Source organism: Erpetoichthys calabaricus, chromosome 7, assembly GCF_900747795.2.
Source record: "Erpetoichthys calabaricus chromosome 7, fErpCal1.3, whole genome shotgun sequence".
NCBI classification, from domain to species: Eukaryota; Metazoa; Chordata; class Cladistia; order Polypteriformes; family Polypteridae; genus Erpetoichthys; species Erpetoichthys calabaricus.
Genome location: NC_041400.2, coordinates 133,461,898 through 133,687,400, shown reverse-complemented (window position 1 = coordinate 133,687,400; position 225,503 = coordinate 133,461,898). Strand labels below are relative to the sequence as shown.

At 39.7% G+C, this 225,503-nt stretch overlaps 1 protein-coding gene across 1 annotated transcript; it reads right to left on the bottom strand.

Annotated features, from left to right (window-relative positions):
- Positions 1–81,302: 81,302 nt before the first annotated feature.
- On the bottom strand, positions 81,303–209,514 carry LOC114654701 (interleukin-6 receptor subunit beta-like). Its single transcript, XM_028805413.2, has 16 exons — positions 209,226–209,514; positions 149,997–150,065; positions 131,633–131,920; positions 130,835–130,955; positions 124,595–124,755; positions 119,978–120,117; positions 114,111–114,276; positions 106,747–106,829; positions 105,598–105,814; positions 99,620–99,790; positions 95,299–95,400; positions 95,055–95,201; positions 93,574–93,714; positions 88,549–88,633; positions 85,605–85,686; positions 81,303–83,561 (listed from the first exon to the last, which is right to left on the bottom strand). Exons 2-16 carry the CDS (start codon positions 150,049–150,051, stop codon positions 82,986–82,988), a joined length of 2,535 nt encoding a protein of 844 aa, XP_028661246.2. The 5' UTR covers positions 150,052–150,065; positions 209,226–209,514; the 3' UTR covers positions 81,303–82,985.
- Positions 209,515–225,503: the final 15,989 nt, after the last annotated feature.

Genomic DNA, 225,503 nt, shown 5'->3' with positions numbered 1-225,503 from the left:
TGGTGGGGCCACCTGCCAATCACCGCCAGGATCTGCCCTCATCCAATAAACCAAGGGGGTCTCACACCCTTCCTGGCAGTTCATTTGGAACGTGTTTAGGAGTGTTTGGTGACTTACTGTGATTGTTCTGCTCTTATGATGTTTTTGATATTTTGGGACCAGTCCTCTGTTTTTAGACTATGCTTTAAATTCTGTATTGGGACTTTGTTTGCTTGGATTGCCTGGTGTTGCTAGTATCATTTCCATGCCTTTTGTGCTCTTCAGAGCTTCATAGTGAAACAGAGCATTCTGAGAGAATAACCTTTTTATTTTATAAAGATCTTGTGTTTTCTCTAATATCTAACTGGGGTTTGAAAGGAACCACCTCCCCCCCATAGGCATTTTTGGAAGTGGTTTTGGGACTCCTAGTTTATGACAGTTTTCCTGTAAGTGGACTGCTGCTGCTTTGCAGTAAGGAGACTGTTGAAGATTGTGGGTTCGCTTCCCAGTTCCTCCCTATGTGGATAGCGCTTTGAGTACTGAGAAAAGCGCTATATAAATGTAATGAATTATTATTATCTCTTATATATATTTCTCTTCTGGTTCGTCCTGCTTCCACTTCAAACTTCAAAACCGGTCCCGCCCACACGCAGCCGACACGGCATTTCTCGATTCCTATTTGTCCTCCTCCAAACTCTTCCCCACATTTTTCCAGTGCAATTCCTGCAACAAAACTTTTCAAACGCGAACCTCACTTGCTAAACACAAGAAAAGACATTCTTCCCAACAACTATATGAGTGCCAGAAATGCAATAAGAAGTTCACTACACCGGATTGTCTGACTAAACACAACAAAACTCATTCACCACTCTTGCAATGCGAACCAACGCAGTCTCAGCAGATATACACACAATCCTCTTCCCGTTACCACAGGTACTTCTTCACCTCATTCCTGTCTTCCCTTCCAAGAGTACAACATTGGGATTCCAGACCAGCGGTGCAAACACTGTCATGCACTATACTGGCCTGCTGAGCGTAATACATCCAACAAGTACTCGAGGTGCTGCCATAACGGTAAAGTAGCTTTACCACCTTTGCAGGAGCCACCTGTGTCTTTACAACAGCTTCTTACACAGCAAACATCAGAAGCTAAAAATTATCGTGAACACATTCGAGAATACAACTCTTCTCTAGCGTTTGCTTCCATGGCTGCACAGAAAACTCAACCTCCTGGCCACGGACCATACGTTTTAAAATACACAGGCAAATTTATCACCAAATCTCTCCACTATACGCTAACACTTCTACCTCTCCAGGATATGGACAGTTATATGTTTTTGACACAGCACAAGCTACTTAAGTACGATTACAAAATAAAGCAAACTCCGCATGCAGCGAAAATGTACTTCTCCAGCTAGATTTCATGCTCAGAACCATCAACCCCTTCGCTAAATCATACAAACACATGCATGAAATCACTCAGTCCAATCCAACATCATCTGTACGAATGGTTTTCAAGGAAAACCCTAGGCAGGATTTACAATGATACAATGCCCTGAATATGAATTACGATCCTGTAGTTTACCCACTTTTATTCCCTTACGGAGACATTGGCTGGCACAAAGATTTACAACATGTACCCGATAAAAGAACCGCCAAGCGAATAAGGCTTACTCAATGCCAGTTTTACGCGTACAGATTAGCAATGAGGAATACATTTAGTATTTTGCACTCCAGTGGCAAACTATTCCAGCAGTACGTCGTAGATGCGTATGTTAAAACAGGTCGCGCGTCTCAACTATCTCAGATTACATCTACAAGATCTGCGCGTGGAACAATACAATGTTTGAATACAGACGAACTGCAAGCAAATGCTGAAAATAACAACATACGTGTAGGCAAAATGATCATATTACCGTCCACATTTCCAGGGAGTCCAAGATACATGCAACAAAACTATCAGGATGCCATGGCCATAGTATGTAAATTCAGAAAGCCTGATTTATTTATCACTTTCACATGTAATCCTGCTTGGCTGGAAATTCTACATGCATTGTCGGATACCCAAAGACCAGAGCACAGACCTGATATTGTAGTACGAGAAGATCTTTCCACTCATTATCTGTTGTCTCCACCAAAGCACCTATTCACAACTGCGTCTTTCAAGAAGTATTTATTTCTTCTTGATTTCTGAATTCTTTTCTCACCGTTTTCCGTTCCTATTCTTACACCGCCGTATGCTACGGCGGGCTTTGGCTTGTTATTATTACTGTCAGTCATTTCAGAAGTCTTCCAGGAGACTAGATGGCACATAATCCCAAGTGATCAGGAAATTATTAGAGTCAAAATCTATAAGGATCATTACTCTTGGGATTTATTTTTCTATTTCTGTTGCCAGGATCTCATCAGAGAATGATGTTGTTTGTCAATTGTCTGAATTGAGGAACTCATTAGAAAACATTTGCGCTGTTCTATTTAGTTTTTGGAATTAATACTGTTGTTGTTATTGTTATTGTAAATTTTTCTAATTATTTTTCATGGTGCAAATTAGACAACTTTATACACATATTCTGGGGTTTTCACACATGAGGAATCCATTGCCTTGAAATTCAAAAGTTGATTTTCATTTAGTTTGTGTGACACCATTTTGATGGTCACATGACCTTGATCATTACACAAATAATGTAATTGATGTTACACTATAAATATGGCAGCATTTGCACTACACTCTATCCCTTGGTGGATAAAACAACCTCTAGAAATCTTCAGCCCTTATGTCTTATTTCTCAAGCAGGCCCTCCTTTAACCGCCACCTTATCGTGGTGGAGGGGTTTGCGTGTCCCAATGATCCTAGGAGCTCTGTTGTCCGGGGCTTTATGCCCCTGGTAGGGCCACCCAAGGCAAACTGGTCCTAGGTGAGGGATGAGACAAAGAGCGGTCAAACAAACCTCCTATGAAGAAAAGCAATTTTGGACGGCGTTTTCCCTTGCCCGGACGCGGGTCACCGGGGCCCCACTCTGGAGCCAGGCCTGGAGGTGGGGCTCGATGGCGAGCACCTGGTGGCCGGGCCTGCACCCATAGGGCTCGGCCGGGCACAGCCCGAAGAGGCAACGTGGGTCCCCCTTCCCATGGGCTCACCACCTATGGGAGGGGCCAAGGAGGTTGGGTGCAGTGTGAGTTGGGTGGTGGCCGAAAGCGGGGACCTTGGCGGTCCGATCCTCGGCTACAGAAGCTGGCTCTTGGGACGTGGAATGTCACCTCTCTGAAGGGGAAGGAGCCTGAGCTAGTGCGCGAAGTTGAGAGGTTCCGGCTAGATATAGTCGGACTCACCTCGACGCACAGCTTGGACTCTGGAACCAATCTCCTTGAGAGGGGCTGGACTCTCTACCACTCTGGAGTTGCCCCCGGTGAGAGGCGCCGAGCAGGTGTGGGTATACTTATTGCCCCCCAACTTGGAGCCTGTACATTGGGGTTTACCCCGGTGGACAAGAGGGTAGCCTCCCTTCGCCTTCGGGTGGGGGGACGGGTTCTAACTGTTATTTGTGTGTATGCACCGAACAGCAGTTCGGAGTACCCACCCTTTTTGGAGTCCCTGGAGGGTGTGCTAGAGGGCATACCTTCTGGGGACTCCCTCGTTCTGCTGGGAGACTTCAATGCTCACGTGGGCAATGACAGTGAGACCTGGAAGGGCATGATTGGGAGGAATGGCCCCCCCGATCTGAACCCAAGCGGTGTTTTGTTATTGGACTTCTGTGCTCGTCACGGATTGTCCATAACGAACACCATGTTCAAGCATAGGGGTGTTCATATGTGCACTTGGCACCAGGACACCCTAGGCCTCAGTTCGATGATCGACTTTGTGGTCGTGTCGTCGGACTTGCGGCCACATGTCTTGGACACTTGGGTGAAGAGAGGGGCAGAGCTGTCAACTGATCACCACCTGGTGGTGAGTTGGCTTCGATGGTGGGGGAGGATGCCGGTCAGGCGTGGTAGGCCCAAACGTGTTGTGAGGGTCTGCTGGGAACGTCTGGCAGAGCCCCCTGTCAGAAGTAGCTTCAACTCCCACCTCCGGCAGAACTTCGACCACATCCCGAGGGAGGTGGGGGACATTGAGTCCGAATGGGCCATGTTCCGTGCCTCTATTGTTGAGGCAGCTGACCGGAGCTGTGGCCGTAAGGTGGTCGGTGCCTGTCGTGGCGGCAATCCCCGAACCCGTTGGTGGACACTGGCGGTGAAGGATGCCGTCAAGCTGAAGAAGGAGTCCTACAGGACCCTTTTGTCCTGTGGGACCCTGGAGGGGTACCGGCAGGCCAAGCGGAATGCGGCTTTGGTGGTTGCTGAGGCAAAAACTCGGGCGTGGGAGGAGTTTGGGGAGGCCATGGAGAACGACTTTCGGACGGCTTCGAGGAGATTCTGGTCCACCATCCAGCGTCTCAGGAAGGGGAAGCAGTGCAGTGTCAACACTGTATATGGTGGGGATGGTGCGCTGCTGACCTCAACTCGGGACGTTGTGGGTCGGTGGGGGGAGTACTTTGAAGACCTCCTCAATCCCATTAACATGCCTTTCAATGAGGAAGCAGAGCCTGGGGACTCAGAGGTGGGCTCCCCCATCTCTGGGACTGAGGTCACCAAGGTGGTCAAAAAACTCTTTGGTGGCAGGGCCCCGGGGGTGGATGAGATATGCCCGGAGTTCCTCAAGGCTCTGGATGTTGTAGGACTGTCTTGGCTGACACGCCTCTGCAACATCGCATGGACATCAGGGACAGTGCCTCTGGATTGGCAGACCGGGGTGGTGGTCCCCCTCTTTAAGAAGGGGGATCGGAGGGTGTGTTCCAACTACAGAGGGATCACACTCCTCAGCCTCCCTGGAAAAGTCTATTCAGGGGTCCTGGAGAGGAGGGTCCGTCGGATAGTCGAGCCTCGGATTCAGGAGGAACAGTGTGGTTTTCGTCCTGGTCGCGGAATAGTGGACCAGCTCTATACCCTTAGCAGGGTCCTGGAGGGTGCATGGGAGTTTGCCCAACCAGTCTACATGTGTTTTGTGGACTTGGAAAAGGCATTCGACCGTGTCCCTCGGGGAATCCTGTGGGGGGTACTCCGAGAGTATGGGGTACCGGCCCCCCTGATAAGGGCTGTTCGGTCCCTGTACGATCGTTGCCAGAGCCTGGTCCGCATTGCCGGAAGTAAGTCAAAACCATTTCCAGTGAGAGTTGGACTCTGCCAGGGCTGCCCTTTGTCACCAATTCTGTTCATAACTTTTATGGACAGAATTTCTAGGCGCAGCCAGGGTGTTGAGGGGGTCCGGTTTGGTGGGCTCAGGATTGGGTCACTGCTTTTTGCAGATGATGTTGTCCTGTTTGCTTCATCAGGCCGTGATCTTCAGCTCTCTCTGGATCGGTTCGCAGCCGAGTGTGAAGCGGATGGGATGGGAATCCGCACCTCCAAATCCGAGACCATGGTCCTCAGCCGGAAAAGGGTGGAGTGCCCTCTCAGGGTTGGTAGCGAGATCCTGCCCCAAGTGGACGAGTTCAAGTATCTCGGGGTCTTGTTCACGAGTGAGGGAAGAATGGAGCGTGAGATCGACAGGCGGATCGGTGCGACATCCGCAGTAATGCGGGCTCTGCATCGGTCTGTCGTGGTGAAAAAGGAGCTGAGCTGCAAGGCGAAGCTCTCAATTTACCAGTCGATCTATGTTCCTACCCTCACCTATGGTCATGAACTATGGGTAGTGACCGAAAGAACGAGATCGCAAATACAAGCGGCTGAAATGAGTTTCCTCCGCAGGGTGTCTGGGCTTTCCCTTAAAGATAGGGTGAGAAGCTCAGTCATCCGGGAGGGGCTCAGAGTAGAGCCGCTGCTCCTCCGCATCGAGAAGAGTCAGATGAGGTGGCTCGGGCATCTAATCAGGATGCCTCCTGGACGCCTCCCTGGTGAGGTGTTCCGGGCACGTCCAACCGAGAGGAGGCCCCGGGGAAGACCCAGGACATGCTGGAGGGACTATGTCTCTCGACTGGCCTGGGAACGCCTTGGGATTCTCCCGGAAGAGCTAGAAGTGGCCGGGGAGAGGGAAGTCTGGGCATCTCTACTCAAGCTGCTGCCCCCGCGACACCCGACCTCGGATAAGCGGGAGACAATGGATGGATGGATGGATGGATGGAGGCCCTAGTGATAGGATTTTGTTTGACTGTCTTTTGTTTGATTGTCTTTGACTGTTGAGTATCACCTTGTCCTTTTGTTCTTGGTAGCCCTGGTGTCCTTTAATCTCGCAGTTCTAACCTTTGCCTTGCCTGACCATGTCTTGTTCTTATTGTTCTAATCTCCATAATACATGGATGTTGCCACGCTGTTTCTGGCAATGACTCTTACTGCAAGCTGTATGATGTGATGCATTATAAAACACAGCAACACATTAACTGGTGTCCAAATTTCACGTACTCCAAAAACAAAGACCTGGGATAACCTAGACCTAAAGCAATTTAAAGAAAAAGAAAATAAAAAAAGAAAGTTAGGTGTAGTTTGGTTACAGCTTTTTCACTCCAACCAAGAGTTTTGCATTACTAATTGCTTATGATGAAAAGATCCCTAATATGCTTATCTTTAAGGTGTATTGCTGACTTACTAAAAGGAAAACTCACAGATCTCTGCTTCTCAAATTCAGTTTTTCAGTCTGCCTTGAATCACCAGTTCTGAACACACACAACAGTAGTAAGATTCCATGGGACCAAGCTGTCTGTTTAAGAGAGCATGTATAATGGACACTGTGTGAAAGGAATCAATCCTCTGTCGGAGGACACACTCAACCCACAAACACACATTCATTCATAAACAACCAAATCAGAATTGCCAGATAACCACATCTATAAATATTTGCGAAGTGCAAAGGAAGGCAGAATTCTTGGCATAAACCAATGTACTTATAGGGAAACCTATACAGACGCCATATAGATGGTGATCTGCCTGTAAATGGAACATCAATAATCATTTCACCACCATATTGCCCTTTGTAAGCCATAAGCTTAAAATAAAATTGTTAAACAAGACTCCAGACAATTACTTATGTTAAATCAATCAGCTTTAAAGTAAGGCTCTGATATCATGAAGGAAAACTGCCGTCAAAGGTGTGCTAGGAAAAAAAAAGACCCTTCCATCGTGTAAAACAAAATTTGAGCAAAGTTCTCCAGGTTTGAACAAAATCTCAGTTATCGTTTACATTCCTAAATTTAATAGATTTTTTTTTTTAACTCAATAATCCATTATTTGTGTTGGTTCATGTATAACATTCCCGCTTTGTTTTCAAGCTGACTGATTGAAGGTGAATAACAACTCTGATGTGATTCCAGGATCAACAGAAACAATACAATATCAGACCGATCATCATAAAAACACTATTCTAGAGGACACGTCTCTGAAATGGCAACTTTATTAGGCAAACTAAATTCCTTCAAAGGATTGGGACATCAAAATGTCCATCACAGGGCATACACAAGCACATGCGGACAGTATAACCACTCATACCAGACCAGTTAAGAGATCCAAGTATTCTAAGTTACATGTCAACGTGAGAATCCCAGTACACGTGGAGAGACATTACAGTGACCTAAGGAGAACATGCAGACTGTACATATAATGAGCCTGAATAGAAATTTGAACCTAGGTCCCTGAAGCTATGAGGGTTTCACTACACCAAAATATCACCTCAAGGCCTTTCAGTAATCTTTATCAGCTCTGAGTGGCTGGGGGATTGTTCTTGAATGCCAAGTAATAGACTGGCAGTCTACCCAACACTGCTCTGTGCCTTGTGACCAGTGCTGCTTGGATACTTTCAACCTCCTATTACCCTGAAATTGAGTGTTTAAGTGTTAGATAATGGACGTATCAAAGGTGAGGACGGATGGAACTTATGGTACTGAGAGATTCTGTCTCCTTTCTCTTTGGGACTCTAGTAAGCCAAAACTTATCCTGGTACAAGGCATGACCCAGTCCTGTACTGGGTGCATGAACAAAGCCATACTTGGACAATATAAAATAACTAATCATCTGCCTTGAATATATCTAAAAAACAAATTTCCATAAAAAAATCCACATGAATACAGCAAGTATGTACAGACGCCACACAGAAGGCAGCCTAAATATGAATTCAACTGGTGTCCAGGTGCTGAGAAGTGCCAAGGCTACCAACTGGGCCAAGGTTCTACATCTTAACAGCCTGTTAAATGTGAAAATCCATCCATCCATCCATTATCAAACCCGCTATATCCTAACTACAAGGTCACGGGGGTCTGCTAACACAGGGCGCAAGTCAGGAAACAAACCCTGGACAGGGTGCCAGCCCACCGCAGGGCTAAATGTGAAAATCTATTTTTTTATTCAAACAGTAACACCACATGCTAAAGCGCCTTTTTGTGTGTATGATTCATTCAGCAATACAATTTCCACACACTGAAAATTCAATAAATAAAAATAAATATTAAATATGTGCTACCAATATGTAGACCAGCTACTGCAAGTGGCACTAACAATGCCAGAAAGACTGATAATATTGTACAACAGTGAGGCTTGTTTAAAGAAATCCCTTACCTCCATTCATGTTTCTCTCTAGCGCTTCAATTTAAAAAATTAATGCACTTTATATGCCTCGGAGAGAAGTGCAAACGGATCTGAGTCACAGCCTGTGTCTGTGATATTGCAGCCTCTTAAGCATAAATTAAAGTTTCACAAGAATATTAAGTGAAAAAAATTCTGAACTTCCTTAAATCACCCAAACTCCTCATTGTTTGTCAATTCTAAAAGCAGATACAGCATCACAGCCTACTAATGTCACAACCTGCATTACAGTATACATAAAGTGCATTATTGGGCTATGTGGGAAAAGCTCTAACTTGCCTACTCTGGTACACTGGGAAACTCATGTCCTGTATAGAAGATCAAGCTTTTAATGACAAGGCTCCAAAGCTATGGAATGATCTGCCTTTTTATATTTAAGAGGTGACTCTTTAAATCCAGGCTGAAGACTCATTGCTTTAGTCCAGCATACACTGATTTCTCAGTTTATTAGTCATTTGATCATAAGATGAACTGTTACAACAATTATAAACCATTAGAAGCCCTGCCCTGTTCTGTTCCTCTTTTTGGTGTCCTATTGTTGAATGTGGTGCCACTGCTCTACTTCCAAGCTGTTTTCCTGCAAATTGGAATGACACACTGATATTGGGAGCTTTGGAGTTAAGAGATGACAGGACTGAATCTTCCTGTCAAATGGCCCAGCACAGACTTATTTATACTGCAGGAGTCCCAGAAGTGCATGGACGGCTAGTTGGCCTAGATCACCAGAACTGTGACTAACTTTGTCTATTATAACTGACAAGGACCCCTCCATAAGTTTGTTTTGTCCATGGATGCTGCTGACTGGAGCTTTTGTTTTCCTCTTCTCCATTGTCAAATGGCAGTGGTTCAGCAATTATATTAATGGACAGATCTAGTTAGGTTCCATTTATGTTAATTAGGTTGGAACTGCTTTGTTTTGTTGTTATGTGTACTATGTCATTATGTATTATTAATGCCTGTAGTGCTTATTTAAAATAAGACACCATAAAGGACTTTGCTTAACTACATCTACTACATCTTCATTCATTCATTCATTCATTCATTCATTCAGTGTCTCATCCATCCAGGGCTCCTTCTATGTCTCTCAGCAGACATTTATTGGCTCTGATTACTTCTGACCCAGCAGATAACCGCATACTGTATCTTTAAATTGTTTAACTGCACCATATGCCCAAGGAACAACAAATAAGTCATTTCACATCAAGTTCCAACTGAAATGACTAAACATTTCAAAGAATAATTTAAAAAGAGGAAACAGCCTCTAACCATGCACAATTAAAGCAACTGCAAGAAAAGAAAAGACAATGATTTCCCTACAACTGTTATTGCTAATAACACGCTCCTCCACTATGTCTTCTGCAATATGCAAGAAAAGCACGTGCATTCTGATTTATTTCTGCTGTTGGTACTAATTTTGATCTTGTTTCAAAATCTGTGATTTGTGTGTTATTCTAGACTGAAATTATGATTATCCGTAACTAATTCTTTCCACTGCCTCTGCTGGCAGAATCAGGCACAAGGAAGGAAACATCCCTGGATTATAGGGTGCAGATCAATCACAGGGCCCATTCACACACACACACACGCACACGCACACACACACGCACACACACACACACACACACACACACACACACACACCAACAGGGTCAGTTTAGCAGCTAGCAATCAACAAGACCAGTGTGTATTTGAGGATGAGAGAGGTTAAGCCTATACAGACACGGAGAGAACATGCAGACACCACACAGAGAAGACATGACATTTACTCTCAAGGTGCTGGATTCATTAGGCTGCTTACCACTACACCACCCTCTTCTCATTGTACGTTTCACCAGATTACTCATCCCGATTTTTTAATTAAAAGCCTCAGGTGGATAGAAGACAAAACAAACCCAGTGCCAGACCTTCAAAGATTCAACCACCATCACTGTATAGTGTAGCAATCTCAGATCAACTAAATTGTGACTTTTGCCATGGACTGGATTCAGCCCTGAGTTTTTTTTTTTGTCTAGGAAGTGTGCCCATAATGACATGGGAGAACATATAAACCTCAGGTCATTAAAATGGTGAAGAACATATGCTAATGCCATACTGTACATAATATGTAAGATATGAAATATTAGAGGGCCATATTTGGGAAAAATGGTTTAGTTATAATTATTAATAAATAAGCCCACCCATCAATTAATTTAAAAAACTAATTACTTGCTTACAGTTCATCATCACTGGGAGTCTAGCCTGTTTGTCTTGGGCATAAACTAACTGAGAAACAAGAAATAAGTTAAAAACGCATTTTTGCTTTGAGTAGCTCACCCTGCTCAGAACTGATTCCTGCCTTGCCTCTAATGCTGCTGAGACTAGCCCCAGCTCCCCACAATCATGATCCAGATAAGCAGAAAATGGGTGAACTAACGGATTTTTAAAAATGGAGTGACACGGTGATTCAGTTGAAGGCACCTGCGTTTAACTCCTAAGTGGGGCACTAAATGTGGAGTTTGCATGTTCTCCCTGTGTACATGTGGGTTTTCATATCTTCTTTCTCCCAAAGGGATGTACAGTTTTTAATTGGTGACTCTTTTCTACCCCAGAGTGAGTGATACTGGTTTCCTTTTAAATTAATCCTTCTAAAATGATTTTGAAATGACCTCCATGTAGAGTAAAGTTACAAAATTTACTTAAATTTTATTTAAAATTTGAAAACATCTTGCATCACCCCAGTCCCAAAGGTATCACGTCCTAGTGAGCTGAATGACTTCCGGCCTGTTGCTCTGACATCACATGTGATGAAGACCATGGAGAGGCTGCTGCTTCACCATTTGAGGCCACAGGTTCAACACGCCCTCGACCCTCTGCAGTTTGCATATCAGGAGAAGGTGGGAGCGGAGGATGCCATCATCTATATGCTACACCGATCCCTCTCCCACTTGGACAGAGGCAGTGGTGCTGTAAGAATTATGTTTCTAGACTTCTCTAGCACCTTCAACACAATCCAACCTTTGCTCCTTAGGGACAAGCTGACAGAGATGGGAGTAGATTCATACCTGGTGGCATGGATCGTGGACTATCTTAAAGACAGACCTCAGTATGTGCGTCTTGGGAACTGCACGTCTGACATTGTGGTCAGCAACACAGGAGTGCCACAAGGGACTGTACTTTCTCCGATCCTGTTCAGTCTATATACATCGGACTTCCAACACAATTCGGAGTCCTGCCACATGCAAAAGTTCGCTGATGACACTGCTATCATGGGCTGCATCAGGAGTGGGCAGGAGGAGGAGTATAGGGACCTAATGAATGACTTTGTTAAATGGTGCAACTCAAACCACCTACAACTGAACACCAGCAAAACCAAGGAGTTGGTGGTGGATTTGAGGAGGCCCAGACCCCTCATGGACCCCGTAATCATCAGAGGTGACTGTGTGCAGATGGTGTAGACCTATAAATACCTGGGAGTGCAGCTGGATGATAAATTAGACTGGACTGCCAATACTGATGCGCTGTGCAAGAAAGGACAGAGCCGGTTATACTTCCTTAGAAGGCTGGTGTCCTTCAACATCTGCAATAAGATGCTGCAGATGTTCTATCAGACGGTTGTGGCGAGCGCCCTCTTCTACGCGGTGGTGTGCTGGGGAGGCAGCATTAAGAAGAAAGACGCCTCATGCCTGGACAAACTGGTGAGGAAGGCAGGCTCTATTGTTGGCATGGAGCTAGACAGTTTGACATCTGTAGCAGAGTGATGGGCGCTCAGCAGGCTCCTATCAATTATGGAAATCCACTGCATCTACTAAACAGTGTCATCTCCAGACAGAGGAGCAGCTTCAGCAACAGACTGCTGTCACTGTCCTACTCCACTGACAGACTGAGGAGATCGTTCCTCCCCCAAACTATGCGACTCTTCAATTCCACCCAGGGGGGTAAACATTAACATTATATAAAGTTATTTTCTGTTTTTACCTGCATTATTATCAATCTTTAATTTAATATTGTTTTTTGTATCAGTAAGGTGCTGCTGGAGTATGTGAATTTCCCCTTGGGATTAATAAAGTATCTATCTATCTATCTCTATTTATCTATCTATCTTTTAGTTCAGTTGCTGTAAATGTTAACCCCATCATATTTCTTAACTGAATTTCTTTTAATTCTTAAATATTTACCTTGTTTCTGTGGTCGGATTGACAAAAAGTCTGAATTTGCATGAACTGCCCTAATTAAATGTAATGATTTACTTCATAAGGTAGAAGTACACTGTAGCTGCTGGTAAGTAAGGCAGGATCAAGCATGGGTCAGACGTGTGCCAAAGGAAATCTCTCAGTCCAAAAAGGTTAGTTTTAAAGAAGGTTTAGTGAAAATTCAAGCAAACAGTCCACACAAGAATAGAGAAAAGTTGTTACACACGTTGAATAAAAGGCAAAAAAAAGGAAAAATTTTTCTACTTATTAAACTTCAATTGTTTCTATACTTAAGGATGAGTTACTTCACTATGCTTTACTTCACATTCTAAACGTACGGCTCTGCACATACCACTGAACACGTTAAGGCACGGTTTGAGACCGTGTGTATCAATGCCTTACCTACAGCAAGGCAGGTCACCAACTGACACTAACATATGGTCAGAGGGACAAGAAATAGTTTGAATATTCCAATTCATTCATCCATCCATCCATTTTCCAACCTGCTGAATCCGAACACAGGGTCGCGGGGGTCTGCTGGAGCCAATCCCAGCCAACACTGGGCACAAGGCAGGAAACAATCCTGGGCAGGGTGCCAACCCACCACAGTATTCCAATTCAAGATGATTCAATATAAGAACCTCCCATAGATTGTGCACTAATATATAGGCAAACATTTAATATAACGTAAACTAGCCGACCCCTGCCGTAGCATATGGCGGTGTAAGAATAAGAACGGAAAACGGTGAGAAAGGAATTCAGAAATCAAGAAGAAATAAATACTTCTTGAAAGACGCAGTGTGCATGTAGAATTTCCGGCCAAGTAGGATTACATGTGAAAGTGATAAATAAATCAGGCTTTCCGAATTTACGTACTATGGCCATGGCTTCCTGATAGTTTTGTTGCAATGAATCTTGGACGTCCTGGAAATGTGGATGGTAATATGATCATTTTGCCTACACGTACGTTGTTATTTTCAGCGTTTGCTTGCAGAGTGTCTGATAGTTCGACGCGCAGATCTTGTTGATGTAATCTGAGATAGTTGAGATGTGCGCCCTCTGTTTTAACATACGCATCTACGATTTACTGTTGGAATAGTTTGCGGCTGGAGTGCAAAATACTAAATGTATTCCTCATTGCTAATCTGTACGCATAAAATTGTCATTGAGTAAGCCTTATTCGCTTGGCGGTTCTTTTATCGGGTACATGTTGTAAATCATTGTGCCAGCCAATGTCTCCGTAAGGGAATAAAAGTGGGTAAACCATAGGATCACAATTCATATTGAGCATGAAAATCTGTTTACAGGAGTTGCGTATGGGATAGATGCAAATGTCACTTTCGGCAGGTGTTTCACCATCTTCTCCAACGAAAATCGCTGCAATGTCGGGGCATTGTATCGTCGTAAATCCTGCCTGTACAGATGCTGTTGGATTGGACTGAGCGATTTCATGCATGTGTTTGTATGATTTAACGAAGTGGTTGATGGTTCTGAGCATGGAATCTAGCTGGAGAAGTACATTTTCGCTGCATGCAGAATTTGCTTTATTTTGTAAGCGTACTTTAGTAGCTTGCGCTGTGTCAAAAACATACAACTGTCCATATCCTGGAGAGGTAGAAGTGTTAGCGTATAGTGGAGAGATTTGGTGATAAATTTGCCCGTGTATTTTAAAACAGTATGGTCCATGGCCAGGAGGTTGAGTTATCTATGCACCCATGGAAGCAAACGCTAGAGAAGAGTTGTATTCTCAAATGTGTTCACGATCATTTTTAGCTTCTGATGTTTGCTGTGTAAGAAGCTGTTGTAAAGACACAGGTGGCTCCTACAAAGGTGGTAAAGCTACTTTACCGCAGTGGCAGCACCTCGAGTACTTGTTGGATGTATTACGCTCAGCAAGCCAGTATAGTGCATGACAAGGAATAGGAATCGAGAAATGTCATGTCGGCTGCGTGTGGGCGGGACCGGTTTTGAAGTGGAAGCAGGATGAACCAGAAGAGAAATATATATGAGATAACTAACAAATGGCTCTTACATACACAATAAGCAAAAATAGGTGTTTTGAAATAGGTATTTGAAATATTAAAATGTGTGCTTCAGTTTAAATGTTTATTGTCTAAATATTCTCAATTATAATAGAAATCTGCCAATTTTCACCCTCTGATAGAGGTCTGTAGAGCCCAAATAAAGGATGAGAAATGAAAAATAGCATCATATTCATAATCCCTAACTTTGAAATAGTATAAAATGATACCCGACTTGCTTATGTTTGAAATTTGTCATTTTAAAACTTTTGGTAGCAGCTCTTAGAGGGCTGGACCTCCAGTAAAGAATCAAATATTAAACATATCATATTTGTGATTAGCAACCATGATATAGCATAAATCGATACTCTACATGCCTACATTACTAATTTCCATTTTTTACATTTCTTGGGAAAAGTAATAACTTTGACCCCTCGTATCTCATTAGGTGGTGAACCCCTGGAGTCAGTTGAAGTGGAATGGACAACTTTGAGTCCTTCTGATTATTTTTGCTGAATATACCTATTGGTTTACTCTTTATCATTAGGGGGTAATTTCTTTCACAAATCTATACATATAAAAGGCAAAGCCCTCACTGACTCCTCACTAATTCTCCCACTTTCCATATAGGTGGGAAGCTGAAATTTCACGTGCTCATTCTTTGCAGTGCACTTATAAAAGTTAGGAATGTTTCATGTACTATTGCAGCACCCAAGGGGGGAAATGGGTGTACCCCCTAAACTGTATATATAGATAGGGGAAACCCCTCCTCACTATTTCTGCGACTTCCAATATACGTAGGAAGGCCAAATTTCCCATGCTCATCCTTTACACTGTACTTACAAACGTTAAGTATGTTTCATTTCGCGCTGTGCACCGTAACGAACTTTCGAAAATAACGTCTTCTTTTTGGCAGTTCTCACCACTATGCCATAAGAAACTTTCAGAACTGACCTCTCCTTTTGGCGGTTTCATTCCTTATTTGCGTTAACAGACGGTTTATTTCACGGCAGAGACGCACAAGGGCCACCCCCGGTCCCTCTTTCTTCTTCCGCACGGCCGGTGTCTGCGCACCTGTCACGTGGTTGGCTCCCTGCCTATATACATTAACGACATCCCATGCTCATGTGCCTCCTCACTCGCTTCCTTATTTTCCTCAGCTGTTCATCGTGCTGACTGCTCCCTTCTTCTTTACTCCACCGCTTCAAGCCTGTTATTATTGGCCTTGCTTCACGTCTTCCTGATGGTGACTCCTGCCTTTTCGTTTACTCCACCGCTTCAAGGCTGAAGTTGAGTTTCCTTACTTCCTCATGTCTCCCTCCTCGTGACTGTTGCCTTTTCTTTTACTCCACCGCTTCAAGGCAGCTTGGTCAGTTTACAGACCGAGGACAGAACTGCAAAGAGATCCTTACATCCTAAAAATGTGCATTTCTCATACACAACATTTACAATCATAAATTAAACTCTTTGCAATCATCAAATTCACCTTCAATACGAAAATAAGCCTACGACAATTAGATTAACAATCATGTTACGTTATTTTTTAAATGTTTCCTTTTCTTTTTCATAACTTCTTTAACACACTACTTCTCCGCTGTGAAGCACGGGTATTTTGCTAGTATGGTATAAAAATGGCCTGAAAATTAGTGTTTTTCAGGCAAAAACTAAGGGGAACCCTAAAAACTTAATGTTTTGCAGAATTAGACATCATGACAAGTCAACCGATATACAGGGTGAGTCAAAATTATGTTAACATTTGAATCGAGGAAACAATTTATTCACAAAACATACTTCATATGTGCAAGATGATTTACAGGAATGTCTCATCCTGTTCGCCATCATGTTCAACACACAAAAAACAACAAGCAACAGTACCATTTAAATAAATAAATGGGGAATAGATGATACCACAGTCCATATTCTGTCCTTCAGGTCATTGATATCACAAATATTCCTGCTATACACGCACTCCTTCACCATACCCCACAACCAGAAATCACAGGGATTCAAATCAGGGAAGTATGGAGGCTATGGCAATGGTCCACCACAACCTATCCATCAACCTGGAAAGGTGTGGTCGAGATAAAAATAATCCATTAGTGTTAACATAATTTTGTCTCACCCTTTACTGTATCATATGCTGCAGTTTCCTCATACCAGTGAATGAGGAGTCACTGGACAAAAAATAACAGAAGTGATTTGAAAGAGTTTGCAAGTGATTCTGATAATCTCAATATATTGCATGGTTATTTTCTACAAAAGTATACAAAGATACACATGAGGGGGCTGGCCTATCTCTTCTTTTTAGTTTGCTTCATTCCTTAAAGTTTGTTTCCTTCAATTGTAAGTTAATCAGGTCACTACTGTCGCATGTACAGAACAGAGTCAAATCCTTAGTAGCGTGTGCTTATCAACATGCAGCCTGTCGCCACTATCTGGCTCAACAACAAGAGAGTAGAACTACTGCACCCCATAACTTAGGAGAAAGAGAAGAGGTTAGTTTTTACTTGCCTGCTCATCAAGAAACATCTATTAAAAAAAAGAAATATAATAAAAGTACAATTAAAAGAAATTTACACACATAAACACAGATGACTTCTAGAAGCCTTCAAACAGAAAAGATCAGTTTCCAAACTGATATAATACACATGCTAATCCTGTAAGGATTCTGATAAAAGATGTCTTTAATTGAAATGAGAAGTGAAACCTGCAGAAGAAATGTTGAATTTGGTTACCATTAATAGAAGAGGGGGCTCTGATAAGATCAGATGCTCACTTCCCTAGTGCACTATGAAAAAAAAAAAGCATGGTCACTAGCATTGTGTTTACCAGTCTGTTGACTAAGGTTCTTCTTCTTCTTCTTTCGGCTGCTCACATTAGGGGTTTCCATAGCAGATTATCTTTTTCCTTGTCTTCCTGTCCTCTGCATCTTGCTCTGTTACGTCTTGTGGCAGGCGGCTGGCGTCCATGCCCTGCCGGGAAGCTCCTGCACACTATATTCAGGGGGAGCAGCTCTGGACACTGCAATACCTCCCCCTGGATGCTAGATGGCACCCCAGGGGTGGAGCAGTGCCTCGGTTTCCCACAGGGCTCACTGGGAATTGGAGTTGGGTGCAGCCCTGTTGGGTCCCGCAGGCACTGCCAGGGGGTGCTGTGTTTGGGATTCCTGAGCCCATGTGGGCAGCATATACATCACACTAGTGTAGCTGGAACTCGGTGTTCAAGCACCTGGAGTACTTCCGGGTGAACTATAAAAGGAGCCAGAGACCACCACTCAGCAACCAGAGTCGGGTGGAGGAGGACAAGGTTGCTTGGGAGGAGTGTTGGTGCCAGAGAGGTGTGCTTAGTGTTGTGCTTATTTGGACTGTGTTGTGCCTGTGGGGATTACGGGGAAGACGTGCACCACAGGTGAAGAAAATAAAGTATTTGTGTGGATTTTATACATGCCTCCATGTCAGTCTGTGCTGGGTCGGGCACTATATAGCGCTAATATCACAGCCTTTATTCAAGTAAAATCTAATAAATATGTACGGCAAGAAAACTGGAACTGGACACCACCACTTCTGTTAGACCCTCAAAACAAGTGAGAACAGTTGCAGGGCAGAGATTGTTCTTAGTATTTTGTACTTTATTGAAGCTGTTCTAAATACCTGAAATGTTAGCAGGCTTGTTTTTCCTAACAGGTAGCAGTTCCGTTTTACTTAAAGCTGCCAAATGATTTTATACCCAGTGTCTCAATAATAATTCATTTAAGTTTACTTTAATCGCATTATACCTTAGAGTAAAGTGAAAAGTATTTGATTCCACTGGTGCACGGTGGTGATCCAGTAGACAATTACCTATATCAGCACATATTAAGAAGTTGAATACCATTACATAATAATTGATGCATTTAAAAAATAGAAGTATAGCCCTCTCCTGCTTACAGCTTGGTTTTGACTAATTCCGAAACTGTGACCAACATCTGGCTTGAGTGACACTCCACTTATTCTTCCATTTTATTACATGATAATGATTTCAAAACTTCCAATCTCGTCACATGCCCAACTGCAACAAAACCAATTCAAACTAAAGAAGAAGTCCTCAGTACTCTACACGCTGCTCTGCCCTTATCCTCTAAAATGGTACGGATCTCAAAGTCACCCTAGGGTTCTGACCTATACAGGAGGAGTGGAGTGGAGGTTTGAAAAGCTAATAAGTAATGGGAGGATGACCTGGGGAAATTCTAGTGTTAAAGAGTGTTCCACCTGGAGATTTATCAAATCAAAAAAACATTCGGATCTCTCTGGGAGCCACCTTTAACATCTATTAACTCCAAAAAATGTATTGTAGTGCCCCTCAGTCAGGACCTCAGAGAGTCATGCTGCTCAGGTGGCTGACAGTTTTCAGGGGGGGGTTAGCAATATCTGAAGAAGCAGCAGGTGGACCCCCAACTGTTCAAGATACAGAGCTAGTTAGGCTCACACGCCCTTCCCACTTGGTAGGAAACAGCACCCGAGAACAGACTCTGGTCCCATTGAGACAACCTGGCCATCTGCGACAGAGTGCTGTAGTGACAGCAGCAGTGCCACGAGCCAACTGCCAACGCAAAGTGCTGTGGAAACTAGAAATCCTACAAAGTGTTTCCCAGAGCAGAACAATTTTGGGTAATTAAAACACTAAAACGTTTTTAATGGGGTCTGTGGGAGAAGTGACCATCTCCCCCTGGGTGACCTAAAACCTCTAAGAGAAAACAGGCAGGAGGAAGTTTAAATCATAACCATTTATTCTCTTCGAAGAGAGAGCACTCCTATTACAAGACGCTGTAACTAGATGCACACAGCATTCTGTAACGAGATCCACATCTTTTCTGCTAGATTAGGTCTTTTTTATACACAAGTAAAAGGTACAGAATTAGATTACATCATACAAAGTTTCTTATCATCATTGGCTGCGTCCAGTTGCTAGCCGGACACAGGGCAAAATGAACCATACTAAATTATAAGTAAACACGGTCAGCAAAAACATGTAGATCATTAATGTCAAGCATCGAGTGTTTGCTTTGCCACTTTCAGCTCCTTTCTTTATTAGCACAGAAACTGAAGGCAGATGCCTTCCTCATACAGCAAATAAACATATAGTTTCCTGCTGGCAGCCTGCTGTAGTCTGCTTGCATCCTTCCTAAGTTACCTGGAAACGCTTGTACATTATATAGTGAACTTTGCTAAATGTGCTTAATTACTTTAAGATATAAAATCCAAACCTCACAACTATTAATTAACTTGTCTTGTTATAATATTTTTTACCACAGGTCACTGCTGCGACTCCTGTAATCAGGGCCGGATTTTCCTATAGGCTAACTAGGCTTCAGCCAAGGGCCTCAAGATCAAGAGGGGCCTACATTCAAATTGTTAGCAAAATTTTATTATCTCTCATGTAATTTACAAACTTAAAAATGGAAGGTGAAAGGGCCTCATAAGTGGAATAGCCTAGGGCCTCTTTTCATATAAATCTGGCCCTGCCTGTAATGTAAAGAAAGGACCCCCCAGACAATCTATTACGCTGCTCCAGCAATAATGAGTAAGAGCACTGCTGGTTTGAGAAAATAACCTTTAGATTCTTTAGTGACTGCTTCCACCACACAGCCCCAGGCTGCTTTGTCACTTTGCTCGCTCATGCATGCCACCCAGATCCACTTCACTCCACTCACCCAGGGCCAAAGGCAACCTGTATGTCACCCTATGCTCTGACTTTTTCCATATGTACACTTTTAAGTGTTGCTTTAACACTGTAAGAGTTAACGCTGGTGTTTGTTAAGATTCAATATCTCCTGCGGTACAAACCTATCAAGGTATGGAAGGAGCAGCAAGCTGCAGTTGCTGTAATTCTCAGGCAGAATGTTGAAAGTCTAATTTTAAAATTCTTAAAAGGAAATGCAACAATATTACCAAAAAAGTTGTGACACTATGTAAAAAGCAAAAGTAGAAGAAAGCAGTAATTTGTAAACACGGTTTAACACATATTTAATTAAAAACAACACAAAGACAAAATATATCATGTTTTACTTCATAAAATTAAAATTCATGTGTTAAATAAGCTCACTCCAATTTTGATGAAAATGAAGTACAAACACCAATTTATTTATGGAATGTGTCAAAAAAATTATACATTTGTTAATTCACTCAGGTAAATAGTGTAATGTTTTAGCCAGATTCCTGTTTTTTTTGTTCATCTTTGATTCTTTTGTTAATTTTAATATGGCTGCTTTTATTAATTATTTTTAATCTGTGTTTTTTATTAATTTTGTATATTATTTAATTTCTGTTCTGTTATGTCCCATGTGTTTTATGGGTGGTTCCCCAGGAGGTGGGGCCAACTGTTCATCAAAGGACTGCCCTATATAAGGCTAAGAAAACAAGCAGTCCATTGTATGCGCTGGAGTTGGTGAGTTTGTCGGAATTTTTGATAGCAACAACAACATTTATTTCTATAACACCTTTTCATACAAAGGGCACAACTCAAAGTGTTTTACAAGATGATAAAAAATAGTTGGAAGAAAAGAAAATTCAAAATTAAAACTAGATAGTGTCACAAAAAACAGAGTCGTAAAAAGGTTTGGGGCAGCCACCCGTATGATATTTCCTGGTTGCAAAAGGATACATTGTTCACACTGATGTGCTCAGAACTGATGTGTTAGGTAAAATATGGCAGCTTTAAAGGCCAGCAAGGGAAGTGAGGCCATCCAGGGTGAAAGCAGAAGGGTCCTCTTCCACAGGCTCAGACCAGGACGTGATTTCATCAAAAGGGCCGGAACCGGAAGGCTCTTTGTTTATAGGTTCTATACCGGAAGTGACGTCATCAGGGCCTGGTGGAATTTCCCGTAAACAGTCTGCAGGAAAGCGAGAAAAAAGGTCAGCACACTCCGTCACCCCCTGCTCTGGCATTGAATTACTCTCATTTAGACCCTTTAGCTGCCTCCCATGCACACGTGTGTGACAATAGGAATAATAAAGCTACATGTCTAGGACTGAAGAATTCTGTTGTATTCCCCCTCTTATTTTCATTTGTTTGAATGAGTTACAATATATTTGAGGAACAGTATATAGAAAGCAGCATTCAACAACCAGAAAATGCATGTCTCTGGTAATACCCCACAATGCTAACTGTTGCTGCTGTACTTTACCAGTCCTTTGAGTATTTGTAGGTGTACAGAGTCATTACTGTTATGTGTACAGAGTACGCAGAAATTCTTATTTCCTACGCGCTAATCAACCTGCAACACATCGCCATGATGATGAGTGAGTATAACTACCTTACCTTGAATCTTCAAGCTACCCAGATGGAACATGTATTTATTGAACACATATTTCATATTTGTTCATTTTTCTGAAACTATTGTGTATGCTCTAATGTAAAAATTATATATATATATTGTGAAAAGCATACCCCCGGACACAGACAGACACACACCAGAATGTCCAAAACACACTTCTTTATTTTCTCACAACACCACAATGCCTTCCTCCAACACTCTTTCTTCTCTTTCTCTTTCGACCTCCTCTCCCCTCCTCACAAGCTTCGTCTCCTTCCTCCCAACTCTGGCTCAGCTTCTGGGGAGAGGCGGTCCCTTTTATACTGACCCAGATGAGCTCCAGGTGCTCCCCCTGACGACACTTCCTGGTGTGGTGGAAGTGTCAAGAGAGCCCCTGGAAGCACTCCGGGTGCCCCTGGGAATTCCTCCGGCCACACTTCCTGGTGTGGCGGAAGCGCTGCCATCCAGGACTTCACAACCGTCTGGGTGCCCCCTGGCGGTGGCCACGTCCTCCGGTAGGGATAAGCGTCCCAGCTCCGGTCCAGTAGCCCATAAGCAGACCCGGGCGGCTGCCCCCTTGTGACCCAGGGGAAGTATTATCCAGGCGTCCCGGCTGGGCAGGGTCCCCATCCATCCCATACGGCAAAGTGGCCCGTCCCACGAGGGCTAGGTGTTTCCCACGGCGGGGTGCCGGCATACCATCGCCCACGGTCCGATCCTGCAAAACAGGATACAAAAGAGGCGGAGACGTCGTCCCGATGCCGCCTACTGGCATACGGACAACGTCTCCACAGATGACCGGCAACATGGCACTTGTAGCATCAACGGACCCTCTGCCTTTCCAGTGCCCTCTGGACCTGAAAACAAAATGGGAACGCCCGTGCCTGTGTCTCCTCAGCTAAGTTTGGGGCTGCTCTCCATTGCTGTGGAGAGAGCTCTCTCACTACCTGCGAGCTCTCTGACCCCCGGTTCCTTCTGTCGGGAGACCCCCTTCTTTCTCCAGGGCCTCCCATTACTCTGGGGTGCTGTAACAGCCTGGGTCCCCTTATAGGACAAAGAGGGACCCAGTGCTGTTTGCACTCCTCTCGATTGGGTTACGAGCGCTGTGGCTTCTTGGAGCGGGGCGATTTGGGTGCCGACACATACAAGCTGGCACCATCCCCCCATCTCTTCTCCCGCTGCTTCCTCAGTACTCGTCCCCCGCTCTACTGTAGGACGCCCTGCTACTTGACTCCGGTCACTTACATCACGGGTCCCTTCACTAGGGCTTCCCTTTTCCTTTATGGTGCCGGTAGTACTCACCTGCACCACATCAATGCTCTGGCTGGAGAATCCCATGGTGTACTTACCCCCCCCCCCCCCCCCCCCCACTCCTTTATAGTCATCAGGGAAGCCTCCGTTTTCATCTCCAGCCCGTCAATCACCTCGCGCATCAAGCGCAAGACCTGAAACAGCAACTGTATGGGCCGAAGGGCTTCCTCCAGCTCTCGTACAGCCGCCAGCAAAACCAAAACATCAGCCGGCGAGGAACTTAAGGTTTGTTCGGTTCTCCCGTCCGGCTGGGAGCCATGGAGCTCTTGCACATGCTCTATTGGGTCTCTGACCGTCCCAGGATTGAAGTTAGTTAATCCTGCCTTCGACCACTCACCGGCAGGTACACAACACACTCCGTCCAATCCTGTGCTTATGTCTGGGAGGGACTTCTGGTCCTCCAACGCTCCCTCCACCCTATGAGCAGACTCGGTTGGGGAAGAGTCTTCCGGGTAGCTTCCACCCCACAGCCCTTCTGCAATCAGCAGCGGCTCCTCTTCATCTCCCATCGCCATCTCGCCATCACTCCAGGGGTCGACGTGCTTCGGCCACAGACACGGATTCGGGCAATCCCCTGCTAAAAAGCAAGACCAGGGAACAGCAGGGTAAGCCCCGCCAAGTGTATCGCCGTCATACGCGAGGCTTACCTCCCGGATCCTGTCTTCTTGAGCGCGCTGTGGCTGGGTGGCCTTTTCCGTTGCCCCACTGACCTGTGCCTCTGCGAAGATGACGCTGGGTACAGGCGTCGCTATCTTCAGAGCGCGTTTGCCCTTCTTCTTCCCCATTGTGCTGGACGTCCGTTAGGCGTGGTCCTCAGCGAGCGTTTTCTCGAGGTGTAGGCTCAGGAATGCGTGCTGTGGTAGACGTGCGCCTTAGTCTGCTGTGCGGGTTAACTTCACAAAATTATTTTTTTTTGAAAACGGGGTCCCCTGCTTTTAGTAGGAGGATTGCCCCATGTTGGGCGCCATTGTGAAAAGCATGCCCCCGGACACAGACACAGACACCAGAATGTCCAAAACACACTTCTTTATTTTCTCACAACACCACAATGCCTTCCTCCAACACTCTTTCTTCTCTTTCTCTTTCAACCTCCTCTCCCCTCCTCACAAGCTTCGTCTCCTTCCTCCCAACTCTGGCTCAGCTTCTGGGGGGAGGCGGTTCCTTTTATACTGACCCGGATGAGCTCCAGGTGCTCCCCCTGATGACACTTCCTGGTGTGGCGGAAGTGTCAAGAGAGCCCCTGGAAGCACTCCTGGTGCCCCTGGGAATTCCTCCTTGCCACACTTCCTGGTGTGGCGGAAGTGCTGCCATCCAGGACTTCACAACTATCTGGGCGCCCCCTGGCAGTGGCCACATCCTCCGGTAGGGATAAGCATCCCAGATCTGGTCCAGTGGCCCATAAGCAGACCCGGGCGGCTGCCCCCTCGTGGCACAGGGGAGGTATTGTACATCACGGGGACCATCCAGGCATCCTGGCTGGGCAGGGTCCCCATACATCTGGGACAATATATATATATATATATCTATTGTGGCACATGGCTGGGGGTGGCACCCAGCCGGGACGCCCAGGAAGACAGGAGGAGGGCTCATGCCTCCTCCAGACCACGAGGGGGCGACCGCCCTGGTTCCTTTGGGGGCCACGGGTACAGAGCTGGGAAGCTCAACCCTGTAGGGGCTCGTGGTTACCGCCAGGGGGCGCCCCCATGCCTGGAGAACTCTGAACCCCAGCACTTCCGCCACACCAAGAAGTGCTGGGGGGAAGACGAGTGGGGACACCCGGAGTTCTTCCAGGGGTACAGCCAGCACTTCCGCCACACTGGGGCGTGTCGATGGGAGATTGCCGGTGCACACCTAGAGCACATCTGGGTACAGATAAAAGGGGCCGCCTCCCTTCACAAGGGGGGACGGACGAGGTCTCAGGAGAAGACACGGAGGCGGCCTAAAGAGAAAAGCATAGTGTGGTTGGCCTGGACTTTGGGGAAGATTGGGGTTTGTGTTGCACTAAACTGTGGTGATGAATTTAATCATGTCTGCCTGTTTGTGTCCAGTGCTCGTTCCACAATATATATACACACATATACATATACAGTATATATATATAGCCTTGATTTTAGCCCATTTTGCATAATCAAGATTACAAAGCACAATGGCAAGAAGAATACTTGCAATACTTAGTTTGCCTACAAATACTTAACCAGGGTTTGATCTTTGAGTGAAGTATTCCTTTAACCAGAAGCCTAACTCTAAACTAACTATACTATACTATACTATACTATACTATACTATACTATACTATACTATACTATACTATACTATACTATATAAGGAGTCATGTTAAACCATATGCTTTGGCAAAGATTCAATAAATAAATGGGTGAATGTATAGATAAGATAGATAAAACAGTGAACACCTCTATGGCTTGTGTACAGCTTTCATCTTAAAATTAGTTGAAAATTGGAAGGCACTGAATCTGCTTACTGCTGTACCTTCAAATAATTGCTTCTCTTCCTTTTCACTTACCAAACAAAGAAATAAAAGCCTCCAGAAATTTAGCTACAGCTTCTGTCCTCTCCATCTGTCCTCTACTTCTTAACTGGTAGCATGAAATCCCAAAGTCACTTAGTAGTGATGCCCAGATTAGCTTTGCCATCAGAGAAAAGGGCATCCAAGAGGCTTCCAAGTGCATTTCATCTCAAATTTAGGTCTAATTAATACTGTACAACGGTCCAGCCTGCTAATTATACAGAGCCCTATGACAGCGTTGTTGGGCATTAAAATGGTGCTGAAAAGTTATGGAGTATGCCATTCTTCATCACACCAACAACATCACATATTTATATAGCACCTTTCAATACAGTATAATTCAAGTTGCTTTACAAAGAGTAGTTAGTGGAAACAAAGAAAAACAATAAAATAAACTAATTACAGTATACTAAAGTTCAGATGGTCAGTGGTGAGAGGAAAAAAAAACTCCAATGGAGAAAAACCTAACGGTCTTCACAACTAAAAGCACATCCAGGCCCTACAGAGCATTATTGTATATTTCTAAGATACCAAATAAGAATAGAAAAAGAGAGTCATCCTCAATGACCAGACCGCAGTATTGTTCTTCCTTCTACCAGCCTCCAGGAATTTCGTCCACAAAGGTGGTGGCACAGGGGTGCTACTGCCACCAGTGTGGCACACCATTAATTGTTCATTCAGATAAAACGTCAGGGCATAAAGCTCTGTAAACTATGCTTCACAATTCTTTTCTTTGCCAAAATATAGAACTTTGCCTTGTTTCATGATTTTTCGTTTCTGCATTTTTGCCCACAATGCCTAAACAAAAGATGATTTTATTACTTTAGAAGAATGTAAGCCCCTCATGAAGTGGTGTTAAGCAAGTCAGTAACGTACAGGTACTCCACTATACTAGAAGTGAAGGAAAAGTGCTGTTATCTACGAATACAGAGGCTGCAAAGTCTTTGTGAAAGAAAATGGTGGGTTGCAACAGCATAGCGAAACAGAGAAATAATAAAGCATTTGAGATGTGCAGAAGTGAGCTTATCTGATCCAGTAAATAATCGTTAAAAAGCTTTCTTTATAAAAAGCATGAAATTTTCCTTCCATGTACAATATTATTCTTTTAATTTCATTTACATTTTGTTTTGCACTTTTTCTTTCTTTCTTTTTTTCTTTCTTTCTTTCTTTCTTTCTTTCTTTCTTTCTTTGTAATTGGCAATAATGAGGGGGTTGTTATTGTTTGTTATTCATTTATTGAACATCTGTAAAAAAAACCAAATCTGATCCTTGGGTTAAATTAAAAAGTACTTTCTGTCTATTGTGAGGCATGGTTGGCATTGTTACCTGGCGGGGACACCCTCAGTGTGGGAGGACTGGGGGAGATAGGGCAGGCATTGTCTTCCCCACACTACTAGATGGCAGCCCCCCTGGGTTATGGCAGCACCACGGTTTCCCACAGGGCATCATGAGAACTGGAGTTGGGTTCCATGGGTGCTGCCACGGGGTGCTGCGGGGACTGGAGAGCCCTACTTTTTCAGGCTCTCACCTCACGCAGAACTGGTTACGAGCTACAGCTTCCGAACACTGCAAGTGCTTCCGGGTGTAACATAAAAGGAGCTTCCTGTCATTGTTCGAGGAGCCAGAGTCAGGAGGAACAAGGACAATGCTTGTGTGGGTGAGCGGAGGAGGCAGTGACCAAGAAAGAGAGAGAGAGAGAGAGAGAGAGAAAGAAACAAAACATGTGCTAGCTGTTTGTTGGCTGTATTGTGCTTGGAACTGTGGGAAACAATTATTAGAAGACTTTCCCACAACTAAACCTCTCTTTGTGCTTTTACACTTGTGTCCGAGCCTTTATGTCAGGTGTTTAGGCAGCTGGATCACTCCCTGGTGGCCACACTATCTATCTGTCTGTCTATGACAGTTTGCATAGTTTGCACCATGGAATCTGTCAACTGTGGCCTGTAGAGGGCACACCTGCCATCCAAACCCGACACAGACAGATGCAGGACACAAGTTCAGAGCACACTTTTTTATTTTTTTACTTTTTCCCACCTTCCCCCATTTCCCACGTATACAGCACAGTCACAAACAACGCCAAAATCACTCTTCTTTCTTCACCTACACTCCTCCTGGCAAGCTTCGTCTTATCCCACCCAACTCTGGCTGCTCCTGCTGCTTTTATAAGGCACCCGAAGACAGATTTAGTACCCAGCATATGATTTATTTTTACAGTTCAGTGCGCAACTCACCAAAACACAACACAGTCCAGTCCATTCTCTGCCGCCAATTCCTCCATCTCCACTCCTCCTCAGGCGTTGTCCTCTTCCTCCTGACTGTGGCCCACAGAGTAGTGGCAGCTGGCCCCTTTTATAAGGCACCCAGAAGTGCTCCAGGTGCTCGTTGATGCATTGCCAGCAGCACTTCTGGGTGTGGCAGAAGAGCTGCAATCTGGGGCTCAGCAGCAGCTGCAGCATCCCCTGGCGGTGCCCATGGAACCCAACTGGGCTGCACCAAACTCCAGCTCCTATGGAGTCCTGCGGGAGTCTAAGGCACTGCTGCAACCCAGGGGGCTGCCACCTAGTACTCTGATGGTGGTAATGCTTTGGATATGCTCCATCCCCCAGTCCTTCCAGCGTAGAGGTGTCTCAGCCGGGCAAGAGCCCTGGCCGTACGCCTCACAACATATGCAATTCTTCTAAAGAAACACAGTCAAGTCATGACTTGTTAATCTAATTTCCAGAAACCTGTTTAATCCAGATCACGAACATATCCTGGGAGCCCTGGATTTTAAATTAGGAAACAGCCCTGGATAAGTCAACAGTCTATCTCATGGCTAACTCATTAAAACACACAGGGCAAATTTGGAACTGTCATTTAGAAGTGTTGCAACATGGCATTAATGTGATTACAGAGGACCATTCATTTCCCTGTGAAGAAATTAGTTCTTATAAGTCATGCCAAGCAAAAAGGCATGACACACTATTACAAAATACCTGAATTATTTGTTGTGGAACTAAACACTCAGTCCTCAGGGCTTCTTTGAAAATATGTGAAACTTGTACTCGGAGTGGTGGTTCTGTGGCTAAAGGTTCTGTGCTGGTATCTGAAAGGGTGCTGGTTCAAACCCCGTTACTGACAGAATGGATCCTACCCTGTTAGGCCCTTTACCTGAAAATTGCTTCAGGGGCACTGGACAATGGCTGACCCTGTGCTCTGACCCCCAAAGAGTCATGCAAAAAGACGCTTTTCCCTTGGGGATTAATAAAGTATATCATCATCATTTATTTATCAAGAAGATGATCTGACTGTAATCCATTTCTGCAATGCTTATAGTCAACTATCTGTGTTTTAGCACCACTGTGCACACAAGGCTGCTTTGACAAAAGCAATAATGTATCTGTGTCCTGTGACCTGATTTTAGATGATTTCAGAATTCTAGAAGAACATTTACCTGGATGAAATTTCCTGCTCAAAAAATAAATGGAAACTTGCAGGCGGATTCAGAGATGGGTGGTGTGCTTGTTCCAAAGCAGAGAGTCTGCTTTACAGCATTTAAATGCTGAGCTTCAGTGCCTTTTGTGAGGAGCTTCCCATATTTTCTTCCCAGTATTTATGTGGGTTTCTTCTGAGGCCTTTGGTTTCATACTGTTGTCCAAACACATGGAGTCAGGATGACTAGTGTAAGATTTTTTTTCATTAATACTAAATAAGGCACCCACCCAGGAGGATGCCATAGTAATGTGGGATTTGATAAAGAAATTTTTTAACCTTGTTAATAATAATATTAATCTCTTGTGGGCCCACCACCTGCAAGAGAGGCCATAGGGGTCAGGTGCAATGCGATATCGGTGGTAACCGAAGGCGGGAACTCTGGTGCTCCGACCCTCGGTTGCTGAAACTGGATCTTGGGACATGGAATGTTACCTCTCTGGTGGGGAAAGAGCCTGAACTGGTGTGAGGGGTTAGATATAGTCTGGCTCACCTCTATGCATGGTCTGGGCTCTGGAACCATTCCTCTTGAGAGAGGCTGGACTTTGTTTCACTCTGGAGTTGCTGTGGGTGAGAGGCGTCGGGCAGGGGTGGGCTTGCTTATGGCCCCCTGGCTTGAGGCCTGTACGTTGGGGTTCTCCCTGTTGGACGAGAGGGTTGTTTCCCTACACCTTCAAGTTGGGGGAAGGACTCTGACTGTTATTTGCGCTTATGCGCCGAACAGTAGTTCGGAGTACCCAGCCTTCTTGGAGTCCCTGGAAGAAGCGCTGTGAGGCGCAGCTCTTGGGGACTCTATCGTCCTGCTGGGAGACTTAAACGCTCACGCCGGCAACGACAGTGAAACCTGGAGAGGTGTGATTGGGAGGAATGGCCTCCCTGATCTAAACTCGAGTGGTGTTCAGTTGTTGGACTTCTGTGCTGGCTATGTATTGTCCATAACGAACACCATGTTTGAGCATAAGGGTGTCCATAAGTGTACTTGGCGCCAGGATGCCCAAGGTCGTAGCTCGATGATCGACTTTGTAATCATGTCTTCGGATCTGTGACCTTATGTCTTGGACACTCGGATGAAGAGAGGGGCTGAGCTGTCAACTCACCACCACTTGGTGGTAAGTTGGATCAGATGGCGGGAGAGGCTGCCGGACAGACCAGGCAGACCCAAACGAATAATGAGGGTCTGCTGGGAACATCTGGCGGAGGAACCGGTCAGAAAGATCTTTAACTGCCACCTCCGGCAGAACTTCAATCTTATTCCGAGGGAGGCGAAGGACATTGAGTCTGAATGGGCCATGTTCCAAGCCTCCATTGTCAAAGCAGCAGAATGGAGCTGTGGCCGCAAGGTTGTCGGTGCCTCTCGTGGCAGCAATCCACGAACTCGATGGTGGATACGTAAGGTTCGAGAGGCTGTCAAGCTGAAGAAAGAGTCCTATCGGGTCTGGCTGACCAGTGGGACTCCAGAGGCAGCTGAGGGGTACCGGTGGGCCAAGCGTGTGGTGGCATCGGCTTTGCAGAGGCAAAAACTCTGGCATGGCAGGGGTTTGGGGAAGCCATGGAAAACGACTTTCGGTTGGCAACGAAAAGGTTCCGGCAAACCGTCAGGTGCCTCAGGACGGGAAAGTGTTGCTCCACCAACACTTTGTACAGTGGAGATGGGGCCCTGCTGACTTCAACTGCAGACGTTATTGACCGGTGGAAGGAATACTTCGAGGATCTTCTCAATCCCACCAGCATGTCGTCCTTAGTGGAAACAGAGCCGGAGGACTCCGGGGGGGCTGTCCATAACAGGGGCAGAGGTCGCTGAGGTAGTTAAAAAGCTCCGAGGTGGCATGGCCCCTTTGGTGGACAAGGTTCACCCTGGGTTCCTGAAGGCTCTGGATGTTGTGGGGCTGTCCTGGTTGACACGTCTCTGCAACATCACATGGACATCGGGGGCAGTACCTCTGGATTGGCAAACCTGGGTGGTGGTCCCCCTTTTTAAGAAGGGTGACCAGAGGATGTGCTCCAACTCCTCAGCCTCCCCGGTAAGGTCTATTCAGGGGTGCTGGAGAAGAGATTTCGGTCGATTGTCGAATCTCGGATTCAAGAGGAACAATGTGGATTCCGTCCCGGCCATGGAACACTGGACCAGCTCTATACCCTGGCCAGGATCCTGGAGGGGGCATGGGAGTTTGCCCAACTAGTCCACATGTGTTTTGTGGATTTGGAGAAGGCATTCAACTGTGTCCCTCAAAGCATCCTGTGGGGTGTGCTCCAAGAGTATGGGGTACAAGGCTCATTGTTACGAGCCATTCAGTCCCTGTACAGGAGGAACAGGAGCTTGGTCCGCATTGCCGGTAATAAGTCGGACTCATTTCCTGTTAAGGTTGGACTCCGCCAGGGCTGCCCTTAGTCACCGATTCTGTTCATAAGTTATATGGACAGAATTTCTAGGCGCAGCCAAGGAGCGGAGGGGGTCTTGTTTGGTGACCTCAGAATCTCGTCTGTGCTATTTACGGATGAAGTGGTTCTGTTGGCATCATTGGACAGTGACCTCCAGCTCTCATTGGAGCAGTTTGCAGCCGAGTGTGAAGCAGTGGGGATGAGAGTCAGCACCTCTAAATCCGAGGCCATGGTTCTCAGCCGGAAAAGGGTGGAATGCTCTCTCCGGGTTGGGAACACATTACTGCCTCAAGAGGAGGAGTTCAAGTATCTCGGGGTCTTGTTCACGAGTGAGGGAAGAATGGAGCGGGAGGTTTGGCATCCGCAGTAATGTGGGCTCTGCAGTGGTCCGTCGTGGTGAAGAGAGAGCTGAGCCAAAAGGCGAGGCAGTCGATTTACCAGTCGATCTACCTTCCTACCCTCACCTATGGCCACAAACTTTGGGTAGTGACCTAAAGAGCAAGATCATGAATACAAGCGGCCGAAATGAGTTTTCTCCGTAGGGTGGCAGGACTTTCCCTTAAAGATAGGGTGAGGAGTTCAGTTATCCGAGAGAGACTCGGAGTAGAGTTGCTGCTCCTCCGCATTGAGAGGAGTCAGTTGAGGTGATTCGGACATATGGTTAGGATGCCCCCTTGACGCCTGGGGGGGGGCGGGTGGTTCCGGGCATGCCCCACTGGGAGAAGGCCACGGAGCAGACCCAGGACACGCTGGAGGGATTATATTTCCCAGCTGGCTTTGGAACACCTCGGGGTCCTTCCAGAGGAGCTGGAGGAGGTGGCCGGGGAGAGGGTCTGGGCTTCCCTGCTTAGGCTGCTGCCCCCACGACCCGACCTCGGATAAGCAGTGGATAATGGATGGATGGAATAGTAATAATAATAATTAATCAAATAATTCGGCAATGCCCCTACTTCACTTACCTTACCTTTCTCTATTGTAAGAGGTGGGTCTCCAGCCTTTAGACTTATATCAAGGTAACTAAACCATACTCGTTTTATGGAAGAGAATTATACAATTTATGAATAAACACAAGGATTATAGAGTTATGATAATTGCATTTATTCATTGAAATATATGGCTGGACACAGACACACTAGACAAACAAATACAGTATGTAAAGTATAGGCTAGCTGCTTACTGGTATTTAGAGTTCTACTTTATCTTGGCACAGATAAATAGATTTACAATACCAAGTCTTTATGGATGATGTCTGATGTTGAGTTGAGTTGTTGCTTTTTTGTTGCTCCGGGTTCAAGTGGAAAATTCTTCATGTGCTAGAGTGTGCTAGAGCGCACTCATTCTCTTTGCTGCATGATCCTTGTCAGTGCTGTGCTACTGCTTCTTTGACTGTTAGGCCCTTTGCTCTGCCATCTGCAACTTAGGGAAAAGTATTACTCTTTCTTGCACAAGAGTTTAGATGCTGATGCTCACTTCTTGAAGGGATGGCTGCTTCTCAGCCTTCAGACTGGTTCACTGTTTAGCTTTCTAAGAGAAAGTGTCTCAAAGTTTCAAAGACTAGGTATTTCAGAAGGTCATTTTGAATATTTCCTCATACCAGAGAGAATCCCCAGGGAGTTCAGTGAGTGTCCAGCGAATATCCCAGAGAGAGTTTCTTCAGGATGGTGCAGAGAATTTTAAGGGAAGGTTGAACATTCTGTTGATTGGATTAAAGTCACTTCTAGTTATAAAGTCAGTGTTTTCTAATAGGTGTGTTCTTCTGTTCATCTTAGTTGTCATCCCTTGAATTATAGGTCTTTGTCCTTGATGAGTCCATATTATGCCTTCAGGCTCAAGAGGTCTGCAGAGGAGCCTTTGTAGAGATGACAGAGCAACTCTGATTTACACCTTTACTATTAGATCAAGTCCTGCAACAAGCTGGAGTTCAGTCACTTTCCTGTTAAGTCTGCTTTCAAAGCAGGCCTGATATGCCACTAAACCCTAGCAGAGAGGGCAATGCCCACTTTGTCCTACACTAGTAACTCGTGTGTCAGTGATTGTAATCATGTGCTTTAAGAGAGAAAAGATAAGGAAGCATTAAAGCAAGCAATATGTGAAAGAACCAAATACAAAAGGGTATGTCATGGTGGGCACAGAGTCAGACATGAAAAGGTCTGATGATTAACCTCCTTGGCGTTAACCCTGAGCAGGACTCGGTACTTAGATTTCTATAGAATTATGGTTAACAATGAATCAAACTTGGAGTGACATGTAATCATTAAGATGCCATATTAAGTTATCCATAAGTGAGAAAGGACCTCCAACTAAAAACACAATGAGAAATGAAAAGCTGTAAATGTAATCTTAGAACAAACTGAAACCGAACCATTGCTTGACTTGAGCGATAGTGATGACGATATAAATTGGTCATCAGATATTGATATGGAAACTGAAACTGATGCATGATACGGAACTGTACAACAAAACTGGTTGCAACAGTAGCTGTGTGACAAAAACACAAAATAATTGTAATCAAGTGCAAGGACAAGCAAGGCATTGACCCCCTAAGCACTGTCCATGTTCATGTCAGGGGAAATGTTGAAGTCACTATGCCTTGCGCTTAGCTTTTCCTTTGAATAAAAGTAACGTTTACAAGGCCACACAGATGTATATCTCAGAACACAAGCAAACTAGAGAGTTACAACAAATAAGACCCCAAAGGACTGAGTGTCAGTGATAAGAGCCTCCTATGATAATGAATACAATTAAGGTTCAAAAAATGTATTCACAAATCTACCATTAACAAGAGATGAGTAGAGAGACAAATACATGGGGACATGATTATAGAACAGTAAGTGCACAGCACAGGTCCATAAACTTTTTGAAATATTGCTTTTTCACTGAGAAATCATATTACCTGTTTTGAATCTATTACAATTTTAGAAAACATCTTGGAACTAAACATGAAATTCTAGTTATCTATTTGGAAGTCAACAACTAGGAGTTCAGTAGCTGCTTTACTGCCTGTTGTCATAATGCAGATGAAATTTATTTCTCTGCACTTCATTCTTAAAATTGTTAGGGTTCCAGTTTTGCTTTGTCTTTTTATCACCTTGTTTTTGGTTTGTTTTGCCCCTTTTTCCCCAATCTGTTTTTCTAGTTTTCTCAATTAGAACACTCCGCCATCTTGAGAGTCCTACTATCATGATTTTTGGTTTTGGTTTCTTAGGAATCATTGCTTCATGTTTATGTGCATTGTTGCGATCTGTTTCCAGCTATGTTATTTTTATGTTCTAACAATGACATTACATAATTGGATTGAGGTTTTCTGCATGTATGTCATCATTTTGTATTCATTTTCCATGTGCGTCAGTGTATTATTTATTGTTATACCCATTTCCAGCCGCGTGACTCTCGTGTCATGTGGCTGTTTGTAATCATGGCCATCCTATATAAGATGGATTTGTGTTAGGCTGTTATTCTAGCTTAGAAATGATATATTAAGGTTGTGTTTTGAATTTATTTTACATTCTCTAGTAAGCTTTACGGACTTCTTTGTAATATCTGTTGGGGTTTTAAGTCATAGAATTAATCTCTTTCATTTATTTTTCGTTTCAAGTTATAAAATTAAGTTAGCATCAATTTGCAGTGTCATGTGGAATTTTTATAGACATTGCCATCTCATGGGAATGTTGCTTCAATGTTAGTGTGAAAGGGAGTGCGTGGCGCGTAACGTCATCTCTGACATTGTATAAACGTTAGTGCCATGCACGCCCTGGTCAATCAAGATTGTGCATTCAAACAAAAAATTTGTCAATGTTCTTTGATTCATGTTTCTCTTACTCTACTGTAGATTCTTTTCTTAGGATTTTTCAACTTTGATTTTTGGCGTGTGATTTGGCTTTGACAAATGTTTTGATTCCTCCAAAACAAACAAGGCCTGGTATTTGACTTCATCTTATTTTTGGGTCCCTTTTTCTACCTCTGACTCCAAACACTGTTTTGGAGCAAAAAAGATATTAAAACAAAACAAAAAGAAAAAAAAACGGTGCATTTACTAACTATTTTTGGTCAAGGCCTAAGATTCTGATAGTTTGGATATTTTCTGTATGACTTTTTTGACTTTGATTGTTGGATTTTTTTCTTCATTTCTGCTTGGGTCAATCATGAATATTGTTTCTTCCAGTATTTTTTACCTTTGCCTGTTCCTCTGATAACAACATTGTCTTTCCTCTCTTGACCATTTGATCTCCCAGTCTGTCTTCCAGTACTTATTCACACTATGGATATGTAGCTATCAAAGGTGTTTCACTACAGCCACGTAAGACTTGTGACATTGGTTCATATTTACAGATTTGTTCTTCAGCTCACATTTGTGCTTTACCTTATTGTTTATATCTGTTGGCTTGTTTTAGACTATTTACTATTTTCTAATTTCTACCTTTCAATTTATTCTTAGAATCTGTAATCAGAAACAAGAGTCAACACAATTGAGCATCAAAACCAAAATGATAACCAAAATGCAGTGAGAAAAAAACTAAATCAAACATTTAAATACTGCAAAGAGGAAAAAAAGAAAGCTTGTTTTTCTTTTTTAATATCAGTAAAATAAAGGTTTTATCCATCAAACTCACGTACATGGGAACTGTTAAGGATGACATTTAAACCGTCGCTCTGATTACATCAACAACAAGCACACTGTGGTGTATTCTGGGAGCCATTACCAGGGAAAAGGCAACTAAAAAGACTCTAAAATGGTTGAGCCCATCACAAAAACAAAATTACACTTCAACAAGATGTAAACTAAATATGTACATCAAAATTTTCCAGATATGCCACATCTGATCAAATATTCACAATCCCTGTGTGTCAAAATGTCATAATCCGTGTATTGATAGCCAGGAATTCAATTATATACTGTAAATGTTAGGGAATGAAAGGTTAAAGTCAAGACTGATGTCGTCCTTCCTCTGATGTCGACTTTTGTAGCATGGAAGGTGGATGGGGAGGGGTTGATGACGAGCAACAGGAAGTGATACCATTTGTCCTCCAGAAAGACCTCCTCCACTCAAAAATGGAAATTACGTTACAGGAATCTCACATCAATTGTTTTCCACATAACCATTTCAGAAGAACCCAAAACCATGTAACACCCCAAAGCTCATGTGTCTGACACAACCTATGGCTTAATGGCTCTCTAGATGATGGATGGCAGACAAATGAGTGGTGATTGAGTTTTGTGATTTTTTTTTTTAATGTTTTATTTAAAATCGGTGCATGGTATTTCAAAACAAGCACCCTAGCCTCAGCTCTGAACAACATAAAATAATAATTAAATAATTACATTAATTAAGAGAAATAATGTAGCGCACCCCCTGACTTTTAGCAAGCATGGAGGTTGCCACCATATTTATGTAGCAAAGAAGCCCCTACACTTTTAAAATGAGGGATGGATGGAATCAGGCCAACACCTAAGCCCTACAGTATTTCCATCCTGCCACCCAAATATTAACAACACGCCTGGAAAATGCTCATGTAGTTAATCTACTCATCCAACACACAAATATGTGAATATTCCTGATTAACTACAATAACTACATACAAACACGGTAAAGAAAAATAATGACAAAAGTACTAAACAAAAACCACAAACAAACCCCCTTATGACAATATTTATAGTCCTGCAAAAAATCCTTACTGTAGGTAATGGAATTGGTTCTGGAAACATAAATAGTGCTTAAAGGAAGGCAAAATGTGTGGAAACACTCCCTTTAAATAAACTGCTTCCCGGAACTTTGATAGTTATTACAGTCCTACCACCAGAGTCCAGAAGAACAGCCTTCAGAGGCACGACTCTTCTCAAAGAATTAAATTAAATTAAATCCAATCCAGGAACCCACCGCCATCCTTAAGTCTGATGGCCAAGCGCCATCCTTCTCCGCTACAAATGCCCAGTTAATAAAAGTTTTAGGTGCTGCTGATGATGGAGTCGATTGGAAAATAGTACAATCAAAAAATCCTGCCACCTCCTTCTCTTCCAGTTTTATCGGTGCCATGCATACAAAACACAAATTACAAATCCCACAAACCCCTCCGCATCAGTGCAAACCTGTTTAAAGGCACAGATCCAAATTTACAAACAGGAATCAGTGCAACCAGTGTTGCTATTTACATTTAACAATCACTCAACAGGACATATGCACACACAAATAAAACCCCCAATGTGGCCCCGCTACAATAATATCAAACCGACTCTTCAATTAAGTAGTATCTAGGCTCAAAGTGACTTTTAGTGTCATCCTGGGGTTCAATTCACGCTGAGCCAGTCCGAAGTAAGGCAACCCTATATTACTGCAATCAGTTCACAAAGGCCATACCTACGTTTTCTGTCAGAGGATTAGTGAAGTTCCATATGTTTATTAAAAAAGATTGTTTGGCCATAAATATAATAACATTACAGTAGAAATCATTACAGCCATTAATTTTCAGTCAGAATCTTGGATTTACACTTAAATTGCACTGAAAAAATTATAATAGCTTAGTGCGGCCTTACACAATACATCACATCTCATTCAAACTTTAGAATTTGCAGTCATGAAAAATGAAACTAAATGTAGGCCTTCAGTCAGTTGACACTTTGCACTAACAGCTTTACTCAAGACTGCCATCTGCTGGAGGTTTTTTTTTTATTCTGTATTTTGAAACTGAAAAGTCCTGTTGTTCTTTCTTATCTATTTCTCACACTTTCTGAACAATATGTTTTCTTGTTCAGTAAATGCTACATGGGCAGTGGACAAGCTGAGGCTTGGCGTGGAATTCAACAAAACACAAAAACATGTCCTCATCATTCTGAGTGGCACTTCCAGAGATGCACCACACCTAGAAAATCAAGTCTTCCCAGGCATCAGTCAGTGATCATCATTTAGACATGACATAATGTCAAAGCATGTTTATTTTCATGCTTCAGTACTAACATTATAGACATGGACAATTGGGGATCCATGATCTTTCTGTATTTTAGTAGTAAAAGAATAGTCAAGGAGGAAGTCGAGTGCATCAGAAATAGTAAAGGGGAATTAAAAGATGCAGACAATGAAATAGTGGATGCCCTAAACTTACATTTTTTTGAGGTGTTCACAAGTGAGCAAGTGGATAAATTCCCAGAGGTAAACGTGACTACTATGGAGGTACTGAGGGATTTGGAAATTGTAGAGGGAGAAGTTAGGCTCAGATTAAATAAGATGAAATCAAACAAATCACCAGGACCAGATAATATTTATCCTCGAGTTCTTAAGGAGACTAGTGAGTACATATATAAACCCTTGACACATATTTTTAGGAAGTCACTGTGCACTGGAGAGATCCTGAAGGACTGGAAAATGGCAAATATCATCCCATTATATAAAAAGGGTGACAGGGCAGATCCAAGCAACTATAGGCTAGTAAGCTTAACGTGCATCACAGGAAAAATAATGGAAGGAATTATTAAGGAAAAGATTGAGCAACACCTGGCAAGGACAGGAATTATACTGAATCTGGAACAGCTTGCCAATAGGAATTCGGCAGGTTAATACAGTGGAGCACTTTAAAACACTTCTGAAAACACATTACTTTAACGTGGCTTTCTCGTAGCTTCATTTTAGTTTAATCCTGATGTTCTGTATATTCAATTAATTGTCATTATTATTCCTGGTGGCTCCAAAATCAGTACTAACCCCTACTCTCTCTTCTATTCTTTTAACGGTTTTCTGTGGGGCCAAACTGTGAAGGATTAAAGACCAGAAGTCCACGTGACCATCATCATCAAGTCCTTCCATGAGAACCCTGAATACAATGAGGACTGATTGAGGTCATTTTTTTTTAATTAATTTTATTGTAATCATTCATACAAATCAATTAATTTTTACAAATAGGATTGGAAAAAAAAAAAAAAACAAGTCGACCCCCACCCCTGAGAGAGAGAGCATGGCCAACAGAGTAAAACTTAAGGCTTGTAGACATACCTAAATTGATGAGTTTAAGAGATGCAGAGATAATTGCTTCCTCAGTGCTTTAAGAGCTTATTCTAAAATTTTATTGATTATATCCTGCCAGGTTTTAAAAAAAATTCTGTACAGAACCACTAACTGTATATTTGATTTTTTTCCAATTTCAAATAGTATAAAACATCGGTTACCCACTGTCTTAAAAGAGGAGCGTTAGGATTCTTCCAGTTTAGCAAAATAAGTCTGCGTGCCAAAAGTGTAGTGAATGCAATCACAGTTTATTTGTCCTTCTCCACTTTAAACCCATCTGGAAGAACACCAAACACAGCTGTTAATGGGTTAGGAGGGATTGGGACACCAAGGCTGTCTGAGAGGCATTTAAAAATTTTGGTCCAAAATGATGTTAATTTGGTGCAGGCCCAAAACATGTGACCCAGTGAGGCTGGGATTTGATTGCAGTATTCACAGGTTGGATCTTGCCCTGGAAACATTTTGGACAGTTTAGGTGAGACAGATGTGCTTAATATACAATTATTAGTTGAATAATTGTATGGTTTACGCATATGGAGCTCGAGTGAAGTCTCTGCATTGCTGTTTTCCACTCCTTTTCTGATATATTGATTAAGAGATCTTTTTCCCATTGTCCTCTTGGATCTTTTGAAAGGGAGAGACTGTAAAATAATTTTTATATATTGCAGAGATGGTGTCTAAATCCTTGAAATTGAGCAATATTTTTTCCAGCGTGGACGAGGGTGTAAGATGAGGAAAATCGGGCAGGTTCTGTTTAACAAAGTTCCTAATTTGAAGATACTGAAAGAAATGTGTAGCTGGAAAGTTAAATTTGTAATGTAATTGTTCGTAGGATGCAAAGATGTTGTCTATATCAAGATCTCTGAGCAATTTAATCCCAGATCTTTTCCAGATATTAAAAACTGCATATGTTTGCAAGGGCTGAAAGAGGTAGTTCTCTTGCAGAGGTGCCACAAATAAAAGCTTCTCCATCTTAAAATGCTTTCTACATTGGTTCCATGTCCTGAGTGAGTGAAGCACAATTGGGTTATTAGTATATTGCCAATACCTTGCACTTATTGGGGCACAAAGCAGGGAATATAAAGAAGTACTGCATGATTTTACTTCTATTGCGGACCAGGCCTCTGTATGTTTATCTGTTTGTGTCCAGGTTTTTATAGCTTGTATATTTGCTGCCCAGTAATAAAACAGAAAGTTAGGTAGAGCCACGCCACCTTCTGCCTTAGGTCTTTGTAGGGTCGCTCTTTTGATACGTGGATGTTTTGAGTTCCAAATAAATGAGGTTATTGTTGAACCTAATTGCTTAAAAAATGATTTATTGATGTATATTGAAATGTTTTGAAATAAAAGAATGAAGCTTAGGAATAATATTCATCTTAACAACGTTAATTCTTCCAGCTAGAGTGAGATGAAGGGTTAACCATCTATGCAAGTCTTGCTTAATTTTTTCCACACAGACGGCGAAATTTTGTTGATAAAGAGCTTTGTGTTTACTTGTGATGTTTACCCCTAGGTGTTTAAACTTATCTGCAATGATTAAAGGGAAGGTGTCCAATCTAATATTGTGCGCTTGATAATTCACTGGAAAGAGTACACATTTATTCAAATTCAGAGACCAGAGATCTTTTAAAATTCTGTAAGTACTGTTAAGACTGCAGGCACAGAATTTTGTGGGTCTGATATATACAGTACCATATCATCTGCATATAGAGAAATTTTCTGTTCCAGTCCTTCTCTGATAATCCCATTTATCTGATCAGCATTTCAACAGTGAACCGCCAGTGGTTCAATGGCGATTGCAAATAGCAGTGGTGACAAGGGGCATCTTTGTCTGGTACCACGTTCTAATTTAAAGTAGTCTGAACAAATGTTGTTAATACAAACTGAAGCTTCTAGATTGGTATACAGTAGTTTGATCCATGCACAAATGTTCGGGCCAAACACAAATTTCTCTAATGTAGTGAAAAGGTATTTCCATTCAATCATGTCAAATGCTTTTTCTGCATCCAATGATAATAATATTTCTGGGGTGTTTGACTTTGTTGGTGAGTATATTACATTAAACAGGCGTCGAAGATTGGAGGATAAGTGTCGACCTTTGAGAAATCCAGTTTGATCTTGTGATATTACCAAAGGCAGCACTTTCTCCATCCTTCTAGCTATGATTTTTGAGAGTATCTTAACATCATTAATCAGAAGTGAAATTGGTCTGCATGATGCACATTGTAATAAGTCCTTATTTTGTTTAGGGAAGACGGTGATTAATGCTTGGTGAAAAGTTTGAGGTAGAATTTGATTGCCTCTAGCTTCTGTAAATGTTGCTAATAGGAGGGGAGCTAGCTGAGGGGTGAATTTCTTATAAAATTCTGCAGGGTAGCCGTCAGGGCCTGCTGCTTTCCTGCCTTGAAGTGACTTTATAGCATCTAGTAATTCTGATGGTTTATCCAGTTCCTCCGCACTAAAAGTATCTATTTGTGGTAACTGTAATGTATCCAGAAATGCATTAGATTGTGTGTTGTCTTCTTTGAACTCAGTAGAATATAAAGATTTATAGTAGTCTCTAAATGTGTGCTTTATATTTTTATGGTCAATGATTTTGTCTCCATTCGTGTTGGTGATTACTGGATTGCATTGCGAACTTCTTGCTTGTGGATTTGTTGAGCTAAAAGCTTATTAGCTTTCTCTTCGTGTTCATAGTAATGATGTCTGGATTTATAAATTAGTTGTTCAGTTTCTTTAGTTGTCAAGAGGTTGAGTTCTGAATGCAGAGCCTGCCTTTTCCTATGTAGAGCCTCGCTTGGAAGCCTGGCACGCTCTTCATCTATTCTAGTAATTTCGCTTTTTAGTTATGATACTTTCTTGGTTGATTGAGGTCATTTGTGTTAGGTAGAATGCCTAGAGGGGGCTGGGCGGTCTCATGGCCTGGAACCCCTGCAGATTTTATTTTTTCTCCAGCCGTCTGGAATTTTTTGTTTTTTTCTGTCCTCCCTGGCCATCGGACCTTACTTTTATTCTATGCTAATTGGTGTTCTCTTATTTTAATTCTTATTTTGTCTTTTTTCTCTTTCTTCATCATGTAAAGCACTTTGAGCTACATTATTTGTATGAAAATGAGCTATATAAATAAATGTTGTTGTTGTTGAACAGTCAGCATGGGTTCAGAAGAGGGAGGTCATGTTTTACTAACATGCTGGAATTCTATGAGGAGGCAACAAAAGGATATGATCAAAGTGGAGCATATGATATTATTTATCTTGACTTTATGAAAGCATTTGATAAGGTGCCACATAAGAGGTTGGGCATAAAACTAAAAGAAGTGGGAGTTCAGGGAGATATTTGTAGATGGGTAGGATTGACTCAGATACAGGAAGCAGTGGGTGATGGTGTGAGAAACCTCATCAGAACTGGCTGATGTTAAGAGTGGTTCCACAGGGGTCAGTGCTAGGGTCGCTGCCAAATTTTTATATATATAAATGATTTAGATAGGAACATAAGTAACAAGCTGGTTAAGTTTGCAGATGATACCAAGATAGGTGGATTAGCAGATAATTCGGAATGTGTTCTATCATTACAGGACTTGGACAGCATACAGGCTTGGGCAGATTTGTGGCAGATGAAATTTAATGTCAGTAATTGTAAAGTACTCCACATAGGAACTAAAAATATTAGGTTTGAATGCACAATGGGAGGTCTGAAAATCAAGAGTACACCTTATGAGAAGGATTTAGAAGTCATAGTGGACTCTAAGCTGTCAACTTCCTGATAGTGTTCAGAAGCCATTAAGAAGGCTAACAGAATGTTAGGTTATACTGTACTGTGCAAAGGTTTTAGGCAGGTGTGAAAAAATGCTGTAAACAAATAATGCTTTCAGAAATATAAATAATGATTGTTTATTGTTATCAATTTACAAAATGCAAAGTGAGCAAACAAAAGAAAAATCTAAATCAAATCAATATTTGGTGTTACTACCTTTTGCCTTCAAACCAGCATCAATCCCTGCACAAAGTCAGGGATTTTGTAGGATTATAGTCAGGTGTTTGATCAACCAGTTATACCAAACAGGTGCTAATGATCATCAATGTCACACGTAGGTTGAAACACAGTCATTAACTGAAACAGAAACAGCTGTGTAGGAGGCTTAAAACTGGGTGAGGAACAGCCAAACTCTGCTACCAAGGTGAGGTTGTGGAAGACAGTTTCATGTCATGGCAAGATTGAGCACAGCAACAAGACACAAGGTAGTTATACTGCATCAGCAAGGTCTCTCCCAGACAAAGATTTCAAAGCAGACTGGGGTTTCAGGATGTGCTGTTCAAGCTCTTTTGAAGAAGCACAAAGAAACAGGCAACATTGAGGATTGTAGACGCAGTAGTTGGCCAAGGAAACTTCACATCAAGCTTATTACCCTTCGAAATCGGAAGATGTCCAGCAGTGCCATCAGCTCAGAACTGGCAGAAACCAGTGGGACCCAGGTACACCCATCTACTGTCCGGAGAAGTCTGGCCAGAAGTGGTCTTCATGGAAGAGTTGCAGCCAAAAAGCCATACCTCAGACGTGGAAACAAGGCCAAGCTACTCAAGTATGTATGAAAACTTAGGTACTGGGGTGCAGAAAAATGGCAGAAGGTGCTCTGGACTGATGAGTCAAAATTTGAAATATTTGGCTGTAGCAGAAGGCAGTTTGTTCGTCGAAGGGCTGGAGAGCAGTAATAATAATTCTTTGCATTTATATAGCGCTTTTCTCGGTACAATAATGAGTCTCTGCAGACAACAGTGAAACATGGTGGAGGTTCCTTGAACGTTTGGGGCTGCATTTCTGCAAATGCAGTTGGAGATTTGGTCAGGATTAATGGTATTGTCAATGCTGAGAAATACAGGCAGATACTTATCCACCATGTAATACCATCAGGGAGCCGTATGATTGGCTCCAAATTTATTCTGCAGCAGGACAACGACCCCAAACATGCAGCCAAAGTCATTAAGAACTATCTTCAGCGTAAAGAAGAACAAGAAGTCCTGGAAGTGATGGTGTGGCCCCCACAGAGCCCTGATCTCAACATCATCGAGTGTGTCTGGGATTACATGAAGAGACAGAAGGATGTGAGGAAGCCTACATCCACAGAAGATCTGTGGTTAATTCTCCAAGATGTTTGGAACAACCTACCAGCCGAGTTCCTTCAAAAACTGTGTGCAAGAGTACCTAGAAGAATTGATGCTGTTTTGAAGGCAAAGGTGGTCACACCAAAAATTTATTTGATTTAGATTTCTCTTTTGTTCATTCACTGCATTTTGTTGATTGATGAAAATAAATGATTAACACTTCCATTTTTGAAAGCATTCTTTGTTTACAGCATTTTTTCACACCTGCCTAAAACTTTTGCACAATACTGTATATGTCTCATTATCTCTCCCTCCTCTTATCTGTAAACAACAAATGTCTTACAGAAACCTTAAAAATATCTGTCTCTCTGTTCTTGCTGGATCCATTTCTGATCTTTTACTGTCTGCACCTATTCCATCAACACTAGATAGTTTTGTTGACCACTATAACACAGCCCTTCATTCAGCATTAGATAAAACAGCTCCTTTAAAACATAAGGAGGTTTCCTTTAAACGTTCAGCTCCTTGGTATAATTCAGAATTGTGATCTATGAAAGCAACTGGCCGACGCCTTGAGAGAATGTCACGTAAGTCTGGCCTCACCATGCACATCCAAGGCTTTCTCTAACCACCAAAGAGCTTACAGAGAAGCACTGACTTCTGCCAAGAACACCCATTAAGGCAGAATAATAGAAAGTGGCCACGATAACCCAAGGGTTTTGTTCTCTGTAGTTAATAACCTACTCCAACCCACATCTGGCCCAACTACCTCTTCTACTGAAGTCTGTGAGAAATTCCCATACTTTTTCCATAGCAAAATTAAAGATCTAAATAATTCAACTAACAGAAATACATAATCTGTTTATATCTTTTCCTTTTTTCCCACTCCATCCAGCTCCTTCTCCAAGTTCTCACCAGTCATATCTGCGTTTGTTAGTAACCTGCTTTGTAAGATGAAGCCGACTACTTGTGTACTGGACCCCATCCCCAGCACACTACTTAAATCCTGCCTTCATGCCATAATCCCGACTGTTACAACAATAATAAACTCATCCCTTGACACTGGCTCTGTGCCGATCACTTTTTTTTTTTTTTTTTTTTATTTTTAATATTTTTATTTTATTAATTTTCATTGTAATCATTCCATACAAACAGATCAATTTATAACCCAACAAATTTGAAGACAAATCAAACCCCACCCCTGAGAAGGAGAGCTTAGCTAAAGGAAAATTGCTTTAAGCTTTTTAATAAGGCAACATTAGACAAAAGAAGGGGAGAAGTAAATATCTATATAAATAAGAGATGGAGAAGGGAGTTAAATGCAATAATAGTTAATTCTCTTATTCTAAAATAATATTGATTAAATCCTGCCAAGTTTTGAAAAAATTTTGTACAGATCCTCTAACTGAAAATTTTATTTTTTCCAATTTCAAATAATATAAAACATCAGTTTCCCACTGACTTATAAGAGGAGAATTAGGATTCTTCCAATTTAACAAAATAAGTCTGCGTGCCAAGAGTGTAGTGAATGCAATCACCGTTTGTTTGTCCTTCTCCAATTCAAGTCCATCTGGAAGGACACCAAACACAGCTATTAGTGGGTTAGGAGGGATTGTGATACTAAGGCTGTCTGAGAGGCACTTAAAAATTTTTGTCCAAAATGATGTTAGTTTGGTGCAGGCCCAGAACATGTGACCCAGTGAGGCAGGAGCTTGGTTGCAGCGCTCGCAGGTTGGATCCTGGCCTGGAAACATTTTGGACAGTTTTAAGCGAGACAGATGAGCTCGATATATAATTTTTAGTTGAATAATTCTATGCTTTGCGCATATAGAACTCGAGTGAATTCTCTGCTTTGCTACCTTCCACTCCTTTTCTGATATATTGATTAAGAGATCTTCTTCCCAATGTCCTCTTGGATCTTTGAAAGGTAGGGACTCTAATAAGATTTTATATATTGCGGAAATAGTGTTTGTTTCCTCGGAATTGAGCAGTATTTTTTCCAGCATTGTGGAGGGTGCAAGGTGGGGGAAATCGGGCAATTTCTGTTTAACAAAATTTCTAATTTGAAGATAGTAAAAGAAATGTGTAGCTGGGAGGTTAAATTTTGAACGTAATTGTTCAAAAGATGTAAATATGTTGTCTATATAAAGATCTCTGAGCATTTTAATCCCAAAACTTTTCCAGGTATTAAAAACTGGATATACTTGCGAAGGTTGAAAGAGGTGGTTCTCTTGCAGAGGTGCCACTGATAAAAGATTTTCCATCTTAAAATGCTTCCTAATTTGGTTCCATATTCTGAGTGAGTAAAGCACAATTGGGTTATTAGTATATTTGCGATAACTTTCATTTATTGGAGAGCAGAGCAGGGAATATAAAGAAGTACTACAGGATTTTACTTCTATTGCAGACCAAGCCTGGGTATGTGCATTTATTTGTGTCCAGGTTTTTATGGCTTGTATGTTTGCTGCCCAGTAATAAAACTGAAAATTAGGTAAAGCCATGCCACCTTCTGCCTGAGGTCTTTGTAGGGTCGCTCTTCGGATACGTGGGTGTTTTGAGTTCCAAATGAATGAGGTTATTATTGAATCTAACTGTTTAAAAAACGATTTATTGATATATATTGAAATGTTTTGAAATAAAAAGAGAAGTTTAGGAAGGATATTCATCTTAACGATGTTAATTCTTCCGGCTAGAGTGAGATGAAGGGTTGACCATCTATGCAAGTCTTGCTTAATTTTTTCCATACAGACGCCAAAATTTTGTTGATAAAGAGCTTTATGTTTACTTGTGATATTTACCCCTAGGTATTTAAACTGATCTGCTATGGTAAAAGGTAGGGTGTCTAATTTATTATTATATGCTTGTGAGTTCACTGGAAAGAGTATACTTTTATTCAGATTAATTCTAAGACCAGATATCTTTTGAAATTCTGTTAGTGCTGTTAAAACAGCAGGGACAGTGTTTTCTGGGTCCGATATATATAAGACCATATCATCTGCATATAAAGAAATTTTCTGTTCCAGTCCTTCTCTGACAATCCCCTTTATCTGATGAGAATTTCGGCAGTGAACCGCCAGTGGTTCAATAGCGATTGCAAACAACAGTGGCGACAAGGGACATCCTTGTCTGGTACCACGTTCTAGTTTAAAGTAGTCTGAGCAAATTTTATTAATACAAACTGAAGCTTCTGGACTGGTATACAGTAGTTTAATCCAAGCACAAATATTCGGGCCAAACCCAAATTTCTCCAATGCAGTGAAAAGGTAATTCCATTCGATCATGTCAAATGCCTTTTCTGCGTTTAATGATAGTAATATCTCTGGGGTGTTTGATTTTGCTGGTGAATATATAACATTAAACAAGCGTCGGAGATTTGAAGATAGATGTCGGCCTTTAATAAATCCAGTTTGATCTTGTGATATTACCGAGGGCAGCACTTTCTCCATCCTTCTAGCTAGGATTTTTGAGAGTATCTTAACATCATTATTCAGGAGTGAAATTGGTCTATATGATGCACATTGTAACAAGTCCTTATTTTGTTTAGGAAAGACGGTGATTAATGCTTGTCGAAATGTTTGAGGTAGTATTTGGTGGTCTTTAGCTTCTGTAAATGTTACCAATAAGAGTGGAGCTAGCTGAGTGGAGAATTTCTTATAAAACTCTACGGGGTAACCATCAGGGCCTGATGATTTCCCGCTTTGTAGTGATTTTATAGCTTCTAGTAATTCTGTTAGCGTTAGAGGTTTATCTAGTTCCTCAGCACTTAAAGCATCTATTTGTGGTATTTGTGAATTATCCAGAAATGCATTAGATTGCGTGTTGTCGATCACTTTTAAAACCACTTCTGTAACCCCAATGTTAAAAAGTCTGGTCTTGATGCTGACAATCTTAACAATTTTTGGCCTATTTCCCACTTACCTTTTCTGTCAAAAGTTCTTGAACATGTTGTAGCTTCCCAACTCACCAACTACTTAACTTCTAATAATTTGATGGAGCCCTTTCAGTCTGGTTTCAGAGCATAGCACAGCTGTGAAACTGCTCTGCTACAGGTAACCAATGATTTGCTTATGGCAGCAGATTCTGGACAAACCAGCATATTAATTCTATTAGACCTCAGTTCAGCATTTGACACTGTCAGACATGACATTCTACTATCCAGAATGGAGAACATGCTGGGTATCTCTGGCACTGCCCTCCAGTGGTTCAAGTCCTATCTGACTGATAGGCAAGGGTTTGTTAGTCTTGGCAACAGCAGATCCAGCTCAGTGCCAGTCACACAAGCAGTTCCTCAGGGCTCTGTCCTCGGCCCTCTGCTCTTCTGTGTTTATATGCTTCTCCTTGGCCATATTATTCATAGCTATGGACTGGGTTATCATTTTTATGCAGACGATACTCAACTCTATTTCAATGTTAAAAGTGGAACTTCATCAGAGCTTTCTCAGCTCACAACTTGCCTCAGTGAAATTAAAACCTGGATGGAGCAGAACTCTTTAAAATTAAATTGCAACAAAACTGAACTCCTGCAAATTGTGACTAAAGTGCAACTTAATAAAATGAGCTCCTTCTCAGTCTATCTTCTTGGAGATCTCATCAGACCTGCCTCTACTGCAAAGAATCTTGGTGTCATTTTTGATTCCTCCCTTTCTTATTCCGCCCACATAAATCACATTAAGAAACTTTATTACTTTCACCTCCGTAACATATCATGTGTTCGCTCCTTCCTCTCCTTTTCTAATGCTGAGAAACTTGTCCATGCTTTTATTACATCATGCATCGATTATTGTAATTCCCTACTGGCAGGTGCCCCATCTAATCTTATATCACAGCTCCAGCTTATTCAAAACTCAGCTGCAAGAGTCCTTACACAGACAGCAACAGTGAGCACATCACACCCATCCTGCTTCGCCTTCACTGGCTCCCTGTGTCTTACAGAATTGAATATAAAATCCTATTAATAATGTACAAAGCCTTAAACGACCTTGCTCCAAACTACATCAGTGACCTTCTCCATCACTATGTGCCTGTCCACCCACTAAGGTCCTCTGACTCTGGCAATCTTGTTGTGCTGCACACTAATCTACACTCCATGGGTGACAGGACCTTCAGCTGTATAGCGCCCAGACTCTGGAATGACCTACCGAAATTAATCAGGTCAGCTGACTCCATGAATTCTTTTAAAAAACAACTCAAAACTCATCTGTTCAGGAAGGCTTTTAGCTCTACCTGACTCTATGACCCTTCTCTCAGTTTACCTTTATGTCAAGATGCTCATGTAACCCATGTGTGTGTGCTAGACCACCAATTATGTTGTCTGTTAGGCTTTTCTCTGAATTTACTGTCTTACTCTTCTTTATTTATTTATTTGGTTTAGTACAATGCTATATACGGTGTTCCCTGCCGTTCTTTCTTAAACTCTGTGAAGTGCCTTGAGCATAAGAAAGGTACTATATAAATAAAATGTATTATTTTATTATTATTATTATTATTATTATTATTATTATTATTATTATTATTATTATTATATAGCACAATGTGTGGAATACAAGACCAAGGAGGTTATACTCAGGCTTTATAATGCACTTTTGAGGCCTCATCTGGAGTACTGTGTGTAGTTTTGGTCTCCAGGCTACAAAAAAGACATCGCAGCACAAGAAAAGGTCCAGAGAAGAGCAACTAGGCTGATTCCAGGGCTACAGGAGTTGAATTATGAGGAAAGATTAAAAGAGCTGAGCCTATACAGTTTAAGCAAAAGAAGGTGACATGACTGAAGTGTTTAAAATTATAAAAGAAATTAGTACAGTGGATCGAGACTGTTATTTTAAAATGAGTTCATCAAGAACACATGGACACAGTTGGAAACTTGTTAAGGGTAAATTTCGCACAAGCATTAGGAAGTTTTTCTTTACACAAACAACGATAGACACTTGGAATAAGCTACCAAGTAGTGTGGTAGACAGTAAGACTTTAGGGACTTTCAGAACTCAATTTGATGTTTTTTTGGAAGAAATAAGTGGATAGGGCTGGCGAGCTTTGTTGGGCTGAATGGCCTGTTCTCATTCAGAGTGTTCTAATGTTCTAATGATCAAGAAGAACTGCCTCCTTGGTATTAACAAAATCCCTGTTGATCCATGGGAATACATCGGCATTTGTTTTTGAGACAATATTTCAGTGCCATTTCTACAAATTGTACAGCCAGAGAAGGGTGGAGTGCCCTCTCAGGGTTGGGAGCGAGATCCTGCCTCAAGTGGAGGAGTTCAAGTATCTCGGGGTCTTGTTCACGAGTGAGGGAAGAATGGAGCGTGAGATCGACAGGCGGATCGGTACGGCGTCCGCAGTGATGCGGGCTCTGCATCGGTCTGTCGTAGTGAAAAAGGAGCTGAGCCATAAGGCAAAGCTCTCAATTTACCGGTCGATCTATGTTCCTACCCTCACCTATGGTCATGAGCTATGGGTAGTGACCGAAAGAACGAGATCGCGAATACAAGCGGCTGAAATGAGTTTCCTCCGCAGGGTGTCTGGGCTCTCCCTTAAAGATAGGGTGAGAAGCACAGTCATCCGGGAGGGGCTCAGAGTAGAGCCGCTGCTCCTCCGCATCGAGAGGAGTCAGATGAGGTGGCTCGGGCATCTGATCAGGATGCCTCCTGGACGCCTCCCTGGGGAGGTGTTCCGGGCACGTCCAACCGGGAGGAGGCCCCGGGGAAGACCCAGGACACGCTGGAGGGACTATGTCTCCCGGCTGGCCTGGGAACGCCTCGGGATTCTCCCGGAAGAGCTAGAAGAAGTGGCCGGGGAGAGGGAAGTCTGGGCATCTCTGCTCATACTGCTGCCCCCACGACCCGACCTCGGATAAGCGGAAGAGAATGGATGGATGGATGGATTATTTCAAACTAGCGTTGTGGTCCCATCTCCTCGCCTGTCTCCCCCTTCCTTGTATGTGTCTTTACTGTCAGTCAACTCAATTTTAGTTTTTTACAAATTGCTAGAAGGGTCATGGGATCCAGGGGAAAATCTATATATATAATTCACTAAGCCGGAAGACAAGTAGCCACCCATGGAAAGTACGCCGGAAGGGGTGTGGATTCATTAAGCAAGACCATTGGATACGACGACAACTCGCAGAGCCACGCCCACCAACTCGGACGCGACGACTCAGAAAAAACACCGTCATTTATGTTCGTCTGTCCTACAGTACACATCCACCTCTGAGCCACGTTGACTTTTCGGTTACGACGCACGACCGCGTGCACCATAGCAAACTGTTTTACACGCTACATACAGCAATTCGCACCCGCGACAAACATGCGTCTTCTTAGATGGTGCTGCAGGAACACAGAAGACATTTCCCCGCCCACCAACACTCCGTTTTCCCCGGCCCGCGTCTACCCTCGCTCTCTAGGCATTCACACTGCCTGCTCATGTGCCTGGACGCAAAAACTCACAGACCACCCAGTTAGTCCCTTTCGTCTGTGCTAGGAGTCCACATGCACCTCTGAGCCACGTTGACTTTTCATTATTCGTTTCGGTTACGACACCCGACCACGTCCACCATTGAAAACCATGGGAAATGAACAACGAAGCCCCGCCCAGAAACTCTACCCCTCTGCCAACTCGAACAGCTCATCAAACACATACTCGCTTTGGTCTGTGCTGCTGTCCAAATCCAGCTCTGAGCCACGTTGACTGTTCTTTTGCCCTCCATGGCTATGGTTTCAAATGTATTTCATGGAAACAACACTTCTTTCAATGTTATAGAAATTCCTGCATCAGGTAACTGTTTCTATCAGTCGTGTTTTTTTGGAAAAATGTCATTGACGAAACTGTTGCTCTCAAACTTCGCAACATGGCTGTTGGCTTTGTTTGCCAACATTGGGATAACGTTGGCGAGGTGGTCACAAACTGCAACAACTCACCACACAAGGACGTCCTGTCTCTCGAGGCATTCACACTGCCGGAAGACAACCATGGGATACGCAGAAAATAGCCATGTCAGTCAACGCAGATCAGACACCCAGGCAAACAACACTGAATAATCAATAGCTGCAACTACTTTGCCCGCCTCCACTCCTCACCTGAGTCGGTTTCGTCTTGTTCAGCAGTGTTTCCCAAACTCGGTCCTGGTGAACCCCTGTGGCTGCAGGGTTTTGTTCCAACCAGATTCCTAATCATTAATGCCAGTGAAACTCATCCGGGATAAGTCGGTTTTTCAAACGCAGCCGTGTAGCAGATTAGTCTAGCAAGATGTAACAATCCGAGATGAATGCGCGCCCTCGCGCTGAGTGAAAAGCCAATGTATATTGAGTCTAGAAAACATGATCAGCAAGTCTTTGATAGGCTGCAACAAAACGATGAAAGAACGGGTGCATTTTTTTCACACAAGCTGGGTGGGTGGGTGTTAGTTAGTTAATTAGTTACTCGAAGGATTTCAAGATTTAATATACACAAGCGGTAACACTGTAAAAGCGGCCCAAACCAGAAAAGACGGCTGGCAAAAAGTGGCCAACAAATTAAACGCGTGTGCATTGTACTTACTGAAAGCAGCGTTACGGATTTTGCAAATGTTCATTTTTTTCCCTCTGCTTAAAAAACATTAAAAAAGCGGCGTGATTATGCGGCGTATACTACGCCGCGAGTTGGTATGCAGCGTGTAAAACAGTTTGTTTGTCGTGGATAATTTGCCTTTTACTTTAAGACGAAGACAATTTCCTGTTAGATTTGCCTTTGCGATGACAATTAATAAGGCACAGGGCCAAACTTTCAAAAACATGGCTAGTGGGTCATACGCTCGCATTGATTACGTCCCTGCCCTTTGTACACCCACCCCCCGGTACTACCATGGTCGGGTGACTTGGTGGATTATATATAGAAAAGCAGCCAAAACTGCAAACAACAATGAAAAGTCTATGTGACTCACAAGTGCATGTGGACTGTGCAAAAAGCAAAACGACTCAGGTGACGAGTTGGAGGTGGGCACATGAAATGTTACTTTTCTTGGCGATTTATTACATTACTGATTTTTCAAATGTTAATTTTCTCCCTGTGCTTAAAAATCATTAAAAAAGCGGCCTGATTATGTGGCGTATGGTACGCTGCGGGTTGGCTAGTTTATTATGTTTCAATATCATAGTAATGAAAGGTTGCTATTATAAGTCTACTGTGTTGCTTATAGGCTACATCTCGTATTGCATACTAATGAAATAAATAGCACACTGTGTATATCATCAGAGAATTCACATTTTGATGAACTACTGTAGGCCTAACATGCCATATAGTTAGAAATATTAAGTTTCATTATCAGCAAGGACTATGTTCTAATTAGTAAATGAGTTGGAATGAAAATCTGCACTATGCTAACTTTACCGCATCATCATGTGGCGACTCACTGTTTAAGAAATGCAGGACTAAATCGATACGCTTCTGAAATAAAAATGTCTTCACATATGGAGTGGAGTGGTGGCTCTGAGGCTAGCGACCTACACTGGCAATCGGAAGGTTGTCAGTTTGTAAACCTGTAAACGCCAAAGGTGATTCTATTTCATTGGGCCCTTGAGAAAGGCCCTTAACCTGCAATTGCTCCATCCTGGGTATGACGTTAATCTGCATCCATCCCTGTATGTAGGCCCTCCAACCTGCAGGGAAAAAACCTGGGGGTTGGTAGCAGAATTGGCACTCCAGCCACCATAAAAAACTTCACGCTGTTCCACTCCATCTGAACTAGTGTGGTGCTGAGGTTTCACCCATTGCATGGCTGCACTCGGGTCCTAATTTGGGATCCTAAATTGGTTTGTCATGTTGGGGGTGCGGCAATGCGCTTAATCAGCGCGTGCTCCTAACCTCTTTCTTCACATAGGTTGCTAGTCTCACTCTTCAGAAATTTAAATAAATGTAACCAATATTTTAAAGCAAAGTTCATCAGTTAACTCAAATTTCAACCATATGTCCATTTCCTGTAAGCTCAAAAGGCAACTAATCGCATCTGTGAGTTTAGCATCTTTTTTCCTCCTCACTTTGCCTTCATTTGTAAGTGTGTTGACAGAGCTATGTCTACAGTTTTCTTGCTTCAAGACCCCAAAACAAGATATAGATAGATAGATAGATAGATAGATAGATAGATAGATAGATAGATAGATAGATAGATAGATAGATAGATAGATAGATAGATAGATAGATAGATAGATAGATAGATACTTTATTAATCCCAGGGGGAAATTCACATATTCCAGCAGCAAAAATATTAAATTAAAGAGTAATAAAAAATGCAGATAAAAAAACAGACAATAACTTGAATAATGTTCAACATTTACCCCCTCTGGTGGAATTGAAGAGTCGCATAGTTTGGGGGAGGAATGATCTTCTCAGTCTGTCAGTGGAGCAGGACAGTGACAGCAGTCTGTCACTGAAACTGCTCCTCTGTCTGGAGATGACACTGTTTAATGGATGTAGTGGATTCTCCATAATTGATAGGAGCCTGCTGAGTGCCCGTTGCTCTGCTACGGATGTCAGACCGTCCAGCTCTATGCCAACAATAGAGCCTGCCTTCCTCACCAGTTTGTCCAGGCGTGAGGCATCCTTCTTCTTAATGCTGCCTCCCCAGCACACCACTGCGTAGAAGAGGGCACTCGCCACAACCATCTGATAGAACATCTGCAGCATCTTACTGCAGATGTTGAAGGATGCCAGTCTTCTAAGGAAGTACAGGCGGCTCTGTCCTTTCTTGCACAGAGAATCAGTATTGGCAGTCCAGTCTAATTTATCGTCCAGCTGCACTCCTAGGTATTTATAGGTCTGCACCCTCTGCACACAGTCACCTCTGATGATCACGGGGTCCATGAGGGGCCTGGGTCTCCTAAAATCCACCACCAGTTCCTTGGTTTTGCTGGTGTTCAGGTGTAGGTGGTTTAAGTCGCACCATTTAACAAAGTCCTTGATGAGGTTTCTATACTCCTCCTCCTGCCCACTCCTGATGCAGTCCACGATAGCAGTGTCGTCAGCAAACTTTTGCACGTGGCAGGACTCTGAGTTATATTGGAAGTCCGATGTATATAGGCTGAATAGGACCGGAGAAAGTACAGTCCCCTGCGGCGCTCCTGTGTTGCTGACCACAATGTCAGATCTGCAATTCCCGAGACGCACATACTGAGGTCTGTTTGTAAGATAGTCCACGATCCATGCCACCAGGTATGACTCTACTCCCATCTCTGTCAGCTTGTCCCTAAGGAGCCGAGGTTGGATGGTGTTGAAGGCGCTAGAGAAGTCTAGAAACATAATTCTTACAGCACCACTGTATATATACACAGTATGCAGTATATGTCTGTCTTGGGATCTATTAACAGGTGTTAGTATTGTATCTTTGGAATCTGGTAGTGTAGCATTGTGCTGTAATGTTTTATAAAAAGGTCATGGTGACAGACAACGAGACAAGTAGAAAGAAAACAGCATTATAGTCAAGTCTTGCTTCAGTCTCCTGTTTTTATTTAAATGAATGTGGGTATGTAATTGAGAAAACTAGTCAGTAAAGCTCTCTTGGAAAAAGAAATATAGCAAAGAAATAAAAGTAAAGTAAAGCAGACAATAGGGAAAAAAACTTAGCCAAAATGTAAAATACATTTACAAGAAAACTTTCTGACATCAAACAGAAATGCCAAAAACATTGATGTCAGACTTCTTAAAATATTTAGAAGAGCTGATGATCATAACCATACCCCAGGCTTCTTTTTATAGCTTGAAGCATTTAGTGAGCTCCTCTATGTCAGGTGGACATGCGCTGCTGTAGATCCTTGAAAGCATGTTAGGTTGCCAAGTAAGCAATACAAAAGAAAAAGCAAATGAATGAATGATGAGAAGACAGAAGAACAGAGCAAAACATGGTCAAATGTCTAAAGAATCAGACTGTTATGCCAGCAGGTACGAGATTTAAGAGGGCGACTGGACGACAAGGACATAGTCAAAAAACCAAAGCAAAAGTCAGAGCCAGGAGAACCAAACCCAAGAATCACGAGACAGAATGGAAGTCCAAAGGATTGCAAAGAGGTCAAAAAGCGAAGAAAAAAAACAAAGAAAAATTTCAAAAAAGTTTGAAGGGTTTTTGAATCCATGTAGTCAGATGAGGAAGTATATCCCTAGATGACCTTTTATCTTGTTGCATTGTGATCGACATGTCACCTCTCAGAACACTACCACTCAGGGACAGTTCTAGCAACAGGAATCAATAATAACGCTGTCAAAATGGCAATGAAATAATGGTCCAAATCAAAAATTAAAATCAAAACCATATGTATAATTCTAGAATCAATGACACCAATGGATTCCTCAGCATATAAACCACCCCAACAGATGCCAAAAATAGGAGACCCTGAGATAGACCCAGATAAATTAACTGTAGGTATTTGTCCAGTCTTCTCAAACCATCCATTCATTAGTTTCCCAAACCTTCTTATCCTGAGTAGGGTCACAGGGAAGCTGGAGCCTATCTCAGCAAACCTTGGATGAAAGGCAGGAACAATCCCTGAACAGATCTCCAGTCTGTCACACCTTTCTTGTTAAACACTTGGAGCATACTGTTGACTAACAATATCTTCCATGAATAAGCACTATTAGAATACTACATAAGAATTATTTCACATAATTCTTGTCTGGTTTCAGGGCTAATCTTTGCATTAGTTCTGCCCCAGTCAAGATGGTACATGATCTTGTTGCTGGTATTTACAGAAATTGTTTAATCTTATATTATTAGCTGTCATGCAGAACAGATGCATTTAGGACACATGCATGCATTACGATACAAGCTGTGGCGGACTGCTGGGTCCCATGCCTGGCTGGGACGCCCCTTCACTATATATTCAGGGGGAGCAGCCCTGGACGGTGCAATACCTCCCCGTGGATGCTGGATGGCCGCCACTCTGGGTTGGAGTGGTGCCTCAACCTCCCGCAGGGCTCCATGGGAGATGGAGTTCTCCACAGCCCTGTTGGGATCTGGGGTGACCACCAGGGGGTGCTGCATGGGCTCCTGAGCCCAACTGAACGAATCTTCAGCCCCACCCGAGAGTGCAACCAGAAACAGGTGATCAAGCACCTGGTGCACTTCCGGGTGGGCCATAAAAGGAGCCAGCAACCACCACTCAATGGCCAGAGTCGGAAGGAGGAGGACAAAGCTTGAGGAAGAGTGGTGGTGGAAGAGAGAGAGAGGAGTGTGCTTATACTTGTGTGTTGTTTGGGACTGTGTTGTGCCTGTGGGGATTACGGGGAAGACGAGCCCCACAGGTGAAGAGAAATAAAAAGTCTTTTGTTTTTATACGTGCCTCCCGTGTCCAATCTGTGTTGGGTCGGGCGCTTATATAACGTCTTGTTACAAAGCAAACAGAAATCCCCTGCTCACTCAGTGTAACACTGCTGATCAGGATTTCACAGATTCTGACATTTTTCATTTTTCTGTTGGAATTTGGTAAAAGAAAATCCAAACTTTATGAGCAAAGTATTTTGATTTCTTTTCTTAATTTTGGAGCAGAGTTAAGCCAGAGACCACCACAGTAATAAAAACTGTTTTGTTGCAAAACTTTCTGAGCAACAATTGTACTCTATAATTGGATCACAGGAAGCTGGAGACTAGGCCTGCATCTTTGGTCGCAAGGTAAGACCAACCTACTGTCGAACACTTTATCATATGCCCTCACTGGGCTAATTTAGGAGTGTCAATACACTTAACACACATTTTGAAATTAAAGCACCCAGAGAAAGCTCAGAAGAACTGAAGAAGAACATGCAAACTTTGCACAGGTGGGAAATGGAACCTGACGTGTGAGGTGGCAGTGCTAACCACTATGGCACAAATGTGAGGCCTCGCCACTTCAGTGCCAGTGGTAAATCATTTACAAATACAACATACACTCATGAATTACATAAAGTATCTAAACTTTTTAATCATGCAGAGTTAACAATGCAAAAGTAAAACAAAAGGTTCAATCCAGTGATTCAGGACCAGCACCCACAGTTTGTGTATTCTGAGTGTCAGAATGTAAAAGGCATTTTAACCAGCTGTAGAGTTAGGACAGATAAAGAAACACCAAAGTATGTTCTTTCATCTAAAGGTCTGGCATTTTCACACCACAAATAGTTTCAGCGGACAACTTTTTGGCTTTCTTATCGATCTGTAAACTGCACAAATTCCTGGAATTATTGTAGATCTTAATGAATTATTCACATTGTCAGTTTCTTCCAGGAAGCTGTACTCTGTGCATAATTATTTATCTGGTTTAACAGGAGCCAGCTTTTGAACTTAGTCTAAATAATCCAAACAGAATGAAGATGATCATATTTTACTTAAAAAAATGTAAGAATCTTACAGGGTTATAGAGTTTTGGAAGACATACTATACAAAGTAACACTGTACTAGTACAGGATATGGCCTTCTTTTGCACATAAATCAGCCTCAGTTTTTTGTGGCATGGACTCCATGAGATTCTGGTCCATGTTGACATGATTATATTATACAATATCTCCTGATTTATCAGCTGCATCCCATTGCTGTGAACCTCCCATTCCACCACATCTCAAGGGTGTTCTGTTGGATTCACTGGTGACTGGAAAGGCCACTGAAGAACTCTGAACTCATTGTCATGTTCATGAAACTAGATTGAGGTGATATTTGCTTTATGATGCTTTATGCCTCAGCTTTCTGTTCTTGGCTATTCTTGGCTTCTGCTGTTGAAGCCCATCTGCCTCAAGGTTCAGCATTTTGTGCGTTCTGAGTTGCTTTTCTGGCCTCCACAGCTATACAGAGGTTCTTGACTGTTGACTAACAATATCTTGCATGAATAAGCACTATTAGAATACTACATAAGAAGCATTTCATGTCATTCTGGTCAGGTTTCAGGGCCAATCTAAGTTACTACAGCCTTTACTACTTTTTGGATGTTTCAAATAAAAATAGAGAATTCGATTGATCAATACTTTATCAAATGAAATAATATATTTTGACGTTACATAGCTTGAAGCTCATATACTTTAGTCAATGCTGCCTTATAAGAATCTTTCAAGCATATTGTGGAAATAATATTCTTTTAAGTTTTAAGACAGTGTGCAATGATGAGCCTCGATACAAGACAATGTTTTGATGCAGCCACCCATGTACTTGACCTTGGCTGCAAAAAGGCAAAGTTTTCAGTACAATAGTGTACAGAAGTGAGTCCAAAACAGAACTGCTCAACGGAGGAAGGAAGTTGAGTTTTATAGGGAGGTTTAAGAAAGTGAGGTCATCCTCAGGGCTGGGACAGGAAGTGAGGACATCCTCAGGGTTGGGACAGGAAGTAATGTCCTCAGAGTCTTCGTACTCACACAGAATTTCCCATGTCTGGTCTGCGGGGAAAAACTAAGAGGGTTGAGTGCACCACGCCACCCACCCAGGGCTGGGCATGGAATTCCCTTCTTTTGGTCCCTGCTGCTGGCTCCCATGCACACATGTGTGACAGCAGAATTTAGCAACCAATCTTGTGTGTTCTTTTTTAATTTTTTTTTCGCAGTAAACTTTCTCATGAAACACTCAATGTGACCCATGACTCAGTAAACACTCAACATGACCCACTTCATCAATATTCAAAAACGTGTTACATATGTTTCATGATGACCAGCTTTAATGTTCATTTCTTATACAGAGATCACCCTTATGTTCATTATGTTAGATTCACCCTTATAATTTCCCATTGGGATTAATAAAGTATCTATCTATCTATCTATCTATCTATCTATCTATCTATCTATCTATCTATCTATCTATCTATCTATCTATCTATCTATCTATCTATCTATCTATCTATCTATCTATCTAATTTAGCTCAATTACATTTACACCATTAACATTAACACCTTGTGTTAACCTGTAGTTAGATGGGAACAGGCTGCTCATAATGACCCAACAAGAAAACATGAAAAGAAAATGATGTGCTTTTCTGCCAAAGAGAACTTTAGTGTTTCAACATGATGGCCAAGATTGACAGTCTCATAAAGGAAACTTTTTAATGCTGCACAGGTATCAGGGCTGGCCACCATTCTACAGCTTACCTGACTGTTGCCACCAGCTTACACATGTGATTATGTTGGAAAATGAGTGAGGCATTTCTGTTTCAGCCTCTCAGGGACACCAAATAAATGTAGGATATGGTTTATGGATGTGAGAAAAAGAATTGATTGATTAAAGTTAATTAATCACTTAATTAATTATCAGCTTTGATGTTGGCAATTTCAGTGATCAATTAAATAATTTGTAAGGTTCCCATTTTCCATACCTTTCTCTGTAGGAGGTGGTCTCTGACCATTAGACTTATATGGTAAAAAAGTACAGACATTTTAAGAAACAGAATAATGCAATTTATTGATAAACACAAGTATGACAGAAATATTATAACTGCATCTATTTTGATATAGAAGACAGGATGCAAGATACAGTAGATGAAACACACAAGTGTGCAAGTCAGAGGAGGCTGGCTGTTTACTGGTTGTTTAGAGTTCTAATTTATCTCAGTTCTAATCTACAGTATTTTAGCACAGATAAACAGTTTTAAGATACCAAAGCTTTAAGGATGATGTTTGTTGCCATTGTTGCTGCTGTTGCTGCATGTTCAAGTGGAGGACTCTGCTTGTATTGGAGTGCACTCTTAGTTTTTGCTGCATGATCCTTTGTCGGTGGTGTGCTGTGATGCTTCGTTCCTGAACTCGCTGTTGAGCTCTTTGCTGTATCCTCTGCAGCTTTGTAGAGAAAAGTGTTACTCTTTCTAGCACAAGAGTGTAGGTGCTGATGTTTCCTTCTTGAAATAATGCTGCTTTTCAGTCTTCTCAGACACAGCTCAGTCACTGGCACAGAGCTTGGCTTGGCAGAATGGATCAGAGAGCTAGTTCAGGGCATCCAGGACATGAAAAGGGAGCATGCCTGTGCGTAGGAATAGAGATTAGGCGATAAAACATAGTCAATGATGAATTAAAGTTCATAACCAGGAAATCATTTACTCAAAACGCCAAAACCAAAACACTAAATGATATGGAATTCAAAAAAGGAAAGAGTCAACCACCAGATGGACAAAAGAACAAAGGAAGCACACTAGAAAGTTAGACTGCATCCTTAATATTGGACAAGCAGAATGTGCATAACGCTGACCTACAGTATATATGCGTCACTCACTCCCAGTCATCCCTGCATAGGAACACAACAGCAACTTCAAACAACATAACTCTCAAAGTGATGACACCAATGTGGCGCAGTGGTAGCGCTGCTGCCTCACAGTTAGGAGACCCGGGTTTGCTTCCTGGGTCCACCCTGCGTGGAGTTTGCATGTTCTCCCCGTGTCTGCGTGGGTTTCCTCCGGGCGCTCTGGTTTCCTCCCACAGTCCAAAGACATGCAGGTTAGGTGGATTGGTGATTCCAAATTGGCCCTAGTGTGTGTCTGTGTGTGTCCTGCGGTGGGTTGGCACCCTGCCCGGGCTTGGTTTCTGCCTTGTGCCCTGTGTTGGCTGGGATTGGCTCCAGCAGACCCCCGTGACCCTGTGTTCAGATTCAACGGGTTGGAAAATGGATGAAAACAAAATCCACACTGAAAAAACAAATGATAGAAGTGGGTTCTCATGAATTAAAAGAGGAATAAATACAGAAGGACTCAGAAAAGTCAACAGTTAACATGAGAAATATATATTTTGTTGTATCAAGCATCTGGCGTCTGTGCCCAGGTGTAATGTTAATGTAATGTGCAATGTCCAATGAACAAAAGCAAAAAGAAGCAGAGGGAAAGATGGATGTAAGGGCTAGAATGTCAGGTGAAAAAAGGTTTCTAAATGCGCAAGATGATCAGAACAGACAGACCTACAATTGTACCATGGTGCGATTTACAAAACAGGCATTTCACTCTGCTAGCTATTAAATAAAACAACCATAACTCATGGTCTTATAAGGGCATCTTTATTTTAGATTCCTAATTTTTTGTTAATTATTTTGTGACGTTTGTCATTGTAAATGTATTTGTTACGGTCTTTAATTTGATATTTTAGTTTCCACTAAGTTTTTTGTTTATTTTTCTGAATCATTTTGTAATTTTTTATTTTACCTGTTAATAATGTTTATTTAATATTCTTTATAATTAGTCTTTATGTTGAGCCCAGGTTGATGGGCCCTACTGAAGCTGCGCTTCTGCCACATTGAAGATCAGCTTTGTTTGATTTCACGCTGTCAGTTTTGGTTAATTTTATGCTCTGGATTTTTAAAGGTAATGTTATGCCCTCGGTTGTTAATGTTTGATTACTTTTTCTTTTAATTTATCACATTAACCTTTTGTAATAAGTTCTGCTTTACTATTCTTTTGATATTATTTTTGAGTTCTTTTGAAAAATTGTTCCTTTTTTGAATTATGTACCTATTTGATTTAATAACTTAGTTTTCCCTTGTGATTTCCTTTTGAAAATGATCAAACACATTTTATGCTCATGATTGCTGAATATTATAGGTTTATTGAACTAAATAAGATGCAAAAAGTTATGAGAAATGTGAGATAGAATGATATCTGTGCAAGCAAATTATTATCAAATCAAATGTGTATGGTGACCCCCAGACAAAATACGTAGTTCAGCAGATCTTCCGTGAAGTTTAACATTTTATAAAATTTAACTTATTATAATAAATTTGTATGTATATTTGTGGTGGTAAATGACAAAAATTGTTAATATTACAGATTCAAAGAAATCCAACCAAACACACAAATAAAAAACAGTTTCGCAGATGTAGGTGATGGTGGTGTAGTTATGAAATGAAACAGCTTCCTGGAAAATATTTAAAGTTTTGTCCTACTGTCATGCCAATGTAAGAATTAATAGAAGTTGAGAGTGCTCCCCAGATCAAGATGTTTTTCAACCCAAATCACACAAACAAGCAGCCACAAGTCAGAAACATAAATCCAGAGAATGCTGTAGTTTGATGGATGTAATTGTGAAGTGAATTGTTAAAACATAAAGACACCACCATTTATGATCTTGCCTGCTTCTTATGGCTCACACTTAAAGCTATCACTCTTATCTTATTTCACCCAGCATCCTTTGCCAAAGTTGTCCAATGACGCAGTACTCCTGAGGTTACTGGAATTTAAAGTCCATTTAAGTAGCACCATTACAGCATTGTGTGTGGTTTTCCACATTAGGTTGCAAAACTCGCAAATTAATTTCCATGTAATTATTGATAACAAACCTATGTATAGGATGATCTGCAAATTGTACTACCAGCAAATAGCCCAGGGTGACCTACAGTATATGTCATTGAAGGCTTTTCTATTTTGAGGAAGGGATTTGGTGGCTATCTTTTCCCTTTTCGTGATTTTTAGGTGTTTTGGAACCTGTAGGCTTCATGGCTCTCTTGAAGAATAAAGGATTTTTGTGTTGTTGAAGACTGAATGAGAATAGTTTTGAGAAAGAAGGAAAAATAGCAACAGCAACAAAAATGAGCACTCTATTAAAAGAATATACTTCTGTGATAACATTTTTGGTTGTCAGAAGGCCCATGGTTGGCTCTAGCAATTAGACAAACTCAATATCTGGGATGGGTGGCTCTTCTATAGAACATATGTATATCAGCATACTCAGAACATCAAAGGGGGCACCTAGGGTGGTCAAAAATGCTAGCATTGGCCCTAACAAAGCCAGGATTGTTTCTTTTTTTGTATTGATTTATATAAAAATGGAAAATTGCTTATACAGGGTGGGCCACAGAAAAGTAGCCTGCCTCCAATAATACGTTGCTACTTCACGACCAGAACCTTGGCATTTGGTGTGCAGTGTCAGTGAATAGTGGGCCCAATTTTCTTTGAATCAACTGTGAATACTGTGGTTTACCTTCACATCTTTGAACAATTTTATGACCAACTAACACCAGAAGAAATAATGTACAACTTTTTTCAACAAGATGGGGCAACATGCCACACCTCACCTCATGACAGACAGATTTAAAGAGAGAGACAATGTGGGGAGAGCTCCTCAAAGTGAGAATGTCCTGACTTATATCCATAAGTCTAATCATGTACAGTAGTTGAAGTATAAACCATGACCACCGTTAAGGAATATGTCAGATTTCTGAGAAGTTATGTCTTATACATTCAAACAAATGTCAAGTGCTCCCATTGCTCTCAGTAATGCCTTGACAAGAGCCAGAATGCTAAAACTTACAGTAAATCCAACAAAGGATATGCCACAAACATTCCTGTCACAGATAATGCCCGCCCTGACAAAATGATTAATCTCTATCATGCTGAATCCTGAAATTACAGTAAACATTTTTTAATCTGCATCCAGACATACAAGCCTGTGAGCTATCTGATAATAACCAGTTAAGGCCAAAGGCTGCTGATGACTGATTTTGAATTGCCCAGGTCAGAAGTACAAAATAGGCCAAGAGTTTGCTCACATATTTTTAACAAGAAAAGTCCAAAAAATCAGTTTATCATATTTAAAAAAAAATCTTTAAGAGAGCACCTTGGGTTTGCTTTAAAATTATGTTTTAAAAATTTGCTTACAAAAAACAATTTATTTTAAATATGTAGGCTAAAAAGTAAAATAAAATTCTCAAACCTACATTGCATCTGTAGTGTTATATTTATCCTTGGAAAAATGAGCCAAAAGCATTGAATTTATTTCAACAACAAAATCTTTTATTCTGCATAAGAGAAACATATAAATAGAAAACGTCATCCTAATCAAAGTAGGAAAGGTATGTCCGCTGCTGTATTGATGCAGGTTTAGTATATATGATTCATGTGATATGTTTTGAAACAGTCACCAATGCGCCTAAGCAGTCTTTGAACAGATGCAAAAAATTTTTTTGTTATATTTTTCTGTTGCCTGCATATGACAGAGTAGAATGTCAGTGCCTCACTCACACGGTTGACACTTCCCATATTATTGTAGCCTACCAGAATAAAAGAATAGTGACTTTCACATTTCTCCTGACACAAAAATTGACAGCTGCCGCATTGCGAACAGTGCTTGGGAGGCAAACATCTGTCTTGTCCTTCCACTTTCTAGCAGAATAAAAATCCCAGCTATGATAGATTCACACCACCGATATGTACAAGGGTTTATTTATTATTTCAGTGGGGATCCCAGGAATGCACCCAGCCTTGGCCCGACTCACACACACTCCTTCACAGAGACAATAAGCAAACAGTAGTAAAACAGAAATGGAAGAATGTAATAATCAATAAATAAAAATAACTATACAAACTACAATGATCCCACCCCAGTTTCCCTTACAGTGATATACAATAAACACAAACTCAACAATAACAAACCACTAATAAAAACCACACACTATGAAGTCCATGAAAACGGCAACTGATGAAATGAAGAGGTACATAGTCCAGAGACCTAAAGATAGTCCTACTGGTATTTCCTGATGAGATGATGATGTGTGAATGGGGTCAGGATCTCCTCTTTCTTCTCAGGATGACAACGAATCCTCAGACAGTCCTCATGCAGCAGGAAGACACCAGATAGTCCATACACCCAAAACAGGAGACAATCCAGGACAAAACAAGAATCCACAAGTATCAAATGGGAAGGCAGACAGGCAACTCCATAAAAGATTTTTTTTTCTGCAGAACTGGCCTCCTTTTAAATGTCACGCCGGCCACTGTGTGCCAAGCAGACCTTGCACCCCCAGCAGACGACCAATCAGAGCCACCGCAGGGACTGCTGGGAGTTGAAGTTTCATTCCCCAGTAGCACCGCTACAACTTGAATGCAGTCATTTAGCCTTTTTGCCACACAGCTGCTGCCCACCTCTGTTTGACCCATTCACGCGACCAGAGACACCAGACATATCACACTGGATATGTTGTACAGTGCCATATCCATCAGTTTTCCTTTTGAGTAATATCTCAAGCAGGGGTATAGAAATTGTCCATCATTATGCTGTACCAGTGGTCAAGCAATGGCTCCGCCAGTGACAGCGCAGATGATGTAGCAATGCTGTATTGACTCTTCTTGCTATGCCTTTTGCTCCCTCTATCGATGTGAAATATTGAGCTCCAGATGTACCCAGAGCTTGCTTCAAACTGCATGCAGCACTTGATACCTAATCATCCATGTCTGAATGCAATGTACTGTACTCAAAACAACCTTCCCTTGTAAACCAAGAGGCTCTTGTCAATACTTGTGTCACGATTGGGGACATACACCTTCATGAAATATCTGATGATTGCCTGATACACATTTGTACAGTTTTAGTGATAGGTGACCAACCTTATCATAGTCACCATGCAGGTACATCATAATGAGTGAAAAATAACACTCAATCATAATGTCATCAAAATGGGTGTCTGCAACAACAGGGTTGTGGACCAGTACCATCTTTGGGCTGGTTTACCCAGTTTCAGTATCAGGGGACTGAAGAACATCCACGTGTTGACTATAGTAAAAAACAGCTAGTGACTTTGATAAACAAATGGTTTACTGTGACTTTTCTGATGCTGCTCAGCATACCAGTTCATTTCAACAACTATTTACTCCACCAGACTATCACTTATAAATGGTAAATAGCCCAGATAATTATGATCAGCCAGCATATTTAGATGGGGCTTACCTGTAAATGGTCAACAAAGAGATGCAGGATTTTCAATAGTAGTATGAAACTGACACCAAACACAAACATCACTGAAATCTGGTAGGTCGGTATCACCGGTGTCAACGTCTGATGACCAAATCACATCATCATCACTATCCCTCAATGTGAGCAATGTTTTTTTTTCAGTATGTTCTGAAATAGGCTTTGTGATGTTTCGTTTGCTGGTATGTCTTTGATTGAAGGCTCCACCCCATTTGTAAATATTGATGAGTTACCATAAAGAGGCCGAACACATAGAAATATTCATGATTTTTCATAACATGGTGTTAGTTCATCCCGGAAGTTATTTGACTTAACACTGTAAAGAAGATCATTTGACATCACCCTGAGTCTGACTCAGGCTTTACCATATTTACATGGAATTTTGAGTCTGAGTCATTGTAATAAGTATATAAGATTAATGTCACTGTGCTCTGTATAATAATTATTTTATAAATCCACTCCCATGTACAGGCCTGGCCAAAGACTTGGACAGCAGCCAAACACTTTGAAGCCGACGGACGGATGGGTGATATTGTCATTCATCCTGAAAAGCCTTCCAGTACAGCGATTAAAAATTGCAGACTGTATAGATCAAGATCCCACCTTGGTATTGTCTTGCTATAGGCTTCCTGTCTGTAATGCCGCATAAATCAACAGTAAAGAAAGCGAAGTTATTTTCTCTTATGTGATTTTTACCGCCGTATCACTATGGGAGGGATATCGTCTTTTAATATCATATCTATATAGTTTTCGGTTACTTAAAATGCTGCAATTACAAAAGAACTTATTCTAACTAGGGAGCTACCGCCCCCAAAAGGAAACAAAATTAAAGCCTTTCAGTGCAGCGACGGAAAATGTCAGACTGTATACATCGAGATCCCACCTTGATAAAAGTATTGTCTTGCTATGGCTTCCTCCACCTGTAATGCCGCGTAAATCGTCAGTAAAGAAAACTAAGTTATTTTCTCTTATGTGATTTTTACCGCCGTATCACTATGGGAGAGATATTGCCTTTTAATATCATATCTATATAGTTTTCGGTTACTTAAAATGCTGCAATTACAAAAGAACTTATTCTAACTAGGGAGCTACCGCCCCCAAAAGGAAACAAAATTAAAGCCTTTCAGTGCAGCGACGGAAAATGTCAGACTGTATACATCGAGATCCCACCTTGATAAAAGTATTGTCTTGCTATGGCTTCCTCCACCTGTAATGCCGCGTAAATCGTCAGTAAAGAAAACTAAGTTATTTTCTCTTATGTGATTTTTACCGCCGTATCACTATGGGAGAGATATTGCCTTTTAATATCATATCTATATAGTTTTCGGTTACTTAAAACACCGCAATTACAAAAGAACTTATTCCAACTAGGGAGGTATCGCCCCCTTACAGGAACAGTCATGCTTTGGGTTAATGCCAAGGCAGTCAATCCAATACAGGGTCACTTGGCAGAAGGCAGGAGACAACCTTGCACAGGTCCCTAGTCCAGGGCCCAGGATAAAAAAAACAGTAAAATTTGTTTAATAGTCATATCAAAAATATTTCCTGCCCATGTATTTATGGGGTTTGACTGGAGACAGTTCTGGAAGTATTTAGTGCAAAGCAAAGGAAACTCCGCACCCGAAGAACCTGGCTTTTGAAGCGTGGCTTTCTTGTTGCAAGGCAGCAGTGCTACTGCTGCACCACCATAGTACCTTATTTTCATTTTGAATAATTCATATTAAAAGGTAATATAAAAAAAGGAGAGCTTATGTAATAAAGACTTGCATGAACAGTGAAATAAGCTATATGGAGGCTGTTATAAAAGTGAGTAGCATGGTAGCACAGTCCAAGCTTCTGGGACCACTTGGCACAAGGCAAGAAACAACCTGAAATGAAGACAACATTTTCATTATCATAGCTGTGCCTAACTAGAAGATAAGGCTTAGGATCTTAAATTGTTTTTGTCCATCTACAGTTTTGCTGTAAGTAGATGCAGTGTAAATTCACAAATCAGAATTCTAAATGTGTAAAGTATATAACATTTGAAAATTAATTATTTCATTGCTAATAAAGGCCAAATTTTAGAATTGCTTCTTTTGTTTCAAATGTTTTTCTTTGTAATGTTGCTGTAAAGAACAGTAAGCACTGATCATGTTTCCTGTCTTTCAGATATGTCAGCAATGTGCTTCCAGACAATGAATGCCTTGAGGTCTGGTTTCCTGGTCTCACACTGTATAGTCCTGGAGATGACAAGTTTCTGAAATTCATCAGATAAATCAACTCAAAGTTGAAACATTTCAGACACTGCAATGCTAAATGTCAGGCAAGCGCTGAACTGAGTGGGTCACTGTGTCATGGAGGATGTCATTGACTTCTAGAATGAGGTCTTAACTTGTGTTACTGCTCCAAGCAAATCAACGTTCAGGATTATTGCCAAGGAAACATGTTTACAGAGCAAAGCTTATTTAAGTGTAAATCATCTATTGTCAAACTGGCTTAATTTACTTTAAGGTCACAGGGGCAGAAGCCTACAGCCTGACGAAATGTATGGTAAAGGAAGAGGCTCTGGCAGAATCCTAGAGGACAGTAGCGGCCATTCTTGTTGTTTAATTACTGTACATATCCATTATAAGCAGATGCAATGTTTACAGTTTTATTTTTATTGGAAGCTGGGTTGCCTTAAACCTTAAAATTAGTGATAAATGAGTTTGAGCAAAAGCTGGCAATGCAATTTAATCTACTCTATATATATAAAATCCTAGGCCTGAAAGTGCAACGATTTTGTGCAACGATTTTATGTGATGTTTTTATGTCACAGTTTTTGTCACGCCTTAAATTGGGCTTATTTTAAAACCTACATCTATACTGTATGCTTGATATCATTCTTTTAAGGATTTATTGAACTTTAATGTAATATTGTTAGATTTTCAGATTCTTATTCCATTTTTAAATTATAAACTAAAATTAGGGTTAGAGACGAGACTTTGTGCCAAGAGATTTAACCATGCCGGGGCCGGAAATAAAAGACAAAGAGTAGGACAGCTGTGTACAGGCTTTTAAATGTTCGAAGCGCAGTGCAAGACGCAAATCACGTGGCACAGCAGCAACCACAGCAGCAGCAATCCAGCAGCTGATTGAGCAAAGAGGAGGTAAAAAAAAACTGTATTTGTTTCCCATTGTATCACCATTTAAGAGGGGGTTTCAGAGGAGCGACCGCATCTCCTTGGGGTGCATTTAGCCCCTTTCTTCAAAACGTGAGTGTCAGAGACATGAAGAGGCTGGCGCATAGCGCAGGCCAGAGGGGTTGGTGAGCAAAGTGAGCAGGGGGCAAACCCCCTAGTAAGTGTATAAATTATAAATCAAAATTTATTGCTAACAAAACGTTACATACATTTTAAAATTACACTGCTAATTTACTCACCCTCAGTTTTAATTAAAAAAAATTTAAATAGTTTCCATATGGGTTGGCACCTCATCCAGGGTAGGTTCTTGCATTGCATTCAAACAGACCCATCCATCATCATCATTATAATTATCATCACCATTTTCATCATCATCATCATCATCATCACTCAGCCTTGTTTTGTGGCTGTCCGTGCAGTGGCAGATTTGTGCAGTGAAGAAAGAAAAGTGGATCAATATCTTCATGATGGACTTTTCTAAGAAGATTCTGATGCCTGCAGTTTCTTGGGCACTAGTGGAAGAGAGGATTTTCAGCCATTTGTTCATTTTTACTTGGTGTTCCCGAGTTGGTTTTCATCAATGTTATTGAATAACTACAATCTTAAAGTGAAAATGTTCACATCCAAATAGTTGTTGATCATCAGCACTAGGTTTGCCCAAAGCGCAAAGAAGTCACTGGCTGAGAGAAAGGAGCATGTGGTGCACTTAAGAGAACTCTTTGTACATCTCATCATGCCAGTTGTCTATGTTTAACTATTCATTAGATTAGCTATCTATTAGAATGAGCCAGATTATATTTCTGATTCCATTTTCATTTCCCAAGGTCACTTTCACAATCATATAGAAGTATTTAAGACACAAAAAACAGTTAAGTACCATAAAAAATTTGCCCCATTATACAAACGAAGATGGTCTTTGTTTCTGAATTGAATTATACAAGTTACAAATGGGTGGATGGTTCTTTTGTCAGCTAAATGAAATAAGTATGTGAGCGCTAAAAACAAAATGTTGGAGTGCTAAGGTGAAAATGCATTACAATTAGGCAGTAATCAGCATATTGAAAGTTTACATTTTTCGATGCATCTGTTCTTTATATATAACATTGTAAAGATGTATTTACAATACTTGCAGTAAAACAAATCTTTAAATGAAAGAGTTTAAAGTTATAAGATATCACTGGTGCAAATGTTAATAACCTGTGCACCCATTTTTCCTATTAAAAGTCCTGTTGGCAGGATTACATAAAAGCTCAGCATTGTTAACTAATCCACTCCAAATGTCACTGGCAGACATTCAGCTCTGCAGGTTTTCACAGGAGGAATGAATGTTATTTTCAAATTTGTACAGCTTGCCATGGCACTTACTCATTACTAGCTACAATACCTGCCACATTATTCATTACTAGCTGCATTACCAGGTAATAGAATAAGTTTAAAAATATTTGATATCACTTGCCTTGTGTGTACTGTCAGTGTTTGTCCTCACAGGTGACGCTGTGGTAGTGCTGCTGCTTTGCAGTAAGAAGATTGTGGGTTCGCTTCCTGGTTCCTCCCTGTGTGGATAGCACTTTGAGTACTGAGAAAAGCGCTATATAAATGTAATGAATTATTATTATTATCCTACACATTTCCTTGGTATCCTCATGTGTTCTCAACTTCTGCACAATTCTACCTGTCTAAGCAACCACAGCAAAATTGCTCAGAAGGACTGGACACACACGCAGACATTACCGTTTTATTATATAGATTATGATAATAATAATTTGAAACACCAAAAAGCAACAAAGACCAACAGAGCAGGGCTAACACATTAACAAGATGACTTCAGTGTTTTATTTATGGCACCTGCATGAGCTCACTGCCTATTACTGTTTTGCTCTAACTGGCTTCACCAATATACATCAGCAATAGCAAAACCATTTCTTATAGTAAATGTGAAGCTAACCTTAAAACTAGTATTCATATGGATAAAATATATTAATTATCTTAATATTTAATTGCAAATTGACACAATGAAAAACCTAAATTACACATTAATACATGACCCTATATGTACATAATGTGCATATACAGTATAGACCTTAGACACTATAATCATTTACATTTTATAATAAATGTATGAATATAATGGGTGTAATTGTGGAAGCAGATTAAATCACTATAATGTATATAACTTATTGTATATGCATATTAAACATGCATCTTTCTTCACCTTGGGCTGTCCATATTTTATTATTTGATTGTTTTATAATATTGTATCTTAATCTATTTAACTGAAGAATAGATAATATCAATTATGTCATGGTGAAAGCAAAATCTCCAGATCATTTTGCATAAGTTATAAATAAATAGAGAAAATTACCAGTTCCATAAGATTCAGTCCATCTATAATCAATATTTGATATTCCAGCCATGACTATCTGGCTACAGATCCCTACAAGTTTTGCACATCTGAATGTTGCCATTTTCGTTCATTTTCAGCTGCTGCCATTGGATTGAAGTTGTAAGCTTTAACTAGGCCACTTAAGATCATGGATTTTATTAGTGGTTTTGACTTTGTTGTGGTTTATTATCCTTCTGAAAAGTAGTTCTTGTCCTATGGTCTATTGGTGACTGCAAAAAGTTTCACCCAGGATTTCATGGTACTTGGCTTTACCAAATTTGCCTTCGGCTTTCCCAAGGTTTCAAGATCCTAATAAGAAAAGAATATTTTGGCACAAAATTTCATAGTGTAAGTGTTTTTCTCAAGATGTGTGCAAAGGGTTTATGATGCTTGGCATTGATGCCTAAAATATGCCAATTTTGCTCTTTTAGATCACAGAATTTTCTTCCACTTTGTGAAAGCTATAGTAGATAACTGGGTGTCAGTGTTTACAATAATGGCTTTAGTTCCTTCTCTCTCAAGAAGCCTAAACCTTTTAAACTCCAGGTCAATATCTGTCACATTCACTGTTTCTCCCATCTCAGCCCTAATTACTTTAATGTTGTCAGAGGTCTTTCAGTGTACTCTTTTGCTAGTAGTGATTTACTTGCAGAGTATTTGAACAATAGGCCAATTCCTATGTCATATCTGCTAATGAACCACGGAAAGCATCTACAGAAGAGGTAAGAAGGTTTGGGACTCTGTATTATTAGTAAGTAGCAGTAAGAAATAAAATTATAAAGAAGACTCAAAGTTGACTTAAAATTGCTACAAATCACAATGCTGTATGTCAAACTCTAAAATTATAACTATCCCATCATAAAATTGTCTTGAATGAATGTCTAACAACAGGAAATGGCAAAGGTTAATAACACGATCCTCCATCCTTCTTTCTACCATATTGTGAACCATACACTAAAAGATCTTTTTGATTTTTTCATAAATGTAAGGCTTTGCTCTGATAAAAAAAAATGTATTGAAACGGGTCTGCTGCTCTTTTCGATTTACATGCTTCCGTTAGGTCAGATTATCTCGGGGCATAACGTGAGCTACCACAGCTATGCCGCTGACACACAGCTGTATTTATCAATAGCGCCTCACAACCCCAACACTCTTGATTCACTGATACAATGTCTCACGTGTGTTTCCGAATGGATGAGTAGTCATTTTCTCAAACTAAATAAAGAGAAAACAGAAATTTTAGTGATTGGTAATAATGGATATAATGAGGTTATTAGAAATAAACTTGATGCATTAGGATTAAAAGTCAAGACAGAGGTAAAGAATTTAAGGGTAACTATTGACTCTGACCTGAATTTTAAATCACATATTAATCAGATTACTAGGACAGCATTTTTTCAATTAAGAAATATAGCAAAAGTTGGACCTCTTATAACATTGAAAGATGCTGAGAAACTAGTTCATGCTTTTGTTTTCAATTGGCAAGATTACTGTAACGCACTCCTCTCAGGACTACCCAAAAAAGACAGAAATCGATTGCAACGAGTGCAGAATGCAGCTGCTAGAATCTTAACTCGGAAACGAAAATTCGAGCACATCACCTCAGCTTTGATGTCACTACACTGGTTACCTGTGTCATTTAGAATTGACTTTAAAATACTGCTTATGGTTTACAAAGCCTTAAATAATCTCGCTCCATCTTATATTTCGGAATGTCTGACACCTTACACTCCAAATTGTAACTTTAGATCTTCAAATGAGTGTCTACTTATAATTCCAAGAGCTGAACTTAAAAGAAGTGGTGAGGCGGCCTTCTGCTGTTATGCGCCTAAAATCTGGAATAGCTTGCCAATAGGAATTTGCCAGACTAATAAAGTGGAGCACTTTAAAACTCTGCTGAAAACACATTACTTTAGCATGGCTTTCTCATAACTTCATCTTAGTTCATTCCTGATGCTCTGTATATTCAATTAATTATCATTATTATTCATGGTGGCTCCAAAATCCGTACTAACTCCTACTTTCTCTTCTGTTCTTTTTCCGGTTTTCTGTGGTGGCGATCTGCACCACCACCACATAATCAAAGCACCGTGATGTCCCTACATTGATGGATTAAAGGCCAGAAGTCCACGTGACCGTCATAATCAAATTCTTCTATGAGAACCCTGAATACAATGAGGACTGATTGAGGTCATTTATGTTAGGTAGAATGCCTAGAGGGGGCTGGGTGGTCTCGTGGCCTGGAACCCCTGCAGATTTTATTTTTTTCTCCAGCCGTCTGGAGTTTTTTTTTGTGTTTTTTCTGTCCTCCCTGGCCATCGGACCTTACTTTTATTCTATGTTAATTAGTGTTCCCTAATTTCTTTTTTCTCTTTCTTCATCATGTAAAGCACTTTGAGCTCCATTGTTTGTATGAAAATGTGCTATAGAAATAAATATTGTTGTTGTGTACACAGTACAATAAGATTCTTATTTGCAACGTTGACCAACACACACAAGGCTGATACTGTCTTCATCTGGCAGTCCGAATCTCACAATGCAGGTTATGCAAACCCAGAAAAATGTAATAAGAAGTGAAAAGCAGTACATTCGAGATTTTTTTCAATTACAGTTTTATGAAATTTACACTAAAATTCATTTCACATCCACTTTTGCAACTGTGAAACTCACTAAAAAGAGTTTTTGTAGTTTTTAAATGTTTTTTTTGAATAGAAAGATACATGCCGTCTGTACTTTGGAAAAACCATACACTTCTTTTGGACCCATAAATGTCTCTAGAACATGGTCCAAATGAAAATTGATTGAGGAAAAGTCCATCCATCCATTTTCCAACCCGCTGAATCCGAACACAAGGTCACAGGGGTCTGCCGGAGCCAATCCCAGCCAACACAGGGCACAAGGCAGGAACCAATCCCGGGCAGGGTGCCAACCCACCGCAGGACACACACAAACACCAAGCACACACTAGGGCCAATTTAGAATCGCCAATCCACCTAACCTGCATGTCTTTGGACTGTGGGAGGAAACCGGAGCGCCCGGAGGAAACCCACGCAGACACGGGGAGAACATGCAAACTCCATGCAGGGAGGACCCGGGAAGCAAACCCGGGTCTCCTAACTGCGAGGCAGCAGTGCTACCACTGCGCCACCGTGCCACTCTTGAGGAAAAGTTACTTTTGGAAATTGGATATAGCTACAAACAATCTATGGTGAGATAAAAAGAATTACTCCTAGATAAAAAATCCAAATTAGAAGAGAAGAAAACACTGTAGCAGTGATCTTTGATGTGATCTCACTTTGGTGAGTGCTTTTTAAAATTTGTACGTCAAGGTAAAGCATCCTCCCCTCAGCTCCAGCGCACTCCTGCTGCCTAATGGGAATTGTAGTCTCCGTGCCAGAACTGCCACACGGTTGCAGATATGATTAAAATATAAGTAGTAAAGGATTTTTTTTCCTTTCTTCCTCAGTGAATTTTGTAATTGGGGTAAACAGAGTTTTGAATGAATAAACTGCTCATGGAGCACTGCAGATTGGATTTTTTTATGAAAACTAAGCATTTGTTGTAAGTTTTGTCACTGGTCACGTCAAGTCAAGTCACTTTTATTGTCAAGTCACTTAACACAATTGTATAAGCGAGTGAGAAACCTCTGTACAAGGCCCACAGTAGTACAGCTATGTTAACATAATAAAGTATACACATAATGATGATACATTTGCTGTTTTTATTAATTACAAGAATGGGGTGCAAAGATATATTTGTAGCCTGGCTGAATACAATGAAACGATTGTTTCATTTTTCAAATATTCATGCTTATATCTACAGTATTTCTTTAAATTCTTCTTTTGTCAGGTAAACTTGAACTCAATAGCCATAAGAAAAATATTATTATTACTAGCTACATTACATAGGTAATAGAATAAATTAAAAAATATTTCATTATTGAGATCTCTTAAACTATGTGTTCCTTCAGTGTTCCTCATATGCCTTTTCTTAGTATCCCTGTGTGCGTGAATCTCTCTTGCCCATTGCTCCCTCTCTCGAGCGCGTTCCCATGCTTCTTAAACTCTGTCATTTCAAGGCGTCTCACCTGCCTCCAGTCTGCTTTTTGACTACCACTAATGTTAGAAGGACCCCAGTTATCCAAAGAAATTAAAACATCATTCATATTCAATTGAATATTTCCTGTCTTTGAAGGCGACTCTCAGCATGCCTCCTATGCCTTGTCTCCTTGATGTGTGCCTCAACCTCTCTTGCCCGGCATTCTTCCGTCGATTGCATCTGAAGCCAAATTGACCAATCAGACCAAAGCCAAACTGACTGTTTGGATTGCTCAGAGGTACCTCATACACTCACACATACACACACACACACAGACAGTAGCATTTTATTATGTAGTAAATGTAGTAAATAGATGCAAGTGGTTTATTATGAAAATATTCCACAAATAAATATTTATTGTGAGACCTTTATAAATAACAGTAGTATTGTCACATGTGCAGAGTACAGTGCAATTCCTGTTTGCAAGATCAACCAGCATGCAACACCAGACCACTCTCTGGCGCCATAATCAACAAGAAAGCATTTAAATATGTAACATAGGTTTACTGAAATCATAATTTCTTCAAATATGTAACATAGGTTTATTGAAATCGTAATTTAATAGCTGCGGTGGGTTGGCGATTCTAAATTGGCCCTAGTGTGTGCTTGGTGTTTGTATGTGTCCTGCGGTGGGTCGGCACCCTGCCCAGGGTTTGTTTCCTGCCTTGTGCCCTGCGATGGCTGGGATTGTCTCCAGCAGACCCCTGTGACCCTGTGGTTAGGATATAGCAGGATGGATAATAGATGGATGGATGGATGGATGGGTAATTTAATAGTAATTTTAGATTATTTTATTTGTAGCTCATTTTCAAGGTCGTATACAATAAAGGACTTTGTGTAATATGAGCTGCAGGAATGCCTGGCTGCTAAGTTGATGCACTGTCTTCCTGTATTTTGTCAAACATTATCAGACACTTACATTCCGCCTGTCATTTGTAAACTTGTACATCCTCCCTTAACTGGTAGCTCTGTGTCATCTTTTTTCAATATGATATTTAATAACACTATTTTCACATTATTTTCCGATTTAACATAAGAGTCTTTGTACTTTGGGTCAATGGCTGCCATGATCCATTTGAGAGGTTTATACTGATTATTGCTGAATTGTTTATCCATTTTTGTTCAAGACTGTACCCTTTAAGACTTGCACTTAACCTAGCCCTTCATGAGTAAATATCACCCTCTGTACTTGGCAGTCTTCCACAAGATGTTGAAAAATACACTTATGGGTCTAACACAAAAGTCTAACACATCTTATGAGTGCAACATTAGCATTCAATAGCTGGTAAAAGTTTGTTCCAGTTACAATGGACAGTTCAAATTATGCAAAATAGAAAAAATAACATCTGGGTACAACTTAAAAGAGCTCAAGAAGTCTAACAAGCCTGTTAAATCCACCATCCTCTTCAATCAAAGATGACTGATCACAGTGGTGCTGTTTCAAACAGCTTATAAGATTTTGTGTTTGTTCCCAGACATAAGACAATGACAGGTCACACATTGCAATTTGCTATTTTGTTGCTGCTGGCCTAGCACACAGCGTAGCATATTTGCACATTATAAAGACATGCAAAACATGTCTTTTACTCCTCTGGTGTGTAATTAATGCATCATCATATCAACATCAAAAGCAGCAAATTGCTGAGCCAGTGCCAATAAACTTTAATCGGCTAATACTAACATGATGGTCTATCTGACGTGCATCCCTGCTGACAAGGGCTCTTATTGCCAAGATACTGTTTTGAAGAATGTTGTGTTCTGCACAGATTCTCATTTAAATCATATATTCAAAGTTTATTTGTTATGGATTATAAGGAGCTTCAAGAGTTTTGAATGTTTTAGACATTTCCTTATCAATTCCCTGACTGTTAGTTACTAATACCCTTTCCCTAGATTTGCTTTGAATGTTGCATTTAGCTTTGCTAACCAAGGGCAAAATGTTAAACAGTAAGTCAGATGAAATATCTTTATTTATTTTAGGCTGAAATCAAATAAATCAGCATGACAAAATAATATTTATCCTCAAGTTCTCAAGGAGGTTAGCGAGTACATATACAGTATAAACACTTGGCGCATATTTTTTGGAAGTCACTGTTCTGTGGAAATTCTGAAGGACTGGAAAATGTCAAATATTATCCATCCATCCATTGTCCAACCCGCTGAATCCAAACACAGGGTCACGGGGGTCTGCTGGAGCCAATCCCAGCCAACACAGGGCACAAGGCAGAAAACAATCCTGGGCAGGGTGCCAACCCACCGCAGGACACACACAAACACCAAGCACACACTAGGGCCAATTTAGAATCGCCAATCCACCTAACCGGCATGTCTTTGGACTGTGGGAGGAAACCGGAGCACCCAGAGGAAACCCACGCAGACACGGGGAGAACATGCAAACTCCACGCAGGGAGGACCCGGGAAGCGAACCCAGGTCCCCAGATCACCCAACTGCGAGGCAGCAGCGCTACCCACTGCGCCACCGTGCCGCCCCAAATATTATCCCATTACGCAAAAAAGTTGACCGTGCAGATCCAAGCAACTATAGGCAAGTAAGTTTAATGTGTATCACATGTAAATTAATGGAAGGAATTATTAAGGTTAAGATTGAGCAGCACATGGTAAGTAGAGGACTTTTATGGAACAGTCAGCATGGGTTCAGAAGAGGGAGGTTGTGTTTTACTAACATGCTGGAATTCTATGAGGAAACAACAAAAGGATAGGATCAAAGTGGGGCATATGATATTATTTATCTTGACTTTCAGAAAGCATTTGATAAGGTGCCACATGAGAGGTTGGGCATCAAATTAAAAGAAGCAGGAGTTCAGGGTGTTGTATGTAGATGGATGAAAAATTGACTCAGACACAGGAAGCAGAGGGTGATGGTGTGAGGAACCTCATCAGAGTTGGCTGATGTTAAGACTGGTGTCCCACAGGGGTCAGTGCTAGGGCTACTGCTACTTTAAATATATATATATATATATATATATATATATATATATACACAGTATGGTTTGGATAGGAATACAAGTAGCAAGCTGGTTATGTTTGCAGATGATACCAAAATAGGTGGATTGGCAGATAATCTAAAATCTGCTGAATCATTACAGAGGGACCTGGACAGCATACAGGCTTGGACAGATTGAATTTAATGTAAGTAAATGTAAAGTATTACATGTAGGGAGGTGTTAGGCTTGAATACACAACTGGAAGTCTGAAAATTGAAAGTATACCTTATGAGAAGGATTTAGGAGTCCTAATGGACTCGATACTGTCAATTTTCCTACAGTATTCTGAAGCCATTATGAAGGCTAACAGAATGTTTGGTTATATAAAGCCCTGCTCTGTAGAATACACATCCAAAGAGGTTATGCTCAAGATTTATAATGCACTGGTGAGGCCTCATCTGGAGTACTATGTGCAGTTTTAATCTACAGAAAACGAAAAGGACAAAGTGCTGGAAAAAGTCCAGAGAAAAGAAACCAGACTTATTCCAGGGCTACAGGGGATGAATTATGAGGAAAGTTTAAAAGAGTTGAGCCTTTTCGGTTTAAGCAAAAGAAGATTAAGAGGAGACATAGATAGATAGATAGATAGATAGATAGATAGATAGATAGATAGATAGATAGATAGATAGATAGATAGATAGATAGATAGATACTTTATTAATCCCAAGGGGAATTTCACATACTCCAGCAGCAGCATACTGATAAAAAACAATATTAAATTAAAGAGTGATAAAAATGCAGGTATAACAGACAATAACTTTGTATAATGTTAACGTTTACCCCCAGAGTAGAATTGAAGAGTCGCATAGTGTGGGGGAGTCTGTCGCTGAAGCTGCTCCTCTGTCTGGAGATGATACTGTTCAGTAGATGCAGTGGATTCTCCATGATTGACAGGAACCTGCTCAGCGCCCGATGCTCTGCCACGGATGTCAAACTGTCCAGCTCCATGCCTACAATAGAGCCTGCCTTCTTCACCAATTTGTTCAGGCGTGAGGCGTCCCTCTTCTTTATGCTTCCCTCGAGTTTGTATTAATAAACTGTTTCCCCTTATTGGGATTACCTCAGAGTTACTTTGAGTTTGGTGATGTCTCAGGAGGGCCACACCACCCCAGCAGCTCACAATGTTTAGTATATATGCAAAGTAAAATTCCCATGTACAAATTTATGCACATGTGGATAATAATGAACAAGTTAAATTTTCATTTTTCATAACTTTTTATTATTATACACTTAATATCACTCTTAATGATGCATGTTGGAGGTCATTTTGTAACATTAAATACATGCAGTACAATCTCAAAGTCACTGTAATTCAATTCATGGTTATAAGGAGCCTTTGGGTAGAAGGCAAAAATCAGCCCAGGACCTGGTACCAGTCTACTGGAGGGCACAATCACTCAGACCAAGCTGTTTTAGAGTCTCCATTAACCTAACACAGGGGTCCTGGAGGGCCGCAGTGGCTACAGGTTTTCATTCCAGCCAGTGTCCTAATTAGAACTCAGTCCTTGCTGATATTGAAAGTTGGTGTTTAACTCTATGCTTTGTTAGTGTCTTTATTCATCAAAGACAAATTTTAGTTACTTTGTAGATCAGAGGTCCTCAATTACAGACCTGGAGGTCTGCTATGGCTTCAGGTTTTCACTTCAACCAATTTCTCAATTAGAACTCCTTTATTTACGTCTAAAGCAATAAGCAATCATTTTAATTCTCTTGTCTGTTACCATTCAGAATCCTTAATTGCCTATTTTAGATTTTAGCAGCTGCATTTAAGTTTTAATTGTTGTTGGTTTTCTTAACTAGACATTAGTTAATAATGAGATGCAGATAACCAATAAACCAGCAGCTCTCCAGCTCACGTGCTTACCATGAAGTATCTGTGATAAAAATGTTTAGAAATGAATAAGAGGGGAATCGGAAGGACCATTAAGTTTAAGTCTATTCTGGTCCACAAAACACGTGGATAATTTTCTCACAGAAGGAAACTCTACAGTGCAATTCAAATTGCTCTTGGATGAATGCAGGTATTAACACGCTAAATGGCTCAATACCAAGTTTCATTAACAGCATGGACTGCTTTCAAATTAGGAAACTAGTTGGAATAAAAACCTGCAGCCACTGGGGCCCTCCAGGACTGTGACTGAGGACCCCTGACCTAACGCATGTCCTTAGAATGTGGGAGGAAAGCAGGAGTACCTGAAGAATAACCAAAGTAGACACACACAGACAGAATGGAGTTTGAACCCAGGGCACCTGATCCATGTGACAGCAGTGCTACCACACTGCCCTGAATATATTTTTTCCGTTAATCATTAATTAGTTCCAAACCATAATTTACATAAACTATTATTTTTGAAAATGTTTTGATACAACATTCAACTTTATGGTTTAGCCATGTCTTTATATACATATCACAGTTAAACAGAAAAAAGCCATACATTTTATTCCCATTATTTACTCAGAATTTGTCACAAATGTGTCAGGAGAAGGTCATTATCTCAGTATCCAAAAAGTACCCTAGAGTTTTGTGGGTTGTGAGGTAATTAGCAACACTACCCTGGTTTGCTGAGCACTCGGCCAGAACTGTTATTGTGAGGCCTTTCTTTCGCATGCAGGACAAGCGGACTACAGAGCCAAGCATTCAGTCGAGCATTCACATGTTGCATTTGTTAAATGTATTTAGTCTGAATATTAAGTTACATTTTATTGTCCCATTAATTGTGCTTATGGGTCTCTGATTTGAAGTTAACTTAATGCTATCCCATATGTCCATATTTTAATTCATGTAGGAGATATTTAACATAATAAATTAAGCCCTAAAAAGAGTTCAGCAGGGCATAACATTACTTTTGAAAGGTTTTCCTTTTTTTATGAATAATTCATTATAAATGACTTTGTTTTAATTTACAGGCACCACATCCATCAATTGAAAGCACATCAACAGTAACATACGCCTGGTCCAAAATACTTTGTTCCAAGTTGTTAATGCACTTGACTTCTGATATTTCTTTTTCTTTGCTACAAGCATTGGAATTAAAATGCCTAGTTTTGATGGAGTTTTTCAGATAAAGACTGGGTGAGAAGTGGCCTTCAAACAGGTTATCTTCTGATGCGGTATGACTTTTGTTTTCTTGCGGATTAAATATTATTGGAGATCCTGGCTCACTTGGTAGGTCACTGGAAGAGACTGAGAGAAGTGGCTGAACTGAAGATGACCTTCTGAAAGTGCATACAGACGGCTTCTCTGTATGGAATACTTTGCGTACGTCAATGCTGCTGTCTGAAGATGCCAGAAAGGCTGCATTTCCCTTGTTACTGTGAGGCCTGGAAGGTACAGGGGGAAAAACTATATTTCCTCCATATGACATATGGAAAACTTCAAGCTCTGGATACTGATCAATCACTTTGAAATTCTTTGCAATAATCTCACCATCTTGTATAGTTTTGTTGATGTTGACCTGAAATTGAAATAAAGCAAGATCAATTATCAAGTGTTATTAGAAAAATACACATAGAACGCAAACCAGTGTTTAATTATATTGTAAGTATGGGGTAATATTGAAATTGTACTGAATAAATTCAGCTTAGAGAACAGACAGATTGGTTGATGGTGAACACCGACACTATATTTAACAGTTATACAGTATATCATAATGTTGGGTTTGTTAGGATGATTATCCAGGTCTGTGGTAACACAAAGATCCAATGTTTTAAATCAGGGGTGTCTGACTCCCGTCCTCATGGGCCGCAGTGGCTACACGTTTTCATTCTAACCATTTTCTTAATCAGTGAGCTGTTTTTGCTGCTGATTAACTTGCTTTAATTGACGTGACTCACACCCCTTTGTTGTTTCTTTTTCCTTAATGAGCAGTCAAACAATAATGAGACACAAAACAAGCCGCCACATGACCTTAACCTGAAAATAAAAGAAGGTGAATGTCTCAGTCTAGTTGGTCTGCTCAGGTTATCAAAACATCTTGACAGTGGTTTTAAAAAACAGAAAATCAAGAGTCTGCTGTGGAAGAATGAGAGCAGCAACAAGTAACAAAATACTCAATAACAGCTTTAACTAACAATAAGATTTGGCTTCTCATTAAGAAACTAGTTGGAGTGAAATTGGTTGAGTTTGACGTTCCAATTTAGCTGGTCATCTGTTGGCTCATTTCACATCTCATTTCTGTTTGGCTGCCATTTAATGAAGAAACAAATCAATCCTTAAAAACAGGGCTATTAAAATGAAGGGAAAAGGAGTTAATTAGCAGTGAAAACTGCTCACTGATTAGGAAAAGGGTTAGAATGAAAACTTGCAGCCACTGCAGCCCACCGGGACCAGAGATGGACACCCCTGTTTTAAATGGTATACTATACTGACATGTATTATTAAACCTGATCAATAACTTCAAAATTCCACATTTCAATTTCATTTGAGTTTTGTGAGACTCAATGCAAGAACGTTTGTGAAATTCATTGGAACTCTCTCAGATCTGCTGCACTAGATGGAAAGTATCAAAAAATGTTTAATGGGTACTCTTACTAGTTACATTTCAGTTGGCCACTTTTATGTTCACGAGTCTTTGACAAAAAAAAGGGAGTTCTCTGTTTGATTTTTAAAAATGATCTCTTAAGAAATATTGCATTTATTTATCTTAATTGATATGGAACATGAAGGAAAAGTTCATTGCATTTAAAGGCAGGGAAAAAAATACAATTCTGAAAATAAACTGCCGCAATTCCCACAGTTGAGCTTTAAATACATGCATGAGCTGAATGTATACAATTTTAACTATATATCCATCCATCCATTTTCTAATGTGCTTAATTGAGATATTTTTATTAGGTAGCATATTTAATCATGATGACACCAAGGGTCGGTGAGAAGAGTAAAACGAACACTCCAGTTCACATCAACTCATGGGAAAATAAACCTCTGAAGAGTCCATGGCCACATATAACACAAAGTTAAAAGACAAAGTCAGACACAGTCACAGTCTTAGAGATCTAGGCCCACCTCCTCCTGGACATTTTACAGTATAAGTCTGAGATAATGTGACAGTAGAAATAGTATGAATATTGTAATATTGTATGGCATGTAAATCTACTGGGGTGTGGTGACAGAACTGCTCACAGATACCAGTGGTCATAGTAGTCCTGGCTAAATGAGGCCTTCTTTAATGCAGTGAGTTAGGGCGCTTGTGTGGCCATTCTGCTGTGGGACTCTGAGAGTGTGAAGGCCAGGCATTGATCTCAGGGTGGGAAACAAGCAGTGGCAAGTGATATAGGGACACAAAATTCTTAAAATAAGGATCTGTGTCACTCAAAAGATTTTACTCTTAAAATTGAATGTAATTATATTTAGAGCTTCTCCTAACCAATTGGTTCTTGGAATCAGTGCTTGAAAATGTGATACATTAATTATATCAGGCTAAAAAAGAAAAAGAAAAACATTTCCGTTGCAATATCATTATTATTATGCGATTGGAACCATACATGAAAGAACATACCTTAGGAATGCCCTGAGAGGTCAATGTGACAATGCTACTATATGCTGGATTAGGAATTTCAGGAAAAAGATGTTTTCTTATCCTGCAATGAAAAGAAAATAAGCCTATATTACATATATATTAATTCATCATCCAGATGTACACTTCACACTCATAACTAAATGGTTCTCCACTAGACAAATAGTCCAGCCATATGGCGAAAAGTTTATGGACACCAGACCATCACATATTATTTTGTTGGACACCCCATTTCAAATCCATGGGAATTAACACAGAGTTGCCCCAACCCCCTTTGCAGCTATAATTGCCTCCATTCTTCTAAGAAGGCTTTCCGCAAGATTTTGGTGTGCATTTGTACCCATTCAGCCTGATGTTGAACAAGAAGACATGGTTTACAATCATCACCCAAATTCATTCCAAAAGTGTTCAAAAGTCTGGACTCTGTGCAGGCCACTTCAGTTCCTACTCACCTAACTCATCAAACCATGGACCTGGATTTATGTACTGGGGTATAGTCATGCTGGAACAGAAAACGGCCTTCCCCAAACTGTTGCCACAAAGTTGGAAAAGCACAATTGTTAAAAATTTCTTCTTATATTCTAGCATTAACGTTACCCTTCACTGGAACCAAAATATCTATCCGCCACCCGGAAATCATCCCTCATCACCAAACTTTATAGTAGGCACTATGCAGTCCAGAAGGTAGTGTTCTCCAGATCCATCAAACCCAGATTCATCCATCAGATTGCCAGATAGTGAAGTGTAATTCATCACTCCAAAGAACAGACTTGCACTGCTCCAAAGTCCAATGATCACATGTTTAACACCAATCTAACTGACACTTGGCATTCTGCATAGTGATCTTAGGATTGTGTGCAGTTGCTCAGACATGGAAACCCATTTCATGAGGATCTTGATACATAATTCTTCCAGAGGCTGCTTGGAACTCTCTTGTGAGTGATGCAATAGGAGATATAGGCAATTTTATCCACTATGAGCTTCAGCCCTGGGCAGCTTCACTCTGTGTGTTTGCATGGTCTGCCACTTCATGGCTGAGCTGTTGTTGCTGCTAGATACTTCCAGTTCACAGTAGGAGCATTTGTTAAATGGGGAAGATCTAGGAGAGGAGAAAATGTGGCAAAGATGGTATCCTATGACATGCTACATTTAAATTCACTGAGCTCTTCAGTACGACCCATTCTGCTGCCAATGTTTGGCAATGGAGATTGCATGACTAAGTGCTTGATTTTATGCACCTGTCAAAAATAAGTGTGGGTGAAACACCAGAACTCAATAATTTCATGCAGTGTGCACATATTATAAACAGTATATCTATATTACTAAACGACAGTTGTATAATATATGCACGGACGCTAATATATGCACGGATGCTAGATGCCGGACGCACCAAAGCGCATGCGCACAGCGCCTCAGCGCCCCAGAATTAAACCCAGCGGCTTCCCAGAGTCAGTAGGTGGCGCCCAAACAACACAACCTGTAAACTAAACTTCAGGTCACAATACAACCGCCGCCCGAACGCGCACACCACCGCATATAAAACCTTCAGGTCACAATACAACCGCTGCCCGAAGGGAGAAAGTGATTGCCATTCTTGCATTTGCGATAGGCTACAAGCAAGCCGTACACACTACCACCGCCGCCCGAACGCGACCGCCCACACCACCGCATATACCACCTTCGTTTAGTAATGTAGCCCTCCATGCCCAGATCCGCCGCCATGGTCACTTTAGCACGCGAATCCGCCGCTGTCAGAAAACGACTTCTAGCTAACGACACAGCCATAGAAAAACAAAAACGAGACCGCATGGATATAAACAATGAACGCAGGCGCCTACAACGCACTTCAGAAACACGTTACGGCTCCAAAAAGAAACCGCTTTAGTACAAATATATTTATTTAATTAGATGAAAATTTTCCCAGGACGCACCCACCCTCCATGATTTTTCTTCCCTCCAAATATCAGAGGGAACAGAAAGTGATTGCCATTCTTGGATTTGCGATTCTTTCCAAAATTGCTGGTATCTCAATAAACAGTAGATGCTATCAGCTCTTCATACCACACAAAGGGTTTATGAGTGAACAAGCAATGTCTTTGTGCACTTTTATATAACAAATACGATTTTTCTTCCTTCGGCTGCTCCATCTTCATCTATCCCTGTCTTTAACATCATTTTCTGCCACACTGACTGCCAATATTCTTTTCCCGATGTACCCCTCATTTCTCCTCTGAACGTGCTCAAACCATCTCAAACCTGGCCTTTCCCAGTTGCTCACCTGTGTAGTTCCTCAAATATACCCATTCCTAATCCAGTCTACCCATATTACTTCGAGCGAAAATCGTAGCCTCTTCAGCTCTGCCACTTCCAGCTCTGCCTCCTGTCTTTCTGTCAGTGCCAGCCTCTCCAAACCATTCAGCATAGCTGGTCTCACTACCATTTTATAGACCTTGCCTTTCACTGTTGCAGGTACTCTTCTATCATAAATCACTCCTGCCACTCTTCTCCACCTAGTCTTCCCTGCCTGCACTCTCTTCTACACCTCTCTGCCACACTCTCCATTGCTTTGGACTGTTGAACCCAAGTATTTAAATTTGTCTACCTTCACCACCGCTGCTCCTTGCAGTCACACCCTTCCACCACCTTCCCTCTCATTTATGCACATGGTGTTTGTTGTTGTATAAGAAATAAGATTACTGGATAGATATGTTGTGGTGCACATGCAGAAGATCAACTTCATTAGATCAATAAAAAATGGTGCCATTAAATCATAAGGTGGACTTTCATGTTTAAATAGGACCTAAATGTGATATGGTGGAGTTTTTAGATCCTTCTGGTATGTCATATACAGAATAAGCATGAAGTTAAAACCTGCCACATGCTTTCATTTATGTTATATATACTGTACATATTAAATGATACTTACATTATGTAACCAACAGTTCCCAGTAAGACCAATAAAATAACACCCACACCTGCAGCAATTAAGAGGTTGTGAAGCAACGTTTGGTCTGAAATACATACAAATTAATCACAGTTAAAAATGCAAAAATTGTAACACATTTTAGAAGCATTAAGGCACATAAGGAGAACAACAAATATCAGTATGCACAGATCAGAAGACAAGTATGGCGAAAGTGCAAAAAACAGAAAAAAAGTTAACTATCATGCATAAAGCGTAAGGATGACATTCACTTTTACTTTACCCTCAAATTAAATATGCTTTGTGTTAAATCATTTTTAACATTTAGAACAGGCTCTATAAAAGAAGATTTACACCTATAAAAACACAATACATTTTAAAAAGTATTGCTAACATAGATGTTCACTGGTAAATTGGGGCAGATTTACACCAAAATGTTTTTTTCCCTTGTCCCAAATGTGAATTATTTTCTAATCACTAGCATTCACAGATTCAAGTTCTAATACGCTTATCCTGGTTTGTTGGGAACAAATGGCAGCCAACTCAGAAAGGGTCAAAATCCATCACAAAGTGCATTAATGTACAAACCCACATTCACTCATACAGGGACAGTTCAGAGCCGACATAATTTCTGTCTCAAACTGTTTTGTCTCCAATGATGAAATCATCACTGAAATGTTCAAGAAAGATGCATGGCATTGTAGTAATGTAACTGATATACTGTAGTGTAAAAGTGCTTAAATAACCAGCAGTATTTCTAATACAGATAAAAAGAAAAAGCCCACCACATGTGGAATAATGGTGGGGTAGTGAGTTGTCTGCTTTTTATGGTTTTTGTGTGAATCTAAACATTCCCTCATCAATTTACACCTTATTACACAGAAGCCTTGATATTTGTGTCTCATCTATGAGTTACATGGAAAGTGGGATCCTGGCCATAAATTATACTTAGGAGTTGCAATGAAATATGGGAATGAAATGTCGGAAGAGAGACAGAGAATTTGTGGGTAACAAGGAGTATTTGTGGGTAGGCATTGCTCAAACAGGCAGAAATGAAGACAAGGGCTACTGTATAAACCTTTATATGGGAGTGTTTGCCCTAATCTCAGGTACAGTTTATTTCATATCATTGACAAAGTTACCCACTGGTTTTAAGATTTGTTCTCCATTTCCACTGTTGATTCTGCGTACACACAGCAAAAGCTTAGCATTTCCTTTATTTTTATTCTGCCCTCAAAAACCATTTATCAGCAGGGCATTCGGTCCCTCTAAAGAGCTGTAGAAAGACTGGAATTTTAGAAAGCTTACATAATAGGAGTTGGATCTTTTAAAATAATCACAATGTGTTTATGAAAACCTAGAAACGCCAGAACACATAATAAACAATATTTTGAAATTTTAACTCTTTGAAATTGTCCAGATTGCATTGCATCCATAGGATGATTACCAGAACACTTTCTGTAGTTTAGACAGACCTAAAACTTAATTGTTTGAGTCAAGCACAACTTCAGTGATGAAAAGAAAAATCCAGGCTTATACAGATTAATATGCTTTTTTAGGAAAAGAATAAAGGTAAAATGTTGCTTAAGAGTTCTCAGATCAGTTCTTATATTAGCCATTACAAGTTACTTCATTAATGTAACTTAAATTAAAATATAACTTATTATAAACTAGCTGTCCCCCTTGGCTCCGCTCACATAGTAGGGCAACAGGACCAACTTTAAAAATCAATTAAAAAATGTAATTCTAGCCAAGCAGAAGGTAGGTATGCAGCAGCATTAAACGTTGGCACTGTATCTGATCGTGTTCAGCTCTGACAGGAGAGCATTCCCCGCATGGAGAGAAAAGCATGCGGCCGTGAAATCTGGCAATGGCAATCAGCAGCTACCCTCCAAAACACACATAGCTCTGATCTCTCTCTCTCTCGAAAACGTCAAACGTGACTCCTTAACAATCTGTAGATGATAATGTCTGTTGAACAAACAGGTATCGCTAGCTAAGCGGAGGCAAGGTACGCTCCAACACGTGGCGAGAGGTAGACCGACTCGAACAGCAGCTGGAGCGTGAGTGAAAAGAGCACTGCCCCCCCTCCCCTCGGCCCGCAGCCTTTCTCTTGGATTTGCGCTAATAAATCGGTACTGCAAGCGATCTATGATAATAACGCGATGAGAGAAGTTGCAAAATCAACCGGAATGTTCAAGCAAATTATAGAAAAAAAAAAAAAAATCTAAATACGTTAAGTAGTTCTCTAGAAATTGTTTGTAAGTAGGGCGTGACGTGCAAGTAGTCTTGTGGGACTTCAAAGTGTCTATCCGAGATTTTTTTATATAATAGATCAGTGGCGGACCGTGCATTTCACACCTAGGCCTTCAGTAGTGCTCCATCTTAATCAACCCGCCCCTCAAAAACTAATTTATGGTTATAAAAACCATCTTAATATGCAGAAATACAATAAAAAGAGCCATTGCATTGCAGATAGATAACTCCTGTAGCCACAATAAATGCCTTTATTGAATAGACAAACCAAGGGTGAACAAGGTCCTTTCTACTGCAGCTACAGCCGCGACACACATAAACATCAATAATAACTCATAAACTTGTAATATTATTTAGGAAAATTGCAACATTTTACTCACCAAAAATTCGGATTATTTGTAAACAAAATCCATCCTCCTCTCTTTCCTCAAAAACAGTTCAATTACTAGCAGATTATCCGTGCGCTTCAGTTCCATCACGAAGTCCCTTTCTATCGCGATCGAAGCTAATGCTGAAAGTCGAACCTGCCCTGTCGTATTTCTGGCATAAGTTTTAATTCGCTTTAGGGCTGAAAATGTCAGCTCGACAGAAGTAGTGGACACGGGAATGGTCACCGCCAAACATACCAATGTGTACAGCTGCCCCATGCTCCATGCCCCATTTTTCTGATGAAGGAAGTCAAGGAGATCAGTGGGAGATTTTCCTGCAAAATCATCCATGACATTGCAAAATCATCCATGACATACTTACACCATCCAATCCAATCAATGGGTTTGAATATGGTGACGTTGCCGTAATCATCCATGGCATACTTACACCATCCTATCCAATCAACGGGTCTGAATACTGTGATGTTGCTGTACGCCTGCTAGAGGGCCCTAGTAACACCAACTCAAAATCTGATTGGTTGAAGCAACAGTTTACTCAACATTTATTTTGTGTTAGAGGGCCTGCAGAATGGATAGTGAAGGCCTCCGGGCAGACTTCATTGACTTTGACCCTGCCTGGCAACAAATGATGGCTGAAATGTGATTGGTTAAATGCTTTAATACGAAAATACATGTCTGGAAGCAGCACAACCATCAGAAAAGCTATGAAAGGAAGCGGACAGACTATTTGGAATTATTTAATAAGTATTCATGGACAAAATATAATTAACATCAGTTTGTGATTCAGATATTTTTTTAGGCCAGCAGAGAAGGCCTTGAAGGCCCCGACGGTCCGCTACTTAAATAGATATGTATATATATATATAGGTATCATTTTTTAATAAAAAGTGACAATATGAAATTAGGGATTTCTCAAGAAAAACATTTCACAGAAGTATTCAATCAGTCAGTCCAGGCCTGGATTAAGACCCCGACAAGCTGACTTAGCTCCCTAACAAAGAGTTGCTCATACTTTAACAATGCAGCAACGCAGACACCAGGTAGTTTAATGCTGCATGGTATTTTCCACTTGTTTGGCATGAAGAGACTCAATTGTTTCATCAAGTGGTTACCCCCCTTGGTCATTTCAGCACGTGCAGTCTCTTAACATTTCATTGAGCTGGTGTTGGGAAGTCCTCTGTGGTCATTTTGATGCACAGAGACTCAATCATTTCAAGTAGTGCTTTGGAGAACAGGCCACTTGCCATCACGGGCCCCTGGGCATGCACCCAAAATGCCTTGATGGCAGATCTGCCCCTGAGTCAGTCAACTTTTATTTGCCAATTTGGCAAAAAACCTTTCATAGCGGGTACTATCACAAATGACTTAACAAGGACTATACTGCAGTTTAAGAGAAAAGATTGAATTAATTATTACCAAAAATAAAGATGGAAATAAAACAATGTTAAATTATATAATGCCTTTCATTCTGAGTACCATTGAAAAATGTCTTTAAAAACCTGCTGTGGCACAGTATATGAGAAAGAATCAAGTGTACTTAGCTGTGGAGTTTGCAATTTTAGTACAATATCTGAAATCAGAAAAGTAAGATTTTGGCTAACCTTAAATTTTTCTTTTAAAACATAATTTCTGCAAATTGTCATTTTCCATAAAAGTTCAGGGAAGCTTAGTTCCAGTTATTAGCTTTGGTTAATAGAACCAGAATGTGTTTTGCTATTTATATTATGTAACACATTTTGGAATGTTTGAAAGACCCAACAAAGAAAACATAATTACTTTTCTTTTCTGACATTGTAAAGATGTCCTAACTGTGGACCAGTTGTTTACAAAAGTCAATAACCTCAAGTAAATATTTTATTTTTGAAATTCTACTGTGTCCACAATGTGAAATACTTTAAATAGCAGAGGGTTCACTGACAAGGGTACAAAATAACTGAGATAGCATCACATAAGAGAAGAGACCAGCAGAAGGCCAGCACAGGGTGCTACAGAGCAGGAAGGAGCAGTTAAGAGAGAGAAAGTGACCTTGGACCCCAACTGGAACCACTTCCTCAGAACACAAGAGGTAGCAAGTTAGACCAACCAGGATCTGATTACTAATGCACTGCTGAACATGGAAAGGAGGCAAACCGTGCTCATTGTGATTAACACTTTAAAAACTAATACAAGGCCACAAGGGTGCTGGCCTGGGTTCCCAAATGGGAAAGACAGTAATATCCAACTAGCTATTTATGACATGTTTCAAATGTCAGTAAAAAAATGCATTCCACCACAATTTGACTGAAAACTGAAGTTAAAAGAAATTTATCAGGAGCAAAGGTTTTTGATTACTGTATTTGGAATAGTTACATTTACCCAGGTCCTTTTGTAATTCAATACTTACTGAACTGAATCGTTGTAAAGAATATCTCACTACTGTTTGTGCCTCCATTTTTTGTAGAAGCTTTAATATGTGCCATATATTTTGTCTTGGGCTTCAGTGCATTGAGAGTGTAACTGAAGACACTGCGGTTCACAGTAACGGCTGAAAAACAATAAACCGATAAAAAAAATACAATCATAATTTCAGCTAATGCTCCACAGTATTACTGGAATGAGTATCTATACATTTTCTAATTCCACTTGTAGTATGCATTATGAACATTTTAAATATTACAATAACTGTGCCAGGGCTTTCATGTTACAATATTCGGTTTCCACAAATTAGATTTACTGACTTTAAGTGGTGCTTTTAAATACCAATATGTTGCAAATTAAAGTCATGTAAATCAAGATGTTCAATACACTAACTGGTGCATTCCTGACATTTCCTCAGCAGTAAGTGCCAATATATGTAACAGAAATAGGACTAACATAAGTACCAAGTGATGAAGCCCACTTTTATTTTTGCAGTTGTTGCTCTGTTCTAGCAGTTGCATCAATAGCATTTCCAATAATCAAACTGCTTTCTTACAATTGTTTTTTAACATCAGAAGAAGGCACCCCTATTTGCCAGGAAGAAATTACTTAAATGGTTCAAATGGATAATAAGTTTACAAGAGAAATCACAGAACAAACAGAGGTACTATATGTTATCATGGATGCTCTACTAATAGGTCAGATTATACTCTTGAAAAATAGACAAGGATTAATTATTTGGGTGGGTTGGCACCCTGCCTGGGATTGGTTCCTGCCTTGTGCCCTGTGTTGGCTGGGATTGGCTCCAGCAGACCCCCGTGACCCTGTGTTCGGATTCAGCGGGTTGGAAAATGGATGGATGGATTAATTATTTGTCGGACAATGAAAGAGAGATATTACTATGTCTGTCTTGTGTGATACTACAATATTTAACTTTAGAAGCACGCTGTTTTCTTCTCTCATGTACAGCAATGACTGGTACTGTCGGAGAGAAACAAATTTCATTGACTCCAGATAATCCTTCTTTAGAGTGACTTTGGGGTCTGTTGAATGGAAGTATGACATTTATTTCAAGTTGTTCAAGAGCATATTCTATATATATAAGTTGCTTAATGCAGTTCAATATGAAAAAGAACTGAAATGGGGGATTGAGCTAAGTTGCATCATTTGCTCAAATCACGCAGATTCCAAATTATTAGTCTATTTAGGAATGCCCTTTCTGTGAAATTTTCACACGTTATCTCTGTGTTCTCAAATGTTTTCACAAGCTGTTACAGCTTTCTCTCACAGTTTAAGATCCCAGTCACATAAGCTGGTGAAAATAAATCACCTATTTTAGTTTGTGTCATGGAACAGAATGGTGTCCCGAACAGGTAAGTAAATATAGAAAAATTTCCTATTGTAAAAGACTGACAAACAAACTTAAGAATTCTGTTCAAAGTTTTCTACAAAGAAAAATCCACTTACAGAGTTCAGGCCCATTCTCAGCTTTGTAAAATATTGTGTAGTTTGTGATAAAGCCATGACGTTCAATTTTTGGAATTTCACTCCATTGAATTGTTGCTTCTGTTTGTTTTACATGGAAAGTGTTAACAAAAGGAATTTTTCCAGGCACTGAATTGAGAAAGAGAAATATAAATCAATTATTGGTTTAACTTTTCAAATTTCTGCTGAAATTGTTATGATCATATGAAAATGGTTTATAGCATACCTCCTTCTTTTTGGTATGCCTGAATAGAGGCAGCCTTTCCATGCCCCTGCTCAAATACAGGGTGTACTGTAATGTTATAAAGCACATAAGGCTGAAATGGACCTGCAAAGTTAAAGACACAGTTATAAAATATCACTTTTAAAATCCGGCTTTGTAAATTCAGTAGCAAGTGATACAAGCAGAATATAACCACAAGAAAATGGACAAACCTCCAAAGTGTACATCATGGTCAATAACATAAGGTTCAGAATATAAAACTATTATGTACCACTGGTCTTTCAAAGTTAATTATTACAGAAAATAGTAAGAAAATAGTAGGGTATACTGCAACGATCCTTTTCTGATTAATTATGATAAGGTGAAAGCATTGCTCTTTTCCATGTACACAGATATTTACAATGTAAATGTAATAAACAATGGGCAACACCCTGCCTCAGACCCTAGAATTTTCATGTTCCCTCTGCCTTAGCATGGATATCCTTTGCACATTCCACTGAAGCATGCGCTGTTTTAATTAGACAGATAAATACAACGTGTAAAAAGTATCTGCAAGTGTGTCCATTGAAAACTGGCAATTTGGAATTAAATCTAGCTTTGTGCTTAATGCACAACTACTAAGTTCTTTAATGAAACAAGTGGGCAAATTAACTAAATGAAATATGTGAAGGTCAGGTCAGGTCAGGTCAGGTCATGTTGGGGAGCATGCAGTGGTACACCCACCACACAACGAAACAGCTTGAATCATGAATGGCAACTCCCAAGTCCATTCCCCCCTTCCGGAAATGACCATCTATCTGCCACAGCCAGGTGTTACGTCCACGCCACATGGTTGTAGCGCTGTAATGGACGCTCTCTCACAAAGCAGGTAATGTGCCTCATTCTGGACTGTGTGAGCAGCTGCTCATTCAACACAAAGTCAAACCATCAGTACCCAAGGGTTCTTCAAAGAGGAGTCCAGTCTTCGTCTCAGGTCACTGCATAGCATCCATGTCTCACAGCGATATAGCGAAACAGGAAGCACCAGGACTCTAACAATTTGTACCTTCATCCTTTTGCACAGGAGCGTCACACACCCCTTTCCAGTGACCTCATGACTCCCCCATGCTCTCCCAATCCATCTACTATCTTCATAGGAAGAGTCACCAGAGACATGAAAGTCATTCTCTCCACAGACAGACACACTGCTGATGGCTGTGCCCAAAAGGTCATTGAAGTTCTAGATCTTGTTTTTATCCAGGATACTCACAAGCCCAGACACTCAGACTCCTTGCTCAGTCTCTCGAAAACCCCAGTCTGAGACTTCATTGACTCCACGAGGATCACAGCGCCGTCAGAAAAGTCAAGAACAGTGAATCTTTCTATATCAACAGATGCCCCAGAGCCAATGGATCCCACGATCCTGTCCAACACCCAGTGCATGAAAGCTCTGAACAGAGAAGGAGCAAGAACACACCCCTGATGAACCCCAGAATCAACTAGGTAAAACACAGAGGTTCTGCCTCCACTCTGCACAGCACTCACAGTACCAGTGTACAGGTTGGTCATGAAATCCAGCAACTTTGAGGGAATCCCACATAGTTGCAGGATGTCTCACAGGGCAGCTTGATCAACTGAGTTGAATGCCTTATGAAAATCAACAAAGGCTACAAAGAAACTCTGCCGATGTTCGCATTTGCATTCCATGAGAACCCTCAGTGCCAGGATGCGGTCGATGGTAGACTTCTTAGGTCTAAAACCAGACTGCTCCAGTCACTGGAAGATGAGTCATTTCAAATTTTGTAATGAAATATATACTGTATATATATATGTAAGCAGGTTGGAAAAAAGTGAAACAGTTTCCATTTATAATTTGGCAATTAATTTATTATTCAAATATTGTTCAAAAGTCAAACTGCCATTATTAATGAATAACAGATTATAGTTGCTACAAATCATTTTGAGTGCCTTATGATACACAACATTTTTTGTTTCGCCATTAGGAGCAAGAACGTATCAATTCTTTCCTAAACCTACTCTAGAGCAGGCAACATATAGGAGGCCGTGTGAAAAGCATGGTTCTTTGAGGTAAACTTTAAGTGATTGTCTTTGCTCTTTATTTATGAACATTGTAAATGCAAGATGTACTGGAAATTGTAGTCATTTGGATTTGAAACAGAGTTCATTGGAAGTCATAGGTATAAGTGGAATGAAAATGTCCTCTCCCTTTTCTGATTCCGGTGAAAACAGTAGCCTCAATTACATGTAGATGACATAACAGTGTTGCCACATTTCTCACAATCTTGATATATAATTTTTCTGAATTAAATTAGATTATACGGTTTTAAGGTTTTCCATAATTTTTTTAATCATGTTCACGCATTTAGATTTTTTAATTAATCACCAAAATTGTAGCTTTTGGCTATTTACTCTTCCTTTCACTTGGTGATTATGTTGTGATGAACATTGGGACAGACAATTTGGGCTGTCAGGATGTATGTTATTTATCTATGTTTTTATACGCTCAGAAATTTCTTTGTCAAGTTAGTACTGCTTAAGCAGAACTGACCAATTCTCTTGCTGTCTTCCAGCAGATCTGCTGTAATAAATAAAGTTTATCTGAAACCATTGCAGTTTCATCTCAGTGACTGTTCAAAATTAAATCTGCAACATTCTTCATAGCTGTTACTGGGGATTCAAAGTCATGTAAAGTTCAGCATTAGGGAGGTAAACGAAATTGTTTTATGTTAGCAAAACTGAAGTTTTTACATAAGATAATGACAACACTGGACACATTTCTACATTGGAGTGTATAAAATGAGGTAAAAGTGAACTTTATAGACTTGTAGACTTGTTGCTCTATACAATAATATACAGATTTAAAGACACACGCATTTATGGATACTGAGTGAAGTCAGCAATATTAGAGACATTAAATTCATGAAATACACTGAAAATATTTTGTGGCTTCCCGCTTTAAGCATATTAATACCTGATCTTCTCCTGCCATCCATCACTATTTGCGTCCACACATTTTCTAGGCCTCCATCTTTCTCTATACATACCCAAGCCTACACAACATATTTCTCCTCAACATAGAACTTATCTCAGCATTACTCACTCACCACACTCAAAATCCATATATGTGCTTAATATTATAATATTTCTTCTTTTCAAAGATCCTTCATGTTCCTACTCATTCAGGCAAGGCTCACTCCCATATACCATGACATTTATGAACTTTAATAATGTTTGATTTCAGTGGAAAATATATTAGAAAGGTAAAGGTTAAGGGCAAAAGTTGTTAGAAACAAAGAAGAAATATTAGTGTAAGGATATTACAATATGATTTAATGTGCATGGGGCTTGTGGGGGAACTGCTTATAGTGAATGAGGCCTTGAATGTTCACTTCATTGCTGATGTTTATGAGGCACTTCATGGGAGTTTCAATGTTCATATAAAGAAATGTTGCAGGAGAGAGATTTATAAGGCTTAGTGACAACACCGAAAATGCTGAATGCTACAAAGTGTGAAATAAGAAAAGGAAAAGGTTAACAGCAATTATCCAAGGAGAATGATAAGTCTACATGTTGTTACTCAGAGAAGACAGAGGCATATTTTAGTAGTTGTGAATCTTTTGGTCAAATTCAGGATGAAAGATAATATTTTCAGTGATTGAAGATCTGAATTCCGAATGAGGAAACTTCATGGAGCAAATCTGTTGAGTTTCTGATATCATGTGTAAATAAGTTTTAAAAAGCATGTGGTAGGAATGGCATGTCAAAATGAAGTGGAATGGCTGGCTGAAAACACAGAATGCTGTATGTGGCCTTCTTTCCTGTAAAAAATATCTAACACTGGTCACATTGCCTAAGCCACTTGACGGGCTACATGAAACTCATGCCGTTTTGCATTTTCCCAGATCCCCATTATTGACATACAATGCGTGAATTGGACATTTTATTAACTGGTTAGTGTGCTGTAAAGCTGTTTATATCTACACTTGCCACAATAAACTAAAATACAGTGAATTACGGGTCTCCCTAGTCCCAGAAAGCCACAGTTGCAGCAGGGTTTTGCTCCAATTAATTCCCACGTTAGAAAAAAACATTTCTGCAGTTGATGAAATTATTTAATTCTGATCTCTCTCATCCTGCTTCGTCATGCATTTCCGATACTGTAGATTTCTTTTGGAAACTGAGTTTACAAGAGTGCCTTAAAATGATCACATTTTCAAAGGGTGTTCTGGGATTCATTGATGCATCTCTGAAATTTTACTTAAGACATGAACTTTAAAGCCAAACTAAAATCATTTCATGTGATGCTTATTAGATTAGCTCTTACCTTTAAGCAGTACAGTAGAGATGTTTGAATACTGAAATTCTATTTTGTTACAATCAGCATCAGTACACCAGTCAATTATATATCTCTTTACTGTTACATCAGGTTCCTTCCATTTGACCCATAAATGATCATCCTGAGAATAAGCATGTAAACCTTCCAGTTGAAGCAGGCCTACAGAAACAAGAACACAATAAATTATAGCTCAGTGCTGAAGTAAAATCTAAGCATTTGACTTCATTCCAAGCTAAAACTGAGAAAATCTGTGTTCAAAAAATAATAAGCATTCTGTCTTGTTATCGTTGTTTAATTTAAAATAAAATAATACAAGCATTTGCCTGTGGAATGTCATGGCATGACCCAAAGTAAACAGTTTGCTCGTGTCACACTGCACCAGATATCAATGAGTTGAGTCAGGCATTTCAAAAGAACTGGACAAAAATGCACCCAGTCCATCGTGTCCTAAATGCGTTTATGAAATGCATGGTCTGATGGATCTGATCTAATCTGATTTGATCCATTTACCTAACTCTATATTAAAGAATATAATGAGCTGTAACCAGATCTAGAAAAAGCAGGCTTAATTCAGAATCTACCCCTTAGCAGAATGTCATTCTACCACATAGCACACACTCCACCCCACTTATACAGGGTTAATTTCTAGATTATAAGATATACGTGTTTAAGAGAAAACCAGAGTAGACCTGAGAAGAACATGCAAACTCCAGAGTGACTACGCTGGAGCTGTAGTGGAGACTGCATGCAGACTAGTCCAATCGATCCACAAATACAGGCGTTTCTCATAAAGTACTTCTCTTCTTCTCAGATCCAATAGATGTGTCCATTAGGTGAAGTGGCGGCTCTAAAGTTACCAGGTGTAAGTCAGTGGACTTATGAGTGACTGTGTCATGTCCTACACTTCACCGAGTCCATCAGGATTAAGCTTTAACTAAGTGCAACTCTAAAATAAGACATATTCAGTAGATTTTGTGTTATAAAAATCTTTCTTGTACTCATGATGTCACTGGAAATTCATAAGAAAATAAAAATTTGGAAAAATCAGTAAAGACCATTCAGTCCAGGCGACACAGTGGCGTAGTGGTAGCGCTGCTGCCTCGCAGTAAGGAGACCTCCCGACGTGGAGTTTGCATGTTCTCCCCGTGTTTGCGTGGGTTTCCTCCGGGTGCTCCAGTTTCCTCCCACAGTCCAAAGACATGCAGGTTAGGTGCATTGGCGATCCTAAATTGTCCCTAGTATGTGCTTGGGCAATAACAAAAATAAACATAAACATTACACAGATAATAATTTCTAGGAAGATAAACAACTAATTTACAATTTATAATTTAGTTTCGTTATCAATCTGAATGCGTTCTTGCTCTGCGCAGAAAACATCCCCACCTATCACTTGTACACTACACTGGTTCTGGTTTTTGCAGCGTAATTATATTAAACTAATAATTACAACACGGCTTATCAGTGCGTCTATACTATATTCTTGTCTAGTTGATGCTTATAAATAATTATATGTGAAAAATTATTGCTGTTTCTCTACATATGAATAAATCTATGCAAAATCTATCTTAATTTTTCACTACACGTCATTTTAATTTTGTATTTAAATAGGTTAACATATTCAGATATGTTGCAGGGTGGAAAATTGAAGCACCACCCGGCCCTGAGCAGCACAAACTCGAGCTACGCCACTGGTTCGGTTAGCTAACAGCAAAGTTGTTGTAATATCTCATCCAGATACATTTTAAAAGTATCACATAATCTATTGTTTTGATCATGTTTTTTGTTTAAAAGAATGTAGTACTAGAGTGTTGTACTGTGTTAGCCATTAGGAATGTAGTGATAAGTCAAGCAAAATGACACCTTTTATTGGATAACTAAAAAGATTACAATATGGAAGCTTTCAAGGCAACTCAGGCCCCTTCTTCAGGCAAGAACATTTTAAAAGAATGAGTAACACATGGCTACTTTTTCAATACTTTTCGACAGCGGGAGAGCAAAAATCTTAGAAGTTTACAATGAGAATTAGAGGAAAGTGCAGTATAGGCCAGATTTGTATTTTGATGTTTACTTTGGTTTTGACAATTTATGCACATGAAAAAACTGTCAGTAAACACTCCTACTCATTTATATAATTACAATTAGGTATACTGCGGTGGGCTGGCGCCCTGCCCGGGGTTTGTTTCCTGCCTTGGCCCTGTGTTGGCTGGGATTTGCTCCTGCAGTGTCCCGTGACAAAAAGAAGCAGGTAAATCATTGGCAGGGAAAAAGTTAGAAAACCAGAAAAACAGAATAAAGCAACTGTCAAATCATAAATCACTACACCACAATTGTATGAAAAGTGTGAAAAGAGGTTTGTCACTAATGATTCTAACACTACGTAAATAAGGTTTGTTTTAAAAGAGATCCAAATATCACATGTTTGAATAACTGCACTGCTATCTAAAATAAGTACTGCATGATGATTGTGATGAATCCTTCATCCAGTTTGTTTAATTTGTGGAATTTTTACATGTTTATTTAAATTTGTCTATTAATTTGATCATTATTCTGGCTACACCATTAATGATTTTTTTGGTCATCTTTATATTTTTATAGTTGATATAGCTGTTGCCAGTCATATTATTATTACTTTTTGTCTTTTTTATTATTGGGAGGCACGGTGGCACAGTGGCAGAGCTGCAGCCTCGCAGTAAGGAGACTGGGGTTTGTATTCTGAGTCCGCCCTGCATAGAGTTTTCATGTTCTTTCTGTGCCTGCATGGGTTTCCTCCAAGTACTCCGGTTTCCTCCCACTGTTCAAAGTCCTGTGGGTGAGCTGAACTGATGACACTAAATTGGCCCTAGTGTGTGTTTGGCGTGTGTGTGTGTTTACCCTGCAATGGGCTGGTGACCTGTCCATGGTGTGTTCCTACCTTGCACCCTATGCTGACTGGGATAGGCTGCAGCACCTCCTGTGGCCCTGGTCTGGATTAAGTGGGTTAGACAACGACATGACACATTTTATTATCTAAGTGTTGGATCAATTCCTAGTTATTGATCACAAGGGGGGGGGGGATCACAACAATGACGTCACGAGTCACAAAAGACATTGTAGTTATAATCAATATGGCTGCAGTCACAAGTATAGAACACAGAATGGCTTTGAGGTGCTGCCATAAAAAAAAATACTGAAAAATAACCATGTACCCAAATTTCTACAAGAAAACAACAAAAAAAATAAAATAAAAATTTTAGTGAGAGAGAGAGTAACATCAGTAAATTAATTTTAACATCTCTTGAGTTGGACTCTCAAGTCTATGAAAGTCACCTCAATGCTATTTGGACTCCATTTTGAACTACATACATTATATTGTAAAATGATATTTAAAAACAGCTATTGTATGCACTCTATTAACACATGTAATTGCTGTACATTCTAGTATCATTTTTATTTAATTCATACATTTACTAACTTATTTTTCCAGTCAACTAGCCTGTGAGATTTTTAAAATATGCAGTATATTTAAACATAACTGTGCAAAACCTGATTGTGGTGTTTTGTTTATTAGAAAAAAGGCAAAATTAGCATTTTACAAAAACGTTTTCAGACACCATGAACACACCCTCACTACCAGCAAAGGACTCAGTGAATATCTTCTTTGACTGAGACAGAGCAGATTAAAACATGTAGTGTAATTCATGCATTGTCTCAATTTTCCCCCTAAATGGAGCTTCAAGCCAACAGCCAGACAAAGAGCAGCTTTTATCTCATTTCTTGTTCTTCAACATCAATAAATATACACTGCAGGATTAAAGTAATTTAAACAGGGAAAAATTAGACTTTCAGTAGCTCTGCTTCACTTTCACATGAGAACTGATCTACAACAAACAAGCTACGTAGTAAAGAGCGCTTAATAAACGTATACTGTAATGTGTGGGAAATAAAAAATTCACATTAATTTATTACCTAATATTAATATGTTCAAAATCAAATGAAAACATCAGTTAGAAATTTTTTGTGAACTTTACACTAGCAGTGTCCATTCTTTAAGTATAACTTAAGAAATAATAATGAAGTAACATTTACTATATCCTACTGTTTAATTTTTCCAAATGTCAATACTATTTGTCATATTTAGAAGTACAGTAAATGCAGAGTTATCAATAAATGATGAACCAGTCTTTGAGAATATGGGAAACAGTTGTCAATAAATTATGGCTTCACATAACATTCAAGTGATGCATCATTTTCTGTCCCTTTTGAAGCAATTTTGTTAAATCCAGTTTTTTGTTAAATTTCCTCATTTTTCTTTATTCACATAACAACATAACATTGTTAAACTGAAAGAGAAGGCCTGAATACACAGTGCTTTCAGCATCAATTTGTAATCTCAATGGCAAATAAATAAATACATAAACACATGCCAATTTGCATCCAGTAATCATATTTGTGAGTTCTTCTATAAGAGATTTTCTATCAGTGCGCTTCTATCAGTGATTGTCGAGCAGTTCAACTGAAACTGCAATCCATATGTTTAATCATTCTGTATCTTGTATTATAAGAAGAGAGGAAATCTGACAAACAAGAAAAGACCATTCAGTCCATTAAGCCCGTTTGTTCAGCTAATAGCTAAGCTATCCAAATATCTCGCCCAGATTCTCCTTAAGGGTTGTCAAGGTTTCTGCATATTCTTGCCTGATGTGCTTTACAGAATGACCTGTGGTAGTACTTCATGTGAAAGCTTTGATTTCAAATTACAAACTGATTCCTTTAACCATTCAGCTCTGCCCAATTCTGTTATAGTTTGCTGACGGTACTCGTTTGTTAAGATTTTCGGTAATCTTTCAGCTTCTTTTAGTTGGCTGCCTTGCACCTGATGCTGTTCAGAGGCCATCTAGCTTTCTGTGGTCCTAAACTGAATTGGGCAAATTCAGAAAATAGATTCCTACTTATACAGGTATCAGTAATCTGTATACTTTTTCAGATAGTAAGTAAAAACATATCATATGGATTTACTTAATGAATTTGCATGGTCTGTTACATGTCTTTAATAGATTGTTCATTTTCACATAAATCACACATTTTTTATATTTAGCCAGTCTTCAACAGGCTAACTATCATTAGCACTTCATATGTATGACACATTTGTACCTAAAATCAATATGGTCTGACTGCTAAAATATTCAAAATGTTCTTTGTTAGCATGAATGATATGGAGAAATGTCAGCTGGTAGACAGTCAAAAAGAACTGTCCACCTCTGCAGCTAGTGTTAGACCAAACAGAGTAAAGGAAGAGAACAAGGTTCAGAGCATCCAACCAGGAGGCACTTTGACTTAATAACTGCTGTTGTGTCTTCACATGCTACTCATCTCCTTTTCTCCTATGTTTATTGTAGATTGAACACCTACAGCACTTACAAACTAATAAACACATGCAATCAATTAAATATGAAGCTATTTAAACCAAAGAAGTTGTTATGTCACATACTTTTAGATTTCATGTTGTAAAAATGTTTTTTCCCCCCAAGTACAGTGGTGTCAGGTAAGAAGAAAAGAGGAAGGCCTAAGAGAAAGTTTATGGTTATGGTGAGAGAGAAAATGAAGGTGGTGGGTTTAATGAAGCAAGATGCAGAGGACAGGAATTTTAATTTCATTTTAATTCTAATTTTAATTTAATTTTAATTTTTTATTTGCACTTCATGTTGTTATACTGTGGACCCTGAGCTTCGCAATTTCGTCTTATCTGCATACTTGTATATGGTTGAGATGACAATAAAGTTCGCTTTGACTTTGACTTGAAGGTATCGAAAAAGATCTGCTGTGGCAACCCTAACAGAAGTAGCCCAAAGAAGAAGAAGAAGATACAGAGTTCATTGCCTCAGACATTTATTATTTTTATTATTCCAAATTGTTCAATCAATGCTTCAACTGTCAAGATTTAAATCACAAACTAACCACAATTACAATATACTATGTTATATTCTTACCTTTATTATCTTCAAAATAACCAGCTGGGATTTGTACTTTTGTTTCCGGTGATTCTCCAACTGAATTGTAAGCAACAACTTCAATTTCATAAGCTTCTTGCGTGAGGTTCAATAATATTTGCCGCTTTGATGTAAACTCATTCACTATATTGTGTGCTGATTTACATCGGATTTTGTAACCGAGTATAAGACCATTGGCTTCAGACTTTGTTGGACTCTGCACAAAGGAAAATATAATTTTATTATTATAAAAATTCAGCCCAAAGTGTAAAACGTAATATGTTCTATTTAAAAAAAGCTGATTTGAGATAGGCTCACATCCTGGATAGACAGACTATTTCATCTTTAGTGACCACTGAGGATACATCTAATAGCCCCAAACCCCAGATACAACTTCAACGACAACTGTTCATTTTAAATAGAATACCTTGAACAGCATTCTTTCTTCCCTCAATTAACAATACAATTTCTTTCCTTTACTTTCTCCTCAACTCCTTCCCAGATGAGTGCTGTCATCCTTCTCACTCAATTCCAGCGCTCCCTGGAGAGACGGAGCAGCTCCTTTTCATCCTGGACTCAGAAGTCCTTCCAGTGCAACAACATTGCTCCTAGGAAGCACTTATGAGGCAGACAGAATTTACGTAGGACAGGGAGGCTTCCTCCTGGCAGATACTATGACAGCACCCAAGTACCCCAACACGGCTCCCATACTGCCTTGCAGGTGTACAAATGGGAGACCCACCAGAATGATACTGCCATCCAGCGTATGGGGGGAACACATGGCCCAAAGATGCAGTGTCTCTCTGACCTTCCACTACTGCACTCTCCCAAACACCACCACCACCACCACTACCAGAGAATTGCACTTTAAAAGACACCAAAAAATGTTATTTTTTCAGATTAATAAAAATTATTATTATTATTATTATTATTATTATTATTATGCATAAATTTAATTTGTTGTGAACCCTTATCACCCTTCTTTGTGATAAAAACAAGGAAATTCTTGCTTGGAATACAAACAGCATTGGGCAATTTGCTTTCAACAATGACTTGTCTTTTTTAAAGGTAATGATTGCTGAGAATTAAATGACAAAAGAAGAAGTAAAAACGTAAATGTCACTCCTACACAGAAACAAGAAAATGTACCTTCCAAAACACAAGCACTGTTCTCTTCTCCTTTTCACCAGAATCAAAAATCTTTCTCCAGACATCAAGATGTGCAGAAGGTGCTTAAAATAAAAAAAACAAATAAAATAAGAAATGGTCAAATCACTGTCTGGATAGCTTGATATAAGAAAACTGTACAGTGGGTTTTAAGTAGCAAATTGCAACACTGCTCTAGGAGAGCACCTTTAACTGAAAGGATTATTTTACAAGATATAAATGCGTCCAAATAAAGTGTTTGTTGTGCATTTCAATATTATCTCTCCTTAAGAAAACTAACTTTGCAAACAGTAGAGAAAAAGCGTGAAAAGGCCATGGATGTGAAATAGAAAAAAATAGACAATTTTGCCCATACATTAGTGACTATAGCTAATTAAAATGTAGTTTTTATACTTTAATAAAATTAAGTTATGTTTTTTAATACATTCTTATTTATCATGAAACTGAAAAGTGGTGACATAGTGCATGCTGGTCAAACATGCAAGTAAAAACTTCACCATAGTCTTTAGTAGTATACTACTACAAGTTCTATCACTACTATTTGTTTTTTACAATGTGGTACAAATCTACATATCAATAATTTTTGGATCAACAGATAAAAATTGGTTCGACCTCTGCTGCCGAGACAGGCCCAGGTGTATGAGAACAATCTGACAGTAAGAGCAAAAATCCAATAAAGCCAACAGAATGTACGCCTGTGCGAAGTTTGTCTCCTTTCTAGCCATGGTCTGTACTGGATCCCTCTCACTCTTCAGATCCATTTCTGCAACAGTGCTGTCCCAGCTAGAGGTCAGAACTGGAGAGGGCAAACTTGCTCTTGTGAGTGGGACACAAAGCCCCTTTTCCCAAATAGCACTAAGAGAGTTTCAGACCAGCGCTGGCAGCCAAGATATTGATACTGCTGTCAAGTTCATTGGTGCTGGTGCTGCCACCGTTGGAGTAAGCCCGTTGTGGCACTTCTTGTATTGTATTGTATAAATATAAAATGGCTGGTTAGAGTTGGTGTAAGGCAGCTTGTTAAAACTGAGAAAGAAGTCTTCATACGGTACAGAATCAAAATGTTTTTAAACAAGATAATGTCCATAAGACATCCAGTCCAGATGGAATTTCATTGTGGATTTTTAAAATCTGTAAGGACCACTTAGAGGTCAAATTCAATGGCACGTTTAATGTCTGTGGTCCCTGATTGCTTCAAATGGACATCAATATCCATGTTCCTATGAAAGCAAAATTGAATTATCTGAACAACTACAGACCAGTGGCAGTCACTCCAATTGTGATCAAGTGTCCAGAGAGACTGATGCACATTTAATACACCATAATATTCCAAAAGGTTTGCACAACTGATCCATAGGGGATGACACTACCTGTAACACTTCATACAATCCTGGAACATCTGAATATTAAAAACAGTGATGCCAGAGTCCCATTTACTGATCGCATCTACATTTAACAGTGCTGTACCATCAAAGCTAATCATCAGACTGTTCTACTTGGTACGTAGTAACATCCCTTCTCCAACTGGATTTTAAGCTTCCTTATTAGGAGGCCTCAGGATGTTCGGAATAACAGCATCACATCCTCAACAATGATCCTAACACAGGGACACAGATTAGTGTGCTAGAAAGAACATACTACACTGGATAACCCAAGTAAAGCAATGATTCAGAGTGATTTTCTCAACTCTGTAAATCATCTTTCATGTGAATCATAATAAAACCGAAAAGCAAAGTATAACACTCAATAACTCTTACTTTTAAGCACTACCAAACAATCTGAATGTATACTTCTGTATGACTGTTGTGCTCATCAGAGTTACTAATATAGGGCCTAATGGTAAATGTTGAACGTTTGTGGACTGTTTGATTGTAAATCCATTAATTATGGTCAATGATCAATGCCTAGTTAAAGAGAACACTTTCATATCATCAGTCATTATTCTGTTATTGTGGTCTCACTTGTACAAGAAAACCTCACATATGATACACCATTCTGTGTGTCTCGAAATCTTGTTATGCAAAATGTCAAGTCTTTTGGGGTTTCCCCCTATTTGTGACCCACTAGATTCAAAGAACTCCCTTTTGTAGGTCAGCTTTGGACAATGTTTTGTGTAAGAAATTATACCCTTATGATAAATAGTAAACCTTCTGCAAAAAATGACTAGAAGGATTTGAAGTGGTGCATTCTACAACAACTGATCCCAGGGGTTCACCCCTAATGGGGATCAAAATTATTTCTTTTCAAAAAAAATTTGAGGCGGCACAGTGGTGCAGTGGGTAGCGCTGCTGCCTCGCAGTTGGGAGACCTGGAGACCTAGGTTCGCTTCCCGGGTCCTCCCTGCGTGGAGTTTGCATGTTCTCCCCATGTCTGCGTGGGTTTCCTCCAGGCAGTCAAAAGACATGCAGATTAGGTGGATTGGCGATTCTACATTGGCCCTAGTGTGTGCTTGGTGTGTGGGTGTGTTTGTGTGTGTCCTGCGGTGGGTTGGCACCCTGCTCGGGACTGGTTCCTGCCTTGTGCCCTGTGTTGGCTGGGATTGGCTCCAGCAGACCCCCGTGACCCTGTGTTCGGATTCAGCAGGTTGGAAAATGGATGGATGGAAAAAATTTGAAAAAATGAGGATCGGTAATGTATGCAATTGGAGTGTTCTATTTACAGTATATAGTAGAGAAAAGCCAAGCAAAATAACACCTTTTATTGGTCATTTTGCTTGGCTTTTCTCTACATTCATAATGGCTAACACGGTACAGCACCCTAGTACTACAGTATATAGTATAAATGTGACTATGATGCTATTATTGATTTTTGATCCTTTACTAGGGATCTGGCCCTCTGTGAGCCTCTTATCAAAGGTTGAAAAATGACAAATACCTATTACATTTGAGAATATTTAGATTTTAAACATTTAAATTGATGCAAACATTTTAATATTTTAAATTCCCGAAGCAAGTTTTTTTTTTATTATGTACTTCTACCTCATAAAGTAAATAGTTACATTTCTTATGAACACCTCAAATTAAGTATGCTTATGAAAATTTGGATTTCTTTTCCTTTTGTTAATGTTTTCTCATTATTATGCTATCATTGAATACCATTCATCCATCCATTATCCAACCCGCTATATCAAAACTACAGGGTCACGGGGGTCTGCTGGAGCAAATCCCAGCCAACACAGGGCACAAGGCAGGAAACAAACCCCGGGCAGGGTGCCAGCCCACCACAGTCATTGAATACTCACTTTGGAAATCCAGTGTCTTATGGATGATGCTATTTTGTGCATCTGGCTTCTAAGATGCTATATGCTGGCGTGCGATATGTGTACATGTACAACAGATAGTGAAGACAGCTGAGAAGATCATCGGTGTCTCTCTTCCCTCCATCATGGACATTTACACCACACGCTGCATCCGCAAAGCACCAGCATTGTGAATGATCCAACACACCCTTCACATTCACTGTTTACACTCCTGCTATTGAGAAAAGGGTACCGAAGCATTCGGGCCCTCACCTTCAGAATGTGTAACAGGTTCTTCCCTCAAGCAGTCAGACTCCTGAACACTCATGGACCAGACTGATATTTGACATATGTGTTCTGTTCTGCAGTGTTGCACATGGTTGCACATTTGACTCACATGCACCTTGTTATATATTACGTGTCTTTATGTTATGCTGATTCTTCATTGTCCTGTGTTTTATGTAGCACCATGGTCCTGGAGGAACGTTGTTTCATTTCACTGTATGCTGTACTACTGTATATGGATGAAATGACAATAAATACTCTTGAATCTTGAAACCATGGCAGCTACGATATACTGTATAAGATGTTAATGAAAAGATTTCATGAGAGTCTAGTTCCCAAGCAATCATGCCATGTCATTTTCATTTTCAGAGTTGCAGGGGGTGCTGGAGCCTACCCCAGACATTATAGGGCTTAAGACAGGAGAAGACCTCAGACAGGACGCCAGTCAATTGCAGGGCAAACACACACACCAAAACCCAGACATGGGGAGAACTTGAAAACTGGGATGTGAACCCTGGCCATCCAAAACAATCAACCAAACTATATATAGAGAATATTGGTATTTTGACTTTTGCTTTCTGTTGATTTAAATTTTGCTTTTTTCTTAAAGAATGTGATGTAATGACCCTAGCTAACAAAACAAGACTATGCTTATGTTTTGCTCCTAAAGGGAACCAGTATGAGTTTACATTTTTTTAAAATTAACATAAACACATATCAAATGTAAAACAAATTTGTGAAATAAAAACAAAGAAAAAACATTGTTTTCCAACACCCACTGAACAAAATCTTCCAGTACGATATTAATTAAGTCTTAATCAAATATAATGCATATGAAGACTGTTTGCAGTGCTCATATCTAGGGTGGTGTGGGGATCTACAAACTGTATGTAGGCGATGCCTTTTCAGCTGGAAAATTCTATTTTTTATTTTGAAACTTAGAGAAAATAGGACTACAAAAAGGGCTCCCTTCAAAGTCTAACCGCCACCCCATAAAAAGTCTAATTGTTCTCCTTATAGTGGTGTTGGGGGTGGCAACAGCATACCATAGCATGTTGGATAAATAGCTGTGGCATCAGAAAAACCCTGGCAACCTTCCCCAGTATTCTGCCAAAATATTCTATGGTCTGTGGTGCTGGAGACACCACATGGACAACCAGAATAACAAACCAAGTAGTTCTGGAATGGATCAGACCAAGATAGAAAAGCAAAAACTCTCCTACTTTAGTCATATCAACAGCAAGCAGGTCGCTTGAGAAGAACTTCATGCTTGGAATGGTCAGTGACAAAAGGGGAAGTGTCTGCCTTAGAACTCTTTGCTAGACACCATCAACAAAGAACATTGTAGAATTGAAAGAATCAGAAGACATGGAGAGTACTGATCTATAGAGTTACCAAGAGTCATAGTCAACTGAACAGATAGAACAAAGAAAATGCAGTACACAGGATAACTCTTCAGCAATCTTCACATTATAATACAGCCCATAAAACATATTTGTCCTAAACACTGAGTATTTTTAACAAGTTTTTTAACCTAAATGAAAGACAATGTACTTTCTGTAAGGAACAGTTTACCCTGAAATATAAAGAAATATGAAGAGACACCAATGCATTCTTTAAAATACATAAATGATGGTCATAGGGCTGGAGTCTATACTGAAACTACTGCATTCAAAGTAGAAACCAACCTAGGACCAGGCTAATTACATTTTTTGTAAATTAGTCTAACACATGCATCTTTGAGAGGAGGAATGCTAGAATATTCATAGAAAATCCACACAGGTACACAGAGACCTTCATCACAGACAGGTCCATGATGGGATTCCAACCTAGAGCTCTGCAGTTAAGGGGCAGCAGTGTAGACTACAGACTACATGTAAATTACAAGAAAATCATTCCAAAATAATCTAAACCAATTAATTCAAAGAACGTATGTAAGAAGGTTAAAATTCTTACAGTTGTATTACAGCTTTATTTTAATTATAAAATAAGAGGAAACAATCACCAACTAAGAATTATTATATTAAGAAGTTTTTTTTATAAAAAAGTATTTTCAAATGTTTACTTCCAAAGCTAGAATAGCTTTATATAATACTTCATTTATTGCTGTGTGTGTTACAAATGCAAATAGGATATGACAGTAGTGCTTTTAGCTCCAAAGACTTTGATTCATAGTTAATTTAAACATTTTTTTGACCTCTTCTATTTTCTTAAAAAAACAGTTTATAAGCCCTTTCCCTTGCACGCCTGTGGTTATGTAGGAAAACATTGATCCTTTCCAAAAACAATTAGCGCAATGACAAAAAATTATTCCACTTACATTCTTAGGTGGAAACTTGCCCCACTGTCTGTAGAAGAAACTATGATGATCACTATACCAACATGCTGTAAAACATTCTTTATCTTTTAGTAATCTCTCCTTCAATGCCCTGCCTCCCCCAGAAGATGTTTTTCTTGACTGTCATCCAAAATACACTTTCACCAGTATTTTATCAATTAACACTCTAAAGCTGCTCCTCAGGAGGGTTAAAAGCTAAGTACACACCAAATAACCAAAACCTGGAGTAAAGCATTATACTCTGTTCTCTACCCAAACACAGATGTGCACAATATAAAGAAGATACGTGGGCCGATACTTGATTTTTAAATCCACCTGGATCAAGCTTATGGATGGATGGATGGGTGTGTTGGTAGGTACTGAAGCAATTACATCTTTAGCAGTTACCTGAACAAGTTAAGGTAATTAATTTACGATTTGTACTTTGCTGAAGTCACACAATGCAGCACAATAATAATGTGTCACACATGTGTGCCTGGGAGGCAGCTAAAAGGCTCAAAAGACGGTACTTTCTCAGCAAACCAGGGGATGGCAGAGTGCACTAATCCTTGTTCTTTTCCATTGACAGACCGATCACGGGAAATTCCACCTGGACCCGATGACGCCACTTCTGGTTCCGCTCCCAAGGATGTCATTTCTGGTTCCGGCCACATCACTTCAAGGTCCAAGGACGTCACTTCCAGTTCCTGTCTGATGACATAATTTCCCATTTCCCTCTATATAAGCATCATGTTTGCCTGTTTGCTTGGTTCTTTGTTATGGACTGATCTGTATTATTTGAGCCAGCATTTTGCTTCAACTTTGGCAGCCAACTGCAAGTATATAGGCAGCTGCCCCCAAACCTCTTTTCTCGTGTTGTGTGGATCATTTACAGTGGCGTAGTCAGCAGGATTAACCAGGTATGTGGCAGTGGAGCGGGAAGTGGTGTCATCGGGCCCAGGCAGAATTTCCCGTGATTGGTCTGTCAATGGGAAAGAACAAGGATTAGTGCACTCTGCTGTCCCCTGGTTTGTCAAGGAATTCCATTCTTTTGAGCCTTTCAGTTGCCTCCTATGCGCACGTATGTGACAAATGTGACCAGTGACTTTCTGTACAACAGTATTCTCTTAACTGTGCAATTATGGAAGGGTTGAAACATGTTTAAGCATAAAATATGAGTTAGATTAAAAATGTAAAGTTCAATGACACATAGAAGGACTAACACATGTTATTCGAGACATGAAAAAATGTAGTGAGAAATTTACCATAATTTTACCACAATAACAGAAAAGACAGTCATAGATTATGACTAGAACAGCTTATAACTATAAGAGGTGGAGGAAGGGCTGTGAAACATTAATAGGTATTTAAAATCCTTTTTACATGTATTTTATTAGGGTGTAGGCTTATGAAGGTAAAATAAATAAATAAACAAACAGATACATAAATAAATTCATGCGTTATGTTACTTAATCAAGAGAGTATTTAAAAATAATTAATCTTTCTCACCTTCCTCGGGCAAAATAGCAGTTTTTTCCTCACTCCATTCACTCCAATAGATTTGGCCATGATTTCCAATACAGCGAACTGCTACTCTATACGTGTTGAGGCAGACAAGGTTCTGAATGTTGAAGGAACCGTTTAGGGCCATATCAAGACTGACGTTATATATTACCTATTAGAGCAAAATTTTAAAAAATTACATGGAGTACAATTTATGAGATTGTGTAATATTTTTAACAAAGAAATTAACAAAGACTGCATTATTATTACTGTAAGAACTGGCAAATTTCAATGTCTGTCAGTACATTAGCATGATCAGGGTGCAATGACTTAGGCACTATTCTCTGGAGCGTTGTCTTTCTGGAGTTTTATGCTCCCTCCTGGTCTCTACAGATTAACTACTATTATCCCACATCTCAAAGATGGGAATGTTTGGCTGGCTAATATACTTAAAACTGACCTGTCTAAAAAAGAAAAGACAGAACAGAAGGACAGAATATTGGAAAAAACATCGCTGATGACTGCCCAAAAATGAGTCTTCTTTCACTTGTGTTGTCATCTGACAACCAGTATCTCAGCATGAGACTGTGATGGTGTTGGTCGGCTCCACACTACCAGGTGCCACCGGGAGCCTCTTGAATGTGTTGTATCAATGCATGCTCCCAACCTCTTCCTTTAATATATGAAATGATGTATTTTAAGCATGAACTTTCACAGCAGCATGTGAAAATAGCTTTTCATTTCATTTAGACATTTAATAATTTTTAAGGAAGCAACCCCTGATGAGCTGTGAATTCATATCTGTCTGCACTCACTTATACCACATCAATTTAGAGTTGCCAGTTCACCTACCATGAACATTATTGAGTCACTGTTTCACAGAAATTGACAAGTAAACTTTACATCTCTGTAGCAAGCTACTGCGCTCCTGAGATGCTAGTTAACACATTTCATGAGGATTGAACAGACTGAAATGGAGGTCTGCTGCATTATTAAGATAAGTCAAGTGCTTGTAATATAAAATCTGAAAAATCAGTGTGTATTAGAGGGTGTATTGATAGTCAGTTTGATTCCTTGCAACTCAGTGTCAGCTGGCATTTCATATTTTTTACTCCATTTTTAATATGCACCCTACGAGAATTATTCCAGATAAGGCTCCATGTACATCAAGTCATGAAGATGGATATACTTACAGGAGACCATAAGCCTACATAGTTGAACTGACAGATTTTAAAAGGTGTGCTATTCACACTACAGTTTAGGACAGAAAGACATCAGCAATATCAAAAGATGAAATAAAATCTGGCTTATATCTATAATAAATTGTCTAAAGTCTGGAGAAAATCAATCTGTACAGCCTTAATGAGTGATGACTAAAGTTTCTGAGTATCTTATGGTCTTTAAAAAAATTCTTTACAACAAACCAAACATCATAAAAGTGGCATAGCTATCGAAATTGCAAATAAATAATGTATTTCATGACTATAAAAAAGGTGGCTGCCTATGAGTATGATAACCTTCAAGCTGCAGCAGGCACATCCCTGTTTCTAGGGGCTCGGTGAAGTTTTAGTCTTTTGTGGCCACAACAGAAGTGATGATACGAAGAGACTAAACAAATTTAGATTTTTATTAACTGATGAAATTTACAGTTGGAACATGCCATAAATGTGGAAATGTGGGAAGTTCCTATATCTCTGATCTGGCAAAGTTCTTCAGAAGGTTGCTTCATTGTTAGTGTTGGTATTTTTTTTTATCTTCTGCTTATCATATTTCTCCCCTGGCTGAGGTTCAAAGTTGTGCATCTTGTCTGTTTTGTCTGGTTTTGTGCCATTTATTTGTATTAATGTTTCTTTTATTTATTGTGTACATTTTTCTTTGTGTCTATTTATAATTGGTAAATGCCTAGACTATGACCCATGGGTCCCCCAAGGGGCGGGGCAACCTGACAATCACTGCCAGGGACAGCCCTCCACCTTATATATGGGAGGGCCTTCCGTAGTTCCTGGTGGGTAATTTCGAATGAGCTATGGAGTGGAGTGTTACTTGTGTTTACTGTGCTTTTTGCTTTCTGGTTTCCTGGATTTTTTGAACCTGTGCTCTGTTTTTGATTTTGGCTTTAAATTCTATATTTGGACTTTGGTTGTCGTGGATTGTCTTGCCTTCTCACGTAATGCCTTTGTGCTCTAAGGACCTTCTGGTGATACAAAGAGTTTTGTTAAAAAAATCTTTTGTTTTATAAACATTATTCCAGGCTCTTTTTTGTTTCTGGTCAGAGTTTTGATGATATTCCCTCCCTAGACGGCAACTCTTCAAAGTATTTTTGGGATTTGTGTGCTTTTGGGACTCCCAAGTCACAACATTGTCATCTACATCTCAACTTCCAGATCTTGTGCAAAACCATATAGACTGAATTGCCTTTTTTCATTATAAGTCGAATGCGGAAAACTCACGCTATTGGTCCAAGAGATTATGATATGCTAAAGCCCACCACGGAGACAGTAAGCATGGAGCACACTGAGTTTTTTTTCTATGTGGGTGCAGCAATGTGTTGTATCAGCGCGTGCACCTAACCTCTCTCTCTCTCTCTCTCTATTGTGCCTACGTGACTACACGGTAATACCTGAGCTATTCCAAAGCATCGTTTGCACTGTTTTGTGTTTTTTGTATCTTACACCCTCATACTCCTTTATCGTAAGAGCATTCCTTATCTATGATGGAGCGTTCGGTCAGAAGAAAATATGAAGCTGGTTTTAAATTAAACATCGTTGAAGTAGTGAAAGAAATTGGTAACTGCGCTGCTGCAACAAAATTCGATGCATCTGAGAAACTGATGTGAGATTGGAGGAGGCAACAAGATATAAAAAATATTTTAAAAATTAAGTGTTGCATTTTTGAATGGGTGTATAAGTCGGTGTCTGATTTTATGATCGATTTTTTGGGTTTCAACACTCAATTTATATGCGAGTATATATGGTAATTTCTTTAGTTGATGTAAAAAGTATAACCGCTAATGAGCCTTCAGGTTTCAAGACCCGACTTATGCATAAGTATATACGGTAACTGTTTCACATACTGGAGTTTGCCTATATGATGACAAAAAGAGTCCAATGAGCCCCATTTACCCTTGAATTCTGTTTAAAACAGATAATGTACAGTGGGTACGGAAAGTATTCAGACCCCCTTCAATTTTTCATTCTTTGTCATTGTAAGAGCCATTTTCCTTGTTCTATAAGATTCATGAATATTTCTTAGATGACAATGCATAAATAATGGGAGGTTCCTATAACCCCCGTAAATAGAATCGTTTTGGTATATTCTTACCATTTCTAACAGCTTGGAGTAAATATTTTTCTCCAGTCAGCTAGTGATAGCCTTGCCTTGTATAAGGTGTAAAGGCATACGGTTTTTAACCGTGATCGCACGTCTCCGTGCCTGAGCACTTGCACTGTGCCAACCGGCTTATGAGCCTTTTGAGTTTGAAGCAAATATGGACTTAACAGCACTTAATTTATGTGTTGTGCCGTACGTAAAGTGTACAGAGAAAAAGCTAAGAACCTTTAAGTAGAGAAGAAGAAACGTGACCGTACGTAACAGTGCTCGATGGCCTACGGGCTCTTTGAATGTGAGAAATAACAAGTAAAGAAAACTTGTTTACTTAAATATCACACCGTACGCCAAGGCGTACAGAAGAAGAAATTAAGAACCTTTGAGTATAGAAATAACTGAAGTCTTTCAAGAAAAGCTAAGTTTAAAGAAGATACATTTTTTCCTTTTTTTTTGCCCTTTTTATTCTACGTGTGTAACTATTTTTTCTTTTATTCTTGTGTGGACTATTTGCTTTTACTTTTCACTAAATATCTTTAAAACGAACTTTTGGACTCTGAGAATTCTTTGACACGCGTCTTACCCATGCCTGATGACACCTTATATATTTCAGCAGCTACAGTCATATTGCAGCCATTTGCTAAAATCATTTAAATTAATTTTTTCCCTCATTAATGTACACACAGCACCCCATATTGACAGACAAAAAAAAGAATTTTTGAAATTGTTGCAGATTTATTAAAAAAGAAAAACTGAAATATCCCATGGTCCTAAGTATTCAGACCCTTTGCTCAGTATTTAGTAGAAGCACCCTTTTGAGCTAATACAGCCATGAGTCTTCTTGGGAAAGATGCAACAAGTTTTTCACACCTGAATTTGGGGATCCTCTGCCATTCCTCCTTGCAGATCCTCTCCAGTTCTGTCAGGTTGGATGGTAAACGTTGGTGGACAGCCATTTTTAGGTCTCTCCAGAGATGCTCAATTGGGTTGAAGTCAGGGCTCTGGCTGGGCCATTCAAGAACAGTCACAGAGTTGTTGTGAAGCCACTCCTTCGTTATTTTAGCTGTGTGCGTAGGGTCATTGTCTTGTTGGAAGGTAAACCTTCTGCCCAGTCTGAGGTCCTTAGCACTCTGGAGAAGGTTTTTGTCCAGGATATCCCTGTACTTGGCCGCATTCATCTTTCCCTCGATTGCAACCAGTCGTCCTGTCCCTGCAGCTGAAAAACACCCCCACAGCAGGATGCTGCCACCGCCATGCTTCACTGTGGGGACTGTATTGGACAAGTGATGAGCCACCAGTCAGGGCTTTATGGCAGAGTGGCCTGTCGGAAGCCTCTCCTCAGTGCAAGGCACATGACAGCCCACATGGAGTTTGCTAAAAGACACCTGAAGGACTCTGAGATGGTGAGAAATAAGATTCTGTGGTCTGATGAGACCAAGATAGAACTTTTTGGCCTTAATTCTAAGCGGTATGTGTGGAGACAACCAGGCACTGCTCATCACTTGTCCAATACAGTCCCCACAGTGAAGCATGGCGGTGGCAGCATCATGCTGTGGGGGTGTTTTTCAGCTGCAGGGACAGGACGACTGGTTGCAATCGAGGGAAAGATGAATGCATCCAAGTACAGGGATATCCTGGACAAAAACCTTCTCCAGAGTGCTAAGGACCTCAGACTGGGCCGAAGGTTTACCTTCCAACAAGATAATGACCCTAAGCACACAGCTAAAATAACGAAGGAGTGGCTTCACAACAACTCTGTGACTGTTCTTCAATGGCCCAGCCAGAGCCCTGACTTAAACCCAATTGAGCATTTCTGGAGAGACCTAAAAATGGCTGTCCACCAACGTTAACCATCCAACCTGACAGAACTGGAGAGGATTTGCAAGGAGGAATGGCAGAGGATCCCCAAATCCAGGTGTGAAACACTTGTTGCATCTTTCCCAAGAAGACTCATGGCTGTATTAGCTCAAAAGGGTGCTTCTACTAAATACTGAGCAAAGGGTCTGAATACTTAGGACCATGTGATATTTCAGTTTTTCTTTTTTAATAAATCTGCAACAATTTCAAAAATTCTTTTTTTTGTCTGTCAATATGGGGTGCTGTGTGTACATTAATGAGGGAAAAAATTAATTTAAATGATTTTAGCAAATGGCTGCAATATGACAAAGAGTGAAAAATTGAAGGGGGTCTGAATACTTTCTGTACCCACGGTATATTACTCAAAGATCTTATGGCAACAATATGAAAAATCTGTGCTTAAAAGAAATCTAACATAAAAATTTATGCTTAAAACAAGAAAGTCTTGGGCTAAAAGAATATCGTAAAAAAAAAATATTTGAAGTGTAAACTAAAGAAACTGAATTTATACTTTTCTTGGATCCAATGTTCTGCCAAGCTGACTTATCCTCAAAAAACAGTACTGTATACCCCTTTTCCAATCAATTATAAGACTGCTATTCAAAATATATTTAAATTACTTTACTCAATGAAATCCATTTTTACAATTAAAACCACAATTAATAATATAAAAAGCTGTAAAGAACACATACCCAGTCACCCGAGTCTGTTGCATTATGCCGCACCTGGCACACTACTGGAAACCCTGCTCTTTGGCTATTTTTCCAACTAACTTTAAGGGTTTTGTTCAAGAGGGGTACTAGTAAAACATCCACCGGTGAAAGAAGTTTCACTAAAAAATACAAAAACAAGTTAAGAAAATAATATTTAAGAAATGAGTTAAGAACTATTATAAGTCTTCCAGTATTCACTTAGTGTGTTTTTAAGCAACCACTGAACGAGTTTCACAATAATAAGATGGCATGAATTTGGAAATCTAAAACATTTTAATCTGTTCATTATGAAACCTGCTTAATCCAGTTCAGTATCATGTAGCCAGAGCACATTCTAGCAGCATCAAGCACAAGGCAGGAACCAGTTCTTAGTTCTTAGTTCTTAGGGCACCAGTGCATCACAATGTATGTTCACACACACCTACAAGTACTCACAAGTAGGCCAATTTAGATTTGACAATCAAACTAAAACACACATCTTTTGCACAATGACACACAAAACCTGGAGAAAACCCTGGAAGTCAAAGTTAGAGTTTGTCACAGAAATTCTAGTAACAGATTGCATACACGTAACAAATGGTAACAGACATAAAACACAACAATCGGGACATGAGACACAGTTTACTGTTAAATGAATTCAATCTAAAATTTTTGAAAAGCAGGAAATTCTGCCACATCACAGTACCCGAGCCCCAGTTCAGTTCATCTATGGAGAGTGGAGACTCTGAACTTCCCAAATGTGATGGAATGGCATCCCAACCATGGGTGGACTACTGCCTTGTACCTGTTTCTGCTTGGACAAGCTCCAGCTCTCTGTGAACCTGTGCTAGAATAAAGAAACAAATGGATGGACAAATTGCCCAACTAGCTGGATCCTGTATGCAAACATAACCACGGGTTTTTTTCAGAAAGCAGACGCCACTTGAGATGGCCATCCTCTCGCCCAAATGCTAACCTTAAGGTCGATAAAATAGGTGCCTGATGTTAAGTCACTATTTTAGGGCTAAAATGATAAGAGAAATGTGAAACCTACTTATATACCTAATCTTAATTATTGTGAAACAACCAAGTGGTGTCCGTGAGAAACAACCAAGTGGCGTCCACTTTCTGAACAAGAGCCATAACCACTTCCTTGAAGAAAAATATTTGCATTTCAGTCAGAATTGGGCCATTAAAGACGATGAGCAGAGAGGTGCACTCTAAAAACAGAAACAGGTGAGAAAAAGACACCCATACCAAGCACCACATTTTTAGAGCACAGGTGTTGATATCCGGTCCTGGAGGGCTGCAGTGGCTGCAGGTTTTCATTCTAGCCATCTTCTTCATTAGTGACCTGATTTTGCTATTAATTAACTTCTTTTGCTTTAGTTTTAATTAACTTGACTCAGACCCCTTAGTTGTTTCTTTTTCTTTAATTAGCAGCCAACCAATCATGAGATACAAAACAAGCCGCCACATGACCAGCTCACCTGTGCCCATCACACAATATCTGAAAATAAAGAAAGGTGAAGGTTTCAGTAAGGTTGATCTCTCAGGTCACCAAAACATTCTGATGGTGTTCTTAGAAAAAAAACAGAAAATCAACAGTTTTGGAAATGTCTGCTGCTGCCACAAATCATCTTCTCATTAAGAAAGTGATTGTAGTGAAATTGGTTGGAGTTTGAAGCCCCAATTTAGCTGGGTATCTGTTGGCTCGTTTCATGTCTCATTTCTGTTGTGCTGTCTTTTAATGAAGAAAATAATCAATGCAGAGGGCTGAATCCTTAAAAACAGGGCTATCAATGTGAAGGGAAAAGAAATTTAATTAGCAATGAAAACTAGTCACTTATTAGGAAAAGGGTCAGAATGAAAACCTGTAGCCACTGTGGCCCTCCAGGCCTGGAGTTCGACACCCCTATTTTAGAGTGACAAAGCATTCTAGTACCTTGGCATAACTGTGCAGAAGATACTGTAAATCTAAAAATAAATTTGTACTTCTAAACATTTCCTAACCCTCAAATACAGTTCACTTTTATTCTGTAAGAATTCTGTACATGGCAAGAGCCAACCCTGAGTCAAGCTGATTTGTGCTTTCATTTCATTAAAATTAAAAAATTATTTAATACATGCATGTTTAGTGTGGTACCAAAAAGTGGTGACATGCTGTGCGTTGCTCTTACATGTAAGTAAGAATTATACTATGCACTGTGCACATGACAATGCTGCTACCACTACTAATATTAATTAAAAGATCAGGACATAACCTCAAAAGACATCTCACTGCAATAGGCTGTGACTTGACAAACAGAGAAACGATGACAATTGTAACTGGTCACCACAGAAGTACCAGTACCAATACTGGTCAAGAGACATACCAAAATAATAGAAAAACCAAAGTATTTGACATTAAGTGAAATAAACCTAAGACTAATGTGAGGTAGTAGTAAGCACTGTTGTCTCAACAGTCTTGCTTCCTCTGTTCAAACTCTGCACCATTTTTCTGTCTGTGTGGAGTATGTACATTTTTTCCTTTTCATGATAAGGACAACATTTTGATTTGACAGGGGAACCACCGCAGATGATCTAAAACTGGGGTTATAATTTCACTAGAGCTTAGTTTGTGCCAAAAGACGAACAGCTGAGTTTTATACCGTCTCCACTTAATGTGAGGTTGGCTTTGGAAAATCGCTATAAAAAGAACTGCAGTAATTCAGGTGAGAATAAAAGACACAGATAAGAGTAGATGAAGACAGAGTTGGTAGAGTTAAAGTTGTAATGTGTTTCCAAGGTGGAAGTATGTCTTCTTAGAAGTAGCAGTTGCAGTTAAGGTTTAGCTATCCATTATAAAGCAGCAGTCTATATACATTTTATTAAATATGCTATTTACAGTTATTCATTAAAACAGTAAGACCCTTGAAATGTTGCTGACATTTTTCATTGATTCATTCATTAAAAATGGTTATGTTTTATAGAGTAGCTGCGGTTGCTGGCTCTGCTCTTTCTCTTGAGTGGGGATCGAATTTTGCTTTGATTTGTTAAATTTGTCTTGACTGTATGTTATCTGTTTCAAATTAAAATCAATAAAAAAATCTTCATATGTTTTACAAGTTGCTGTTAAAACCTGCTGATGGATACCTAGAATGTTACAGGAGTAGCTTTTTTCAGTGTATTAAAATAGATTTCAGAATTAAACACAACACCAAAGTTGTGCAAAAAGGAACCAACACTAATTTTATGATTTCTTAAAGTTACAGCATTTACAAATAAGTTTCTTACAATTTTACAATATCCTGCACATACTGTAGCTCTAAATTGTTCATACTTTGATGGAAAAAAAACAAAAACAGAAGAGTCACTGTTGATATACTTTGCATAAAAGCCAACATGATTTGCAAATAATACTTGTTAAGTGAAGCAATTTTATTAGAAACAAAACCAAAACATTGAACATTGGGGAACAGTAGCAGATCTGAAACTATTTTCCTCAATAAACTGCTTATGATTCAGCAGATAGAAAACAAACCAGTTATGATCAGTAAGAGACACAGTCGCAAACAAGTAATTCAACCCGACGATCTACTGTGTCAAAAGGTACTGGAAGACCCAGCAAAAGCAAAACAAGATCTGGAGTCTAATAACAGATCATTGTTATTCAAATCAGGGAAGCCATAATTCTGAGTCCTTCTATAAAAAAAAAAACGACTGTAACTCTTCACAGGAGATCATCAGTTGATAAATGATGATGAAACTGCTTTGGAGCAGAGCTTTCCAAAACTTCACAGAGAAATGGAGAATGAGAAATAAGCCGGAAATTTGCAACTTCTGAATCAGTTTTTAATTGTGTGGTATACGAGATCGGGGAGTGAATTTACTGAAAGAAATCAACAGCACTAAAGCAGATGAAGTCACAGAAAGTTAGAATGGATGACCATTTTAAATTAACTGACAATAGGCCTAAGCAAGTGACTCCAGCTTGTTAAGAGCTTATCTTGTTACCAAAGTGGTTCATTAAGTACTGCATGTGATGAAACGGGAAAAGTGGGGGCCATTTTAATTGACATAAGGCTATTAATGGTCATTTTTTTAAAAAAAAGTTGGTCAGACCTGATTCACTCTAATGCATTAATTCCACAAAGGGCAAGATCAGGCTGGAATTGAGGCAGCAGCTACTAACCATCGGTATACTTGGCTCCCATGTTATTAAAATGCACATCATAGCTAAACACATTTGTTTCCTTTTGCTTTATGCAAAATCTAAATCAGGACATCACTTGTTACCATATTTATGAAATGTGTAGAAAACACATTTCAATTATATTTAATATGAACAAATATCCGACTTGTAACATAAAAGTTCAACCTGCAATCATATATTTGATGCAAACAATTATTGATAAATAACAGCTTCAATTAGGTAATAGGTATGTGTGTATAATTATATTAATACCATCAATCAACAACAAAGGCAGGCTTTGTACACCATGTACAAGCAGCAACACAACTAAATTGTCAGTGCAAATAAAACTGACATGCTGATGCCAAAAATGAACAGAACAAAGATGCTGTTACTACACAGTTTCTTACACAGATAACTTATAATTTGCTTCAAGAGTTTACCTGTGTTAAATGAATTTATGTTCACAATGTCGGACCAAGCTTGACCAAACTCGTTTTTAGCCACCACCATTATGGAATACGTAGCAGTTAGATAAAAATCTTTATAACAGCAGGAGCAGCAGAAGGTGTTATTCGACAAACAAGTATCATTCTTGTCATTGCTGCAAAACAAGCAACAGGACAAATAAAGATGTTAAGTCTTCACCTTTTATAAGAGCTTACAACATATTATGCTATATAACAATGTGACAAAAGAAATGCAATAGAACATTGGAGACTGTATTTGCTGAATGGATAAAATGTGCTTTATGATTGTGAAATATGTGAATTGGAAAAAAGTGAGATACTGTATATGATATTTTAGCATCAGATGATACTGCCTAGAAGATATAGTTATTAAAATTTCCTAAGCATATAACCGTCAAAGCAAGATTAAATCAACACTCTGGGTATTTGAATCTAATGTATTACTGAACATCCATCCATCCATCCATCCATTTCCCAACCCGCTATATCCTAACTACAGGGTCACGGGGGTCTGCTGGAGCCAATCCCAGCCAACACAGGGCACATGGCAGGAAACAATCCTGGGCAGGACAATTACTGAACATTCAAGTCTTAAATAAGACAGTAGCCTGACAGAACTTAAAACTACATTATACTAATTTTATATATACATGAGTGTGTTTTTCCAATATATTTCACAAAGATGTTAAACAATACAGTAATAAATTAGGCATTGACCAATTTTCTGTAGAATTTTGGGTTTAAATAACAATATTCACTTTTTTGATTGTGTTTTTGATTGTGAGGAAATGGGAAAAACATTCTTTTTCCATAGTGAAATAGACTTGTTTTTTTCTTCACAGCAGAATACAATACTTCAGGACATAGCTAAAACTGATTTTTTGATTTTAATTACTTAATACTTCACCAATGCACAGACACACTCAGTAGAATGTTATGATGTTTTCTATATTTCTAGCTTAATTTCTTTATTTGCCACCTCGCTGTGCTGTAGAAACTGCTTTACAAGTCTGTTAATTATTAGTCTACCTGTAGTGGTCACATTTAATTTAAAAATAGCTACTGAACAGCTTTTTGGGAGTAAACAAAAATAAGCTAATTATTCAATACCAAAATGAAAATGTGGCAAATTACTTATGACCAAAGTTAAAAACAGACTCTTTCAAATCTTACATCTACATTTCAAATACAACTCCTCTCATCTCTCTCTCTTTCTATTATACAGTATATATATATATATATATATATATATATATATATATATATATATATATGTAACCACCCACACAATTCAGGTCGGGACTCAGACTATGAATGCAATAAATATATATATATATACACATTCATACATACATACATATATATACTGTATATTGTGGCAGATGATTGGGGTTCTTACCTGGCCGGGATGCCTGGAGGGACTGGAAAAGGACAGGAATAGCATCCAGGTCACGAGGGGGCAACAGCCCTGGACTAGCAGGGGACCACGGGAGAGAAACAAAGGGGTTCTGGCCTGTTTGGACCAATGGCCTCTGCCAGGGGGTGCCTCAAACCTCGTGGGACAAGGAGACCTGTTACTTCCGCCACACCAGGCAAGATGGCAGATGAACCTGCCAGGGACGCCCGGAGTGCTTCCGGTGCAAAGGGCAGCACTTCCACCACACCAGGAAGTGCTGCCGGAAGGTTGTCACCAGCCACCTGGAGCACATCCAGGCAGGAATAAAAGGCACCGCCTTACTACAGTCTGGGAGCCAGAGTCGGGAGTGGGAGTAGGACAAAGCTCCCAGGAGGAGAGTAGAGGCAGCTAAGGACTGAGATAGAAAGAAGTTCATTGTGGAAATTATTGCGGTGTGCTTTGTGTGGTGTTTGGGACTGAAACTTGTGTATTATGGTGCTTAATAAACGTGTGAGTTTTATAAAGACGTGGTTTCCGACTGGTGGTGTCCAGGCAAGTTTCATAATATACATACATACATATATATATATATATATATATATATATATATACATACATTCACACATATATATATATATATATATATATATATATATATATATATATATATATATATATATATATATATATATATATATATAGTATATACACACATACACACACACACACATATATACAGTACATAATCACATAACAGGACAGTTTACACAAAATAAATAAAATACAAGCATATGATCTAAAATGGCACATGGCAAGTACAGTAAGAGACAGACACAGGGTTTAAAATTTCATTAAAAGGACATGTTAATAGTACTATTGAACAATTTGAGTCAAAAATAGATAACGTTCTTGAGCAAACTCTACTGATTTTAGACATCTTACACATTTGTCTAAAAGCTGTTATAAGTCACTTCCATAATTACACCATGGATTTCACTCATAATATTACGATTATGCATCAGGAAACAACAAGCTGTGTTAAGCTAAATCACAGATTTTTGTGAAAATGCTGTCTGCGACCAAAGAGCACTGTTTTCCATTCTAAGGCAGTTATAATAGCGTAACATGCACTATACAAATATTTTTAAAAGAATTTCTGACAAAACAAAAACAAATTTGTTTAGGTTCTCTAATAATCTGAAAACATGAAGTTGGATGGATTGGCATTTCTATGTTATCTCAATGCTAATCGATGCGTTGTGTACACGAGTGTGCTCTGAGATGGACATTCCCACTGAGGGTTTGTTCCTACATTCTGCCGATGTTAATAGGATAATTTTCCACAACCCTGCTTCTTTGCAAAATTGATTCAGTGCTATCTGAATTAAAAACATAATAACGGAGAGGCTTGTGAGACATTCTAGAGTTAAAAACAGGAAGCGTTCAGAGATGCCATCATGATGCAAACACTTTTTTTAAATCATGTAAAATGCAAACACAATGAAACCTTAGATCAGCTTGTGTTGATTTGTTGAATGTTTTACAGATTAATATCTGTAACAAACAGCAAATCACTATTTTACTGCATTTCAATTAATCTGAAGTGCACTATGCACATATTGCAAAAATAGTTTGATTAAAATGTCAAATGAATCCATCCATCCATTATCCAACCCACTATATCCTAACACAGGGTCACGGGGGTCTGCTGGAGCCAATCCCAGCCAACAGAGGGTACAAGGCAGCAACAAATCCCAGGCAGGGCATCAGCCCACCGCAGAGCACACACACACCTACACACACACACACACACACACACACACACACACACACAGTAGGGACAATTTAGAATCGCCAATGCACCTAACCTGCATGTCTTTGGACCGTGGGAGGAAACTGGAGTACCTGGAGAAAACCAACGCAGACACGGGGAGAACATGCAAACTCCACGCAGGGAGGACCCGGGAAGCAAACATAGGTCTCCTTACTACGAGGCAGCAGCGCTACCACTGTGCCACCGTGCCGCCCTATCAAACGAATATTTAACAAAAATACTAAACGTACTGAAGAAGCACCAAGAGGAACACACCAGCTAAGATGTTATGCACAGGCAGTAATCCATTCCAGGTGCTGCCAGAACAAAGAACATGAAGCATTGCTGCTGGTCTCTCATTTACATAATCTGAGACACCGCAAATCTTCACAGGTATCACAAATTAAACATTTATTATAACAAGGGTAATACTTATGTGATTAGCAAGTGGTCTGTCATTATTGAGTGGATGCCTTTATCCAAAGTGGCTTAGAAAAAGTTATTATACACAAAATCGCCTTGATTGATAAGTAGCAAAGGGTACCAATTCCAAAAAAGTTGGAACACTTTCTAAAACTGCAATAAAAACTAAAATCTTTAATTTGGTAATTCACTTGAACCTTTATTTAACAGGCAAAAGAACAAAGAAAAGATTTTCAGTGTTTTCGATGACAAACTTAATTCTCTTTGTTAGTCATAAACACAAAAGACAAAATTCTAGAGTAGAACATTAAAAACTTATTACAATGGTTAGTCTGAAGATGAAAGAAAGCTAGCAGGACATCACCCTAGGGTTGGCTGCTGATAGCATTAATGCAGCTGTAGAAGAATGAAGCTTGACGATGCTTTGTGAGGAGGACTGTTTTTAAGAGCTACATGTTCTGATGAGGTTTAAAGTTCATGCGCGTATTCTAAGCGACAGGACATACATTAGAGAGTTTGCTGGCACTATGTTGGCCAAAGTTTGCACCAGCAACTATGATCATGAAATATTTACTTTAATTGGGTTGGGGTTGAATTCTGTTTTGTTGGGGTTTGTCTTTTATGTTCCTGATTTCTTTTTTAGCTGTTTTTTTGTTTTCTTTTTTGTCTAGTTTGACTTTTAAGTAATTTGTTGCATAAGTTTGACTTGATTGTAGTCAATGTTTTTTTCATGAAGTAAACTTTTTTTAAAAATTGTATGCTTTAATGTACATCATTAAATATTTCTGGACTCTTAACTATTGTCACTGCTTCATTCATGAATGTATATATAGTCCAGATTATAAAATCACATCTAAATATGTAAAAAAGAATACTTATATTTACATATGGGTACATGAACCTCATTTACTGGTTCATGTGAAAGACTCAAATATATACAAAGAAACATATTCAGATTAGTGCTTGGAGAAGCCGTCTTTCATGAATCCTGTTTATCTAGTCTACAATGTACCTTCCCTTGGTTTTAATTGCTCATGGCTACATCACTATGAGAATCTTAATGTGTTGTGCTTATTTTGGTTGGATGAAGCACAGCTGAAACTGGCAGGCTGAGAGATACTTGTTTTGCTTGGCCCATGCATCAACTGAGGGAACACACTGGTCTCAGAGGAAATGTTTGGGTCCAACCAGGTCACCCCTTTAAATCTTTAAAATGTCCAAAATAAACAGGCACTCGATGGCACGTCAAACAATAACAAACAAATAGCAGAACAAAAACAAAAAGTTAACAAGAGGATTTAGGGTTCTGCTAATGTGGTCATTATTCGGGTGGGAGCGCTGCTCTTTGGTCTGCTTTTTCTGGAATAAGGCGACCCTTGCCTGAAGCACCTCGGCTTTATAGTGGAGGGACCAGAAGTACGGGAGTCACCCTCAGTGTGCAGTTTCTCAGGGCTGTGGGAGGAAAAAGTGATGTGTCCCTTGTGTCCTGGAGTGGTATGCATACCTCCGATGAGCCCGGAAGGCAAACCACAAGTGAGCATGCGCAACAATCCATACATACGGTTGATTTGCTTTACCTCAACTACAAATAATGATTTAATAATGTGGTACACATCTATATGACCACATGTTTGTCTGCTGTTAAACGTTTGTCCTTTCAGAAAACATTCCTAGTCACAACTCTGAGCAAAGATATGTTTCATTGTTACCACAGCACAAATTATAATTGAACTAGATTTATATGAAATTCTGCAAAAGTGTGATTTACTGAAGCTCTCCTCATAGTGAAGCATTTCATCTTTGTATCAGCAGGAGTCCAAGAAACTTTTAGTGTTACTCAGAACTACAGGTTGCAAATATTTTTCATTTCAAATTGCATTATTGCCTAATATTAAAAAACAGCACCCTTGTAGTGCTTATAAACTCCTCAATATTAATTAGGATTTTTGTTTCTCTTTAGCCTTACAATGTACAGCTAAGTGGTGGAAGGAACTGTTTTTAAGCTTCAGCCAGAAGAAGGTGAAGAAGGAGCTGAGTCGGAAGGCAAGCTGTCGATTTACTAGTCGATCTATGTCTCTAACCTCAGCTATGGTCATGAGCTTTTGGTAATGACTGAAAGAATGAGATCATGGGTACAATCGGCTAAAATGAGCTTTCTCTGCAGAGTGGTTGACCTCTCCCTTAGAGACAGGGGGAGAAGCACAGACATCTGTTAGAGACTTGGAGAAGACCTCTGACCCTCCTCATTGAGAGGAGCGAATTAAGGTGGTTCAGTCATCCGATGCCTCCCTGTGGACATTTTCCATGCACGACCAGCTGGGAGAAGACCCCAGGGAAGACTCAGGGCTTGCTGGGGGGATTATAGCTCGCAGATTGTCTGGGAACGCTTTGGGTTTCCACAGTATGAGTTGGCAAGTGGCTAGGGAAAAGGACGCATGGACCTCACTGCTAAGATTGTTGCCCCCACAACCTAGTCTCAGAGAAGCAATGGAACATAAATGAATGAATGAATAAATTAATATTTGAACATATAAAATATTTGGCTGAAATGAAATCAGATACTGTGTTTTATGACACTTACTATTTTCTGTAAACAGTGTAGTCTGTATGAACCCCAGGTCTTCTTCCTGAATTCCAGTAGCATGTAAAACTTGTCCGAAACAACTGAACACAGTAGATATTTGTAGGCTTATCAGGAGGCACTGAAATAAATTGAACAATTTTAATACAGTGTTAGTGAAACATGCCTGCGAGTCAAGGACTGTTTAACTGTGACTTTAAGGTTAGATGATCAAAAACTTCATCTACAGAGCATTAATCTAACTGCCTTACCTTAACCTTTCTTGTTTCTAGTTGTCTGTTTTATTTCATTCTGTCTGTTATTAGATGCAACTGAGAAGGCAAATTTCATGTTTTCTTGTGTAGACATGACTAAATAAAGAAACCTTAAACCTTAAATAGCTAGCTACAGTACATATTTAATTAGACTGAATAGTATTTATATAAATATAAAAGCATAAGTATATTTAGAATATATAATATTTATATAAAAAAATACTTTTTAAAAACCACGCTTATATTAAGTTAAAAAGTGTACTAAAAAGTAGAAAATAAGTCTCTCATACATCACTTGTAAAATAAAAGCGTGGGTGCTTTTGCTAAGATTTTAAGAAGTGTTTTTTGAATGTTGATTGATGAAAAGCGCCCATGCTTTTCTATATCTTCTAATTTTGTGAATTGGAATGTATTTATGATATAATAATGACTGATAAACATGCAGTCTTTTACGGCTCTCTACTTCTCTGCATACTGTATGCTGCAATGCATTTCCTGAAAAAACAGACTGCAGTATTAAAGTGGTACATTATACAGTACTTACATTCTGATCTAATATGCACTCCACCAAGAAGCATTTCGGTCCCTGGAGCACTGATGTGACAAGTCACCTCCGCTACATTAGATGTAAAGTTTCGAATAATCACACTGGAAGAATTTTGATCTGTGATTGTGTACTGTTCTTCTGGTATCTTCAAATTATTAAGTTTCCAAAATATATGTTTTACATTAATTTCATGCAAAGGACATGGAGTCATGTGAGAATTTCTAAATATTACACGCACATCTGACCCACTTTTCACAACAGACTTCTCAGGGTAAATGTCACAACCTGTGAAGAGAGAAAAAATTACTGTTTACTAATTTTGCAGTTTAAAAACAAGACATTATCATGTTTGTCCCCCCATTTCCTAAATGAAAGCAAAGATTTGATTCTGGTCCATGCAGGCCTACAAAGGGTTCAAACTAGGATTACAGTGAACGGGTGCCATGTCTGTCGCACTTCATGTCCACTTACTGTCAAATTCTCACTATAGTTGCCACACAAAGGCACTCAGTGTGGTTTACTTTGACAAGTCCTACTTCATACCTTATGGACTATGCAGACTGTAAATAGGATTAAAAATGCTCAGAAATTAAAATAAGCAAATGAGAATTAGAATCAGAATCTAAATCACTTATATTCGCCAGTACTTAATATACAGACATTTAACTTTGTAGCTTTACAACTGCTTATAATATAATACAACATCACACATAAATAACATAATCTAAGCATATATAAAAAACAGTTGCAGAACGGTGTAATTATAAAGAAGATGTGCAAATGATGACATGCATTACAACATTAGAACATTACAACAATCTACGTAGACGAGAACAGGCCATTCAGCCTAACAAAGCTCGCCAGTCCTATCCACTTAATTCCTCTAAAACAACATTGTCTAGTTTTGAAAGTCCTGCTACTTGGTAGCTTATTCCGAGAGTCTATGAAGATGAAGGTATGAGTGTATACATACACACACCTTCATACAGTAAAAGCGATAACACATTAGTAAGCAAAAAAGGCCAGTTAAATTACTGGTTTGCAAGGGCAATGGTCCTGGGAAAGAAATTATTTAGGTTTACTTTTAGTTTTAATTGACCTAAAGGATTTACCAGAGAAGAGTTTTTGGAACAAGTGATGATGTGACTGAGATGTGTTGTGATGGACGGCCAGCAGCTCGACCCAGTCCGGATGCCCCTGGAATAAAAGGATGGGGGAAGGCAGCGACTTGCCAACACTGCTTCCCCCAAGACGATAGATGGCAGCTTCCCTGGACTGCAACGGTGCCCCGGATGCCTGCAGGGTACTATGGGACTTGGAGTTCGGCAGCACAGCCCTTCAGGGTACCGTGGGTGCCGCTGTGGGAAGTTTGTGGGAAATAAATTCTCACCTAGCCCGGAAGTACTAATGGACTATGACAATGGAAACCATGAAGTACTTCCGGGCCGATTGAAAACTTGAATTCTCCAGCTGACCCGGAAGTGCTAGTACGTCACATGGGAGGAAGAAGAGAAGCACTTCCAGGTCAAGGACTATATAAAGGACTGGTAGAGACCCAGCAAGTGAGCCGGAGTTGGGAGGGAGTGTGACAGAGATGCTGGGAGGAGAGGAGGAGAAGTTTTGTATTTAGTATTGTGTTTATTGATTGTGTTTATGGTGGTGGAGGTGCTTTGGGGCACTGTAAAGAAGAAAATCAAAACACTTCTGCGTGCTTTTAAACTTGTGTCTGCATCTGTCTGTTGAGTTTCACGGGGCAACAGCGCCCTCAAGCGTCCACTTATTGACAGAGTCCGTGGTGAGTCTTCTGACACATTTAGTAACACAAGATACTGTACTGTATATACAAGTCTGCAACAGATTGAAGAGCACAGCCAATTATTTCCTTTCATTTTTCCTTGGACCATTGCTGAACCAAATCAGACAACAATGGAGAATGTGATTACACTTTCAATTATGGCTTTGCAAAATGGTACTAAGATTGGCTGGGAAATATTTACCGTATATACTAGCATTTAAGTTATTAATTTATAAAGTCGGTCGTATAAGTCGAATGCAGAAAACTCACGCTATTGGTCCAAGAGATTATGATATGCTAACGCCCACCTGAGAGAGTAACCACGGAGCACACTGCCTTTTTTTTCTATGTATTGTGCCTACATGACCACACAGTAATACCCAAACTATTCCGAAGCGATGTTTGTTTGTTTTGTGTGTTTTGTATCTCGCACCATTTATGGTAAGAGCATCCCTAATCTACGATGGAACATTCGATCAGAAGAAAATATGAAGCTGGTTTTAAATCAAAAGTCGTTGAAGTGATGAAAGAAATTGGCAACTACGCTGGTACAACAAAATTCGATGTATCTGAGAAACTGGTGCGAGACTGGAGGAGGCAAGAAGATGTAAAAAAAAAATTAAGTGTCGCATTTTTAAACGGGTGTATAAATCAGGGTCTGATTTTATGATCGATTTTTGGGTTTCAAGACCCAATTTATATGCGAGTATATATGGTAATTTCTTTAGTTGATGTAAAAAGTATAACTGCTACTGAGCCTTCTCAGCGATGGAAGTGGCCCCAGCTATCAATGTTGTATTCCAAAATTTGAAGGTTTCCATCATTTTTACTGAGGATCATTAATTTCTAGTGGGTGAGGTTATAACTGCTGTTTATGAAACTCAGTTGCCGTTTTCACTGTCTTGGTGGTATTAAACACTGAGTTTTTGGTTGCACAGCAAGACACAAGATGAGCCACCACTTCCTGTAAGCTGTTCCATTACCATTAGTAATAAATTCATAAATCTTGGTTTCATCAGCAATCCTAATGATCTTTACTGATAGATCAGGGTACCAACAGTCATTGGTGTACAGCAAATAAAAAAACAGGATGAAAGTACACAGCCTTGAGGGCAACTGTGCCAATATAGAGTCAGTCTGAGAGATGGGAACCCAAACGTTCATACTGTTTGCAGTTTGTCAGAAAACTGTAAATCCATTTAAAGGGGGAGACATACAGTTCAGTTTGTAGAAATTTACTTAACAGGGACAATGGCATTAATTACTGAACTGAAGTCTACAAACAGTATTCTGGAATACGAAATTCATTTCTTAATTTCTTTCTGTACAAAGTGGTCTTGTTTCTGAAACATTGTTTGGTTGTATTTGTGAAATCTAACAATTTTATAATTATATGTTAGTTGTAATGCCTTTTAAGCATAACTGGACAGCTAAAAGAAAGAAACAGTTTTCTGACAAGCAAGCATGTTTCACTGATAAGAACAGCTGTCTTTCTTTGATGTTTCCTTACTCTGCCAGGGTCTTTAGGAGAGTCTGTTAAGTGCCAGTTAAGGATGTGGAATTTATGATGGGGGCATGAGTGACACAAAGCTGCCGCTTCAAAACCTCGTTTAGAAAAGGGACATCTTTGAATGCCAGCTGCTGCATTTCGATACTCTGTCTGTGATGTCAGGAACAGGGATTTAGCTGTATATGCTCAGTATATAGGAGACAGGAAAACTTTAGATTTTATGAGTCCCTGGAAGGGTCACAGGATGAGCTTAGAAGAATGATTACTCCTTCCCCTCCAGGAAGGAAGCATTAGGAATGAGAGACAGGGTTTAGAGCCTCAATGATAAGAGAACAATAAAAAGTCAGACGCTGAGATGGCTAGAGAAACAAAGAGAGATGACTAGAAATCCATCCAGACAATGATCTAGCAACAGAGAGAACTGACCCGAAAGAAATGATGTCCTGACCAGAGACTTTGCGTAACTATTAAGACTAAGTGCAGCCTAGAATCGACATACACATATTGAAGGTGTTGCTGATCTTCTACTTTCAGAACTGTAGGGTGATCCAGGTTGAACTGGTATGAAAATCCACATCTCTATTTGCTTTTGTTTCACTAGTTATAATATTTAAAACATTAACATTTATTAAGCTTTCTTTCCTGCTTGTATGTTCTGCTCTGTGTTGTCAATGAGAAGCTAAGAGACTGAGCTCTTTTCTCATCTACGTCAATCAGGTGTGAGGGAGAGAGAACACTCACAATAGAGAAGCAACAGAACAATCACACCTGGGTGAAGTCGGAAGATAGCAAGCACACTATAGTTTTGGGAGCAAGTGCATTGCAACTATGAACTGTTTATCCCTTGTGGCACACGGGCGGGTCCCGTGCCCGGCTGTGACGCCTCTGCGCTGGAAGATCTGGGGGAGGGAGAGTATCCAGAGCATTATCTCCCCAGGAGAGCTGGTTGGCAGCTCCCATGGGTTGAAGCAGTGCCTCTGACTCCCGCAAGTCTCCATGGGAGCTGGAGTTTGATACAGCCCTGTTGGGATCTGTGGGCGCCTCCAGGGGAGCTGCTGCTGAGCCCTTATGGACAGCTGTTCTGCCACACCCGGAAGTGCTGCCGGAAGTGGGTCAACAAGCGCCTGGTGCACTTCCAGGTGCCTTATAAAAGGAGCCAGCAGCCACTACTCCATGAGCCAGAGTCAGGAGGAGGTAGACTAAGCTTGCCCGGAGGAATGGAAGAAAAAGAAGGAGAGAAAGAAGACAAGAGTTTGGTGATGTGCTTGGTGACCGTGTTGTGCTTGTGGGAAATGGGGGAAGGTGTTTCCCATGACGAAAAAGAAAAATAAAAAAGTGTGTGCTTGCACTTGTGCCTCTGCGTCTGTCTGTGTCGGTTTTGGGCATCAGGAGTGCCCTCTGCAGGCCACACCCTAAAGTTTAGTAAGTGTATGAATGCAGCAATGGGAGAAGTAACAAAAGCGTAATAATACAAATGTATTATACAGGAAAAGAATCTGTGAATTTAATAAAAGTTGATTCATGTCTTAAGGAAACGTGTCTCAAAAGCTTTTCCCACAATGAGACATCAACAATTTCGCTTTCTCAAAGCAAACCACAAAGTAAAATGCAAACAGCATATTCAGCACATGACACTCAAGCCCCAAATATAACTGTAAACAAACATATTGCATGTATTATCTTTTCAATCATAACTAATACTTAAACATGTTAATACACAAAAAAATTTAAATAAAATAAGTAGCAAAGAATAGATTGATAGAAAAGGATATCTCTATGGTCAGCAACAAAATGGCAAAGATGTCATGCAAAAGCTAAAATAAACATTTTCTTATACAAATTTTTTTTTGCTAAGCCTTAAAGTCTTCTCAATTGTGTAGGTCAACTCACATTAGACTTTATTTTTCCACAGCATGCATTGAAGAGGATGGCCAAAAAAACAACACATGCAGGACATTCATTTTACTGTTTTTATAACAGACTATATACCATGCTAAACAATATGCGGGTCAAGGTTTAAAGTTGAACATCTGGATTTAGATTAGTTTACTCCAGGAAAATTATGTTTCCCTTCACTATCTTCCTTGGTCGCATTGAATAAAATCCATTCATCCATCTTTTATATGAATCTGTGTTTTCTTTTAGGAGAGCCCAAATCTATTCCTGCAGCAACAATATAAAGTTATAAACCAGATGTGAATGGGACATCTCTCATTTATTGTGTATAAACACAGAAAACAAATTGAGGTTAAAAACAAGTTTATTAAATAAAACATTTAAATAAAGGAATGTTTACAAACTTGCATTACCATTTTTTAAAATGTATTCATGAGTAGGGTTATGTGATTGCAGTCTTTAAAAAAATAAAGTGATAGATTGCTCCTATAACTGCATATGGCTTATAACTCTGAAACCAGATTCCCATCAATTAAGAAGTTAAATGAGGAAATTACAAAGCATAACATAATCAGGCATGGTCAAATGCCCATAATATCATCCATTCATCTTCTAACGTAATTGCTAAATTAACTATTGCAGTAGATGGTGCCTATCCCAGTAACACCAGGCCTAAGGCAGGAAACACCTCTGGACTCGTCACCAAACCATAATACTGATCATTTGTAATTAGAGTATGACAAAGAATAAAACAGCATAATTGCCATCTCTGCTCTTTGACTTAAATGACGCTCCTCCTAGAGCAGATTATCTGAAATGTAATTGAAGTTAAGATATTTAAGTTAAGCAGTATTTCAACTTAACACAATACATTAGATATCCATCATCAAGCATTATTGCTCTTCAAGATTAAATATTGCTCGAATCTTCTTCTTTCGGCTGCTCCCGATAGGGGTCGCCACAGCAGATCATCTTCTTCCATATCTTTCTGTCCTCTGCATCTTGTTCTGTCACACCCATCACCTGCATGTCCTCTCTCACCACATCCATAAACCTTCTCTTAGGCCTTCCTCTTTTTCTCTTGCCTGGCAGCTCTATCCTTAGCATCCTTCTCCCAATATACCCAGCATCTCTCCTCTGCACATGTCCAAACCAACGCAATCTCGCCTCTCTGACATTGTCTCCAAACCATTCAACCTGAGCTGACCCTCTAATGTACTCATTTCTATTCCTGTCCTGTATTCTTCATCACACCCACTGCAAATCTTAGTATCTTTAACTCTGCCACCTCCAGCTCTGTCTCCTGCTTTCTGGTCAGTGCCACCGCCTCCAACCTGTATAACATACAGTAGCTGGTCTCACTACCGTCCTGTAGACCGTCCCTTTCACTCTTGCTGATACCCGTCTGTCACAAATCACTCCTGACACTCTTCTCCACCCATTCCACCCTGCCTGCACTCTCTTCTTCACCTCTCTTCCAAAATCCCCATTACTCTGTACTGTTGATCAAATTAATTAATTAAATTAAATTAATAATGTTGATTAAATATTACTTGAATGCTCAGTAAAATCCATCTCTCTCAGGAAGCCAGTGGAATCCTTAAAATCTTTATTATCTGATCAGACTTTGTTGGGAAGGTGATTATTCCTTAATCATACAGTTGCCTTCATCATTCTCAGCCTCGTGACAAAAAAATAAAGAAGAAATTGGGTGGGACTGAAAATTGCAAGTGGGAGAGAGGTTGATGACAGCATTACAGTGCATAGATTTCTATCCACAATATTAATATTTGATTTGCAGTTTTTGTAGTCAATAAAAAATTAATGACATAAAAAATAAACACCACCCAGCTTTGAGTCAATCAACTGAAGTCAAACCAGCCACTAAAAGTATCAAGAATTAAATATCACTTCTCCTTGGCTCAGAAGTCAGGCATTTAACATCACAGCTCATCCCTGTATTAATCAACCCTTATTTTATAAAGAACCTTAAACAGAGCACATCATTAAAGGGAGCTTTATTAAGCAAAGAAGAATAGAATTCAAAGTAGCAAGATAACAAAATACAAGCAATACCATAGAGCAGCTGTTAGTGCTGCTGTTATCACACATTTGAACCACAGTCCTAGGTTCAAATGCCACTTTAGAATTTGCACATTTTCCCCCTTTCTACACAGGTTATTCTCTACATATTCTGTCACCTCCCAATGACAGGTGGATTAAATGGTTTGACCTTGTGAGAGTGACTGTGTACTGCGATGGTCCAGCACTACTCTTGAAGAGGGTTCAGAGAAGTCAAGTTTTATTTAAGAGAATAACTCAAAAATTAAAATAACCTGAACTCTGGTCAGTGCAAAATCAATTTCCCCAGTTTTTCAAGTCAAATCCTTTAGGACAGGCCACGTCACGTAAGAGCCCAATTGTGATCCTGCTGAATGTTTATTTCCAGGTTAACTAACCAACACAAATAAGCCACACAGTTAAAGTCATTAACCCTACTTTAGTGCCTGGATCTGTTAAAACAATTGCCTACTTCTGCACTGATTTATCTAATGGCTTTTTGTGCCCCTTCTCTTTCCCACTGTGTCCTTTGTACTTGACAAATGCATAGGCAATAGTGGGATACGCACAAGGCCAGCACCACCATTAAGGTGAATTAGGCATTTGCCTAGGGTGCAGATCATAAGGGGATGGGGGGGACTCAGCTGCATGGATTAGCTACTGAACCGTTGGTTGGTGCTTTAATAAGCTTAGCCTAGGGTGCAAAATAACCTAGCATTGGCACTGGGTATGCACACAGTAATCTGCCCATAATTTGTAGTGCTTTGTTCTGCCTTCAGTGTTTCTGATGTTTGTGTCTTTTTGTGTTTTTAATCTTTGCTATGATTTTATTCAGTTTTCTTTTTCTTTATGTTTCAGAGAATCCGAAAAAATATGTATTAATCCCAAAGGAAATTATTTAAGTACATTCCTGTCTATGACCTTCTGCCTGTTTTTAGACTCTACTTGTATGTTTTGCCTTTCAGACTCGTATTGAATTGCTGTGCCTGCTCATTTATAACCTTCTGCCAGGATTTGACCATTTGTTTGGATTAAAGAATGCTTTGTAGAAATGCCCCTTTATGTCATATCTGTTACATGTTAGTTCTTGCAGATTGTCACTCCACCCTAGCCATGTTTAAGATGACTTTCCTGAAGCCAGCGCTGAACTGATACATTGTGCAAGTGCATGCAGCAGGCCGATATGTGCCTGATATTTACCTCAAAAGCTTAACTCTTCCATGACTGCTGAGAAACCAATTTAAGTGAAACAAATTTTAAAAAGTACAAGGCTAGAAATGGGTGTTGGAAAGGGCATTCACAAACTGAACAGATACAGCTAATTTATTTATCGTTCATTTTCAAAAGTTAGGTCTGTCAGGGAAGGCAAACTAGACCTACCACATTCAAACTTGCTGATTAATCAGACGCAGTGGCAAACTATTAAAATCCTGAAAACAATTTACCTTAGCCTTTAGGTTCACTTTTGATTCACGTCTAATTTATTCATTTTAGTCTATAATGTGAAGTCTTGTTTGCTTCCTTTAGAAGACCCCATGCTTGTTTACTAAAATGTACAAAGCTGTAAATAATCTATTTGGAAATACAGCATTTACTGTAGTTTTTTGTTATTTTGTTAAAGACTATGGGGCTTTGCCCACTGCTCGCTTCGCTTGCCCACATCCTCCCCTGCCCCCCGGGGGTGTGCTACGCGCTAGCCACATCACGTCACTGCCGCTTGCGTTGTGAAGGGCGGGGGGGCCTGAATGCATGCTAAGGAGATGCGGTCGGATCAGCTACTGGCTTGCTGCTGCTGCTGTCGAGCTGCGTGTTCAGCTTGTCGCACTACGTGTCAATCATTTAAAAGTCTGAGCAGCGGCTGTCCTTTTGTCTCACTGCCTTGTCTCGCAGGACGTTAAAGTGTCTCCAAGAAAATTACATATCATCTCCTTCCAAGCCTTCCAAGATTTTTTTATACTAGTGCTGATCTTTGCATGGCAGTTAGGGACATAATTAAACAGCAGTATGGAAGCAGGGGTAGGAAATACGTCAGCAAAGCTGCTTTGAGATTTCTGACAAATAAAATGAAGTGCCTGTGCTCCAGTAGCAAACACATAGATCATCTATGATAGATGTGAACAATTTTAATAATAATAATAGTACAAGTGTGCTACTGACAGTTATGCAACTCAAGCGATAGATAGATAGATAGATAGATAGATAGATAGATAGATAGATAGATAGATAGATAGATAGATAGATAGATAGATAGATAGATAGATAGATAGATAGATAGATAGAGAATTAAAAGCAAAGAAACCTTCTGACTTTGCTGTCACAGTCACAGTGAGGCATTACTGTGGATTTCTACTGGTGAGGGGACGCTGGCGCACGCATGTTGTTGCCGCTCCTCCCTGTAAACAACACTTCTCACAAAATTCGCCTAATTCTACACTTTCTTACGTTTGTTTTATTTCTTTTATTGTACGTATAGTTCGTGGATACAGCTGACTCGAATTGTATGGATTTGGCTTATATTTACAGATTTTATGGACTCTACTTTGACTGGGAATAGCTGAGTCTGTGGATCACGGGACGAGAACCTTCAAGCATTTCTTTGTGCCTGGCAATCTAGGACCTCGGGATGATCTGTCTCCGTGATTATATTTAATTCGCTTTGCTGATCTGCTCCCGTTTCATCTTATAGTACTATACGACTGGGAACTGATCTGATGTTCTTATTAACCTGGCTTTTGGCTCCGGGGCGATCACGCCTGAAATTACCAAGCATTACATTTTGTGACTGTGTATTGGAACCTCCAACTCCTGCTACCTCCTCTTGCTATGCTTTCTGCTGATTGCTATGGCTGCTCACCTACGCTACCACACCCGCCAGTCCTACCGGTTCCACTCTGCTGTGCTGCTTCTCCACTGCTATTCAGATAAGTATTACTCAGCATCATGCTAAAATACTCTCATGACAAACTCCTTCTTATTAAACAGTTTGTCCAGAGCAAATGGTCTGACTGCAACATCCTAAAGGACGCCGGTATTTTGCAGCGCCCGAAATATATACATCGCGGGTCAGGTCGCCGCCACCGCCGGGCTGCGAATGAAAAGACCACCGGCAGCATTTGCTCAGGAATACGCCGTCCTTCTTATGACCCTGGAAATAGAATTGTCAGTGTGCCAAATTTGCATTATGTGGGAATAAACCCTGATTGCGGCTCTGTGCAGAAAGAAGCCTCATTATGTAATATTGCACTGTTTAACTCGAGGTCTCTTAATGGCAAAGCATTGGTGTTGTCAGAACTCATCACTGACACCAAACTTGATATTCTGTGTCTAACGGAGACTTGGAAAAACCAAACGAATTTGCGTCTCTCACAGAGGCGACTCCAATTGGTTTCACTTTCCACTCAGAGCCTCGCAGCTCAAGACATGGCGGCGGGCTGGCAGTAATTATCAGAGAAGACTTAAACGTTAAAAGAATCCCAATTGACTGCCCATTGTCTTTTGAGTGCCTGGCTCTTAAACTAACAACGGAATCAGGTCCTGTCTCACTCATTGTTCTTTATCGTCCCCCAAAATACAATGCATCCTTCTTATCCGATCTGATTGAACTTTTGACCCACCTAAGCTCTTACTCTCAGAGAATTATCCTTCTTGGTGATTTCAACATCCATATTGACACCCCCACATCTAAACTGAGAAATGAATTCCTGTCCTTACTGGACTGTTTTGACTTGACACAACATGTTGATTTTCCAACCCATTGTGGCGGTCATATATTGGACCTGATCTGCACTTCTGGACTATCTGTTGCCAACATTTACAGCACTGATTTGGGACTCTCTGACCATAAAGCAGTATTTTTCACTGTCTCATTACCTCTCCCACCTCTTACCTGTAAACGACAAATTTCTTACAGAAACCTTAAAAATATCTGTCCCTCTATCCTTTCTGGATCCATTTCTGATCTTTTACTGTCTGCACCTATTCCATCAACACTAGATAGTTTTGTTGACCACTATAACACAGCCCTTCACTCAGCATTAGATAAAACAGCTCCTTTAAAACATAAGGAGGTTTCCTTTAAACACTCAGCTCCTTGGTATAACTCAGAATTGCGATCTATGAAAGCAGCTGGCCGACGCCTTGAGAGAATGTCACGTAAGACTGGCCTCACCGTGCACATCCAGGCTTTCTCTGACCACCAAAGAGCTTACAGAGAAGCACTAACTTCTGCCAAGAACACCCATTATGGCAGAATAATAGAAAGTAGCCATGATAACCCAAGGGTTTTGTTCTCTGTAGTTAATAAACTACTCGAACCCGCATCTGGTCCAACTACCTCTTCTACTGAAGTCTGTGAGGAATTCCTCCACTTTTTCCGTAACAAAATTAAAGATCTAAATAATTCAACCAACATAAATACATCATCTGTTTATATCTCTCCCTGTTTTCCCACTCCATCCAGCTCCTTCTCTAAGTTCTCACCAGTCACATCTGCGTTTGTTAATGACCTGCTTTATAAGATGAGGCCGACTACTTGTGTACTGGACCCCATCCCCACCACACTACTTAAATCCTGCCTTCATGCCATAATCCCGACTGTTACAACAATAATAAACTCATCCCTTGACACTGGCTCTGTGCCGCTCACTTTTAAAATTGCTTCTGTAACCCCAACGTTAAAAAAGTCTGGCCTTGATGCTGACAATCTTAACAATTTCCGGCCTATTTCCCACTTACCTTTCCTGTCAAAAGTTCTTGAGCGTGTTGTAGCTTCCCAACTCACCAATTACCTAACCTCTAATAATTTGATGGAACCCTTTCAGTCTGGTTTCAGAGCGCGGCACAGCTGTGAAACTGCTCTGCTATGGGTAACCAATGATTTGCTTATGGCAGCAGACTCTGGACAAACCAGCATATTAATTCTGTTAGACCTCAGTGCAGCATTTGACACTGTTAGACATGAGATCCTACTGTCCAGAATGGAGAACATGCTGGGTATCTCAGTGGTTCAAGTCCTATCTGACTGATAGGCAAGAGTTTGTTAGTCTTGGCAACAGTAGATCCAGCTCAGCGCCAGTCACACAAGGAGTCCCTCAGGGCTCTGTCCTCGGTCCTCTGCTTTTCTGTATTTATATGCTTCCCCTTGGCCATATTATCCGTAGTTATGGATTGGGTTATCATTTTTATGCAGATGATACTCAGCTCTACTTCAATGTTAAAAGTGGAACTTCATCAGAGCTTTCTCAGCTCACAACCTGCCTTAGTGAAATTAAAACCTGGATGGAGCAGAACTCTTTAAAATTAAATTGCAATAAAACTGAACTCCTGCAAATTGGGACTAAAATGCAACTTAATAAAATGAGCTCCTTCCCAGTCCATCTTGGCAGTGATCTCATCAGACCTGCCTCTACTGTAAAAAATCTTGGTGTCATTTTTGACTCCTCCCTCACTTATTCCGCCCACATAAATCACATTAAGAAACTTTCTTACTTTCACCTCCGTAACATATCCCGTGTTCGCTCCTTCCTCTCCTTCTCTAATGCTGAGAAACTTGTCCATGCTTTTATCACATCCCGCATCGATTATTGTAATTCCCTACTGGCAGGTGCCCCTTCTAATCTTATATCACAGCTCCAGCTTATTCAAAACTCAGCTGCAAGAGTCCTTACTCAAACCAGCAGCAGCGAGCACATCACACCCATCCTGCTCCGCCTTCACTGGCTCCCTGTGTCCTACAGAATCGAATATAAAATCCTACTAATAACCTACAAAGCTTTAAATAACCTCGCGCCAAACTACATCAGTGACCTTCTCCATCACTATGTGCCTGCCCGCCCACTAAGGTCCTCTGATTCTGGTAATCTTGTTGTGCCCGTCACTAATCTACACTCCATGGGTGACAGGGCCTTCAGCTGTATAGCGCCCAGACTCTGGAATGACCTACCAAAATTAATCAGGTCAGCTGACTCCATGAATTCTTTTAAAAAACAACTCAAAACTCATCTGTTCAGGAAGGCTTTTAGCTCTACTTGACTTTATTACCTTTCTCTCAGTTTACTTCTCTGTCAAGATGCTCATGTAACCTGTATGTGTGTGCGAGACCATCAATTATGTTGTCTGTTTTTTTTTTTTTTTTTCAGAATTTACTGTCTTAATCTTCTTTGTTTATTTATCTGGTTTGTACAATGCTATATACTGTATATTCTGCCATTCTTTATTTATTCTGTAAGTGCCTTGAGCATGGGAAAGGCGCTATATAAATAAAATGTATTATTATTATTATTATTATTATGCAGGCGTACTGTTTTTGCTATAAAGGAGTCCCAGTCTTGTTTCGTTGGCTAGAAGTCCTCCATTGTTCGTAATGGCACTCAGTTTTGTTTTAATTTTTTCCTTTGCTATAACCTCCAGGGGGTCCAGAGTGTGTCCAATACTTGAGTCTGCCCTTTTAATTAGCTTGTTGATTTGGTGGGCCTCTCTCAAAGTGATGTTAACAGCCAAGCACACCACAGCTTAGAAAACTGCATTGGCCATCACTGAGTTGTAGAAGATGTGAAGGATATCACTTCCCAAATTAAAGGAATGCAGTTTCCTAAGGAAAAAGAGCCTGCTCTGCCCTTTCTTATACAGTTGTGCTCTGTGACCAGTCCAAACTGTCATTAATATGGATCTCCAAGCACATGTAGGAGAGAACCACCTCTACATCCACTTCTTGAAGAGTGACTGCACATAGAGTCTCTGTGGTTCAGTGAAAGTTAATAGCCATTTCCTTGATTTTGCTGAGATTAAGTTGCAGACAATTCTCTTTGCACCAAGAAGCAAAGTTTTCCAACTAACTCCTATATTCTGTCTCATTCGCTTCATCAATACACCCCATAAGTGCAGAATCACCTTAGAATTTCTGCAAGTGACATGACCTGTTGTTATATTTATGGTCTTATATGTACAGAGTAAAGAGAGAGAGTCTCACAAACTTTGGTCTGCCTGACAGATAGTTCATTATCCAGGAACACCATGGGCTCATCCACCTGCATATATCTGAGTTTACCTCTTAACAGAGATAGTTGGATGGTATTAAACTACCTTACATTACTGTGCAGCACCCAATAGAGTGACTTTTCTCCCAGCATGCCCATGGGTTCAACTCTTGTTTTGTATTTCAAATTGCACACAAATGGCTTTCATACAGCACACTGCAGACATATCTTCTCTGATGATGCAGACAACTTTTAGTATGTGCATTCACAACTGGTATGGTATGAACTGCTAAGTTTTAAAAAATAAAGTATATCCACAGTGATTAAATAGAATTTTAAAAACTTCCATTGACTGAACTATGTAACCCCAATCTAAATTCAATTTAGCCAAACCACTTCTATCCTGCACTGCTCCAAAATAAGACATCTGTAATAATCACGTCTGTTGAAAAATACCGTCAGCCAATTTATGAGAAGTCATTATAAGAACAGTGATAAGATAAGATTTATTAACTTTGAGGCAAATTAAAATGGTCTGGCAGCGGGGAGATGTAGCTTTGACTTCCCATTTCGGTCTCTTTTAGGTTAGGGTAATGTTATGATTTCTGATAACAATTTAACTCTTACATCCTGCATTTTGAAACAGCATGTACTCAGTGTGGAAATTTCTCATGACCACATCTGAACCCAGTACACAGAGATTCAGCCATCACCTGCAAACAACTAGTGCTCTTGAGGAGAAATTAGTTTATTCACATGAGTAAGACATCCTTGTTGAGAAGTCCTGCCATTGCTTCATATTGCTTATTTTAAAAATAAAGTCAGCATTTCTGGAAGTACTTGTTCCTTTTTAGAACAACAAAAACAGCACAACAACAGTGACTCAGTAAAGGCCAAGCCACGGTGGACGTGCAGAAATTAACAGATGTATTTCAAAACAAAACCACACGGGTCCTGTTTGTGATACGATGGCCTACCCACTATGCTGCTGCTCCATCACGTGCTTGAAGATGTAGGAGCTTTAATGTTGTCCATGGGAATTAATTTAAAAAGGTACACTGACAAATCCAGGAATCCCTACAACAAAGCTCAAAATTGCCTGTCTAAGAAAAAGGTGGAAGAGAACGGAGAGACGTTGATACGACAGGAGAAAAAAAATTGTAATAGCTGGACTGCCACTTAGTGTTTTTCCCCATTAGGGATGACTAAGGAGTCAGTAGTTCCAGAAAGATTTGGATTTTTGAGACTATAACAATATTGATATGTGGGCAACAAAGATGGTCAATTACCAAAACACTGTATACTGTAATGCTTTTCTTTAAAGGATTAATTTTTCTATTAAAAACATGAATGAAAAGAAAGACATTAGGTGTATTATGTTTCCCTATAAAAATGTTTTACATTTTCATATAAACATGTTAAATAAAACTTACTATTTGTAAGAGCAATTTGTTAGTTAGTCAGGTTATACTAAACTGAGATAAGTTTTTTCCTAATTATGTTAAAATGTTATATATATTTTCCTCATTAAGTTAAAATGTTATATATATTAGTGCGCAGTTAATGGAACGTTCTTTTATAACCCCTACAAGCCAACTTGTAAACAGAATATTCTAAATATTTCTTGTCATTCTGATCCGACCTTGCAGCTGGTAAGTCATGGAAGGCAAACATTTTCATAATGTACTGAATAAAAGTTTGCCATAGGAAAGTAACACAACTTTTAAGTATAAAACATAACTGAAGTTCAACATGAGAAAGATAAGATTGTAATGAAACAGAAAGGAAACTTTTGTTTTGTTTTGTTTTGATTTTCATTTTGCATGTGTAATAACTTTTTTCTAATTTTTTGTGATTTGTTCTTTTTAAAATTTTCACTAATCGTTTTGAAAATGAACTTTTTTCAAAGTGGACTGTGGAATTTGACTCATGCTGAATCCTAACTTACCAACTCAGTAGGTGCTCAATTCTGGGAAGCTGGAAAAGATATGGCTACACTATTAATGCCCATTGCAAAAACTGTTACGGTCTTTAGAAAACGGTTTCACAATACTGAAAGCAGGCACGCACTTTAACTTGAACCTTATCAGTACATTTACTTAGCCCTCCCTTTATTTTTAGAAATTAAAAGCAGAAATAATAAATTATTTGAAAGACGGGCGTATTATTTTATCTACAGAAAATATATAAACAAGTCAATGTATCAGAAAGGATAAATTGTGAAATCTGTAAAAATTGAACACACTAACAGATGGAAAGCTGAAATCAATTTGTAAAAACTGAAAATTCTAGGAAAAAACGAAGCATTTTTTTGAAAAATAGAATAGAAACTATGTTTGTTCATGAAAAAAATCTGCAACAGAAAACATAAAATTATTTTTTAATCCAACTGCTGAAAATGGGAAAAAAATGTAAGATCACCTCCTGAAAGCAAGTGGAAGCATAATTCCAATTTAGAATATATTAATTGAGTTACACTAAATTACAGGTAAAGATAAATAGCTCACATATGCAACTCTGCTTAATCCAAATCAAAGTGATATTGAGCTGGTGCCCATTCAACAGCACTGGTAGGGCATTGGATCATTGCAGGGTCCACATATGCACACATCCACACATACGCTCAGTTGAGATGTCTGTTTAACTTACACTGTGCATCTTTGAGGATGTGCGAGGAGCATTGGAGCACATGAACAAAAATCAAAGAAGACATGGGAGAGCCTGCCGACCCCACATGGCCAATGATTGGTCACTGAAATCGAATCCCAGAGGATGGGTCTCAATGAAGTAACACCGCAAATACAGCCATACCTCTCTTCAAAAAAATATTAAAAATCGGGAGTGGTCTCCCATAGACTTTCTCGTATACTCAGATATGGGGATGAATATTTGAGGAGTAAACCACAAGGCAATGATTATATTTTTATATTATTTACATTAAAGAACCATCAACGACAAATCAAATCAAATTAATAACATATTGAACAATTATTATAAAAGTAAAGTTGAATAAATCGGACTCTGTAGCTGCATAAATAAAAGGTTCTGGAGTACCAGTTCTGAATATCGGAAATAGCTCATATGTTGATAGAAACCTACGTTTTGTACCTAATACTTGTATGCAAAATTTGGTTGACCTAAGTGAAAGCGTACTCAAGTTATTGTGTTCACATACACATACACACATACAGACACACAGACATAATCGAGATTTCATCAAAATCTTGAAATCGAATATTTGGACGATTACAATATTTTCCCTATGAGAAAGTAAATCGGACACAGGGAAGTCTAAAATGTCAAGATTCATCAAAATCTTGAGGTCGAATTTTTGGATGATTACAATACTTTCCCTATACTTCGTATACGAGAAAGTAAAAAATGACAAAATGTATTTCTAATTCTCTTCTCAGCAAGAAAGTAAAACAGAACCACAGGTGGAGTGGTGGCTCTGAGGCTAGGGATCTGCACTGGCAATCGGAAGGTTGCTGGTTTGAATCCCGTAAATGCCAATAGGGACTCTGCTCTGTTGGGCCCTTGAGCAAAGCCCTTAACCTGCAATTGCTGAGCGCTTTGCGTAGTGAGAAAAGTGCTATATAAATGCAAAGTATTATTATTATTTACTGAATCTTCTATCTTAAAAAAAGTCTGATCCCATAAAATCAGTTACATTTGCAGCAGTCTCACTGCATGAACTTTCATAACCCCCAGATATGCAGGCATAAAAGTCACATAATGGGTTTGTTGGATTTCTCACAGACTTATACAGGGCCAGGAAGGAAATGTAATAAAAACTGGACTGCCTAAATAAATACAAAAATAAATAAATGCACACACTATGAAAATAGCATAATAAACCTGCTTTCCTTTGAAGAGTTTCAATGTCATAACAGATAGAGTATCAGTGCAGGTTCAACTGATATCAGTACATCAGGACACACCAAAATATCAGTGGATATATCAGCTGTAGAAGGAGAACTAATATCCCGGCCGGGGAGGAGCATGGGTTACCTGGACGGGAGGTCCGAGAGAAACAATGGATGGATTGGTCGGCTGGGTGGAAAGATAACTCCATGTACAGACGGTTCATTATCAAATGAAATCAGGAAGCAAAAATTAACTTACCTTTAGAAGGTAGAAGAACAATCAAAAGTACAGCCAGATACAAAGTTATTGACATTTTATATGGTTAACCTGCAAAAAAATGAAAAAATGTTTCAAAACATATGGTATGTATATGTTGATTATTAATTCTAAATGGCATTCACATGTAAATGCACAGTACTTCTTTGACTTTGACACTTTTATTGGAAGATATTTTCATTTTATCCTAACTAAAGTTAAGATGTGACTTTTTGGTGATTTGTAAATTCAATTGAGTAATATGCTTTAAATGTACTGTAAGTGAAAATAAATTTGCAACTAATAAGGAAATACATTATCTAAACTTCTAAAGCAAATGATACAATGAGCCATTTACGATATCATTTTTTGTTTTCTTGCTTAAACAAGTCTTTTATGGACAGTAATACAATTATGTTTTCAGAACAGCATTATTTTTACATTTGTTGGCAAATTAGTGAAATAAAAAAAATAATGCATCCAGATCAAGCAGAGCTGATGGTTTCTTTCTGAGTATTTGTGGAAATGAAGAAATTTCACATTTTTCATGTGTAAACTGCAAATTTAAGATGTGACTCAGATTTCGAAGTCTATGAAATGCAGGGTGAGGTGGTGGGTCCACAAATGTCACTGCAGTGATGATGTGACATCATAGTCAGCACATATTTAGTCCAACTTCTCATTAATTAACAGGAAAATCACACACATATGGAATCTTGAAAAAAGAGAAGGTAAATTGAAACTGACTCTTTAAATAAAGCATCACCTTTACAAGTGTAGGTGGAGAATGCATTGAGAAGACAAATTCAGGAGTGGACATAACATTTTGTTCTGAATAAAGCAAAAGATCACCTTTTAAGCCATTTCTAAACCTTCTGAACTTCATTTCCCATATTTCTGCCTTAAAAGCAAAAGTCAATTAAGTCCATAAACTTCAGTTACAGGTAACATTACACTAGTGTGCTCCTCAGTCCCTTATTTTATCTAATGCCTGAGACAGTGCCAAGCTGACAAAAGGCTGCCAGAGGCAAGGGCAACACTGAGAGAGTGATGGGCAGACAAACATTTTCTAGGCTTCCAGAATACAAAGAGCCAAACAGGCAAAAGGACAAGTCCTGCATTTACTAATAATGGGGGAAACGGGGGATAGTGGGGTACAGCAGACCTTGTCAGGCAGGGCAAAAACACTTGCTCAAGAAAAAAATAAAATAAAATTCTGAGGTTGGTGGAAACATGTAATATTCTCTCAGAATGCAAGGAGGAAGGTGACCATGCAGATGTAAGAGATGTCTGATTGACTGTTGAGAGAAAGAAAAAGAACAAATGAGCATGGAAGAGGCTGGAACATACTGTATATACAGTATTTCCAATGAGTTTCTTTTTGGGTTTTGCATTCTCAATCCACCAATCTGTTTTGTAAACCTGTGTGGAATGTCAGCCCCCAGGCACAGACAAACAGACACCGAATGTCCTAAAACACACGTTTATTTACAGAAAGTCTTTTAACACCTGACACAATGCTGTACTCAGCCCACACTGAGTCTCTTCTTTCCTTCCGTCTCCGTATTTCTGCCGCCTTTCCTCCTTTCCTCCCAAGCTTCGTCTTCCTCCTCCTGACTCTGGCTGCTTATTGAGTGAGGTGGCTCCCTTTTATAATCACCTGGATGTGTTCCAGGTGCTCCTTGACGATCTTCTGATGGTACCTCCTGGTGTGGCAGGAGTGCCGCATGACCACCAGGAAGCACTCCGAGTGTCCCTGGAATTCCTTCCGTCAGCACTTCCATGTGTGGCAGAAGTGCTGACGTCCAGGGCTCCACAATCCTATGAGAGCCCCCCTGTGGTGACCATGAGCCCCAATAGGGTTGAACTTCTATGCTCTGTTCCCATGGCCACCATACCAACCAGGGCGGCAGCCCTCTCGTGCCCCAGGGGAGGTATAGTCCCTCTCCATGTCCATAAAGGCATCCCTGCTGGGCATGGCCCCCAGCCGTCTGTCACACCTGCTTTTTAAATAATTTTGCACAAATATATTTCTGAATCAGAATTCTGTATATGAGTAGACAGCAAGGTAATAATGCTTCCTAAGGACACCACTTTGTTAATATATCTTCACAGGTGCCCCACTTTGCTCCCACTTTCCACAAAATAAGCACATTAGGTTAACTTGTGAGTGTATGTGTGTGCTCAAGTATGTCCCATTACAAATGGGGGCTCTGACTAAGGCTGCCTCACACAGGCTGCTCTGGCTCCCTTCAGCCGTGTAGTGGGTTCAAAAAATATAGTTATTGTAAAATGTAATAATAATTACATGTGCTTCTATACAATGTAGCTGACACTGACTAACTGTTTCTTATGTTCCTTTAGGTTAAATAACTAACAATCTTTGGTAAAATCTGTTAAATCACTATTCAGAAGCAGTTCGTTGATATATCTCATTTTACAAAAGTAGGCTTGCACTTTATCTTCCCCATAAAATTAGTCACAAAGCTCAAGACTCGTTGACTAAACGCCACACTGTTAAAATGGACCACGTCTCACTGACTGGTAGAAAATATACACCACTGGGTTCAGAAAAGAGTCATCAAATTGCTCCCAGCTTTACTCCAAATTATTTTGCAAAGTGTGACAAAAAACTCTATGAAGTCTTTTGATGACATATCAATGACAAAACCTCCTACAGGAAGGAGGTTGACTTCTTTGCTGAATACTGCCGAAACAACTATCTGTTCCTCCTTGTAATCAAACCTAAGGAGCAGATAGATAGATAGATAGATAGATAGATAGATAGATAGATAGATAGATAGATAGATAGATAGATAGATAGATAGATAGATAGATAGATAGATAGATAGATAGATAGATAGATAGATAGATAGATAGATAGATAGATAGATAGATAGATAGATAGATAGATAGATAGATAGATAGATAGATAGATAGATAGAACTTGATGGTTGATTTCAAAAGAACTGGAGAAGGTCATACTCCTATTTGCATTAATAGAATAGAAGTGGAAAGAGTGAGTAGCTTATCTTCTTAGTGGTCCACATCACCAAGCATCTCCCTCAACACATCCTTTGTCATTAAAAATGCTCAGCACTCCTTTCAGTGTTTCAGGATGCTGAGGTCAATCACCAAGCTCAGACACACCAAGGCTTCTACAGATGCATAGTGCACAGCAAACGTACTAGATCACAGCTGAACAAGGTAATAACGTTTTGGAAGATGTTTAAAATGTTCCAGATAAGCCATAGAGTTACACATCCATCCATAGGTAACATTTAAGACAAACCCTAGCAACAGACTATGTTCCTCTTACCCTTGAAAGAAAAATTAAAATATCTGGAAAACCCCTAGACTTGCACATTCTCAAACCATTAGTCACTCAGTCTGCTCCTGGAACATTATCATGTTACATAAATTCAATAATTTTCTCCTAGGTTCTTTGCTGTTAAACTTTTTCAAAGCTATGTTATATGTATCGATAGCTGTTACTTGCATTGTTTCATACATACTTTATCTTTAATATCCTGATATTTGTTGTTATAAACTTATTGCCACAAGCACCCAACCTCTCCCACTTACTCCCATAAACTCTCTTGTACCCTTTATCCACACACTGGCCACAATTCCTCACTATCACTTGAGCCTTCACCCCCAACAATAAGCACAGGCTACTCACAGGGTTCAACAGTTAAACTCAACCCTAAAGTAACTTCAGTGATGAGGAAGGTACTGCGGGTCATCGCTCTTGGTCTCCCTCTAGTGGTCCAAAATGTTCCTGCACCCCTCAGCCACAGTGCCCACTTAAAGTACACCCATTCTGCCTGTCCTCTAAAATGTGGCTTAAGTTTCCATCTGTAATACATGGCAACTCAATGATGCCAGCTGGCAATTTTGGGGAATTCTCCCCATCTTCTGATAGTAATCTATGACTTATCTCCTTTACATCTGCGCCCACTGAGTGTACTGCTTGTACATTTTTAGAAGAGAGTGAATGAAATCATTAGATGAGACAGACAGATCAGAATTGAAGAAGGGGTTCCAACAAAAAAAGACTAAATTTAAGTAAACAAAGTTTAGAACAGGTAGTCAGACTTGTGGTCAAAAGAACAGAAAGATAAAACTTAATTCAAAAAGGAACATGTAACCAGAGCCAAAAAAAACAAAAGTCCAAAGGTAGTAATAGTAGTCATAACCAGTAAATCAGAAACTAACAAAAAGATATTAAATGTTATTCATTCATGACTCCAATTTTTAGACAACTCGGAAGTGTGAAATGCTGACTTTTATGCCATTGTGGTAATGATGTGACACGACACACGTTTCTGATCATCAAACCTACGAACAGCATAACAACTGTCCAAAAAACTATCCCAGAATGGCAGTGGCCATGAGAAAAACAAAATAGTGCCAGGGATGAATGTGAGTTATATTTGACACTTTTATAAATATCTGTGAAAAAAATTAATATTGCCAACACATTCAGTAACCTTCAAAATCCCAGGAAATATATGTAAATATTTTTCAATGGCCAAGAACCAGTTAAAAATAAATAAAAATCATAAAACCAGATCATGACACCCATTACACATATACTGCCACCTGGCACCCAATTACCAGAATGCCATTTGTAGACCCTCTCCAGTGACAGTATGGGTTCCTCTCTTGAAGACTGAATCCTGAAAGACTCATTTTCTGGCATGTCTCTGGACTATGGCCACTCTTTTCCTAGCAACTACCAGCCTCCTAGGCAGCCGGTCATAAATGTATAAGAAAACTAAATTGATCTAAAATGACCTGAACTGTAGAGCAGTACACTTACACAGAGAAATACTATTGCTTCACAGGTTCAGAGTCCTGGAGTCAAATCTAACATGTGCAGTTTGCATATTCACCATGAGTCAGTTTTCATCCAGGTATCAATTTTCCTCCTTCATCTTAAAGATCTGCATGTTTCTGAACCTGGCCCATACATACAGTGCATCTGGAAAGTATTCACAGCGCATCACTTTTTCCACATTTTGTTATGTTATAGCCTTATTCCAAAATGGATTAAATTCATTTTTTTCCTCCGAATTCTACACACAACACCCCATAATGACAACGTGAAAAAAGTTTACTTGAGGTTTTTGCAAATTTATTAAAAATAAAAAAATTGAGAAATTACATGTACATAAGTATTTACAGCCTTTGCTCAATACTGTGTCGATGCACCTTTAGCAGCAATTACAGCCTCAACTCTTTTTGAATATGATGCCACAAGCTTGGCACACCTATCCTTGGCCAGTTTCGCCCATTCCTCTTTGCAGCACCTCTCAAGCTCAATCAGATTGGATGGGAAGCGTCGGTGCACAGCCATTTTAAGATCTCTCCAGAGATGTTCAATCGGATTCAAGTCTGGGCTCTGGCTGGGCCACTCAAGGACATTCACAGAGTTGTCCTGAAGCCACTCCTTTGATATCTTGGCTGTGTGCTTAGGGTCGTTGTCCTGCTGAAAGATGAACTGTCGCCCTAGTCTGAGGTCAAGAGCGCTCTGGAGCAGGTTTTCATCCAGGATGTCTCTGTACATTGCTGCAGTCATCTTTCCCTTTATCCTGACTAGTCTCCCAGTCCCTGCCGCTGAAAAACATCCCCACAGCATGATGCTGCCACCACCATGCTTCACTGTAGGGATGGTATTGGCCTGATGAGTGGTGCCTGGTTTCCTCCAAACATGACGCCCGGCATTCACACCAAAAAGTTCAATCTTTGTCTCATCAGACCAGAGAATTTTCTTTCTCATGGTATGAGAGTCCTTCAGGTGCCTTTTGGCAAACTCCAGGCGGGCTGCCATGTGCCTTTTACTAAGGAGTGGCTTCCGTCTGGCCACTCAACCATACAGGCCTGATTGGTGGATTGCTGCAGAGATGGTTGTCCTTCTGGAAGGTTCTCCTCTCTCCACAGAGGTCCTCTGGAGCTCTGACAGAGTGACCATCGGGTTCTTGGTCACCTCCCTGACTAAGGCCCTTCTCCCCCGATCGCTCAGTTTAGATGGCCGGCCAGCTCTAGGAAGAGTCCTGGTGGTTTCGAACTTCTTCCACTTATGGATGATGGAGGCCACTGTGCTCATTGGGACCTTCAAAGTAGCAGAAATTTTTCTGTAACCTTCCCCAGATTTGTGCCTCGAGACAATCCTGTCTCAGAGGTCTACAGACAATTCCTTTGACTACATGCTTGGTTTGTTCTCTGACATGAACTGTCAACTGTGGGACCTTATATAGACAGGTGTGTGCCTTTCCAAATCATGTCCAATCAACTGAATTTACCACAGGTGGACTCCAATGAAGCTGCAGAAACATCTCAAGGATGATCAGGGGAAACAGAATGCACCTGAGCTCAATTTTGAGCTTCATGGCAAAGGCTGTGAATACTTATGTACATGTGCTTTCTCAATTTTTTTATTTTTAATAAATTTGCAAAAACCTCAAGTAAACTTTTTCCACGTTGTCATTATGGGGTGTTGTGTGTAGAATTCTGAGGAAAAAAATGAATTGAATCCATTTTGGAATAAGGCTGTAACATAACAAAATGTAGAAAAAGTGATGTGCTGTGAATACTCACTGTATGTGAGTGTACCCACTTATTGACTGTTGCCCCATTCAGAGCTGACTGGATAAGTGGGTTGAAAATGGAATGATGAATCTCAAAGACATCCAAGACTGCATTGCATTGGTGACTCTTCATGTGCCCTTTAATAGGCTGATGCCCTCACTGAGGATTGGTTACAACACTGGCAGCCCCTCTAGCCTGACATTAAACAGGTCCAATAAATCACAAAAACTGAATTAGTAATATTTACAGTTGTTTTACGGAATACATTTTTTATTTTATAAGAACCTGAAATAATCTCAAGCTAGTCAACATCAAAAGGTATGAAAGGACATAATTTCTTTCGCCAGATGCTCAAATTAGCCACCGGTTCTTGTTCTACAGCTACATAATAAAACAAGTAAAATGTATTATTAGAGGAAAGCTCCGCGACAATTACTTCATTGCTGAAATGAATCCGGTCTCCTGATAGGTTTATAAATGTGTTTCCTGCTGTGGAAAATAATTAATGGCACATACCCAAAAAATGACAATGGATATCTACTTGTGTAGACCAAGACACAAATTATACTATTGCTTCTTCTGATATGAAAAGAAGTTAGAATGAAAACAAATAAACAACGCTGCAAACCAAACAAAGTACACATTTCTAAGGCAAGTCCCTTAACTTGTATGGCTATTGTTTACTGCCAATGAGTACACACACCTTGGTGATCACCCTTCCAAGAAACTGACTGCTCTTGCATCCTTGTGTCAATAGGAGTTGCCGTTTTCCTCTCTTTGTCAATGTCGGAAACCTGTCTTAGTGGACGTAGATCCTTTCTGAGAGTTTCATTTGTTTTTTGAAGCTTTCAATTCAATTTGCACATTAAAGCCAGAATGTTATACAGCAAATCAATGAGATCATAAAACAGGCAGTATCTCAAGTCATTTGTTAATCACCATTATTCCTTCATTCAGTTTACCCCTATACAGGGCACCTGGAGATAGAATTTATTCTGGCAGGATCTGCCAGGGTAGGTACCTAGCCCAGGACACACAAACCAAGTTTTAATACCGCCTGAAGAGATTCAGTACAACACAATTCAAAACTTTCATATTTCCTGTGAGACACAGCGTCTGCACACAGAACAGGTCGATGCCAAACTGTTTCATTTAGTTCTGCAAAATGATCTAATGAGGGTGGCCTGATGCTATCACGGACTGCAAAGAGATAGATGGCTTTCAGAGGGTGCACAAGTTAGTATTCCAACTAGTAATCCAGAGCCCTAAAATGTAACCAGTGGACTAATGAGTCAGCCAAACCTTGGGCCACAAAGATACACTAAACAGCATCTTTGGCTAACTTTTCATGCAGGGTATAGCTGTGGTCTGTTCAGGCCAATTTAAAAAAAACAAAACAAGTATGAAAGAAGAACTGATGTCTTTTGTACTTTTAGCAACATTTCTTTGTAGCCTTTGTCAATTTTCGTAAAGTGTTTCTCTCGAAGTTGTTGGATATCATGATTGGCCTGTACACTGGTACTGTTAGTGCTGTGCAGAGTGGAGGCAGAACCTCTGTGTTTTTCCCAGTTGATTCTGGGGTTCGTCAGGGGTGTGTTCAATGCTTGTATGGACTGGGTGTTGGGCAAGGTCGTGGAGTCCAGAGGCTGTGGGGCATCTGTTAGTGAAGAAAGATTCACAGATTCACAGATCTTGACTTTGCTGACGATACTGTGATCTTCACGGGGTTAATGAAGGCTCTGATCGGGGTGCTCGAGAGACTGAGTGAGGAGTCTGAATGTCTGGGCTTGCAAGTGTCCTGGATAAAAAACAAGATCTAGGCCTTTAATGACCTCTTAGGCACAACAATCAGTAGTGTGTCTGTTTGCGGAGAGTGTGTTGACTTTGTCAAGAGGATTACTTACCTTGGCAGTGACATTCATGTCTCTGGCGACTCTTCCTATGAAGTCAGTAGACGGGTTGGGAGAGCATGGGGTGTAGTGAGGTCACTGGAAAGGGGTGTGTGGCGCTCCCGATATCTATGCAAAAGGATGAAGGTCCAAGTCTTTAGAGTCTTGGTGTTTCCTGTCTTGCTATATGGTTGCGAGACATGGACGCTATCCAGTGACCTGAGACGAAAACTGGACTCCTTCAGCACTGTGTCTCTCCGGAAAATCCTTGGGTACCATTGGTTTGACTTTGTGTCAAATGAGCGGTTGCTCATGGACTCCCAGATGGGGCTCATTACCTGCATTGTGAGGGAGGGTCAGTTACGGCACTACAGCCATGTGGCGTGTTTTCCCAAGGGTGATCCGGCTCGTAGGATCCTCATTGTTGGGGACCGGAGTGGCGAGACCAGGCCAAGAGGACACCCACATAACACCTAGCTGCGGCAGATAGGGGGTCATTTCCAGAGGGTGGTACTGGACCGGGTGTCTGTCTGGGGGGTTGCAAACCGGGATCCCGAGTTGTTTCGTCGTGTGGTGGGTGCCGCAACACACTGTACCAGTGCATGCTCTCCAACTTGAATTGACTTGACTTGTGAGCAATTCCTTGTCTAGTCAGTCAGTAATAACAGGATGTTATTCAGACCCAGAGGCATTTTTTATTTGATGATTCTATTACCTGTTGTAAGTTGCCACAGGAATACAGCTAGAAGCAGAGTTGTGTGTGGAACTCCTAATTAAATTGTGCGCCCACTCTCTCTTGTAGACAGCGCAGGTATTTCTGACAGCTCCCTCTCATTCCCAATGTTCAATATGTTAGATACATAAAATCTGCTATATTTCACAGCTATGTCAGTGAAGTGTTGTCTAAGCTGCTCAAAGCCTTTACCAGCTACAAATGCCTCTATATTCAAGATCAAGTCATTTCGGTATTGTTTCTTCCTTAATGCCAGCAGGAAGCACATCTTGCTCCTTGCTCTTGCTCATCTTCTCCAAAACACAATTTGGTTTGGCAAGACAGTGTTCAACAAACATGTCTCAGCAAGCTAGAGATGCCTGCTTTGTGTCCATTGTACCTCGTAAATTTGCCTCATTTCTCAAAGCTCACATTAGTTTGTCTCTTTTTAATCGAATCAAAAGCCACTGAAGTGTTTTATTGTGCTTTAATGCCCTTAGCACATCAGCCAGCTCCATGTATGTGAGTATCTGGAGCTTAGAAATTACACCATCAAAACAGCATCCTTACCAATTAAAATTTTAGCACATAAACAAAACATATTTTTATAATATAATGGTTTTTATTCATATTCAACAAAAACAAACTTTATAGGCAGTTTATCTTTCCACATTTGTCCTACAAGCTTAATTCTGACTGCCTGTTCACAGCTGCTGCAGGGTGAAAATGAATGGGTCAGCAACTGCAAATTTTATGCTGTACCCACAATTCCCAATCCCCACACAAGTTAGTAGTGTGCCTGGACTTACGGCTGGGGTACTGTTATGCTTTTAAGAAGTTCGGTTGACTTTTGGTTTGTTGCTCTCTATTGGTTTTAGACTTTAGATTTTTTACTGTTCAGACATTGTCATTTTGTCTCTCCCAAGCATTGCCGTTGCTCACAGTTAGAGCCCATTATTAGGCCCGCATTGACCTGAAATTGGGGCGTGTGACATCATCTCTGTGGCAGCATATGAGATCCAAGATTTGTAAATGTTGCAATAAAACTTTGTCGCATTAGTTAGTGATTTCCTAAAACTTTTGAGGCAGAATCTTGCATGAATTTTTGACTGAAATTACAGATGTCATATTGGGTTTACTGTGGTGGGTTGGCACCCTGCCCGGGATTGGTTCCTGCCTTGTGCCCTGTGTTGGCTGGGATTGGCTCCAGCAGACCCCCGTGACCCTGTGTTCGGATTCAGCGGGTTGGATAATGGATGGATGGATATTGGGTTTAACTTGAGTGATTGGGTTTATTTTCGATACTTTGGGCTTTGCCATTTTTCTCTTCATTTCCTTTTGTTCCTGACATTTTCAACCTTAGTAGACCAGGTACCTACTGTAAGCTAGTGTTATGTTTAATTCAGGTTTCTTCCACTGGCTTTCCTTTTTTTGTCTTTTCTGTTCATGTTTTATCCTTTAAATACTGTATCATCATGTTTGTTTTTGTATAGTTATATATAGTTATATATATATTTGTGTAATTATGTCTTTGTTGTCAGTTTTGTTTATTGGTTAGTTTCTATGTATGAGAGAATGCTCTGCCTTGTTCCTTGCATTTTGTGTGTGGTTTCTCAAGAGGATACCCGTAGGGAAAAACCTGGGGGTTGGTGGCAGAAGTGGCACTCCAACCACCATAAAAAACCTCACACTGTTCCATTCCATCAGAATTAGTGTGGTGCTGAGGTGTCACCCGTTGCATGGCTGTACTAGAGTCCTATTCTGGGATCCTGAGTTGGTTTGTCATGCGGTGGGTGCGACAATGTATTGCGTTGTATCAGTGCGTGCTGCTAACCTCCTCAAGAGGCAAGTCCACCTGTCTATCACCATTGAGGGGCTGCTCCCTGTCCTATAAGCACTGAAAAGAAATTCAGTCCCTCACGGTACACTGTATCTGTTTGATGTTAATGAGTATTATTGTTTATTGCTGTTCTTTGGATTTACTGTTTTTTGTTTGTCATTTTTTTGGCTCTGTTTTAGCATTTTGACTTTTGATTTATATACGAGGTGAGACACAAAAATAACCGGATTAGGTAAAATAAAAAAATTTATTGATGAATTACAACATTCTAAACATTATCACCTTCTATTTACTCCCCCTCCCGATCTCGACACCACTCCATACGTATCTTCCATTGATTGAAACAGTGCTGGAAGTCTTTTTGCTTGAGACTCTTCAATAGACTTGCAGTTTTTGTCTTCACTTCATCCATTGAAGAAAAAAATGTGTTCCCTTCAGGTCAATTTAATTTTTGGGAACAGGTAAAGATCACAGAGAGCTAAAGCGGCGAATAGGGAGGATGATCGAGGACAGGAATGTTTTTGTCAGTCAAAAACTACTTTACGTAAAAAGAGAAAATTCGCAAGAAATTTGATGTTGATTTGCTGTTCAATTTTTTTCACCCAACATTATCGCAGCAACTCTTGTAGCGATTGTTGTACAAATACTGACTGGGCTATTCACAGGATATAACTAGCCAGTCGGCGGTTTGAGAGGGCGTGTAGGAGGGGATAGAGTTCTATGATTCACGTCCGGCTGACCTCCAGACGGTTTTCCAGGAAAGCCCCAAGCCTTGTCCAGTTATTTTTGTGTCTCACCTCATATTGGGACTTGGTTACTGTGGACTACTTTAAAGGCAACTTCTTTTTTACTCTATTGAGTATTTTTGCTGTAAAGATTTTTTATTTGCCCTTTTGTGACCAAGACAGAGGTTTAGGGTGACCCTCCTCCTTTTGGGGCTTTTGCTATATTTTTCTGTGATATGTTTATAATATTTTAAGCCAGATTCCCATTTTTGGGCCTACTCCAGCTGAAGCCAGAAGCTAGTATTTGGGGCCTGGGTGGACTAGGGAGCCCCACGTGGGAATATCAGTGAAGATCCTAGCGTACTGCTTGGCTGAATTTTGGAGGTCTTACATTTTTTGGCTCAATCATAATGCATAGATTCCACCTAGAGTCCACAGAGATGCTATTAGGTCAACCAGAAACTGAGCTTGGTGTGGCTAGTTGATGAGCATGTGCATAAATTCTAATTGTGAATGGATGGATGGATTGAGTACAAGTTCTAAATATTTACTCTAAGGTTACGTTTGCAACATACAATACTATAAATTAAACAGGAATTGTATCATTTATGTGACTGCCTTTTACACAGAATTCACATGGCTCAAATGCAACAAAAGAATTTTGTCAAAAAACCAACATACAGCAAAAAAAATGCCAAAAACATTGACCATTGTTCTTATTGAAACAAGCAAAAGTAAACTTAACCACACAGGCAAACAAATCCCCTTACTCCGCACATTTTCAGGAACTGTCTTTTCTGAGGTCCCTGAGCCAATCCCTGCAGTATTTAATACTGAAATAAATGCCCAACCAATGCAGGCCAAACTCATGCACTTACTAACTCTCATATTGGTCCACATAAGCCGAAATCTATCGACATAAAATGTAAGCTCCAAAAGACAGCAGCCTGTCCAGGAATTAGACTGATGTCTTTTGGTAAGCAGGACAGAAATTTTAATTACCATTCTACTATATGTACAGAAAAAGAACAATCCATAAAACTGCAACACTTATATCGTATCAGAGCGCAAGTTTATTCCCACAGAACATCATATTAAGAGAAACAAATGCTAACTATCAGCAGATTCCAGCTAGGTTATGAAAGCTGAACGTCTGAAAATAGACTGACTTGCCTATAAGGAGAGACAAATCACTGTGAGCTGGGAAAGGTTAAGGAAGACTTGAACTTCCTGTTATTCTGCTGGCCTGATGCCCCAAAAGTCTCCAAGCACGTATTGTTATTTCAGATAAATCATGAGTCACATCAAACAGCCTTGCTGCTAGAGGCTACCAGGTGGCTAACATTTCAACATATGAATGCCTATCACAGATCTGTCACTAAGCCAACTTTGATTTATTAAATTTTAGTTTAGGGAAAAATCAAAACTCCACCCAAAAATAGGAGGCTAAGAGGAAAGTAGCAAGAGAATAAACTGTCTAGGTGTTGTGTATATTTTAAGACTGAAGATGCAAGGCCATTTACTAATAAACATCTTGGGATAAAAGAATGATCATTGACTCGTACATTTCAATTCCATTTTGTGCTCAATGTATCTTGTGCTTTTAGTGGCAAAAATAATACATTTTATTTTTCAAGGTGCCTTTCGAAATACCCAAAGATGCTGTACAAACAATAATCAGAATCAGAATCAGCTTTATTGGCCAAGTATATGTACACATACAAGGAATTGGACTCTGGTTTTACCTAGTATTGTCCCTGAAGTTATAAAACCAACAATAAGCAAACATCCATGTAAAACATACACATATACATATATCTATGGAACTGAAAAATAAACAAAGTAAATAAGAATACAGTCTAAGATCATATGGTATAAGCTAATCTAAATAAGTGAGTCTTAAGACAGGATTTGAAAATGGGTCAGGAAATCTATGTCCCATATGTTTTGTGGTAGTGAGTTCCAGAGACAAAGAGCACTACAACTAAATGCCCTCAAACCCATAGCGATCAACCGTGCTGTGGGTTGATGAAAAGACCGGGGGCCTCATGCATAACAGCGTGTGTAGAATTCACACTAAAACATGGCATACGAACAAAAGTGGAAAAGTTGAGTACACACAAAAAATTCAGATGCACAAAACTGTGCGCAAGTCAACTTCCACACACTTCCACTCCATAAATTCCAGTCAGCGTGAAATGTAATGCACGTGTACATGCCTGCCGCCCCGCCCCGCTCCTCCCAAAATTTTGCATATTTTAATAGGCAAATCAATATAACTATCGCTTTCTGTTCAGGGTTTGGTTAAAATACAATGGCAAAAGCACATAAAAAAAGAAGAATTTCAGTGAATGTGAAGTGGAGGCAAGGAAAAATGTACTATTTGTTAGCTTAAACATTGGTATACTGTAAGCACCATAATCATGGCAGAGACACTAGAAAGTTTAAGTTCGAAATAAAAAAGAAGTGATCAGATATCACAGTCAATGTGTAAATGCGAGTCACAGCCAGCCATTTGTTTATTGTATTTCAGGCAGTTTTACAAAAGCTGACCGCCATGCGGTGATGATGCTGCTGTGCCGAGCACGTCTTTGGGCACTGGCTGCACACACACCTCTACCTTGGAAACCACTGGGTGACCTCTGGCTGTGTGTAGACGGACACTGTTCTGAGTCATAAAATGCAATAGTGGATGCTGTAAAAGATGTGGCCAATGGTCTAAGGAATATAAGGGCTGTTTTATGTGATATTGGTCACAAATTAAATGAATTGGTTAAAAAGTAAATTCTGCATCTGATTACCTGTTTTTACATTCTGCAAATTACACTCAAATGAAGTTGTAACACTGTCCGAGTTTGACTGATCATTTGGTGGGTCAGGATCAAGTTCATCATACAGCGTCATCATACAGCACCACAATTGTCAGTCAGTCAGTCATTTTCCAACCCGTTATATCCTAACACTGGGTCACGGGGGTCTGCTGGAGCCAATCCCAGCTAACACAGGGCGCAAGGCAGGAACAAACCCCGGGCAAGGTACCAGCCCACCGCAGGGCACACACACACACACACACACACACACACACACACACCAAGCACACACTAGGGATAATTTAGGATCACCAATGCACCTAACCTGCATGTCTTTGGACTGTGAGAGGAAACCGGAGCACCCAGAGGAAACCCACTCAGACACAGGGAGAACATGCAAACTCCACGTAGGGAGGACCCGGGAAGCGAACCCAGGTCTCCTGGGAGATTCTAAATTGTCCCTGGTGTGTGCTTGGTGTGTGTGTGCGTGTGTGTGTGGGTGTGTACGTGTGCGTGTGTGTGTGTGTGTGTGTGTGTGTGTGTGTGTGTGTGTGTGTGTGTGTGCCCTGTGGTGGGCTGGCGCCCTGCCCGGGGTTTGTTTCCTGCCTTGCACCCTGTGTTGGCCGGGATTGGCTCCAGCAGACCCGCGTGACCCTGTAGTTAGTATATAGCGGGTTGGATAATGGATGGATGGATGGATGGATGATAATTATTGAAGTTATTGAGGTCAGAACCAGGTTTCTTTTAAAATTGGAGTTATTTCATCTGATTTAAGCAATAAAGGAACAAAACCAGATCTTAGAGAGGACTGAATGATATCAGTTATAAGTGAACAAAGTGAAGGCAAGCAGGATATACCAATCAAGCAGGGATGGGAAAAAGTTGACAAGTAGCAGATCTAGATTTATGAATAAGATGAGAAATTTCAGTTTCAGTGGGCATTTCAAAAGTAGATAACTAAAAGGAAGCTAAGCTGAAAAATTTAAATAAGAATTGTATGACGTACGTATTGAAGCCTGTCACTCTCTAGCTCTTCAAGAGACTTACTTATTGTCGGCACAAACAACATACAATGTTTTGAATATATATTAAATGTAAATATTACTTTAGTCTCTAGGAATATATTCAAATATACAAAGGCTCAACATCCTTGGCTATAGGCCATTTATCAACCAAGAATGCCTTGCTTTACATACTGTTCCCTACTATTGGGTGGAGCTCACACCCTTTGTCTTAATAAACCTCGGAACACAGAGCGTATGGAAAACTTTCGACTGCACCAGGAGCTAAAAGAAATCTACCTTATTACTTCAATTTCTCTAGACATGAAGACAAAGCATAGAAAGTTGGAAAGCAGGGTGGTATTTATTACATGAATAATAATACTAAATAGAACAAAGAATAATAGAAAATAAGATTGATAGTAAAGTCTGGATATACTGAAATTAGTCTTTAGAAAAGGCTTACGAAAAAGTAAAGATGTCAAGGATGAATGTCTTAGGCAGCTTGTGATCTAGCACTCGTAGTTGTTCATTAGATGCTTTTCTGATGATCAGATGGGAATGGCCGCACGTTGGCGTCGCCCTCTTCTGACGTCACTCTCGCCCTCCTCTGACATTGCTCTGTTCTCTTTTTCTGATGTCGCACTTCAGACAAGGCATATTTATTATAAAATTATACCCCAGTTTTCGCAAGATGTGATTGCTCATGCACCTGATTGGCTGGCTGTCAATATGATGAATGGATTTGCTCAAACTCTTTCATCAGTTTGAGTATGTCCATTTTCCCAAATAATAAAGTTTCTAATGTTTTAACCATCTACTGTCTCAAGCTGAAATTTCCAGTCCCATGGCATCTCCTTCTGGTCACAGATTGTAAGTACAGTAATCCCTCCTCCATCGCGGGGGTTGCGTTCCAGAGCCACCCGCGAAATAAGAAAATCCGCGAAGTAGAAACCATATGTTCATGTGGTTATTTTTATATATTTTAAGTCCTTTATGGCAAGCCAAATTAACATTTAGAGATATCTCAAAATGAATTTTATGATATCTGGAAATGCATTTTAGATATCTCAAATTGAATTATAGATATCTAAAAATACATCTATTTTAAGATATCTAAAAAGAATTGTATGATATCTCAAACAGATTTCAAGATATCTTGAAGTGATATGCTGTACATTTTCAGATATCTGAAATGCATTTCAAGATATCTTAAATGCAATTTGAGATATCTTAAAATATGTTCATGTGCATTTTGAGATATCTCAAATACATTTCAAGATATCTTAAAATACATCTGCAGGCATTTTGAGATATCTGAAATACATTTTCAGATATCTTAAAATAGCTTTCTGCACATTTCAAGACATCTCAAATACATTTTCAGATATCTTAAAGTAACTTCCTGCGTATTTCAAGATATCTCAATTACATTTTGAGATATCTTAAAATAACTTCCTGCGTATTTCAAGATATCTCAAATACATTTTCAGATATCTTAAAATAACTTCCTGTGTATTTCAAGATATCTCAAATACATTTTCAGATATCTTAAAATAACTTCCTGTGTATTTCAAGATATCTCAAATACATTTTCAGATATCTTAAAATCACTTCCTGTAAAATTTCTTATACTTTCAATGGAACTTCCTGCCTATTTTAAGATATCTTGAAATGCATTTAAGATATCTCGAAATGCACAGGAAGTGATTTTGAGATATCATGAAATGTATTTGGGGCAGCACGGTGGCGCAGTGGGTAGCGCTGCTGCCTCGCAGTTGGGAGACCTGGGGACCCGGGTTCACTTCCCGAGCCCTCCCTGCGTGGAGTTTGCATGTTCTCCCCGTGTCTGCGTGGGTTTCCTCCGGGCGCTCCGGTTTCCTCCCACAGTCCAAAGACATGCTGGTTAGGTGGATTGGCGATTCTAAATTGGCCCTAGTGTGTGCTTGGTGTGTGGGTGTGTTTGTATGTGTCCTGCGGTGGGTTGGCACCCTGCCCAGGATTGGTTCCTGCCTTGTGCCCTGTGTTGGCTGGGATTGGCTCCGGCAGACCCCCGTGACCCTGTGTTCGGATTCAGCGGGTTGGAAAATGGATGGATGGATGAAATGTATTTGAGATATCTTGAAATGTGCAGGAAGTTATTTTAAGATATCTTGAAATGTATTTGAGATATCTTGAAATGTGCAGGAAGTCATTTTAAGATATCTGAAAATGCATTTCAGATATCTCAAAATGAATTTGGGATATCTTAAAATGAGAAGGAAGTTATTTTAAGATATCTCGAAATATAATTTAGATATCTTAAAAAGCATTTAAGATATCTTGAAATTCATTGTTGTTTCAGATATCTGAAATTCATTTTTAGATATCTAAAATTAATTTCATGATATCTTAAAATGGGTCTCTGCTCTATTTCAGATATCTAAAATTGTATTTCAAGATATCTAAAATGCATTTTAAGATATCTTTAAAAGGACACTCAATTATTTCAAGATATCTCAATAGCACTTTCAGATATCTACAATACAATTTAAGATATCTCAAATACATTTCCAGATATCTCAAAACAGCTTCCTGTCCATTTTCAGATATCTCAAATACATTTTCAGATATCTCAACATCACTTCCTGCTCATTTCAAGATATCTCAAATACATTTTAAGATATCTTATAACTAGGGGGCTCTGCCCCCTGCTCGCTTCGCTCGCCAACCCCTGGCGTTGGGGCATGACAAAGAGTGAGATGTATGAATTAGATATAGAATAGTGTGCAGGTTTGGATGATGCCTATATAAATACAAAATAGAGTGTTTGGCATAGAGTAATGTTTTATTGGAATATTTCTCTGTATACAACATTAGTAGTAAAGATGGTGTCTTGTCTTTGAATGAGTCTTCCTTGGCATGGATCATTTATAACTTTAAGTTTAATGTGAGATGAACGTCGAACACATGAGAAGGCAACATAAAGATGTCCATGTCCAAAAACGGGTTCAGGTCAGAACTCATAAGGTCAATTCCAAGAATGAGAACAGTATTGTTAGCATGTGAATCTGAAAGAACTGTCGCTTGAATAACATCGTGTGTCATGGTGTTGACGACTAAACGTGTGCCATTGCATAAACCCTGTTTAGTGTTAAGGTTTCTTAATAGCATGATTATTGTTCCGTTTTTAAGGGTAAGGTTCTGTTGTGGTCATCCGTCCGGGTTAATAGTGTTCAAATATTCTAAGGGTAAATTCAGATGTTCATTGTTGTCATCAGAGTCAACTTTGTCAGAGCTTAGAAAGAGCCGTGTCTCTCCAGGAAGTAATGAAATGACCTGGTTAATAATGTGATTAACATTAATATTTTTTGGACATAATAATATAGTGCGTTGTGTTAACCACATATGCGAAAGCAGTATGGGCCATTGCCTTTTGGTGTCCTGTTATGTTCTCCGGTAGATGCAAAAGCAAATGAACTATTGTAGGATCTAATGCAGTTCATAAACTTTTCACTTTCGGGCACATCCTTAGTTAGAAGCTTCTGTAGATATTCAGGATATGAATGTAAAGGAGGCTTTCTAATCTGCCCCTTTTGACAACAACGTGTAAATTCATTATTTGTATTGCCAGTTGTTTCTTCTGTGAACTTAAGTGAATGACAATGATTGCAAATGACATTCATTAATCCCAATGAATTTTCCTCAATAGTGGACTCATTATTGAAAGCGTTGTCAGCCAACTGGCGTAAGCGTTTATCAGACGTCTGGCGTTGATGTCTGCGACGGGCATGTTTTGCTTGTGGCGTTTGAGTGCCGCGTTGTTGCATGTCCATTATTTGTGACGTGCTATTTTTGATTTTTAATTGAATCGCCTCCGCTTTGCGCAAAGTCCGTTTCACTCTACGTCGTGCATTGTTTGTATCGAGCCTTGTCCGGTTTTGTATGTCGGTCAGTTGAGCTTTCTGCTTTTTGAGTCCTGCTTGCTTGTTTTCTGGCCGGTCATATACGCGTTGCTTTGCTCCCTTTTTTGTATGTCTGAGTCGCGAGCTCTTTCTTTTGAAATCGTGCTTGTTTCGATGCAGCACTTTGAGACGCGCGCTGTATGCATCTACGTTCAATGTGTCTGTTCATTTGGGCACGTCTCTGTAACGGGGTTACTCGAGCTTTGAATTTTTTGATCCGAGACATTTTTTCTCACGTATTTTCCGAAGCGCGTTGTATGCGCCGCCGTGTATTGTTTTGTTTCATTCGTGTTCGTGTGTTTGTTCCTGTTATCCGATCCGAATCGTTTTGTACCCGTGACCGTGTATGCATGACTTGTTTGTTCCTCAGCGTGCGAAATATGGATAAGTATTAAGGAGGATCGCACTCACTGTTAATATGGAGCCTTTTCTCCAGTTGAACGGTTAATAGTGCTTTATTTTAATGAGATCCACCTATGCTGCCTAGTGTGAAGGTTTTGAGATGACGTATGTTTAATATGGACGTTTCCTTTAGAAATGTGGCTTTGGGTGTCACTTCTTATTGAGTTGGGGGGGGGAGGGGGATTGTTGTTGCGCGCGCGTCTTCTTTCGTTTTGTGTTCCAGGGGCTTGTTGAATACCCCTTTTTGTGTGTGTCCCGTCCGTTGCTTGTAGGGTGTGTGGGGTGGTTTTGTGTTCTTTTTTTTTGTGTTCCAGGGGCTTGTTAAATCCCCCTCTTGGTGTGTATCCCGTCCGGTGCCTGTAGGGGGGGGAGCCTTGCCGTTGTGCGCGAGCGTCTTCTTTTTTTTTGTGTGCTAGTTTCGTGTGCAATGGGTTTCGTGCGGTGCCTGCCTTTGACTACATTTTTCTTTGCCTTTTCCCTTTTTCTGTGCTTGCGGCGTCTCATTTCTTTGTCCTCTTGTTTCTTTGCTCACTCCTTTTTTCTGTGGTCTTGTCCGCCTCTCGTGGCCCCTCATCCGCCTCTCGCGGCCCTTTCTTGCGCCTGCGCAGTACGTCTTTTTGCAGCTACGGCCCATGGCCGGATGTGCCTGCGTCCATCATCCGGTTTAGCATTCTCGGTTAGTAATATGGATAAACAAGAAGTCCCATTGAAATAATAGGCAGTTTTACAGGAAATGATTTTGAGATATCTTGAAATGCATTTAAGATATCTTAAAATGCATGAAAGGTCAATTTAAGATATCTGAAAATTCATTTGAGATATCTTGAAATACAGACACAATTATCTTGAGATATCTGAAACTGTATTTGAGATATCTTGAAATGCATTTGAGATATCCCGAAATGTATTGCAGATATCTTAAAATGTAAAGGAAAGTATTTTAAGATATCTCAAAGTGAGTTTCAGATATCTTAAAAAGTAAATTACATTTTAAGATATCCAAAATTCATTTTGAGATATCTCTAAATGTTAATTTGGCTTGCCATAAGTCCTTACAAACTCTCCCACACTATTATAAACATTTCACGCACAATTATACAGCATAAACCCTTTGTATTCTCTTAGATATTAGGTAAGATTCGTTGAAATTATGTATGTAAACACAGTAAAACCTAAATATTATTTTAAAGATATCGAGCGTCTCCGATATCACATATGTTACAGCCATTACGACAGACAGGCCACCATCAATAAATACGTACAATGCAAGAAAAATTGTATACAATAAAATGTGTGTACAGTGACACTAAACTATGTACATGTAATAAGTACTGTACGTAAATAATTAATTATGGTTACTCACCAACAATGACACGACGACTTGTCCGATAACGATGAGTTTAATTTTACTGCACAACAAAGGATAGCGTTACAGCTCTTCTAAAGGAGCCTCTTCAGGCGACTGTTTAGCACCGCCGTTGTTGTTCTTCCATCACTCTTCAATCCAAATCCCTAAAGCAGATTCCATCCAGACTACTGCCTTACAACGTCCACTTGCGACTCATTTTGCGCCCTGGTTAAAAGACACTGCGGCCGTAGATCTTATATGCTTTTCCTCCTTTTTAAATAAAAAGAATCATGGACTCATTTATGCTGTAATGGTGTCCTGCAGCGGTGTAGCTGTTTCCTTCCTTCAACATATCCAAAACTTTTACCTTTTCTGCAATCATTTGCATCTTCTGTTGGCGCTTGTGCACGTTAATGCTGAATGAGTGAGATTAGTACTTCCTGGTTAATGCAGCACTCCGTTGCTGAGCCAATCAGCAGCACACAGGAACTTAACTGCATGCTCTGATTGGGTAGCTTCTCAGCCATCCACCAATAGAGTCCCTTGTTTGAATTCAAATGCGTCCCTTGTTTGAATTCAAATGGGCAAATCAACTGAGGAAGCACACGCACTGTAGACCGCAGACATCCGCGAAGCAGTGAAAAATCCGTGATATATATTCACATATGCTTACATTTAAAATCCGTGATGGAGTGAAGTCGCGAAAGACGAAGCGCGATATAGCGAGGGATCACTGTAACCGGATACAGCATGAACCATAGCATGTCTTCCTTTTCCAAGCTGTAAATTAGGGAATCCATTCCCAGACGGGTTTATCCATTCCCGGGAATTCGGGAATCCTGCATTTCATTCCCGGGAATCCCGGGCTGCCAGGCATCTCATTTTTAATAAAACTATTGCAATATGTTGACACAAATAAAAGACTAACCTTATCTACAAGCAGTTCATGCTGTTATAGAAGTACATGTATCTTTAGTTGCAGTAATAAGAGCACAGAAAGCACAACATCCTCACAGGTGGCTCAGTGGTAGTGCTGCTGCTTTGCAGTAAGGAGACTGTGGAAGATTGTGGGTTTGCTTTCTGGTTCCTCCCTGTGTGGATAGTGCTTTGAGTACTGAGAAAAGCGCTATATAAATGTAATGAATTATTATTAATGTGTCCAGCGAGCGGTCGTCCATGCAAGAGCATACCTTCATGCAGAAGTATGCCAGCCGCTGAGAAAGCACGCTCTGCCTCCACTGAAGTAGGTGGCACAATCATCAGATACTGATACACTTGTTCTAAACAACGCCGTTGCACTGAAACACCGCCATTTCAGCTTTTACTGATGCATCCAGTTTCTTGTCATCATTCTATGATGGCAAGTTTCTTGGCACAGATAATGTGGATGCAACAGACTGACGCATTGCAATTTCAAGTTGCTGTTCAAAGCTGTTGTCTGATGAAGTGCAAGCTGCAGCAATGGCGCTACCTTAATTATTTTCAACTATAACTCTGTTATTTCTTGATCGATTTTTACACACTATATATGTGAGCTTGGCCATTCCCGTTTTCCTGGGAATGCGGGAATGAAAAAGGTCCGGGAATCCCTGCTGTAAACCAATTTAGTCCTGGTGCCCTTCCCTTCACAGGTAATAAAATCATCAATACAGCTTGAGGCATCTCCTGAATTCCTGCTCAGATCAAACAAATGGTACTGTGATTCAGGAAAACAGATTGCCTTTGATGTTAACTGTCGATGCAAGTATTTAAGTTTATCTGTTGTTTTGTCCTGAGCAAAATATAATGAAAATATAGACCAAAACTTACAGATTTTGTACACCACAACAGTTAATATTATCAATTTTGGTTTTAAAAAACACATCACATGAAGCAGTGCAGCACACATGAGATAGAATTGTATCAGGAGGTGCAAGAATTCTGTTAATAGTGGAAAACAAATCTCTTTTGTTACTATCAGACAGGATTTGTTTAGAGTAATAAACAGATTAAGCCACAGATAATGCATCTTTGTACAGACGAATGTGCTTAATCATACATTTCTATGTGCACACATTGAGTCTTGTGTTTTTACAGAGACGTTCTAAGCGACAGCCTTTCGCTTTAAGCTGCCAAACCACAGGAGTGAACCAGGGAGCAACGTGCATAAAGAAAACACTCAGGGTTTTTAGAGGTGCAAATGTGTCCAAAAGGCTATGAAGTCTATCATTGTCGTAAGAAACCACTTCATCTTGAGTAAGCAAATCTCCATTGCAGGTAAGGTAAAAAGCTCAAATTAGAAGTTGTATTAGGAATGTGTGTAATATTAATGTGTGAGGTGTCAATGTGATCTTTACCATGTAAAGAAACAAAAATGACAAAATGAATATGAAATAGGATAACAAACACTGGCGAAAAACATTTCCCTGAGTAATACTGCTGCCCAGGTTAATAAGTAACTAGATTTGTAAACTTGCAACAGGGATTTGCTAAAATACAGATGGTACTTCCTTTCTTTCTTTAAATGCTCTGCTGCTTCTCTTTTGTGTTTTTATAGGTTATTTGGACAAGGATTAACATGTTGCTTAGGGAGCAGGCTATACAGCTTCAGCATTGTGTCTCTAACCTTTGTTTTCTATTGTTTTTAGTGTGGAAATAAAAAGAATGTATTATTTCCTTTTTCAGAGGTGTGCTGGTGTCACTTGTCAGTAAACCTCTTTCACATCTGCCATAACCCTTAACAAAACTGTGTATGCACTAATGACTTTGCTTTGCTTGTAAGCTGTGGTAATGAGAAACAAACAAAAATATGTTTATATTCTTATTCATGTTAAAGGCTGGTGAGATGAGAAAACACTGTAACTAAAGTAAAGTCATTTGTCATGATTATGTAGAAAATAACTTTGAAATCAGTTTATTTAGTGGTGCACTGCCTGTGCAATTAAACACTTCCATATTGCCGAAGGGTTTATTTTACTAAGTATTGTTATGCCAGGAGCCAAAGGATGAGGGTGAGGCCCAGCATGCTTGAGCGTAGCACCCAAAGGACTTGCACTACCCTTTGGGGGGCATAACTGCAACTGAAAACTTGATATTTCAAGCAAAAAAATGAAAATATGCAACAAATGCACAGGGAGCTCTTTACTGTGCAATGTTAGGGTGAACATGACCAGGGAAGCATCTTGTAGGATACTCGCCACTACTCAAACTTGAGTGCATCATGCCTCTCATTTTTTTTTCTACTGTGCACAGCCATGACCCTTGCAAATATGCAAGGTTACTAGTGTGAAAGTGAAAAAGAAGTTACAAAAAAATTGCACAAATACTTGAAGTTAACCGCACAAATGTTGAGGATTGACTTGTGCTTATTTTAGGTAAGGTTCAGGGTAAGGTAGTCATAATCAGTAATCATGTGGCCAGAGAGTGGTGACGTGTTGAATGCTGATTAAGTAACAACCTCACTATTCTGTACGCGTGGCAATAGTGACCCCATAAACCTATCATTCAGATTCCTGCCTCACAGCTACTGGAGATGGGCTTGGAGCCCACTCAGTTTATTATTGTTGTGGGCATTTCTCTTGGTAATCCACATTTTTTTCAACATTCCAAACACATGTGTATTGAGCTAAATGGAGGCTGTCCCAGTATGTGTGATTGAGGATGTGTGAGTGTGCTGCATCATAGACTGGAGCACCATGATACCAACACTGCTTGGATGAGATCAGCCTCTGCTGTATTTAACAGGTCTTGGTAATGGATGAGTGCACCAAACCTAAAAGTGCAAACCTAAAAGTGTAGACTTAAGTACTTAATACTATGGTAAAAAATTGTATGCTTATATATAAATTATTATTTCATAACTTTTATGGACAGAATTTCTAGGCTCAGCCAGGGCGTTGAGGGGGTCCGGTTTGGTGGACTCAGGATTGGGTCACTGCTTTTTGCAGATGATGTTCTTCTGTTTGCTTCATCAGGCCATGATCTTCAGCTCTCTCTGGATTGGTTCGCAGCTGAGTGTGAAGCGGCTGGGATGGGAATCAGAACCTCCAAATCCGAGACCATGGTCCTCAGCCGAAAAAGGGTGGAGTGCCCTCTCAGGGTTGGGGGCGAGATCCTGCCCCAAGTAGAGGAGTTCAAGTATCTCGGGGTCTTGTTCACGAGTGAAGGAAGAATGGAGCGTGAGATCGACAGGCGGATAGGTGAGGCGTCCGCAGTGATGCGGGCTCTGCATCGGTCTGTCGTGGTGAAAGAGGAGTTGAGCCGCAAGGCAAAGCTCTCAATTTACCAGTCGATCTATGTTCCTACCCTCACCTATGGTCATGAGCTATGGGTAGTGACCAAAAGAACAAGATTGCAAATACAAGCTGCTGAAATGAGTTTCCTCCGCAGGGTGTCTGGGCTCTGCCTTAAAGATAGGGTGAGAAGCGCAGTCATCCCGGAGGGGCTCAGAGTAGAGCCACTGCTCCTCCGCATCGAGAGGAGTCAGATGAGGTGGCTCGGGCATCTCATCAGGATGCCTCCTGGACGCCTCCCTGGTGAGGTGTTTCAGGCACGTCTAACCGGGAGGAGGCCCTGGGGAAGACCCATGATACGCTGGAGGGACTCCCAGCTTTCCTGGGAATGCCTCGGGATTCCCCCAGAAGAGCTAGAAGAAGTGGCCGGGGAGAGGGAAGTCTGGGCATCTCTGCTCAAGCTGCTGCCCCCGTGACCCGATTTCGGATAAGCGGAAGGGGATGGTTGGATGGATGGATGGATGGATGGATATATATAAATTATAAGATCTCCATTCATCTATACATACATTTATTTTTTCTAAAATTCTTCTCCAGTTCAGGGTGACAGTAGTCTGCTACATATCCTGTCAGCATTAAGTTCAAGACAGGATTCACTTCATTCTAAGAATGATCGCCACCATTTCATTTGCATTGGCTCCTGTTCCTCATGTCTGGAAAATGGTTTTAAGCTCATCTGTTGGTTAAATTTATCTTGTATGTGTGCTATCTATCCATGAACATGAAAAATTTGGCCCTTACGTAAGACACTTTGAAGTCCCGCATGACTACTTGCACGACACGACCTACTTACAAACAAATTCTAGGAGACACTTTAACGACAAAGAAGTGAGATAAAAAAACAGCTGCTGTACAGGCTTTTAAATGAACATAGTGCAGCTCGATATGCAGATCATGCAGCACGGCACTAGCAGTCCCTTAAATAACTCATTCACTACAGCTTTATTACTAGCAAATATCAAGTAATTAAAAAATGAAAGAAAATGAATGAAATGAAAATAACAATCTCTTTAAATTGTACTGTATATCTGGATAACCAAACCCAGGGGGTGGCGAGCAGAGCGAGCAGGGGGAAGAGCCCCCTAGTATTTTCAAAAAAGAATAATAAAGTCTTCTTGGTGTTTTACACTGTGTCTGGGACATCTGTCTGGTGGGTTCAACGGGGCAACAGCGACCCCTAGCGTCCATACTGTTTAATAAAGCATATTTAGCTTCTCCTAGTAGACAAAAAACTGAACTACACAGCACATAACTAAATATCGCAAAGGCTAAGAGTTTCAAGATAAGTCAAAGTTTAATAAATTGCATAATTTCAGAGTGTGCATTACAATGACAGCAAAGACAAAAGAAACTTTCAAACTATGTCTGAACAGTTGAGCTACATTTTATAAACCATTTGTGACATCACCTAAAGCTGCTGAGGCTTTTTCTGTCTAAGCAATTCAGTCTGGCCTCATCCTTATTTGCTTTCTTTATTGATTTTGTTATTTTGCCCCACTCCCTCATGTGTGCTTTGTATTATATAATGCCCATGAATGTGGAAGTTTCATTATTAATTAATTATTAACTGCTTTATGCCTCCTTTATTGAAAAGAAAACTCAATGCTTTTAAAAAAGGAACGAAGAGCATGAAGTAGGTCTACGTGCTACGTCTGTGTGACTAGCAGGAAACCAAACCTTTGTTATATAAGTCATCGATTCAGTTTCATAAAAAGAGAGGGAAATAATTGATAACATTAGTCATCCACAACTTATTGATTAACAATCAGTCAGTCAGTCATTATCCAACCCGCTATATCCTAACACAGGGTCACAGGGGTCATCTGGAGCCAATCCCAGCCAACACAGGGTGCAAGGTAGGAACAAACCTACCTAGGGCACCAGCCCACCACAGGACACACACACACCGACCCACCAAGCACACACTAGGGACAATTTGGGTTCACCAATACACCTAACCTGCATGTCTTTGGACTGTGGGAGGAAACTGGAGCACCCAGTGCAGCCAAAGTAAGATATGGCAACATTTTGCTTATAAGGCAAAATAACAAGTTGAACCTAAAAATACTAAGAGTACCTATTTGTAGACAGTGTTTAAGGCTTGTTTTGAAAGACATCAGTCTTTCCAAGCATTTATCTCTTGCTCATCCTGAGTGCCTCAGAACTCGACAGGTGTGAAATGGTATTTACCGCAAAAATAAGAAATGTTAAGATTAATGTATTTTTTGATAGGTTAACAAGTGCAGTGTTCACAAAGAACACTTTAACAAGCCTGTTAGCTGAAGGATAAAAAATACAAAGTAGTTCAAGCCTAATCATTGTGATTCTGTAAAGAATGGTGCAAAATATCATTCTAAAAGGTGTTAATTGTCAGTGTACTTTATACATTGTACACGGTTTCAATTGACACACATTTCACTAATAATGTCTATTAGCCCCTAGACTCTAGACTTAAGTTTAAAGTACCAGGAAAGAATTTCCACCTGCATTTGGCTTATTTCTTTGAAACATTGTTACGCTGAAAAATTTCAAATACTAAACATACTGTAACGACCAGGATGGCAATTCAGATGGCCATATAGCCCAACAGCTACTGAACAATGTGCTTTCTAAAGAAGAAAATGGTAGAGATAAGCAAATGAAGAATTGCCATGACATCTGGGGTTCAGGAGGAGGACCTGATGGAAAAAAATAAAAAGAGCACGAGAGTCCAGGGTCGGCTGGCGAAAGGTGTGAGAAGGTAGAAGACCTGTCACGGAGGAGTTTGAAAGCTACTAATGGAGAGAATAAGTATCTGCTGGACTGCAAAACTGGCACAGCAGGAGCAGAACAGCACAGCGTGTGGGAGCAGTATGTGTAAGTACAAGAAAAGACAGAGAGAGAAGGAAGGTACACATTGCTTCAGGGCCATGACGCTGAAGTGGGAGATGGACTGAACAGGGGAGATGGACAGGTTGGGAAGCGACTAAAAAGAAAAACGCATCCCTCACAGCCTTAACAGTGAGGGGGTGGAGTGGGGATGTTCGTTGGGTTATAGTAACAGGGTTGGTGGGTCAGGAGGACTCAATGCTGCACAAGGCATCTTCCATGATCAGGAGTGCAGGACTTACAGGTAAATATAAAAACTTATCAGTGATTTCAACAACCAGCACCTTGTACCCATGTTGTTTCTCCCTGCCTGTTTGTGGTTGCTACAATATTTAAAATAAATAAAATGCCTCCTATTATGTTTCTACAGTAGGCATTCAGTTTTGTCAATACTTTTTTGGAAGGAAAAACATTAATTTTACATTTTATTGTGTGAAAAATGCAAAGTTATTTATTATTTGCTTTGGTACAATTTTGGTATTGGTACTGGGGTGCAAAAACTGTTACCAGTACCAAAGTCAAAATTTTTGCACCAATCCAACAATATTCCTGATTGACAAATTCACTTTGGTCATTGCTTTTTGGAGGTCAAATGTAAATGAATTGTCATCTTTTCAAATAATATTTCTAGTAATCAAATATGAGTTGTTGACCTCGGTCTGATACTGCAGATTGTGGAAACTTATGTGAGATGTCCAAATTCTTCAGTAAGGATTTTTGCATATTTCCAAGGTGAGGGTAGTCACTTTAGACAAACAAAAATGGATGTTTTAGAAAGCCAATCAACAATAAAATTGTGGTGTCACTATGTGAGGGAGATAAGTCTGTGAAAAACTGAACTAAGATCTCTTCGGAAGGATGAGTAGGAGAAGGAAGAGGCTGTAAATTGGACACCCAATAGGTAAGTTGTTATGATTTCAAATTTTACAGACCACAACATAATTTTTAACATGCTTCAATAATAAGGCCTACTACAAGAATCTCAAAATGATTTCCTTGGACTAAAGGTGTTTTCACACCAAGTTCATTTGGAGGTGTTTTGAACTCTGGAGCGATTTCCTCCATTGTCCAATTCATTTAGGTAAACACGTACAAGCCGATTGCACCACTGGACCAAGACCCTTGAGAAGTGGTAGTCTTGGCGCAGTTCTGGTGAGGTATGAATGTGGTCTATCATTGGTCTGGTCTAACTACAGGAAACTAAAGGAAATATTGTGCATTATGGGTAGAAACATTTTTTTTAATGAATACACACAGCTTTATATAAATGTCTAGTCAATCAGAGCAAGTCTAGCACCTGACTTAGGGTCACAGCCTCTCTGTTTATCTTATGATCAGAAGGCAGCAGTTGAAGATAGCAGACACGTTAAAACGAGACATACACCACTTGTGATCGAGTCAATCAAACCACTTCAAATGAAGGCATCTTTCCAATAGTGAATATTTTTTATTCTCCTGAACAATGACTTGTCTGCATTGCTGTTAAGACAAGTATAAGCATTCACTGAAAAGCTATGTTTAAGTTAGGACTTGCCAAAAAAAAAAAAAACATGACAACGCACAATATGGGATTTTTTTATTCTGATTGTGGAATGTTTGCTGTTATTAATCAGTGCCTTGTTTTTATTAATTATCCTTCTGGGAATAATGTTACACATCTCAAGCACTTTATGTGTAGTCTGTCAGTGAACTTTTCTCTGCTTTGACAGCATTCCAAAGACTAGAATGCTTCTAAATATACAGTATACTGTCAGTGACATATTAGGGCAATGAACTAGATTCCTACGACCACAAATTGAGCACACTGTTGTGAAGTGGTGCCCTGCTGGCAGAACGTTGCCAGGGGCAAGTGAAGAAGGAAGGTGGTACATGACAGGGAAAATCCAAATGAGATCACTATTATAAAAACTACTGGCAAAGAACAGAGCGATTCAGTATGCTGGTGTTTGAAGGTATGCAAAACAAAGGCTTCGCAACTAAGGGCTTTATTTAAAGGGTAAAACTGAAAAGATCATGTATAAGGAAATTTTAAAAACAGTCAAATAATTCTGACTGGACAACATAGCAAGGTATCAAAAAAGCAATCAAAAGGTCAAAGCAGAAGCCAAAAAAAGTACTAGCTGTTGTATCAATCAGTACATAAAGAAATCTTCAGATTGCAATTTCCAAATACTTTCTTTATTACAGCAAAATCTCCATGTCACACTCTCCCTCCAGGAACTCTTCTCCCATCCCTCTCCCAGTTCTTTATATTTCATTTTCGTACAGTGCCACCTACTGTCCAAAATTGATAACATTAATAACACAACATAACACTAGTGAATCCAAAACAAACAGTATGCAATTTTTTTGAGTACAACTCTATTAAGGAGACAATACAAGAGAATTTAAGAAAGCTCAGGAGCACAAAAAGAGAAATCATTGAAAATGAATATCAAATAGCAAATGAACTGAACAAATATTTCACCCAACTATTTTTGAAGGATGAAACAAATGAAATTCAGAAGTAAAAACAATTTCTGAGTTCAACAATTTTAAAAAAAGGTGAATCAGATGTGTGTCAAGCCCTCAGTACATTGAAGACTAATAAAATCCCCAGACCTGATGGGATTTTACCATTTGTACTGAAAGAAATGAAAGACGTCATCTAGAAACCCTTATTAGGTATACTTGAGCAGAAGATGTGCAGGAGGACTAGAGAACAAAAAAGAAGAAATGCAAGAGGACTAGAAAGTTGCAAATGTGATACCAGCCTTCAAGAATGGAGACTAAATGGATCCTAGTATTTATAGACAAATAACTATTTCTTATGTGTCATGCAAAATTATAGAAACTATAATAAGAAATAAGTTAGAAACATACCTACATGAAAATAATATACAAAATAATAGCCAGCATGGGTTTATGAGAGGGAGATCTTGCCTAACCCATCTTTTAGATTTTTTTTAACAAGCAACTGTAATAGTTGACAAAAGTAAAGCATACACCATAATTTACTTTGATATGGTTTCAAACTGAAGATTAAATCTGAAACTAAACGTTGTAGGCATCAGAGGTGACTTACAAAACTGGATCTCAAGTTGGTTAACCAGCAGAAGAGGACAATGCTCAATGTGGAGTGAAGGGGTTTGTCCTGGGACCCTTACTTTTTGTGATTTACATTAATGACATACATTTCAGTATAGTTAGTAAACTTAGGAAATTTGCAGATGATACTAAAATTGCAGGAATGGCACTGAGGAGGCAGCAAAAACAATTACAGAAAGACTTAGACAAGCTTCAGAACTGGGTGAATACTTGGAATATGCAGTTTAACGAAGAAATTTGCCAAGTGCTTCACATGGGCAAAAGGAATATCGATTATAAACATAAGATGAGAGAAATTATCCTAAAGGGAGCAACCTCAGCAAAGGATTCTGGGGTTTATGTTGACGTAACATTTTCTAAGCAATGTTCAAAAGTGATTAAAAATACAAATAAACTGGGTTATATCATAAAAATAGTTGAATATATATCAAGGGGGATGTTTTGCTCAGATTATATAATGTACAAGTGAGACTACATCAGGAATGTTGTATGAAATTCTGGTCACCACAGCATAAGAAAGACACAGCAGGTCCTGAAGCTGTGCAGAGGAAAGCAACCAGGTGCATCCCATGATTTGGAGACATGTTGTACTCTGACAGACAGGGTGAATTAAACGTGTTTAGTCTCGAACAGAGGAGACTGTGTGAGAACCTAATCCAGGTTTTCAAAATCCTCAAAGACACTGATAAATCAGATCCATAAGAATTCTTTCAACTTAATGGTTAATCAACTACTTGAAGACACCAGTGGAAATTAAGGGGAAGTACAGTTAAGATTAGAGTGAGGAACCACTTCTTTACGCAAAGACTTGTGAGAACCTGGAACCAACTACTGAGTGGTGCAATTGATGCAGATACCCAGACAACCTTTAAGAAGTATCTGGATTAGATATTGGGACAGCTTAGCTATACAGCTAAACAAATGGGCTTGATGAGCTGAATGGATGTCTCTCATTTGTCAAATTTGTTATGTTCTTATGGTGAAAGAATAAAAACTTCATAATAAAAACACAGTGATGAACTGGTTCCACATCCAGGAATAGTTCCTGCCCTGTACCAGATGCTGTTGAGGTTGGCTAAATCTTACATCTCAAATTTATTAAATATTTAGGTATGATGAATGAATGACTGAATGTAGAGAATTGCCACAATGTTTAATTATCAAAAAGCTACCCATATACAGCACATATAAAAAAACCCATAAAAATAAAATGAGCACATAAATATGTAGGAAAATCGATAGATAGATAGATAGATAGATAGATAGATAGATAGATAGATAGATAGATAGATAGATAGATAGATAGATAGATAGATAGATAGACAGCTAGATAGATAGATAGATAGATAGATAGATAGATAGATAGATAGATAGATAGATAGATAGATAGATAGATAGATAGATAGATAGATAGATAGATAGATAGATAGATAGATAGATAGATAGATAGATAGATACTTTATTAATCCCAGGGGGAAATTCACATACTCCAGCAGCAAAAAATATTAAATTAAAGAGTAATAAAAATGCAGGTGAAAAACAGACAATAACTTGAATAATGTTCAATGTTTACCCCCTCTGGTGGAATTGAAGAGTCGCATAGTTTGGGGGAGGAATGATCTTCTCAGTCTGTCAGTGGAGCAGGACAGTGACAGCAGTCTGTCGCTGAAACTGCTCCTCTGTCTGGAGATGACACTGTTTAATGGATGTAGTGGATTCTCCATAATTGATAGGAGCCTGCTGAGTGCCCGTTGCTCTGCTACGGATGTCAAACCGTCCAGCTCTATGCCAACAATAGAGCCTGCCTTCCTCACCAGTTTGTCCAGGCGTGAGGCATCCTTCTTCTTAATGCTGCCTCCCCAGCACACCACTGCGTAGAAGAGGGCACTCGCCACAACCATCTGATAGAACATCTGCAGCATCTTACTGCAGATGTTGAAGGATGCCAGTCTTCTAAGGAAGTACAGGCAGCTCTGTCCTTTCTTGCACAGAGAATCAGTATTGGCAGTCCAGTCCAATTTATCGTCCAGCTGCACTCCCAGGTATTTATAGGTCTGCACCCTCTGCACACAGTCACCTCTGATGATCACGGGGTCCATGAGGGGCCTGGGTCTCCTAAAATCTACCACCAGTTCCTTGGTTTTGCTGGTGTTCAGTTGTAGGTGGTTTAAGTCGCACCATTTAACAAAGTCCTTGATGAGGTTTCTATACTCCTCCTCCTGCCCACTCCTGATGCAGCCCACGATAGCAGTGTCGTCAGCAAACTTTTGCACGTGGCAGGACTCCAAGTTATATTGGAAGTCCGATGTATATAGGCTGAACAGGACCGGAGAAAGTACAGTCCCCTGCGGCGCTCCTGTGTTGCTGACCACAATGTCAGATCTGCAATTCCCGAGACGCACATACAGAGGTCTGTTTGTAAGATAGTCCACGATCCATGCCACCAGGTATGAATCTACTCCCATCTCTGTCAGCTTGTCCCTAAGGAGCAGAGGTTGGATGGTGTTGAAGGCGCTAGAGAAGTCTAGAAACATAATTCTTACAGCGCCACTGCCTCTGTCCAAGTGGGAGAGGGATCGATGTAGCATATAGATGATGGCATCTTCCGCTCCCACCTTCTCCTGGTATGCGAACTGCAGAGGGTCGAGGGTGTGTTGGACCTGTGGCCTCAGGTGGTGAAGCAGCAGCCGCTCCATGGTCTTCATTACATGTGATGTTAGAGCGACAGGCCGGAAGTCATTCAGCTCACCAGGACGTGATACATTAGGGTTAGGAATCATTAGGAATAATATAATTTTGATAATAAAAATAATAGCACTAAATGTAAATTCACAATGCATTGTAAACATGTGTAGTGTTATGGGGATGGCATGGTGTCTCGCAGTTCCAGGGTGATGGATTTAAATTCTGGTCCACTCACTGTCTATATGGAATTTCACTTTTTCCTCACTTCACAGTATGTTTATTGTTTTTAGTGCTCTAGTTTTCCTTCTTCATTCAAAACATGCATATGATTTTTTACCTGCCAATCTTAAATTAGTCCAGTATTGTAAGCGCTCAAAAGCGTACCTTCAAATAGACCGGAGCTCAGTCCTGGGTTGGATGTTCCATTTTCCTGCAACACAAACTACACTGGCACAGAAGATGGAAGGATAGATGCAATATTTTGCACTTTTCCAGTTTCATGCAAGTTTATCCTTTGTTAGTTATATTATTGATAAAACGTGTAAAGAGCATTTGGCATAAATTTTTGTAATTGGCATAATGTTAATTGTTTCTTTAAATGTCATTTGCATCTTGCTGTACTGTATATATTGAATATATAATTCAGGTAATGGGGATTAAAGGATAAGTCTGGTATTTTTCAAGTCAAAGTTATATCTTCACACACATGTTATATATGTATTTGCCACTCAAAATTTTGTTCTAAAGTGAATTACTTTTATAAATTTTAAAAAGATCTTGTCCACACTAGCACCTTAAATTGTAGTCTATGGGGAATGGAGGAAAAGCTTAAAAACATACCAAATATGTCAATTATTCAACCCAAGACAGTTGGTGAGTATTGATGTGTGTCTTATGATTACACATATTGTTAAATAGTTTATACAAGTCACACAATTTCACCTGATAAATGCATATACATAATATTGAAGAAATAATTTCACTTTAAAAACACCAAATTTACTCTTTAAAAGGAGATGCAAAATGCTTAAAATGACGAAGGAAAAATTAAAGCTGTTACCAGGTAAAGTATGCATTTTAAGAAGGATGAAAAGGTGCAAATACAAAAACATTTTAAACAAAACAAGTAAGAGTTTCACAAAAAATATTCTACGCACAAACATTGTAAATATATGAAACCAGTCTATTTTATTTAAAATAACATGAACTAAATAACATTCAGCTTATTATTATGAATGGGAAATATGCTGGACATACTGACCTGGGGAAATAAGCAAATGTTTCCACAGATATAAATATAAGGGTAAAGAAAATTAGCAATGATTCCAGCCATCTCAATGGCGACTTCTTTTCTATAACGTGGTCAGGTAAACTCTACCGCTACCTAAGGACCAGCGCAGAGAGACTGAGGAGGAGCTCTCATCCACAGTGCATAGACATCTTGATTAAGGAAGTTGCCTTCAAATGCAGGATGCCCTATTGTTAACTCTCTCACATTATTGTTATTTATTTAATCATTATTTATTACTGTCATATATTTAAAGTTCTATTAATGGTTTTTGATATTTATAAAGTCATATATTATTGTTACTGTTCTTTTACTATTCCTCTTAAAGGCACAGTCATTGGAGCTGAACAACTCTGCGTTTCTCTACATATTGCACAGTATCTATAATCTGTAAGCAACAAATAAAATTTGATTTGATTCGAATGAAATAAAGGAAAGTAAAACCCACCCAGTTTTTCTATTTTTGAATTGACTGTTTAAATGAAAAATACACACATCAAAGGAGAAGCATTCTGGATTAATGAGTAATCTTACTGAATGTGAACACATTTTTTTTCTTCCTGTGTATGAACATTTTGCCTGCAGCAACAAACACACTGATAAATATGTATCTTCAGCCTGAGAGAATTCATGTTCATCAGAGCATAACACCAGTCAATGATTAAACTGGTTTTGTCAGGGCTTTTCCAAAGTAAGTATGTCATTTGTTCTTTATTTATTTATTTATTTTTTGTTCTTTATTTCGCCTTATACAATTTCTTGTATTAGGAATTTGGTAGTTTTCGCATACCCCTTGGGGTCAGAGCACAGGGTCAGCCATTGTAAGCGCCCCTGGAGCAATTACAGGTTAAGGGCCTTGCTCAAGAGCCCAGCAGAGCAGTGGCCTTTTGGCAGTGATGGGGATTCGAACCGGCAACCTTCGGGATACCAGCGCAGATCCTTAGCCACAGAGCCACCACTCTGCCCTATTTCAGTGATTCTCAAGAATCATTAAATAAATACAAAATATTCACATTCAGTCAATTCTTACCCAAGCTGGCTTTGTTCCACATTTCTTGCTACAGCGATTGCATTATTTATTGTTCCTCTCACAGATCACTTAAAACCACAGCAAGCTGCACTGCATTGTTTCTAGGTGGCATCATCAAAATATTTATCATGCTAAGGAATATAATTTATTCATCTGTCATCCAATGTAATACACCATTTCAAAGGTCTTCCAAAAGTTAAATCAATTATATAGCATGGGCGATGGCAAGAGGTAACTAGCCTAAGGAAGCTGCAGCCTTGGGGCATACATGTTAGGGTCCCTGCTAATCTAGCAAAAACAAAGCTCAGATTTGGCCATAAGGGTTACATGCTGTTTAATTCCTAGAATTTCAGTTCACAGAGCAGTCAGCTACAACCTGATTTGAACTGCAAAATCCTGTATGCTAAGCTTATGTTATCCCTAAGTGGCCATTTCTGCTGGCTTCTGGTAAGATGAAGAAAGAACACTTACTGTATCTTTTGTTATTTTTTTTTTCTAATTAGCGCTTATTTTGTCTTCCCAAAGGGAGATTTTCTTCTAGATCTCTAGATACATATGTCTTACCGTAAAGCAGTATCTTTTCTATAAATAAAAAATTAACAGATGTATCCAGTACTGAAGTCTTTGGGAGGTGGAAGGAGACCAGAGTTCCAAGATACAATTGAAATGAACAGAAGAAAAGTATAAAAACGTAATTCAGTAAGGGACAAAAATCACACTGTGAGAAAGCAATACAGTCCATTGTGCAGCCATAACGTAAGATTTTTCGGCCCTGCTTAATGCAAATCAGAGTAGCAGGGAGACAAAGCCTATTTCAGCAGCATTAGGTGCAAGGCTGGACTGAACCCTGGATAGGCCACTAAAGAATTGGAAATGAACATTAACACTTTCATTTTTTTCACATCATTTACAAACTGAATGCACAGTATACATTGATCACACCTGACGTGTGCAAATACAGGTCACACGTTTCAACCTAATTTTGATATTACTTTCTACCCTGAGATCATGGAGTGGTCCACCTAATGAGCGAAGTGGAAAACAACAAGCAGGTTCTGCTTCCCATAATAAAGAAACGGTGGAGAAATTATTTATCCTAAATAAGGAAAGTTGCAAGCCTAGATTATTTGATTTGAGATACTTAGAGTTGTGTTTGGCCTTGACTGAATGTCCTTCATTATATCATTGAACAGGAAACTTAAAGGTATAATGTCAGATTATCTTCCCACAGATACAATAATGAAAGGAAAGCTCAGAATGCAGCCCCACTAATCACAGCTTCAAACAGCTAAACTAAACTATTAGGTACATGGACAGTGGGCCTTAATGTGTGACCCCCTCAGAAAGGTGCACCACAGGAGGCAAGCATGATTGGTGGGTTCATCCACAGCAGAAACTTTCTAGGGAGTTGTATTTCCCCTGGCATGACAGAGATTGCAAAGGCCTTGATATTTTTAAAGACAGCAGAACAAATGGTACTCTGGATCTCCTAGCTTATAAGAGACCTGCGCACTTTTAGGAAGGTCTCTGATCTCTTCCCCAAAAAGACAGAAAGGCCGTCCGCTAGCTATTACACTTGCAGTTCGAAAAAAATGCTTGTCAGCAGAGTGAAAGGGGAAAAGAAACCAAATGTCTAAAGATGGACTGTGTGGGTGGACTGAACTGACACATCTTACCATCAGAGCACAATGTTTGCTAGGTAAGTTTGAGAGGGACCAATAGTTTTAACTTTGAAAAATTGGTATGATTAGATTCACTATGTTTCTTCATACATGAGGAGGCAAGAGAAATTGGCAGAGCCAGGGAAACAAAAACATAACAATATTTGGCTCATCTTGTCTTCTCATCTTATGAAACCACTTTTCCTGCAGAAGCCATGGTAGCAGCAGGCCAAACAGGTCAGCCCAGACTTCTGTGTCCCTTCAGCTACAGATTCTAGCTCTTCCTGTAGAATTCTCAGGCATTCCAAAGCCAAGCGAGACAAATAATCCTTCCAATATGTCCTGGGTCTGCTGCAGGGTCTCCCAATGGGACATGCCCACAGTTCCAGAGGGACAGTCACCTAGGTGGCATCATTACAACATCCCCAAACCACCTCAATTGCCTTGTCTCAGTCTAGATGAGCAGCAACTCTACTCTGATGCTCTCTTGAATCAATGAGCTTCTCGTCCTATGCCACTGTTTCTCAACCTTTAAGTATTTGCAACCCGAGTTTTCATAACAGTTTTAATCGCGACCCCCTAACGTTTTTTTTTTAAAGGAGCCCACTAATACCAATTTGTTCTTCATAGATGCATATTTTATTATACCTACTTAACTTTTATTGACATTTATTTAACTCTATATTTATTTTTGTAGTATCAGAATGTAGTTTAAGTTAATTTGTTTTGGTTTCAATAGATGTATTTTTCATATTTTCGATTCTTGTTTTCTTTTTTTCACATCTTCGCGCCCCCTTTTTGTTACTTCACGCCACCCTAGGGGGGCCCGCCCCACAGTTGGAGAACCACTGCCCTATGCAGTGTCAGTCCTGCAGCCCTTTCTGCTTCTTGTAATCGCAATCTCATTCTTTTGGTCATTACCCACAGCTCATGTCCACAGGTGAGGTCAGGGGTGAGAGTGTCATCTTTAGGCTCAGCTCCCACTTCAGATTAAATAAAGGCAATGAACATTTTAGGAAAGAAGAGCTGTATGCATGCATACATAATAATATATACAATGTGTGTATACAACGTGTACAATACTGAATATACAAACTGTGCAATGAATATTCCATTACTACATTATAACAAATGAATGCATATGTTATGAATAAAATGTGCATTATTCATTTGTGTTCCAGTATTGATTTTAATATTACTGTCTTGCAAGAGTCAGGACCAAAGAACTGGATCATTTGACAAACTCACACTGTCAGAGATGGTACACGCCAACTACTTCTGCTGACACAAATTGCTATGCCATTCTCAATGATCCAGTAGAAATTTGCTATTTATCGTACAACTAGCAAAATACCCGCGCTTCGCAGCGGAGAAGTAATGTGTTAAAGAGGTTATGAAAAAAAAAGGAAACATTTTAAAAATAACGTAACATGATTGTCAATGTAATTGTGTTGTCATTGTTATGAGTGTTGCTGTCTTTTATATATATAATATGCACACACACATAAACATATATATACATAAACATATATATATATATACATATCTACATATACACATATCTACATATACATACGTATATACACATCCACATAAACATATATAGACATATACAAATTTACATATGTACATATATATATATATATATATATAGACATAGATATATACATAGATACATTCACATATATATATATATATATATATATATATATATATATATATATATATATATATATATATATATACTGTATATATACATATGTACTTATTGGCTCCTGTATTTAGGATATGGCAGGTTGGATAATGGATGGATGGACATTTGTATGCATAGCCCTATTTGCCCATTTTCTTTTTTTTTCTTTCTTCAGTAATATTTCAGCAAACCCGGAGCTTGTCAGTTCAAATCCTGGTACTGACACCACTGTGTGACCCTGAGGAAGTCACTTCACCTGCCTGTGCTGCAAAAAACAAAAGTAATGTAACAAATTGTACTTCAGATGTTGTAAGTTGGTGGAATAAAGGCATAAGTCAAATAGATAAATATGTATTATACACATAGGAACTATTCATTTATTTTCAGTTAAGTCATCTGCAGCAAACTTTTATAAATGAGGGTTTCTCCTTTTTAGATAGTGCAAACTGTTTCTTCTTCATTGACGTTTTCTCTTGGAGAGCTTTTTTCATTTCATTGAAAATGAAAGCAGCAGCTGCCAAAATATGTAGCTTTCTTATTAATTTTTCAACATTGTGTAAAATAAATGTATAAAGTAACATAAAAGGTTTAAATACTGGTTATTCTTTTACACTAAAATATTACTACACAGATACAAAAAAAGTAAAATGGATATGTTCTTTTTCTTTAAGGAGATTAAATATTACTGAAGAAAGAAAAAAAAAATTAAACAGCCAAATGGGGCTATGCATATGAACTTAAAAGGTTTAAATAAAACAGAAATATATATTTTATTTTTACTTGGTTAACTTGTGGAGGGTGTATCCTGTAGCAAAGCCCTAACTGTTTTCGTGAAAGCCCGTTTCAGTCAATAAGTCTTATGTGTGTGTTTATGTATGTGTGTATATATATGTAGATATGTGTATATGTAGATATGTATATATATGTATATGTATATAAATGTTTATGTGTGTGTGTATATTATATATATAATATATATATATATATATATAAAAGACAGCAACACTTATAACAATGACAACACAATTACATTGACAATCATGTTACGTTATTTTTAAAATGTTTCCTTTTTTTTTCATAACCTCTTTAACACACTACTTCTCTGCTGCGAAGCGCGAGTATTTTTTTAGTATATATATATATATATATATATATATATATATATATATATATATATATATACATACATATACACACATACATGCAGTTTCAATAACATAGAAATCAATATAAATATTAACATCATTATCATATGAGAATATGAAATAATATATAAGAAGCACATTTCATATAAATATAAATTATTAAACAGTAAAATCTTCTTCTGTAATTTGCTACCGTGGCAATTTGTGTGTCTGTTCAGGATTTTAAATCACCTGTAGCTCGCAAACCGTTTCACCTATTGACTTGAAATCTGGTACACATATAGTACGTCACGTCTACTATCCGCTTTATGGGTGATGATTGTATTACTCTTTTTATGTTTATTTTATTTTATTGTAGAATCAACTCCTATCTGCGCACACCAGGGCGGCCGTGGGCGGATGCGTATGGTGTATTCACTCCATGTTATCGTGCATTGCGCTGTCACTGGTATTTTGATAAAAGAATTTGAACAACATATAAGAAGCGTATAAATTATTAAACAGTAAAACATTAACATTTAAGAAGTAAAGTTACATTAAGTACTACTGCAGTGCCTTCGGGTATACCTCATTTTTTGTTTGTCCATTACATGCTTAAATGTATACATTTTTTGGTGTACCTACCCGAGAACACGCGACATATAACCGAGCGTGGGAGAAGCATGGATTTTAAACACGCGTTGAGTTCATCTGCTGGTCTCCCTCGTGGAATAACTGGTAATGTTTGAATAAAATCTACAGCGAGTAAAACGACATTACCTCCTATTTTTATTTTTACGATCTCTGAGATGTTGCTTTTTTCGGTTCAAGGCTTCATAAACTCTTTAATGTTGTATGGTGTACTTATCCCAAACCATCATCTTTGAATGTTGCAAGACTTTCGCCTTGTATGTAGATCGGGGTAATTACATTTATTGCATTCCTAGTCTGAATCACAATCTGATTGTATGGGTGGTTACCTGGCACTGTAGGGTTGCCACCCGTCCTTTAAAATACGGAATCGTGCCGCATTTGAGAATGAAATTGCGCGTCCCGTTTTGAATCAATACTGGACGGGATTTCTCCCGTATTTTTTTTATCATTTTTTTTAAAGCAGCGTCTCATGCAAATCATCCCACACGCATTTTATGAAGATGCCTCCTTTCCTACTTTTGATTGGGTAATACTTGATGTCATCGTTAGTTTGATTGGTCTTTTTAACTGTCCAGTGAGGAGGGCGTGTCTTTTAAGTAGAGTCTGGAAAGTGTTGGCACTGAGATGTGGCGTCAGCGCCAGAGTTGAAGCCCCTAATGTTGCGGTCAGCAAGTCGGCTAACATCCGCCATGTGCCATCTTTCAGTTGCGAGAAGCAGATCATAGAATGGTTGAAACTGTTGCCCCTAACGTTGCGCCACGGCGTGTGGTTCGTTTATACCTTGTGTCTTCTCATTAAACTTTTATCTCGCGAATATGTAATTGCAATCCGCAGCGGGAGCGTTTCTATAAACTTAATTTAAACTTACGTTTTACACCGTGCTTTGTTTCCTCTTATGAACATGCTTGAATGCTTCACTCGCTCCCTTCTCAATTGTTTAATTAATTTTTTGCTCTTCACTGTTTGCGGCTCTTCCGTCATTTCCTCCTACTTCGTTCTTTTATCTCGCGAATATGTTATTGCAATCCTTAACGGGAGCGTTTCATTAAACTGATTGAAAATAGTTTTGCATTTACCTTTTTAGTAAAAGGCGAGCTTTTAAGCCTGAGAAATCACCCCGTAAATGCACACGTTTAATTGCACATGTGTTAATATGTATGGTTACACAGTATTAAAAGACAGTGAACAACGTCAGTTACCTTTGTTCCCCGCGTTTGATAAAAGGCGAGCTTTTAAGCCTGAGAAATCACCCCGTAAATGCACACGTTTAATTGCACATGTGTTAATATGTATGCTTACACAGTATTAAAAGACAGTCAAAAATTAACGTCATTTACCTTCGTTCCCGCGTTTGACTCGTGCTGTAAATCTCTTCCTTGTTTTTAGTTCACGTGATTACGTAGGAGGCGTGATGACGCGATACGTGACTCCGCCTCCTCCATTACAGTGTATGGACAAAAAATATGTTCCAGTTATGACCATTACGCGTAGAATTTCGAAATGAAACCTGCCTAACTTTTGTAAGTAAGCTGTAAGGAATGAGCCTGCCAAATTTCAGCCTTCCACCTACACGGGAAGTTGGAGAATTAGTGATGAGTGAGTCAGTGAGTGAGTGAGTCAGTCAGTCAGTGAGGGCTTTGCCTTTTATTAGTATAGATCGATGTACGATAAACACACAATTTCACCTGATAAACACACAATTTCACCTGATGTGTGGATTAAATATTTAGCTTAGAACTATTAACGTTCTTACTCTGTTTTCTCAATAATAAAACAGTGAGACTTTGGCTAAAAGTGTATTTGTGGTAGTGGCATTCACTCAATGGCCCCTTTATTAGGGACACCTTTGAAGTACGTAGAGCCCCCTTTTGACTCCTGAACAGCCTAAATTCTATGTGGCCTAGATTCTGCAATTTGTTGGAAGTGATTTGACTCCATGTTATCTCGATAACATTACACAGTTCAGCAGACATTTCAGTCAAAAATTCACACTGTGCACCTCCTGTTTCTACCTAGAGACTGTGAGGTCCACTGAAGTATACTGAAGTCACTGTCACATTTGTGGAAATGGCTTGAGAGATTGCATACTTTGTGAAATGATACATTACCCTGTTGGAACTATCCATCTGAAAAATAGTAGACTTGGCCTATATAGGGATATACATGATGAGCAACAATGCTTAGGTATGCTTTGGTATTGAAAACACAAGTGAATGACATTAAGATGTCTACTGTGTACCAAGAAAATATTCCTTAGATCATTACAGTATTACTACTCATCACTATCATTGACACCAGACAGGATGGATACATGGATTCATACCTTCTTAATGTAAGAGTTGAAATTGAGATTTGTCAGACCAGGCAACATTTTTCCAATATTAAATCATCAGTTTTGGTACTCATGGCCCTTATCATATCCATGTGTTCCTGTTCTTAACTGACAGGAGAGGAACTCAGGATAGTCTCCTGCTGTGTAGCCCATCTGCTTTAGAGACCAACATGGTGAGCATTCAAAGATGCCATTTTGCCCACCGCATTTGCTGTTATTTAAGAAAATAGCTTAACAATTTCTGATCATTCTTTCTGACCTTGCTCATTAACGTGATGTTTTTGACCATAGAACCGCCAATTGATGGAAGTATCTTGTTTATCACCACATTCTCTATAACCTCTGTAGACAGCATCTGAAATCTTAGGAGGGAGGATGTTAGTGATGCTGGAACCAAAATGCTTCCTGGCATTGTCAAAATCACTCAAATCATACATCTTCCCATTATAATATTTGGTCAAGCAACAACTAAGTAAGTAACTAAGTAAGATGCTGCAGATGTTCTATCAGATGGTTGTGGCGAGTGCCCTCTTCTACGCAGTGGTGTGCTAGGGAGGTAGCATTAAAAAGAAGGATGCCTCACACCTGGACAAACTGGTGAGGAAGGCAGGCTCTATTGTTGGCATAGAGCTGGACGGTTTGACATCCGTAGCAGAGCAACGGGCACTCAGCAGGCTTCTATCAATTATGGAAAATCCACTACATCCATTAAACAGTGTCATCTCCAGACAGAGGAGCAGTTTCAGCGACAGACTGCTGTCACTGTCCTGCTCCACTGACAGACTGAGAAGATCATTCCTCCCCCAAACTATGCGACTCTTCAATTCCACCAGAGGGGGTAAACGTTGAACATTATTCAAGTTATTGTCTGTTTTTTACCTGCGTTTTTTATTACTCTTTAATTTAATATTTTTTGCTGCTGGAGTATGTGAATTTCCCCTTGGGATTAATAAAGTATCTATCTATCTATCTATCTATCTATCTATCTATCTATCTATCTATCTATCTATCTATCTATCTATCTATCTATCTATCTATCTATCTATCTATCTATCTATCTATCTAAACATCTTGATCATGTCTGCACGATGTACTGTATACACAAAACTACAACAGAATGATTGGCTGTATCTCATTAAAGATATCTGCTGCAATATTCTAAAACAGCAAAAGCCAGAAACAGATTAAATGCATTTAAAAATACAACTTTGTCAAATCACAAATATTTTAAATATTTTGCTTGTTTGATAAAATTATCTTCTTAATTTATGTAATCTGCTGCTCCTGCCATTTAATGTACCTATTAAATTGGCCCATGAGTGCTGATTAAAGTGCAGACATGGTGATTTTTAATGGCACAATGTCTAGCTGCCTGACACCAACCAACAAAATTCTGCATTGCATTAATACGCTAGCTGTGAAATTTGTAAAGTCAATGTGCCTCAGTTATAGTGCCACTGGTTTACCGGATGTATCAGAAGTATTATGTAACAAAGTCCAACTTTGTATGCAACATTTGTATTTTTTTAATTTGACTAATACTATTAGTTCACTTGAGCTGCTTACTGTTGAACATGCAGTGCTTGGTGGTGTTTGTGAGAAAGGGACTGTAGCAGAACTCCATGTTGAAGCAGTATCTGTTAATGGTATAAATGTAATTTAAAGCTGATTCATTCAAAGCAAAAAAGTACTAAAAATCTCGACTCTCTATTAGCATCAAAGCCTAAAATTAATACTCTCAGTATACAGCGGATTTGAATAAGTGCGTACCAACCAAATAAACTAAACTTACTAGTTACTTTTATTCACTCAAAAGCACCGTCCTGTTCTCTTCTTATCACATTCTGAAAAACAGCATCTCCATCATCACCAGAAAAAATCTCGCTTCATTCTAATCAGTCATGGCTTGGCTCCAGCAGTTAATTTGCAGGGATTTTTTTCTTCTTCTTTCCTTCTTTTAACTTCAAAAAACACTTAACTTTGATCGTTGGTTGGTATTGCGAACTTAAGCCAACAGTGTTGGCTTTTTGAAAAATGCAAGGCAATGCAATGACAAAAAACATGTAGTGTAATCTGTTTATCTCAGATTTATCGTCACATGTGACACCATATCAAAGCGATCAACAATGCTGCACAATATTTTTCCCCATTTCTAGCTGCACTTGTTTCATCAAGAGGAACTTCTCGCCTTCGCTCTTCGAATAGCGCTTGATTCATGAAAGGGATTGAGAAAAAAAAAACACAGCAGTTTCTATTTTCGACGACATGCTGCGTTTTTGTCGATTCTCATATTTAAACATTGTGAACGCTGATGAAATCGTCTCGAGCAATGCACTTGCTGATGGGAATTGCAGTCCCTTCTTTGACATCTGAATAAGGTTGCAGATGAGGTTTGGGGGAGGTGGGGGGCTAATATTATTAAATACCTTTCTTACTACATCAGTTGTGTGAAATTGACTACACGCACAGCCACAGCATCTGGCAAGCTTGTTTCCTTTCATGCTGCTTCTATAGATAGTCTCAATTTGCATAAAACAGCACATCCCATTTCTCCATGGGATCACTGTCAACACCTTGCCGAAACAGGGGATGCGGTGCATTAGAACATCCCTTTCCCTAGAGCATTATTAATGACAAATATCAGGAAATACAATAACGTGCAGAACTAACTTTGTTTTACCTACAAAGTCATCAAATTTCAATCAAATCAGTCAAAGCTTTTTGATATTTTGGGGTATTTAGTTTTTCTGTTGCAGGATTTTTTTTCCACTCTTAAATATCAATACTGTATATTGAAATGTCCTTTCTTAGTGGATACGTACTCCCGTGATATACCATCCTGACAAATTCCATGCAGGAATTTGTTGACGAGTGAGTGTGTCAGTTAGTCAACTTTGTATCATATATAAATAAATGAACTATTTTTTATTACCAGTGTTAAATGAGGCGGTACGGTGGCGCAGTGGGTAGTGCTGCTGCCTTGCAGTTAGGAGACCCGGGTTCGCTTCTCGGGTCCTCCCTGCGTGGAGTTTACATGTTCTCCCTGTGTCTGTGTGGGTTCCCTCCGGGTGCTCCGGTTTCCTCCCACAGTCCAAAGACATGCAGGTTAGGTGGATTGGTGATCCGAAATTGTCCTTGGTGTGTGTGTGCCCTGTGGTGGGCTGGTGCCCTGTCCGGGGTTTGTTTCCTGCCTTGCACCCTGTGTTGGCTGGGATTGGCTCCAGCAGACCCCTGTGACCCTGTAGTTAGGATATAGCAGGTTGGATAATGGATGAATGGATGTTAAATGAACCCATTTCAGACTTTTTGGACAACTGTCCTAAAACAAACAATTGTAATTACTGATCACCTTTAAATGATACTTACAGTCAAGTTTAGAAATGATTCTTCTCTTTAGAATGCAGTTAACTGTTTGCACTTGTTGCCATTAACAGTGAATTACACATCATTACAGATGGCTTAATATGAACAATTCAGAAACGTAAATTATCACTGGCTGATCCTGATATGAGTTCCCAAATATTTAAAATAAGTTCACAATAATTGCTGGTTTGTTTATAGCCTTAAAAATGTAATGGAATACAGCTGCAGGGCTTGAAGAACACCAGACATGAAGTAAAAAATTAAAAATAAAGCATAGATAATCCAGTTCATAGCCCAGCAAGTCACCATACTAAAATAAACAAAACACTCTTATGTGAATTTGAAATAAAGCCACACAAGTACAGTTAAGAAAGCTATATTATTAAGCACTGTAATTTGGTCGGTAACATTTCAAATCAATGCCTGGGTTGCAAGACCGGAAAGATGAATAACAAGTTAAAGTGTCTGTGTTATCATTATTTTCCATGTTTAAAAAAAAAAAAACAAACTGGCATCACTTTACTTTCAAAGAAAGAAACCTCTTCAGATGACTCTTGAGTTCCACTAGCCATTGAAACATGCATATAATGGGCCTATCTCACTGTGTAATGCACTTTGTAGTGATACTGGATGTACAGTACATTAAGATTGATAAAATAAGACCACTACAATAAAGATTATCCTTAACTTTTAAAAGCCTTAGAGTGGTTAAGAATAATCAGTCAGTCAGTCAGTCATTGTCCTAACACAGGGTCACAGGGGTCTGCTGGAGCCAATCCCAGCCAGCACAGGGCACAAGGCAGGAACAAATCCCAGGCAGGGAGCTAGCCCACCGCAGGGCACACATACACATACACACCAAGAACACACTAAGGACAATTTAGGGTCGCCAACTCAGCTCTCCCGTCTGGGATTTCCCATAGTCCTTTATAGTCCTTGACCCGGAAGTACTTCTAATGCCTCAGTCCATGTGACTTCTCAGCACTTCCGGGTCAGATGAAATTTCTTCTTCTTCATCCCAGAAGTACGTCATTTCCTCTGTCGCTGTGACTAAGACATACTTCCGGGTTATTGGGAAAATAACAGTCCCTGCTCCTTCCTGCAGCGTCCCCTGGAGGGCCCCATGGTATCCAGCAGGGCTGTGATGTAAAACTTCACTGTCCATGATGCCCTGCTGGAACTCGGGGCACTTCTTTGTTGCACGAAGGGATCCACCTGGCGGCCTGGGGGTATTGGCCATATCCCACAATATACACACAAACATACATATATATATATATACTACTCACTTCGCTTGACAACCTCCTCCAACAACCCCCCCACCTAACCCCCGTGGCCTACACTATGCGCCAGCCACTTCACATCTCTGGATTTCACTTTCACTAAACAACAAATATTTTAATTCTGGCGGATACACCTCTTCACTGGGAAGAAACACTACTTTTCTCGACTTAAAGTTTAAATCCGAACAATATATTCGATCTCTTTTCGCTGTTCCGTTATTTCACCGAGTAAAAATTTCCATTTGTTTGTATTAATGCAATCTTTACTATCAGTTTTCTGAGACTTTCAAATTTTAGTATTTTCATTATCTCTAACCTGCTCTACATGTGTATTGCGCCAACATTTTTGAATTCTTTACGACGTTCTACTTTGTCATCTACTCTTTGTCTTTGATTTCCGGCCCCAGGCATGGTTAAATCTCTTGGCACAAAGTCTCGTCTAGCGGGAAATTAATGTGTCTCTCTGAAAAAGTCATGTCTCGTCCCAGGATTTTTTTATTATAATAGAGAGATATATCCATCCATCCATCCATTTGCCAAATACATACATACACACACACACACATATATCCATCCATTTTCCAACCCGCTGAATCCGAACACAGGGTCACGGGGGTTTGCACAGAGGGGACTGGGCGGTCTCGTGGCCTGGAACCCCTACAGATTTTATTTTTTTCTCCAGCCTTCTGGAGTTTTTTTTTGTTTTTTCTGTCCACCCTGGCCATCGGACCTTACTCCTTTCTATGTTAACTAATGTTGTCTTATTTTAATTTCTTATTTTGTCTTTTATTTTTCTTCTCTTCATTATGTAAAGCACTTTGAGCTACTTTTTGTATGAAAATGTGCTATATAAATAAATGTTGTTGTTGTTGTTGTTGCTGGAGCCAATCCCAGCCAACACAGGGCACAAGGCAGGGAACCAATCCTGAGCAGGGTGCCAACCCACCGCAGGACACACACAAACACACCCACACACCAAGCACACACTAGGGCCAATTTAGAATCACCAATCCACCTAACCTGCATGTCTTTGGACTGTGGGAGGAAACCGGAGAGCCCGGAGGAAACCCACGCAGACACGGGGAGAACATGCAAACTCCACGCAGGGAGGACCCGGGAAGTGAACCCTCTTTCAGTTGCGAGAAGCAGATCATAGAATGGTTGAAATAGTTTTACTGTCAAATAATGCAAAGAGTATGTGACACGTGTTTCACCCTAATTCTGGGCATATCAGGTGTAGCGCTGACGTCCAAGGTTCGATTCCCTGAGAGGGGGGTGCAGTGAGTGTGTACGCATGATAAGCCCAGAATTAGGTAGAAACACGTGTCACGTACTCTTTGCATTATTTGACAGTAAACTATTCAACCATATATATATACAGTTAGGTCCATAAATATTTGGACAGAGACAACTTTTTTCTAATTTTGGTTCTGTACATTACCACAATGAATTTTAAATGAAACAACTCAGATGCAGTTGAAGTGCAGACTTTCAGCTTTAATTCAGTGGGGTGAACAAAATGATTGCATAAAAATGTGAGGCAACTAAAGCATTTTTTTAACACAATCCCTTCATTTCAGGGGCTCAAAAGATGCCGTTTTGCCCACCGCATTTGCTGTTATTTAAGAAAGTAGCTTAACAATTTCTGATGATTCTTTCTGACCTTGCTCATTAACGTGATGTTTTTGACCATAGAACCGCCAATTGATGGAAGTATCTTGTTTATCACCACATTCTCTATAACCTCTGTAGACAGCATCTGAAATCTTAGGAGGGAGGATGTTAGTGATGCTGGAACCAAAATGCTTCCTGGCATTGTCAAAATCACTCAAATCATACATCTTCCCATTATAATATTTGGTCAAGCAACAACTAAGTAAGTAACTAAGTAAGATTTGCAGATGTTCTATCAGATGGTTGTGGCGAGTGCCCTCTTCTACGCAGTGGTGTGCTGGGGAGGTAGCATTAAGAAGAAGGATGCCTCACGCCTGGACAAACTGGTGAGGAAGGCAGGCTCTATTGTTGGCATAGAGCTGGACGGTTTGACATCCGTAGCAGAGCAACGGGCACTCAGCAGGCTTCTATCAATTATGGAAAATCCACTACATCCATTAAACAGTGTCATCTCCAGACAGAGGAGCAGTTTCAGCGACAGACTGCTGTCACTGTCCTGCTCCACTGACAGACTGAGAAGATCATTCTTCCTCCCCCAAACTATGCGTCTCTTCAATTCCACCAGAGGGGGTAAACGTTGAACATTATTCAAGTTATTGTCTGTTTTTTACCTGCATTTTTTATTACTCTTTAATTTAATATTTTTTGCTGCTGGAGTATGTGAATTTCCCCTTGGGATTAATAAAGTATCTATCTATCTATCTATCTATCTATCTATCTATCTAAACATCTTGATCATGTCTGCACGATGTACTGTATACACAAAACTACAACAGAATGATTGGCTGTATCTCATTAAAGATATCTGCTGCAATATTCTAAAACAGCAAAAGCCAGAAACAGATTAAATGCATTTAAAAATACAACTTTGTCAAATCACAAATATTTTAAATATTTTGCTTGTTTGATAAAATTATCTTCTTAATTTATGTAATCTGCTGCTCCTGCCATTTAATATACCTATTAAATTGGCCCATGAGTGCTGATTAAAGTGCAGACATGGTGATTTTTAATGACACAGTGTCTAGCTGCCTGACACCAACCAACAAAATTCTGCATTGCATTAATACGCTAGCTGTGAAATTTGTAAAGTCAATGGGCCTCAGTTATAGTGCCACTGGTTTACCGGATATATCAGAAGTATTATGTAACAAAGTCCAACTTTGTATGCAACATTTGTATTTTTTTAATTCGACTAATACTATTAGTTCACTTGAGCTGCTTACTGTTGAACATGCAGTGCTTGGTGGTGTTTGTGAGAAAGGGACTGTAGCAGAACTCCATGTTGAAGCAGTATATGTTAATGGTATAAATGTAATTTAAAGCTGATTCATTCAAAGCTAAAAAGTACTAAAAATCTCGACTCTCTATTAGCATCAAAGCCTAAAATTAATACTCTCAGTATACAGCGGATTTGAATAAATGCGTACCAACCAAATAAACTAAACTTACTAGTTATTTTTATTCACTCAAAAGCACCGTCCTGTTCTCTTCTTATCACATTCTGAAAAACAGCATCTCCATCATCACCAGAAAAAATCTCGCTTCATTCTAATCAGTCATGGCTTGGCTCCATCAATTAATTTGCAGGGATTTTTTTCTTCTTCTTTCCTTCTTTTAACTTCAAAAAACACTTAACTTTGATCGTTGGTTGGTATTGCGAACTTAAGCCAACAGTGTTGGCTTTTTGAAAAATGCAAGGCAATGCAATGACAAAAAACATGTAGTGTAATCTGTTTATCTCAGATTTATCGTCACATGTGACACCATATCAAAGCGATCAACAATGCTGCACAATATTTTTCCCCATTTCTAGCTGCGCTTGTTTCATCAAGAGGAACTTCTCGCCTTCGCTCTTCGAATAGCGCTTGATTCATGAAAAGGATTGAGAAAAAAAAAACACAGCAGTTTCTACTTTCGATGACATGCTGCGTTTTTGTCGATTCTCATATTTAAACATTGTGAACGCTGATGAAATCGTCTCGAGCAATGCACTTGCTGATGGGAATTGCAGTCCCTTCTTTGACATTTGAATAAGGTTGCAGATGAGGTTTGGGGGAGGTGGGGGGCTAATATTATTAAATACCTTTCTTACTACATCAGTTGTGTGAAATTGACTACACGCACAGCCACAGCATCTGACAAGCTTGTTTCCTTTCATACTGCTTCTATAGATAGTCTCAATTTGCATAAAACAGCACATCCCATTTCTCCATGGGATCACTGTCAACACCTTGCCGAAACAGGGGATGCGGTGCATTAGAACATCCCTTTCCCTAGAGCATTATTAATGACAAATATCAGGAAATACAATAACGTGCAGAACTAATTTTGTTTTACCTACAAAGTCATCAAATTTCAATTAAATCAGTCAAAGTTTTTTGATATTTTGGGGTATTTAGTTTTTCTGTTGCAGGATTTTTTTTCCACTCTTAAATATCAATACTGTATATTGAAATGTCCTTTCTTAGTGGATACGTACTCCCGTGATATACCATCCTGACAAATTCCATGCAGGAATTTGTTGACGAGTGAGTGTGTCAGTTAGTCAACTTTGTATCATATATAAATAAATGAACTATTTTTTATTACCAGTGTTAAATGAGGCGGTACGGTGGAGCAGTGGGTAGCGCTGCTGCCTCGCAGTTAGGAGACCCGGGTTCGCTTCTCGGGTCCTCCCTGCGTGGAGTTTACATGTTCTCCCTGTGTCTGTGTGGGTTTCCTCCGGGTGCTCCGGTTTCCTCCCACAGTCCAAAGACATGCAGGTTAGGTGGATTGGTGATCCGAAATTGTCCTTGGTGTGTGTGTCCTGTGGTGGGCTGGCGCCCTGCCTGGAGTTTGTTTCTTGCCTTGCACCTTGTGTTGGCTGGGATTGGCTCCAGCAGACCCCCGTGACCCTGTAGTTAGGATATAGCTGGATGGATAATTATATTTGTCAACAATCCAGCCTTGGCAGTGAGCCACTGCAACAAAGCTCATTAGGTGCATTTTTACCCAATGTCACACACATGCGATTGGGAAACAACCCAAGGCCTCATTTGACTATAATTCCAGCCCTGACCAAGTGTTGGCGCTGTCACCTAAATGGCTTTACTTTTTTTTTATCTGCAGACCTGATGATTGACAACAAGACGAGTAATGACATCACTTCTGGTTTCTGATCACATAGACCTGCCCCCTTTCCTCTCCACCGGCCTCTTAACCAGCTCTACTGTTATCTGTAGTCATTCTATGACTAGACTTGTGGCTGGAAAGACATTTCTGCTAAGAAACATCAATCGTTTTGTTATTTTTTTTATTGCCTGTGGGTGCCTCAAATCTGTATGATCTCTCTGTCTTTTTTGTTACACCAACAAGATCCAGGTAGAACAATATCTGGTCAGGCTGCTTTTAGAAAGGCCTTCATTCAAAGCATATGTCACAACAAGACAAAGGCCACACGTAGTCTATTTCCTGTGCATTCACATCTGACCCTACGGCAGGACAATACCAGGCCACTCACATGTGTCCTCAGGAATGAATGCTGGTGTGCAGGTAATGCCTTGATCTGCCTTCACTCCTAACCTTAACTCCACAGAACACCGTAGAGATGCCCAAAACTGCAACATTCGGAGTTGTGTCTCTTTGCTAGCCAATAGCCAAAGGTTTTGTCAGGCCCTTTTGCAGGAATGGGACAACATCCCACACCTGCTGAATCACAGCCTCATCAACTCATTGAGCCAGAAGCGATAAGAAGTGGTGGGCACAAGAGGCCGTCACACAACACACTGATGATCTACAGGACAGCTTTTGTTAACTCTTACATTTGTTTCACTTATCTGTTGCTTTGATGATGTTCTGCTATTATTCTTATTAGTTTATTGTTAATTAAATAATAAAGGTTGCCATTTCAACAATGAAATGTTGAGCTTCATTCTCCCCTCAGTACACTGTAAACATTCGAATGTGAGCATAGACAAGTTAAGTGACTTGCTCAGGATTACTCAGCAAATCAGAGGTGCTAAATAATCCAACAGCTTTGCATTTTTATAGCTAATGCCACAGGCAGGGACAGCTGTCTTTGTATCTTTAATATATTTTACTACATTTAATAATTGCATTACAATAAATAAATCAGAGGTTACTAAAGTATACAACACAACATTGTATCCAAAAGTATCAGACACTTCATATGCTGCTGTTTAAGAGGGCAGAGAAAGAACAAAACAAGATGTACTCTAAATTTATCATTCAAAGATAACGATGTGCCCAAAGGTTTACCAAAGGTTCTGCATGTTTAATTTATTATTACATGCCTATCAGATTCTTAACAACTTCTGGGTTTTCCCATGTAGAGTGAATTTGATTTTTTATTTCGAATTTTAAGCAAAATAGGACTAACCTTTTCCAAGTGTGTTATGGAAGGTGAGTAAGATTTGTCCGATTTGTCCATGTGATCAAGATAACATGGCGTGCTAGCAGTGCAGTGTGAGTTGTTATTACTGATTTTGTCGCATCGGGTACTACGCCAGACAGAGCTGTTAGAGGATCACTGATCATTATAAATCCAAGACTGATAAATAAGAGAAGAGCCTAATCCAAGATCTATTATGAAATTTCAGCCAACGTGATTCAGTGAGGTAGGAGCCTGCTGACAACTCATACAATTAGGCCAACATCTTTGGAAAGTCTGAGGTTAGGAAGATGAGAGTCATGTACAATTTCAAGATGGACGACGTCTTTCTTTCCAAAAATCAACAGTATATTTTACTAGGGACAGACTACAATTCATTTATCTGAAAATCTAATCATTTTCAAGTTTTTATCTAGTAAGGTCCAAGGTGAACACGACATTGTGACGATGCGGGTTCTGCTCCACGCTCCCATCTTGCTTCTGGGAGCCCTTGAACCCGACACCGTTGGTAATGTTACCAATGAGCTAGGCAGTAGAGGCTCAACAATGAAGCAAGGGGATGGTGCAAAAAGTGCAAAATGCTTTTATTAAAAATCAACAAACTGTCCCAATTAAATAAAGTGCAGTGTATCAAAATAAGTTATTAAATAAATAATCCATTAAAACAGGTGAAATCGTGGAGGTTAAAATCCAATAGAAAAAATCCTTTAAAAACAACAAGGTTAAAACAATGGATGGAAGCTGTCTTTTTAAAATCAACCCAGTCCCTTTCTACTAGTGACTCCCCTGTCTCTCCCATCCAGGCTATGCATCAGGGGAGTCACCCTACATGCAGCTGAACTTCTTCTGCTCGACTGGTCTAGTGGCCTCCTGATCCCTGGCTTCGTTCAGCCCCTACCAGAACAAGACTTGGATTCCCCCAACGGCCAGGACACTCACGCTGGGCATTCTACTCCAAATCTCTGACTCCCACTGCCTTCGCTGCGGTGAGCCAACCTTCTCCAGGTCACTCTTAGATAGATAGATAGATAGATAGATAGATAGATAGATAGATAGATAGATAGATAGATAGATAGATAGATAGATAGATAGATAGATAGATAGATAGATAGATAGATAGATACTTTATTAATCCCGGGGGAAATTCACATACTCCAGCAGCAGCATACTGATAAAAACAAAAAATATATAAATATTAAATTAAAGAGTGATAAAAATGCAGGTATAACAGACAGTAACTTTGTATAATGTTAACGTTTACCCCCCCCCCCCACGGGTGTAATTGAAGAGTTGTATAATGTGGGGGAGGAACGATCTCCTCAGTCTGTCAGTGGAGCAGGACAGTGACAGCAGTCTGTTGCTGAAGCTGCTCCTCTGTCTGGAGATGATACTGTTTAGTGGATGCACTCTTGCTCCCAAGAAGCACTCAGCAGGAGCGACCACTACTGTTGGCCCTTGGTTTCCGGCCAAACACCTCACTCGGGCTCGCCTCTCTCAGCTGCCTGCATACATCCGCAAGTATGCGCGCGTGCGTGCGCTCGCTCGCTCTCCTTCTCACTTCCAGCTGCCTTCTTCCTTAACCTTCATTTCTTTCTTTCTTTCTTTCTTTCTTTCTTTCTTTCTTTCTTTCTTTCTTTTTTTTTCTTTCCCCCTTGCTAACCGCTTCGCGCTTCTATTTATTACGAGGATGTGGATCAGATGTGGCAATTAGCAGCTCCCGGGAACAATTACGGATGTGGATGACTCCTCACCTGTGCACTTAAGCGAGGATCGCTCACATCACAAATTCCCCTGGAACTGATCCGCTACACTACCACGCTCCCTTTCTAAGCCACGAAGACGGCGATTATTTATTTAAAAAGTGGCCTTTTTGAAATGAGCTGTGGACCCGCTACACTACAGACATGCAGTGAGGCCAACTGTAGTAATATGTAGGCCATTGTACAAACCTGTACCTGTAAAACACCTTGGGATGATGTTCACTAAGGAAAGGCACTATAAAAATAGTGTTTGTTTACTAGAGCATATTGGTAATTTACAGCATTTTTAATAACCACTTTAATGACTTGTGCAAGGTCTAAAAGTGGTATGGAAGCAGAACTTTTATTAGTCCAGGTCCTGCTCCTTATGCGCCAGTAAGCATATTGCCTTTGAACTTAATACACAAAACTAAGCACATTTTTACAGGAGTAATACTGGTGGCCGTCGATGTAGCTAAGAGTAACATTCATTTAATGCTTTTCAAATATGCAGGCATGAACAGTGGAGCAGCATGATGCCTCACAAATAAAGCATACATGGAATGCCAGTTCGACCCATGTGAGTGTAAAACTGAGTGTCTGCGTTAGTAGGCTTCATGATGGACTGGCACCCTGTCCAGATGTGATTCCTGCCTTGTGCCTGGTGCTACTGGAATAGGCTCCATCCTCCAGTAAACCCAAAATGCATGAAATGGGTTTGAGAACATTACGATAAGTAACTAGCTAGTTACAAACACAAGATACCAAGTAAGCAACTGGCTCAGTTCTTTACTGAGAAATCGTATTTGTATGGTGCTGTTCATATACAAAGCTTAGAAATGAGTGTACATTGGATGCCACAATACAAAAATAAAATTCAGATAGTTTGATCTGCTCCTTAAATAGTGCATTCAAGAAATTCTAAAGATATTCATTTGCAAAATCTGCAGAATAAGATTTTTGTAGTACAGGATAAAGTGAAGTCAGAACTTGATCTTGAAATTAAAATGTGAACAAGCACAAATCCACCTTTGTGGCTTGCTGGTCAGCTAGCACTTATGACCTAACAGAGCATGTTTGGCCAGTGAAATAAAACCACAATCTTGGAAAGGAATGAATTAAGTCACAAGTTTAAAATCTGCATTGAAGGGCATTCTGTTCAGAGAAATTAATTTCAGGGTCCAAGCACAGTTTGAAGACAAAACTCCCTGCTCTACAACCCTGGTTTAATTTCATGTCCATCAGTCACTAGTTATGTTTCATTCAATTAAACATAATGTTCACCTTTTCTAAATTGACGGCATTCAATGTCTATTGTAAATGAGAGGCTGAGACATGGTTACCTGTTGAGTCTACATTGTGCCTATAGACACAAAGAGAAAGAGAGATGTATGCATACACAAATGTGAAAGGCACTATATGATATATAGATACTAACATACATGCATACATAGGAAAGGCACTCTGCGATAGATAGATAGATAGATAGATAGATAGATAGATAGATAGATAGATAGATAGATAGATAGATAGATAGATAGATAGATAGATAGATAGATAGATAGATAGATCTTTATTTGTCCCCTGGGAGAAATTTGGCTTTTTCCAAAATGCAGTTTATGTGATATATATAAGCTGTAACTCAACATAATGAATACCCACAAGCCAATTACCAATTTTTTTTATCGTTGTGAATATGGCAGAGAGAAAGAGAACGATTAAGGACAGGGTATTTGTGTTTGTTTTTCTTATTTCAAGCATTATTTTACATACACAACAGTAAAATACACTTCATGATAGGATAGATACAGTATTCAATGATATCTGTATATATGAAAACAATAATATACGCCCAGGAAAATAAAACACATAAGAAAGGAAAGCAGAGAAAAGGTAAGAAGTAAGAGAATGTGTTTGAGTAAAGTTAATTGGTTATTTTTACCACTTCTTGTTAGTAGACATTGATTCAAATCCACATTATAATTAGGCAATTCTGCTTTTAGGCTTTTGTTTTCACTGCATTGAAGCAATAATCTCGCAGCCACTTTGAAGCAATAAGGTGCAAGGGTCCCCGTGAACTCCCGATAGGACCACACTTCGCACCCTATCATTCTTCTTTGCACATCAGATATTTTTCATAAGGTTCACAGATTCTGTTGTGCAGTGGGAATGATAGATAGATAGATAGATAGATAGATAGATAGATAGATAGATAGATAGATAGATAGATAGATAGATAGATAGATAGATAGATAGATAGATCACATGTACTATGGAATTTAAAAATTTATCAGAGTTCTGTTCCAAATGGTCCTGTAGCCGTTTTTATAACAATGAAAACACAATAGCCATCTATCTCCATTGCTGCTGTCTATTACTATGTTTATACAGACATTAGGTAAAATGTACAGATACTTGCCGGGTTTTCTATAAACCGATTTCCTCTAATGTGGAATCGTTACCATTATTGTTTTTAATGGTCCGTTGCAACTATATCAGTCTTGAAATCTGACCAACTTTTAGATACACTTCTGGGCACAGAGTCCCGAATTTTTTGGTAAAACTCTCGTTTCAATTTTCTATCAGTGCAGAGTAGAAGTCTTTCTTGTACCATATTACAGACTTTAAGAGACGTCGTGAGTGTTGTATATTAGACTTCGAAATACTATTAGACTTTCAAATACTATAAAGTCTCTTTTAAACGGCATTCTCTTTTCAGACGAGACTGAACCGAGTAGCAATTAGAAGAATAAGAACTTGTCAGCGTGGTTCCTAGAGCAATTATGATAAAACATCAACATGTAAAACAACCAGTCACTTACTTGAGGGATTAATCCGCTGTTTCTGTCGCACTTCGTCTTTCGTTTCTGACAGATGCTCTTTTGATCCGCTCTTTTGATCGAGCACTTTATTCAAATGAGGCGCTACGCCGGTTCACGGGAGAAGCGCGTGAAACTGAAACTCCCCGCAAGTCAGTGTGAGTGTGTGAGTGTGCGTGCGTGCCTGTGTGTGTGTGTGTGTGTGTGTGGCGCCAGAGAGCTCGAGTATATTTTAGCATAGCAGGAAGTTTTAACTGCCACACTCCAGTAGGAAGTTTCGAAATGTGGATGTTTTGTATTTTTACTTGGGAAGGTATAGAGAACGAAAGTATTTTAGCGTCGCTTTTTCAATGTGTTGAAATCAAGCAGTTCTGTTAGTAATAACGTACGGAATACAACTGTAATTATGCAACCAATAAGCAGCCTATTAACAGGCGCTGCTACTTACAGCACAGGCATAATAAAGGCATGCATAACGATGGAGTTGTTTACACTTCGTTCCAGTAGTTGTTACATATGATCGGATGTTATATCAAAATGTCATCTTAAAATCAAAGCAATATGTGTATTAAACTCCTGGTTAAAGAAAAAACTTGAATCTTGGAGTCTTGTCCCAGTTCCGCACTTATTCCCTAAAGAAGGTGCTTTAACAATGGAAATTGACAATTATAACGAATGGAATAAAAGCCGACTTTAATCCACATTATTCTACCTTGCGCCCCCTTCTGTAGTTATCCCTGATTTGGACTAAGCAGGTTAGCGAATGAATAGTAGGCAGCCCCGGCTCGAGACCAGCATGGTAAAGGAGGCATTGGAAGTGCCAGGGCGTGCATGGTGTGATAAGGTCTTACAATCCAACATATAACAGTGTATCCGAGGTTACAGCATAGATAATGATCCAGTAATAAGAGGAAGAAGAAGATGAAGAAGACACGGACGTTGCAAAGTAAACTTAAACACGGAAACACGACTGCAACAGCTTTGAATGAATTGCTAAATAATAATTATAATAATAATACCTGTAATTCATAAAGCGCCTTTCCCATGATAAAATTTCATTTCCAATTGTATGTATTAAAATTTGCACAAAACCTCCGCAAATCTCCTCCTCAGTTGTACACCATCATTAAAGACTTGATGATTATACGCTTCGCATTCGTCATAGTCGTATTTTGCCATCGCGACTTTTCTCTAGCACCACTCCAGTATTTCTCACAATGTTTAAAAGGGACTGTGTAAAATAGGAAATGGACGGGTATTTATTTCTTCGGGTTCACACTTAACTTTTTTGATTTCATAGTGTTTAAGAAAAGTTACATGGCAATGCCACCCTTACAAAGTGCTGCCTGATGCGATCGAGTGGTTAACTCATTCTAGGTGACAACGTCGGTTTTGGGGGGAGTTCGGTGGGTATTGACTTGGTATTTGAGGCAGTAGTGCACTGGGGCCCCTATTTTGATAGCAAAACAGAAACATAAATAGGCATCAGAATCATGGAGGGCCCCTATGCCCCATCATGTCCATACATTAAGATGGCCCTGATTTGGAGGAGTTCAGACAGGCTAAATAACCCCCCTGGGGCCAGGCCTGAATGTATGGACAGATAAATTCTAATGTTTTCAAAATGTGATAAAATATTCTCGCCTCACTATTAGTAGTAGTAGTAGTAGTAGTAGTTGTTGTAGTAGTTTACGTATATAGCGCCCTTCACAGACAAGAGTCACAAAGCGCTGATCAGCAATACAATACAAAGCATAACAAATAGAACAACATTACCAATAAAATAACAAAGAAGAACTACTGAGCATGATTAAAAGCCTGTTTAAAAAGAACATTTTTCAGTTGTTTTTTAAAAGAATCAACAGACTCAGCTGCGCGCAGACCATAATGCAGGCTATTCCATAGTCTTGGTGCCACGGACTGAAAAGCATAATCCCCACGGGTTTTTAGCCGAGTGCGTTGTTCAACTAAAAGGCGCTGTTGCCCAGACCTAAGAGCCCGACAAGCTGTATAACGATGGAGCAAGCAAGTGAGGTACTCAGAAGTTTGTCCATGCAAGACTCTGTAAGTAAGTACCACAATTTTAAAATGAATTCTATTAAACACGTGGAGCCAGTGCAGTGTGTATAAAATGGGGGTGATATGATCACTCCGGCTGGCGCGAGTTAGGAGCCTGGCAGCTGCATTTTGGACTAACTGAAGACGCGAGAGAGAGGACTTGCTCAGACCCGTATAAAGAGCATTACAGTAATCAAGTCCTGAGGAAACAAAAGAATGAACAAGCATCTCCAATTCTGAATCAGTAATTCTGAGTTTAGAAAGATTTCTTAAATAAAAGAAACACGAACGGCTGACCGATCTTACATGAATCTAGCGTCAGGAACTGGTCAAAGACACCCCCAAGGTTATGTAGACTCGACTTAATAGCAGGAGAGACAGAAGATAATTTTAAACTAATCTCAGAATGGAAATCAGGAGGAGCAACAACTAGTACCTCAGTCTTTCCTGAATTCAACTGCAGGTAATTACTACTGAGCCAGTCACTAAACTGAGACAGACAACCAACCAAAGTGACCAAAGTATTAATTTAATTGGGTTTAAATGAGAAATAAAGCTGTATATCATCTGCATAGAGACGATGTGAGATATCCTTAAAAGAATTAAGAATCTGTGATAAGGGAAGAATATATAATGTAAAACGGTACAGGTCCAAGAATCGAGCCCTCTTCAAACCTTATACTGGTGTGTTCAGTACATTGGACTACATAACAGATTTATTTATTTCAGATTACGTTAATCATACATCCACAGTTGCACAGACCTTTACACATCACCAGCGTTCTTTCCTGAAGTCATATGGTGTTTTGGGTCTTACAACCGACACCCTCTACTAGGGGACTCGACAGAGGTTGATCAAGTCTCAGTCTGTGTCTAAGTGGCATTTTGTGGTAACCACACATCACCCCTTTTCAACCAAATCCATCTTGATGCCGTCTCTTCAGCCTCCACACTGTTGCTAATGGTTCTTCTCCTACTTGCACCAGTGATGCCCAGCATTCTGTAGGCTTTGCTGAGAGAATGGCCTGCAAGCACTTGGCAACCCATTTCCACAGTGGCATACACCTGGTCTTCCACCCTTTCCAACAGCAGGCCTCCAGCAGGTCGTGTTACTTTTCACTCTTCCTTTCTTCCCAAGGCACAGTTAGCACCAGGAGGATGAGCTGCTTTGTAACCTCAGAAACTAGGATGATGTCAGGTCTTAGAGTGGACTTGGTGGGATTTTTAGCTGCCTATCTTAGTCAACTGTCATCACCCAGTCATGTGCCATGTAGAGCAAGCCAATAAAGTTGTTCTTGGCTGTTTCCATGGGCTGCACAGCTTCCTTGATGAATGCAACTATCCTGACTGTAGCACTGACATTCCTACTCTCAATGACCCCCTTGCTGATTGGTCTTGAGGACTTGGTCATGGCTCCAGTGATAACGCCCCTCTCATAGTGCCTTGGGGGATATGCTCAAGGGTACCCCTTTTTAAGACACAGGGAGCAATGTTATTTCTGGGCGGCAAATATACAGGCTATAAAACCTGGACATTCACACAAATAGATGAAAAAACATGGGCTTGGTCCACAATAGAAATAAAATCCTGCAGTACTTTTTTAAATTCCTTGCTTTGTAAGTACAAATTAAGTACAAGTCATCACCAATATATTAACAACCTAATTGTGCTTCAAAATATGGAACCCATGCAGTTTTTTAATGTCTGGAAAATAATCAGGATTAAATCACTTAGAGATCTGTACATATACAACATCTTTGCATTTACACTCTAACTTTAACTTTCCAGGAACACATTTCTTTCACTACCTTCGAAACTTTGTTAAACAGAACCTGCCAAATTTTCCTTACCTCCCACCTACCTTTATGCCAGAAAAAATATTGATCAGTCTTGAGGAGTCAGGCAGCATCTCTGTAATATATACAAACATTTTACAGTCCCTCCCTTTCAAAGATCCACAAGAGAACAGAAGGAAAGGATCTCTCACTCAACATGAAAAGTAGCAATGCACAGAATGCACTGGAGCTCCAAATGCGCAAAGTATACAATTATTCAACTTAAAATTATATATAGAGTGCATCTCTCTCATTTAAAACTGTCAAAAATGTTTCCAGGGCAAGATCCAACCTGCGAACGTTGCAATCGAGCTCCAGCCTCACTGGGTCACATGTTTTGGGCCTGCACCAAATTAACATCATTCTGGATAAAAATCTTTAAATTACTTTCAGACAGCTTTGGTGTCCCAGTCCCTCCTAATCCATTAACAGCTGCGTTTGGTGTTCTTCCAGATGGGCTTAAAGTGGAGAAGGACAAACAAACTGAAATTGCCTTTACTTCACTATTGAAACATAGACTTCTCTTGCTCAACTGGAAGAATCCTCTCTCCTTTCTCCTGTTTGAAATTGGAAAAAATCAAATTCTCACTTAGATGATCTGTACAAAACTTTTTCAAAACCTGACAGGATCTAATCAATAACATTTTAGAATAAGCATTTAAATTGAGGAAGCAGATTCTTTCCCCTCTTTCTTATTCTATTTATTTCTATTCATTTATTAATTTATCTATTTATTTATTTTTACTAGTTTAAAGTTTTACTTTGCAGGCCTTGCTCTGTTTCTCATGGGTAGGGTTGATTTGTTACTGTTACACTTGACTTGCTTGTATGGAGTGTTATTTGGTTTCGACATTGCCCCATGCAAATAGATTGGATAGGCTAGGGCATAACATTATTAAAGCATCTTTTGAATTTTACAAAACATATACAATTTTCTTTTTAATATAAAACCGACAACATGTCTATTAAATGAGAATATCGACAAGTTCTACCCTTATTTAGTTCCTGCAAATCTACAACCAAACTGGGCAGTGGTTCACATTGTGACCCTGTACACAAATTAGCACCTATTTTTACTTCTGTGCTTTGTCACACACGTGCAACTAGGAGGCAGCTAAAGGGCCAGAGTAATTGTAATTCCTTAACAGACCAGGGGCTGGCGAAGAACGCTGACTGTCTCTCTCAGTCTTTTTGCAGACCATTCTTGGGAAATCCCGCCAGGTTCCAGCGCCTCTGATGACATCACTTCTGGTCACAATGACATCACTTCCGGTTCCGGGCCCAGTGATGACGTCACTTCCTATACTTGCCTTTAAAGCCACCATCTTGACTCCTAACAATCAGTTCTGTCTTGGACCCTGATCAGTGAACATCTCTGTTCAACTTCAATCCTAATTTGCAGCTGTGGAACAATATACAGGTGGCTGCCCCAAACCTTTAAGATTTCTTTGTCTCATCCTTATCACAGCTTTTAATTTCAAGAGAATTTTAAATGTAACGTCAAGGGCATTAAAACTTTCTCAACCCTGGCAAAAATATTACTTCATGATTACTGATTATGTCCGATTATCAGAAAAGTCACTGCAGCCCCTCTAACTGCACACCTACTTTACTTCCCTTAACACAAAACATTTTAACAAGATGAAAGAGCAAATAAATGCACTCCCTTCTAGTTATATGAAATCCCAAATGTGTCTTAACAGCAAAAGTTCACATCGTATCATATTAACTTAAATGCTATTTGCATACTCACTTTCATTTATGCTGTCTGATTTTTAGGTTAAATGCAGAATGAACACGATGTTATGTAACACCTTTATTGTGTTATTCTGTGGAATAAACACTATTCTCTGTTTCCACACTTGAACTGTACTTCACAGAATTTTAAAAATGCATTATTTTGGAACGTTATACAATTACTGTATGCCAACTCTTCTGTAACAATAAACAAATATGTCAACTAATTTTTTCCATGTCCAAGCCCTGTGCATGCGGCTGTCATTAATGAAAAGACATTACATAAGTTACACCAATCTATACTTTCCTGTTCAATATGAACAAGTACGTTTATAGTCTTGTCAGCTTACCAGAGCTTTTCAGAGAAGGCAATGAAATAATCAGTGAATTAAGCCAGCAATGTTCATCTAACATGTTATAATGCACAGCTCTTCATGATACGAAATAATTTGGTCTCATCTACTTCTTTTGACCTCCTCCATAATCTCTTCAAGAACTTTACTAGCAATGAAATCATTTTGTGTGGAGTGTGACATGCCAAAAGAGAGCTGACATAGTACCAGCATACTTTGCAAACACTTATGTCTGAAGTTGCCCTTATTGACAGAATCTCCACTCTCATGTCACTTGGTCGCCAGTAGAGCAGTGACGAGGCTTCTGTTAGACACCCAAGAGCAGCCCCGTTCTTTGATACTTTTCATTGTGTTTTGCCACTTGACATCGGTCACCCTCAATATGTTCCAACCTCACCCTACCAAATATTCCCAGAAGTGTTGGGAATGCAGCTCAAATTTCTCACCATCCTACTCCACAAAAAGTGACAGCTCAAAAAACTACCATTCTCTTCGACGGTATCCGTCAATAAGGGCGCGCACATAAAGGCGACCTTCAAAAGGGCGACCTCAATTGGGCGCGGCGAATAAAGGCGCGCGTAAACAAAGGCGAGCTTCAAAAGGGTGACGTCAATTGGGCGCAGCGAATAAAGGCAAACGCAACAAAATTATTACAGAAAATTTATTAGATAAAGGCAATGATTGAACGTATAAAAAGGTGAAAGCAAGAATATTAAAACATCCAGTTAATTAATGCATGAACTTCTAACGAACTACTTCTAACGAACTATTTCTAAAGCTCTGTATATTTCGTTGTTTTCAAAATTACAGAAAATTAGATTAAGGCAATGACTGAATGTATAAAAAGGTGAAAGCAAGTTACACTTGAAGCTGTAGATTATGTGCAATGCCACGTAGATATTCCAGATGCGGTCTATTAGCATAATCAAGGACAATTAATTTAATTCGCTCCGAAGGTCATCCTTTTGAAGCGCTCCTTTATTTGCGCGCACCTTTATTTGGCGCTCAATTGAGGTCGCCCTTTTGAAGATCGCTTTTATTTATGTGCGCTTTTATTCTCCGCGCCCAATTGAGGTCGCCCTTTTGAAGGTCGCCTTTTTGTGCGCGCCCTTATTGAATAGAACCCTCTTCAACACTCAAGTAAGGCCACGTCCACACTACCACATTTTGAAAAAGATCTTTACCCTTCACTGCAGTTTTTACATCGTTTACAAAAGATCCCTGTCCATACTAAAACACCTGAAAAGCATATAGCATGATGGTGACCTTCAACTACACTGGGCATGCACGAATTGGCAGCTCTTGGAAGGGACTACATAGTAAAAAAGTATAAAATTCAGCGCCCTGTGCTTAATAAGTTTTCAAAACTATCAGTATGTGCGCAACTCTGATAGTGCTTTCACAGCACTGAAAAGAGAAAATAAATTCTTTAAGGAGTCCCAGCGAATTGTACCTGTGACATGTTAATGCGCTGATTACAGCTGAAAATAACAGCCTCCAAAACTGGCGACAACATCTTGTCATTAAATGAAAACACCACAAATGTTAAAGTCAGCTCTATGTTCATTCACAAGAAGATAAGTGGCGGTCCACAGTATTCGAGATGTATTTTGTACCAAACAACATTTGTAAAACTAACTCAGTAGAGAAAATAAATAAGTTTCTTTATTGCATTGTGCTTTCGTTTCTCTCTCTCGGTCCCAGTGACGGATCTTCGTTTTTGGGGCCCAGAACCTTAAACTGTTATGGATAAGTACGGTTCATAAAAACAATAGGTTTAGGCTAATCTAATGACATTTCACCTTTATTACTTACCTTACTTTTCTACATATAACATTTATTTTTGAGTAGAGGTAGTTCAAATATCGTATCCTTAAGAACACTTTATTGTAAAAATTCTTGTCTAGGTTGTTATCACGAGTGTTATCGCATTGAAAAGGTAATTACAATGCTAACATGATTCACATTAACATAGCGATTGCCTTGGCTCCCCTTTTTTGTTTTACAACACGTCATCTACTGTTTGTATATACCAAATTAGATATTTTTATTACTTTTTCATTTTTACTGTATTTTAATTTTGCATTGGTAAAGTGTTACTATTTATTGAAATAATATTATATGTTTATTATATTTTAAGATTTTATCAGATTATTCATGTAAATAAAATGTTTCCAAAATTGTGTCCTTTACAATGACCGAAAACAACAAAATATGCTTTTACTTTCATCGATTATGGTTAACCTATGATAAATACTTTTAATAAAAATTTTAATTTCTGTCATAAATATTAATAGTGTGTAGGAGGAGAATGGACATCCTGGGTGAGACAGGGATATATACATTACCCCGATGGGAGGCCAGGGCAACGACAAAAGCATATTGGCTGGTGGACAGGAGAAATTACTTTGCATCCGGCCTGCAGGAAATAATGGACAGACCAGCAATAACCGGGACTTTGGAGTTGTTCCATTTCCCATATGCTACATGACTGTGGTCCTAATATGGGAGCCCAGTCGGGACGCCCGCTCTTGGGAGTTGGAGTGCAGAAATGCAGCCATGTCATGGTCCCTATGTATTGATAGAGGACGCTGTCAGAGGAGGACCTCCCTACTTTTCTTATGACCCGGAAGTGTTTCCTGGAGGATATGACGTGGCACCGGAAACACTCCTGGGTCCAGTATAAACTCAGTGGAGGTGGAGAAGGAGGAATAATTGTTGGTTTATTGTGCTTTATTGTATTATTGGAGTGAGGTCTGTAAAGAAATGCCTGAAGAGAATAAAAAATCTCTTATTTTATCCTAATAACATGTGGTGATTTACTGTGCCTGCGGTGTGGGGGCTCTCAGGCGTCCCTAGTGATTAAAAGTGTTTTATATTATTTACAAATACTTTATATTAAATATATTTAGACTCCTTAATTTAAACATGTTTTCGTTTATGGCTATCCTACATGAGACCTTAATAACCTTTTTATTTTATGTATTATTTTGTTATGAATTACACTATATTATTATTATTCTTTAAAACAGCCTTCTCATACATAAGACTCCTAAAATGTTTAAGCAATGTGGGCTAAAGTCACTTATGGGGTCCCTGAAGTTTAAGTTTCATTAGTTTCATAGTAAATCTGCTCTGTCCTGTATCATTATGTATTTTCAGCTGCATTGTGCACAAATCCACTTCATTAAGCTCCTTGTTATTAATTTTGCTGTGGATTACGCTCCTCCTGACTGAAAAGATTAAGCTTAAGTAATAAAGATAATAAAGATTGATAAGAGGCTGTGAACTGATTTATGTACAATCTTGTTTTCATGGGGCTCTATATTTTTCACTACAACGGTAACATCGCCATCCACGGGATATATCACAAAACTCTAGTAACCAGTAAATAATTTTCCATTTACATAGGCATACAGCATTCAAACTTTACAAAATGCAATTTAGATGCATACAGGTAAGCAGCACAACAAGAGCTATGGAAGGTAACTTTTTAATGCTCGCTCTGTTAGAAATTGTGAAGTTTGACCAATCAGGGAATGCGCCATTGTAATTAGCAGGATCCAATCAGGGAAGGGCCATGAAATAAGCACAAACCAATCAGACAGCGATTAGAGTATTGTTTTTGGGAAAACCGTGTTTACATCCGTTCACAGTAAAACACTGACACAACATTGGCACTTAGATTCAATTTACTCAACTGATTCTTTCAAATTACCCATTTAAGTGAATCAATACCATTAATTCATTTGATTCATGTTTAGGGATAGGTTATACCACAGTTCAGGGTGGGGTTCCCTCTGAAAAATTTAAATTGACACTCTGAAGGGGGTCCATCTCTTCCACCTGAATATAAAGGCAAAGGACACTGCCTCAGAAGAAATGTCATAGTGACCACTTCTCTTTGGTTCCCATCCACAGAATCCAAAAAGCATAATCAAAATTAAATATCCAATATCTATTGTCACACACGTGCACTTGGGAGAAGGTTGGTAAGCTCAAATAATGTTGTTTCTCAGCCGGACCAAGGGTTGGTACTGTCATCCTTTTGTCCCTCTGCAGACCAGCAGAAGAACCAAACAGTGACCATCAACCCTCCCTCTGATGACGTCAGTTCTGGCCTTTCCTGATGACGTCTTCCCATTCAGAACCCACCTACGAAAGACAGCATTTCCTCTTCCGGCCAGCCTGGATCATCCCTTTCCTGTCTCCGCCATATAAATGCCTCTGTTTTCCCTTCTGTTTTCAGTTCTGTTTTGAACTTAGTTGTAAGCATTTGGGGGTTTTTTGCTGGATTTTCAGCATCCCAAACCTTTTTGAGTCTCCTGCTCTCCTTATTTACACCATATACTGCAAAAAAAAACATTACAATATTAGCAAAAATTACACGAAAGAACACATGATAAAAGTAATCAAAAACAGTATTACGCAAACCCCAGGAAGTTCACCTTGCCATGAGTTTATCAGAATCGTGGAAATTTCGCCAAACCCCACAAAATGTGTTGAAGTTATGTGCAGGGAGGAACTAGTTTTGAGTGGATTATAATAGTGCAATGGTCGATGAAGTGTCCCTGAGGGCTAGGGAAGAGTCTGCCAACTATGCTGGACAGATTATTGTGGTCAACAATGTAACTCAAACAACAAAAAACTCTGACAACAATAATCAACAATAACCACAAACAATATAAAGCAAAAGGGCCACAAACTAGCAAAAAGTTAAGAAAACAAATCAGAGTTCTGATCTTTACACACAAATTGTCCATGCCATGAGCGGCAGTGAGGGACTGTCTCGTTCCGTTGTTTGAAGTCACAGCTCTGGCACAGCTGGAATAACTTTTTTGTTTCCTGTGTCTCTGTGCAGATGGTTTGCAGTTTTTTCTTCCATTTGGAAGAAAGGAATGCCTTGTAAGTAGTAATAAATATTTTGTTATTATTACTAATATTTCACAGGTTCTCCTGTGTTTTCTAACAAGAGCTGGGGAGGTGGGCGCTCCTTTAAAGGCTTGTTTAGACTCCTAGTTGTGGCACATGGCTTATTATGCGTGTGATGCTACCCAGCCAGTTCACAGGAAACAGTGTTATACTGTATATCCGGTGGCAGTACTCATAATATTCTCATTGTGGTCAGCTAATGGTTCCCTCAAATTAAAATATCATGCTGGCCCCACAAAGCATCATGGGATATGGGAAAAATGTTAATGTCAGTCAGCTCCACAGCAAATTTCCAGGAAATTATTTGGCGAATAAAGCCACTGGCGAATGTAGTATATTTGCTACTAAATGCTTAGAGAATTTCTCTAATCAACAATATTCAAAGACAATGAAATGTAAAAATATAAGCCAGGGAACAGACCGTGACTGTAACATAACATTTCCCTCTTTGCTAAGTGCTAAGCCATAACATTCATTTACAGAAATCCCTCACTTATCGCGGGAGATAGGTTCCAAGGCCGACAGCAATAACTGAATTTCCGCGAAGTAGGGACACCATATTTATTTAATTATTTAACGTGTATTTGGACGTTTTTAAACCCTCCCTGTATTGTTTACAACCCACCCTTTACTCTGTTAATAACAGGGACAACTGCTAAGCAATATGAAATCGGTAGATAAGTTTACACTTACTGTATAGCGAAGTACACGTAGCTATATATGACGTTATGATGGTGATGAATATGCTGCGCAGTAAAAATGATGACGATGAAGGTGATGATGACTTTTACTGCGCAGCTGATGACTGTATTTAACGTCTCTTCAGGCGGCGGTGCCATTTCCTGGGGCACCTCCTCCATGGTTTCCGAAGGTGTATCCGTAGTAGTAGTAGTAGTAGTAGTAGGAACTGGCTCTTTTTTGCGAGGCTGCAAAAACATTGTGATTGGCAGTTGCTGCCGCTGCTTCTTTTTCCGGTCGAAGAGCAGCTTGTAGGCGGTCATGACGTCGTCGACCTTGTTGCAAAAATTCCTAAAGCAGATTCCATCCAGACTACTGCCTTATCACATCCACTTGCAACTCGTTTTGCGCCCTGGTTAAAGGACACTGCGGCCGTAGATCTTATATGCTTTTCCTCCTTTTTAAATAAAAAGAATCATGGACTCATTGATGCTGTAATGGTGTAGCTGTTCCCTTCCTTCAACATATCCAAAACGTTTACCTTTTCTGCAATCATTTGCATCTTCTGTTGGCGCTTGGACACGGCCCCTGAATCAGTAGCACGTTAATGCTGAATGAGTGAAATGAGACTTCCTGGTTAATGCAACACTCCGTCGCTGAGCCAATCAGCAGCACACAGGAACTTAACTGCGTGCTCTGATTGGGTAGTTTCTCAGCCATCCGCCAATAGCATCTCTTGTATGAAATAAGCTGGGCAAACCAACTGAGATAGCAAGTACCAGAAGTAAAAAGACGCATTGTCCGCAGAAACCCGCAAAGCAGCGAAAAATCTGCGTTATATATTTAGATATGCTTACATATAAAATCCGCGAAGTCGTGAATCCGCGAAAAGTGAACCACGAAGTATCGAGGGATTACTGTCCTAGTATTGGTTGGCAAAGTAGTTAGTGATGCTGCCTCTCAACTCCCAGGAGACACTGGTTCACTTCCTGCTGTGTACGATTTTTGTGTGAAGTTTGACCCTCAAAGACACACCAGGTAGTTTGATGGGGACTATGAACTGGTCAAATATGAGTGGTTATTAGTGTGTATGTGTGTGTTTGGGTGTGTGAGTGGGTGTTTGTGGTTGTGTGAGCAGGTCTTGTAATGAACTGCCTTGTACCTGATGTACCTGGGATGGAAACCACTAATTTCAAAAGACCTAACAATTTAAATAAATTGTAAAGAATTAAAAGCTGAATTTTAGTAAGGCATTTTAAAAATACTGTCTTTGAGAATTTTCTCAAAAAACAGACTACTGCATGTAATGCAATCTTAATTCTGAAGAAAATCAGCAGCCCTATCCTCTTGTGTGTTTCTGTTTTCTATAATTATTTTCTTTTCAAGGAATTGGACAATAGCAAAATTAGTTCTCCAGACAAGCAGTTACAATCAAATGTCATCCAGTTTGTGTAAAAACAACATCTTTCCATTCAGGCTTCCGGTCATTCACTATCTAAGTTGTTGAAATAATCCTGTTTCCAAGTCACAATAAGGATTGCAAAGAAAGCAACAGCATAAGGTGTGGCAGAGGAAAGACTAACTCCTAGACATCAGAAGCTGTTGGTTGGTTCATGAAAGGGCAGTTTGTTGACTCTTTAAGTAAAAGTCCCTGATTCCTTCCCACTGTCGATTTTGGGAAGCTCTAAAATCTGAACCATGGGGATGCCCTGTCCTCACAAGGTTTAACACCATGCCATCCTTCTTTTTTTCTTTGTCGGGTCCGACCTGCTTTCATGCTGTTCAGTGCACCTTCTTTTAAGCACACATGGCTCAGCCCTTCCGCTTACAAATCCTCACCTGCCTGTTCTCTCATGGTTTGAGTCACCACAGTATATTGACTTTTTATGACAATAAGGAAATACCAGATCCCATCAAATACATGGTAAGAAATTGTAGCAGCCCTAAGGGGGATAGGTGCCCCACAATTGTCTGAGGGTTGGAACTACCTGGAGAAGCCGGTATAAGCACACTATGAACACATCTCCCAGTAGCTAGAGTACATCAAACCTTATGAGTGACCAACAGTGAGCCTCAGATGTGGACGATGGCCTTGGGTCTGCTCGTGGACCCCAGGTGAGCAGAGTGAGGAGGAGCTGGGAGGCATGCACAGTATAAACAGGCAAAAGGGACAAAGCAGCTGGGAGCACCTGCCACCGCTGAAGACCTAAGTGGCATGGCAGAAGGGGTAACTGAAGATTCCAACGGTCCTTTTAAGGGCCACTCACAAGCAATCAACGAAAGGTGGCAAATTCCATTTCTCCGTCTTTCGCACCCCACAGGTTGGTACAATATTTTAACAAGGATATGTTTCTCACTGGACTTGCAATATTTACAGGTTTATTATGAATTACCCACCACTACACAAGAACTTTATATTTAAGTGAGCCCAAAAACAGTTGTCTTTCTTTTCAAACATGGCATTTGTTTAGTGTCTTTGACTCCCATCTTAGAAACAAAACAAAAATTCTACTGTCAGATCACCATTAAAATCAGATGAAGTAATAGCACGTCTCAGTACTGCAGCAGACTGGAGATCATGCTTAGTTCTGTATTGCAGAGAAACTGGATGAGTATACAGTGTGGTGTGTGGCCGGCTAAATATTCCAGCCCTCACCCCCAGGCCGCCAGATGGAGCTCTCCCAACAGCGTGGACGTTCCCCGAATTCCAGCAGGGCCTCATGGACTTTGTAGTTTATATGCACAGCCCTGCTGGATACCTTGGGGACCACCAGAAGCCACTGTGGGGAGACTGCCGGACTCTTACTTGACCTATAACCCGGAGGTGCGTCATGATCACGTGACAAGAGGAAACGACGTGCTTCCGGGTTGAAGAAAGGAGCTTTTTATCCGACCCGGAAGTGTTCATGATCACATGGACAGAAGGGAGAAATACTTCCGGGTCAGTGGGTATAAAGGACTCATGGGTAAGCCCAGACATTGAGCTGAGCTGGGAGGAAGGGTGGCAAAGTGTCTGGGAGTGTGGAGGATTGATTATTGTGTGTTTATTGATTTATGAGTATTGTGGAGAGGAGGGTGCTTTGTGCACATTATTGTTCCAATAAAAGTAATATTTGAACTTTTACCTGGTGTCTGGAGTCGAGTCAGAGGGTTCAAGAGGACGGCAAGGGCCGCAAACTGCGACAACAGTAATCGACTAGCTATTCAACCCGGCTACGCCCAAAAGAGTGCAAAAAGTACATTACATGCTGTTTGCTGTTATGCACCCAAAATTTTCAATACTTTCCTGATAAAATTTGTCAGGCTAGTACTGTGGATCATTTAAAAAAAACAGCTGTAAACCCATTATTTTATTTTGTCTTTTTCATAACTACCATATATACTCGCAGATAAGTTCTCCCGCAGATAAGTCAGGACTTGATTTTACAGTATAATTTCTGATATTTTATAAAGTCTGTCGTATAAGACGAATGTGGAAAACTCACTCTATTGGTACAAGAGACAGAGCACACTACCTTTTTTCTCTATGTGGGTGCAGCAATGCGCTGTATCAGCGAGTGCTCCTAACCTTTCTCTCTCTCTCTCTCGTGCCTACTTGACCACACGCTAATACCTTACCTATTCTGCACTGATTTGTGTTATTTGTATCTCACACCCTCATACACCTTTATCGTAAGAGCATCCCTTATCTATGATAGAGCGTTCAATTAGAAGAAAATATGAAGCTGGTTTAAAATTAAACGTTGTTGAAGTAGCGAAAGAAATTGCGCTGCTGCAACAAAATTCGATGTATCTGAGAAACTGGTGCAGGATTGGAGGAGGCAAGAAGATGTAAAAAAAATGTAAGGGTCACATTTTTGAATGGGCGTATAAGTTGGGGTCTGATTTTATGATCGATTTTTTGGGTTTCAAGACCCAACTTATACATGAGTATATATGGTACATTTTAGTTGTATTCCTGATAAACTATACGGGCATAGAATTATTATATTCTTCAGTAATAATCTTTACTAATCTCTGCTGTCTTTTCTGGTTCTTCTGTGGTGCAACCACCTGAGATGATGGAATGAAAGTGAATGTCTTAGCTGTTCACGAGACCAACTTCATCAAATTCTATGATGTGAAACCTGAAAACCAATAGGTCTGATTTAAGAATATTTATGTTAGGTGGAATGCCCAGTGCGGCCTGGGTGGTCTTTTTGGCCTTGAAACCCCTGCAGATTTAGTTTTTTTCTCCATCCTATCTGGAGCTTTAGCTGGTTTTTTTTTTTGTCTTCCCGGCCATCTGATTTTACCTTTTTCTTTGTTTCTTATTCTTTAACATTATTCCCTAATCTTATTTGTTTTTCATTTAATATAACTTTCTTTTTGTCGTCTTGTAAAGCACTTTGAGCTACATTTTTTATATGAAAATGTGCTATGTAAGTAAATGTTATCATTACTGTTGTTGTTGTTGCATGCTTTAAATAAATAAAAAGAGAATCTGACACTTATGACCTCCTCATCAAGGCAGAAAGATGAGTAGTGTAATGATAGTTGATGCTGATCTGTGAACTAGAGAGCTAATAGTGATGTTTGAATTCATGTACATACAAGAAGTGGTAGTAGGAATTGGTGTGTTTGCAGAAATTGTTGTAAATGTCTATGATTGTTCAAGTAAAGAGTTACTCTTTGCCAAACAATGTGTC

Excerpts from the sequence above, each read along its gene's own strand:
- LOC114654701 (XM_028805413.2), bottom strand. The coding sequence starts at position 150,051 with ATGTCAATAACTTTGTATCTGGCTGTACTTTTGATTGTTCTTCTACCT. Across the intron at positions 95,401-99,619 it reads CTCTACTGTACTGCTTAAAG|GTCCATTTCAGCCTTATGTG; the intron begins GTAAGAGCTAAT and ends TTAACTTTGCAG. Across the intron at positions 85,687-88,548 it reads GGAACTGTTGGTTACATAAT|GATAAGAAAACATCTTTTTC; the intron begins GTAAGTATCATT and ends TTTTCATTGCAG.